This window comes from Grampus griseus (assembly GCF_964374135.1).
Source record: "Grampus griseus genome assembly, chromosome: 12".
In the NCBI taxonomy this organism is placed as follows: domain Eukaryota; kingdom Metazoa; phylum Chordata; class Mammalia; order Artiodactyla; family Delphinidae; genus Grampus; species Grampus griseus.
Genome location: NC_139006.1, coordinates 17,864,441 through 18,113,248, shown reverse-complemented (window position 1 = coordinate 18,113,248; position 248,808 = coordinate 17,864,441). Strand labels below are relative to the sequence as shown.

The 248,808-nt window shown below is 47.9% G+C and overlaps 4 protein-coding genes across 5 annotated transcripts; 1 reads left to right on the top strand and 3 right to left on the bottom strand.

The window, feature by feature from the left end:
• Positions 1–17,548: 17,548 nt before the first annotated feature.
• On the bottom strand, positions 17,549–18,931 carry SELPLG (selectin P ligand; the record flags this gene model as incomplete). Its single annotated transcript, XM_082668164.1, has 1 exon — positions 17,549–18,931. One exon carries the CDS (start codon positions 18,929–18,931, stop codon positions 17,549–17,551), a length of 1,383 nt encoding a protein of 460 aa, XP_082524290.1.
• Positions 18,932–42,205: 23,274 nt separating this feature from the next.
• CORO1C (coronin 1C) lies at positions 42,206–127,186 on the bottom strand. 2 transcript variants are annotated; one of them, XM_082667101.1, is made up of 11 exons: positions 127,111–127,186; positions 96,377–96,576; positions 74,507–74,629; positions 54,960–55,089; positions 52,188–52,369; positions 50,887–51,006; positions 49,781–49,885; positions 48,156–48,301; positions 46,129–46,186; positions 45,782–46,027; positions 42,206–44,684 (listed from the first exon to the last, which is right to left on the bottom strand). In XM_082667101.1, the coding sequence occupies exons 2-11, from the start codon at positions 96,569–96,571 to the stop codon at positions 44,565–44,567; spliced, it is 1,425 nt and encodes a 474-aa protein (XP_082523227.1). In that variant the 5' UTR covers positions 96,572–96,576; positions 127,111–127,186; the 3' UTR covers positions 42,206–44,564. The 2 variants fall into 2 exon arrangements, with proteins under 2 accessions (XP_082523227.1, XP_082523226.1); XM_082667100.1 differs by lacking the exon at positions 127,111–127,186 and adding an exon at positions 108,177–108,267.
• Positions 127,187–153,238: 26,052 nt separating this feature from the next.
• SSH1 (slingshot protein phosphatase 1) lies at positions 153,239–215,197 on the bottom strand. The gene is made up of 15 exons (XM_082667272.1): positions 215,106–215,197; positions 210,331–210,371; positions 186,628–186,731; positions 182,937–183,001; positions 182,371–182,492; positions 177,643–177,711; positions 176,494–176,559; positions 173,722–173,916; positions 172,458–172,551; positions 171,604–171,732; positions 169,114–169,160; positions 167,244–167,390; positions 165,498–165,698; positions 162,640–163,183; positions 153,239–159,336 (listed from the first exon to the last, which is right to left on the bottom strand). The coding sequence occupies exons 1-15, from the start codon at positions 215,172–215,174 to the stop codon at positions 158,110–158,112; spliced, it is 3,120 nt and encodes a 1,039-aa protein (XP_082523398.1). The 5' UTR covers positions 215,175–215,197; the 3' UTR covers positions 153,239–158,109.
• A 15,013-nt stretch (positions 215,198–230,210) lies between these two features.
• On the top strand, positions 230,211–247,922 carry DAO (D-amino acid oxidase; the record flags this gene model as incomplete). Its single annotated transcript, XM_082667852.1, has 11 exons — positions 230,211–230,245; positions 234,430–234,632; positions 235,984–236,098; positions 237,334–237,410; positions 238,057–238,122; positions 239,911–239,965; positions 241,199–241,303; positions 242,224–242,306; positions 245,649–245,766; positions 246,493–246,591; positions 247,791–247,922. The coding sequence occupies exons 2-11, from the start codon at positions 234,439–234,441 to the stop codon at positions 247,920–247,922; spliced, it is 1,044 nt and encodes a 347-aa protein (XP_082523978.1). The 5' UTR covers positions 230,211–230,245; positions 234,430–234,438.
• Between the last annotated feature and the right edge of the window lie 886 nt (positions 247,923–248,808).

The following is a 248,808-nucleotide window of genomic DNA, read 5'->3' as shown; positions in this document are numbered from 1 at the left end:
TGCTGAGGAAGAGCTGGGGTTTGGATGCAGGCATGGAGGGAGAGAGGACGGTAGGGCTCAGTGAGTAACTGAGAGAGCTGCCCCCTCCTCTGGGAAGCCATCCTCGGTGCTCCCAGCTCCTCTGCGGTCCCGTCTCTGGAAGATTCATAGGTTTTGAAGCATCCCGATTCTGAGCTCAGCAGAGGCCTGTGTGAGCATGTGCCCCATGGCTAACCCCCACCTCGAGGCTCAAAGCAGGGCCTGGAGGCCCAGAGGGAACCCTCGTGCCTGGAACAAAGCTGGAGCCTAAGTCCTGTGGCCGCCACCAAATGGGATCCAGATGAACCCCGCACCTCCCTCCCCCCGCTGGAAAGCTCCCGACGTGAAGCCCCCAGACCCTCCCGGCCCAGACAGCCCGGCTGACTAATAAATTCCTTATGGCCCAGCTTTACGCAGCAGTCGGCTTCTAACGCAGTACATCTCCCAGCCAGTGTGAGTGAGCCCGGCCGCTCAGACAAACCCAGGAACCCCTTCCTGCGCACCCCAGGCTGCCCCTTGAGAGCCTCTGCCCCACCCAGCAGAGGGCACAGGACTCTGGGTGGGGCTACAGGTGCCAAGACGGAAAGGCCTCACGATGCCCTGACTGAGGTGCCCTCTCCAGGGGATGGAAACGGGGAGACAGAGGCCCAGAGAAGGCAAGGGGCAGGCCCCAGGCCACACAGTGAGTTCCCGGGCTGGAGCAGGAAGTCAGGTGCCCAACGTCTTGGCGGCAGGTCCCCTCGAGCGCCCAGGCCTCAGGCCCAGCTCCATAAAGTGGGTGACAGTACCAACTCACGCTGACTTGCGGACTCAGAAGATGATGTAGGAATGACATGGGGCCACTGAGTGGCTTGTTCCAAGGGACCCGGGGCCACCTGATGGGACACGAATTTGGACAAACTGGCTCAGATGGCAAAACACAAAAGATAATTCCCAGGACATCAAATGAGGCAACACTCACCCAGGGTTCATTTTAAATGAGTTGGTCACTGTGTACTTTTATCACAGGTTACTCATCTGAGCCCCTTTTGTGGGTGCAATTCCAAAGAAGCTCTGGGCACTAACATGGTCTCCATTTTTCAGATGGGGAAACAGAGGTTCAGAGACAGACAGTGACCTGCCCAAGGGCACACAGATGCTAAGTGTCAGAGCTGGGATTTGAACCTTCTTCTTTGTGACTCTGAGAATTCACACACACACACACACACCCTGCACACTCTCTCTCGTGTGCCTCAGGCTGGCCCAGGAATGGGCTCACATCACTGGCTGACATCACTTGTCAGCTGGAACCAGGATCTGAGGTGTTCCACAAAGTTTAGGAGCCTTCCTGGGCCCTCCACTCTCTGACACTTGTTAGCAAAGGTTCCTACAAAGAGCTTTGATCTTTGGGGTTTTTCTCTCTTGCCTTCCCCCGCCTTGTGTCAAGCCCGGGAGAGACCTTTCATGGTGGCAGCTGAAACTTCTCACCATAGACGGCAACTCTGACCAGTGGGGCCTGAAGACCAGGGGCCTTTCCTCGAGGGACGGCTGTGAAGTTTCTGTACTGAAGGTCTGCAGGCAGCAGAGTGATAAGGCCGGTTAGGCCAGGATTAGAATCCCAGCTCCATCTGGGCCTAGCTTGCTGCCCGGGCCCTCTGGGCCTCACTTGCCCCATTTGTAGACTGGGGGCAGCGTAAGGAGGTAAGCACAGGGCCTGGCTCACTGAGCTGTTAGGACCGGATGAGATCACATTCAGAAAGCGCCTGGCGCAGAGCAGCTGCTCCCCGAGGGAAGGTGAAATTCAGAAGCAGTCGAATTTCTACCCCAGCAGAGATGCAGGATCAGCCAATTTTCCCACCCCAGGTTGACAAATGATGATTATTCTCACCTGATGTGTAAATGTGCTCCTTGTCTCCCCCCATTCTCCAGGAAAGAGCAACTTTCTTACCTTGTTGAGTGAAATCTCGTTGGGCGGCCAGTGAGAAATCCAGGACCAGACACACACACACACACACACACACACACACACGAATGTGAGGCAGTGAGTCAGACAGAGAAAAGTCCTCCTTTCCCCTGGATCCTTGGGGCAGGGGCAGAGGATAAGGAAAGAGGCCACAGAAACTACCTCTGGATCTTAAAGGCTGAGACTCCGACTCTCAGAGTCCCTCACACCCACCACAACCCTCCCCACAGGGCTCCGGGGGAAAGGTGCCGGCAAAGTGCGGGAGCCGGCCGGGCCTCACAGGAGATGGCTGTGTGACCCTGCTTGACGAGCCCCCTGACCCTTCTGGGCCTCAGTCTTCTATCTGTAGAATGGGCACCCTGGCCTGGGCTGCTCTGAAATGATCGTTCTGCCCATCAGCTGCCCCCACCTCCTCCCTGCGTCCTCATTTTTTCCAGGATGTGGAAACTCACAGGCCATTAAGAGGTGGGGTCAGGCCATCCCCTCTTGTTTAACCCAAGAGGAAACCCAGGCCCCACACTCGGAAAGGCCTGCCCAGGGTCGCACAGCCAGTCAGGGCAGAGCCTCACTGGAGAGGCGGCTCCGAATACCTGGGAGGAGGTCACTTCCCAGCTGTGTGTCTTGAGACCAGGCAGATCACCTCTCTGAGCCTCGGTGTCCACATCTGTGCAATGGGGATAAGGCCACCTTCCTGGACTATTGTTAGGACGAGAAATAGAGGTGGCTGGCACAGTGTGGATGGCAAGTAGTGGCACCACGTGACTATCCGGGACTCCTAGCTGGGAGCAGGGACTCTCTTCAGAGCCCAGCTCACTCACCATAGAGTTTATCGTTTTCAAATGTGATAGCCCCACTTGAGGTCAGGAATAGGCAGATGAGGCAAATCCATCCCTAAGGCCAAGTCCCCCAGCACCTGAGACTGATGGGCCAGAGTGGCTGCCCCACCCCCATTCAGAGACTGGTGGCCAGAGGGGGAGGGGTGGCCCACATAAACCTGGCTTCAATTAGTGGCCTTGTGGGGAGGGGTTCTGGCTGCAGCTCTGCACCCCCTGCTCTGGGGCAGCCGAGGACAGGGACCTGGGCCCCTTGGATGGGAGGCCTGGGGAGGGACGGGCGTCCTGAAGGCTCAAAATCGACACACACACGCGCAGAGCGGCGGCAGCACGGGCGCACAATACACAGACACAGCACAGGCACAAAGACACAGACACATAACATCTCGACACCCCAGATTGGCCACCAGCACAGATACACAGAGGACACACGTGGACACACAACGGGCTGGTTCTCTGACATGTGCACATATGCACCCCCTGACCTCCCCCCGTGTATCCCCACGGACGGGACCACCCCCATCCATACCACCCTCCCGCAGACCCTGGGAGCACCTACCCTGGTGCCCACTCTCCAAGAACACATCCCCTACAGCAAGACCCCAACTGCCCACACACAACTGCACACACGCAACACTCCGGCCAACCCAGCACCGCACTCGGGAGGCATCCAAGGTGCACACACATCCCGCCACCCGCCCCCTTAGCGCAGATCACACACAAGTAGGCAGCAACCAACACACACTCAAAGCTCACACACACTTAGAGAAGCCCCCCAAAGCACTCACACTGGCCCCCTAAACTCCAAGACACACCAGGCTCCCTGGAGAGAGGAGGGGCCCCCAGGACTCACCAGTTCCTCTGCACACAGGGTGTCCCGCCAGGTGGAGCAGAGCAAGTCCGTGGCAGTGCCCTGTGGCCGCGGCTCTGGGCTGCCACCGCCCCGCCCCTTTCCTCCCGCCTCCTCCCGCCTCCCTTCCTCCCCTCGGCAGGGCCAGCTTGATTTCATTAAGTGGGTTTGGGGTGGGGACAGGGGCAGGGGCGGGGCCAAGCTCGGCCACACACACAGTCCCCCCTTGCTCACACCCGTGGGCGTCCCCTCCACGCCCCGGGAACACCAGATGGGGCATTTCCTCCCTGACCGCTGGTCCCCAGGGCAGTCTGAGGATGACAGACACACAGACAGGGCCGTCCTGTGGAGCACCCACGGCCCAGAGAGCTGGGATCCTGCCTCCCCTTCTGAAGGGGATGAGGTCAGGGAGGTTCCGAGGTCCCTGAAAATGAGAAGGAAAATTCCCCGCACTTGGTTCCAGCTGTGACTCAGGTTTTCCGAGGCTCAGGGTGCAGAGTGGGAGCCGGGCTGCATTTAAGGGATGCATGGAGGGTCAGGCCTGAGGCAGGGAGCGAGTCCTGGCACCCACTGTCTGGCCCTGGTCAGGCCCTTTCCTTCGGCAGGCCTCTGTTTCCCCATTTGCAGGGGTGGGTGGGAAGCCCTCTGGGTTCCCTACGGCTGTAACATCGTGAGATCTGTGGCCTCGTGATATCCCAATGGAATGGGCAGAGCAGGAGTCGTGGCCCCATTTCCCAGATGGGGAAAGTGAGGCAGGGTGAATTCAAGAGGCTCACCCAGGGTACCGGGCCCTCTGGCAGACCTGAGGCATCCAGGGGGACAGTAGTCCTTTGCATTCCTTCGTTCCTGCACCATTCATTCATTCATCCATCAAATGCTTAATGAACACCTGTAGAGCACCAGGCGCAGTGCTGAGCAGACTTCAGAGGTATATCAGAGCCCAGCCCTCAGGATGCTCGCAGACTTCCAAGGAGAAGCACACGTATGTAAATTATTTTTTTACAAAACAGAAATGGGTCTGTGGCAGGAGAGAGGCCAAGGGCCCTAGGACGGAGAGAGATCCCCTGAGAGAAGGAGGCAAGGAAGTCGCCCTAGAGGATGTGGCTGTGAATGAGCAGAGTCCCAGGAAGAGGAGACCCAGGAAGGGCATCCCAGGAGGAAGGACCAGCGTGGATAAAAGGCAGGTGGCTGGGAACGCCACGCACGGACAAGGGGCTGTAATTAAACTGGGCTGGAGCATGAAGTGGACGAAAGGGAGGAGCTGCTGATTAGGGTGGGAGCAGTCACCCAGGCAGGGCTGAAGTCTCAGAATGGCATTCATCCATGAGGCAGTAGGGAGCCAGGGAAGGTTTGGAGCAGGGGGAGTACGTGAATGAACAGATCATGACCACCCTTTAGGACCCAGGGCCCTAGGTTGTAGCTATTCCCTTCTATGGTCCCAGCAGCCCTGACTCACCTGCTCAAAGAAGGGGCAGCTGTTTGGAAAATAAAACTAGAAAATTTCCCATCTTCTCTGAGATCACCCCAAACCTTGCATCCTAAGGGAATGGGGAACCGTCCACCAATGGACACACACACACACACACACACTCATGTGCACACAGGCCCCCTGGGGCAAATGGCTGCCCACAGACATGTTGTAACAGCTGAGCCCTCTTGAAGATGGCCAGGGGGTGTCCCAGCCCCATCTTAGACCAAATGGCAGGTGAGCAGGAGTGGCCAGACCTGCCCCAGGGCCCACCGCCTGGGGAGGAGCCCCTGCCCTAATAGTCTGAGGGCTGAGGGGGATTGGATCCCACGAGATCAAGGGGCAGAGAGGTACAACTAACCTGAACAGGGCCTGCTTCCAGCACGGGTGGCCCAGAGGCCCCAGACTAAGTCGCGGTCCCATTCTGTGTTCCTCCTTTGGGGCCAGAGCAGCCCCAGACCGGAGACAGAGAGACCCAGGTTCTAGGTCTGCCTTCACCAGGACCTGCCCCATGGGGAGGCTCTTTCATCATCTGTAAAACAAGGATAGAGAATTTTTTCTGTTCACAAGGCTGCTGGGAAAATCCGGAGTCAGAGGGTGTAAACGTGCTGGACAATACAAAAGCACTGGCCAGGTGCCAAGTGTATAAGTTTCCTACAGCCGCTATAACAAATATCACAGACTTGGTGACTTAAAACCACACACCATTATTATCTTAGCGTTCTGGCAGCTGGAAGTCAGCAATGGGTCTCACTGGGCTAAAATCAAGGTGTCGGCCGAGCTTTGTTTATCCCAGAGTCTTCACAGGGAGAATCTGAGTCTTTGCCTTTTCAAGCTTCTAGAAGCTACCTGCATTCCTCAGCTCACAGTCATCTTCCTCCATCTTCAGAGTCAGCTGCAGGGTCTGAGTTCTCACGCTGCCACCTCTCTGGTTCTCTCTTCCAATCCCTCTTCCACTTTTAAGGACCCTTGTGATGATACTGGACCCACCCAGATAATCCGGGATCAGCTCCCTAAGAGCCTTAGCTTAATCACACCTGCAAATCCCTTTTGCCAGGTAAGATGACAAACTCATATTACAGTTTTGAGGGATTGAGATGTGGACATCTTTGGGGAGGGAGGGCATTATTCTGTCTCTCACACCACGGTTGCCTATGATTACTTGTTCCCTGCAGAGCTGGCTGGAATCCTCCACCCTCCAAAGCACTGGGTTTTCCTCCCCCCATAGAACCTATCATTGTGCGTCAAACCCAGCGGGTTCCAGAAGACCTTAGGGGGAGAGAGGTGAATGAGTAAGCAAAGCCCATTCAACAGATGTGGAAACTGAGGTTCATGGCGGCGTGACCTACCTGGGATCCAACAGCATGTTGGGGATCAGAGCGCTTGCTTCTCCACCAGCCCCTCTGTGTCTTAGCTGGAAGTGAAATTGCCAGGCTAGTGACCCCGTTAAAGTGTTATCAGACCATGTTTCTCACACACACACACACACACACACACGCACACAAAGACACACATGATCTCCTTAAGCCAAACATCTCAACCTTCTACCTGAGGACAGAAGAGCAAAATGTCAGTCACTGATGGGAGAAAGAAGGATCCCTGAGTTCCAACCCCCCCTCATGCATCAGCTGTGTGTGGCTGGGCAAACCTCTGCCCCTCTCTGGGCTGCAGCCAAATGTGGGGTCAGTCTAGGTGCCCACCACAAGCCTGCCAGTGGTAAGGTTCCAATGCTGTAACTTTCTAAATTTTATTCATTCTACAAACATTCCTTGAGCATCGATTTTACACCCAGCCCAGTGTCAGGCCCTGGAAGACAGTGATGAGCAAACACAGGCACCAAGAGAGGAGACCTGCAATAAGCAAGTAAACAAAGAAATGAATATCTGACTGCAAACTGAGCTAAGGGTTGGGATGGGGCATTTCTGGGGCTATGGGAGGCCAGTCTTGGGGGGCTAGTCTAGTCCTGGAGCTCCTGGGGACCTCCATGAGGAGGTGAAAGTAGAGTCACTCATGAAGATGAGGAGGTATTTAGGAAGGCAAGGGTGTGGCAGGATTCCTAGCAGTGAGAATGGCATGTGCAAAGGCCCTGAGGTAGATGGGAATCCAGCACCTTCAGAGCAGTTCCTGAAGATTATTGAATAGATGAACTAGGTGTATGGGGTCCGGGAACTTTGCCTGTTTTGAATACCGCCATAACTCCGGCATCTAGGATAGTGCCTGGAACACAGTAGGTGCTCAGTAAATGCTTGATGTCAATGACCACTCTGCCCTCCACTCTCACATCCCCAGGCTCCAGCCACTCCTCATCCGTCCTGAGGGACTCACGGTCCACATTCTCCAGCTCCAGGACCTGTTGAGGGGTCTGGCCCGGGTGACCCCCATAGTCCACAGCACCGTGGCTCCAGGCAAGGGCAGGCCTGGGGCATGGAGGTGGCCGGGCCACTCACTTGCGACCTGCATGTTCAGAGGCAGAGAGCCATGGGTCGTCTGCCCAGCCTTGAAGCGATTCAGAGACCCCACCCTGTGCCCACCGTGCCCCCCACCCCACCCCACTGAACAGCCAGGGCCGAGGAGGAGGGAAAACCTCACCCAGACTTGAGTCTCTGCCCGAGTCCTCGCCGGGTTGAGCCTGGGGAGGGCCGCCTGGCCCACCACAGCCCCCAGCTCAAGCCTCTTGTGGGCTCAGAGCCACTTATAATTATACAGCCCCCGAGGCCACCGGGGCCTGCTCTCCAGGCAAAAATATCCCAAGCCTTTCATGTGGCTGAGAGGCCCAGGCTGCAGCTAGATCACAGCACAGGCCTGGCCTTCGGAGGGACACCCGTGGAGCAGAGGCCTCCAGTCGGGGGCTCCAAGGAGGCAGAGTGTGTGTGAGACCTCCCCAGGCCTCAGTTTCCCCATCTGTAAACTAGAGATGTTCTTTTATTCCCTAGCTCTTTCCCAAGTGTCTCCACGTGCCAGGAACTGTGCCGGGCCCAGAGAGGGCTGTGAACGAGACAGATGCTGACGCACCTCCGCTCGGGCTGTTCCTCTGCCTGAAGTGCTGCCCTCCGTGGGCCCCCACGCCTGACCCACCTGCACATCATCACCACCTCCACGAAGCCCTCCCTGAACCCCAGCCTCTGGGGAGGGAGATCAGCAGCTTTTTCTATGCTCCTGCACCCCCATTCCCTGCCTAGAGTACACTGGCCCGTAAAGGCCTGTTTCCATGTGCCTCTAGACTGTCAGCTTCTCTGGTCCAGAACGAGGGCTTTTTCTGTCACTGTATCCCTAGCACCAGTGCCTGGAACACAGTAGGTGCTCAGTAAATGCCCCTCCACTGGCTGAACGACTCTAGTCCAACCTGACCACGTTAAAGATGGGGAAACTGAGGCCCAGGGAGGGGATTCACTGACATAATTTTGCTCTGTTTCAGGGAGCTCCTATCAGGGGAGACAGTTGAGAAGCAAGTCAGCTGGCAATTCAGAAAGACAACCTAACACTGCAAAATGCTATCAAGGAGATAAAAAGGCCGAGGAGACAGGAAATATCTTGGGAAGGGGCAGGGGCAGCTGTCCGGGCAGCTGTTTTAGCAATTGTGGTCAGCGCTGGCTTCCTGGAAGAGGTATCAGCACTGACATCTGCAGGATAAGAGGAATCAAGCACTCAAGGAGGAGCAGGAACAGCTTCCTGGGCCGAGGAAACAAACAGCAAATGCAAAGGCCCTGTGGTAGAAAGGGGCTTGGCATGAGGCCGCTTCCAGGGAAACCAGACGGGGTGCTGATCAGTTCTCACCAAGGAGTCGTTCGAGCTTGGAAATTGAGAGACCTGCTTTCTTTGCTCCTGGCTCTGCCCCTCATGCACTGTGTGACCTGGGCCTCAGTTTCCCTTCCTGCACCAGGAAGGGTCAGCGGAGGCTCCTCCAACCTCTCTCTCTGTGATTCGAAGTGAATTTTCCACTTGTTTGCCCACCCCAGCAAACAACCCAGCAACACGGGGGGAGAAAAATATCACAGCCACTTTGGAAAACAGTCTGGTGGGTCTTATCAAGTTAACCATGTGCTTCCCAGATGAGAGAAGAAGAAATCTCTTCTCTCAGTATTTCCCCAAGAGAAATGAAAACACACATTCACACGAAGACAAAAATGTCCATAGTCGTTTTATCCATAAGAGCAAAAAAACCTGGCAACTACCCAAACGTCCACCAACAGGAGGATGGATGAAGAGACTGTGGTCCATGCAGTGGACACTTTCCCCCAGTGGAAGGAAAAGACGGGAGGTGGACAGTTTGAGTGAATCTCATAGACACACCAAGCAAAAGAAATGGACCCAGTCGAACACAGACTGGGTGATTCCATTGACAGGAAGTTCTAGAACAAAGGCAAAACTAAGCTACGGGGACACAAGTCAGAAAAGCAGTTACCCTTGGGTGGTGTTCACTGGAAAGAGACACAAAGGAAACTTCTGGGGCTGCAGACGTACAATGTCTGGGTGGCGGTTACGTGGGCACGTGCACACAGAAAAACCAAGCTGCATGCTTCAGACGGTCGTGCTTTACGTAGGTTATGACTCAAAGTTTTCTTTAAAAATTAAGAACACTGCATCTCTCTCCTTTTTTGTTGGGGGGGGGGCACCAGAGCCAGTAGGATCCTTGGCTTCCTGTGGCCATGGTGGCCTGGCCAGCTGCACGCTGCCTTGTAAACATTTACATTCCCCAGGGCCCTGTGCAAGGAGCAGTTCCGTGCACCCCACATGGGAGCCATCTCGGAGGGCAGGAATGTAAACACGCACCACCGGCTGCAGACCTGGCCTTGCTCTCCTGCTCTGCCAGCTGCCCACGGGGTGCCCTCGGGCGGGCACTCCCCAGGAGCCCTCGCTGCCCATCCCCACCGTCCATCACAAGCAGGAATTGAGATGATTCTTTTGAACTGCCTTTGCAGCACTGTTGGAACTGGGTTGGGGGGGCTGCCTGTCTTGGAGCAGAGGGGCAAAGTGGGGAGGGCTTGGAGCTGGGCTTCAGGGCCCCTAAGTCACCCAAACACTCAGTACATCGTCTCATGTGTCTCCTGCTCTGTGTCCCCTCACTTTACACTGAGATCGTCTGTCCCGTCTTCCCTCTCTCCCATCTTTCCTCTTCTCCCCTCCTTCCTTTCTTCTTTCCTGTCCTTCCCTTCTCTTTCTTCCTTTTCTCTCTCTCTCTCTCTCTCTCTCTCTCAGCAAATCCTTATTGAGCACGTACTATGTGCCAATCACTGGGGCTACAGCAGAGAACACAGATGAAAATCCCCGTCCTCACAGAGCTTGCATTCTAGTGGGACTGGAAAACGATTGAAAAGATAACTTGGTAATTATATACAGTATGGAAGATGGTGGTAAGGGGTATGGAGGAAAATAAAGCAGGGAAAGGGTAATGTTCAAGCAGAGACCTGAAAGATGTGAGAGAGTGAGTCAGGGAGATGATCAGAGAGGAAGAGCAGTCCAGGCAGAGGGAAGAGCAAGTGCAAGGGTCCTGAGGTAGGGGCGCCTGGAATTTTCAAGGCGTGGAAAAGAAGTGTCCAATGAAGCTGGAGCAGAGTGAGTGAGCGGGAGAGTAGGAGGAAGTGAAGTCGGAGGGCACCAGGGCCAGATCGGGCCTCTGTGGGCGTTGGCAGGGGCTTTGGCTCTATGAGTGAAGGCCAGCCATGGTTCCCCATGTGTGTGAGACCCTCTCCTCCCCCTGCATCCATCCCCTCTCCTCTTTATCCCTGATGCCACACACACACGTGCCCTTTCTCTTGAGGACCCTCACCAAGAGAGGGCTCTGGGTCCCACCTCTGGGGAGGCGAAGGGACTCCACGTAAAGCCCCTGCAAAGCCCATGCAGATCCCCAGCTCTCCCCTGGCCACTGGCTTCTGACTCAGCTGGGACCAGAAACATGGCTCCCGGGGCTCCCTAATGAACCAGCTCTCCTGGCAGCTGCATGAGTCAGCCTTCTGCACCTGAGCCCAGGGACAGCTTGACAGAGAGGGTCTTCCACAACCCCCAGATCCATCCGCCAGGAGGGACAGGGCCACATGGGGGTGACAGCAAGGAGGCAAAACACACCCAGGGTGAGCGGAGACCACCTGCCCTTCAGGGACCTCTGGGTTCTGCTGCTTCAGAGCTGGGTGACCTTGGGCTAAGTCATCCCACCACTCTGGGCCTCAGTTCCTTCATCTGTAAAATGGGGGTAATGGTAACACTCACTTCCTTGGGTTATCGTGAGAATGCAATGAACCTTGGTACCTGGCACTAAATACATACACTAATAATAACAACAGCAACACAGGTGGCACCTCGGACTGACAGTCTTTCTCACAGCATTGGACAGCAGCAAATCCAGAGGCCTGGCATACAGCAGGCGCCCCATAAGTTTCCTGGACGGAAAAGAGCAGAGCAATTACTCACCGCAGCCCTCACCCACCAGCAGGCCAGCCGGCGAGGAGGCCCCCATCCTCGGAGGGGTGAGCCCAGAGGCCCAGGCTGGCTCCTACACCTGCCCTGCTGCCGGGGCCCTGAGTGCGTGTAGCGGATTGATCTCTCCTGGGTAGGGTCCGACCTCCCCGGGGCACACGCAGGCGCTGGCCATGGGGGAAGGGCCCCCGACAGCTGGAAACATCTGGTTTGAATTGTCAGTTGGAAGCACCAACCAGGCAGTTAAGGAATTTGTGAGCTAATTTTAGGCCAAAAGACGGCGAGCTCAGCAGGGCGGGGGTTGCTAGGCAAACCACAGGGGCTGGGGGGACAGGCCTGGGGGGACGCGGAGGCCTCACAGTTCCCCTCAGAGGGTCCACGACTGCCCCATAGCCAGGGACTATCCCTCCAGGGTGGCCCCAGCTGGGCCCCTGCAGTGTGCCAGCCATGTCAGAGCCGTACGAATAGCAAGGACCGTTCTCCCCATTTCTCAGGTGTGGAAGCGAAGTCTCCAAGAGGTTAGAGTTGCCCAATGTCCAGCAACTTGTAAACAGCAGAGCGGGCATCCGAGCCCAGTCTGCCTGACTCTGAGCCTCAAATCTAAGCTTCCTTTGATTTCTGCCAGTCACGTGGCCTTGCTTCCATTCCCACACCCTCGCCAACCTTCCTTGCCCATTTGTCCATTCAGTAAATGTTTCCTGAACCCCTGCTGTGTGCCAGGCACTGTGCAGTGAAAAGGAGAGAGTGAACGTGAGGGACAGAGGGCCCCGCCCTTGCACAGCAAAAATCCATACATCAAGAACGTCTGTCCAGATGGTCATCTGTACCTGGAAGGGGAAAATGGGGTTGTCCTCAAGAAAAGTTGGGGGCAGGGATGCATAGAGGGCCCCTCTGAAGAGGTGACATTCAAGCTGAGACATAAAGGATGAGAAGATGCCAGTCACGCAGACATCTGGGAAGAGGATACCAGGCAGAGGAATAGCAGGTGCAAAGGTCCTGGGGCAGGAGCATGTGAGTAAGAAAGAACAAGAAGTCTCATGGGGGCCGGAGCGGAGTGAGAATGAGAGGTGACAGCTTTCCTGCACTCATCCAGCCAACACGTTTGTCAATAGGTGATATGGGGGTCCAAGCAGGGCAGGAGTCGTGTTCCAGAAGCTTCAGCTGGTGGAATTAGGTACCCCACTGTCCTACAGATTCATTTGTATCCAGTGATTTGCTGAGGGGCCACTGAAACTCTGGGGGAGATCCCTTGAAGCCTGTCCCTCTAGGGGGCCTGGAGGCCGGACACAAGGCAGAACAACAGGGTCTCCTGGAAGGACTTCCCCAAGGGAGGGGGCAGCCCAGAAGCCGTGCTGAGACAGGAGAGGACCTTGATTCATCTGCCCATGCCCCGCCCCCCCCGCAGGGTTCATGTGCCCGGGAAAGTGACTAGTCTTTGCCCCTCTGGTTCTCCAGTCTCCTGCCCTGGGCCTGTTCCTCTCTCCTTCTTTCCTAGGAAAACAGTTCCAAGGCTGTCCCCCTGCCAGGCTCAGCGACAGCATCCTTATTTTGCCAGCCTCAGGCATGGGGCACTGGCTCTGCCGGCCCCCCAAGTGGCAAGAGCCTGGGTAGCTAGGGCTACAGCCTTCCAGCCACCAAAAGGAACAACTAAGTTCATGGCCACACAGAGGCCCCTCTGGGTTTCCAAAAACTTCTGAGAAGGGGAGCTCCGTGGGGCTCTCACTGCCGAGTGGGAAAAGCAAGGTTTCTCTACCTCAGCACCACTGACATTCGGACAAGACACTTCTTTGCTGTGTGGGGCTGTCCTGTGCACTGCAGGATGTTTAGCAGGGTCCCTGACCACCTGCTAGGTGCTAGTAATGGTCCTCCAAGTAGCGACAATCAAAAGTATTTCCAGACATTGCCAGATGTCCCCTGGGGTGGCAACGTCGCCCCCAGGGGAGGACCATGAGCTCAGAGCCTTCCTGTGTGGGCACTAATAGCTAAAGAACAATGGCTTTACTCACTAGCTGGGGAGACCTGGGACCCTCAGACTTCCTAAACACTTACGGTTTTGTTCCGTACATTGAAAAATATTAGGGAAACACAGAAAAGTCGAAAGAAGCAAATAAAATTCGCCTACAATCCCACACTCGATGGCTAACCTCTCAATAACTTGGTGTACTTCCTTCCAGTCTTTTTTCTGCATTTTATGATCCTAACAGCTATGGCTTATGCAGCACTTACCCCATCCCAGGCATCGGGGAAGGCTTGGCTCAGTGGCAGGTGGGGGTGGGATATGGAGGGAGGGTTTGGGGAGCCTTTGCCCAGATCAGCTGCCAGATGAACCACCCGCAGGGCTGGCAGCCCCCCCTCCAAAGGGACAAGGGACTGGAGTAAACTTAGCATGCCACCTCCTGACCCCCATTTCCTGTCTACCCTCCTTCCTTCCCTGCGCCAGAGCTGAAGTCAGCAGAGTCTGGTTTCTTAGCAGTGCGACCTGCTAGAGCCAGCGGTCCAGCTTTCTGGACCTCAGCTTCCATAGCAGTAAAGTGGGATAATAATTGTCCCAACGTCACAGGTTGTCGTGAGGCCTGAATACGATCAGGCAGATAAAGCATTTGGCGTGGGGCTGGGCATGGACTGAGTGCCCAGCAAATTCCAGCTCCTGTCCCAGCCATCTCTCTCTGTCCTGGGTTCCAGCTCTGCTGTGTCATTGCTTTCTGCAAGCTGGGTTCGGCCTTGTCACTCTCCCAAGTCCCAATGCCTTCCCTCAGCTACCAGAAGCCACAAAGGGTGACTGACGGGGGACTTCCAGATGCCAGGACAGGTCTTCAGGGGTGGGAGTTTGGGGCATGGGATTCCCCCAGAACCCCGCTGTGATCTCAAGGATAGCGTAACTTAGTGGTAAGAACGTGGCTTTCTAATCCAGGTCTGGGTTCCAATCTCAGATCCTCATGTAAGACCTGGGACAGGTGACTTCACCTCTCTGAGCCTCAGTTTCCTCTTCTGTAAAATGGGGAGAATCCTAGTTCCTCCTTCCTAGGCTGTTTGAGGGGATCCATGGAGATGAGGCAGATTCTCATGCTCAGTGGACGGATGGGGAGATTCAGGGGGTGATGTTCAAGGGCAAGGGGAGGTCTGGACAAGGGAAAAGACACACTGAGTTGCAGGAGCCAGCCTGTACCAGTTTCTGAGAGCCAGCTGTCAAATTTTCAGAATTTTGTGAGTCAGTTGTTTCACAGTTAAATTACATTATACTAAAAACCAAGGTCCTCAAAACTCATCACTGCCTCATGATTTTACTACATCCTACTATTACCTACCCTGTTGGCATTATTTACCTTTTTGTATCATCTACCATATAAATGGTTGGTTTCTCAAAATCAGCCATGGGAACATTTACAGCAAGGAAATTAGCAAGCACTGCAAATCGTACCTTGGGCACCAATCCACCCAACGAGCCAGTTGTTAAATGTATACCAGCACCCCACTGGGTTTGGAGCTGGGTCCTGTTTGAACCATCCCTCCTTCATCCTCAGAGACTGGACCAAGGGAGCTCCAGGCTGCCGTTGGCTCCAAGAGCTGGTGGCGGGCGCCCCCTGGTGGCTTCTTCAAGCACCCACCATCCCTGCTGCTGACAAATCCTGCACCTTGAAGAGAAGGCGGCAGAGGGGTGGTCCTCTTCCAGTAGAGATAGAGAACCAACGTCCTGGAGCAGAGGCCCTCCGGGAGCCCTCAGGGGAACGCAGAGACCTGCTCCCTGCCCAGATGGACGGGGAAGCAAGACCCCAGAGGGACTGCCCAAATGTGCCCCCAAGTCCTTCAGCCTCTGGGTCCCCACCGCCGTGATGTGGAGCTCCCCCCGACTTTTCTGATCACTGCCAAAGGCGAAGTGAACTCCTGTTGTTCCCTTAGGAACCGGCCTCCTGCAGGGTCAGTTGTTCCCGCCCACGGCAGATAACCCTCTCCACCAGCGCCCCTGCCGAAGCACCTTGAACACAACTTCCTGTGCATCACACTTGTTCTAGAGGTTCGGGGTGGGGTGGGGGAGGGTAGAAGCAGACAGTTCTCTGCTTATCCCTGATTCTGTCCCCCACGGCCCTGCTGCCTTTCGTGTTCCTCCTGCCTTTCCAAGGGAACAGTCTCTCCTGTTCCCCCAACCCGCCTCTCCAAGCTGCAGCCAATACCCCTCAGATTCAACATTTTCTCTGAACTCTCTCTCTACAGGTTATGCCCTGGAGTGGAGGAGTCCTGCATTCCCAAAGAGGCCCCTGGAGGTATTTTTCTAGTAGAGAAAAAGTCCCCTGAGATGAATGTTTTAGAAGGTAGAAATGTGTGTGTGTGTGTGTGTGTGTGTGTGTGTGTGTGTGTGTGTGTGTATTGTCCTTCTCCCTGTACAAAAATGACTAAAAGGCACTGGGAAGCAAAAATCAAGAGTTTGAATCCCAGCTCAACCATGGTCAGGAAGTAAGCCAGGCTCTTCACTTCTCTTAAGCCTTTGGCTTCCTGATCTGACCCTCAGGGTCCACGTGGGTTTCAGTGCTTAAATAGGGCCACCCACTGTCCTGATTGCTGGAGCTGAAAGTCTTATATCCCATGATATAGGACTTTCAGTGCTAAAATCAGGGCAGTCTCAAACAAACCGGGACATCTGGTCACTCTACACTTAAGTCGGGGACAAGCTAACTTTTAGAGCCTAACCCAGCCAGCTGCCTGTTTGTAAACAAAGTTTCAATAGAATTCAGCCAAACTCATTCATTTATGACACAGAGTCAATCGCTGCATTCACGCCATGATGACAGAGTCGAGAAGCCTGCCAAACCCGAGATATTTATGGTCTGGCCCTTTAAGAAAAAGTTTACTGGCCCCCAACTCTACGTGACAGGTGGTCAGTTGTAGGAAGGCCTTGTAGGATGTAGCCAGGCTCCCCCTGTGAGGAGGGGCCGCTGGGTGTTAACGGGAGATGGGCCCCATGTGGAACAGAGGGGTCAGGGTGGGCTTCTGGGGAGGATGGCGTTGATGTTTAGAGGGGTATCTGGCTGAGATTTGGCGGGGGAACCAAATTCCGTAGGCTTGAACTGGGTCACGGGAGGTGCTGAAAAAAGTGGTTCCTGAGGCCAGCACCCTCTGTCCTCCAACAGCCTGAACCCCGCCTCCCAGCTGCCCAAGGGAACAGCAAGATGCCCCCTGAAGTAACCGCAACAGCCCATGCTGGGGTCTTCCTGAGGGGCCTGGGGCCGGGCGTGAACAGCAAAGGACCAACTCCCCACCTGAAGGAGGCACCTTGGTACCTTGAAGAGTTCGTTCAGCCATCGCTTGTTTACCAAACATTTACTGAGTGTCTGTGCTCTCCCGGGCCCCTGAGCTGGGCCCTGGGAGACTTCGAGGAAGAAGGCAGAGCCCACCCTGAAACAAGGCCACAGGGGGAGGCGAGGGAGGGCGGGACGGGGGTCACTCTGTCACCAGATGGAAGCTCATTGGTCCACAAAGTCCCAGAGAAGCCTGCAGCCTTGGGCTTTCCAAGCCTGTCCAGCTGTCACATGCCCAGCCCTCACCCTGGGCTCCTGGGAGAGATACCCCAAACTGGGAGTGACAGGAAATGAACTCAGGAATGGTGTAACCCCCCCAAAAGTGCCCCCTTCCTGTGCAGTGACCATGGCCACCAGAAGAAAGTGGCAGTGGGGGTGTGGGCAGGGAACGCTGAGTCCTCCTGGGCACATGGGGATGAGATTCCAGCAGCCGTGGGAGGCATTAGAGGGGGTCAAGAACACATGGGAGAAAAAAAAAAAAGAACACATGAGAGGCAGGGAGGTGGAGGCGGCCTCTCCAGCCTCCACTGGAGGCTCCGTTTGCCAGGCCTGGTCTGGTGCCTGGACCTTGACTGTTCTCAGTCCCGTGTAGGGCGGCCAGGGTTCCCACCCTAAACATTCCCATCCCCAGGCGGCTCCAAGGAAGCCCGGACCCATGGCATAGAGCCTGGGTATGGGTGGCGGCCCAGTGAGGCCGCCTGGGGGCTGGTCCTGCTCAGGCAGCCCGGCCGGGAGCTAAGGGAGGAAGCTGTGCAGGGTGAGGTCATCCCCCTCGCGGTCCTCCCCAGACCCCGCCTTCAGGCCCTGGCTCTTGGCCTTGGGCAGGCCCCCGTTGGCCATGGCAGCTGGCCCCTCACCCCCCTCGGGCAGCAGGGATGAGATGCAGACCATCTCGGTGGGGGAGTAATTGCGCACGGGGTACAGATGGTTCTTGCGGGACAGGCGGATGGCCAGCACCACGGTGCATATGAGGAAGATGGTGGCCACCAGGGCCAGGATGAGGATGGCCAGCAGACACTGCTTCACCGAGCTGGGGTCAAGCAGGCCCTCTGTGGAGCTTGGGGTCACAGAGCTCCGGGGGAAAAGACTCTGACCATTTTTCCATTTGTAGATCAAGTTATCAGATGAATTGCCAACTGCCACAATGGTGCTCTTGGGAGGGTCAGAGGGCACAGCGAGGGCTGTGGTTAGGCCCCTTGTGGTAGCAGGTCTTGTGGGCAGGGTCTTCACAGTGGCTGGATCTGTGGGCAGGGCCCCTGTGGTAGTGGGCTCCATGGAAAGAACTGCTGTGGTGGCCAGTTCCGTGGACAGAGCCTCTATGACTGTGGGTCCCATGAACAGGGCCTCTGTGGCAGTGGATCCTGTGGACAGGGCCTCTGCGGACAGGGTCTCCGTGGCAGTGGGTTCTGTGGACAGGGTCTCCGCGGCAGTGGGTTCTGTGGACAGGGCCTCTGGGGACAGGGTCTCCGTGGCAGTGGGTTCTGTGGACAGGGTCTCCGCGGCAGTGGGTTCTGTGGACAGGGCCCCTGTGGACAGGGACTCCGTGGCTGTGCGTTCTGTGGCCAGTGCCATTGTGCTTGCTGGCTCCGTGGGCAGGGTCTCTGTGGACAGAGCCTCTGTGGCTGCAGGTTCTGTGGCCAGTGCCGCTCTGCCTGCTGGCCCTGTGGACAGGGCCTCCACTGCAGCTGATTCTGTGGATGGAACCTCCATGATGGGAGGGATTACAGTGACTGGTTCTTTGGTCAGAGTGACCAGTATGACCGGTTCCATGCTCACATTCCCAGTGGCTGCCCCTCCTGCATCCAGGACAGCAGGGTCCCTTGTGGCCACCTCCAGAGTGGTTGGCTCGGGTGTTAAAGGCCCTGCAGACTCTCTCTGCTCCAATGTTCCCATCACAGGCAGAAGCTTGGGGGCCTCGGTGCTATAGTTAAGCATTTCTGGAGGGTCCGTCTGTATGTCATAGTCATATATGTCGGAGTCGGCCTCATCCACTTCTCTCCGGCCACGGACAAGCAGGGGGCCTGGGGCCTCCTTGGTTCCGTCCTCCCAGGTCTCCCACAGCTGGAGGCTGCTTCCAGGGCCCAGCAGGGCCAGGAGCAGTAGGAGTTTCAGAAACATGGCACCTGGAGGGGGATACGGACAGAGGGATGTCAGGATAGCTGTACCCCTGGACCTGCCAAGCGCCCTCGATGGCCACAGCTGGGAGCTCATCTGGCCTGGGGCACCCTTGTGATCCAGCACATGCCTGGTGCACAGAAGACCCTCAGCAAATAGCAGCTATTATTACTTATCAACATCAATGACTCCGTCTGGGGGGTAGCCCTTCAACTCCCTCTACATGGTGCATAGAAATGTGTTTGCCTCCTTATTCTTTTTTATTAAAACTTTTTATTTGTGGGCAAGACAATCTACTGGGGTGCGGGAAGATAATATTAGATCTTCTAGTTATATTAACTTTTATGTCACTTCTTAATTTCTATCTTTGTATACATTTATAATATATTATGAGTGCAGTGGTCCTTGTATACAATTAATAAACAGGCCAATGTTCCTATATCGTCCACTGATGGGGTCCATGAGCAAGTTTGGTGGCTGCAGGTTTGCAGGATAAAGCTGTTCATTTGGCCCTTTGAGGCTTCTCAGAGTCCGATCCTGACTCTTCTCTCCACATCATTCTGTTCCACTTTTCCTTATCTTGGCTCCCATCCCACACAGCCCTGTCCTGTCCCTCAGATTCTCGGTTTTCTCATCCTTTATTGGTGTCTTGGCTTGGCCCAGTTCCCTTTGGCCGGGTCCTCACTCACATGATGGGGATGACAGCACCTATCTGGAGACTATTGTGAGGATAACATGAGGTGATACCTGCAAAGCCCTTAGCACTTTGCTCCCATCTCCAGCTCCCACAAAGGGCAGCTACTTCAGTTCTTTCAGTAAATCTATCCCATAAGTCCTCAAGGGCCCAGAGCCATCAACTGCTCTATCTGGGGCCAGGAGATAAACTCAAATCTTTTCTGAAGAGGCTGTCCTCAGCGAGTTGACAGTCATCTCATTTGCCTGTGAGTAGGGAGGGCCACTGTCCATCCTGGTATCACCCCTCAGCCTCCCGAACAGGTAGCCAGAAAGGGCAGTGCCTTTCCCTTTGGACATCTCATTGATCTTTCTACTTGGCCTTGTGAACGCTCACGCCCTCTGGATTTCCCTCTCTCCCCTTACGCTCCCCCTGGCACTGGCTGGTATCTGTGGGATTCAAAATCTTGCAGCTGAGACTCCTGTGGTGACCAACAGCTGTGTTCTGGGGCAGGATTCATATATCACTCGATTCCCTGACATAGCACCCTTCAGCAATACGCAGTCCCAGGCACAGTGTCTGGGGCAGAGCCTGGATAATTTCCAGTACCTTTCCTTGTTTGTTTTTTTAATTGGAGTATAGTTGATTTAAATGTTGTGTTAGTTTCAGGTGATACAGCAAGGTGATTCAAGTATACATATATTGATACATATATATCTATTCTTTCTCAAATTCTTTTCCATTTATTCAATAGCTTTCCTTGCACTTCATGTAATTCGGGGCAGAGAGCAATTGTTCATCATTCTTTGAGTGACTGTAACTCACTCATGGATCCCTCAGCTTCTAGGCTCAATCCAACCTCTCACATGTTAGTTAGAATTATGATGGTTTCTAAAATGCCAGCCTGATTTTATCTTAAAATAATTTCTTAAACCAAACTTGATGATATTTGCACCAGACACATCTGGCTCTCACAGTTGTCCTCACTTTACTGAGGAGGGATGAGACTCAGAGAGGTAGAGCCACTTGCCCAAAGCCACACAGCTGCCGAGTGCCAGAGATCAGATTCGAAGCCAGCGAGGACTCAGGAAGGCTTTGTGGAGAGACACGATCTAGTTGGAGGGGCAGAAGGAGCAAAGGCTTGGAAGACAGCTTAGCTTGATGGGTTTGTGGCTGCTGTTGGGGACCCAGCTGGGGAATGGAGGGCCAAGTAAGAATAAGGAGGACCTTGAAGGCCGTATCACCCAGAAAGGTCAGCCCCCTCTGTACTGGGTGCTATGAAGGGCACAAGATTGAGGGCACAGATTTTGGGGTCTAACAAAATGATGTTCAAGTCCCAGCTCTGTCCATTACAAGAGGAATGACTTTGACCCAGATCTTTGCCTTTCTGAGCCTCAGTTTTATCTGTAAAATGGGAAAAACAAACACTACCCATCTCACAGGGCTGTTGGGAGAATGCAATGAGATGAGGGATTCAAAGGTTCTAGGCTCACAGTAGGTGCTTAATAAGTGTGTTATACACACACGCACACGCACACACACTCTTTGCCTCTGAACTTGCCTTTGGGAGGCAGACTGTTTTGCACAGGGGGTCGAGTTCCTTCTTGGGGGAAGAGAATATGGCCTAACCTTGGCCCCACTTTCCGGCAGGTGGGGGACTTTAGGAATAAGCCACCAGCTCTGGGACATATTTCATAACTTGAAGACTCACACCCACCACCCCCACTTGGGCAGTTCTTGGTTCCTGGAAGGCAGAGCCCTCAGTCACTTCCTGGAAGCAGAGAGGGAGAAACAAAAACAGAAGATGCAACCCACCAGTTCCTGGGTCAGGGAGGTAACTGGGCGAGTCAGGGAGGCTGGGAGGGTACTATGGAAGGGACCAGGTTGTGTTCCCCAATGTGGGCTCTCCCCCTGCACCCATCCCCACAGTCCCCTGCACACAGAGGCAGCCTGGGGTGGAGGAGAGACCACTTAGCCGCTGTGTAACCTGAGCAGATCGCTTCACCAAGTGTGAGCCTCAGTTTCCTCATCTGTAAAATGGGCGATACTGTCTCAAAGATGAGAATGGAATGAGATGCTGTAGGGAAGATCCCCTGATGCTGGCATCCAGCAGGGGTGCTGTGGACAGAGGAGCAGAGGAGAGGGGGGCCTCCAACTCAGGGAGAGTACAGAGATGGTGACCTCCCTACCTCCCTACATTAGGGAAGCAGTTAGGGAAGCTGCAAAGACCTGTGTGAGAGCAGAGACCTCCCCGCCTCTTTGGGATGCAACCGTGAGCACTGGGGAAACCAGCATCTCCCTGCCTGGGCCTGTCTACGGCTACCAGCTTATCCCAGACATCCGCAGTGTTAGCACTGAAAATCCCTCGTCCCAGTCAGTCCCAGGCAATCCAGGTGCCTAGTACCTGCCATACTGTGGGCTTCAAGGGGAAGGGACAAGGGACACAGCAGCCTCTAGCCAGGCCGTGGCTGGGCAGGCTTCAGCCCATGTGACTGAAACCCACATGGCTTCCAGAGGCTCTGTGGCTCCAAAGAGGCACGCAGTTAACAAGGAGAGGAGCAGAGCGTAAGCACTGTGTATGGCAGGTAGGATAATAACTTATTCTGTGCTAAAACACACTTATGATGCATTATAAAACCCCCACTGCGGATGGATCATTTCAGTATCTCATCATCTGGGGGCCTCATTCATCTTCACTCCAGCACTGGTTGCTATAGTGCCCGTTACACAGATTAGGGAAGCAAGGCTCAGGGCAGTGAGGTCACTTCCTTCAGGCTGGTCCTTCCTTCCACCTTTCACCTCTTCTCTCCTCTGATGGCAGGAAAACAGTCACTTACCACAGGAGTGGGGTGGGCAGGGCTCAGAGATAGGCGCAAGGAGATGCCACATCCTATTTTGCTTGTTGCTTGCTTAACGGAGGAGGTCAGACACTGCCCGGTTCGTCTTCACCCGAAACCAGGGTGCTTCTGCCCCAAGCCCCACCCAGGCTGTGTGGAGGAGCGAGCTGCCAGGGGCCACACCCCAGCTCCGGAGACCGCACCACATGGCTGCCCTGGACCACTCAGGAAAGGTGCTTGTAGGACTCAAGAAGCTTGGGACCTCCCATTTGGAATCCTGAATCCCAGGAGTCCCAGCGTTCAAGAGCTTGAAATCTCAGGATCCAAAAGACTGAGCGTCTCAGCGTGTGGGTTGAGCAGCCTCGAGAGAGGGGATCCAGCGGGGGCCCAAGTGTCCCCCCAGATCGCAGCACAGGTCTGAGTCCTGCTGCACTGGACATGTAACCCAGCAGGACCCTGTGGGGCCTTCCCAGGACAGACCCCTCCCCCATAGCCTCAGCTTTAGCTCCTCCCTGAAGTACCTAGATAACAGTATCTGATGCACATTTCCTGAGTTGTTTTACAGATGCTAAACACAGCCCCACCCCGATGGAAGAAATTAACTACTTGATGACCCCAGACCTGGCGCATGAGGATTGAGAATGTTAACCCCTGTGATGCCACCCTGTTACCTCACCATCAACCAATCAGAATTGTGCACGAGCTGACCACAGTCCCTGGAACTCCCCTCCCTCACCTGGCGTTTAAAACTGCTTTGCTAAAACTCATCGGAGAGTTTGGGCTTTTTGAGCACTAGCTGTCCTAGACTCCTTGTCTGGCGCCCTGCAACAAACGCTGCACTTTCCTTCACCACAACATGGTGTCGGTAGATTGGCTTTACTGCACACAAGTGAGCAGACCCCAGTTTTGGTTTGGTAACAGACAGGACCTGGCCCAGCTCAGGATCAAATCCAGTAACAAACCAGATCCAGTCCCAGCTCTGTCGCTTACAAGCTGTGTGATCTTGGGCAACTGAACACACCTCTCTGAGCCACAGGTTCTTCACTTGGAACACAAGATACCAGTAGCGCCTACACTTTGTGGGGTTGTTATGTGTTAAAGTGAGCTGATCCAGGTTGAGCGTTTAGCACAAAGTAAGTGCTCAATAAAGGCCAGGTGTTGTCATTGTCATTCTGCATGTAGGTCCACATCCCTGAAAAATCTACAACCTTGGGACAGCTTTGACACACTTCTGACCTTGTCAGTCAGAGAGAGCTGGGGCCAGGAGCCCCAGAAACCTGTCTCCACAGTAAGTCCTGGGTGCCATACACAGCCTTGGTCTCCTCTGGTTTGTGTATCAAGTGTAGACAATGTGCTGGACACTGTTCTAAGAGTTATGCATGAACTATTAGCTCACTTGGGCCCCACAGCCTCCTCGTATTAACCCCACATGAAAGATGGGGAAACTGAGGCCCACTTGGTGCTTACAGTCACATGGCCAATAAGAGAAGGAGCAGGAACTTAAACCTGGTTGGTCTTGCTCCAGAGCCCTTAAACCTGGTTGGTCTTGCTCCAGAGCCCACCTCATAGTCACAGCTCTGTACCACCTGTGAACATGACCTGGCCATTCTCCGGAGCCGAAGCAAATGCTGCCTCCTCCAAGAAGCCTTCCCAGATTGCCCAGGCATCATTAGTCCAGTTGTTTAAACCATTTTTAAAAAATGTTTGTTTACTTTCAAAACATTCATTCCCATCAGCTCATAAACACCAAGAGGACAGAAACCACAGACATCTTACGGCTCACGCTACACACCCAGGGCTTAGCAGACAGGCAGGTGCTTGGTGGGCGCTGTGACATTGGCCCACTGGAGCACAGGCACTGTGGCTGCCCTACTGCCCCCACCAGACCACAAGTCTCCACAGGATTCCTGGCCCCCACAGGCCTGGCATCCTGGGGGCTCATTAAAGGCGTGTTGCAGGAGTGGACACAGGAGTGAGGCTGGGCAACAGGCATACTGTTGCACAGGACGTGCCACCTGCAGGATTTTGGCCTCACATTTGTCATCCTGCACTTCCCAACCTTTTCTAATCAATTACCCCAGCCCTATCAAGGAGCCTTTCCAGACATTGCTTTTCCTAATTACCACCTGCCCCCATGAAATTTTAATACTGCAGATAAATCTGTTGAATGTTCTGTGACCCTTTACAGGGACACAAACCATAGTGATAGCTAAGATTTCTTTTGCCTTCCCTCCCACCCTCCAAAAAACCCACCTCTCAACTGTCGTACCTAAATTTGCTAGCCTGGTACGGAGGAAGTGAGGTCCTTTCACAAATGAATTCACTGAGACTTACACCTGGTTTTAGTTTAACACTGACAATTTTCAGGGGATATCTGTCTGTCTGTAGACAGATGGACCAACACACAGACACACACCAGCCATCTGTAACAGAGAAGCATAAGCCCGACTCCATCTTGTATTTCTGTCTTTAAAGGATGGGGAATATTTCAACTATCCCTAAAGAAAGTCCTCTGGGGTGCATGTTGGATAAGTGGTCTGATTACAGCTATGAACCCATGAGTAAGAGGAAGATGATATTTTATTGTAACAGTGTGTGGCCACAGTACCTGTTAGGATCTAAGGAATGGTGGCCTTTGAATGGCTCTCTAAATTACAATACAATCCTGAAATTAGAGCTATTCTGTGAAGAAGCAGGGAAGAATGATAAAATCCCCTACATGCAAGCATTTGCGCTATTACATCAGGATGAGAAAAAGTCAGACAGTTGTCGCCTTACGGTGTAAAGGCTTGAAAAGAAACCCGAGGCAAGAGCTGTCACACAGGAAGAAAAGGAAGGGAACAAGAATGAGGATACATTGCTCCAAACCTTAAACGCTCCCCTGGCTGAGCTGGGTCCCAGCCACTCCAGCCACTATGCCAGTACCTCCACCTCTTCCACTGCCTCCCATTCTTCTTGCTCCAGCCCCAGTTCCCAACCCTGGGGCTCAGGGAGTGGTCAGACTGGCTCCCTCTCCTTATAGGGATCAATTACTTTCCTGGGCCCAGGGACCTTATCTGGTATCACCATCTAAGACCCAACAGGGCACCCAATTTGGACTGGGAGCCATCCCAGAGCAGGGCAATTACCCCGTAGGGTGCATGAATGAAAATGGCCACCTGGCTGGGTTTCTGTGCATGCACAGTCCCTTGTCAACCTTGGACTTGTTTAATTGGACAATCCTCCTTATAGGGAGAATCCTTTCCGAATGACAGAATTGTTTGCTTCCATTTTTGCCACCCATCACCCTTCCTGGACAGACATACACATTCTTCTCAACATGATCCTTACAGGAGATGAAAGGAGGATGGTCACTGATAAGGCCAGGGAAGAAGCGTACCAGCTCCACCTAATGGGCCCAAATGGTACACCCAAAGCCCACCTGGCAGCACCCACAGTTGAACCAAATTGGGATCCTCAGTGAGGCAGCAACGCCCTTTTTAGAGCACTGCCCTAAGTGCACCTTGGCAGGGCTTTGAAAAGGGGTCCCAAAACAAAAAAGTCTGAAAATATTCAAGAAATTCAGCACAAATCAAATGAAGACCACTCTGAATTTTTGGAAAGGATTTATCAGACCTACAGACATTATACTGATGCCAATCCCAAGGGCCCTAAAAATACTAGAAAGGTAAACATGAACTTTATCGGGCAAAGTGCCCCAGATATCAGGAGAAAGTTACAAAAATTAGATGGTGCATTTGGAATGAATCTTTCTCAGTTGGTAGACTTTGCTTTTAAGGTATTCAACAGCAGAGAACACAAACAGAAAAAGAAGGCACAAGGTGAAATGTACTTTTCTAATTGTTGCATTGGATCCCTGGAAGACAGGAGGCTCTGAGAAAGATAAGCCAGCACTAGGTAAAGAACGATGCACTTACTGTAAAGAGAAAGGACACTGAGAGAGAGAATGCCTGCAATTAAAGAACAAGAGGGCTAAAGACGTGGAAGCAACGTACATGTCCAACAACAGATGAATAGATAAAGAAGATGTGGTATATATATATATAATGGAATACTACTGAGCCCTAAAAAGAACCAAATAATACCATTTGCAGCAACATGGATGGAACTATAGATTATCATATGAAGTGAAGTAAGCCGGAGAAAGACAAATATCACATGATATCATTTATTTGTGGAATCTCAAAAACAAGATACAAAATAACTTATTTACAAAACAGAAATAGACCCACAGATATAGAAAACAAATTTGTGGTTACCAAAGGGGAAAGGGGTGGGGGAGGGATAAATTAAGAGTTTGGGATTAACATATTCACACTACTATAAATAAAATAGATAAACAACAAGAACCTATTGTATAGCACAGGGAACTATACTCACTATTTTGTAATAACATATAAGGGAAAAGAATCTGAAAAAGAATAGATATAAATATATGTATAACTGAATCACTGTGTTGTATACCTGAAACTAACACAACATTGTAAATCAACTATACTTCAATTAAAAAAATTTTTTTTTAAAAAGGAGGGCTAAAAAAGGAAAGGAGTGGGGCCTCTCAGATGTAGAGAGGGAAGAATGTTTAGATGATGAATGAAGAGACCCAGGGGCTCCTCTGGATTTATGACACTCAATTCAAATATCCCCACAGGAGCCCCAGGTAAACCTGACAGTGGGAAGAAAACTGATTGACTTTCTGGTAGACACAAGGGCAACGTATTCCATGCTAAACACTAAGTTGGCACAGAGAACATCCCATCTACCCCAGTCACTGGGGTATCAGGGGAAGTACAGAGCTGACAATTTATTTCAAACCACTGGAGTGTCAATTAGGAGATCTGATATTAAAACGTAGTTTCTTGTACATGCCTGAATGCCCTATCCCCCACCTGGGCCAAGATTGCCTCTGTAAACTGAAGGCTCAAGTGACTTTTTCACCAGGACAACTTGATATCAGAGTCCCACCAGAACATGCTTTAACACCTACAGAGGGCTCTCCTAGAAAATTCAGAAAAACAGACAGAACTTGATCCCCCTGAGGTCTACAGAAAGGTAAGATGAGAAGTGTGGGCTGATGGTGCCCCAGGAAAGGCAAATTATTCCTCAATTTGGATTGCTTAACACCAAAGTGACAATGGGCTTGCTGTTGTCTACAAGTATAACCCGACAGGTATCATATTGATTGGAAACTACTCATTTATCTTGGGATAAGGCCTTGCCAGTTGCCCTGCGACAGATTAGAGCGGCTCCCAGAAGCAAGCTTAAATTAAGCCCTTTTGAAATATTGGATGGTAGGCCATTATAGGTGTCTGTCCAGGCAGGAGAATCTGTAGCCAATAGGTCTGCAGACTTGGACTTGCAAGCCATCAGAAGATCTTAAGTTGCTGTTAAGATCCTACCAGCCTCCTACCAGATAAGTAACAATGACTTTACTCTCCCATTTCACTTGTACTTGTTGGAAAGGAAATGCTTTAATAAAGCTATCTGTGTGGCCAACAGGGGAAATATGCAAAGACAGCTCAGGGCAGAGCAGCCTAGGTGCCCTCATCCCAAGTGCTGGAGTTTATATATATGTTCAAGTGCTTGTCTAAGTGTTGTGACAGGGCCATAAAAAGGGGGAGCAGTATCCTCATAATGCAAACTGCTTATACCCAGCCTAGGACTCGGGAATACTACCAGTTCCAAGTTGATAAATTCCATTCCACCATCACCCCCTCCTTGCCCCTGTTCAGCAGGAAGTAGCCAGAGTGGTCGTCGCCCCTTATCCTGCAAGATTGTGGAATGGAATTGACAGTAGGGAATTTTAACAGAGAAGAACAAACCTGACTCCATGTTGGATCTATTCCTTTAGCTCTAACCTTTGTGCTCTGTTGCCTCTGCTTAGTCCTACTGGCTCTCCACCTTTGTAAAAGAATGTCATCTATAGGTTGAAATATTCCCGGGCTTGACCTTTAAAGGTATAACACTTTTCCATTCATATAGAGATTAAAAAGTTGCAGAACAGAAAATAACAATTGTCTTGTTGGAGGTTTACAGGAACATCGCAACCAGAACTATGTGGACAGCTGCAAGAACAAAGGATTCCAGCACCAAGAAGTTTGCAACAACCAGCCACACCCCCTCCCCTTTTAGGATACAAGAAGCCTGAATTCTAACTCAGGTAAGAAGGTTCTTTGGGACACTAGTGGGCCATCTTCTCAGTCTGCTGGCTTTCCAAATAAAGTCACTATTCCTTGCCCCAACACCTTGCCTCTTGATTTAGTGGCCTGTCCTGCAGCAAGAAGTACAACAGGTAACAATCGTATTTCCTTCTAGCCAGAGGCCACCCCCACTGTCTTCCTGCTCCAGCTCAGCAAAGGAGACAGAGAGACAGAGGCCTTGGGTCTTTGTGGGCTCCACGAGCGTCCTGCAGCCAGATGGGGCCACCACAAGTCCAAGCTCGGCCACCGCCCAGCCATGCTGCCATGGGCTGCTGCTTCCCCCCTCTGAGCCTTGGTTTTCTCATTTGTAAAAAGGGGGCAGGGTTCTCAGATGATTCCCTGGCCCCTCTGAAGGCCTAGGTTCCCAGGGAATGCTCAGCCTGGCATCCCAGCCCATTCCATTGAGTTTCAATCTCCCCTGTCTGCCGGCCACGCCCAGTGAGGGAGGCATCTACCACGTAGGGTGTGGCCTGCCTGGGGGGCCGGGGAGCCACCTCCTGAGGAAAAAAGAATTCCAGGAGACCAGAGCCTGCCTGCCCTGATCCTTGTCTATGGGCGTGTGTGTGTGTGTGTGTGTGTGTGTGTGTGTGTGTGTAAGGGGACACTGCTTTAGCTACCAGCCCCCCACCATTCTCTTTTATGCCCCTAAAGCACCCCAGATACAAAAGTAATCAGAGTATTCTAATCATTATTCTTTTCTCCTTTGCTAGCAGTAGTATCTTAAAACTAATATTTTAATAATTTGCTGTGGACAAGCACCATTTTCTCAATCCTATAAGAATGTGAAGAACACAGTTTGGAAACACTGTTTTTATGGACCCATAGCCTGAGCAAATCCCTTCACCTCTCTGGGCTTTGGCTTCCCAACCATGAAAGAAGGAGTAGGATGATTTTTAGGGAAATGCTCCTGATTTCTCCAGTTTTTTGAATTCAGAGTAGCCCCTAAACCTGCAGCTGCTGGCAAACCTGACAGGAAAGGCAGAGCAGGATCCGGAAGAGACAGCAGAATAAGGCTACCAACTCCAGGCAGACCTCAATCCCGAGTGCCCAGGGCTTTGGGGTGTCCTTTCCAGTGGCTGCAGCTCAGGCTCTGCCCAGGGCTGCCCCCCAGCCCGCCCTTGGCTGTCAGGCAGGCCTGCTGGTCCCTGGAGACCCTGCCACCCAGCCACTCCCTGTGGTTTTTGCAAGCTGGTACTTACCGTGCTCAGCAGAGCATGAGATGGCTGCCTCGTGGGCCCAGGAGAAGCGGCTTCTCTGCTTTAGTAACAAGGACCCAGCCTGTGCTGCCAAGCACGGCTGTGGCACCTCTGCTGTGGTCTCAGACCGCTCCAACCCCCAACGGCCGTGTGTAAAAGAAGGAAGCAAAAGTGTGGTTACTCAAGGCCACGTGACGGCCCACACCTCCTTGTTTGTTGCAGCTTTGGGGACGTTGATCAAGCTTGGGTGTGTAGTAGGAGAAAGGGCCCTGCTGAGCCCGAGGCCACTCTTGGGTTCCTGTAACCATGAAAACACCTAGAACCACATGGAAACTTGCGGGGGAGGGGTAGTTGGTGGGGGAGGGGTCGGCCCAAGCTGAGAAATGCCACAGCACTACTCCACGGGGATGGAGTGTGGAGGTGAGAGGGCACCCATCCTGGAAGGGAGGGAGTGACCAGATGCAAAGGAGGATGGTGGGGAAGCCAGCAAGTAAACAGGTAAACAGACCGTTAGGACACAGTATGGTCACGTCACCCCGGGGTGAGCCAGGGAGGGGCCCCTAACCCACCCTGGGTCGGGGGGGAGTTGTCAGGAGACTCTTCCAAGGAGAAGTGGCCCTTGAGATGACAAGTAGGGGTGGGCTGGGCGGGCAGCCCAGGGGGAAAGCAGCAGCCCAAGGAGAGCGTAGAGCAGGAGCCATGGCCGGGAGGCCTGAGAACGCACAGACTTTCAAGGAAGCCAAGGAGGAAGGGCTGTCTCCCAGGGTCTGGCCAGTGGCTTTGTACAAGGTGGGGCTCAGGACACATGCAGAGAGAGGTTCACATCCTGCCTTGCACACAGGTTGTTTTAAACTGAAAATCAGAGCCCCAGTGGGTTGTTCACATGACAGAACCTTGATCACTTTAGGAAGCTACAGCTGGAAGGGGCCCAAAACTCAGTCTGTACAGACAGGGAAACTGAAGTCCCCAAAGAGGAAGGGAGACACTCAGAGCTTCCCGCTCCTCCCCAGCAGGTGGGGGAGTAGCCAGCCCTCCGGGGCAGGGGCTGAGAAACTCTGAAAGCCTTACCCAGGAGAGGAAGGCCACTCCCCGACCATAAGCATTCCAGGTACGTCTCTTCTAGCCTGGGTTCACAAGCACTTTGGGGGCGGGACAGTCTCTCTGCTAGGATCTGCCCCGGATGTCCACCCCGAATCCCAGCGCATCCTGAACAACAGCCCATCACCAGACCCACAGGTGTGAAGCCGATGGCAAGATCCCTAAGATGCAGCGGTCAAGGAGAGTGAGCGGACCAGGAGTCAGGGACCTGTGTGACCCTGGGGTGACTTCCCCCCATCCAGGTCCCAGTTCTCTATCTATAAAATAGGAAACCTCCAAAGATGGAAGGTCCTCCAAGAACTGGGGAGGATGCTGATGGCCAAGTCAGAGGGGCACGAGGGTGGCTCTGACAGGAACTTCCAGCGGGCCAATCGCCCACCTGTCAGGGTGGAGAGGGGAACATCCATGACTTTGCAGCAGGCAAGACCCAGACTGTCTGGGCTGACAGTCTACACAGAGCGTGACTGACCATCCCGGCCTGCCCGGGACTGAGTGGGCTCCTGGGATACGGGACTTCCAGTACTAAAACTAGGTCAGCTCCAGGCAAAGTGGGATGAGTTGGTTGTCCTAGAGCAGGGACCAGCCCCTCCCAGGCCACAGGGCCAGGGGACCTGATCATCTGTTCTTTTCTGAATGGGGTATCAGAGGCTGTTAGCTTCACCTGCGGCACTGGGGTGGGGTACTGGCCAGGGGGTCTAGAGCAAGCAGATGCAGAGCCCCGCATCTCCCAGACGCCTCCTTTCCTCCCTGACCCCCATGCAGCTACAAGCTGCTTCTCAGAAGATCTGGGCACAGCCTGGGGAAAAGTTAATTCTGCCACTGTCCAGCCCCCAGTCCCTTATGCCCCTGTGAGCTTTGAGAACCAGCCAGGAGCAGTGCCCTGGAAGGGACCACTCTCAAGATCAGGGGCCTCGTAACTGGCGTTTTACAAGCTGCGTGACCTAGGCAAGTCACTTCTCTGGAGCCTCAGTTTCCTCACCTGCAAAGCCTCGTAATACAAACGCTTAACATTTCCTTGGCCTCTGCTCTGCGCCAGACGCTGTGCATCTATCCTCTTGTAGGCTCACAGCAGCCTTTGGAGGTGGGGATGCTGAGACTCAGAGCAAGGCTGTGCCTTTCTCAAGGTCACACAGAGTCAGCCACAGAGTCCAGGGAGACAGAAAAAAGCCCCCAACCTCCACCCCTGGCCTGGGATCGTGCTGGCTGAGTATTTGAGTGCTGGTGCATCTTCTCTATACCAGCAAGTGCTCTATGTAAGGGGGAAGGCAATAACTTAGCAGCAGGTAAAGCTATGTCAAGGGAAGACTTGTGCCGCTAAATCTGCCTTGCAGAGGAGGAAATATTGCTAAGAGGATACTGGTTCTTGGTGCCTGTGCGAAGACCATAAAAGTACAGCACACCTCGTGGCACATAAACACCTGTAAGATGCAAGCATTCAAAGTGAGCAGGTTTCCACTTCCACAAACGGAACCCAGAAAAGTACTCCAGAATGCCCTCAAAGATTGAAGCAATGGTATTTCACCTAAGAAACACTGGGAAGAAACATTCACGTCCCATGCAATGGAAACCTGTCCCCTAATGGGATAAGACGCAGGTGTTAAAGTCCCCTCTATGCTGAATGCCTGTAAACTCACCCCTTGTTAGGTGTAAAAGCAGGGGTATAAGAATGTAAACAGCATACTTTCAGGGGTGTGGGTGCTTAGAGGATGGACTGAAAAAAAAGCTTACAGTGCCCTGTAAGCATGACAGTGGCCCTTCCTATTTTCCTTTTCTATAATTTTAAATAGAAAAATGTATATAATGATGTATATGTCAGCTTTATTATCAGGAAACAGATTTTAAATTCTACAAGGACTTTACAGACACCCTACATTTCAGGATGGCTAGACAATCTGCTGCTTTTGTCTGTTTCTATCCTTATGGGGTCTTTGGGGGACAGCTCCTCCCACCCCCTAAGCTTGTGTTTTTCGGGGCTGCCAGCCATGGTTTCCCAATGCCCCCCGGCCACAGCGATGGGACCAACGATATCACTTCTCCAAATGCTCCTCAGCCTGACTACGGAAGATCTCCGTGGAAGATTCTCTGGAGGGGTTTAGGAACCTGCTCATATCACAGACTAAACTCTCAAGAGAACAATGCATTCCCTAGAACAGAATCAGGGAGCTTTTTCTGTAAAGGGCCAGAGAGCAAATCTTTTCAGTTTTGTGGCTCTGTCAATAACTATTCAAGTCTGCAGTTGTAACATGGAAACAGCTGTGGTCCATATGTAAATGAATGAGCATGGCTGTGTCCCAACAAAATTTTATTTACAAAACCAGGTGGAATTCATTTACAAAAACAGGTGAATTTGTCCCACAGGCTGCAGTTTGCTGACCCCTGGCCTAGAAAAATGGGAGTCACTGGCTATGAGGAGAACCAGATTGGAAAAGGGACCCACCTGGTCCCCACTGATGGGCAGAAAGAAACACTGGTCCCCTTAAGACTACACTGCTGGCTTTCTCAGTGCAGGGCACATTTATTGAGCCCTGACAAGCGCCGGGCACTGGGATAAGCCACAAGCAGGACACACACTGTCCTTGTCCTCTTGGGGCCTTCAGGTTAGTGGTCAGGCCCAAAGCTACCAGGTAGGGCCACTGAATGCAGCCAGGTAGAAAACACAGCCCTAAGAATCAGGAGAATTGGGTCCTTGCTTCACATTTTCTGTGTGTGGCTTTAGGGAATTCACTTGAGCTCTCTGAGGTTGGCTCATCTGGAAAATGGAGATTTGAATGCTTAGTGCAAAACAATGGAAGGACTCAGTTAAGGCCTGAGAGTAAACAGGTAGGGCTGCCAACATACGCGGAGGCCAACTGCCTCACCTCTTTGACTCCCTGAGTCCATTTACCCTAAAACTCAAGAGCAAAGCCTGCCATAGGTTTCAGGATGCCATTCCTCAATGAATAAGAGCAGAAGCCCCTTCTTTGCTCCAAGTGCAGGAACTCTCTCCCTATGCAGGTTTCAATGGCTCCCCATTGTTTTTAGAATAAAGACTCAAATCACCAGCATGGCTGGCAATGCTTAACCACCCCCCTCACCCCTGGTCTCATCTCATTCACATGCCCCCTTGTTCTCTGCTCCGGCTCTTTTCTAGCTCCTTTTATGTTTCCCCCTGACACAGGGTCTTTGCATGTGCAGTTCCTGCTGCCTGGAGCAGTCTTTACTGGTCATCACCTGGGTAACCCCTCCCCACTCTTCAGACCCAGTTCATGTGCCCCCTCCTCAGAAAAAGCCTGTCCTGCCCACCCTGCCCCATTCTGCAATCTCAGAACCCTGTGCCCCTCTCCAATGTACATGGGATTATCTAATAAATGTCTATTTCCCCCGAAGCCCCAGGAGAAAACCATGTCTGTTTTGTTCACTGTGGCATCTCCTGGGCCAAGCACAGAGCCTGGCACATAGGAATAAAAACTGCTAACATTTATCAGGTGCTTCTCTGTGCCACAGAGTGTCCTAGGCTCTTGATATATGCTAATTTGTTTCATTGTCACAATTGCCCCACGAGGTAGGTACTATTAGTATTCCCATTTTATAGATGAGAAAAACCAAGGCCCAGAGAGATTAAGTAATTTGCCTAAGGTCACACAGCTAGTTAGTGGCAGAATCAGGGTTTGAACCCAGGCTGTCTGATTACAGAGCCTGCATTCAATCAGATAAAAGGTTGTTGAATAAATATGCAAGTAATTCCAGCTTTTCCTGGCTGGGCCTGCCTGCGATGACTGGTCCAAGGGGATGCAATGCTCCCCACCACCCTCTAACCTGAAGTGAGCAGCTGGGGTGTGGAGCAGGAATTACAATCAGCAAAGCCAATGGGTGTTAAGTTCCTTTCTCTACCAGAGTCCAGTGGTGGGCTAGCCTGGGAACAAAGGCCCATTTATGGGCCTTTTGGGAAAATGTGGTCCTGGGCATTAACTAAAGCCTGTTACTGCTGGAGCAGCCCCACCTTAAAGGGAACGGCGTGGCTCCTTGGGCCGCCAACTGGACGACGAAGGATTTGATATCCAAACAGTCCACAACCTCCTTATACTCGGACCCTCCTAGACGATCATTTGTGCGCTAAATGCGGTCGTGCTTCCGTCAGCTGATGGGCAAAAGTGCCGCAGCTGCCACATGGTGACGGTCACAGCCTCACGGTGGGCACCCAGTCCCAACGGCCTCACCACTGCCTGTACAGCTCTGCTTGTGCAGAGGCCTATCTGGTTGTTGCTCCTTAGTCGTTTCTGGTTGTGGAGTGCGGTGGGAAACCGTCCTTATGAAACTTAATACCATAGAGACAAAGAGAACATTAGGTGGCCAAAGCCAGCAGAACTTAGCTCCATCGTGGTATTCACCAGACATAAGCTGGTCAGTTATTGAGGAAAACGAGAAAAAACATACAAACAAAAAAACACTTGTGGACTTCTGGAAATATGTGGATAGGCAAGGACAGGCCAGGAGTAGCTGAGATCCAATCATCTTTGTAATTTGCTGGGGACCCGTGGGGCCCCTCCCTCACAAGATGTCCACTTCCTGTAGGACCCTATGCCCATTTCCCTGAAAATGGAAAAAACTGCAGGAAAACGGGGTGGCGTCCCATAGAATCATGCCTGCCTTCCTAAGTGGCCATCATGCCTCCTAGGAAGCTGGGCCTCAGGGAAGGGCCCAGGTGGGCCAGACTGCAAAACCTGTGGCTTCCTCTCAGACAAACACGAGTCCAGCTGGCAGCGCAGCAGTTTTCAAATTTACCCACAGGACACTTTGTTCAAGTGAAAGCAAAGGTCTCATGAAACAGAGAACAGGGATATTCTAATAAAAGGCCCAGCCCTGGAGAGGCAGAGGGGAACCAAACCCAAATGCCTGCCCTTCCCTTCTTCCTCCCCACACACCCTCTTTGACCCAAGGGAGGGCTCACAGGCTGCCATGGGTTGATTTGAATGTCCGAAGGGGAAACGGCCGCTTTGGGCGCCACCACAGCCAGGACGTCATTCTGTTAGGGGAACCAATGACCCAAACTGCCCTCCCTGGCAAGGCCCAATAGTAACCACTTGCATGAGTTGCCTGGCAACAGGACCTCCTGGTGAGGAATGCAGAACTGACAAGCTACCACCAACCAGAATAATTCGGGAAAGGTCAGGAGACGCCGGTCCATATGTCCCTACCAACCTCCCAGAATCCTTCTCGCTGGAATCTATCTTGGCTGAGTGACGCGTGTGCCACCGGGTAGGACCATGAGTCAGAATGACTGGCCAGAGACGACCCGGAAACTAACCCCATCACCATTAAACCCGAGACCGCGAGCCACGTGGCAGAGCAGTTCTGGGTTCCCTCACTCTGCTGCCCTCCACCTGGGCGTCCCTTCCCAATAAAGCCTCTTGCTTTGTCAGCACGTGTGCCTCCTCGGACAGTTCATTTCTGACTGTTAGACAAGAGTCCACTCTTGGGCCCTGGAAGGGGTCCCCCTTCCTGCAACAATTCCCCTCTCAAATGGGAACAGAACTTTGAGGAGTTCACGTTCAGCCCGATTCTGGCTGCCTCTCAGGAGCTGGCGGCTGGGATGGGAGTCTGCAAAGTAAGCCAGTCCTCCAGAGTGGACAGGGACTCTCCAGGGCTCACTGGGTCAGCTTAGGGTGGACAGTGGCCAGCGCAGGGGCTGGTCCCAGGCCTAGAAGGCCAGATGGCAGTCAAATCTAAAGTGCTCCAGACGCCATGGGTTTTCCAAGGAGCACAGCAGCTGAAGAAATCAATGTCTCCAAGGAGCCACCCCAAGCCTGGGCTTGGCCCTAAAGGTACAAAGATGAAGAACTCTGGACCTCGGAACTCAAGGGGCTCTGATGAGGGAGACAGAGCTGCATGAGGCAGGAGTTTTGGTTGCAGACAAACTCAACTCAAACCGGCTTAGGTGGCAGTAGGATTCCTGGGGTAACTCGTGCAGCAGGATCTCGGGCATGGACTTAGGGAACAGAAGGGACCCAGAGCGCTTTCTCCATCACTGTGTACCTGTCCTGCCTGCTAGCTCCCTGCACCCCCAAATCCCAGGCCTTCGTAAAGGAGAACTCAGATTTGCCGGCACGGAAGGTGGCGGGCTTGCCGGTCCAGCCTGGGGTGGATTGTGGTCAGGGGAGGGTCATAATCTGGAAGCAAAGCACTGTTGCCCAGATAATCCCATAGGTATCCCCATCTCAGATAATAATGTCTATATTTTCAATTCACTCATTCAACAAGTATTTATTCACACCATATGCCAGAATCTAGGGATACCACAGTCAAGTTCCCGTCCTGTTCTCATTCAATTTGGGAGAGACAGAAACTCAATGAGTTGATAGAGCTGGTGGTGATAGGTGTTATGAGCCCTGCAGACACTGGGGGTGGGGGGAAGGATGGGTGGTCCAGAGAGAACAGCACATGTGAAAGCTCAGAGGTAGGAGGCCTTGTGACAAGGGGACATCAGGAGACGAGGTCAGGAGGTCGAGGGCCAGCCTCAACTTACTGTGAGGATCTTACAGCCCTTATTGAGTGGGATGAAAAGCCAATGGAGGGTTTTGGGCCTAAAAACAGGAGTCAGCCAACTTTTTCCTAAAGGGCCAGATTGTAAATATTTCAGGCTTTGTGACCATCGGGTTTCATTCTAACTACTCAACTCTGAGGGTGCAGAGTGAAAGCAGCCATAGATGCTGCTCAAACAAATGGGCGTGGCTATGTTCCAATAAAATTTATGGACACTAAAACTTGAATTTGACGTAATTTTTACTTGTCACTGGGTTTTTTTCCAGCCATTTCAAAATGTGAAAAAGCTCTTCTTAGCTTGTAGGCTGTACAGAAACTCTCAGTGGGCTGGATTTGGCCTGTGGGCCTTTGCTTACCCAACCCTGCCTTCATACCTTAAGAGGTTACGCTGGCTGCTGTGTGGAGAACAGACTAAAGCAGAGGACAACAGGAAGCTTGGTTTGGAAGATGGTTAACTTTTACGTGTCAACTTGACTGGGCCAGAGTACCTAGAAATTTGGTCAAGTACTATTCTGGGTGTGTCTGTGAAGATGTTTCTGGGTGAGATGAACATTTGAATTGGTGGACTGAGGAAAGCAGACTGCCCTACCCAGCGTGAGTGGGTAGGCCTCATCCAATCAGTGGAGGACCAGACTGGAACAGAAAGGCTCAGTAAGCAGGAACTCCTTGCCTGACTGCCTCTGAGCTTGGTTTTTTGCTGCCTTTGGACTCAAACTGAAACACTGGGTCTCCAGTTGGCTGACTGGAGATATGGGAACTTGGCCTCCATAATCATGCAAGCCCATTCTTATAATGAATCTCTCACTATGTATATGGACACATCTTATTAGTTCCGTTTCTCTGGAGAACACAGTACAGAAGAAGCTCAGCTCATTTCAGAGATGATGGGGGCATGAACTAGCAGGGTTACAGCAGCGGTGTGAGAAGTAGCTGGAATATGGATGTATTTTGAAGCTGGAGCCAACACGAGTGGCTGAGAGGAGACAGGAACCAGCTGGGAGGGAGGAAGGGGCAAGTCAAGGGGGCTCTCCTAGGGGAAGCTGAAGAGCTGGAGATAAGAGCGGAACCACCTGTGTCTCTCTCAGAGATCTTGACAGATTCTGTTCTAGAAAACATCACTCTGGAAGCAAAAAAGGGAACAGGCGGGCAGAGGTAGAGGAACCAGTTACAAGGCTGTTCAAACAATAGTCTGGTCACTCTACAAGGGGGGGTTTCTGGCAGGTGCCCAGATGCCCATATGGGAATCTCCACCTTGCCGTCTTTTGTGACATTTAGTCCACTGCCCTGGTAGAAACTGGCCAGGGCAGTAAGAACGCGCTTGTCACGTTGGGAACTGCGGTTGAGAATGGCAGTACGTTAACCAGCAGGTGCTTCGCCTACCTTCTACAATCCAAATAGCATCTTGGCACAGAAATGAACCTGCAACAACTTCCTATTATGTATGGGGCAACTTCCCAGTTCTCAGACCTTGTCGCTTAGAGCTCCAAAGCTTGGATTTTGTTGCTGAAACCCTGAAGGTTGATTTCTCGACCTTCAGGGAACTGAGCTTCAGTCCAAACAATGTTTCCTGGCTGGGCCACTTGGTCACTGGCTCCACTCCAATTTTCTGCAGGCCCCTTAAAATCTCGTATTTCCTCAGTGAATGCCAAGATGAATGGAACCATGGTGGGGAGAGGTGGTTTAGAAACGAGTAATGAGAAGATAGCAGGGCTGTGAAGAGGTGAAGGCTGCCCTGCCCCCTCAGCTGCTGTAGCACCTCAGGGGCCCCGGGACTCTGTGTGTGACCCGTTCACACTGTGATCGGTCTGCATCACCTGGACTAGTTGGCCGTGAAGGTGGGGAAGGTACTAACTTTGTGTTTGAAGCCCTCAAGCAGAGCACCCGACACCAGGCCAGCTCCTTGCTCTTCCCCTTTCAGACACTGATGACTGTCCGTTTCTTTCAACCCAAAGCTTTCCCTATACCCACAACTGTCTGCCGGGCCTTTGTCTGAATCGTTTCTCTCCAGGGCTGCTCCAAACCCACCACATCATCCTTTCCAAAAATATTCATTGAGTCTTTCAGATCAGCATGAGGAAGCCTCCATTAAAACAACAACAACAAAAACCTCAGCACCTAGTGATTCTGGTAGCAGAAGAGATCCGTCCACTTGCTTTTCAACTGCTTCCCAACCTCCTGAGCTGAGTGCTTCAGTGGATTAACTTCCGGTCTGACCCGGCTCCCCGGGAAACTGGACCGGCACTGCTCTCCCCTCACGGGAGCTGGGTTCCTCCCCGCAACACTCCCCGCCCCCCATTCATGAACTCAGGCTCTGAAAATCAGCTTTCTCACCCAGTTTCATTTCCATGCAGTAACGTGAAACTACACTGAATCTCAAAGAGCCCACCAGCCTCTCAACTCACCTTCCTCAAGGTTGCAACCCATCCACCAAACTTGGCAGCCACCTGACCCCTGAGGATCTTTGGACCTGGAGTAATTTCTCTCCCTCCACTTTTCCATTCCAGGAACTTGCCCCAAGCACACTATGACTAGCGTCTCCTAGCAAACTCCTTCCACTTCTAAGTTTGTGTTAAACCAGTCGCTGGTGGACTAAATTCCTGGAGGTGGGACAAAGAACACTGCTATCTGCACGTCAAGACCCTCTCGGACTTAAAACTGGACACACTCCACCAGGGAGGTGAAACCATCCCATTCAAACAGAGGCGGCAGCTGGGACTCGGATTAAGCATACTAAAATATATTATCCCATATTGTATTGGTTGGAAACATATTTCCCGGTTTCTGTGGCCTTTGCTTTTTGGACATATTGAATATGTAATTCGATTTTTACGCAGCCAACCTATCTTTTCCCTTGTGATTTATTCTATTGCCAGTCTGAAGTCTAGATAAAAAGGGACTTATTTTTACTTCTAAATTTGAAAACAAAACTACTGACCCCATTAACCACGGACACTGGTGTTGCTGGGAGGCGCTAAGGAGTCCCTGCCCCCAGAGCGACTTTAATGTCCCACCACTTCCTTCCCCACCACTGACTTACGATGCCTGCTTTAAGGTACCATTAATTTCTCACTCATACATTACTTTTTTTTTTTTTTTTTTTTTGTGGTACGCGGGCCTCTCACTGTTATGGCCTCTCCCGTTGCGGAGCACAGGCTCCGGATGCGCAGGAAGAGCGGCCATGGCTCACGGGCCCAGCCGCTCCGCGGCATGTGGGATCTTCCCGGACCGGGGCACGAACCCGCGTCCCCTGCATTGGCAGGCGGACTCTCAACCACTGCACCACCAGGGAAGCCCCATACATTACTTTTAATAACTTCTTTCTGGGAATAAAGACATTTATAGGAAATTTAGAAATTCAGAAAAAATCCAATTAATGAAAAATTACCCACAACTGCTACCCTACATAGCAACATTTGTGGTCTTTACCCTACACAGAAATATTCATTATTATCAAGATAGGCACATATCCCTCAAGGGGTTTGTCAAAAACAATCTATTCCGGGGTGGTTAATAACTGAGCCACCATCTGCTGGACTAATATTCACTCTTCCAGTTCCCAAACATGCCTCCTGCTACTGTCCTTGGGACAAAATTCCCAGAGGTGAAAATCCTGGGCTAACAGGTAAGAACATCGAAAACTCCTGATCTACCCTGTCAACCTGCCCTCGGCAAGAGTACCAATTTACACACGCTCCCTCCAGCAGTGGAGGAAAAAACATTTTTCATGTGAAAAAGGAACAAAGGGCACTGTGCAGCTGCCCACCTGCAGAAGGAGAGGTGTGTGTCCTTGACCGTCTCGGGTCTGTGACCCAATGATGGCTTTAGGACGTGGGAATGTGCTATCAGCAGAAAGTGAAGGGCTGCTTCGAGTTAACTGATTCTGAAGAGCCAACCAAAATTCTTCTGGACACAGAACACCAAGTACAGCAAGGGAAGTAGGCTTTAAAAAACGGAAGTTCTCCCTCGACGGGGCCTGGCTGGCTGTCTGGGGCTAACGTGGTAACCCTGGGTCTTCTGGCAAAGGAGCAAGGCGGCCAAGGTGAGAAACCAGTCGGTCGTAAACGCCCCACACCACGCATCTGCCCCCTGACTGGGGGCACCGAGGGGCTGCAGACGGAAGCAGCCGACTTCCACTTCCTGCAACCACAGAAGGGCTGACAACGACCCTGGCCGCCGTTCTCCTCACAGACTACAGCAACTTCAGGAAGAGGGTGTTTGAGGACGGGAGGCTTTGTGCCAAGTAGTCATCATAGTGACATTTAGAAAAACCAAATGGAGGGAAATTCTTTGCTACCATCACTGAGATGTCATGGGACAATGTTTCAGTGCAAAAAGGGAAGAGGAGAGAGGGCCAAGAAATTCAAGTGACCTTGAAAACCTTCTGCTGGAATAAAAAGCACAGCTAAGCCAGGAGTACTGGGCTTCCTACTGAAGAAAGAGCTGCTTTCCAAGGCCCCCATTCCCAGGGAATCAGCTTGTCGTGGGACCCATGGTGGCCGTGCAGTGGGCTCCTTGGGTGGCCAGACGTGGCTATTCCTCTCACTTGAACTCTACGCAAGTCTCGTCCCTCCTTCACAATTCGGGGCTCATCCAAACTAGGCTATCTGCCCCAGATCCGCCCCTGGCAGAGGCTGGAGGCAGGATAGACCCCACTCCATCTGCGGAACCCGGGGCCCACCCACATGTGCCCCGTACTTACCCCCTGAGAGGGTGGTTCCACCGAGTCAGAGACGCTGGGTCAGGCAGCAAGCCGTGTGCTGCCTCACAGACAGTGGCGTGCGAAATAAACACGGACACCGTTTGGTAACCAATGATTTTTTTTTTTTATCTTTGAAAATGGAAGCAAGTGTTTTGACAGAATACGATGGCCGCTCTATAAGAGCCGATCTAGGAGTAATTCACTGGTTTTCCTCTGGGATAGCACGGATTTAAAAAAAAAAAGGCAAAACAGGAAAAATAATCCACAGAGCTTGAGGCGCCCACTGAGACTGGCAGGGAGCCCGTCCATTAAATAAGCCTACACTACACACTAAGATCAGGATAACTCGCCCTCACCCTCCTCTTCTCTCCGAACCGCATTCCCTATGGTGTTTCACCGCCATCAACAATTTTGTTCACTTAATTAATTGGGTGTCTGAACCTTAGAACACTTCTGAATCTTAAAAATGAAGGTCCTCAACAGATTATGTTGATAAAGAAACACATACAGGTTTGAATATAAATCACTATTATTGTTTTCTTAACACCTCATTATCCACTTTAATATTTAAAACACACACGCACGCACCCACAAAACCACACCAAACATTCAGATGCCCTGAAACCATGGAGACGGCAATCCCACGACTGGTAAAGAACACGGTACCTTCTTCTCTATTCAGACACGAGGACAGCTTGACCATGCAGCCCAACCCACCGACGCCACGCTCTGCCTCAGCCTGGGTCCCTGCGCACAGACGCTTCCAGCCAGTCCCAAACCGTCCCCACGCCAGCAAGAGCACGTGCAAGCGTCCCCGCCGTGGTCCTAATGCTTGACACGATTCCCGTTCCACCACAGGCCCTCAGCCCTTCCAAAGCAGAGGCTCTTTAAATCTTGTTCCTCAAGCACGCACTCTGAGAAAATGGAAATGGAGAGAAGTCCCAGCTAACCCAGGAGTGGGGCAGGCCATGGGAGATCAGTGTCTGGCCGGGGGCTGGGTAGTCTCTGTGCTCAGATCCAGCCACAGTGCAGCTGCAGGGGGGTGCGGGGGAGTTCGTGAAGAGGGTGCGCAGGGACCAGTTGCACCATCAAAGCTACAGCAGACGTCTGCTTCCTTCTCGACCCTCCTCCCCAGTCTCAATATCAATATTCAACAGCACCCTCTGGCCTCAGCTTAGCAGAATGCAGTTAGCACCGAAAGGCAGGAGAAGGAGGATGGCCGAGGGAGCCCTGAGAGAGGGGGCTGCATACAGGAGGGAGAAGAAAGGGCAGGAGCTCCAGGGGTGTGGGGGACCTGTCTAGCACAGCGAGGGGGCAGCACGGGACACGCGGGAAAGCAGAGGATCACGTGGGGTGAACGCTTCCCTCCAGGTTCCCTAGTCTGTCTCACCCCATCCCAGGGTACTCGGGAGCCAGGCCAGCTGCTGAAAGGGACAAGAAGGAACACCTCACAGCACGTGTGGCTCCTCGTCCTGGACACCCTTGTCAAGTACTGACCAAAATCTGGAACATGACGTTAAAGTGATGAAGGTAATAGATTCTATGTGTGTAACAAAACCGCAGAAACACATGCTAGTTTAGGTTCGATTATAATCATCTGAAGCACAGGATAACCAAGAAGCAAAGTTCCATTCTGGTACAACCACCCAATTTCTAGAAAAGAGAAAGGAAACGATTCGATATGAGCTTTTTTTGATCAGAAGACTCGATGGAAAGGGAGGGGTGGGAATATGAATCCACGTGATTTTTCAAGTCTTCCTTTTGTACAGTCATTAAGATGACCAGGTTTGTGCTGCAAAGAAGCCAGCACAGAGTGGCTACTGCTCTGATTGTTCTCAGATGAATGTTTATACAAAATAATATCTTCATTTAGTTTATAAACATACACAGTGCTGTCCCTTTCAAATTAAGGAGAAAAAAAAACCCCACACACAAATACTGCAAAGTAGCAAAATACAAAGAAAAAAAAGCTACTTTTGGTTTTGGCAACATTAAAAAAAAAAAAAGAAATATAAAAAGCAATGTGGCATTGGTCCCTGTTTGTAAAAAAAAACCAAAAACAAAAAAAAACAAAGGTACTTGGGCAGGACACTGAATCAGAATTGGTTGGTTTTCTAAAATTCAGAATATCTGGGATTATCAAAGTAGCACTTTTGTCTTTTAGAAGTTCACAAGTCACATAACACTTAAGACATCAAAAAAAGCTTTCTGGTAAAAAGCTCAGCTTTTAAACCACATTTTGTTTCTGCAAATTTGGGAGACGAGTTGAGTCCTTACTGGAATGTGGCCTATCGCTGGTCGACAGATCTGAAATGTCTCCAAGGGGCAGTGCCTCCCTCTCGCCCTCCCTGGGACCACACCAACTACCAGCCACGAGCGCGTTCCTGCTCCGTCTGCGGGGTGGGGGTGGGCCTTCAGGCTGCTATCTTTGCCATCTGCTGTTCTAACTTGGAAATACGCTCATCTTGATTGCAGATTGTGTCTTTTATAGATTTGATCTCTTTCAAAATCTCATCCAATTTGGCTTCATTTTGCTAAGGAAACAAAAAAAGAGGGGAGGGAAGAGGATGACTAAAAAGCAGCAACGTTCAGCACAGGTGGAATGCACGGGGTATAACTGTGACCTCCCATTTTGGAAGTGGCAGGCTGCAGCAGCCCGGCTGAGCCTTGTAGGAACGCCAGGAATGCTGGCTGGGCCAACTGGCACCCACAGCAAAGCAACAGTGTATCACGGCTCCTGGCCCCACCTGTGCGCCTACCTGGATGGAGACTCCTGGGACACAACGAAACTGCAGGAAGAGACTGATCCCTGCAAGGCTGCCCCACATCCCAACCACCCCGATCAGCCAACTCCAGCAGGAGCATCTTCTATGTGACCAGGGTGACGGGTGACCCGCCAGAGGCTACTGAGCTCCTATCAGCTCCTAGAAAGGTCCTTGGGAACCACATTCCTTGCCCTGCCTGCTCCTCTAAAGAGCCTGAGTTTCTCCCTCATGGAGCTGATTCTTCTGCAGGAAACCCTGCAGTCCCCAAAGGTGTGGTGCCTCATGTGGCTTGCTCGGTCACAGTCAAAACACTAGCTCCTGAGGGCACTTTGCCTCTTGTCTCTGCCACCTCCACATGGACAATTCCCAGCCCCTCCTGGCCCCCAGAACTCCATTCTACAGCCTGCCGACACCAGCCCCCTCTCCTCCCTGGCTCGACCCTGCTCTCCCGTGGCCACAGGGGTCTTCACTGTCAGCCTCTGGTCTCCATCACTCCCCTGAAACAATTCTTGCCAAGATGCCCAGGATCATCTCTGCCTCTAAGTCCCACTCACCCCAGATCCTTCTGCCACTCAAACACTTAGCAACTTCTAAAATCTCTCACCACTCCCTCCTTCCTGGGACCTCATCTTCCCGGCATTGGTAACAGACTGACTTCTATCCTGGTCATCATAAAAAAGAGAGCTAAAGGAGTCAAACTCATAAATGTCACGTGATCAAGGTGGTTCCTACAAACAGTGCCTGTTACCATTACTGAACCCCATCCGTCCAGCGGGGACAGTGCCCGCAGACGCCCAGGCTGGCAGGCGTGTTCAGGAGGGCCAGGCTGAGCCGGCCCAGCATGCCCCAGGCCCTGCGGTCCTTACCACGCTGGCCGTGTCTGCGGTCTTCTTGGGGATGCTGATCAGGTCGCACTTCTTGTTTGCCGTGGGCTTGCTGTCCAGAATGTTCTTCTTGACCACCTTGAGGTCCCTGTTTTTGCCGGGAATGTATCCGTGCTTCAGGGAGATGAGGAGTGGATCTGCATTCCTCCCCTCGAACCACTCTTCCGCCTCCAGCGCCGCTTCGGGCCCCGCCGTGTCAGGGTACAGGTCATCCTGGAAAAGGTCAGACTACACGAGACACAGTGGAGAAATCCACAGGTAAGGAAGGGAGCTCTGGGATTTTTAAAACCTTTTAAAAACATGGATTGCCTAGACAACTGGGCACTTACCTTCCTGGGGACAGTCATGATAATAGGCTCACACTTTCTCTCGTGAAGTTTGAAGAATCTTCAAAGAAGAAATAAAGGCAAAGTTGCATTAAGTGAAACAGGAGGCCAAGTAACAGGCTTAATAATTCACTCGTACATTCTGTGTTTGCCCATCACCTCATCGGACGCATCGTGGGGAGCAGGTAGAACTCAGCGTTCCCATTTCACAGAGGAGAAAACAGAAGCTGAGAGGAGCTATGCTAGGGAACAGCGGATAGGAGACCGAACAGAGGCCTATGCATCATGGTGACAGCCAAGTTCCAATTACCTGGGTGCAAATCAACTGTGGGGAAATGATTAACACCACCGACAATGAGCCGCTTATGAGAAAATTACCAAGCCGGAAGACAATGACCAAGCCAGAAGACAGTGAACACCCATGTCTCAGAGAGTACCTATGACCTGGATGCCACGTCTTCTGCCAACGTGAAGTGGCTGAACTTTCGTTAAGTGTAAATAGGATTTTTAAAAAGGAAACGAAGACAATCCTAGGAATTAAATGTTGGCATCCGAGCAAACCACATCATGCATAACACTCAAGAAAAATCTGGAATTATCCAGGGTGTGGGAAGAGTAGGAAGACCAAGCCCAAAACCTGTGCGGCTGGCCTGGGCTGGATGGCCAGCTCCACCCCCCACACCTGGGCATGTGCCCACCTGACCCAGCCTCAAGCCCACATGGGGGGTAAACCAGCACCCGCCTCACAGCACGGGTACAAAGAGAAAGGGGATCCGGGCCGTGTGATTAGCACAGCGCCCAACACGTAACCAACGCCCCAGAAATACTGAGTAACCAGGAGGCGTCCTGAATGACTTCCTTATACAGTCATCCCTCGGTATCTGTGGGGGGTGGGTTCCAGGAGGTGCTGCGGACACCAAAATCTGTGGATGCTCAAGTCCCTTACATAACATGGCATAGCATTTTGTATTCTAAGTCATTCTAGATTACTTACCATACCCGGTACAACGTAAATGCTATGTGAACAGTTGTAAACACAAAGTAAATGCTACGTAAATGGTTTCCCATGCGCCACAAATTCGTTTTGCTTTTTGGAACCTTCTGGAACTTCTGTTTCCAAATAGGCTCAACCCTTGGATTTGGAACTCGCAAACACAAAGGGCCGGCTGCGCCTTCTAAACTTCTGGGTGACAGCAAAATAAATGTGTTCCCAAATCCTCAATGTAATTTTGAAATTCAGATTCCATCTGTTTTGAACCACATTTTGATTAGTTTGATTTAAACCACAATTTAGAATTATCTGTGACAGCTTTCCTTCATTACTCTAGCTATAGAGTTGAAGGTATTATAAAAAAAACAAAAACAAAAAGAACCGTGCAGTGATTAATATTAAAAAAAGGGCTCATAAAGATTTCTTATATTTTTAAAGATGTAAGTGTCAATTATTTGCGTGACCAGGTCAGCACGCTTAGAAAAATGTCCATATAAACGCAGCATTATAAAAACTCCACAGAGTAGTCCAAAGAGGCGGAAGTTACAACACACAGCCAAGCTTCCTAAGCCAAGCTAACCTAACACCCGCTGTAGAACTTTGTTTCTCTAGTTTCGGATCTGCGGGCTCCACAACCCGGTTTGGAACCTGGCTGGTCCCTCTGCAGGGCAGAAAAACCATCCCTCATTTCCATCCCAGGGAAAGGCTCTTCCTGGTTGCCTCCCAGGGGACACTGGCCACAGTCGCAGCCTGAAGACAAGCAACGATGGTTTCACTACTTAAATCAGGGTGTGATACGCCCCAGTGAAGCCTCTTAACCGCTGCATTTCAAGTTTATCATCTGAAGGATGGGGAGGGCACAGCTGGATGAAATGATTTTGAAGAGTTTCTTCTTGCTTTCAAACTCCACGTTTCTAAGAACAGGCAGGAAACAAGATACTAATTCTACGATTCTACTGCACACACACAGGTAGAAAGACTCAGGCGTGGACACGAATGGCGTAAGCAGGCTGAACACTTTCCGATACCGATTCTTTACCTGGCAATCTCACATTTGTTGACATCGAGTCCCCTCTTGGGCATGTAACCCATCCCCCTCTGAGGTTCCTTGCTGCTGAATGTGTTGAGGTAGTGGACATACGGGGATTCGTTTGTAATCTCAAAATAGCGGATACTGCTGTCACCCTACAAGGAATCGGAGACAGGTTTGCGTTTCACGTTAGCCGAAATATCTGATTTAGGTGGGTGTCTCTCTCCTCTATACACCCAGCACTGACTGGGACTCCGCTACGCTGGCTGACCTTTCCTCCCGTTAGGAGGCTTGCCTCAAGCACATGATGGTTTCTCTTCCTGGCAGAGCAAGCCCTCGCTTGTGCAAGGCTAGCTCACCCTTTAAACAGCCTCCTCTGCCTCCTCCTGAAGGTTCTGACTTTCCTGCACTGAGTCTGGCCCCAAGTCAGAGTCGGAGCAGAAAGGTTAACACCTCCGCCCAACAACTGCGCCACAACAAACAAACAGCAGACCAAGAGGGGCTAGCGGGCAATTACTGACTTTTCAGCATACCTCCACGGGCACAGACCTGAGGGCGCTAACACCAGACAATCGGATAATAAGAAGTAAGATTTTTCTAATGAAGAGACATTAGTTTTAGTGAGTAACCTTTAACTTCAGAGGAGAATGCTATCCCATTACAATGCGTCAAGTTCTGTGATAATTTGCCTTAGAATGGTCAGATTTTTTTGAAGACCTGAAGAACGTGCTAGCCTCTCTCAGTGTAAATAACTGTCTGCACAGTTACATGAACCTGAACAATGAAGGCAATCCTGCCTGAGGGGAGAGATGTGTGTGTAAGAAGAAGTGATGAATAGCTAGGCGGTACTCTGCCCTAACAACCCTCTCCTTTCTCATATTTCCATTTGTTTCAAGGATGTAACTATCTAAAGCAATGGAAGACAAGCTAATCATACACTATTTGTTTTCTACATACTCACAGTAACTTTCCACCCAGTGTTAGTAACATCTGGGTAACAATGCAGTCTATGGCAGCTGTTAACATCTCAAGTAAAATGACTTTCAAGGAAACAGACAAGATCTCAGTTTCTAAATAACTGACCTATAAAAATGTCAAGCAGGTCTGCAGCCCACTCCATCAACTGTGAACAGAAGTAAAACACCCCCAGCTTCATCCCCAGCAAGGGACTATCTGACATGTTTGGGGAAGGGAACATATCAACAGCTCCATTTGTATTAATTCATTTATTTCAACTACAAAAATTCTAAGGGAAATTGAGCCTACAGAAGAATGAGGAATACTGAGGTCTTTTACCTTCTAAAATGAAGTAACAGTAATGATAATAAAGCTACCAACACTTTAGTTAGGCAGAAATCATCAGGCAGCAGGAAGGTGTCCTGAGTTCAGTGTGGGGTCTTCTTGTAACGACTGTCACCTCCTGACACTTGAGTCAGGCCATGTAATTGCAAGGTCTGGGCCTTAACACTGAACTCCAGGAGCGAGAACCCTCTGGAGAGTCTCTGAGGCCCTCAAAAGCTTATACCCATGGAGCACTTTTCTCTATACAATTGCTCATCTACTAAATCTCTGAAGGATAAACTTTTCTTCTTACAGGATTAAATTTAAGATCAAACAGCAAAATTACTGTTTACCTTTCCACATAAGTAAATGATACTGGTGTCGGGGTCATAGAAAGGCAGCAACACCCCATTGCTAGTGTCCATTTCATGAAGAGCAATTGGTTCCTCCATATTTTTCTGGGGAAAAAAAACACACACACACGCACACACATTTTTAAAAGGTGATTTTTTTTTTTTTTTGCCATGGCTCACAGGCCCAGCCGCTCCGCGGCATGTGGGATCTTCCCAGACTGGGGCACGAACCTGTGTCCCCTGCATCGGCAGGCGGATTCTCAACCACTGTGCCACCAGGGAAGCCCCTAAAAGGTGAATTTTTATAAGATGATACATTTTTCAGCCCTAATTAAGTTAGCCATTTCCCTAAAATAATGAAAGTTTAAACAATGCACATATGATATTCATACATGTAATTACCAACAGGAATACTAGATGAGATCCAACTCACTGAAAATTGTGTTGATTTGGCAACATAATGCACACATCAGTGTGATCCCATGACAGAGATGAGAGCCCATCTCCTTTGTGACTGCTTTCTTTTTTAAAAGTACTTTTTTCTTATTACAAAAATAAACTCATGTTCTTTTAAAAATCAGAAGGTACAAGGAAAAACATAAAAATCATCCCATATTCCGTAATCCCACGGTCCAGTCGGGGGTAGAAACAATTACCATTTTGGCCTATTTCCTTCCAACATAGAAGCACACACAGATTGGGATCATACCATATATGCAGTTCAGTACGTGTTTCCCACTTGTGCTGTCATGAACATTTTCCCAAGCATGACTATTTTGATTTAGACATTTGATCATGTTCTTTAGGAAATATTTTAACTAAGTTTAGAACTTATTTCCCAAGTCTAAAACACTGGATTCTTCACGCATTCTTTCTAAAATCTACAGTCAACAGAGACTCCTTGGGAGTATCAAGAATGCATTTTTAAAATACATTTCGCAGTAAGTCTCCAGTGAGGATGAGAACTTCACATCCAACTCAAGACAAGCATGAGTTCAGCAAACGACACTGAGAACCCTATCATCTACTGCCCAACCCAAAGGCGCGCTCAGAAAAGAGAAAACTCGAGGCTGGGGAAGGGGTGGCAGGGCTGGGAAGGGGCGTACCGGGTTCCAGAGGGCCAGCTGCCGCTCGCTCATGCGGCTGAAACCAGTGGTAAAGACGTTGCCGTCAGCCAGAAAGATGGCCCTCATGGGTCGGGCTCCTTCATGTGCTTTCTCCTTCTCCTGGGCGAGAGAGCAAAGAGGCAGCTTACACAGTCAGACTGCAGGAAGGAAAAGTGGGGGAAAGCGGGGGCTCAGACAGTGAACCCCGCCACCCCACATGGCACTCACGTCAAAGGTGTGTGTGTGTGTGCGTGTGCACGTACGTGCACGAGCGTGTCAGTACTGGCCACCTCCCCTCCCTGAAGGAGGAGGAAACAAAGCAACACCAAGGGATCTGGCCAAGGCCCCTTGGCTGGTGAGCGAGCAATCGCGCCAGGTCTGGACTGAAAGGCCTCAGTCCTTCCACCAGCCCCTGCCACCAACCCAAGTCCAGGCTCTGCAAAAACAAAACACACGAAAGAGCTCTGCCAAGCCTTTGTTTCTCAAGAGTATGATGATAACCTGAAGGTGGACGGTCGCTACAGCATCTCGCAATTTCACAGGACAGAAAGTGGAGTCTGGCTAACCCGTTCCTTAGCCTCATCTCTTCAGCGGGAGCCCACCAGCCCCACCCCTTGGAAGGTTCTAGTGGAGAAAGCACGGGGTGTGGGGCCTTGATAAGCACCAGCCATGCCTGTCACTCGACTCTTGGGAATTATCACCGGCCAAGAGCCACCTTCTCAGAGAAGGGCCGTGACGAGGCAGAGTGGGGTGGAAGTGAGGCACCTCTGGATTCGACACTTGCAGTATCAACCTGACTAAAGGCCCGAGTGTCCATCTTTTGCTGTGATGTGTGATTCTGTGGAGGCCTAGCTCAGGTGGCAGAAACGGGGACGCTGAGCTGTGGAGAGAACCCATGGCATCTTGTCAGGCCCTTTAAAGACCGACTGGGGAGCAGCGGAGGGAATCAACAGATCCACCTGCAGTCCTAAGCCAGCATGCAGTAAACTCTGTGGGTTAGCTGCTCTAGACGTGCACATTCTTAAGCAAACTGATAAAAAAAACTTTGTTTCTTTGTGAGAAATGGTCGCCAAGTGAGAGGGAAGGCTTGGGTAAAAGCTAGAAATGCACCGCTCCGGAGAGAAGGGCAACTGGGAGACAGAAGCCTGGCCGAGACTCTTCTGATTCACAGTTTGGCGTCTGCACACAGCAAAGGTCCATGGACTGGCAGTCCCAGCCCCTGTGGTCTGCCTTAAAACGCAGAAAGTTCTCACTCCCTAAAGCGCTACACATACTGGGGCTTTTGTCCTAGGAATACTTACAGCAACAATCTCCTGTTTCCTAGGATCGATTACTCGCACTTTCTTGTCTTTGGAGGCTGTGCAGATCAGACTGCCGTTCCGGTTCCAGCTCACATTGTAAATCATGTCCGAATGTATATCGTCCAGGTTTAAAAGGGCTTCCCCCGTCCCCACGTTCCAGATGATGATGGTGTTATCACAGCCTGAAAGCAAGCAGGGATAAGAAACGCCTGCACAACAACAATTTGTGAAAACTATCGATACAAATACAGGGAGGATAAACACACCTATGTATTGAAATGGAGATGCTAATTATAAGAAGCCTTACTTACTGGCAGTCAAAAACTGATGCGACCAAGAAAAAAAGAAATTTGTGTAAAAGAAACACATTAAAGGAAAAATACAGCTTATGAAGTTTGGGCTCATGTGAAACAAACAAAAACACCAACCAACCAAAGAACAACAGAAAAATAGAACCCTATGGTTTTTTTTAAGAGTTAACTGGGCTGGTGGACCCTGAGTGATCTTAAGTTTCCTTTTCTAGTAAAACAAGCATCAGAACGAATACAGCTTCTTTTTTTTCCGGAGGAACTAAAAATAAAGGGTTTAAATGGTGGTTTAGGAGGCTCAAGACAAAGACTGGATGGCAGGTTATTCCCATCAACCATGCTGTTAAGACATGGTCTTGCACAAAAGCATGGGAATTACAAGTGAAGGGAAATGCCTAGCCATCTGCTCACAGCAGATCTTTATCTTTAAAAGGAGAGAAAAATAGGCCAAGACTGGTCTGATTTGAGAAGCACAAACTGTCGTCAACTGTCGTCAAACAGGCACGTGAATTCAGAACCTGATCCCCAAAGAGACCACAGGTCCACTGAGCCACAGCCCCTCAGCTCTTCAGCTCCATCCTCCCTTCCCTCCAGGGCTGGCCCCAAGTCCCCGAGGCCCCTTTAAAAAGAGGCACCATTTGCTGCTTCCAGGACATTAGCTCAAGGATGAAGCAAAATAAGGGACGGACATCCTGAAGATGGATTCTTGTCAATAAGCCAATTCTGCAAGCACTTAGAAAAATTAGCCACCAATAACCAGGACACCTACGTTACCTAGGGTCAGAAGTAGGAAATGGGTGAAAAAAACTGTACGACAGACAGTATGAAAAGTTGGAGCTAAACTCTGCGATGGAGATTTGACCCATCCTCTGCCTCGTTCATCATAGGCAAATGAGTAACTTCAGCCACTGTGGATGGATCACGTAGTCTTAAACTATGCAAAACTATGCACAACGCTGCCATCAACCATTCTCCTCTGCGTGTAAAAGAGAGACTGGGCTCAGTCTGCTGACGATACCCTAGATTTGACCTCGATGAGGCGGCCAATAGGGTATTTTCCATGAGGGAATTCCACCTTTGGAATTGTTTTCTCTCCTTATCAGACTGAGGTTCTGAGTAGAACACTGGAAGGCTTCCCAGTTATAGTCAATTGTGATTTAAAAAAAGAGAGTCTTACTTTTTTTTTTTAAAGTAGTTCTTGGTTTCAATAGGTACCAGGCATTAGATTTTTAACTTAACTCACTACGTCACAAATACCTTTCATACCCAGTTAAAAACTGACCTGCTCCTCTCCTTTTTACTGGTGAGGAGAAAGATCTTTAAAATTCTACCGCTAACATTAGCACTGCTTTTTTACTAAGCCAATCTTATTAAGGTATAGTTTGCATGAAATACAATGCACCTATTTTAAGTATACATTGACTAAGTTTTGATACATGTACACATTCATGTAGCCATCATCAGAGTCAAGATCAACATTTCCATCACCCCACAAAGCTCCTTCCTGTCCTTTGTATTGCTTCTATAAAAGCAGATAAAATCTCAGATTTTAGACAAAGAAAAAGATTTCTTTAAGATGAAACTTGGAAACTACACAAGTGGGAAACCAATAGGAACACTAGGACTTGGTCACAAGGGTTCACTGCAGTGCTGTTTAACAGTGAAAAATCGGAAACAACCTCAGTGTCCAAAAATAGGGGACTGACTAAATAAACAGGTATCCAGACAATGGACTATTAATGGAGTCATTAAAAATATCACACAACATGTAATGGCACCTGAAAAGGACCACAGTGTACCAGCAAGTGCAGAAAGCAGGTCACATGTAAAGTGTCTGAACCCATCTTTGTATGTAAAATTGTTTATGGGCACAGAAATATCTCTGGAAAGAAACATCAGAAGGGTAATAATGATGTTTCCTCCGGGTGGTGGGATTGTAAATGATTTTTCTTTTCTCCCTTTTGTTTATATATATTCTCCATAGTACACGTGGACTACAAGTATAAGGAGAAAGATGAAAGTATTTTTTAAAAGGAAGGAGGGTATTTGACTAACAGGATCACCCCAAAGTTGGCAGCAACACCAAAGCTGGAACCCAGGGCTCCTGGCTCCTACTCGGGCTCCTTCTACTACATCAGGAATAACTACAACTGAGGGCCATGGAGGCATGGAGGGCCCCAGCAGGAACCACGACTCTGCTGAAATGTGATTATATAAGTAAGCATGTGTCTGTTCCTAATTCTAGGCAGGAAGTCCACAGCTTCCATTGGCTTTGCCCAAGTGGCCTCGACACACACACATGCACACGGGTGTTGGGGAACTCCCACATTTAGGCACCCTGTCGTGGGTTCCAATGATCTGCTTCACAACTGCCAGCACAGTCAGCATGCGTCTGTTGTTCCTTCCACACAGAGGCCACGAGAAGTGAGGGCAAGGAGAAAGCAGAGGTCACCTCGGCTCCTACCTGCACTGAGAAGCACGTTGCGGGCCGTCGGGTGCCAGGCCACGATGCCGACTCTCTTTGAGTGGCCTTCTAAAATGACCACGGGCTCAGTCAGGGAAAGGGTGAGTCCGTTTTCTGGGATCTGCCATACCTGTTGGCAAAGGAAGAAAGGTCATCCACATGAAAGCGGTCGGCTTTCATTATCACATTTACTGTGACCATCCAGTGTGAAGCCTTGCTCTGCATAAACAGAACATACAGTGGTCTTTGGATGAAAGGCAGAATGTGGTGAAACACGTACAGCTGTTTTTCAAATGCAGTAGGAGAGCAAAGAGCAGAATATCCATAAGGTCTAAAAATGTTAGACCTCTCTGCTTTTATTTACTATTAGTAGAGATTTTATTTTAAATTCCCTGTTAATGGGGCTTCCCTGGTGGCGCAGTGGTTGAGAGTCCACCTGCCGATGCAGGGGACACTGGTTCGTGCCCCGGTCCGGGAAGATCCCATATGCCGCGGAGCGGCTGGGTCTGTGAGCCAGGGCCGCTGAGCCTTCGCGTCCGGAGCCTGTGCTCCGCAACGGGAGAGGCCACGAGAGTGAGAGGCCCGCGTACCGCAAAATAAAATTTAAAAATAAAATAAAATAAATTCCCTGTTAAGTTCAAAACTCTCCAGTTAGAAGCATACCAAAAAATTGAAAGAAAAATACAAAATGACTGAAGCACCCATGAAGAGATGCATTGGAGTGAAAACCCCTAGCTAAGTCCATGATTCTTGAGGGGAAAGCAAACTCCATCCACCAAACCTTCTTGGGGGGTGGTGCAGTTTTTCAAACATCATATTTTCTATAATTCTACATTGAGAAAATGAAAAGATAGCTAATAGCTTTGTAACATGTACTAAAGAAATCTTCTTACAAAAGAAAAACATTAATTGGACTTCATCAAAATTTAAAACTTTTGTGCTTCAGAGAACACTGTCAAGAAAGTGACAAGACAACCCACAGAATGAGAGAAAATAATTTGCAAGTCATATATCTATCCGAAAAGGGACTTTTTTTTTTTTTTTTTTTTTGAGGTACGCGGGCCTCTCACTGTCGTGGCCTCTTCCGTTGCGGAGCACAGGCTCCGGACGCGCAGGCTCAGCGGCCATGGCTCACGGGCCCAGCCGCTCCGCGGCATGTGGGATCTTCTCGGACCAGGGCACGAACCCGTGTCCCCTGCATCAGCAGGCGGACTCTCAAACCACTGCGCCACCAGGGAAGCCCCCGAAAAGGGACTTTTATCTCGAATATTTAAAGAACTCTTACAACTCAACAATAAAAGGAAAATAACCAAATTTTTTAAATGAGCAAGGAATCTAGATGTTTCTTCAAGGAAGATATATGAAGAGCAAAAAAACACATGAAGAGCTGCTCAACATTATTAGCCATCAGGGAAGTGCACATCAAAACCACAATAAAACATCACTTCATATCCACTAGGAGTTTGGAATCAAAAAGACAGATAGCAACAAGCACTGGCAAGGGTATAGAGAATTCAGAGCCCTCATACACTGCTGGTGGGAATGAAAAATAGTGCAGCCACTTTGGGCAACAGTTTGGAAGTTCCTCAAATGATCAAACACAGAGTTACCTATGACCCAGCAATTCTACTCCTAGGTACCTACCCAAGAGAAATGAAAACATATGTCCACACTAAAACCTGTACACAAATTTTATAGCAGCATTATTCATAACAGCCAAAAGGTGTAAACAACCCAAGTGTCCAGCAGCTAATAAATGGATACACAAAATGTGATACATGAAGGAATATATGACCACAGAAAGAGATTAAGTACTGACACACACTACAACATGGATGAAGCTTGATAATGTTAGGTTAAGTAAAGAAGCCAGTGATGACAGTCCGCATATTGTAGGATTCATGTATATGAGATGTCCAGAAAGGAAAATCTATAGAGACAGAGAATAGATTAGTGGTTGCTTAGTGCTGGGGGTGGTGGAGGGGTGCAATAGGTAAAGAATACGGGGTTTCTGTTTTTGGGGGGGTTCTTTTTGAAGTGATGAAAACATTCTAAAGTTGTCTGTGGTGGTGGTGGCACATATCTATGAATACACTAAAGAGCCCTGAACTGTACACTTTAATGGGTAGGCTGTGTGTGAATTACACCTCAATAAAGCTGTTAAAACCAGGTATTAAGTAACATTTAAGTTTGCGAACAGGCTGAAGTTTAAAACAATTATCTTCTTCTGTTTGAAGATCAAAATGAGCAAATCCTCTACCAGAAAAGATCTTATGGAACTAGTTCATAACAAATTTAGAACTTGCCAGGGGGAAAAAATCATACTCAGCAGTGGAACAAGTGAGAAACAGAATTTTCCCTTGTTGGGGATTTTTAAGGAGGAGACAAACAACTGTCTGTTTTTGACTGCTTGGTGGAAAGGCAGAGTCTGAATTAGGAGTGGTTAAGGTTCAGCTCGGTTCTCTCATCCTGAAAAAAATCAGAACAAAAATGTTGCCAGTCTGAGGACTGCAGGAAAGTTGTGAATTAAGCGATCGTTCATAAACCTGCCTTCTGAGGGCATAAGTTTAGGACGTCACCCAATTTCCCCTGCACGCTCATCTTTCAGCAGATTTTAAACACGGCAGATATGAACAAGCATGGAAGGCAAAGGGAACCTACCTTGCCTCTCCCAACCCCTCACCCAGACCACTGCCTCTCTCCACCAAACATAACAGACTCCGAGCGTGGGCATCTGTTACCCTCCAGAGCTATCTGTTTGCTTTCACCTATTTTTATTCAAGGGTTTATGAACAGTAAAACTGCTCCACATTGAACTTGGCTATTTGAATGTAAAGCAGGACTGAAACTGTGAATAGAAGGAACAGAAAACAACTACTGGTTTAATCAAAGCACGAAGTCGGCAGAGAAACAATTATGAAACGAGACTTCAGAGACTCAACAGGAAATGCATTTTGCAATATGAATTCCGACTCACGCTTAGGACGGAAAGCGTGGTAATTCCACCTGCCGTCTCCAGGGGGCACTGTGACCACGGGCTGCTGGGTCTTCCCACAAGGATAGTAAAACCTTCACTGCCTCAATGACCGAGATTAAGCAGTGTGTTTTCTAAATCCCTAATGAGGCGTGGAGTGATGGGAGGCTTTGGATATAAGCAGCATTTCCTGTCTTAAACATGAGAGCTCATAATGGGACTTGATCTTTTCCTTTCTCTAGCTTCTTCATGCATCTTTTCCTTGGATGGCGAGGAGATGTTAATGATGGAACAAAACGTTTATTATATAATTTTAAAAATGAGGAAACTCTCTGTCCCTTTCTTTATCTCACTTTTGGCAGGTTCCATGGTTCCCTCAATGAGGCTTGTGTATTCCATCCAGGCACCTAACCCATCTCACTACCTCGGTTACTCACCTGTGCAGCACTTTTCTTGAGTAGCCACTTAACGCAGGCCCATTACCAGGCAAGTGGGGAAGGACAACTAAACCCAGGTCCCGCTCTCAAAGGGTTTACGGTCTAACAAAGCAGAGCTGTCTATGAGGCCGAAAGTCAAAAAGACAGCAAAGACAAGCAGTTGGATGGAGAATGGGCTCTGGAGCCAAAGAGACCCTGGTTCAAATCCTGCCCGGGCCTTTTACTGTGATGGTCCTCGGCAAACAGTTCAACATCACTGCACAGGGAAGCATCAGTACCTGTGCTTCCTAGGGCTGCTGTGAGGACTGAGTTAAGAAAGTCCTGGAATAGTGCCTGGCACACAGTCTGTGCCCCCAGTACGGTGCAGGGGTGAAGAATATCCTGATTCTGCTACGTATCAGCTGTATGACCTTGGGGACATTCACCTAACCTATCTGGGCCTTGAGTTTCCTCACCAATAAAATGGGAGTAATAAAGAACCTGCCCTCACTGGGGTTGTCTGGAGACCGATGTGGTAACATGAATCTAAAGCACTTAGATGGGACTTCCGTGGTGGTGCAGTGATTAAGAATCCGCCTGCCAATGCAGGGGACACGGGTTCAAGCCCTGGTCCGGGAAGATACCACATGCCGCGGAGCAGCTAAGCCCATGCACCACAACTACTGAGCCTGTGCTCTGGAGCCCGCGAGCCACAACTACTGAAGCCTGTGTGCCTAGAGTCTGTGCTCTGCAACAAGAGAAGCCACCGTAATGAGAAGCCCTCGAACCACAATGAAGAGTAGCCCCCGCTCGCCGCAACTAGAGAAAGCCTGCGCGCAGCAACGAAGACCCAAAACAGCCAAAAATAAATAAATAAATTTATAAAGAAAAAAAAGAGATGGAAAGGGAGAAGGAAGGAAGGAAATCAACGATCCAGTTTCAAAATAAAAAACACAGATGCAGAGAGCAATTTTCTAAAGAGCTGATGCTCCAAAGAGGCTGGCTGAGGGGCTGACAGGAAAAAGTCACCAGAGTAAGAAAGATAACACCGGCATGAGGATTCCCAGAGGCAGGGGAGAGTGACCAGAAAAGCCTGTACGATGAAATGCAAAGACAGTGGCATTCCGGCCTCTGTGGGGAGAAAGGTGGCCTGTGGGGAAGGGCCGGCACATCTGTAAGTCCTTCCACACGAAGCGGACACAGCCCTGCTTCGGGCCTGCTGGCCCTGCTCACAGGCCTGTCAGTACGCGGCTCTCTGCCCTCTGTAGGGCTCTCTGCTGCAGCCGGCAACGGCCTTCCAGTTTGGACTGGAGAGGTTGCAGAAGTCCCATTCGGTCCCTGTTTAGTTTTCTTGTGCATAACCTGGGATGCAGCCTGGTGTGGTGGAAAGGATGCTGGCCTGGAGCATCAGAAGACACGGTCTCCACCAGAGCTGGGACACTAACTGGATGTGTCAGCATTAAGAAGGGGCCTCACTTCCAGGAGCCTTGATTTCCTTGTTCCATACGGAGGACAGCAGCGGCTCTGCCTCCTCAGGGGTAAATGCAAAGGTCAAATGAGCTGATACATTCTGCACCCCCAAGCACTACCCGAATGTGAACTACTGCAAACGGGGTGACCTTTGACAAAACTGTCACCCCCTGGGCCTGCGTTTCCTGAGTGGTAAAATGGGACACACTCCTGCCTCACTGTGCTGTTAACAATGGTTAAATATAATCACCACATAAACGCTTAAAACAGCACTTGGCAAAAAAAGGATCTACTATATGTTCATGATTATTTTTCTTGCTGGAACTGTGACCCCTATGACCCCAACATGTAATCTCAAGTCTGGACAGCAGGATTCTATGGAATGAAATTAATTTGTCTTCAAATTAATTCAGCCCTGTACCCAACTGCAGGGCTGTTTATATCCAAGATATCATATGTGTGAAAGCTCCAGTTCATGCCCGGGCCAATTAGCACAAATGAGATCGGCTCTGATTTCCAGGCTGGTCCGTCAGCTTCTCTCTGTTCCGTGGCTGCGGCTAGGACTCTCATACCACTCGGCTCTTCCAAAAACGTATGCGGTGAGTAGAGAGGAAAAGTGGCATCAAACACCCTCTGCTGTGCCCTGAGTGGGCATCTCAGCACGGCAGCCACTACAAGCTATCCCCTCTCCTCCTGATTTTTTCTTTTCTTTTTTTAAAAATAATACTGTGTATTCCTGGAATTTTCTATGTGGACAACACATTACTATGGCAATGTTTTGTCTTGTTTTGTTTTGAAAGAAAGGAAAAAAACCACAATTAGTCTCTAGGGCTTCCAGATGAAAAAGTGAATCAATCGGTGAAAACCCAACATGGTTCTGGAAAAAACAACTTTAAGCATCCATTCAGGAATGACTATATCACTGGCATCCTTTTCCCATGTGAATTTCTAAATATGGAAAAAGGACAGCTCAAGAGAACAGTTCTAACAAGAAAAAAAGCGAGGAAAGTTAAGAGTGGGTTTCTCTCAAGTAGTCATTTAAAAGTACATTTATTTGATGGTTTTATTTCTCAAACACAGCGCAAATTTAATGCAAACACAAAGTGCTTCCAGACACTGCCTCCCTGTTTTAATCACCCATCGTGAACTTGCTACCAGGTTAGGCACTAGAGTTACAGCAATAAAAACGGCTATTCCCCCCAAACGCCACATTTTTAAAATGTAGAGGAAACCAATTCCAAAGGCAGAATTAAGGAAAGCGCTGATCTAAAGAGACAGGGAGAGTCTGAGATTCTGCAGCAGCTGCAGAGCAGCAACCCCCCTGCAGAAGCCACTGATCTAACACCCCAAGGGGCAGGATGCAGAGAGTCAGGACATCCCTAAATGAACCATGACACTGAGAACAACATTGGTTTTGAGAAAATCAAGAAGTGAGAGTTGGGTTCCGATGTGCCAAGGTTATAATACCCACTTGGCCAATGGCCCAGACGCAATCTGTACAGAATGGAAATAACAAGAAGTCCTGCTGAATGACTGAGTAGGACCAGAGTCCTGGGGAATGCGCTCCCATCACCAACCACATCACTTCTACCTTTATTTCAAGGCAAAAACTGCAATAGGAAAATTTACAACAGAAGCAAAAATGGGTAAAATAGGGAGTTTAGGGCTTCCCTGGTGGCGCAGTGGTTGAGAGTCCGCCTGCTGATGCAGGGGACGCAGGTTCATGCCCAGGTCTGGGAGGGTCCCACGTGCCACGGAGTGGCTGGGCCCGTGAGCCATGGCCGCTGAGTCTGCGCGTCCGGAGCCTGTGCTCCGCAACGGGAGAGGCCACAGTGCTGAGAGGCCCGTGTACCACAAAAAAAAAAAAAAAAAAAAAAAGGGAGTTTATTTTTGTTGATTTCCACAGGAGTTTAAGACTGATTTGAGAAAAGGGAAAAGTGTCCATTTAAACTTCATCATTTGGGACCAATCAGAACATCTAGGTAAAGGCAAATAAGATGCTCCTCCTGCAAGATCTTTCCCTCTCCCAGACTCTGGAAGAACCAGTCAGGCAGCGCCACTGTCTGAATTCGCCAGTTTTTGCATCTGTGTTTGCAGATAAGGGACAGTGTTGAATCAACATCATTCACTAAACTTGCCTTGCCTGCTCTTTTATTTATTTATTTATTTTTGGTCGTACCACTCAGCTTGTGGGATCTTAGTTCCCTCACCAGGGATTGAACCCAGGCCCTCAGCAGTGAAAGTACAGAGTTCTAACCACTGGTCCACCAGGGGATTCCCCTTGGCTGCGCTTTGTATTATTTAAACACTGTTATTTTCTTAGAGCTAAAATTTTCCCAAGTAAAATACTTAACAGCTACAATTGTTAAAACTTTCTGTGAGGAGAGTTAGAAAAAAGAACTCACAGTACCAAAAATCTGGAAAACTTAGGAGCAGCGTATAGTTTCTGGGAAGAGGGGTTTATATCATTGCTATCTGCTCATACAAAACATCACTTCAAAAGTAGTACACCATGGGGCTTCCCTGGTGGCACAGTGGTTGAGAGTCCGCCTGCCGATGCAGGGGACACGGGTTCGTGCCCCGGTCCGGGAAGATCCCACATGCCGTGGAGCGGCTGGGCCCGTGAGCCATGGCCGCTGAGCCTCCGCGTCCGGAGCCTGTGCTCCGCAACGGGAGAGGCCACGACAGTGAGAGGCCCGGGTACCGGAAAAAAAAAAAAAAAAAAAAGTAGTACACCAGGATTCCCCTGGCGGTCCAGTGGTTAAGACTTCATGCTTCCACTGCAGGGGGCACAGGTTCTGATCCCTGGTTGGGGAACTAAGATCCCACACTACATGCCAAGCAATGCGGCCAAAAAACAGAAAACAAAAACAAACAAACAAAAAAAAAGGTAGTACACCAAAGGCAAACCATGCCAATATAATTTACTTTTTGGCTGCTTAAAGAAGCCATCTCTAAAAGATGGAGGAATGTACCATAAGGCTGGCATTCCCTCTCTAAAACTGCAATCAATGTAACATGACTGCCACAGAATCAATTCTCACACAGTGAATAAATCACTGCTTAAATGCAGAGGACATAGTGGAATTATACTATAAATACAAAAAGTATTTTTTTTAAATTAAGTTAATCATTTTACAGATCATTTGGTAAATTGGTTCTACTCTGTTTTTTTCTACGGAATTATTTGCTAAAGATATTCTTACCACCATGAATCCACTATAAGTATATATCAAAACTCACTGTGAAAAAACAGTAACTCATTATACTTCCTGGATCCTCTCAATTGGCTTGTTTTATTTAATTTAGTTTTTTAAGCATGTAAGGCAACTGAGGCTGAGAGCATTAAGTGGCCTGGGCTTATCTCAGCATCCTTTCTCTCCTGGAGCTGGACCTTCATATCCATCTACAGTTGCAGGTCCTGGGCTATTACTACCAGGAGGCTACGCTTGGGAAACTACAGAGAACTTTTCTGCTTTTTTTTTTTAAATTAATAATGTTGCTGTTTGAAATCATTTGATTTGTTGTACACTGGTCCTTCATCTTCAGGAGAACAAAAGGGAAAATGAGGTATTAAGAAACAGGTGGGGAGAGGGCATACAGCAAAAGCAAGAACTATAATTCTGCAGCCTGTGGAGGGAAAAACCACATTCACGAAAGACAGACAAAATGAAAAGCCAGAGGACTTCGTACCAGATGAAGGAACAAGATAAAACCCCAGAAAAACAACTAAATGAAGTGGAGATAGGCAACCTTCCAGAAAAAGAATTCAGAATAATGACAGCGAAGATGATCCAGGACCTCGGAAAAAGGATGCAGGCAAAGATCAAGAAGATGCAAGAAATGTTTAACAAAGATCTAGAAGAATTAAAGAAGAAACAAACAGAGATGAACAATCCAATAACTGAAATGAAAACTACACTAGAAGGAATCAACAGCAGAATAACTGAAACAGAAGAACAGACAAGTGACCTGGAAGACAGAATGGTGGAATTCACTGCCATGGAACAAAATAAAGAAAAAAGAATGAAAAGAAATGAAGACAGCCTAAGAGACCTCTGGGACAACATTAAACGCAACAACATTCGCATTATAGGGGTCTCAGAAGGAGGAGAGAGAAAGGACCAGAGAAAATATTTGAAGAGATTATAGTCGAAAACTTCCCTAACATGGGAAAGCAAATAACCACCCAAGTCCAGGAAGCACAGAGACCCAGGCAGGATAAACCCAAGGAGAAACACGCCGAGACACACAGTAATCAAACTGACAAAAATTAAAGACAAAAATTATTGAAAGCAACAAGGGAAAAACGACAAATAACACACAAGGGAACTCTCACAAGGTTAACAGGTGATTTCTCAGCAGAAACTCTACAAGCCAGAAGGGAGTGGCATGATATATTTAAAGTGATGAAAGGGAAGAACCTACAACCAAGATTACTCTACCTGGCAAGGATCTCATTCAGATTTGACAGAGAAATCAAAAGCTTTACAGACAAGCAAAAGCTAAGAGAATTCAGCACCACCAAACCAGCTCTACAACAAATGCTAAAGGAACTTCTCTAAGTGGGAAACACAAGAGAAGAAAAGGACCTACAAAAACAAACCCATAACAATTAAGAAAATGGTAATAGGAACATACATATCGATAATTACCTTAAACGGGAATGAATTAAATGCTCCAACCAAAAGACACAGGTTCGCTGAATGGATACAAATACAAGACCCATATATATGCTGTCTACAACAGACCTACTTCAGACCTAGGGACACATACAGACTGAAAGTGAGGGGATGGAAAAAGATATTCCATGCAAATGGAAATCAAAAGAAAGCTGGAGTAGCAATACTCAGATAAAATAGACTTTAAAATAAAGAATGTTACAAGAGACAAGAAAGGACACTACATAATGCTCAAGGGATCAATCCAAGAAGACGATATAACAATTATAAATATATACGCACCCAACATAGGAGCACCTCAAGACATAAGGCAACTGCTAACAGATATAAAAGAGGAAATCGACAGTAACACAATAATAGTGGGAGACTTTAACACTTCACTTACAACAATGGACAGATCATCCAGACAGAAAATTAATAAGGAAACACAAGCTTTAAATGACACAACAGACCAGATAGATTTAATTGATATTTATAGGACATTCCATCCAAAAACAGCAGATTACACTTTCTTCTCAAGTGCACACGAACATTCTCCAGGACAGATTAGATCACATCTTGGGTCACAAATCAAGCCTCAGTAAATTTAAGAAAATTGAAATCATATCAAGCATCTTTTCCAACCACAACACTATGAGATTAGAAATCAATTACAGGGAAAAAACCGAAAAAACACAAACATGTGGAGGCTAAACAATACGTTACTAAATAACCAAGAGATCACTGAAGAAATCAAAGAGGAAATCAAAAAATATCTAGAGACAAATGACAAGGAAAACACAATGATCCAAAACCTATGGGATGCAGCAAAAGCAGTTCTAAGAGGGAAGTTTACAGCAATACAATCCTACCTCAAGAAACAAGAAAAATCTCAAACAATCTAACCTTACACCTAAAGGAGCTACAGAAAGAAGAACAAACAAAACCCAAAGTTATCAGAAGGAAAGAAATCATAAAGATCAGAGCAGAAATAAATGAAATACAAACAAAGAAAACAATAGCAAAGATCAATAAAACTAAAAGCTGGTTCTTTGAGAAGATAAACAAAATTGATAAAACTTTAGCCAGACTCATCAAGAAAAAGAGGGAGAGGACTCCTATCAAAAAAATTAGAAATGAAAAAGGAGAAGTTACAACAGACATCGTGGAAATACAAAGCATCGTAAGAGACTACTACAAGCAACTCTATGCCAATAAAATGGACAACCTGGAAGAAATGGACAAATTCTTAGAAAGGTATAACCTTCCAAGACTGAACCAGGAAGAAATAGAAAATATGAACAGATCAATCACAAGGAATGAAATTGAAACTGTGATTAAAAATCTTCCAACAGGGCTTCCCTGGTGGCGCAGTGGTTGAGAGTCCGCCTGCCGATGCAGGGGACACAGGTTCGTGCCCCGGTCAGGGAAGATTCCACATGCCGCGGAGCAGCTGGGCCTGTGAGCCATAGCCGCTGAGGCTGCGCGTCCGGAGCCTGTGCTCAGCAACGGGAGAGGCCACAACAGTGAGAGGCCCGCATACCGCAAAAAAAAAAAAAAAAAATCTTCCAACAAACAGAAGTCCAGGACCAGATGGCTTCACAGGTGAATTCTATCAAATATTTAGAGAAGAGCTAACACCCATCCTTCTCAAGCTCTTCCAAAAAATTGCAGAGGAAGGTACACTCACAAACTCATTCTATGAGGCCACCATCACCTTGATACCAAAACCAGACAAAGATAGTACAAAAAACGAAAATTACAGACCAATATCACTGATGAATATAGATGCAAAACTCCTCAACAAAATACTATCAAACAGAATCCAACAACACATTAAAAGGATCATACACCATGATCAAGTGGGATTTATCCCAGGGATGCAAGGATTCTTCAATATATGCAAATCAACCAAAGTGATAAACCATCTTAACAAACTGAAGAAGAAAAACCATATGATCATCTCAAGAGATGCAGAAAAAGCTTTTGACAAAATTCAACACCGATTTATGATAAAAACTCTCCAGAGAAAAGGGAACCCTCTTGCACTGTTGGTGGGAATGTAAATTGATACAGCCACTATGGAGAACAGTATGGAGGTTCCTTAAAAAACTAAACATAGAATTACCATATGACCCAGCAATCCCACTACTGGGCATATACCCTGGGAAAACCGTAATTCAAAAAGTCATATACCACAATGTTCACTGCAGCTCTATTTACAATAGCCAGGACATGGAAGCAACCTAAGTGTCCATCAGCAGATGAATGGATAAAGAAGATGTGGCACGTATATACAATGGAATATTACTCAGCCATAAAAAGAAATGAAATTGAGTTACTTGTAGTGAAGTAGATGGACCTAGAGTCTGTCATACAGAGTGAAGTAAGTCAGAAAGAGAAAAACAAATACCATATGCTAACACATATATATGGAATCTTAAAAAAAAAAAAAAAAGGGTCCTGAAGAACCTAGGGGCAGGACAGGAATAAAGACGCAGACATAGAGAATGGACTTGAGGACACGGGGAGTGGGAAGGGTAAGCTGGGATGAAGTGAAAGAGTGGCATGGACATATATACACTACCAGATGTTAAACAGATAGCTAGTGGGAAGCAGCCGCATAGCACTGGGAGATCAGCTCAGTGCTCTGTTACCACCTAGAGGGGTGGGATAGGGAGAGTGGGAGGAAGACGCAAAAGAGGGAGGAGATATGGTGATATATGTATACGTATAGCTGATTCACTTTGTTATAAAGCAGAAACTAACACACCATTGTAAAGCAATTATACTCTAATAACAATGTTAAAAAAAATAAAAAATAATAATAATTTAAAAAACTCTCCAGAAAGTGGGCAGAGAGGGAACCTACCTCAACATAATAAAGGCCGTTTATGACAAACCCACAGCAAACATCATTCTCAATGGTGAAAAACCGAAAGCATTTCCTCTAAGATCACGAACAAGACAAGAAAGTCCACTCTCGCCACTATTATTCAACATAGTTTTGGAAGTCCTAGCCATGGCAATCAGAGAAGAAAAAGAAATAAAAGGAATCCAAATTGGAAAAGAAGAATTAAAACTGTCACTGTTTGCAAATGACATGATACTACACATAGAGAATCCTAAAGGTGCCACCAGAAAACTACTAGAGCTAATCAATGAATCTGGTAAAGTTGCAGGATACAGAATTAATGCACAGAAATCTCCTGCATTCCTATACACTAACAACGAAAGATCAGGAAGAGAAATGAAGGAAACAATCCATTCACCATTGCAACAAAAAGAATAAAAACCTAGGAATAAACCTACGTAAGGAGGTAAAAGACCTATACTCAGAAAACTATAAGACACTGATGAAAGAAATCAAAGATGACACAAACAGATGGACAGATATACCATGTTCTTGGATTGCAATAATCAATATTGTGAAAATGACTATACTACCCAAAGCAATCTACAGATTCAATGCAATCCCTATCAAATTACCAGTGGTATTTTTTACAGAACTAGAACAAAAAATCTTAAAATTTGTATGGAGACACAAAAGACCCTGAATAGCCAAAGCAGTCTTGAGGGGTAAAAAACAGAGCTGGAGGAATCAGTCTCCCTGACTTCAGACTATACTACAAAGCTACAGTCATCAAGACAATACGGTACCGGCACAAAAACAGAAACATAGACAATGGAACAGGATAGAAAGCCCAGAGATAAGCCCATGCACCTATGGTCAACTAATCTATGACAAAGGAGGCAAGGATATACGATGGAGAAAAGACAGTCTCTTCAATAAGTGGTGCTGGGAAAACTGGACAGTTACATGTAAAAGAATGAAATTAGAACACTCCCTAACACCATACACAAAAATAAACTCAAAATGGATTAGAGACCTAAATGTAAGACTGGACACTATAAAACTGTTAGAGGCAAACATAGGAAGAACACTCTTTAACATAAATCACAGAAAGATCTTTTTTGATCCACTTCCTATAGTAATGGAAATAAAAATAAATAAATGGGACCTAATGAAACTTAAAAGTTTTTGCAAAGCAAAGGAAACTACAAACAAGACAAAAAGACAACCCTCGGAATGGGAGAAAATATTTGCAAATGAATCAACGGACAAAGGATTAATCTCCAAAATATATAAACAGCTCATGCAGCTCAACACTAAAAAAAGAAACAACCCAATCAGAAAATGGGCAGAAGACCTAAATAGACATTTCTCCAAAGAAGACATACAGATAGCCAAGAAGCACATCAAAAGCTGGTCAACATCACAAATTATTAGAGAAATGCAAATCAAAACTACAATGAGGTATCACCTCACACCAGTTAGAATGGGCATCATCAGAAAATCTACAAACAACAAATGCTGGAGAGGGTGTGGAGAAAAGGGAACCCTCTTGCACTATTGGTGGGAATGTAAATAGATATAGCCACTATGGAGAACAGTATGGAGGTTCCTTAAAAAACTAAAAATAGAACTACCATATGACCCAGCAATCCCACTACTGGGCATATACCCAGAGAAAACCATAATTCAAAAAGACACATGCACCCCAATGTTCATTGCAGCACTATTTACAATAGCCAGGACATGGAAGCAACCTAAATGCCCATCGACAGATGAATGGATAAAGAAGATGTGGTACGTATATACAACAGAATATTACTCACCCATAAAAAGGAAGAAAATTGGGTCATTTGTAGAGACGTGGATGGACCTAGAGACTGTCATACAGAGTGAAGTAAGTCAGAAAGAGAAAAACAAATATCGTATATTAACGCATATATGTGGAACCTAGAAAAATGGTACAGATGAACTGGTTTACAGGGCAGAAATAGAGACACAGATGTAGAGAACAAATGTATGGACACCAAGTGGGGAAAGTGGCAGGGATGGGGGTGGTGGTGATATGAATTGGGAGATTGGGATTGACATATATACACTTATATGCATAAAATAGATAACTAATAAGAACCTGCTGTATAAAAAATAAATAAAATAAAATTCAAAAATAAAAAAAAAGAAGCAGGTGGGGTAGAAGATCAAATACTTCTTTAAAATTTTATTTCAACTGCTGAGTTGTTAAAGCATTTTGTAATTACCCCAATAATAATAACAAATGATTTGGGAAACATTAAGTGATTAAAATATCAGCACCACAGTTAAGGGAGTGAAAAAAAACTAGGAGGAAGATTTATCCCAAAGCATTATTTAATTTACAAAATGTTCACTCGGGCAATACCAATAAAGGGGCAACGTCAGAGGATTCTGGGACAATGGTGGTGTCAGTGGCAGCACAGTTTTGGGATCTTCCCAAGTCCCTCAAGAAAAACACAGAGCAGGCAGATAACAAAACAAAAACACAGGGACAATATATACACAAAACTAGGTGATAACCCAAATGCAAGTGTGTGGAGGAAAACCACCAACAGCCACACAACCCGTGTGTTGTCGGCCTCTGTGCGAAAAAAATCATGGGGCAGCAATGGGGTGCCCCACAGATCTGAGAAGAGCAGGCCAATATGAGACCACAACGGAAACGGGAAGGAGCTTTGCCTTCTCCAACAGCAGGTGAGAACAAGGACCTGAAACGAAAAAGGTATGAAGGGGCTGGAGAAATCTAAACCCCAATACCCTAGACACCAACCAGAGAGGACTCCCTTCTGAGACAGGCCCACACTGAGTGGAAATTCCAAGAAATGGAATCAAATCTGAGCAGGACAGAAATAAGATGGACAAAGGAATCAGAAAGACCAAAAAAAAGCAGGTCAGGAAATCTGACAGCAAGCCACCATGTTTCTGAACACTACCTGAAAAGGACAGAAGAGGGAGCTCTGTGAAGTTAGAACAGCTTTATGAAGGAAGCCAGCTTCTGAAAGCTCGGGAAAACTAAATTCACATAAAAATAAGAGAGGGAGAAGAAAAAAAAAAAATCAAGGCTCCAAAATTACTAGGAGAAAAAAAGAGAATACATCCCTGCAGACAGTACAAGAATGCGAGTAAGACCAGCTCCAAAGAAAGATAAAAACTATCACACACATTTCGAAAGACATTATTAAGAAAACAATACAAGACAGGAAACATAAATCAGAACTTGAAAAACTCAAAAGTAAGGTGGCGGAAATCAAGAAAAAAAATAGAAATAAAAGGAAAAATACTTTAGAAACGAAGACTAACAAAGAAGCTAAGAGCAAATAAACATAAATAATGTCCCCAAAGAAATAAAAGGTAAAAAGCAGAAAAATTTTAGCCTAAAAGAAATGAGTAAGAAAAAAGGTTTGGAGAGAAACTGACAAATATCGAAGATAGGTAAATAAGATAAAGCATTTGGATAACAGGAGTCCCTGAAGGGAAAAACCAAAGCAAAGGAACAGAACAAATACTGAAGACTCTAAGTCAATAAAACTTCCCTGCCGGGGGGGGGGCACCTGAAACCATATATTGAAAGAGCACATCACACACAGAAATACCAACTCAGAATAACCAACAATAGTCTAGTAAAATTACTACATTTTAAGAAAAAAAAATCTTATGAATATCTAGGCAAAAAGAACATATAGTCTATAAGGAAAAGAAAATCAGATTTTTTCTGATCATCTGATTTTTTACAGCAACACTTTATGCCAAAAGAAAATGAAATATTTAGATACTCAAGGAAATACTGCAAGCCAAGAATTTTATATCCAGAAAAATTCACCTTTAAGTATAAAGGTCACAACAAGCTATTGTCAATATAGAAGAACTTAGAGAATACAGTTCCCACGAGCCTTTCCTATTTGATTCCATCCCTTGGAACTGCTCCTCAGGGTGGGGCCTGTCCTGGAAGGGAGCCCTCTCTGGTTGGTTTCCAGAGTACTGGGGTCTAGAATCTACTAGAGAAGGAGCTTCAGATGATCCAAGTGCCTTTTTTTTTTTAAACTGCTTTCAGTAATCATAATGGTGGTGATACTCTTAGTATTTTTAGTGTGAGACTATTGTATGTATACTGTGAAAAAGCAAATGAGATAGATTAGGATATTCTAATTCATCCTGAACTCCTGAGAACCAGGATTCTTGGTGTGAAAGAAAGGAGCAGAGATGTATTATTAAAGAAGTTAGGTAAAAACTATACAGTCCTGAATTTGAACTGGAAAGATTAAGACGAAGTCACAAGGTATTATATCTTTAAATATATATGTATATTCTAGCCAAATTTACTGCAAAGTCTTAAAAACAATGATCGCTACGGTAACAATGAGCATCCCTAAGCACTCAGAGAGTGATCTAGAAACTCCATTTTCCATTAAAACAAACCAGAGCTTCTGAGAGAAGTGGCGGATTTGAGGTGTGGGGTCAGGGATGGGCCTGAGACACCTGGACATACAGAAGAGCAAGGAAGCAACAGAAACAAGTAGGGTCACTTCAGAAGGACTCAGGAACTGTGAAGAGGTTCCCATTAACACAGACTGAATCCCCTGAGCTTTGAGAAAAGAATTGTAACAGATTGAAACCCATTCAGTTCAAAATGAAATGAAAGGGGGAAAAAAACCTCCAAATGAAAAACTAATTGGTCACCTTCTGAGGAAGATAAAGAACCAATTCATTATTTTGAAAACTGGGTAAATAAAAGGAAAGAATCAAGCATTTATCCTGCTTTCCTATATGAACTATACTCCTGGGTAACTAAATAGTAGATAAGAGAGAGCATCACGTTAAAAATTTTACCAGCTGAAAACTGAAAACAAAATCACAGCATTTAATATCACCATTTTGAGACCCCCTAATGAGTTGCTGGATCTAGGTGCTGGGCATCAATCACAAATCAAAAAACAGCAAAAAACCAGGCATCTTGACACCTCGTGCCTCCTGAGGGGAGACCAGAGCACGAGCTCTAGGCTTGTCAAAGGGATGGAATCTGAATCTAATCATGCTCTAGCATCCAGCTGCCAACTTGCAGGGAATCTGAAAGACAGAGTAGCAGGTTGAACTGGACCACGAGGGTGCAATCAGCAAACTCTGGACTTCTGGAAGCAACAGGTCAAAGATCAGGCTTCTTCAACAAGAAAAGGATGGAGGAGGAACCTGTAGATTAGGAAAGACTTAAAAGGCATATCAAGTTTTTAGAACTTGGAAGACTAAGCTCTAGCGTCCAGAGACGCACACTTGAGTGATTAAAACCACAAAGAAAGGCAAGGAAGTGAGTTTTACTGGTTACTTGGAGAGGGAGGGGTGGATGGGGACTGGGATGGGGCACAGGGAAGAGACTGAGAAGCCTGGGAAAGTTCCATTTCTTGACCTGGGTGGCAGTCACAGGGTGTTCACTCAGTAATAAACCTCCTAACTCAGTTCACTTTTTTTTTTTAATGAATTTATTTATTTTTAGTTTATTTATTTTTGGCTGCATTGGGTCTTTGTTGCTGTGGGTGGGCTTTCTCTAGTTGTGGCGAGCGGGGGCTACTCTTTGTTGTGGTGCGCGGGCTTCTCATTGCAGTGGCTTCTCTTGTTGCGGAGCATGGGCTCTAGGCGCGTGGGCTCAGTAGTTGTGGTTCGCGGGCTCTAGAGCGCAGGCTTAGTAGTTGTGGTGCACGGGCTTAGCTGCTCCGCAGCATGTGGGATCTTCCTGGACCAGGGATCGAACCCGTGTCCCCTACATTGGCAGGTAGATTCCCAACCACTGTGCCACCAGGGAAGTCCCTCAATTCACTTTTTCACTTAATTGAACTCACTTAACTGCTCGTTTGGTCTGTTTTATAATACAAAGGTTTTTTTTTAAAGGGCAATGTGACCAATAATGCTGGAGATGGGGAGGGATGGATCAAACCCGCTTCTCCAAGAAAGGTTAAGACTCTCAGTTTAAGATTTGGGCATCAGGTCTAAATACTGTTCCTTCCCCTTAGCAAAATGTGTCTGCAGCCATTCAAATGATCAATTTAGCAAGGCATGTTAAACGGAACAACTCCTTTTAATAGCAGCATATTTCTTTAATACACTTTGGCTGCCAAAATCATGAGATCACAGGAGGAGTTATCCTTAGCCAAAAGTCCATGAGGAAAAATGGGTAAACGTTTAAATGGCACAGTTCAGGAATTAATTTCCTTTTATGTAAAATAACTGTAATTAACAAAGCCTTCCAAACAATGTTTCTAAGTCTGGTTCAGTGCACAGAAAACCAAGAGGGGGATAACCAGAGTGCAGGTCTTGCAGCTCTCCACCTGCCAGGTGTGAGGCTGCCTGAGGGACGACCTGCATCCACTCCAGGCATGACTTCAGGGCTCCCTGTCTGCGCTCTTGCCCAGTCTTTGCAGCAGATGTTGCGCTAGGATTAAAAATGGATCCAAACTCATAATTACATTTGAAGGCTAAGAAGAACATAATCAAGAACAAGAAGCCTCACATTCACAAGTACTCCAAAGCGTGGTTTCATACATAACCTACCTTTGGAATCTAAACCGGGGAACATACAGAACTTACTTTAACAACCTTTCAAATTGGTTATTTGTATATCTGCATAAAAACGACTTCGTTAACCAGGGTCCACTAGACATTAGCTTGGAAATAAGCACCTACAAAAACTCTTTATTATCTTTCAATATCTGTTTCACATTCCATCTATCTATATAACCTTTGGCATCGTATTTCACTGTAATATGCACTGTAATATATCATGGTAGCAATTTTATCTCTCCTTTTTTAGAGGGGAGGAAGGTCATGTGGTGTAACGGCATTCACAGAATTATTTGAAAGTCATTTTACTTTCCCTAAAACCTTCCCATCAAGCAGATGTGTCAACTGTTAACAAGTATGCGCACACACAGAAGCAAAAGAAGGAAAAAGACAAGAGAGTACAACTCCCTGATATAAACTTGTAAAACGGCTTATCTGCAGTTAAACTTCAGTGTCACTAAATTCTTGTATAGTCCAATGGACAATCAAAGCTCTATGATTTTCTGCATTTCAAGCCTACACACACACACACTCTTTGAAGGCAGTAGGTGAGTCTCGCTGGCCTGTGTGCCCGCCACACCGAGGGAACTTACCATAACCGTGCAGTCCTCTGAGCCGCTGGCAATGACCTGATCGTTATGTGGGCACCAGTCTATGTCCAGCACTGGTCCTGTGTGACCACACACTGTGGGGTAGGATTTGTCAATTCGACCAGTCTGAAAGGAGAGAGAAACAGACCTATTATGTAACATCAATGCCACAGAGTTCTTATGTTTTGTCAGACCCACTTCTCCTTTATTACTTCTACCCCAAACTCTCAAGAATCTACAAATTATGACGTTCATATCAGCCAACGTCAACTGTTAAGAAATGTCAACTTGCATTTCTAAAAAACAGTTACTACCAAGGATACTCCATCAAATCAAGGATCTACATTTCCAGAACCACAGAGATTTTATTTAATCAATGGCATTAATAGACACAGCAAAAGAGAATACAAGAGTCTTTTCATCACAATACAATTCTAACAATAGCCTACTGTAAATTATAGGTGTGTTTTTACTGTTTAAAAAAAAAACCAAACCTGGTATTATTCAAAATGTAAAATATAACCTTTAATATGATAAGCTAGTGCCCTTGAATATACGAATTAACCGTTCTGCAAGTGGATGGCACTTCCAGTGAGCAAGCGAAGTGAAGGTAATGAAAAGAAAAGCTTTAACCACTGCTCAGCGGCCGAAGGACATAGTACGTTTCAACGTCCCGGTCTCTTCCGTCAACAGAAACGCCAGCTGGGCCTTCTAATTAACCAGCTTAGCTCTCAGCCATTACCCAGATCCACATCTCATTAAGAACACAACTTCTAATGTTGGTCATAGCAACCATCACAACGTGCTCATGTTACACACTTGAACCTAACCAGCCAATCTGGCTTGTCGGACCAATTTTGTCTGGTGTTAACCAAGACAAACGCTATTACAACAACAGCTGTGCAAAGGCTGCTTCTTTTCAAAAAGGTTAATGCCAGTCCTTGCTGACGTTCTTCTACATATGCTAAACGCAGGTGAACAGAAAGGAATCACCACAATGCAAAAGTGAGCCTATTCTTTGGTTGATGCTACTCTCCTGTTATGGCCAGCTGTCACAACACGGGGGCAGGCTTCTTGGAAAATTTTCAAGATCAGTAAATTTGGATTCCTCCACTTTGACTTGACTGTGGAAATCTCCAGAGAAGCAGTGTGCTAAAGCACAAAGACCACAGGCTCCAGAGTCAGACAGATATGGATTGAAGTCCAGGCTCTCTTGGTTGAACAGTGTGTGATCTCAGACAGGTAATCTCTCTAAGCTTCAGCTTGTCATCTGTAAAATGAGTAACAGTAATGCTTACCTCCCAGGATTACCGGGAGGAGTAAATGAGAAATGAGGTAAATCATAACCTAGCATTACAACCATCTGTATAAGGTGTGTAAAAAATTAGAGTACCCAGAGCACAGTAACTAAATTAATTAGAGTACCCAGAGCACAGTAACTACTCAATAAAAAGCTGGCGCTTACTATTAGTTCTTCCTGTATAATGTTAACTTACTCAATCATTAAAGAATTACAAGCGTGTGTTATCCGTGAACTCTGGGCCAGACACTGAGCTGAGCTGACACAGCGGTGAGCAGGGCGCCCTCCACGTCCTGGCCGAGCGTGGAGTCCATCTAAAGCTCCAGTTACAGCGCAGCACAAGACGTGCAGCACCAGGACAGGCCCAAGGCGGCAGGAACACAGAAGAAGGACATTCAAGCAGCTGTGCGGGGGCTCCAGCCTTTGGGAAGGTTTTCTGCGCAGAAAGGTGAGTTCTGAGTTGAGGTGTGAAGGTGCACCAGCCTACGGACCTGAGGCCTGGGTTTTTTCACACGCTCCCCCTTTCTCTTGCAAAACTAATTCAACCCAGAGTTTCGGTCTCCTGAATTGCATCACCAAAAACAGGAATTCATAAACGAAAACGCCAAGGAAGAAACACAATATTACAGAGAACCTGGGTCTTGTATGAGAAGCCACGTGGGTCACTGACAGGCCGAGAAGCAGTGAGGGTCAGGGACCAGGCTGCCAGGGCTGGGGTGTGGCGCTGCCATTTTCTCCCGAGGCTCTGGCCAAATGACCTCAGTTTCTCACCTGTAAAATGAGAACGCTAGAATTCTTTCTTCAAGAGCTGATGTGAGAATTAACTGAGACAATCAAGGTGAAGCACTTGGTATCGCCCCAGCACCTCTAGTGCTCAAAAAACGTTACCCAAAATTTAACAACTGCCGGAATCCATTCTACCAACACCCCTGACCGTACCCTTCCTTAAAGAAGGAGCTGCTACTAAGCACCCAAGCCAGGTAGTTTCACCTAATTCCCCCTGTGAGTGCTCCTCCCCTGGAGTTCCTACCCCACGTCATGGTCTACTACTCAAGGTGCTGGCGGTGACCTCACAGGTGTTTTATTTTCTAATATTATTACTGTTTTATTATGTATTATTATTATTTAAGCTATAGATATAGTTACTCTCTTGAATGTGTGATATTTAGTAATTTAAAACATTCTGAGACACAAAGGCCAGGTTGAGGTCTGACACACATTGCAACAGACATTCCAGAAGGAGAGAATGCAAGAGAAACAAAAAACTGAAGAGATGAGGGCTGAGGATTTTCCAAGTTTAACTGAGGGCATAAGTCTTCAGATTGAAGAAGCACAGGTCCCAAGTAGAATATCCTAGTGCAATTCAGAACACCTAAAACAAAGATAAAATCTCAAACCAAAGCAGCCATAGAGAAAAGACAGATTACCTACAGAGAGAATAACTAGACTAGCTGTGAGCAGACTTCTCAAAAGCAAGTACAGAAACAAAGACATCAGAAACTATCTCAGAAATGGGAAGAAAAACAACCATCTGTGCATTCTATGCCCAGATAAACTATCGTTCAAAAGTGATGACCAAACAAACAAACAACAACCCCAACATTTTTAAACAAAAATATACTGAAAATTTACCATTTAAAGACTCTTATTCAAAGAATTAAGTTCTTGGACTTATCTCAAAGAATTTCAAAATTAATTTCAAAGAACTAAGTTCAAGGACTTATTTCAGGAAAAGAAAGTGAACCAGAAGAAAGAACTGGGATACCAAAACAAGAAGTGAGCAAACAAATTGGTAAATGTGGTCAATGTAAATAGGCATTGACTGTATAGAACAGTAGTAATTATGACTAACTGGAGTACAGGTAAGACAAGGCAGAACTAAAACACTAAACAACAATAACATGTAAGATAGAAAGATATGATCAGAATTCAAAGGTTTCAGGGCCCTTCCCTAGAAAAAGGCAGAAAATTTGACTAGTTTTAGACTTTAAGTCATGTAAGTATGTTAAAATTAAGGGTAAACACTAAAAGAGAATATATAACTTCCAAAAAGTGTATGGAGTGGTAGGAAGGTTAGTGGAATTTTAAAAACTCATTCAATATAAGAGAAAGAGGAAATAAAAAGAAAAAAGGGCAAGAAAAAGCATGAAAGCTAGAAAGCACAAAATAAGATGGTGGAAATAAAACCAACCATAAATCACAAACTGCGGTAAATATGAATGACTTAAACTCACCTGCTAAAAGACGAGGTGCTTCAGATCAGATTAAAACCAGCTATAAGACACATTTACAAAATAATAATACAAAAAGGCAACTAAAGGAGGGGAAGGGATATAAAAATATGTACCAGGTGGTTATACCAGAACAAATAGATTTTAAGGTGAAATGCATTATTTAAGATTACATTTTAACATTTAAAGAAACAAATCAGAGAAAAGCTATAGTCACTATGGACTTTAACTCATCTAACTACATAAGCTTCAAAATAATTAAAGCAGAAATTGACAGAAGTACAAGGAGAAAATGACAAAACCATAATCTTAAGAGATTGTAATAAAGACTTAAGAGATCAAACAGACAAAAATCAGTATGAATATAAACGGCTTTAACAAAAGTAACAAGCTTGATCTAACGGATATATACAACTTGTAGCCAACATTTTATTTTATTTTTTATTTTTATTTATTTATTTTTTTTGCAGTACGCGGGCCTCTCACTGCTGTGGCCTCTCCCGTTGTGGAGCACAGGCTTCGGACGCGCAGGCTCAGCGGCCATGGCTCACAGGCCCAGCCGCTCCGCAGCACATGGGACTTTCCCGGACCGGGGCACGAACCTGCATCCCCTGCATCGGCAGGCGGACTCTCAACCACTGCGCCACCAGGGAAGCCCATAGCCAACATTTTAAAACACACATTTCTTTTTGTTTCCAAGCACACTAATAAACATTTTTTTTTAAATCACCAAATAGAATACCACAAAGCAAATCTCAAAAACTACCAAGGAATCGATATTGTACAGAACATGTTCTGAGTACAACGCAATACAATTAAAAATTAACAGAAAAGTACAAGCCAAAAATCTCCAAAGCATCTGAAAAGTTTGTTTTTTTTTAAAAGTGTTTGCCAACCTATCCAAGTCCTCGACATCACTCCTACCCTTCCTACCGTACCAGGAACATAAACGGTATCAGCCTTCTTCTTCTTTTCTTTTTTTAAAAAATGAATTTATTTATTTATTTTTGGCTGCGTTGGGTCTTCGTTGCTGAGCGCGGGCTTTCTCTAGTTGTGGTGAGCAGGGGCTTCTTCGTTGCAGTGGCTTTTCTTGTTGCAGAGCACGGGCTCTAGGTGCACAGGCTTCAGTAGTTGTGGCTCGCGGGCTCAGTAGTTGTGGCTCGCGGGCTCTACAGCACAGGCTCAGTAGTTGTGGCTCACCGGCTTAGTTGCTCCACGGCATGTGGGATCTTCCCGGACCAGGGCTCGAACCCGTGTCCCCTGCATTGGCAGGCGGATTCTTAACCACTGCACCACCAGGGAAGTCCCCCCAAAATTTCTAATTTACTAAATAATTCACATAGAAAGTCATAATAGCCAACAGAAAAAGGTTAAAATTGGTCAGTAAGTACATGCCATATCAAAACTTGTGGGATATAGCTAAAACAAAACTTAAAATTCCAGATGAAATAAGTAAGCTCCTAGAAAATGTGTGATGTATCAAAACTCCTTCAATAAACAGAAAACCTAAAGAGACCCAGAATCATAAAAGGACCAGTACTGTGGGCTTCCCACAGTGCAGTGGTTAAGAATCCGCCTGCCAACGCAGGGGACACGGTTCAAGCCCTGGTCCAGCAAGATCCCACATGCCGCGGAGCAACTAAGCCCATGTGCCACAACTACTGAGCCTGCGCTCTAGAGCCCGCAAGCCACAACTACTGAATCCCACACACTGCAACTACTGAAGCCCGCGCACCTAGAGCCCATGCTCTGCAACAAGAGAAGCTACTGCAATGAGAAGGCTGCGCACCGCAACAAAGAGTAGCCCCCGCTCGCCACAAGTAGAGAAAGCCCGCATGCAGCAATGAAGACCCAATGCAGCCAAAAATAATAATAATAAAAAAGAACCAGTACTGTAACTCCATACATCACTGCCCACCCAAAATCAATCAGTAAATACCAAAAATAATAGGCCCAGATGGTTTTACAGATGAGTTTTCCCAAACATTCAAGGAAGAAATCATCTCAAACCAGTGTTCCCAGAGAATAAAAAATAAAAGCGCACTGCTGAACTCACTACATAAGGAATGTACCACCTTGATATGAAGGACAGTGTAAGGAAGAGAAACTTAGGCTTATGTGACTTATAAATATTGATGCAAACTCCCCTCAAAAAAGGAGGGGGGAAAAAAGTAATGCAAATTCAGCAGTGTGGGTTGTTCTAAAAAAACACAAGTAAAGTGAAAAGACAAGTTGCAGATTGGGAGAAGATTTTGTATCTACGTGTGTGTGTGTATATACATACATATATACATGTATGTATACATAAAATATATACCTGACAAAATCAATAAACAACTTAATAGAATAAGGGGCAAATGATATGAACAGGGATCCACAGGGAAGGAAGCCTGAAAAGCCAACAGATGTATGGAAAGTACTCCATCTCACTGGTAATCAGGGAACTGCAAATTAAAACAATAAGGTAATATTTGACACCTATTAAAATTGGCAAGAATTTAGAAGTCTAAATACAAGTGCTGGCAAACATGTTTGGGAAGAGGAACTCATAAAAACTACGCACAGGAGAGTATCCTGCTACGATTCCTTTTGAGAGCAATTTGGAAACAACTGGAGCTGAAGTTGCCCGCCCCTCAGCAATACCACTTCTTGATGGTCTGTGCGAGAGAAACGCTCCCATATTTTGCACAAGGGTATTCATGGAAGCACTGTTGGAAACAGTGAAAAAAGCAGAAGCAATGTAACTGTCCTTTGGTATGAGAATAAATATCACTTATATAAAAGTTTAAAACATACCAAATAATAGTCTATGTTATAGGTACATTCACATGTAATAAAGTACAAACATATGATACATACCAACTTTGAGGAGACAATTACCTCTGGGGAAGGAGAAAAAATGGAAAGCAGAATGGTAGTTTAGCTACATCTGTTATGCTTTACTGTTTTCAAAAAAGGGAGATATGAAACAAACATGGCAAAATATTAACATCTGTTTAACCTTGTAGGTGAGTACATGAGTGTCCTATTATTTTGTTTCCTATTTTTAAAAAATAACTAAAATATAATAAAGTTGAGAAACACACCAATATATTGTTATTAATTTACATTAAAAAAAAAATCTATGGGACTTCCCTGGTGGCCCAGTGGTAAAGAATCCGCCTTGCAATGCAGGGGACGTGGATTCGATCCCTGGTCAGGGAACTAAGATCCCACATGCTGTGGGGCAACTAAGCCCGCATGCCACAACTACTGAGCTCACGCACCTCAACTAGAGCCCGTGAGCCGGAAACTACAGAGCCCACGTGCTCTGGAACCCACGTGCCGCAACTACAGAGCCCATGCACCCTGGAGCCTGTGCGCCACAACTAGAGAAGAGAAAACCCACAAGCCACAACTAGAGAGAAGCCCACGCACCACAGTGAAGATCCTGCATGCCTCAACAAAGATCCCACGTGCTGCAACTAAGACCCAACGCAGCCATAAATTAATTAGTTAATTAATTATTTTAAAAATCTAAAAAAAAAACCCTTTAATCCCAAGGAAAAGAGTTTTTCTACCTGAAATGTTTTATTGTATCCCAGGGTCTTTGCATTCGGAGGCTCACCCCAGCACACCCCATCTGGCATCCTTGATGGCAGAGTATAGTCAGTGAACTCTAAACATCCAAGGACACCAAATAATTTTTTTCAATCTGGGCTAGGAAGAGCTTTTGCTCAGATATACAGCAATTTTGAGGGGAATCTGGTAGTACATTAATACTAGTTGCTCTTAATTATACTCAGAAGCTTACTAAATGACTTTTCTTTTTAAGGTTAAAATTATACAACCCTGGCCAAAAGTAAATAGCTACTCACCAGTATTCTTCAATCAAGTAAGATATCTGAGAATAGTAAGAAGCGTTTCTGCCATTCTCAACTCAGCCCCGACAAGTCTATAGCATAAAAGTAATAAAGAGCCCAACAGTTTCACGGGAACTTGAATGTAATTCAAAAGACAACTGCCACTTATTTCCCCCCTTTCTATCAAAAACAAATAATTAGTAATAAAAATCGCTAGCACTTTCAGAGTGCTTAGGTTACATGCTAAGAACTGTAGGACAATCTTTTATGTGCATTATCACAACTACCTTCATGAAACAGCAACCCTATTATTCCCACTTTCTAAGTAAAGAAATAGGAACAGAGAAAACCAAGAAGCAGACGTCTAAAATACCACTGACAATCCTACTAGGTTTCTACAGAGAAAGAAAATTTCCACTATGCCATGGGGTTGTGAAAAAGGCACAAGAGTAATGTTGAAATTAGTGGCAGCTGGTCATCAGAAACACAAGTTAATAAAAAATGATACCCTGCAAACAGCTGCTTCCTCTGGTTATAACATCATCATAAATCCTTACAACAAATAAAACAGGGAAAGTAGCATCATCCTGCAGCACAACAGAAAGGGAATCGACTAAATGTCTGACAGTGATAGAGGAACAAAAAGAAGTATGAGAAAAAAATGCCGTTTTAAATGTGCAATGATGGGTTTACACACAGGGTGTGCTCCACACACAGTCAAGTTATCAGCTGCTGTGATTCCAAGGGCTTGCACCTCCAAATAGCTTCTTACCCATAACAAAATCAAACCTAAAGCACAACAACATATTTCACCCATAAGTATGTATCTTTAAAAGGGCGGAGCTGGGCAATTATAAACTGCTGAGAGCTCAAGTCCACGGAAACTGAAGGAAACCATACAGTAACGGCCTTATATGGTAAAGATGAGGGCACATCACTTCTGAAAGTCATTTTGCCCTGGGATCTAATGAGAATGCATTTCTCATTCATAATCATGACACATCCTCATTTATCATCCCGTGAATAAACCAAGGAATCCATGTCTAATTCTAGATTGTGAAGGACCATTCAGAAAGACATCATTGCAAGTCATGGTGACAACACGGCTTACCTGCACGTCTAAGCAGCAAGTTTAAATGAATGCTGAGGCTGGGAGAAAGACTGACAAAAACTTAATAACACCTTTTAAAGTATCTTTTTTGGCTGAACAGTGATTTAATAACTACTCATCAATTTCCCAAGGGTTACATATAGAATAATTTCATTTACTAACAAATCAGTCCACTGTTTCATTAAGGATGCATCACCTCAGTTACATCATCTAGAACATTACTACTTTGCTAGCATGGAATTGAGACTTTAGCTGAGACTAGCCAGTTGGAGATTCAGATTTCTTGCTTTAAATAATTATTCAAATGTATTGATTACTTACTAGTTATCCCGATCACATGCCATAGAGCTTTTATTGTACCTCTCTAGCTAAAACTCCAAGTGATGAGAATTACCAGCAAGTCAACTCAAGTGGCGAAAATGACCAACACCAAGGTTCCCAAAGGCTCTGGCCCAGACCCCAGTTCATACACTTGTGGGACGCTGGTGAAATAGGTCAGGGCACTGGCTTAAGGACTATTATTATCTAAAAGATCCGGTGGCCTGCAGGAGGCCCAGCAATATGAGCCCCAGGGAAAATGCAGCCTCCAAAGTGTGCGTACAGCTGGCACGAGGGAGAGGTGTGACAGCACAATTTCCATGTGGCGGCCCAAGCTGAGGTTGATGGCTTTGACATGTTCTGGCTAGCAACCCTTACAGTGGCAGAAAACCACCTAGACACCGGCACTATCATTCACTTTGGGTATGGGGAAGGCCCTCAAAAATCTCAAAGCAGCCAAAAGCCTCAGCAGAGCTCCTGGAGACTGATGCTTCAACTAAGCTCACAGAGTTAGGCAATACTCTCCTCCTACAGGCTCGCTTTCTTTCTTTCTGGGGGGGGAGGGGTGAAAAATCAAAATTGAAGCATCAGTAAATACATATCTTTGTAAAACTGCTCTAAGAAGGAATGTTTATAATTTTAAATAAGTTGGCAAAAACATTTCCTCCTTAGGCATACAAAATTCAATGTAACTCTTATGAAACGATATTTCTAGTTGTAAAGGTATTTCCCATTAGTTTGAATAGGAAACCACAACTGCATCCATTTATATCAAATAGTGTACCTTATTTTTTTTTTTGGTAATTTTATTTTACTTATTTATTTATTTTTGGCTGTGTTGGGTCCTCACTCCTGCACGCGGGCTTTCTCTAGTTGCAGCGAGCAGGGGCTACTCTTCATTGCAGTGCGCAGCCTTCTCATTGCAGTGGCTTCTCTGGTTGCCGAGCACAGGCTCTAGGCACACAGCTCCAGTAGTTGCGGTGTGTGGGCTCAGTAGTTGTAGCCTGCGGGTTCTAGAGCACAGGCTCAGTAGTTGTGGCACATGGGCTTAGTTGTTCTGCAGCATGTGAGATCTTCCCAGACCAGGGCTCGAACCCGTTTCCCCTGCGTTGGCAGGCGAATTCTTAACCACTGCACCACCAGGGAGGTCCTATCTTACTCATTTGTCATATCTCCTTTCAAAAAGGCATCCATATTTAGGAAGTGCACTCATCCCACACGCCGAAGACACTACCGTTCAATCAAAAGAATTCTAATATATACAAACAGACACGTACAGAAATCTTCTCATAGATGTTTCTATAAAGGAGTTCCACCCTAGGATGTATTTTCAAGGAAGCTAATGGCGTATTTTACAGGTGCAGATATTTTCACCCTCCCAAAGTCTCAAAATACAACATTGGGATGCTTCCCATATGACCTTTGCATTAATCATTCAGAATGATTGTTTCTTAGTGTAAGACAGACCCCTCACATGGTAATTGTTTTCGATCCACACATTAGCTCACTCAATATTAGACTGAAGATACTACCAAACTGGTGCCAACGAGGCTCAATCTAATAATTACTGGTTCCTTCCAAAAGTAACATTGGTTAAAGCCACATAACACTTTACCCAGCAGGCTTACTCTTTCTCACAACTAACATACATTTCCACAAAGTTAAAAAAAAAAAACTCCTATGGTGCCAAAAAGTGACACCCATTACTTTTATCACTCAAATCAAATATTCCCCTTTCAGATGCTCAGGGTATTCGACATACAATGTCCTTCTAGTTTACACTCTGGATTCAGTTCTAGAAACACAAGCTGGTCTGGGGCGGTGGGTTGTGATCGCTTCCTAGGCCATCTCCTTCAGCTAGTCCAGAGCAGGAAGCTCCCTCCCAGGACCTCCCTCCAAACTTCTCATCTGCATTCTTCTTATAATCCAGCCACTTTATAATCCATTACTATAATCTGAGCTTATTATTTATCCAAACTGGTTACACCACCCTCAGATGTAAGGCCCAAACAGGCCCCACTCCACCCCCCACCCTGACTCAAGGAACAAAGATTTTCAAACTGTTCATTCCCTACTTTATATTCATACAGGTTTTCATTTTAGGAAAAAATGCTCATCAAAATCACTTGATGTGTCCAAAGTTCAGTAACTTTATCATATTGTCCATACATTAAAAGATCTTTTCAAAGGCAGAGATAATACCTCATTACTGGCCTTGGAGTAATACCCTGAGAATTCTTGAACCCTCCACAAGGAGAATGGTTAAGTCAAACATGTGCTCGGAAGCAAAGGAAAAGTTTGCAGCCTGGGCATAAGGCCTCCATTCATATTGTGCAGAGTTCAAAGGAGTCAAAAAAGGATATCTATTGAAGTGGGTTTTCGTTTTTTTTCAACTTCCTTTTTCTTGGAACAGTATTATTTATGTGGATACATGTTCCACTGCAATCTCTTCAGGCCCTGCTCCCTCACAGGGAGGAGCTACAGTGACAGTGGTCGTGGCACAGGGGAGAGACTGGCCAGAAGAGCAAGACAGGGACCCCTGCAGCTTACCAGGAAGACCGATGCACACAGTACAGGGCCTGCTGACAGGCTGGTCACCAAGAGTGACAGCTCGTGGCCCAGGAATAAAACATTCTGGGGAGGTTTTACTTTAAGGGAACCAGAAACGCCAACCCTGAGGGTGAGAGGAGGTGCTCTGGAATAGCACATAGAGATTGGGTTACCGGGTCCTGGAAAGTAAGCCAGCCGCCACAGCTGCCAGGGAGAGGCAGCATGGTGCTGAGAGCCCTCCCCTGCCTGTGAGTGAAAAGGAACAGTCTTTACGGGCACAAGTGAAAATGCCAAGCAAACCATTTTGGCATCACAGGTCCTCTTTAAAAACTGCGTTGAATAGTGAACAGACCATTTTAAAAGTCCATTAAGAACTTGAGGGCAGTTACTATAAAACTATGGATATTTTATTATCACAAAGCAAAAAGGTGGAAGAGTTGGCATTTCCTTACTCAACCACACCTAAATACACAACAGCAAATGAAGAAGCTCTATTTCTTAACTTCCTGACTTAGCAGAAAATTTATAAAGCAAAACCCTCATCAATGCAGACAAGTAATTCCACACGATCCCTCTGGTCTGAGAACAAAGAAAAACTAGGAGCCCAAGATGAGGCAGAACCTAGTCAAAATACAATTCAGCTCGAAAGGAAAAACTGGAAAGCAAAAGAACTATGGAACTAAGTGCAAATACAGGAAATTAAAACAAAGCATTTAATATCCAAGCAGAAAGGAGAGTAACTTGTTGCCTAACCCTTGGTACTGTCATCTCCAATGACACTGGAGATTCCTCCCATGGGACCCTTGGTGAATGAGGAAAAGCCCCAGAGCTACCCCTTCCAATCCCAGCTCTGCACTGGTTTACCCACAAGCCTCAGAACAAAAACCCACCCTTCTTGAAGTGGGGATGAAAAACAGAAAAATATCACAGCTCTCTTTTTTCTTTTTCTTTAGGCAAATGCCTTGGGCTGCATGGCCGAGGCAGCTCACATCTTGCAGTGGTTGTAAACAGCAGGAGGACTGGAGCAGAGACCCAATTCAGTAGCCTGTATCATTTACTCCCGACTTAAAGCTCAGCCAGAAAGGAAACCCAAGTCCCCGTTCCTCTGAGAAAGCCAACACGTGCTGTGCTCATCACTTGCCCTCCAGGCTCAGCCTTCCCTGGACTCAGCTCAGGTCCCACCCCCAACTAGCATGGAATTCAACTTGGTGAGAGCAGAACGTTTACTACATATGGTTATAAAGAGGCTTCTGGACAAACGGGGACAGCAGAAATCTGTCCATTGCACCTGGAGTCTATTTTAGTAGAGTAATCAGTATTCAGAAACCTGCTCTTCGCTGCTTCCCTGACTTGGGTCATCATCACGTTTATACAAGGCGGCTTCTGGCAGCAGCACTTGCCCATGTGCTCAGCCCAGACTCACGCTCCAGAAAACCAGGAAAGAGTTAAATGTTCTTTGCACTTGACTCAGTGGCTTCCCCTCACCACACACTCCCAGATCCCACCATTCTCCGAGCCAGGCAGCCAATCAAAGCAAAGGAAGGAAATGATCCTGGCCGGCTGACAGCCCCAGCGCTCTGATGGCCATATATGGTAAAAACCACTGTCAGAGCCCTGTCAGGCCTGCAGGCCGGCTGCTGTGGACATATCAGTGAACTGCAGCAGCGTGAGAGGCCGGCCAAGGAAACGCACAAAGGACAGGCTGCTTGCTCATCTCCAGGGGAGGGGGTAGGAGGAAGGCAGGGGAGGGGAGGGGGGAGCCGTCATCTGCCAGGGCACACTCTGAGTCACAGCCACTCACTGTAATCAAAAATAGCCCCAGGGTACATGGTAAGATTCCTTCTGCCAGGACTTTGTGCTCCATTGTTAACTGGGGGTGAGTAGGGTGTCCCCCTCCCATCCCCCCCCCCACCCAACAAGACTGTGGAAAACAGTCACTGGGAGCAGATGAAAAGGTCCTTCTGTGGCACTTCATGTGGTAATGAGGCCGTGCAATGCTCGTGGGGCTGGCAGCTCAGGAAGTAATTTGGAAGTCGTTGTTCTGCACCTGGTGCCCCCCACCCCGCATCCTCCACTGCTGGCCCTGCCCTGCCTCCCAGCCTTTCACAGCCCACACAATTGACAGTTAAGGTGCTCAGGGTAGCAGACAGACAGCATCTATTTCAGGAGGCGGTGAATGGGCATCCCAGGACACATCAGGACACTGGCACTGAATAAAAGCCCCTGCCCATCACACCAAAGCTACCCTGTGCCAGATGTCCACATCTGTACAAAGGGCTACTAGCATCGCCACCCTTGTCCAAAATGGGGCACCGCTATTTGTGGGAATGGAAATTGCCTGTCAGCAGCGTACAGTAAGGGGGAGGCGCAGCCAATGCAAATCCAGCAGGTGCTGGCAGTAACTGGGGGTCACAGAGAAAAGCACCATCGGGAGACTGCCATTTCTTTTGAACTAGTCCATGAAAGAAGGCACTTATCAGCACGGCGCCTGGCACTTAAAGGAAGCCCTCAATGATGTGAGCTGCTGCGACTCCATCACTGCCACTGTCTACTCGCAAGGCACGGTAGAGACCAAGCACTTTCCAAACCTTGAGACAATTCTCCGAGCTGCCAGAATCAGAGCCCTGACAGGCTAGTGTTTTTGTTATTAAGTCTTCTAATCCCAGAGAAAGAATGCAAAGGATTAAGTGTCAATTAGACCACGGTTTCTATTAAAAAATCTTTCACACTCAGTGGGAAAAAAATGTTAATCAAAAATATACATGTACAGGGCTTCCCTGGTGGTGCAGTGGTTGAGAGTCCGCCTGCCGGTGCAGGGGACACGGGTTCGTGCCCCGGTCTGGGAAGATCCCACGTGCCGCGAAGCGGCTGGGCCCGTGAGCCATGGCCGCTGAGCCTGCGTGTCCGGAGCCTGTGCTCCGTAACGGGAGAGGCCACAACAGTGAGAGGTCCGCGTACCTCAAAAAAACAAAACAAAACAAAACTATATATATATATATATATATATACACACACACACACACACACATATACATGTACAAACCAAATAAAGATTCAGAGACCTAGGTTCTAATCCACGGAAGACCCCACAGCTCCAGGCAGTCACTCAGCCTGAGTTTCAATTTCTGCAACTGTAGAACAGAGGTATGACAGCAACGCCACCGTGTGCAAAAACTAAGACATCATATATGAAGGGGACCCTCCAAGCACATTCTGATGTCACTCTGGAGCCTTATTTTTATGAATATAACATGAAGTCACTGCCTTTTCCTGAAGCTGAAACAGTGGAAAGATGCCACGTAGATCCAGTTTTAACAAAAATCCTAAAATGCAGAGCAGTGCTTACCCTGGTTCTTCTCCATATAACAGTGAAGGAAAACACTAGTTTTGTACTATTTACACTGGAAGTGAAGGAAAAAAAGAGCCAAGAAGTGTGTAATTTTTCTACCAAAAAGCTGTCCTACAGCTCCTCCCAATCCCCCTCCAATCAAGCATTCCATTTCTCCAATACGAGAAAAGGCCATCCCAACGCAGAAAGAAGGAATGTGGCCCCCCCCCCCCGTTCTTCGCCCTCCTGGGAACAGAGCCCCTCTTCTAACACATCAGTTTAGTGAGTTGGTTGGGCTCCTCTTCTGTTTCATCCCTGGCTCCTACACTCAGGAGAAACCCAACTTCCAACAGAACCTTCTCTGTGACATCTTCCTTGAGCCTCATTTAGAACTCATCTCCCATCGCTGTGTCAGAGCCCTTTAGACACAGACAAACCTCCCCATTGGAGAGATCGAGGTCAACTGTTAGCAAAGCTTTTTTAAGAGCAAGATTCGAAACAGGTCCTGGCACAGAGCAGGTGCTCAAATGTCTGAGAAATAAGTATGTGAATGAATTAATGTAATTTTTTTAAAGTACTGTTTTAGATTTCACTTAAGCTTAAACAACAATTCGCTCTTCATAGAGCTTTGGTAATATTTCTGATATTACTACTACAGAATCCCTCAATTATTCATTTAAGATTTATTATAGAATGCTGTATATCTATATGTATGTATCTATCTATACAGATTTTTTTTTAAAAGGAGAGGTGGAAAGAGTGTTTAAAATTATCCAAAGGCCTTTTAGGCCGCTTTGAATTACTCATTTATTTGTGCATTGTGTGACTTAACATTATTGAGTCAAGTGCCACATCCTGAGAATACAGCTGACCCTTTAAACACAGGTTTAAACTATGCAGGTCCACTTATATGCAAATTTTTTCCAAAAAATATGTACTACAAGATCCATGGTTGGTTGAATCCACAGATGCAGAACCATGGATACAGAGGGCCAACTGTAAACTTATATATAGATTTTCAACTGCCAAGGGGTCTGCACCCCTAACCCCCGTGGCAGGTTTTTCAAGGGTCAACTGTACATGTTTTAGTTATCACTGCTGCTTAATGAGTTACCCTAAGATTCAGCTACTTAAAACAATAAGCATTTCTCATCTCACACAGTTTCTGTGGGTCAGGAGTTCAAAAGCAGCTTATCTGGATGGTTCTGGCTGAGGGTTCTCCTGAGTCAAGGTGTCAGCTAGGTTTGCAGGATCCACCTTCAAGATGACACACTCACGTGGTTGGTAAGTCAGTGCTGGCTATTGGCGGGCGGTCCTATGGACCTCTCCACAGAGCTGCTTGAGTGTCCTTACAGCATGAAAGCTCCAAAAGAAATAAAGAAGCCAATATGCTTTTATGACCGAGTCTCAGAAGTCACACTCCATCAATTCCTCCATATCCTAGTGGCTACACAGGTCAGCCCTATTTAATGTGGGAGGGAACCACACAACGGCAAGACACAAGGAGGCAAGAACCATTGGAGCCCATCTTGGAGGCTGCTACCACAAGAGAGTAAGGTGAGATGCTGGAGAACCCTACCATACACCCATCCATTTTGTATCCTCCATCCAAGCGAAGGTCAAGAGATCAAGAGCATATAATTCCAACCACCCTCTCGTTATCTGTTATGTGGCTAAGAAAATAATTACATTACAATGTGATAATGCAGCCTGTGGTACTAGTGGCATGAGACAAGCAGCTAAGGAATCCCAGAGGATGATTTCCACTGTCTCAGCAAATTGGAGATAAAATTTGAGTTGGATACTAAACATTAAGAAGGAGCACTTAGAACACTGACTGAAATGAATCAAGATTTCTTCCTCAATAAATTTCTTCTTCAATAAATATGACAGAAAAATACACTAAAGCAGCCCTTGTCAACCTGGGTTCTGTGAAGGAATTAAGTCCTAATGCCCTAAGGCAGCTACTTTATGTAATGGATTAATTTCTCTCCTATCCATCTGTAAGGCTTAGCTATGTCCCTTTCTTGAGAAAACTAAGAAAATATTCACTGAAATGATTTTCTGTAGGGGCTGAATTCTTTCACAAAACTCTAGTTGAGAAAGACTACAAAATGAGTTGAAAAGATAGTTCACAGACATAAATAAAGCAAGATCCCAAATATTCCCACACACAGTTCTTAAAATATATGGGAGAAACATAACTGTGTATAAGAAGGCACCTCACAGCTACACCAGAGGAGCAAGAAGAGAGAGGAGACAGTGACCCAAAAGGCTGACAAAGACTTGGCCACACCCATTCCCATCATGGCCCAGAGCAGAGCTGCTCTCCTAGGCAATTACTGGGAAGATGAAATTAGCCATCACTCCAATCCTCCAAAGTAAGAACAGTCAAGGGAGGAAGGGAGAAAGCGATTAGGGAAGACAAGAGCCCTCCAATTTGCATCCTCCCTCCAAGCGGATGTCAAGACATCAAGAGCATAGAATTCTAACCAACTCCCTCAACCCTTGCTCCAGGTTCACTGGGATCTGAAGTTTTAGTGTGTATGTGCACGCCTGTGCCCACACACATCTAACATTGCTGTTTGTAGGAGCCACCGTGGCTCACAACAGGGATGGGAATGCCTTGGTCTCACATCACGAGCGTGGCTCCTGCACAAGGAGAGGCTCGTTCGTGCCCTTCGTGCCCACGTGGTAGCGCACAGGGGGCTGGAACCTATGTGCTCCTGACAAGGCAGCTTGTGTAGTTGGGGAGAACGCAACGGCCAAAACCACAAAGCCAACTTCTGTTCAACAAGACTGATATTATTCATCCTATGAAAGACCAAAGAAGAAGAAAATGTACTAAGTCACACCTTGAGAAGTCATGACTGAACAGCATGCCACAGCTTGAGGGAAGCATGACAAAAGAAACCCTGAATCATGTGTGCTAATCTAAATCGCCCCACCTCAGGGCTGAGCACTTTCCGTATTCCCCCAGCAGTGATCTCTTAAAATCCTACTTTCTCTAATAAAACCTTTCGAACAAAAACCTCATAAACCATACACTTAAATAAACATATATGCATTCCTAAGCTTACCTCTTGCTGTGTATGTGTCAATGTATTTGTCTCTACCACTCTTTCCATTTTTAATTTGAAGTCCTGGAAGACAGAGACCATGATTCTCCTGGAATCTAATCATAAGCCTCACGAGGTTGCAGTAAGTCCTACTTACTGCTGACGCTAACTAACTTTGAAGAAGAATTCATGGAAGGCCATGCTTTAAAATGGGAGCCTTTCAGAAAGAGTCACAATACATCTTAAGATCAGTACACACATATTCAATATTAACATGGACAGAAAGCCCCCAAAGCATCACTAAAACCAACCTGGCTGACTATAACCAGGAAAAAAAAAAAGCAGCGGGGGGACACAGACAGACAGACAGACAGACACACACACACACACACACACACACACACTCTGCCAGAAGTCTCTTGAGATAGTGATTAAAAACCATACCCACCTCCTTAAGTTCATGTTTAGAGAAATCCTAGACTGCCATCAACACGTACAGGAGCCCAATACACACCCAGAGCATCATTTCCCACAATCTTCATTTCAAGCATCACTTCTTATTATATGTGGGAATTTGGTTTTTCTTTGCCTTTAAACAAAAGCAGTACCTCATTGTAAAACTATTTCAAACTTGCCAAGACACTGAAGTTGTAGGATCTCTTTTCCAGGGCAGAGTCCTGTACTAGGATCAGTGGGTTCACCATGTACTCAGGTCCCCAATGTTTTCGTCCTTCAAGGTTGCACTTCTAAAGGTGAGACAAACACCGCAGTACCAGCAATCTCCTGGGGGCCGGGGAAACTGACCACAATGAAAAGCAGATGCAGTGCTCCTGGAGAGCAAAGATGGCACCCAGCAGACACTCAGTCTATAGACAATCAAACTACACGTGCATAGTCAAAGAACAGTGAAGACCTCGTACTATATGAACAACGAAATATCTGTAAAAATGTAAAACTTACGATCCGTATTCAAATCTTCATTATTATACTAAAATTATAAGGAAATAGATATCCAGAGGGCAATCAGCCCTTTAATGCAGGCAGAAATGCAGGTTTTCTGACAACGTGGAGCATAGTTCTATTTTCTAAAAGCCTAGATAGTAAGTAGTCAAGGGACAGGGTCTTAGGAAGAAAAGAAAGGTGGGTGTCACCTGACACTTCGGGGCTCCGGGCTAGGCCCCGCCATCACAGCGGATCCTTCTAAGACCTCCCGAGACACAGAACTGTCTACAGGAGCCACAGACCACTTTTCTTTGCTGGGCTCAGCCTTGCCCTTTGAGGAAAAGCAGCCACGAGTAAAAAGGCATCTACTTCCCAAAGTTACGTGTTGACACTAAGGAGGGAAAGAAAAGGAACAACAGTGTTTCCTTTGCTGAATTTTGGGTAGCAAACCACTTTTTTTTTTTTTTAACATCTTTATTGGAGTATAATTGCTTTACAATGGTGTGTTAGTTTCTGCTGTATAACAAAGTGAATCAGCTATACATATACATATATCCCCATATCCCCTCCCTCTTGCGTCTCCCTCCCACCCTCCCTATCCCACCCCTCTAGGTGGACACAAAGCACCGAGCTGATCTCCCTGTGCTATGCGGCTGCTTCCCACTAGCTATCTATTTTACATCTGGTGGTATATATAAGTCCATGCCACTCTCTCACTTTGTCCCAGCTTACCCTTCCCCCTCCCCGTGTCCTCAAGTCCATTCTCTACGTCTGTATCTTTATCCTGCCCCTAAGTTCTTCAGAGTTCTTCAGAACCATTTAGAAAATCACTTTTATATAGAGCCCCTCACGTTACAGGTAGAGATATGGGACAGCATAAGGACAGAGTGACATATCCATGTCTCACCACAAGTCGGTGACCAAGACAGGATTGAACCCCTGGCTCCAGACCCATGTTCCTTCCTCGATGCCACACTGACCCTAAGGGCTCAATACACACACTTTAATACACAAAAATCCCAGAATACGTGTGAACCTGTCGATTATAAAAGTCGATAACCCCAAGTACTGACCTTATTTCCAATGGGTGTCACTGGGCTTAGTTTATGCCAATGTCACCTCTTCCAACACAAATTAATATTTAAGGAGTAGAGCCACACAGAATGTATTATAAGCCTGGGAAAAAGACAGACCCTCGAGGCTCCTCCAAAAACCAATGTTTCGTTCAAACATGATAATTTCTGAAGCAACTTATTCTGTCCCAATTCCTAAACAGCTGGTTGAAGAACAAAATAATAAAACCTATTTATTAGGTATTGGTCACTTAATGCAACTGAAAACCAAAGCATAAGATCCAGTTAGCTTAGGACCTGCACACAGGGCCCCCTTAAACAGTATAAATGTAACTCTAAGTTTCCCACGGTTTGTGAAAGCAAAGGTGGACTCACAGAGCCTTTTGTGAATGTGGGACTTGAAGAGAACTGTCTGAACTTGGAGGAAGATTAGCCGTTCAAAAGTTTATTTGGAGCTTCTTAATTGGCTTATTCTCCTTCTTTGAAGCAAAAAGTCGTAAATTTATCCCTATTGAACTCAAAAGAGATCATGGTACTTCAGTGCCTGACCTTGGTTGACAAGCTGAGGTGTCTTCTCAGCTGGCTGCAATAAGACCCACAACTGAAAAGTCAAGTTTCCAAATGCTCCTTGCTCTTGGTGAACAAATCGACTAGAAAATCGTGGAGGTCAAACGCGACTGGCATTAAACTCCAACCCAAACTCCCAAATCAGGTAAGTACAGCTACAATAGTGTAATGTATTGTTCATCACTGAAACAACAATCTCCTCCACAAAAGCAAAAGTATCTGAGTAGAAAATTTAATTTCAATTTAATGAAAAGATTCTCCTTTAAAACATGATTAACAACTTCGCCAATAAGAAAGTACGTTTGGAAACATATGTCAGATTTGTTCCCCAAAGGCATCCATCTCCTCTGTAGTGAGATGGTTCTATTGTGTAATATCACATCAATCCAGCCACTGAGATACAAATCAGATGTTAAAATAAAACAAGTTAGTCATGAGCATCTGAGAGAATGAAAAGTACAAGAGAATTGGAAGTTTTCCCAGCAAGAGTTTTCCTAAGGAAAAAACACCAAAATACAATACTTTGACAGAAATTCATGTTACTGTAACCACTTTCAGAATCACATGGTCCATTATGATGAGACATGCCTCTACTAGGCATGGCTCAGACTCAGGGAGACCCACTGTTCCCAGCAGAGTGGAAACAGCTGTAACATGACCCAACATCTGCATCCTTATCATTAGGGCTCAGGACTCACCAAACTTATTTTCCTCCTAAAAGCTAATCAGAAAATGACTCTTTCCAAGCTCTCTCTTCACAGTGTTTCCCACCCCCCATTATTTGCAATTCTGGGATTTCCTGTTAAAGCTAGTACAGACTTTCATCTACAATTTTCAAGAACAGGCAGAAAATTACAAATCTCCAATCTTCTCCCATATACTGGAGAGGGCTCTCTGGAAGGATAAAGTCAGAAGAAGGGAGAACTAGGAAGCCCAGCGGGTTCAAACTCACACAGAACCACTTTCAATACAGAGCCTTTATTTCCACCGCTTGTTAACGCTGTTTAGATCCTATGCTGAAACCTACTGCTGTCCAGACTTGAAATCTGCATTGTTTGCGGACATTTTCTTGAGCCCTCATCCCATTTACCATTCAAAACCAAAAACAAAGCAAAACCGAAAAGTCTCAGTCCTCATGACCTCACACACAAAAAAGATTCCCTTATAATCTTATCAATTTCTGCCCATTTAAAAACATAACTGTTTCTAAAATTGCACTTTTGGGAAAAACTTTTATGAAAAGTGGATGATTATGAACCAAATCATAAAATTCCTGTGCCTGTCCATGCTCACAGCATCATTATAAGAATCTTTTTCATCCGCAGAGAGCACACCCAGAACAGAATTTGCCATTCTGTTTAATGATTCTCTGTCAGAGAAAAACTGATGTGGTTAGTAAAGCGTGTGGAACTTAAGCTCAATTACATCCAAGTCTAATGTTCCTAGAAATCACACAATGCTTAGTGACTATCAATCTCCAAAATCAGTCTATTACTGACTAAACAGAGATTACCGGAGGGTGTCTCACAGGATGGAAAGTCAGATGACTTACCTTGTGCAAAGGGAGTACAAGGAACGCTCCTCCCCCACTCGCTTCTATGATTATGGCAACGAATCTGGGATTGACAGCACAAAAGGAACTATCCCAGGTCACTCGAGAAACCCGGATATCATCGTAACACTGGTCATTTTTCACCGCCTGTCCAAATACATGGCGAAACTTGCTCTGTCGTACCACTCGCCTCATCGTGTCTGTGGGAGAACAAAAAGTATATTAAAATCATGCCCCTGAGTGAAAGCTTTACTTTTACAAATGAAAAGCTGAAAAATAACAGAATGGTATGGCATTTTGTCTGCTCTTCTAATATGTAGCCAAATGGCAAATCCAAATTTCCTTTAGCAGCACGTAGCCAGAGAAAACTGCAAAATGTGTCAGGGCAAGAATGACAAAGAAATGAAAAATTCCTAACTCAAGATCCAGAAACAGCTCAACAGTTTTAATTTCAAGAGAAAGATCAAGGTAACGAATGAAGGGAAGTAGCAGGATACAAAATTAATGCACAGAAATCTCTGGCATTCCTATACACTAATGATGAAAAATCTGAAAGTGAAATCAAGAAAACACTCCCATTTACCATTGCAACAAAAAGAATGAAATATCTAGGAATAAACCTACCTAAGGAGACAAAAGACCTGTATGCAGAAAATTATAAGACACTGATGAAAGAAATTAAAGATGATACAAATAGATGGAGAGATATACCATGTTCTTGGATTGGAAGAATCAACATTGTGAAAATGATTGTACTACCCAAAGCAATCTACAGATTCAATGCAGTCCCTATCAAACTACCACTGGCATTTTTCACAGAACTAGAACAAAAAAATTTCACAATTTGTATGGAAACACAAAAGACCCCGAATAGCCAAAGCAATCTTGAGAACGAAAAATGGAGCTGGAGGAATCAGGCTCCCTGACTTCAGACTATACTACAAAGCTACAGTAATCAAGACGGTATGGTACTGGCACAAAAACAGAAAGATAGATCAATGGAACAGGATAGAAAGCCCAGAGATAAACCCACGCACATATGGTCACCTTATCTTTGATAAAGGAGGTAGGAATGTACAGTGGAGAAAGGACAGCCTCTTCAATAAGTGGTGCTGGGAAAATTGGACAGGTACATGTAAAAGTATGAGATTAGATCACTCCCTAACACCATACACAAAAATAAGCTCAAAATGGATTAAAGACCTAAATGTAAGGCCAGAAACTATCAAACTCTTAGAGGAAAACATAGGCAGAACACTCTATGACATAAATCACAGCAAGATCCTTTTTGACCCACCTCCTAGAGAAATGGAAATAAAAACAAAAATAAACAAATGGGACCTAATGAAACTTCAAAGCTTTTGCACAGCAAAGGAAACCATAAACAAGACAAAAGGACAACCCTCAGAATGGGAGAAAATATTTGCAAATGAAGCAACTGACAAAGGATTAATCTCCAAAATTTATAAGCAGCTCATGCAGCTCAATAAGAAAAAAACAAACAACCCAATCCAAAAATGGGCAGAAGACCTAAATAGACATTTCTCCAAAGAAGATATACAGACTGCCAACAAACACAGGAAAGAATGCTCAACATCATTAATCATTAGAGAAATGCAAATCAAAACTACAATGAGATATCATCTCACACCAGTCAGAATGGCCATCATCAAAAAATCTACAAACAATAAATGCTGGAGAGGGTGTGGAGAAAAGGGAACACTCCTGCACTGCTGGTGGGAATGTGAATTGGTACAGCTACTATGGAGAACAGTATGGAGGTTCCTTAAAAAACTAAAAATAGAACTACCACATGACCCAGCAATCCCACTACTGGGCATATACCCTGAGAAAAACATAATTCAAAAAGAGTCACGTACCAAAATGTTCACTGCAGCTCTATTTACAATAGCTAGGAGATGGAAGCAACCTAAGTGCCCATCATCGGATGAACGGATAAAGAAGATGGGGCACATATATACCAGGGTATATTACTCAGCCATAAAAAGGAACGAAATTGAGCTATTTGTAATGAGGTGGATAGACCTAGAGTCTGTCATACAGAGTGAAGGAAGTCAGAAGGAGAAAGACAAATACCGTATGCTAACACATATATATGGAATTTAAGGAAAAAAATGTCATTAAGAACCTAGGGGTAAGACAGGAATAAGGACACAGACCTACTAGAGAATGGACTTGAGGATATGGGGAGGGGGAGGGGTGAGCTGTGACAAAGCGAGGGAGAGGCATGGACATATATACACTGCCAAGCATGGGGTAGATAGCTAGTGGGAAGCAGCCGCATAGCACAGGGATATCAGCTCGGTGCTTTGTGACCGCGTGGAGGGGTGGGATGGGGAGGGTGGGAGGGAGGGAGATGCAAGAGGGAAGAGATATGGGAACATATGTATATGTATAACTGATTCACTTTGTTATAAAGCAGAAACTAACACACCATTGTAAAGCAATTATACTCCAATAAAGATGTAAAAAAAAAAAAAAAGAATGAAGGGAAATTAGCCTTTCAGAGTTGGGTGGGAATGGAAAGACAATCCACTCTAACCCGCCCTCCCCTTTTACAGATAAGGAAACTCCAAAGTGAAGTTATCTGACAGATCTGAAACTGAGGAATCCTTCCTCCCCCAAATTATGATATTGTGGCTTTTTCCTCAGTCTGCCAAGGCAATTTTTCCATTTTTCAGCTTTTTCTCCAGACATCAGCACTCTGGTCTGAGAGCGGAGACTGCTCACGAGCGTTTCCACAAGACCAACTACATGCAGTGGAGAATTCAGCACAAGCAAACCAACCTTGCCTTCAAGAGGCTTCCAACACAGGCAGGACAATCAGAGCAACTCGGAACCAAACTCCTGGTGCTGACCGCTACCAGAAGTCTGACTGCTACCATGGGACAAAAGCCAGGTCTTGGAAAAGAGTAGCAAAAATTTTAATGGAAAGTAGAGACGAGGATGACAAGTGGTCTGACGCTAGCACACTGGACCTCTTAAGAGAGCAAGAAGCGAAAAGCAAGGGGATGGGCTAAGAGGCTGTGATGGTGAACCGGGCCTGAGAAAGGCCTGTACTGATCCCGGCAGCGGCAGTGAGACAGAGGAACAGAAAAACTCAGGGAGTGTAACGGAAACCAGGATGTCAGAGCTGATCACTCACCACAGCCACTTCCCAAGTAAACCAGAGGGCCTAGGGGACAGGAAGTGACACCAAGCTGGTATTCCCAGGCTTCCTCATGGGTCATTTCGGACCCCAACTTCCACTGGGCTGTCCAACTGACATGTGCACTGACAGCGCTCAGGCTTTAGGATCAGCAGCCCCACCTGCCTGAGGTCTCCTGGGCTGCACCACAGCGTCCTTTTCCCGTCTGCTAATGCCAGGGCATTCTGTTCACGCAGGCTAGGGAGGAAGGAGCCACGAGAAAACACGAGTGGAGATGGAACACAGTCAAACCTTCACAGCTCAGCTGAAAACAAGTGCGCCTGATCCCCAAGGACAGGAGGGCTAACTAACACCTGTCCACTCATGCCAAACGGGACACATGTGGGGCTGCTGCTAATTCCTCCCCTTGAATTCCCTTCCTCGTGGCTCTGGGCCCACTGCTAAGCACAAAAGGAGAGAAGTTAGTTTTGCCAGTCTCCTTCTACCCTTTCAAGGCATGTGCAGAAGCGGCCTCTCTCCAAGCCTAGGGCGTGTGGCTGGGCTGAGGTGACAAAGCCTTGGCAGGCTGGTGAGCAGGCGTGTTCCTCAGCCCAGCTGCTGCCAGACCTTCCCAGCTGACCACCAGGACCAGAGGCTGAGAGCACCTGGTGGAGGAGACGGCAAATGACTTGCTTCCGCTTGGCCGGGGTCCTCCATGTGTGAAACAGTATGAATACTTCTCAAACTGGAGGAGATAAGACAGCTTCCATGAGGTGGTGAAAACCAAAAGAAAAGCACATCCACACAAAAGCCAATGTACAGCCAGCTGGTCTCAGGATCCATTTCCCTACCCGACCATCTGCACAAGTGAGCAGAAGCCGGAATCCCTGCCATTACCTTCCAGCAAGTGTTTCAAAAGTAAAGTTAACAAAGAAGAAGGGGGAATTACACCATATACCAAAGAGTTGATATCCTTCATATATAAAGTTTTTATAGATTCCAAACATGAAAATCCCAGTAGGAAATTACACAAAGTACATGAAGAGGTAATTTACAAAAGAAACACAAATGGCATTTTACCTCCACTCCTTCCTGAAATCCTAACAAAATGACAGGAAAGGAATAAAAGCTGGTATAAACACCAAAGGAAAAGCGAAAGGACACTGGAAAGGAGCCTACAAGAGAGCAAATGTGACCACAAAACCGTGGAAGAGGAAAGCTGTCAGGCAAGTGTAACTGACAGAAGTGAGTGTTCTCCACTCAGCTGCGGTCTCAGGAGGAGCGGCTCACAGAAGGACACCAGGCCCACTGTGAAACCGCCGAGCACTCAGAAGGGAAACAGACGTGGGAGAGGGGCTGCAGGGAAAACTGACCAAAAACCTAATTAGGAGCAGCTAGACACCCAGCTCTGCTCCTGAGTGCTGCACCATCAGGGGCCACCCCTCACCCGTCCCAGAAGCCACAGGGCAGGCCCTGGACAGAACACCACCAGCACAGGTGAGCATGGGTACCAGCAGGTACCACACAGACGACCTGGTCCTGTACAGGGGAGCCTCCAGCCCTGTGTTCTGGAAGCTCCCAGAAGGCTGGCTGCCTGGCTGAGATAGCACCCGCCCTGCCCCACAGGAAGTCAGCCCTCACCACCCTCTGTGAGGTCCACCACCCACCCAGCCCCCCTACCCACACAGGCACTGGGGTCAGTTTTTTGGGGCCCACTAATCAATGTGAACGGACATTTGAGGAAGCCCTTCAACCTGAAAAATGGAGACAATCTTTCCTCTTCACTCAAATAGGCCAAGATACCATCTAATCTCACCAACAATATGAATATTAACATAAATATGGAAAGTGCTTTGAATGTCTTCACTGAAAGACATCACACAAATCTGCCGGCTGGTTGACACACCTTTAAAAGTCATTTCTGTATTACACAGAGTGACGTATGTTACACAAATTTTCATCTAACTACACGAAGTCAGAATGATAGACAGGTTCTTTTGCTACAACCATGGAGGACAGTTAGCTATAGAGCAGAGAGAGTGAGAAAAGCCGGGGCTCCCGGAGTGCTGTGCTGTCTGGGCCAGGCCATTCACATCCAAGGTCGAATCTGATCTGGGCTCAGCTGCCCACATGTGGCACAGCTGCTTTTGCTGTGCACAATAGAGAAAGGCAATTAAGAGGGCAGGCTCCAGAATCAGGCAACCTTGTGAGTGAGAAGCACAGCTGTACCATTTACTTCCTGGCCGTGGTTCAGTAGGGCAAAGTCATAATCTCCTTAAGTGTCAGATTCTCTATCTGGAAAGGGGTACATTACATATAAAGTTAAAGTGATATTAAATGAGCACTTGCTAATGGGACTATAGCAGGAGATGATTTCGTTGAAGTACCCTGTCTGGTTAAAAACACATAACTAAATACACAATAAATGTCAGCTATTGTTATCATCCTAGTACTTAACATAAGGTAATCCAGATTCAAATCCCAGCTCTGCCACTAACCTTTACGAGCCTCCATTTCCTCATCTATAAAATGAAGGGGATGATACCCATCATAAGAATTAAAAACAACATCTGACAACCCAGGTCCAGATGGCTTCACTGCTGAAGTCTATCAAATATTTAAAGAATTAATACCGGTTCTTCACCAATTTTTACAAAGAATAGACAGGAACAAATTTCCAAACAAATTTTATGAGGCCAGTATTACTCTGATACCAAAATCAGACAAAGACATCACAAGAAAACTAGACTAATATCTTTTATAAATATAGACACAAAAATCCCCAACAAAATACTAGCAGACCAAATCTAGCAACATATGAAAAGGATTATACACCACGACCAAGTGGGACTTATCCCACAATGCAAGGTTGGTGTGACATCTGAAAATCAATTAATGTAACATGTATCAATCAGATAAAAACCAAAAATCACATGATCATCTCACAGAAATCTGACAAAATCAGAACAAGGACAGACATATAGGCCAACGGAATAGAACTGAAAGCGCAGAAATAAATTCATACATCTTTGGTCAAGCGATTTCGACAAGGGTACCAAAACCATTCAATGAGGGGAAAAATAAGTCTTTTCAACAAATGGTGCTGGGACCATTGAATAGCCACATACAGAAGAAGCTGGACCCTGACCTCACATCATATAAAATAATTAACTCAAAATTGATCAAAGATATAACTATAAGGGCTTAAAACTTTAAAACTCTTGGGAGAAAACATAGGAATAAATCTTCATGACCTTGGATCTGGCAAAGGATTCTTAGATATGACAGCAAAAGCACAAGCGACAAAATAAAAAGTGTACAAAATGGACCTCATCAAAATTAAAAACCTCTGTGCTTCAAAGTCACCATCAAGAAAGTGAAAAGACAACCCACAGAATGGGAGAAAATTTTTGTAAATCATATATCTGATAAGGCACTTGTATCTAGAATATATAAAAAATTCCTACAACTCGATAATAAAAAGACAAATAATCCAATTTAAAAATGAGCAAAGTAAAAAAAAAAAAAAAAAAAAAAAAAAATGAGCAAAGTACTTGAATAGATATCTTTCCAAAAAAGATACACAAACATCCAATAAGCACATGAAAAGGTGCTGGACATCTTTAGCCATTGGGGAAAGGTAAATCAAAACCACAATGAAGGGCTTCCCTGGTGGCGCAGCGGTTGAGAGGCCGCCTGCCGACGCAGGGGACACGGGTTCGTGCCCCGGTCCGGGAAGATCCCACATGCCGCGGAGGGGCTGGGCCCGTGAGCCATGGCCGCTGAGCCTGCGTGTCCGGAGCCTGTGCTCCGCAACGGGAGAGGCCACGGCAGTGAGAGACCCGCGTACAGCAAAAAAAAAAAAAAAAAAAAAACCACAATGAAATACCACTTCACACCCACTAGGATGGCTAATATCAGGCCAGAGAATAACAAGTACGGATGAGGATGCAGAGAAATCAGAACCCTCATACACTGGTAGCGGGAATGTAAAATGGTGCAGCTGCTTTGGAAAGCAGTCTGGTAGTTCTGAAACGATTAAACAGAGTTATGATGTGACCCTGAAATTCCACAACTAAGAATATACCCAAAAGAAATGAAAACAGGTATTCACACAAATACTTGTACAGGAATTTTCATAGCAGCGTATTCACAACAGCCAAAGGGTGAAAACAACCCATATGTTGGATATCCACTGGATGAACGGAAAAACAAAATGTGATATATCCACACAATGGGATGTTATTTGGCAATTAAAAAAAAAAAAAAAGTTGGGGACTTCCCTGGAGGTCCAGTGGCTAAGACTCTGAGCTCCCAGTGCAGGGGGCCGGGGTTCGATCCCTGGTCAGGGAACTAGATCCCACATGCATGCTGCAACTAAGAGTTCGCATGCCACAACTAAAGATTCTGCATGCCGCAACTAAAGAAACTGCATGACGCAACTAAGACCCAGCGCAGCCTAAATAAATAAGTAAATATTTAAAAAATAAAATAAAATAAAGTACTTACTAATACATGCTACAACTTGGATAAACCTTGAAAATATTACGCTAAGAAGCCAATTACAAAAGTCTACATATTATGATTTCTATTCACACGAAAGCCCAGAATAGGCAAACCTAGAGACACAGAAAGTAAATTAGCAGTTGCTTGGAGGGGAGGAAGCGGTACTGCGGAATAGCAGGTTACAGCTAAAGAGCACAGGGTTTCTTTCCGAAGTGATGGAAATATTCTGTAATTTGTGGTGACAGTTGCACATATTTGTGAACAAATTAAAAAGCACTGATGTACACTTCAAGTAGGGTGAGTTGTATGATATGTGAATTATACCTCAATAAAGCTGTTCTTTAAAAATCTGCAAAGTACCTAGCATAGAATCTGAAGCATAGTAATAGGCACTGTCCCATAAATGTCAACAATTGTTATTTAAGAGACTGCTAATAGGTTTCCCTACCCAAAGGGAGAAAACCCAAATCAATTTCCTACTGATTATGAGCCAAAAGTATGATTTTCACGTTAATGAACTAGTATCAGTTATCAAGGAACCTTTACAAAATTTTATGTTCTCCCACCTCAGTATGCTGTTTACTACAAAAAAAAAAACCCTCTTCTCAAGAAAGAGGCCTGCATTATCAAATGGTATTAGTGTTTCACCAATTTTTTTAAACGCTTGGCTATAAATTTCCAAACGTCATATCATCAAACTTAGGCGTTCTTTTATTAAATATCTTGTTCCAAATTATACAACTAGAGTGTCCCCAAAACTAAAGCATTTTATAAAGAATCTAATTTTCAGTTATATTAAAAGGAGTAAGTGAAAGAATCCTGAACTAATACATAGACACAAAGTCCAAGGATAGAGTACATTCAATTTTGTGGGGGTGGGGGGTGGCACACCCCAAGGCATGCATAACTTCCCCCACCAGGGATAGAACTCACGCCCCATGCAGTGGAAACCCGGAGTCTTAACCACTGGACCACCAGGGAAGTTCTCAATTTTAAATGTCTTGTCAGAGTTCAACCTTGGAGAGGTTGCCTGCTCATTAGGTCTTTCAAGTACAAATTCTTCAAACTGCATAGGGCCTTTTCTTAGCAATTATCACAGTAATAAAGGATCCTCGTAGTAATAAGGAGGGAGACAATGTAGCAATAAGTCATTCATTAAGCAAATGAAAGAAATGTTTACAAATTTCAAAATAAACTGATTTTAGAAAAAATGCAACGTGGTTTTTAATTTCCACAAAATGTTGGGAATTACAAACCCTACCCAAGGCCTTATAATAGGCCTGCCCAAATTTCCAATAAGACTGGGACTATTCTAGAATGGTTTTCTTTATAATAAAAACTGAGGTGTCTTTGAAAGACAATGTGAGAGCAGGTTGAGAGCACAGGCCCAACTCTGAAATGCTCTCTCTAAGATGTGGTTGAAACCTCAGTTTTAGAAACAAAGACACATGTCTCCTCTGCCCAAGTTTCTAGATGATACTGAAGGCCAAGCAAGAGTTAAGTCTTGATTGTCCAGCAGCCATCGTAGTAAACCTCTTTTTAGTTTATCTATCTTTTTTATAGTCACCATGCTGTACATTACATCTTATAACTGGAATTTTGTACCTTTAGACCCCTTCACCCATTTCATCCACCCCCCTAATCCACCACCTCTGGCAACCACCAAAATGTGCTGTCTCCATGAGTTTGGGTTTTGTTTTGTTTTTGTTTTCATTTTTAAGATTCAACATGTTAAGTGATATAGAGCAGCAGTCCCCAACCTTTTTTGGCACCAGGAACCGGTTTCATGGAAGACAATTTTTCCATGGACCGAGGTGAGATGGCGTGGCGGGGATGGCTCAGGCAGTAATGCGAGCCATGGGGAGCAGCAGATGAAGCTTCACTCGCTCGCCCACCACTCACCTCCTGCTGTGTGGCCTGATTCCTAACAGGCTGTGGACCCCTGATATATTGAAATGTTATTTGTCTTTCTCTATCTGACTTACTTCACTTAGGATAATGCCCTCAATATCCACCCATGTTGTCACAAATGGCGGGATTTCCTTCTTTTTAATGGCTGAATAATATTCCATCATACCACATTTTCCCATCCATTTATCTGTTAATGGACACTTAGGTTGTTTCCACTATCTTGGCTATTGTAAATAATACTGCAGTGAACACAGGGGTGCAGATATCTTTTCAAGACAGTGATTTAGTTTCCTTTGGATAAATACCCAGAAGTGGAATTGCTGGATCATATGGTAGCTCTATTTTTAATTTTTTGAGGAACCTCCATACCATTTTCCATAGTGGCTGCACCAATTTTACATTCCCACATAAATTTCTAATGAGTAGATAATATATTCTTGTTTTCTGCTCCAAATAAAGAAAATCTAAAAGCTGACTACCAAGATCCACAATACTTAGCAGCTCATCTAAGGAAACAAAAATGATTAAAATTTTCTTTACATGTTGGGTAAACATCTTAACCAAGAACAAGCTGTAAAAATAAGGTCCATGGTTTAAGGACTTATTTTATAAGCATCACAGTAAAGTTTGATAAAAATCATTCTCAGAAGAAAATTTCCATCTTACAGTCAGTTGATCATCCTCAACCTCCAGGGGAGTGTGAAGGCATGCTTCTTATGGTACTGCCTAGTCAAGTTACAGAGAAAATTTATTGCACAGGCCATACAAGAAATGTGTTGGGTGTTGGGAGGGAAAAATGTAGACAAGACAGGGTGTTTACAATACTGTAATGGCACCAAATAAAATATACTCAAAACACCTGAATAAATGTTACTACCTTTTCTCTATTCTCTCTGTCTACTTCCATCAATCTCGTAAAAAATGACGACAATTTTGACATTTTCCTGTTTAAAGATTCCAGCAGATGCACTTCTATGGTTTGTATGAAAGGAAACACATCCTGCTAGGAACACATACAGGAAAACCCCTACTAGCAGCAAAATCCTGCTCGGCACATTAGCTGAGACCATTCCAGAGCGTCAATTACTCAAGGACTCAGAAGGCTGAGCACGTCCCCTAGCCAGCAGCAACCACAGGAGACTCCAGAATGTCCCAATAGGGAAAGAACACATTCCCTCTAAGTTGATGCTTTTCTGGCCCTTTTTAATGTGGGAGAGATCGGACACGTTATTTAATAGAAAGTGGCAAGCAGGACAGCAGAGGAGGAAACAAATGTCCCGAAATCAGCTATTTAAATGGCAATGCCAACAGTTAAAAATTCTTTGTAAGAAGTTAGAAAGGTAATATGTAAGCCTACGTAGAAGACACATTCACAAGAAAGCAGACACCGAAAGGAAATACGGGAGGTGCTCTGATTAAATACAAAAATTCAACGTTCATCATTTCTGGATATGAGACGGCTGTGCTTTTTTTTGAATGTCCTTAAACAAAATTCATCAGTGACACTTGAAGAGTTCACCTAACAAATCATTTGTACTGCATCCAATTCCTTAGTTAACAGATTCATATATGAGATACTCAAGAAAAATACGCCTAATTTACCTACTTTAATAGTAATTGTTTTACGAAGGAAGAAAAAAGACCGCATGCAACAATTTGCTTTATATAAAGCACAGCAGAAAGTCAGATAGATACACAACGTTCCTCATACACAGCAGCTAAGGCTGAAAGGTTTGCACTCCACTTAAGACAACTGACTGCAAGTATGGAACAGCCCTTATGTTGGTTCAGTTTATCATGACACCAAGAATGGCGAAAGTAAAGGGTGAAAATTCACGCTCATTATAGCCTTCCAAACGCTTTCATCCCATTATCCACCCAGGTACTAGGTTAAAATGCCAAGAAGGAGGCGTACCGACTCTAAGTGCACTTTGTTTCGACTCAAGAACCCATTATCATTTTGGTTTTTAAACGTTTCTTGGAATGAAAAGACAAAGAAATGCAAGTCGGATTTACCAAGAAACATCCAGGCTGGGTCCTCACAGAAGCCTGGAGTAAAAAGGGTCACCAGTTCCGGACTTTCATTTTCAGCCCAGAGACACTGTGTGACTTGCCCAAAGATAAAGGACTTTGGAGAGAGATACGATGACCTCGAACCACAAAGTATGGAGCAATTCAACTTTTCACCCCCTGAACTTTCATACTTTTTCAGTGATAAACTCCACACTCACATACAGTTTGGCTTTCCCACGTCAGCCAGTGATGCCTCTCAGAACCGCTCCATGGGGTGCTGCCTCCACAGCTCACAGTTCCACCTGGCCTGTTGGTGCCGTTTTTAAATAGGAAACTGCGCTTGGCTCACACTTTATACAATACACAAACTGGCTGTTCGCATTCAAATATGCTGAGACCAACGAGAGAGAGCATTAGCTGTGCCAAAGGAAACCAATCTTTGCTTCTGACTGAAAACCCTCAGGCTTAGGCCAGAGGGCTCTGTGCTCAACTGTCCAAGAGCCTGAACCGACATGCCTAAAAGGCTGGAATCAACACATCAAGAACAAGTTCTAAAAGGTGAGGTGCAACGGACAGGCTTTTACTCTTTTTAAAGCTTTCTAAAAAAAGGACTCGACTTTCACACTTTACAATTTTATACTCATTTTAGGAACTGGTTACAAAAAGAAGTGGGGGCTGCCTGCCATCAACACAGGCACTCCCCGCTCCCCGATGACAGAGTGAGACGTGCAGCTCTGAGAGTGACTGCTGAAAACGCAGTCGGACAAGAGACCAAACGAGCTATGTATGTACATCAAATCACCGCGAGGCCCACTTTAAATATCTTACAATTCGGTGTGTCAACTACACTCAGTAAGGCTGAAATTAAAAAAAAAAAGAAATGAGAGTGACATGGACAGCAAAATAACAACAGATAAAGATCCTAAATACAGAAACCCCAAATCCTCAAATCCACTCTCTCACACTTGTATTAAAGAGAGACCCTTTACAACTAAAAGATGCCCAAAAAGGGCCTGGAACTCCCTTAAAATAAAGAAGAATGACACGACATGAATTTTACAGTTACTAACACATGAGATTACAAGGTTGTAGGGGTCATCTCTAGCTCTTCAGTGACAGAGTTTTTTTTTTACTACATTATCAAAGGAAGAGCAGATTTTTCAGAACATAATGTGTCAGGATGACATGTTTACAATCCCTCTCCCAGTTTTCTGCTTATCACCAGCATCTTTATAAACACACCCACTATACCCCTCCCTGGAGCTTTGAGAAAGGACTGCTGAAGAAACCCCATCAGAGACAGCAGCAGGCGTTGCCTGCCCAGACAACGCGGTGGAACTGAGTAGAATCCTCTGAGCTGCTAGCATCTCACTGAAGTGCCCCACAGGAGATCAGGCTCGGAAGCTCGACTCTGCCTCTCTCTTCAAAGAGCCAAATTAATCCCAAGAGCTCTCATCCCAACTGAAGAACTTTTACCGCCATGACTGGCCCAGCACTCTCACTTAAAAATTAATGACGAATGTGTTTCAAAATACTCTTTCTATACTGATGACCTACTTTTCTTATCAACAACTGGGGGAAAGCACACTGTGTACGACTGTTCAAACTTGTTAAGTCTGTTTCCACTACTTAGTCAGATGGAGTTTCTCTTGGAATAAAATTTTCATAATTCTTTGGCAATATACCTATACCAGGAAATGAAATTACTGGACTCCAAGATCTTTTTGTGGGTTTTTTTTTAAGGCATTTTTATGAAGACCCTCATAAGGCTAGCCATAGCAAAAGTAGCAATGTCAAAAAAAACAGAGTAATCTCATTCAACTGAAGAATTTCTGTCTTCTCTTTTTTTTTTTTTTTTTCCCCGGTACGTGGGTCTCTCACTGTTGTGGCCTCTCCCGTTGCAGAGCACAGGCTCAGCGGCCATGACTCACGGGGCCAGCAGCTCCGCGGCATGTGGGATCCTCCCGGACTGGGGCACGAACCCGTGTCCCCTGCATCAGCAGGCGGACTCTCAACCACTGCGCCACCAGGGAAGCCCTGTCTTCCCCTTTTAATACCCTATACCCTGGGCAAGCAGTGATTAAATAAACATACTCTTGACCATATTTCAAGGGGAGGTAAGAGTAGGAAAAACTCTGGCCTGGATGCAAGACTAGCTTATCCTGACACAGTCACCTAACCACTAAATCATTTTAGTCCTATGGTTGGTTGTTTCTTCATCTATAAAATAGGAGAACTAAAATAAATTATTTCTAGGGTCCTATTATTAATATAATTATTATAATCTAAAGCCTACAAATCTATAGAGAACGCTACTTTCACTGGGATCCAGTTCGCATCCCCTAACAAAACACACACAATTCAAGGAGAACGGAGTTAGCAACACCAACGGGGTTATACACAAAACACATAAAATCGACTGTGAATGCTGAAGAGGTCTTTAATCCCAGTCACTCATCACGCATTTATTCAACAACTATTTACTGAACTCTGACTGTGCGCCTGGCGTGATGCTAGACGCTGCAGATGCAATGGTGAGCAAGGAGATGGGCCCGGCTCTCACGAAGTTGACAGTCTCCAGGAGGAGACACCACAATCAATTATTCACACCAACGTCACTGTGCTGCTGCGACAAACACTGGGACACAGTTCACGGGGGCAGGGAGTCAATACAGGACAAAGAACCACTTCTTAGGAGCAGCTCCCAAGAGCCTTCTCTTTACAAGTAGGGTGTCTGAAAAGAGCAAAAACATAGCGAAAATATTTAAATTACTTATTGTGCCTTTTCAGATTAATAACTGGATCTGTGGCTTCAAAATTAAGGTAGTTTGCCCACAGAGGTGCCCAGAGCTCAAAGGTAAACATATTTAACAGGGGCTTCCCTGGTGGCACAGTGGTTAAGAATCCACCTGCCAATGCAGGGGACATGGGTTTGAGCCCTGGTCCGGGAAGATCCCACATGCTGCAGAGCAACTAAGCCTGTGCGCCACAACTACTGAGCCTGCGCTCTAGAGCCCGTGAGCCACAACTACTGAGCCCACTTGCCACAGCTACTGAAGCCTGCGCGCCTAGAGCTCCTGCTCTGCAACAAGAGAAGCCACCACAATGAGAAGCCCGCACACCGCAACCAAGAGTAGCCCCCGCTCGCCGCAACTAGAAAAAGCCCGCACGCAGCAATGAAGACCCAACGCAGCCAAAAAATAACCATAAAACAAAAAACATATTGAACAGGCTATTTGAAAATGAAACTAACACTGTTTAAAATAAAAATGAATTTTCAGCCATCCTATAGAAAAAGCAGCAGTATACAGGCATACACAGCTCAACGATATTGCAGGTTTGGTTCCAGACCGACCACCGCAATAAAGCAAATCTCAAAATAAAGCGAGTCACAAGAAGTTTTTGGTTTCCCAGTGCATATAAAAGTTATGTTTACACTATACTGTAGCTATACACTATTAAGCATACAATAGCATTATGTCTACAAGAAATGTACACACCTTAATTTAAAAATACTTTATTGTTGAAAGCCAACTATCTAATCTGAGCCTTCAGAGAGTTATAATCTTTTTTCTGGTTGGGGGTCCTGCCTCTCTGTTGATAGCTGCTGACTGATCAGGGTGGTGGTTACTGAAGGTTGGGTAGCTGTGGCAATTTCCTTTTTTTTTTTCTTTTCTTTTCTTAGTTTTTTGCCACGCTGCGCGGCTTGCTGGACCTTAGTTCCCCGACCAGGGATTGAACCCGCGCCCTCGGCAGTGAAAGCACAGGGTCCTAACCACTGGACCACCAGGAAATTCCCGGCAATTTCTTAAAATAAGACAACAATGACGTATGCCACATCAATTGATTCTTCCTTTCACGAAAGATTTCTCTGTAGCATGAAAAGCTGTTTGATAGCATTTTACCCACACTAGAACTTTTTTTCAAAATTGGGGTCGATCCTCTGCTGCTGCTTTATCAACTAAGTTTATGTCATATTCTAAAGCCTTTGTTATCATTTCAACAATCTTCACAGCATTTTCACCAGTAGAGTCCACCTCAAAAACCACTTTCCTTGCTCATCCATGAGAAGCAACTCCGCATCTGTTCAAGTTTTATCATGAGATGGCAGCAATCCAGTCCCATCTTCAGGCCCCACTTCTAATTCTACTTCTCTTGCTATTTCCATCCCATCTGCAGTTACTTCCTCCACTGAAGTCACCCATGACGACTGGAATTAACTTCTTCCAAACTCCTATTAATGTTGGTATTTTGACCTCTTCCCATGAATCATGAATGATCTTAATGACATCTAGAAAGGTGAATCCTTTCCAGAAGGTTTTCAATTGACTTTGCTAAGATCCATCAGAGGAATCACCATCTGTGTCAGCTACAACCTTACAAAATGTATTTCTTAAATAGTAAGACTTGAAAGTCGAAACTCCTTCTTGATCCATGGACTGCAGAGTGGATACTGTGTTAGCAGGCATGAAAACAACATTCATCTCGTGGTACCTCTCCACCGGAGCTCTGGAGTGACCAGGTGAGTTGTTAACAAGCAGCAATATTTTGAAAGGAATCTTTTTCTGAGCAGTCGGTCTCAATAGTAGGCTTAAAATATTCAGGAAACCATGTTGTAAACAGATGTACTGTCATTCAGGCTTTGTTGTTCCATTTATAGAGCACAGGCAGAGTAGATTTAGCATAATTCTCAAGGGCCCTAGGATTTTCAGAATGGTAAATGAGCACTGGCTTTAACTTAAGTCACCAGCTGCATGAGCCCCTAACAAGAGAGTCAGCCTGTCCTTTGAAGCTTTGAAACCAGGCATTGACTTTTCCTCTCTAGCTATGAAAGCCCTAGGTGGCATCTTCTTCCAGTAGAAGACTGTTTCATCTATGTGGAAAATCTGTTATTTAGTGAGCACCTTCATTAATGATCTGAGCTGGATTTTCTGGATAACTTGCTCCAGGTTCTACATCAGCACTTGCTGCCTCACCTTGCACTTTGATGTTATGGAGACAGCTTCTTTCCTTAAACCTCATGAACTAACCTCTGCTAGCTCCAAACTTTTCTTCTGGAGCTTCTTCACTTCTCTCAGCCTTCACAGAATTGAAAAGAGTTAGGGCCTTGATCTGGATTAGGCTTTGGCTTAAGGGAATGTTGTGGCTGGTTTGATTTTCTCTCCAGACCGCTAAAACTTTCTCCATATCAGCAATAAGGCTGCTTTGCTTCTTATCATTCCAGGTTCACTGGAGACCTTCAAGAACTTTTCCTCTGCATTCACAACTTGGCTAACTGGCCCAAGAAGCTTAACTGTAAGCCTATCTTGGCTTTCGACGTGCCTCACTCACTAAGCTTAATAATTTCTAGCTTTTGATTTAAAGTGAGAGACATAATACTCTTCCTTTCACTTTAACACTTAGAAGCCAGTGTAGGGTTATTAACTGGCCTAATTTCAACATTGTTGTGTCTCAGGGAATATGGAGGCCTGAGGAGAGGGAGAGAGACAGGGGAATGGCCAGAGAGCGGAGCAGTTAGAAAACACATTTATTGAGTTCACCATCTTATTATGGGCGTGATTTGTGATGCCCCCAAACCATTACAATGGTAACATCAACGATCACTGATCACAGAGCACCATACCAAGTATAACAATGAAAAAGTCTGAAATATTGCGAGAATTACCAAAATGTGACACAGAGACATGAGGTGAGCATATGCCGTTGGAAAAAATGACACTGATAGACTTGCTGGATGCAGGGTTGCTAACAAACTTTCCATTTGTAAAAAACACAGTATCTGTGAAGTGCAATAAAATGAGGTGTGCCTGTACCTCTTGAAATCTTACTGCACCTTCAGACGAATTGTTTTGTCTGATCCTTTTTGGTAAAATTACAAACTATTTCCTTATCAGCACACCTCTCTTCTAAAGAGGGGAAAAACAAAAAACTCAGAATATCAGTGTCTACAACAGAGTACAAGAAACTGGGGAAAATGTAGTTACTACCAAATAAATACTTTACCACCACCCAACACCTTCCGAAGGTCTCAGTTCTTTAGGGGGAAAACGCCACACATCTCCTTTTACCAATAAAATGAAAATACCTCCGGGGAAGTGGAGACAAACAAAACTCACTTTAAGGAGGAAACACTTGGGCTAAGTATTTGGGGAGTGAATTCTCTATTACTAGAAGCTTTTACCAGCCTTAGCTGGTAAAACTGTAACCTTAACCATCCCAATTTCCCTCCAAACTGGATAAAGATTTGAAAAGAAAATCATAGTCCTTAATCCTTTATGTTAAATTAATTGGACTGCATAATAGTAACTACTAAAAGAGAAATTCCATACGCCTCAAATGAAAGCAGGAAGAATCCTTTTCTAAGCATTTTGAGTAGAAGGTTAGCAGAAAGATCAGGGGCTTCCCACCCCTAACAGTACTCTTCTAAAAAACTACATTTACAACAAACAAACTACATGTATGGTTTGTAGTAACCTCTAAAAATGGCCAGAAATAACACACACAAAAACGCAGCTACAGAATGATTCTTTTTTTGTGATCACATGTTACTAATAAGATATAACCAGGGCTTCCCTGGTGGCGCAGTGGTTGAGAGTCCGCCTGCCGATGCTGGGGACGCGGGTTCGTGCCCCGGTCCGGGAAGATCCCACATGCCGTGGAGCGGCTGGGCCCGTGAGCCATGGCCGCTGAGCCTGCGCGTCCGGAGCCTGTGCTCCGCAACGGGAGAGGCCACAGCAGTGAGAGGCCCGCGTACCGTAAAAAAGAAAAAAAAAAAAAAAGATATAAACCAAAGCCTACAGATTTTCAAATTTTAATATTGCACAAATGAACTCCTAAATGATTCAACAGCTGAAAGGGTGCCCAATTCACCCTTTCTTAACGTACTTCGTTCTTGTCAATTTCTCAAGTTAAATGAACCCAAGCACATTAAATCCTTGGAGATCCAGGAGCCACTGAAATGAGCTGAGACCTGCCCTGTGATTCCCCTGGGGCTGGGCCTAGGGGCCCCTCAGCGTCCAATGCAGACACTTTACAGGCAGTCGATTAAAAGATAAGAAACTCGAGGAAAGGAGAAAGACAAGAAAGGGAAACTCAGTTTTTTCGAGGGCTACCTTAACTTTAAATCCTCATCTTGATACAAATTAGGGTTCTTCCCATATCTGTTTTGACAAAACTCTCCAGCTGAAGGCACACTTCCACTAGGACGTTCCTTCATGGATTCTTTCTGAAGTCGAAGTTGCTAACCAAACCACAAATCAAAGCCCTAAGAACTCCATGCCACCAGTACTTTCAATTTATTCAAGAAGTTAGTTAGGTAAATTTGCAATAAAGTACCAATATGTGATGCCACCCTATTTTTCATCAGAATTCACACTTTAAATAACCAGAACTCCAAAATTTGCTTTACAGATAAAACGTTTCAGTAAATAAATGTGTGTATATGCTAACACACTTATTTAAACGAAAATCATGACTAGCTTATCATAAGATAATTTACTAGGCAAATGTTTACAATCAGTAGTCCTTCTACACCACAGAAAATTTCCTCTTTTCCTTTCATCTTCTAGGAAAATGGGAAGACTAACAATCACTACCACAAGTGTACCATGTAAAACTGAAATTCAATTATTCGACTAACATTTACTGAGCACCTACCATGTGTCACACAGCCCACTTGGAAACGGAGGCACAAAAACATTGTGACATTCTCTGCCTTCACAGAACGTGGCTAGTGTTCACTTTCACAAAGTGGAAAATAATAATTCCACACTTATGTTTACTTAAAATTTCTACTCATTTAACCCAAAATGTAATTAGGAATAGCACAGAAATCAATAACGTTAGGGACACCCACAAATTACACTTCCAGCTACCTTTATAGCTCTATATCTAAACTATGCTTACCTTTTACACAAACACACCTGTATAAACGTGTATTCTGTTCTCATGACCCTGGACAATCTGGGCCATCTCCCTTATCCATTTGACACTACTCTTCCCCAATTACACCTCCTCTGAGTCAGCCCAGCGCTATTTCACAAACCCTCGGGCAGGGCCTCAACCCAGTGTCCCAGAGACACTGACTCCCCACCACCCTGTCCTCTCAACCCCCGCAGAGCTCAGGCTCCACACAGAGAATTCAGCGTCAAGAATTACATACTTGGGGGCTAGAAGAAGCTTGTAATGTATTTTTAAAACTATTATATCTTTTAAAAGTAAATCAAATTATTAAGCCTGCCATTAACACTTTGTGAACAAGACTTTTTCTAACTGCACCAGAAAAATCAAGTCCCTGATCCTTATCACACTTAGCATCATAAAATGCTTGAATAAGACGTTCTTAAAAACCAGACAATCCAAACCCTTCAAAGAGGCAATAACAAAAAGGAAAGATCAATTATTTCCCTCTGAGGAAAGAAGGGGCTTTGTGGTAAGAGTTTATAAAGGGACAGAGATATAGTCAGGGACCAGCACACAGCTCTGGTAGCACAAGTTGCCCCAACTCACAACCATTACCCTGCCCTGATCTACTTCTCAAAGGTCCTGGAAACCAGTCACTGCTAAAACATAAGACCCTTTCAAGCTGTGTTTCCCAAATGAAAAGAGAGAGAAAAAAAAAGGATCCTGTGTATTTTGAAAAAAGCTGAGCAGATTCACTGTTTTCGAGGTTACAGGAGGAAACTTTCTCAAGCAGGCAAGGCTTCTTCCCGATTCCAGCAACCAGGGCTAGCCTTCTATATGGGCTCTGTCTGACCCCACTCGCCTTCCTTCAATTTTCCCCTTGAAACATTGTTATACTGACTACATGCCAACATTTCAGAGAGATGATGTTTATCAATAAGGAGCTTCCTTTGTAAAAATATTAACACTGTAGCTCTAAAAGGGTTGAGATATGAGTGAAATAAGACAAAGCCCATAGTCCTTCTAGCACTGAATAACGGTGCTAGCCTAGTAGGAACTGTAGCCATCCAGGAGCACATTAGCAGAAATGAATTTGAACCATCTGCCTGGCGACTACTATTTAAAGGAGATCAGCTTAACCAGGGGAGTGGAAGCTTCAAGTTAAGAGAGAAGGAAGATGAACTTGGAGGGCTGCTGTGGCATGGATGCCACACAGCCTACACAGACAGGCATCTGGGGTGGAGCAGGGTTCCTTACTTCTTTGTCACATGACTCCCAGCTTCCAAGATCCAGAATTCAGCTATCATCATTAACAGTTTAAAAAGCTGTGCTGTGAATTAAACAGATTTCTTCAGTCTAGGCTGGGAACCTACCCACCACTGTAACACTGAATCTGTACCCAAAAATGCCTTCTCAGTTCCAAATAACTGAGTTAGACTTTGGAACACAACCCAGTCCTGGGTTGGGGACTGAATGTACACGTTGCCTCCAAAACAGAAGCTGCCTCTGGGCTCTCAACCTTTCATGGTTGGAGAACCACATGACTCACAACTATCCTTCGCAGGTAAGATGTATCATTTGTTCCACTTGACGATGTATAATAATTCAGCCCAGTGCATGTACGATAGCTCTATACTGCATAAGAAGACCAGGGACGTTTCAGGGTATGTATGTATGTATGTATGTATGAATGAATAAATAAATAAATACTTCCAATTTCCTTTTTCCTATGTAACACTGTAAAGCAACAGCGGTTCCCATTAAGAGAGAGAGCCTAAGGGATGGTTACTCTATTTCTAAAACAGACAACATGCATCTTATTAAATATCACCCCAAAGAGCTGTGGTCAGCACTTGTTGGCTCTGGCCTTTCTCTTCCTTGCCAAGAAAAACTCGGATGACATTGTTAAGCTAAAGACACTACTAACCGCAAAATTAATTCACCATCTAGCTTGTAAAGTGACTAGTCAGTCTCCTAATAAATCCTTCTGCTTAACGGAGATGATAGCTCAAGTTTATGTGTGTTTCTCAGTCACCGCTCAGGCAGCATTTGAGTTCTTACATTAATAAACCAGTCTCAATTCTTTAAGTTCCTAAGAATGAAAGGAATTAGTCTTTAACTAGAAAAGAATGCTTGACCATTATGAAAAGGAATTTAAGTATCTTTCATGTGAAGTAAGCAAATAATGGTGAGTAAACATTCGTCCTACAGAGGGGGAGCTTGTGAATTTTGTCAATGTCAAGAGTGGAAATGTCAAGAGTGGACAATGTCAAGAGTGGAAATACACCCCCAAAGGCTTCACACTCCCAACACTTCCCTTCCCATGTGTGTTTATGGCCGTTCACGAAACTGAAAAACTAGAGCTTTGTTCATCCAGAATGAAGGCCTCAGCAACTGTCAGGACGTGAGGACACACATATGAGTCCACAATGGGGCAAAAAAGGCTCTTACACCGAACTGCCATGTGCCCAGATTACCAGGCTGCCTTGGTTCCCCAGAGATAGAATGACCACGCTGTGAAGTAATGATCAACTTCTGCCAATGCCACGGGGTTTTCATTATGCCTGTCTGTAGTTCCAGTACTGGCTGGATGTTGTTCCTGTCAAAATCAGCCTTTTCATATATGGATGGCTTAATGGGGATGACCTTTGTGATATTAATTGGTCTTTGAAACACCCTAGATAAATCCTTACCAAGACTGCATACTGCATACTGCATACTAATGGTCAGATTGCATGATTGAGGACACAAAAAGGGATCAATAAAATACTGTCAAGGAACTTTACATGTAAACTAGGAAATGAAGTCTACCAAAGGCTTTTCCAAGAGATTCCACGTATTTTCAAGTTTCCCCAAACTGCATCTAAAAAGAAACCCTGAAAATCTGGACCAAGCTTCATAGTTTAATACATGTACGATCTGAAGATGTGAGGTGGGGGGGGAACCCATTGGTACTAATTACCAATTGTGATGATGAACTGAAGCGATAAACAGTGAGTAGGCTCAGTTTGTAAATCTGGCAAAAGACTGTGGCAGAAGCTTAAGAGGGAATTGTTGCATTGGGTCAAGGACTAAAACTCAGGGTAAGAACACTGGGTTCACACTGTTTAAAAAAAAAAAATACACACCATAGTATAAATCCACACCACCTACTACAAAAATGAATTCACACTACCCATGGAAGGAGGTGGGGGCAGAAGGGAGAAACAGTCAAGTTCCTGATCTTGGGCAAGTCTTTCAAGCACCTGTGACCACAGTCCCCTCGTCCATCAGATGAGGAACAAGGCAGCAAGGTACCTTCCGCTCTGGCTGTGATTCAGAGTCACCAGGGAGCTGGAGCCCAGGCAGCTGGACTGACCAAGGTCTAGAGCTGATCCTCACGGGCATCAAGTTGAGGACCTCTGGGCGTGAGAAATAATCTCCCAACCCCCCAATATGATATATTTTTCAAAAGGTGGTGAGATACTGGGGCTAAAAATATGATCCATTATTCATAATTTTTTTTAATGTAGATAACTGCATGACCGAAGGGGGAAAAATATGTATTGTGAAATACCCACCTTCAGTCATACAAAATACAAGCCTTTCTACTCCCATTTATAGTAGTTTCTCTCACTCCGATCTTTGCATTAATTTGATTTTTCTTGACCATGGCAAACAGGAGGAACAATTTTTGTCATTAATGTAAGATTCAAATGACAGGCCTAATTTAACATCCCATGAGACTAGGGAGGCTCTCTTCCCACACAGAATGTTACATTGTATCACAATGCTGCCATTCACATCATACTCAACCCCATGAGCATCTCACACCCTGCAGTGCAATCTCCTTCCAAACCCTAAAAAGATCAATCTTTTGCCAGGAACTAAACCTTTTCCCTTAAAATAGACAGACAGACTGAATAGAAGCAAAAGGCCTGAATAAGAGAAGTCTGTCTGAATAGACATTTCCAATTCAGATAGATGGCCAAAAACTGCCTCATTTTTAACACTACCTTCCTATCCTAAAATTAGACACTTTTTTCCTCTCCAATGATTCAAGTTTGATTTGAAGTCTAAAATGCTGAGGCAGGAGGGGGAATCCACACAACAATAGCTTAATATCAGAAATAAAATATATTAAACTTACCCTACTTGATTCTCCCGAGTTCCATTCATTAACAGACATTTAAGGACTTCCCTGGTGGCGCAGTGGTTAAGAATCTGCCTGCCAATGCAGAGGACATGGGTTCGAGCCCTGGTCTGGGAAGATCCCACACACAACTAGGCCCGTGCGCCACAACTACTGAGTCTGCGCTCTAGAACCCGCGAGCCACAACTACTGAGCCTGCATGCCACAACTACTGAAGCCCGCGGGCCTAGAGCCCGTGCTCCACAATAAGAGAAGCCACCGCAATGAGAAGCCTACACACTGCAAGAAAGAGTAACCCCCACTCACTGCAACTAGAGAAAAGCCCACGCGCAGCAAGGAAGACCCAACACAGCCAAAAATAAATTAATTAAGAAAAAAAACCAAAACAGGCATTTAAGAGTGAAGACAAAGGGAACACAAATTTATTGGGTGTCTACTCAAAACGCAGCAAGGTACCGTTAGCATCTCCATATTACAGAAGAGGCTCAGGGAGGTAGGTTAATTGACAAAATCATAGCAGAGAGTGAAACCCACCTCAGTCTGGCTCTGAAGGTCTGCACCCTTCATTGCCTCAATTTCTCTAGACAGAACTCTTAGAGCAAGAAACTATGTAAGTACAGATAGCTCATTGAGCCTAAGGAGACAAAGAACAAATTTGAAATTTATTTTTCTTTTTACTGCCTTGCCACAATCCAATCACTTCAGTGAACACACAGAAAACATACCCCAAATGGCCAACTGGTTTCTCCTAATTCTCAAGAAGATACTAAGTGCAGTATTTTTAATTAAAGTATTAACCAGATGCTCTGAGAGAAGCAAGAGCACGAACAAAAGAATGAAAAGGAAGGAAGTATGCACCTCTAAAACCCAATTTACACCCACCATCAGGCATGCACTGGGGTAGTTCCAGCACTGACTGCCTCAACACCACCAGGCTAAGCCTGCTGCATTTGGTCTTGGTAAATCATCCCAAACCAAATGTGCTCCCTGGCCATCTGCCCTGCTGAGAAGGCTGTGCGCCAGTCATCACTGTTTATTAGGGGGAAAGAACCTGGACAAGAATATTCTGCCCTCAGGAAAATGTTTCAAACACTCGGTTTACATCTGAGCAATTTTTTGGTAAGAGCTGGAATTGGGTGCCAGAAAGGCAGAGAGGAATTACCCCTGTACTTCACGTTATTTTAACATAGGCAACAAAGGTGTAAATAATAACCAGAGAAACCCACTGACCTCAGGATCTTTCCAGTTAACGTCAATAAAAATAATCTTTCATTCAGCAAATATCCAGTAGGCACTAGAGACCACTCTCGGTCTGCTTTCCATGTGAATTTCTCTCCCACATTCTGCCTTCTATGGGAAGGCGCCTTTCAGACGGTAGGTTCAAGTTCAAATCCAGTTCCTCGTAGCAGACAGGAGTGATGAATGTCTGATGCATGAGAGCAGGGACAATGTCTGCCTGTGAGGGCTAAGGAAGGTTTCATGGAGAATCCCAAAGGACAAGAGGGATTCACCAGGTGTAAGGGGAGCCGAGTACTAAGCGCATCACAAGATCTTAAGGCTGGACAGTTCAGGGAGTGGCAATGGAGATGAAAACACAGGAAGGGGAGCAGTGAGAGATGAGACAGGCTGAAATCAGAGCTGTCCTCATCCACCACCACATTAAGTCTGAACTTTAACCACAGACGATGGGGTGGGAGACCACGAGAGGATTTAAACAGGTAATGACATGTTCCCTGATGAACCCTTTTTGATGTAGAACTAACTCAAATCTTTCCCTAATCCTTTCACATTTGTATTTTAATTTATATAACCAAACTACCAGTGAGGATGTGATTTAAGGTCTAAATAATTTCTAACTCATTATCAGTTTGGACTCCATTATGCATAAATTAAACTTCACCAAAATTAAAAACTTCTCTACTTCAAAGGACACCATCAAGAAAGTGAAAGGAGGGACTTCCCTGGTGGTGCAGTGGTTAAGTGTCCGCCTGCCAATTCAGGGGACACGAGTTTGATCCCTGGTCCAGGAAGATCCCACATGCCACGAAGCAACTAAGCCCATGCGCCACAACTACTGAGCCTGCACTCTAGAGCCCTCGAGCCACAACTACTGAAAGCCCAGGCACCTTGAGCCCGTGCTCTGCAACAAGAGAAGCCATTGCAATGAGAAGCACGTGCACCGCAAGGAAGAGTAGCCCCCGCTCGCTGCAACTAGAGAAAGCCCACGCGCAGCAACAAAGACCCAGTGCAGCCAAAAATAAATTAAATTAAATTAAAAAAGAAAAGAAAGTGAAAAGACAACTCAGGACTTCCCTGGTGGTGCAGTGGTTAAGAATCTGCCTGTCAATGCAGGGGACACAGGTTTGAGCCCTGATCCAGGAAGATCCCACATGCTACGGAGCACTAAGCCCGTGCGCCACAATTACTGAGCCTGCGCTCTAGACCCTGCGAGCCACAACTACTGAGCCCATGTGCCACAACTACTGAAGCCCACGCGCCTAGAGCCCGTGCTCTGCAACAAAGACAAGCCACCGCAATGAGAGGCCCGCACACCGTAACGAGGAGTGGCCCCCGCTCTCCACAACTAGAGAAAGCCCGTGCACAGCAGCAAAGACCCAGCATAGCCAAAAACAAACAAACAAATAAGTTTATTTTAAAAAAAAAGATAACTCACAAACTGTAGAAAATGTTTGCAAGTCATATATCTGATAAGGCACTTGTATCTAGAATATATAAATAACTCATAACTCAACAACAAAAAGATAACCCAATTTTAAAAAGAGCAAAAGCATCTAAACAGAGGTTTCTCCAAAGAAAATATACAATTGTCCACTAATGACTTGAGAAGATGCTGGACATCATTAGCCATTAGGGAAATGCAAATCAAAACCACAATGAGATACCACTTCACACCCACTAGGATGGCTAGCATCAAACAGTCAGGGAATAACAAGTGTTGGCAAGGATGTAGAGAAACAGAAACCTTTATACACTGCTAGTGGGATTGTAAAATGGTGCAACTGCTTTGGAAAAGTCTGGCAGCGCCTCTAACAGTTAAACACAGAGTAACCAATATGACCCAGTAAGTCCCAAGAGAAAGCAAAACATATATCCACGCATAAACTTGGACACAAATGTTCACAGCAGCATTATTCATAATCGCCAAAATGGAGAAACACCCAAACATCCAACAACTGATGAATGGAAAAACAAAATGTGGTATATATCCATACAATGGAATATTTTTCAACCATTAGAAAAAGAATGAAGTACTTATACATGCTACAACATAGATAAACCTTGAATACACTATGCTTAATAAAAGACACAAAAGACCACATATTGCATGATTCCATTTATATGAAATGTCCAAAACAAGGGAAATCCATAGAGACAGAAAATAGATAAGTGGTTGCCTAGGGCAGGTGAGGGAGAAGAATTGGGGGGAGGGGGGCGGGGGACCGTTAATGGGTATGGGGTTTCTTTTGGAGGCAATGAAAATGTTCTAAAATTGTGGTGTGGGACATCCCTTGGGGCACAGTGGTTAAGAATCTGCCTGCCAATACATGGGACACAGATTCGAGGCCTGGTCTGGGAAGATCCCACATGCCACGGAGCAACTAAGCCATGTGCCGCAAGTATTGAACCTGCACTCTAGAGCCCGCGAGCCGCAACTACTGAAGCCCACACCTAGAGCCCGTGCTCCGCAGCAAGAGAAGCCACCACAATGAGAAGCCCGTGCACTACGAAGAAGAGTAGCCCCCTCTCTCCGCAGCTAGAGAAAGCGTGCACACAGCAATGAAGACCCAACGTAGCCAAAAATAAATAAATTTATTTTTAAAAATTAAAAAATAAAAAAAAATAAAATTGTGGTGATGACTGCACAACTCTGTGAATATACTAAAAACCACTGAATTGTACACTTTAAATGGGTGAACTGTATGGTATGTAAATTATATCTCAATAAAGTGGTTATAAAACAAAGAAGATTCCATTATGTGCCACTGAAATACAAAATAAGCTCTCAAAAGCAGTGTAGAGTCTTGTTCACTCATTTTAAAGCATCTGAACTAGGGCAATGAAAACCCAGAGAGATTCTATTACTTAACATTCTAGGTACTAGGTCATACTGAAATATTCATGAGTATTTCCATGTTTTAATAAAGAAAAGGCATCTTAAGTTTAAAAAGACATACAAGTGTCAGAAAAGAGCTCTGACAGGAATAAGGTGACACTGGGAAGTCACCAAAAGGAAACAACAGGATTTGTACCCTGAATCTGAAAGTGGCACTCAAATTTATTATTGTTCCACCTCTGAAAAAAGAAGTCAAAGGTAAAACAACCTGGTTAATATAATGTTTCTAAAGCACCGTTTGTGACAAATCAAAGTATTAAGAAATAATTCGCCATCATACAGAATTTCCACACCCCCAGTGACATAACAAAGAACTGATCACTTATCCTTTTGAACGTTCTGTTTCATAGGCATCTGAGTGACTCTCCTCATGGTTGGAGTGAATCTCAAAAGTGACAGCTGCGTTAAGCATAAAACTTACATCAAAAAAATCCAAGTATTTAAAAAGTGTTGTATGTCATGGGTGAAGGAAGTCAAGAAGTACAAACTTCCAGTTATAAAATGAATTAAGTCATGGGATGTAATGGACAACACGGTGACTATAGTCAATAATAATGCAGTGCGTATTTGAAAGTTGCCAAGAGAATAAATCTTAAAAGTTCTCGTCACAAAATAAATAAAAGTAACTCTGTATGGTGACACACCGTAACTAGGCTTATTGTGGTGACCATTTCAGTGTATACAAATATCAGATCATTATGTTGTACACCTGAAACTAACATAATGTTACATGTCAATTATACCTCAATTTTTTAAAAAAATAATGAAGTAGCACACACACCGAAAGTCCCGTCAACCCTGAATCTAATCCCAAATTATATATAAAGTAATAGACATAACTTCTGATTAGCACAATCTACAGGTAAAGTAACAAATGATCATGAAAAATTCAATACTTTGTGCAGTGATCTCTCATTGGTATGCGTCTATTAGAATCCATCAAGCTTTCATGTACCTTCCGCAAATAATGAAAAACAAATACGGACAGGGCACATTCCAGATTTGTCAAAAAGGTGTGTACCCAACCTTTATACCCAGTACACACGACATTTACCACAAAACATGGCACCTCAAGGCCTAATATACAATTCCCACTTTTATTTCACTTTCCCCCCCTATTTATTTATGCAACCTCTCAGACCCAAGAGTTACTATTAGGCTTCATATCCAAACATTGTGACTCTGAAATGTACCTCCAAGCCAAAAAAAAAAAAATTAGTTTCCTTAGTTTTCTGAAATATACAGAATCAAGTCCAAAATAGATTTTTCCCATTTCTTCAGTTTTATAGGGAATGAAGAGAGTGCAGTCATATAAACAGATATCTATTTGCCTTCACAACTGAACAGACGGTGCAAAGCAACTGCTTATACTTAATCATGTTTCTGTCTATTCTAGCAGGCCCTGGTGTCAGGAGAGCTCTGCCAGATAAGGACAATGAAATGCATTATTACACAGAGTGACTATGAGCCCTACAAGTACTGTTTGAGGATGTAATCCCGGGCAGGAAGGCTGCAGTGAGACGGCCTCATATTATATTTTGTGATAACTATTTGCAAAAGTAAACACATTCGCCACCGAGTACCAGTTTAAAAACACGCACTATATTCAATTCTGTTTTAATGTATTATAGGAAAGAAAGGCCTCTTGCTCTCCTGGGGGAGATGAGCGACTTGCAATTTGCTTCTCACACTGAATCCCACGTTTGCAACATGTAGAGCAAGGACTTCAGACACCACAAAACAAGGACAGCCTACATTAAGGCCAAATATAGGATGTGATTCTAAACCGCGATGCAGTAAAGCGTACGTTTCCTTTTCCAGCAATCAAAAACCCTTTGAACACTCCCAAAAAAGGACGGCAGGGCCAGCGCCTCCCTGCAAGAGGAAGCCCCTTTCTTCTCGGCTCTCCCCGCAGCCTGCCACTTCCCAACACATTCAAGTCATTTGAGAGACACAGAGCTGTGTGCGCGCGCCTGTATGTACAGGCGGGAGAGGGCTCGGTCCCTGCATTTCCAACCTCTACGTCTGAGTTCATCCTCACTCATTTAGGCGCAGCGGAGCCCCACCTGCACCTCGCTCCTTCTTACTGCGTCCCTCGCCAGCTGCTCCGCTCTTAGGCGAGCGTATCTCTGAATCACCCAGTTCACGCGGACGCTCCAGGCCCCCGACCCTGCAGCCTTCCTGCCCCATTCTTCCTCTCCCAACCCGCCCCCCCGCCCCTCCCCCGCCACTCCCAGCCCTCCGCTCCCAACGCCCGGCTCATCCTCCTCCCGAGTCGCCCCCACCCACATCACCCCAGCTTCAGCCCTGCCCCACCCTTCCCGACCCCCAACCCAGCTCTTCAGGGCCCAGAGCCGGCCTCGCACCCCAAAGCTGGCAACCCCCAGGCCGGACCACCGCCCTCGCCCCTCCCACGCAGGGACCAGCTCCCCCCGGCGCCACGTGAGCCCGGCCCCTAGCCACCCCCCACCCACTCGCTCCCCAGGGCGGCTCAAGTCCCGCCTCCCAGGCCTGGCGCCCCCCGGGCTCTGCGCCCTAGCCTCTAGCAGCCCCTCCCCACCCAAGACCCCACCCAAGCTGGCGGAGCCCTGACCCCTAAAATTCTTCCCGGGGCAGCCTCGTCCCCCCTCAGCTCCTCGCTCGGCCAGGGTTCCGGATCCCTAAAAGTCTCCCCAGGGCAGCCTCCTCCCCACAGGAACCTGGGCTCACTCTCCCCAGGCCGACCGGTTCGGTCCCCAACTCCCTCCCCCCCCGGATCCCAAGTCTCCCGCGGCAGCCCCTACCCCTATCCCATGTACACCGGCCAGGGCGGACCCCCGGCCCAAGGATCCGCGCCGCGCGCGCCCACCCAGCCCTGTCCGCTCCACCGGGCCCTGTCCCACGCCCCGCCCGCTCCTGTCAGCCGGCGCCGGCACACGCTTAAAGGACAGGTCCGTCCGCCCGTCCGGCTCGCTCCCAATCCGCCCCGCCGGGCGCGCGCAGCTCACCAGGGCTGAGGTGCCTGAGGCGCCGCTGCCGAAGTCCCCGCTGCAAAGCCCGGAGAAACCTCCAACCGCTACCGCCTCCCGCCTGGCACTGAGCGCCGCGCGGGGGAGGGGCGCGGACAGCCGCCCCCGCCCCCGCCGCTGCACGCAGGCCCCGCCCCCGCGCCGCACCGCGCCCAACCAGGGCCGCCAGGTTGCGGAGCACCACGCCCACTTCCGGGAGGGGAAGCCCGCTTCCCACCCGGCGTTCCACGCCTCACTCTTTCTAGGGCCCCCTCTGGTCGCGCCGAGGGATGCAGGAGTGCCGCGGAGGAAGGCGGTGCCCAAGTGCAAGCACCGCCCGCTAGTCCTCTGAGTGGCCGGAGGGCCAGGCCCACTGACCCCAAAGAACCAGGAGCGGTTACCTTAGAGCCCCGCCCACTGACCTGTTCGGCTCGGCAGGGCCACATCCCCCGGCTCCTCAAAAATTCCCCCAGAGTCCCTTAAAACCGTAACATCAGCTCCTCTGAACCCCGCCCATTGCCCCATCCAAACCCCTTGCCAGCCTCCTGGCTCCCTAAGCCCAGCTCCCCTCTCATTCCTTCAGAACTGGCCCTTCTGCGTCACAAACCCCGCCCCAATTTCTAGAAGCCCCGCCCACGGGCTGGTAACCCTATTCGCAGCATCGCAAGTCCCGCCCACTGCCCATCTAACAGCGTTAATTCTCCAAGCCCCGCCCAGAATTCTCGAATCCCCGCCTCTGGCTCCCGAAGTTCCGCTTCTGCTGCCCTCACACCCTCCCACCACCACTTCTGGGGATTCGCGACGCTATGATCCTCCTTCCACTAGACCTTGTCACTTTGCTAGCACAAGGTGGCGGCCCCTAGGCCGGACCACACCCACATATCCCCCCCCCACTACACAGAAGGGCCTATCTTGACCCAATTTCGCAGGTGAGGAAATGAAGGATACAGGGTCCCTCCCTTCTTTTTCCTGGCCAAAGACCCTCTCTTAATAACTGGGCGGCCCAGGCCTGAAAGTCAGAGCACCGGGATTCCAGTCCATCTCTGTTGCTGTCAGACTGTGTGTCCTGAGGCAGTTCCCTTCATCTCTGTGGGCCTGAATCTCCTGACCTGTAGCGTGAAGTTGTCCTCTTTATAGCCAGAGTTCCTTTCTCACATACCGAGCTCTGAAATGCCAAGGTTTGGGGAAACTGGGACTGATGTACTGAATGAACAAAGCAGACCTGCTGATGGGGTAGGCTATTTACTTCCCAAACCAAGGCCTTTTTGCAGTTCACAGCGGGGGAATTTTTCATGTTAAGCATCAGCCACAGAAATATGTGTTATGTAAATCAGGGCCCACCTGAACCAAAACAGCTATCACAGCAAATTACTTCTCTCTAAGCCTCAGTTTCTTCATCAGTAAAATAGGGATAATAGCAGATGCACCTTGGGAAGGATTCCATGAGCTCCTGGTTAGTAATACACTTAAGCAGGGTGCCTGACTCGGCATAAGCCGTCAGTTAGTCATGACACTAAAGATGCCTCTCTGGCAGCATGACAGAAGAGAAAAACATGGACTGTAGATTCTGACAGACTCGGCTTTAAATCTAGGCTCCACGTCTTACCAGTTGTGTGACCTCAGGCAAATCACTTCCCCTCTCCGTGCCCTGCTCGCCTCGTCTATACAGTGGGATTCGTCTAAATGCTTACCTCAGAGAGTGGTTTTGAAGATTCAGGAGTTTAGATTCAATGAATTAAATCATGGTGAAGTATCCAGCATAGTGCCTGGCATACAGTAGGTATTTAAAACATGTGGATTCCCATCTCCCAGTTCTATAAATGATAAAATTAGAAGTAAAACTTCCCAGGACATCAATTCCCCCAGGATGACACCACCATACTGCAACCATAGAATACGCTGAGAAAGATCCCAAGGCCTTTGCCTTCCAGTTTTATCCTTAAGGTGGGGGAGGTGATTCTTGCACAGAAAGCATCTAAAGCCAGAAGCAATGCCACCTCACCACACCTGACCCAAATGTGGTCAGTGGAGAGCTGCTACTCCCAGAAGCAGCTGGAAAATTGCATAACTCTTTGCAAACCCCTCCTCCCCCATCATCCCATTGTTCTTGAATTCCTTTCCTTCGTGGGCCGGAAAGGAAACCTTGGTTCTGTCCAAACTGGCCCTAAATGGAGAGATTCAGGTCCAGGTAAGATGCTGGATTTGAGAGTCTTTTCCTGCTCTCAAAACCTGATTTCTGAAGTAGCCTTAAAAGATTGATGCTAGATGAAGATGAATTTAATGATCAGGAAAAAGAAAAATGATTCCATACCCCACATGATACACAGGCCAGGTCTTATATGAAGAAGAAAGAACTGTGGGACCTGCATTTGGAAGCTCCTAAGCAAATCATTTTTCTAGTTTCTCTTAGTAGCAAATGGAGACCTTAGCCTTAGGTTGCCAGGGCAACATGGAAGCTGAGTGGATTAGCCCTGTGGAAGCATTTACAAATAATAATACTATTAATTAAATGAGTGACTGGAAGTAATCTCAGATTACTAATCCGATGTGTATAAAATGGATAACTAATAAGAACCTGCTGTATAAAAAATAAATAAAATAAAATTCAAAAATTCAAAAAAATATATTGTGTTAATTTCTACTGTACAGCAAAGTGATTCAGTTATACATATATACACATACTTTTTCATATTCTTTTCCATTAGAGTTTATCACAGGATATTGAATATAGTTCCCTGTGCTATACAGTAGGACCCTGTTGTTTATCCATTCTGTATATAATAGTATGGGATGCCTTTTTTTTTTTTTTCTTGGCCATGCCACAAGGTGAGGCATGTGGCATCTTAGTTCCCTGACCAGGGATCGAACCTGGGCCCCCTGCGGTGAAAGTGCAGAGTCCTAACCACTGGACCACCAGGGAATTCCCTGGGATGCCTTTTTTTAAGTAAATGTTAGATTTTGAGATAATTGTAGGTTCACATGCAAGTATAAGAAATAATACAAAGAGATCACATGTACCCTTTACGAGTTTCCCCCAGTGGTTAACATCTTGCAAAACTATAGTATAGGGAGACGCAAGAGGGAGGAGATATGGGGATATATGTATATGTATAGCTGATTTACTTTGTTATACAGCAGAAACTAACACACCATTGTAAAGCAATTATACTTCAATAAAGAGGTTAACAAAACACTATAGTATATAATATCACACTCTGGATATTGATATCTTGATACAATATACAGAACATTTCCATCAACAGGAGGACCTCTCACACCCACACCCATAGCCACACCCACTTTCTTCCTGCCCCCATCCCCTCCTTAGCTTCTGGCAACTGCTCATCTGTTCTCAGTTTCTATAATTTTGTCATTTCAAGAATGACAAATGAAGTCGTATAGTGTGCAACCTTTGGGGACTGGTTTTTCTCAGTGTAAATCTCTGGAGATGCATCAAGGTTGTTACATGTTTGTTCCTTATTATTTTTTGTTGCTGTTATCTTTTCATTTTTCTTTCGTTCTTTTTTTTTTTAATAAATTTATTTATTTATTTTTGGCTGTGTTGGGTCTTGTTGCTGCTTTCTCTAGTTGCAGCGAGCAGGGGCTACTCTTTGTTGCGGTGCATGGGCTTCTCATTGTGGTGGCTTCTTTTGTTGCAGAGCAGGGGCTCTAGGCGCACGGGCTTCAATAGTTGTGGCTCACAGGCTCCAGAGCGCAGGCTCAGTAATTGTGGCACGTGGGCTTAATTGCGGCATGTGGGATCTTCCTGTACCAGGGATCCCCCCTGCATTGGCAGGCAGATTCTTAACCACTGAGCCACCAGGGAAGTCCCTTTTGTTCCTTATTATTGCTGAGAAGTATTCCACAGATAGAGCAGAGTTTGTTTAACCCTTCTCCCATTGAAGGACATCTGGGTCGTTTCCAGTTTGGGGCGGTTTATTATGAACAAAGCTGCTATGAACATTATACACATTCATGTACAGGTTTTTGTGTGAACGTAAGTCTTCATTTCTTTGTGAAAAATGTCCAGTAGTACTATTGCTGGGTCGTATGGTACAGGCAGACCTCAGAGATATTGCGGGTTTGGTTCCAGACCACCACAATGAAGAAAATATCACAATAAAGCCAGTCACACAAACTTTTTGGTTTCCCAGAACATATAAAAGTTATGTTTACACTGTACTATAGTCTATTAAGTGTGCAATAGCATTATGTCTAAAAAACAATGTACATACCTTAATTTAAAAACACTTTATTGCTAAAATATGCTAACCATCATCTGAGCCTTCAGCGAGTTATAATCTTTTTGCAATAGTCACATCAAAGATCACTGACCACAGATCACCGTAACAAATATAGTAATAATAATGAAGAAGTTTGGAATATTGCAAGAATTACCAAAATATGACACAGAGACATGAAGTGAACAAATGCTATTGGCAAAATGGCACTGTAGACTTGCTCGATGCAGGGTTGCCACGCACCTTCAATTTGTAAAAAATGCGATAAAGTGAAGCACAATAAAATGAGGTGTAATTGTATGTTTAGTATTCTGAGAAGCTGCCAAACTCTTCTCCAGAGTGACCGTATCATATTACAGTCCCACCCACCTGCAATCTACGAGGCATCCAGTTTCTCCACATCTTCACCAGCCTTTGGTGTTGTCGCTATTTTTTATTTTAGCCTTTCTGATAGGTATATAGTGATACCTCGTTGTGGTTTTAATTTGCATTTCCCTAATGGCTAATGCTGTTGAAAATCTTTTCATGTACTTATTGCCATCTGTATATCTCTTCGTGTCTTCTGCCATTTTTACTTTTTATTTATTTTTTTTAAATATATTTATTTATTTATTTTATTTATTTTTGGCTGCATTGCGTCTTTGTTGCTGCATGCGGGCTTTTCTCTAGTTGCGGCGAGCCGGGGCTACTCTTCGTTGCGGTGCGCAGGCTTATTGCTGTGGCTTCTCTTGATGAGAAGCACAGGCTCTAGGTGCGCAGGCTTCAGTAGTTGCGGCATGTGGGCTCAGTAGTTGTGGCTCGTGGGCTCTAGAGCACTGGCTCAGTAGTTGTGGCACACAGACTTAGTTGCTCCGCAGCATGTGGGATCTTCCTGGGCCAGGGCTCAAACCCATGTCTCCTGCATTGGCACGTGGATTCTTAACCACTGTGACACCAGGGAAGCCCTCTTCTGCCATTTTTAAATGGGACTGTTTGGTTTTTTACTGTTGAGTTTTGAGCATTATATATATGTATATATTCTACATGCTAGTCCTTTGCTGGATATGTGGTTTGCAAATATTTTCTCCCAGTCTGTAGTTTGCTTTATGTTTTTTCATCCTCTTAATGGAGTCTTTCACAGAAAAAAATGTTTTCAATTTTGATGAAGACCAATTTATCAATTTTTCCTTTTAGGAATCATGCTTCAGTGTTAGATCTAAGAATGCTTTGCATGTATCCCAAAGATTTTCTCCAAGGCTTTTTTTTTTTTTTTTGGCCGCACCACACGGCATGTGGGATCTTACTTCCCTGACCAGGAACTGAGCCAGTGCTCCCTGCAGTGGAAGCGCAGAGTCTTAAGCACTGGACCACCAGGGATGTCCCTCTCTTATGCTTTCACTAAAAGTTTTATAATTTTACATTTCACATCTAAGTCTGTGATCCATGTTGGATTAATTTTTGTCCTACTGGTGTTGTGGGAGCATCCATGAGAAAATGTATCTATGAAGAAAATGCAACTTGCATGCTTGGCTTAGGGCCTGGCATGTGCTGGAGGCTAAGTCCATGCACAATAGCCCTGCTGAATTGAGTTGCTGGTAGAAGCCCTGATGTAATGACTGGCCCTGCCACTTCCTGGCTTGGACATCTTGGACAACTTATGTTACCTCCCTGGGCTTCAGTTTCCTCATCTCTTTAATGGGGAGAAATAATACTAACCTGTGATTGTGTTTGTGAGAGTACCTGCCACAGATCTTTAATACAAATAAACACTATGATGGAGCTTGTATTTATTAAGCACTTAGTCCTCACCAGGCCCAGTGTTACTAACTTGCTAGGCACTAACTCTTTGAATCCTCATACTAAGCTGATGAGAAATAATATGGCTTTTAAAATTTTTTATTTATTTTATTTACTTTTGTCTGTGTTGGGTCTTTGTTGCTATGTGCAGGTTTTCTCTAGTTGCAGTGAGCAGGGGCTACTGTTCATTGCAGTGGCGTGGGCTTGCGGTAGCTTCTCTTGTTGCGGGGCACGGGCTTCAGGTGCACAGGCTTCAGTAGTTGTGGTTTGCAGGCTCTAGAGCGCGGGCTCAGTAGTTGTGGTGCATGGGCTTAGTTGCTCCGTGGCATGTGGGATATTCCCGGACCAAACCTCGAACCCATGTCCCCTGCATTGGCAGGCAGATTCTTAACCACTGCGCCACCAGGGAAGCCCTAATATGGCTTTTTTAAATCAGCATTTTACAGAGGTGGAAACAGAGGTTTGTTACACAGCAGGAACTAACTGATACAAACTTGACCTCAGAACAGGTATTCTACTCAGGCTCAGTAATTCCACTGTCAGAAATTTATCCTGAGGCAATAATCATGGTGACATGCAAAGATACAATCAATTCTCATTATTCTATGTAGTTATATTCTATAAAGTCAACAGAAACACTGAGCAAGTGAATATTGAATCATTGCTCCTAGGGGAAATAAAAGGTTAGGTTCCTACAGGCTTCTGGCCACATTTTTGCCAACCAATCAATATATAACCTGGTTTTATGCGTGCTTTGGTTTAAAGACACCTTATTTAATATGTACTGTACATTGCTGAATTTTATACATATATGTATTTGATTTGTTAACACTGAACTCACAGCCAATAGCACCATAACTCACGTCTGAATGAAGCTAATCTAACACATATACTTCCTCCATAAGGCACATCACAGCCTTCTTGTCCTTAGGAACCCTAGACAGCACTTTATCACTATGCTTAGGGGCCATTTTAAGTAGTAAAATCATGCCAAAACACACAAAGGCTAAAAATGTGGCACTAAATATACCAGGAAAGGATACTTGTTTACAGTACAAGCTGAAACAAGACAGAGCTTTGCCTCATTCAACCTCAGCTGGCAATGTGTGCACTGGGTGACAAATTTTCCTCCACTCTGTGCATGCACATGCCCACAAATGACTACAAAAGGACCACGAGTATGGCTTTTGGGGTCACAAATTTTAACGAGGAGTTGTTGAATTTGCAAATAATGAGGATCAACTGTATACGTGGAAGAATGTTTATCACACGACTGTCTGCTAGGGAAACAGCCCTTGACACAAACAACCAGAGGAGATGCATTCCAGGGCAGGGACTGGACAGGATGCTATAAATGAAGGATACAATCAAAAAGACAGATGGGGCTAGGCACAGGAGAGAACGCACAGCAGCCAAAAACGTCAGTACCTCTCCCCGGAGGCAAAAATGACTTCCCAGAACCCAAGCACTGCCCTCTCCTTTCATGGGATCTATGGTCTCTGCCTCCATGTCTCCACGTAACTCCTGTACAGCACGAATCAGGGAGTGTGGCCTCATCCTTTTCCCCCTATGAATCCTGACTATTTCCAGGCCTCCAGGAGTCACAGGAAGTTTTTAAGCAGGAAAAATAAAAGAATTTCATGGAAGAATATTTGTTGCTTAATGGTATGTAAAAATGTTCCAGATGCTGTTAGATGAAAAAGGCAGGCCGGAAAACAGTATGTCCCATTTTTACAAAACACACACACACACACACACATTTTGTAATAGTATTTTGGAGGACTTCCCTGGTGGCGCAGTGGTTAAGAATCTGCCTGCCAATGCAGGGGACACGGGTTCGAGCCCTGGTCCAGGAAGATCCCACATGCCATGGAGCAACTAAGCCCACGCGCCACAACTACTGAGCCTGCGCTTTAGAGCCCACGTGTCACAACTACTGAGCCCACGTGCCACAACTACTGAAGCCCGCATGCCTAGAGCCTGTGCTCCGCAACAATGAAGCCACCACAATGAGAAGCCCATGCACCACAACGAAGAGTAGCGCCCGCTCGCCACAACTAGAGAAAGCCCGCGCGCAGCAACGAAGACCCAACGCAGCCAAAAATAAATAAATAAATTTAATTTAAAAAAATAGTATTTTTGCGTCTGTTCATCAATGATATTGGCCTGTAATTTTCTTTACACAGATTGTAACAGAAATTATCTCTGAGTGACAGGATTCCAGTTATGGGTGAGTCTCCTTTTTCCATTTCCTGTCCTGTGTTTCCTACTTCTTTTGCAAACTGCATTCAACGGCATAAAATTGGGAAAAAATTCTCTTTTTTGAAGGGGGAGGAGGAATTCTATCAATTCAAGGTGTTCTATCAAGACCCCAAGCCCAATGTCACCTTTTGACAACCTCAGCAGACCCTAGCTGGAAGAATTTCCAGACAATGCTCCTGTGAAGATTTTTCAAAATTTAAACATGAATCTTGGCACAAAAAGTGCTCACTCATCCGCGTAAATCTCATTATTGAGGTAGTAAACCTTGCAACTGTCTGCAGCGGCATGAGCTGCAGCTTCCAAAGCTCAACCTGGCTGCCCCTCCCAAATCAGATGCCTCAGACTCACACAAAAAGGGAATTAGTGTTCATTAGTAACAACAATAAAGGCTTAGACCAGAGGTTCTCAACCTGGGGCAGTTTTGCTCCCCCCCTCCCCCTCCAAATGTCCCTCCACAGGGACATTTGGCAATGTCTGGAGACATTTTTGGTTGTCACAACTAGGAGGGTGCTACTGGCGTCTAGTGTGTATAGGCCAGGAATAGTGCTTGATATCCTGCAATGCACAGGACAGCCTCCATCCCAGCCCACAAGAAAGAAATCTTAGGTCCCAGGAGTTGGTAGTGGTGAGACTGAGAAACCCAGGGCTCAGATATATGGAGCCTTATTAAGTCTAGCTGGGCTAGGGGCTTTATAGGAAAGATCTCACATAATCCTCACAGCAATCCTAGGAGATAGGGCCTATTACATGCCAATCTTACAGAAGAGGAAACTGAGGCTCCAGGAAAGGAGGGAACTTGAGATTATGACTCCATCCTGCAGAATCAAGATCCTAAGATCCCGCAAGCTGCACAGCGTGGTCAAAAGTAAAAAAAAGAATCAAGTTGAGTTTCTGACTTGATGGAAACAAAAGAAACCAATTGCAGGAAGGCCCCATGCTCCCACTCTCCAGCATCAGGGCTGCACTTGGAATTTCAAGGACACCGTGCTCTCCTACAGAATCAGGAATCCCTGAACACACAGAGAGAAATCACACCAGACTGGGGTCCTCAGGGCCACGGGACCCCCTCTGTCAAGTGGTTTGGATTTTGTTCCCTTTCCATTTACAGGTTTTGATCGTAGCCCCCATCAGCTGCTGCCTTTCCCAGCAGAAAAATTGGGTGTAAGATCATCTCTCTCCCCAAGGAAGTGCACCTCCTTTTCTGAGAGGCGAGAATAAATGGCTGAGATGGGAGAACGAACGCTGTGAAACAAAACACAGACACTCTTGCCACCAAAATTGCAAGTAGCAGGAAGGAACCGTGCGACATGGGAGTCTAGGCAGCTCTCCCTCCGCGTCTGCATGATGCTGAAATTCTTAAGGGAATGGGTGGCAATAGCTTTTATTCAAGCAAATGCTTTCTGGTTTCTACTCTGTGCCAGGCTCAACTGTGTTCAGTCTAGGACTTCAGATGACGAGCACTTCTTTGAAAGGAGGCCAGACCTCCAAGGTGGGACAGGAGAAATGGGGTTTGTAACCCACATAGAGGCTTCTATGAGTCCCTATTCATGTCTGTACTGAACTACATTTTCTTCTGTGTTGGGAAAAGCAGCAGAAGGGAAAGCTATGAACGTGAGCTTTGGAATCAGCCCTGGGCTCAGAGTCCAGCTCTTTCACTCTAATTAGCTGTGTGGCTCTAGGTAAGTTATCAACCTCTCTGAACCCCAGTTCCCTCGTCTGGAAAGTGAGCATTGTTCACTCAACATGCTTTGAGCCCAGATGTGCCAATAAATGATTTCTATGATCTTAATTACTGTTCAAAATCCCATCATTTTTCATTTGTTCTTTCCAATATCTCTGCCAGGGCCACTGTGGTAGATTGTAAAAATGCAAATTATTCTCCTCCATCTAGCCATGCCCTGTGGAGCTAGCTGCTCTCCACTCTGGCTCTGGCTTTAACCATGTGACTGGCCTTGGCCAATGGGACATGAGCAAACACAACACATGGAAATGCTTGAAAACTGTGTGGAGCTTGCCTTGTCTTGTTGTCCTTGGATCCCAGCCACCCAGGAAGAAGCAGCTAGCCTGCTTGATGGTGAGAGTCCCAAGGCCCAGACATCCCAGCCAGAAGCTGCCAACCACCAGACGTATGAGTGAGGACATCCTAGACCATCTCGCCATGAGCCAACCTTCCAGCTGACCACAGATGTAAGCACAAACCTACAGCCATCCAGCCCCCAGAATGGTCACCTAAATAATATATATTGTTTTAAGCCACTAACATTTTGGGATGGTTTGTTATACAGCAGTAGGTAACTGATACATAGCCCTCATCCTCCCACTTTCCAGACAAAGAAACTGAGGCTCAGAGAGGCTTGCCTGAGGTCATGGAGCCAACACACAGTCTCTTTCCCCTACACCATGCAGTGAGGCACCTTCTGACATCTCTGGCCCCCTGATGCAGGACCAACTTTTTTTTTCTTTGGCCACACCGTGTGGCTTATGGGATTTTAGTTCCCTGACCAGGGATGGAACCCAGGCCCTCAGCAGCGAAAGCTTGAAATCCTAACCTCTGGACTGCCAGGGAATTCCTATAGGGCCAATTATTGATAAGACAGCTGGCAGGGTGACAGCTGTGTTCACTGGGTCAGCTCAGTGGTCTGCTGGGAGACCTGGGCCATGCCCTTGGCCTCATTAGCATGGAAGACCTGTAATCAACTGCTCAGAAGCTCTGGAGAGATATGTCTAGCCTGGTGCATGGGGTGGACACCCACACAACAAGCTAGAGGATGTAAACTCTTCGAGACCCTACCATTCACCGGGGGACCCTCAAATGTTCACCAGTCCCCTCTGTGTCCTAGCCACCTCTTCTGTGTATCTGATGGCGGCATTAGGGGGATGTATGACCTTTCTAAAATATGTATGAATGAAAAAATACTTTGCTTGTACAAGATGGAATAAAATAGCAAAAAAAAGTACCCAGCAACTCCCTTTACAGGGCATAACCTATGTTACAGACTCTGGGTACAGCTCTCTTTATGCGTTGCCTAATTTTATCCTTCCCTAAACCCCATCATGTGGATCTAAAGCTACAGAGTTGAAAGAGCACTGGCTGAGGACTCAGATCGCCCGGGTTTAAATCCTGGCCGGGCCTTTTTACCAGCAGGAGATCTAACTTCCCTGTGCCACACCTTCCCCATCTGTAAAATGGGGGTGTGATAATAGCAGCTGCTTCATGGGGCTGGTATGAAGACTAAGCGCATTAATGAATATAAAGTACTGAAAACAAGGTCCAGCATGTAGCTGGCACTCAGTGCATGCCAGCTGTCATCATCAACACTACTTTACGGATGAAGCAGTGATGAGGCTCAAAGAGGTGACTGCACTGATTAATTTCACTTAGCTAAGTCGACGGTGAGCCGAATCGTGGACCCTAGCCTGACGGACTCTGATGACAACTCCATCATGCCTGGAAGTTCCAGGACCATCTGCCCACCACCCAGGGTCCTGCCTCTGCAGCCAGAGTTCCTGCCCCAAAGTCAAATGAGGACTCGCTCTTTAAGCTCCTAGCTACACAAATGGATTGCAGGATGGTTCCTCAGAAATCCACACCCAGCCTTCAAAACCCAAGGGAAAGACCTTGTTACAACATTTATTACACTGCGTTGGAATAATCTGCTTTTCTGATCATCTTCCCTCACAGAGATAGTACCATATACTACGGGTCTCCCGTGTGCTGTGTCCATATGCAGACATTGCCTTATTTAATCTGCACCACCACCCAGCAAGGTACATTGATTATGCCTAGTCTACAGGTCAAGAACTGAGGCTCTGAGTGGTACAGGCATTTGATCCACAGCACACAGTTGGGATTCAAATAGGAGTCTGTCTTATTTTGTGATGTGGGCTCATTCGAGGCACTGCAGGACCTTTTACTACCAACTGTAATAAACTCAGTACTTGTTAATTCATGCCAGGATCCAGGTCCAGTACTGTTTCATAGGCATATCTCATTTAATCCTCAAACCACTGCAAATGAATACTATTATCTTTTCCTTTTAGAAGAGGAAACTGAGGCTCAGAAAGGTGCAGAAACCGGTCCTGCGTCACAAAGCTTGTAGACAGGCTAGCTGGGATTTGAACCCAGTACAAACTATAACAACTGTGGACTTTTTACTCCCTCTGCTGCCTCTGTGAATAACTTCAAGCACAAAAACTATAACTTACACTCCTTCGAACTGTCTCAACAGTGTCTGAAATGCTAAATAAATATTTACTGAGCATACCAACGACTGAATGAATGGAGCGCTTGGTATCTCTCCAAGCGCTCAGGCAGGTTCCTCGGGTCTGCGCATCACGTGGGGAATCTTTTGAGCACATGTGCCAGAGAAATGGAAGCCGCCTTGCTCATGATAACCCATATCCTGGTTGCATGGCCTCTGATGAAATATTCCTTTGCGAGCCAGATGTTTTTGCTTCCACTCCTTAAAAAGCTTTTGAGAATTCAGAGAAAGCAAGGAGCAATTCACTGACAACAGACTGGGCTTTCTCTGCTGCCCGGCTCAGGTTATTAGATGGTTTAGCTGGCCACAGAAGCAAGCTGTGGACATCTCTCCCTGGAAGGGCTCACGGCCACAAATCAAAAACCAATCTTCACATGGGAACAGTTTGGAAAGGGCTGTTGGTCACGTACGGGGCTTTCCAAATGTACTCCACATGCCCAGAGCTGATAGGATCTCCTATCAAGAGGTCACTTTAGACCACCAGGTCAATTACATGTCAAAGTAAGTGCTGACAATCTGGCAATATAAAAAGGAAAGATGGGGACTTCCCTGGTGGTCCAGTGGTTAAGACTCCCCGCTCCCTATGCAGGGGGCCCGGGTTCGATCCCTGGTCAGGGAACTAAGATCCTACATACCGCAACTAAGCACGCGCGCCACAACTACTGAACCCGTGTACTCTACAGCCCGCAGGCGGCAACTAGAGAAGCCCGTGCACCACAATGAAGACCCAGTGCAGCCTAAATAAATACATTAAATTAAAAAAAATAAAGTACGTGGTAGCTATACCCCAATAAAAATTTTAAAAAATAATAAAAAGGAAAGAAAAAAATGGCATTCTGCATCATGAGTCTAAAGAATGCTCTAGTCTTTGGTTTAGTATATTAGTTATCTACGGCTGTGAAACAAATCAACCATAACATATTGGCTTAAAACAGCAAAATCATTTATCATGTCTTGTGGGCTGGGGATTTGGAAGCAACCTCCCTGCGTGGCTCTGGCTCAGGGCTTCTCATGAGGTTGCAGTCAGATGAAAGCCAGGGCTGCAGTCAGCAAAAGGCTTGCCTGAGACCCCACTCCCATTTCCAAGTTGGTCCACCTGCATGGTTGACAAGCAGGTGGGGCTGTTGGTGGGAGGCCTCAGTTCCTCCTCAGGTCTGATTGAGTGTCCTCAGACATGGCGGTTGGCTTCCCCAGATCGAGAGATTCAAGAGACCAAGACAGAAGCTGCAATGCCTTTTATAACTTAGCCTTGAAAGTCACACACTGTTATTTCTGTCCACTCAGGCCAGCAAAATTCAGTATGGAAGGTGACATTAAGGGTGTGAATATTAGGAGGTGTGGATCGCTGGGCCCCCCCCCCTTGGAGGTAGGCTGCCATTTCTGAGAACCAGGTCTAAGGAAAGACGGCAGGTGCTACAAATGTTTTAGGCACGAAGATGTTCATCACAGCATTGTTTACAATAGTAAGAATTTGTAAACAACCTATGTGTCCTTCTACATGAGATTGGGTGAGTCGACTTCAGCACAGCCACACAACGGAATAATGATTACATATGTGCAGATGCCCAGAGGAAAACTGGGAAGACATCATCCCACTTTGAGCAATGGTTATTTCTGTGAGCGGGCATGGGATTGAGTCATAGGGGAAGAAAACTGAGGTTCAGGGTGTCCCAATGTGGGACTGAGTGAAGTAGGAAGGAAGCTAGCTCTTCATTTATAAATCCATCCTGCTGGGTTCTTTCTCCTCAACACCCCCAGAAAATTGAAGCTGAGCACCTTGGTTTCCGAGTACCTGTGTGGCTGAAACACCCTCTTAACCAGGCTATCATTCCAAACAGAGGTTTAGCAGCCAGCTATAGGGTTTAATCCCAAGTAGCAGACTGCCCAGCTAGATGTCAGGGGTCAGCTCTCATTCACTTCTCTAATCCTCTCTGTCACCTACACCAATTAAGACACTGAGGGTCCTCTCCAGCATCCAGGGCAGGAAGGGCCATAGGAGACTCCTTCTCCTGTTAATTACGAACAGACGTGCATCCCCTGCTCCCTCCCCCTCCACCGGTTCAGTGGAAAATGATCAGCCATTTTCTTGATCCCCCGACACATTAATTATCCAGGGATAGCAAAGAAAATGAGACCCTTTCTGGAAATCTATGGCCCCATGTGTCCCTATTTCCCTACCGCTCCTGGATCTCAAAAAGCTTTTAGTGGATGCAAATACAGGTTTCTTCCAGCCAGATTGCTGCAGTCTCCCTGCAGATCAAACTGAGTCCTATCCCAGAGCCTGGGACAATTTTATCCCTAAAGAAGAGGCTGATAGGGTGAGAGAATTGGATGCCAACTCTTCCTCTGCCTCAGTCAGCAAACCAGAGGCGATAGAGAAAACGAAGAAGCCTTCCTGCTATAATCTGGACACAGATGAAGCAGTTTGGCAAATGAGCACAGGTTTTGGCAGCAGACAGACCCCGTTTTGATTTCCGTCTCTGCCAAAGACGTGCTGTGTGGCCTGGGGCAGGTCACTCTGTCTCTCTGTGCCTCCCCTGCAGCACTTTACAAAGGGTAGAGTAATAAGGCCTACCTCTCATGGGTGCTGTGAGGTGCAACGAGATCACATTTAAATGCCTTGCAAAGTGTATGGCACACGATGAGAGCACAGTGAACGGTCGTCAGGATTATACTGTTGGATTATACAGTCACAGGACACCATATTCGGGAATGCGGTGACGACAGGATATATGTGTTGTAAGTCTGGAAATACCAGCACTAAATGAGTGGCATTCCGTGCTCCTTCTCTCTGGCTAAATTATTCCCACTTGGAAATCGTGGTGCTTGTTTATCACTTTGTGGTTTGTTTAGTCCCAAAGGAGGAAGAGTGGGGGACGCACCCTGGAGTCAGAGCCAGGGGGGCTGGACTCAAGACCAGGCCCTGCCGGCCTAGGCGGACCCGTTGTGGAATTAGGAGAAGGTGCCCGAAGTGACGGGGGCAGATTGCTGAACCCCCCGACCTCAGTTTCTTCACCTCCGAAATGGGGTTAAATAAGACACAGCCACCTTGCTGGGACGTTCAGATCAGCTGTTGGATCTGGTGTAGACGGTCAAGCAGGTTTCAAACCCCAATTATTGGACCTCACTGAATTAACTGCACCTGCTCTTCCCCCAGTCTTTAGCACCCCATCCCCATTTCCCCTTAACCTGTGACCAGGCTAGGGTTTTCCCATCTCCAGGAAAAATTTCCCTTCCCCCCACCCAGCGTCACCTTCAGTAACAGCCTTAACTCTTTCACCAACAAGCTTCTCAAGAATTGTAGCGACTTCGGGCAGGTCACTTTGTCTCTCTCTGCCTCCCCTGCAGCACTTTAAAAAGGGTAGAGTAATAAGGCCTACCTCTCACTTCCGGGCGGCCAGGCCAGCTGTCGCTGTCCTCTTCTCTCTCTCCCTCCCATTCTCCCGAATCTTCTCTTCCCAAGGTCACCAGCAACCTGGCTGCATCCAGGGCCTGCTGGTCCTGGTCGACAGGTGCCCGGTGATCCCGGCCCTTTTGGCACTGCTCACCCCTGGCTTTGCTGCTGCTCCTCTGGCAACCTCTCCGATGTCAGCATCTCCAGGGCCCTCCTCCGGCCCCTTCTTCTTGTATCTGCATCCTCTCTCAGGTGTGCCCATCTATTCCCAAATCTCCACCTAATCTCCACCCCACACCTCACTGCCAGCCTCCGGGTCCAAATATCCAATGGCCTCCCGGACACCTCCGTGTGGCCACTGCACCAGCACCCCAGACACGAGCTCGTCCTCGTCCCCCACACCCACCTGCCTCCCTCCTAGGTTCCCATCTTAGGCAACAGCCCCGCCATCCACTCAGCTGCCCAAGCCAGAACAGAGGAGCCATCCTTTGCTTTCGAACCAGTCACCACAATCTATCAGTTCAGCCTCCTGCCGGGCTCCTGAGATCATCCTCTCATCGCCATCCCCGTCACCTCACTCTCATCCAGCCCATGCATCCATTCAGTGGGCTTTTATTGAGCACCTGCGGTGTTTCTGGCACCATGTCAGGCGCTGGCCACCGGCATCTCTCACTGGATTCCCGGCACCCCATCTTCACTGGTCTCCTCCTCCGAAAACATTTTCTACCCAGAACCCCGAGTGATCTCTCCAGCACAGTGCTGTCCATAGAACTTTCTGCGATGGTGAAAATGTTCTACATCTGTACTGTCCAATATGGCAGCCACATGTAGGCACTGAACACTTGAAATGTGGCTAGTGCAACCGAGGAACTGAATTTTTAATTTAATGAGCCATGTGTGTATTAGTTAGCTTGGGCTGCCATAAAAGAATTCATACTGGGTGGCTCAAACAAAAGAAATATATTGTCTCACAGTTCCAAAAGCTGGGGAGTCCCAATTTAAGGTGCCGGCCAATTCAGTTCCTGGTGAGACCTCTCTTCCTGGCCTGTAAACAGTGTCCTTACATGACACACAGAGAGAGAGAGAGAGATCTGTGTGTCTTCCTGTTCTTATAAGGGCACCAGCCCTATAGACTTAGGGCCCCACCCTTACAACCTCATTTAACCTTTATCTCCCCTCCCAGGCCCCATCTCCAAATACAGTCAGGTAGTGACTTAGAGCTTCAACATGACTTTGGGGGAGGGTGGCACAAATATTCAGTCCACAACAATGTGGCTAGTGGCTACCATAGCAGACAGTGTGGCTCAGGAGGAAAAACCAACCATGTCCTTCCACAGTATGCAACCTCCTTGGCTCCCCAGCTCCCTTGGGATGGAGTCCAGACCCCTGACAATGGCGCACAAGCCCCTGCAGGGTCTGCACCTGGCCCATAGCTCTAGGCTCTACCTGTTATACTGACTGCTTAGAGTCTGTAGAAGCCAGAGTGCTGGCCTCCACCTCTGGGCCTCTGCACCAGCACCTCCCTCTGCCCAGAACACTTGTCACCTCCAGCTGCCCACACACCCCCACTTCTTCACCTCACTCTGATTCCCAAATCGGGGGTCCCTGTTTAGACTTGTGTGAGGGGCCCTCCTCCATCGTGTGTGGAAGGTTTGGGTCACAGACAGGCTGGGCCAGTGATGCAATGTCCACATCAGCTGTCCCTCCTCCCCAGGATGTTCCCCGGGGATAATGCAGGAAGGTGGTCTCAGCGACCTGAAAGTGGTGACCAGAAACAGGAGCAAGGACCCCCTGGTCATTCCTCTGAGAATCCAGCCCTTGCAGGGTTCAAGGAGATGGTCTGAGGAGGCAGTGTTTCAGTGGAAAGAGCAAGGGGCTTTGAACTCAGGCCTGCGGCAGGGGGAGGGGTGTGCTGGGCCCTATTTCTGCAACTCTCTTCCACCCACTCACGACCCTCTTTTATTTGGGGGGGAGGGGGAGCGGCGCGTGTGGCAAGCGGGATTCCGACCAGGGATCGAACCCATGCCCGCAGCACTGGAAGCACGGAGTCTTAACCACTGGACCGCCAGGGAAGTCCCAGGACCCTCATTTTCACATCAATAAAATGGGGTAACAACACCTCCCGGGGAGGGTTACTGTGAGAATTCAATAAGGGAAAGGAGGTTTGTATGGACCAGGCAGTGTTATTATAATCCCGCAACCTTTCACAAAATGAAGTCTTGTCTTTGAGTTTTATGGGTGTAAGGTCAAAGTTCAAGCCATGGTGGGAGAGATAAGGAAACCGAGGGTCAGAGAGGGCCAGGAGTTTGCCTAAGTCACTAGCAAATGGGCAGCAGTACTGAAAATGCAGATGTGAGGATGCCCCCGAGGGATAACTGTCCAGTCTGCAGGTCCGATGGAGCGGAGGGACACCCCCAAAGGTGCTCACCTTTTCGAGTGGGGGGGTTCTGCCTTCCTCCTTTCGGACTTTGGAACTAGTGGGTCCTTCCGTGGGGAATCGGAGGCAGAGATGTCTCCCGAGGTCCCCTGCGGGGCGCACTGGAGATGGTGCACCTGGAGGCCGGCAGGCACGCTAGAGGCCGGGGGCTCCGGGAGGCCCACGCAGCGCGAACTCTCCTGAAGACCTTACGCAACAGCCGGTGCGGGTCCCGGTGGGCGTCTGCGTGGGGTCGGACGGCAAGGCTCCAGCCACACGCTGTGGGCAGGGCCGCGGGAGGCAACGCCCCGCTTCCACCTCCCCGAGCACCGCCTTGCCCTGCCCCGCCCCGCCTCCGGGAGCTGCAGAAGGCTCCTTGATGGTCATTTGCCATCCCCGGGAGGCTTCTGGAACCGGGGGTAGGTGGATAAGGGTAACAGGGCTCCCCCTCCCCATACTTTGTGAGCATCTAATAACAGCCCAACCCTAGATGCTACTGACCTTGTGTCTTTCCCCTACCTCTCCTCCCAGGGTGGGGGAGGCGACTGAACTCCCCAAACCACGGAACTCAGTGTCCTTTGATTGTCCACTGCCTCTTCCTGCATTCAACAAACAGATCTGAGGCTGAAGTCAAGACCCTTCTTCCCACCACTGTGTGCTTTGAGCAAGTGACTGCCCCTCTCTGAGCCTCAGTTTACTCATCTGTAAAATGGGGATGACAGTAATACCACTTTCATCGTGGTATTTCAGGATTTGATGAGAAAACAAGTAGGCCCTCAGCAAGGGAGTCTGTTATTGTTGTGCTCTCCTCCACTCCCCCCAGCCCCTCAACCCAGGAGCCCCCTGCCTGGTCTACCCAGACGCCCAGCCCTGCTGGTTATTTGGGGTTGCATAGGGAGAATGGCTAAGGCCAGAGCTGTAATCAGCAAGATATAGGCTCTGCTACGTTGGACCAGACACTGGCCCTCTGTGGGCCTCAGTTTCCCCATCTTTGCAAGACAGGAGCTGTAAAAACTGAGAGACAGCAGTGCCTGGTGCATTTATGGAGTGCCGACGGTATACTCCACACTTCATCTGCTTCCTAACAACCCTAGGGGGTTGCCAGTGTCAGCAACAGCCCCATTGTACAGGAAGGGAGGCTCAGAGAGGTGGGGTGACATGTTCACAGTCACACAGCTAGGAGTAGCGGTGCTGGGCTTGAAGCCTCACTCTCCTGTCTGAGGACCTTGGGCCCCTGGGAAAGCAGGGCTAACTCTGGAGGGACTTCCTCTCCCCCTCCCTCCTCCCTCCTTCCCAGCCTCCACTGGGAGGTGTGCCCTGGAGGAGCAGCTGCCACCCCACCTCCACCAGGCTCAGCACAGAGGCAAGGGCAGGGCTGGTGCTCTGTCTCCACCTCATCAGAAATGGGATGGAAAAACACAGGAGAGTCGGCCTGGAGGGGAGGGCGCTCAGGAGCTGGCGCTGGCTCTCTGGGGCTGCAGCACAAAGAACTGAAACAAGATTCAGTTCCTTCGGGCATCTGAGCACCTACTGTGTGCCTGGCACTGAGTGGGGCCCGAGGGGCAGGTGGGAGAGTAGGAGCCATCCCTGCCCCCAAAGAGCTCATTCTCCATCACACAAGCCGTCCGTTACTTCACTTACTATAGGGGACTCACTATGTCCCTTCATTCACCACCACTGAGCTACGGGTGCTGTTATCATCCCCACGGGATGTATCTGGAAAATGAAGCCCAGAGAAGGAAAGTGATTTGTTTGAGGTCACATAGATAGTCCATTTCGAAGCTGAGAGTTGAATCCTTTTTTTCTCTACAGTGCTGTTTACTGAGCCTCAATTGTTTCTCTACAGTGTTTACTGAGCATCTACTATGTGCAGTCATTGTAGGTCATCTCCAACCCTCCCCACAGAGGGAAACCTCAGAGTGGTTAGGTAATTGGTTCAAGATCACACAGCCAGGAAGTGGCAGAGGAATGATTCAAACTCAGGCTTGATTCTCCCAAACTTCTCCTGGCCTGAGAGGGGGAAAAGAGATCAGCTCCACCATTCATTTGTTTATTCATTCAACAAATATTTATTGAGCATCTACTCTGTCAGGTACAGGCACAGGGTGGATCACAATAAACCTGCCCCAGCCACTGCCCTCAGGGGGTCCATGGTCTTGAGCATGCCCATGGGGTACTCGGACAGAAGAGCCACCTCTTCCAGAATTGGGGCGGGACGAGGTGCTGCCAGGGATGGCTTCCTGGAGTTGGCTCTGGAATCCTGTCTACCTTCTGGCTGGGCAACCCGGCCCCAAAGTCATTTACCTTCTGAGTGTCTTCATCCGAAAAATGGTGACAAAGTCCACCTTGTCCAGTGTGGCTCAAGAAATGTCACCTGTCATTACTCACATTATGGTCCCAACTGAGCCCTCACGGCAGGGCAGAGAAAGTGGGCAGGGAGGGAAGGGGTGTGACACCATTGAGGTCTAGGCCCTGGTTGGGGCCAGGCAGAGGGCACCGAGACCCTGGGAGCCTAAGAACATGGGGCAAACCAGTGAAAAGAAACCCCAAAGGCCTCCGGCAGGGAGTGGCTGCAGGGAGTCTAGGGCCAGGTCTGTGACCTCGGGGGGGACCACTGGGACCTCCAGCGGGAATGAGGTCAGGGCTGGGGCCCTGTGATTAGATGGGAGGAAGGGACCCCCCAAGATGTTCAGGAAGCAGCAGAGGGTGGGGGTTTGGGAGGGTGGAAGATTCTGGGCTTAGAGCTCTAGTGTTGGTATAACCTGGGTTCAGATCCCATCGGGCACTCATTACGGGACCTTAGGCAGGGGAAGGCACCTCTCAGCCTCAGCTTCCTCCTCTAGAAAACGTGTTTCTAATCCCTGCATGGCCAGACGGAGTCAGATCATGTTAACAATTGTTTTACTTCACAGACGTGTGTACAGCGCGTACTGTGAGTCAGACGCTGCTGCACGCACTGCACTTTCTGCCTGTGTATCTTCAGTGAGAGGTACGCGCTCCTGCCACCACGAGGGCAGCTATCGGCACTCCTCTACATCACGTGACTGTGTTACAATGACTGCGCTTGACTTCCGAATCAGGAAAAATGACAATAACAACCAGGAAAGCAAATTCCATTTGGGGAGCAGGCCAGAGCCTGGGGCAGCTCTGGGAGCCTGGCTGTGGGCTGGACCAGGATAAGAATTCGGGACGGCCCGGTCCTGCCAGGGCTGTTCTCCAGGACCTCCAGGAAGAAAACCAAGAATTGGGAACTCTCCTCTATGGGAAATCTGTCTGTCCTGGAAGAGGCCAACGTGCGTGTGTGCGGGTGTGTGTGCCTGCGTGTGGGTGCAAGTCTGTGCATACGTGTGAGTGGCGGCGGGGCGGGGCGATGTCCGGGCCCTCACCCATCCGCAGCCCCGCTGCCAGCCGCCAGCCTCAGCCATCTGTTGTGGCAGATGTTTGGCTGTCCATGGCAACGCCAGAACAGGATGTACCTCTGGATTGCAACAGGGACAAGCCCACACTCACAGGCCGCCCACACCGTTCCCTTCCCCAAAGGCCTGCTGCAAAGAACCACTTGGGTCCAGGTCGGGGACAAATGGTGTTTGTATCAGGAGACAGGCAGAGCTGGCATCCTCCGAGGGGTCAGTGGCAGGGGAGGAGGAGGACGCATGTGCACAGCCCAGCTGAGTCCCTCCTCCAGTGGGCTCGTGTCGGTTTCCCTCTGCCCTTCAGAGGATGCTAAGGAAGCAGCGTGGGCAGAGCAGCTGCCGTCAGCAGGGCTGGTCTGTGGGCATCGGATCACTGTCTTTCCCACGATTATAGCAACTACTCACGGAGGGAGTTCTTTGGGCCGGGACTCGTGCTCAGTACTTCATCTAGCAAATAATATCTACATTCACGCGCCTTCACTGTGTGCTGATGACACAGCGCTAATCTTTGTAGCAGCACTATGAGGTCATTCCTGTTTTTCAAATGAGGAAAAGGGGGCACAGAGAGGTTAAGCTAGTGATCTGGGTCACAGAGTGGGTGAGTTAGGGAGCATGACCCTGGGGTGTCTTTCTCCAAAGCCCTTGATCAGCGTGGTGACGCTGCCAGGACCGGCGACATAATTTGCAGGGCCCAGTGGGAAATGAGAAGGCCTGGCCCTCATTAAAGAATTAAAGACAGTGACAGCAGAGCATCGACCAATCACAGGGCCCCTGTGAGTTCAGAGTCCTGTGCAGCTGCCCAGGAAGCCAGGCCCCAAGTGCTCAGGGGGTGGGCACAGTGGCCTGGAGAAGTTCACACGCCAGGACAGTGAGCCCCTACCTGGCACCCCTGAGCCTCAGTGATCTGAGTGCAATTTCTGTTCCAGGGGGCCCATGTTACCCCATCAGAGGGGAGAAGAGACCCTCCCCGCAAAATGCTGTGCTGAATTCCCTAGAACCATGAGCCTGGGAGCTTGGAGGGCAAATTGCAGCTCAATGCCAAAGCATCCTTTTATTAAATCTTTACATTTTCCTTTTTAAGTATGAAAGTAACATAATAATCCTGTTGCGGAGATTTTGGAATAGATAAAAGCAAAAAACGTCCACCTCGAATCCTCCCCATCGAACCCCATTGCTGTTGGCAGGTGGTGTATTTCCTTCCTAGCTTTTACAGATGGGCTTTCCATCAGGACTGCCAGGGGGTGAAACAGACGGGCTCCTCTTTGTCTCGGGCAACTGGCACATGGCAGGAGCACATGAATGGGAGAGGATGACGGAATGGATGGATGTTACAAAGGGGCCTGGTCTGGATGACCTTTCAGATTCTTCTGGTCTCTAAAAAGTCAGGATTCATTGATTCCTGCATAGTAAATGCCTGGGGTTGACCTAGGGCTCAGTCCAGTGTGCCAAGCCCAGTGTGCTGGGGCCCCAGAGGTGTCTGATTCATGTCCCTGTCCTGGGAGAACGTGGTTTAGGCGGTCATGGGTGTCCCCAAGCTTTCCCAGCCTTGGTGAATGAAACTTGGGCCCCATTTTCACAGCATATTTCGTTCATTTACTCTCATCTGATATTTACTGAGTGCTTACTACGCACTAAGTACATTAAGGGCTGTCTTCTTTGGAGAGAAGATGGTGGGGTAGAAAGTGTATGAGTTTGGAGTCAGGCACCCCAAGCTTCTGTCCCTTCCTGGCTGTGTGGCCCTTATCCAGGTGACCTAAGCTCTCTGAGCTTCCACCTCTTTGTAAAACAGTCACATCTACTGTGAGGATCAACTCAGCAACACACATGAAACACCTGCGAGCAGTAGATGCTCAGTGCAGTTTACTTCCTTTTCCCCTCCCTCCCCTCCATCCCTCCTGCCAGTACCAACAGTAAGAGCTGCCACTGACTTACTCAGCGAGTGGTGTGCCAGGCAGAAGAGGTCTGCATACATTATCAGCTAATTCTCAAATTATTGTCCCCTTGAGGTAGGTCGCATTGTCCTTCACCCGTTGCGACATCCTATTTCAAAACCAGAGGGAGCTCGGCACCTCCAACCGCTTGTGGGAGAATCTGTCTCTTAGGGTCAGATTCCCGTGCATCCTTTTCTGTGCTGCGGTTTCTGCTCACGCAAATGCTGACGCTCGGCTTGCTGAAACCATTTACAAAAAAAGGAATTGGGGGCTAAAACGGGACCCTTTGCAAGTATACTTCAGGGTGCATAAGCAGCTTCCCTTTAAAGGCAAAATACGATGAATCCGATCTTCGGAGCACGAAGTGGGTCAGATTTCCCAAGGGCTGGAGGCTTCATCTCTGACTCGGATGTTTCCTTGCTGGTACCTACAGGGAGATCAGAGGCAGCTTCAGCTCGCCGCTTCCTACTTCTGGGGTGGGGCGCAGCTCCCAGAGGGTTTCAGGTGGGGAAGGAGCAGTACCTCCTGGCTTCACCACTTTTTAGATGTAACCTTGGACAAATGACTTACACTCTGCAGGCCTGATTCTTCAACTGTAAACGGAGGGTAATGTCAACAGGGCCTTTGGAGGATTCAACGGGATTCTTTAAAGTGCTGGGTACGTGGAAGGCTCAGAAGTGTGGTTCTGCTCCCTCGTTGAGGGCGCAGGGGTGGGTGAGTGGTGTTTTCTGGGCAGAGCTCACTTTGTGCACTGCGGCTGGACATCTTTGGAAAGTGCTTTCCTACCATGAAGTGAATCCTTTTGAAATGCCACGTTGTCCTCCATGGTCTGCTTTCTGGAACCTCTTCCAAGCATCTTGCCAAGAGGGGCCTCCCCCACCCCCCCCACCCCCAGCATGCAGCTCCTCCCCTGCACAACCACGCCCCCTGCCAGCGAGACCTGGGATCACATTCAACCTCAGGATTGCTACTAGGAGGACGAAATCAGGATCAAAGCAGTCAGTTACAGGAAGGTTCTCCGAGGACTTGAGTGAAAGAGTATCTGATGATCTGGGAACACCCACGTTCTGCAAGGGCGATGTGGGTGGGTGTTGTCTCCAGAACGATGTGTGGAATGTGATTGTAACTAGCAAAGGGAAAGCCTACTCAATTGCATCACGTTCTTATTTCAATGGTTTCTAAACGTGGCATCAGAATTCCCAGGGAATCCATGGGAATCATACAGAGCGCTGGGCTCCACCCTCAGCCTCTGTTTCACGTTTGCAGCCCGAAAAGAATTTGTTAGGTGTCTCCAGCCTTTCCTAGGATGAGCGTCCTGAACCATGACCCTCAGTGGTTCAGTTCCAAAAACCTCTTACAGAGAGGGCTGCATTACAGCTTGGTGGTACCAACGAGTACAGTCACGCCACTCACGTCTTGCTTTGATTTCCTACTGAATAAGCAATTCCTAACCATACTTTGGCTTCACGTGTAGGTTTTCCTAGAAGGGCTCAGTGTGGTCATCGGCAAATGAGAGTAATCTGGTCCACCTGACGGTTTTAATTGTTTTTGTAAAGTGAAAAACTTGCCTTCTGGTCCTGTGAGTCCAGGTGAGGGGCAGAGTAAGTCTAGGTGAACTAAACAAAGTCTTCTCTGGATCCACAGGCGCTGGAATTTCATGGTCACGTCAAGGCACTAGTGGCAGATGGTCAGTGCTCACCCACGTGACTCGCGCGTTGGAATGTAATGTGTGGCACCCAAAGGCGGTGAAGAGGGAATGTGAGTCCCATGCTCTTTGCCCTGCGGCACGGCTAGATGCACAGAACTCCAAGAAGGCAGGGTTTTCTGTTGGAAGCAGCCTGACTTGGCTTAGACACCAAGGGAGGAGAGCCACCAAAAGCTCTGACCTGCCGCAGACTGTGACCTGAGCACGAGATGAGCCTCTGCTGTGTCCAGCGACTGGGATTCCCTGGGGTTCCTGCCTTGGCCGCTAGCCACAGTGAGCTCCCACTGTCCCCTCTCCCGTGTGAGCAGCTAAGGTGGTTCTGTTGAGCACACCTCTAGCTTTAGAGCTTGTGCAGGGAGAGATGCCACCCCAAGTCCAAGTCCCACCCTGGGTGGTGGGGTGGAGGGACGGGACAGGTGTTTTTGGTATACGAGTGACCACCCACAACTGGGCCTGCTCTTCCTTACTGGCGAGATCAGGAGGAAAAAGGATGATTCCTGCAGGAGCTGACCTTCTTCCCCTGGTTCTTTCTTTGGTCTCACCTGTCCAGGTGTTTAGCATGGGGCCCAGCATCCGGCAGATGCTCAGTCAACACCGGCCATCACGATGACGAAGCTGCAACCGAGTCTCCTGGCAAGGGCGGAAGAGGCTGTTGCTTTTTGGCACAAGTTTGGAGGTCATCAGGCATTTATAAAGAAAAAGTTTATTTTCATCACAAGAAGCACACAGACTATATACAGTACACACCAACAGAAGTAAAAAAAAAAAAAGTGCATTCTGCATCTTCTACTGCAAATTCACAGTACAAAAGATACTGCCTTTTAAATATATAATATAAAAAAAAACAAGAAGAAAAACAATATAATAAAAAAAATCATTGATATCATAACACAACACACTGGAACCCACTGGCGGCTTCTGAAAACCAAAGGGCAGCCCATCTTGTGGAGCTCCTGATGGCGGTCTGTACCTGCATTTTGTTGCAAAGAGCTCAGGACACCAGTAGAGAGGAAAACAGGGGGGCCTAGGTGGTAATAAAAACTCTACTGAACAGGAGTACAGTTGCGTGATGGGGGGAACAGGGGAGGGGCTGCGCTGCGGTCCAGGGGGAGCCTGGATCGCGCCACCCCCCCCCGGCTGGCCAGCAAACCAATCCCGTTCTTTTCTCGCTTACTACGGACCGGGCCGTGGCTGAAACTGTGCCCGCCTTGCCAACAGAAACCGCCAGCGCCGTTTCTAGCAACGCTCCTGGCCTGGCTGCGGGCAGGTGCGAGAAGCCGCACAACAGACCAGCACAAGCACGGGGCAGGCAAGCTCCAGCCCTAAAAACGCCAACCACCACTGACGAGGCAAAGTATCCAATCACAGAAGGCGAGAGCTTAACGGTTGCCCATAAATACACAGTATTTGTAAACTATTATTAAGGCACTCGATTGTAAAACAATAATTACAGTGTCAGGAAGGAGGCAGGGAGGGAGCGGCCATCTCCGTGAGCAGCGCGGCCGACAGAAAGGACAGCAGAGGACCGGGGGTCTGGTTCTAAGACTCCTGCTAAGAGACCGACACAGGCCGGGGCTGCAGCACCCACTGCAAGACAAAGACGAGGTGGTCACATCCACACCCACCGAGGGCAGCACCGCACTGCGTCGCTCCAGACCGTTCAAGGTGACCCGCTTCATAGCTCGGGTGACACAGTGTGCGTGTACGTGAGGGAGGAGGGATGCACGTGATGCTCTGATTCAAGTGATAGATAGACAGATTCAAATATATATATTTGTGCAGAGTGAACTCATACACATACGTATTCAACTGCAGAGCAGACAATAAAAAGACCAAGGAGCTGAGCACGGGGGTCCATAAGTACCTTCATTTGGCATGCCGCGTCGGGGAGACGCTGGGGGTGGGACAGCAGCCGGTGACCCTGCACCACGCTGTCCCGATGTCACAAATCTCCTGCCCGCCCGGCTCCCCTGCCGGAGGTGAAGGGGCGGCCGTCACTGTGCCGGCCGCGTGGGTGCGGGGAAGCCCTGCCGGGTGGCGAGCCACAGCAGGGTTCTGGGGAATGTGTTCTGGCGCCAAGCGTTTCCAGCCAACAGACAGCAAGTCGCTGTTCGGACACTTCGGGTGAGGTTACTCACATGCTCTCGACTACGTGACAGCATTTCCTCTCACTAGGGAGCAGGGGCCCCAGGGGAGCAGGGGATCCATCAGCCTCCTGGGATGGCACCTGTGCACAGTGCCGACGCACAGGGTTGTCCTGACGATGTTAATTCTATGGCCTCTTTGGTTCCATCCCAGGCATCCTCTGGGCTTATCCAGGAGGGAAAAGGCTTTAGAAAGGGCTGGAATGCTTTTTAGCTGGAGAGGGTGGGATGGAGCGGAAGGGAGCTGGACAGAGTAACCTGCTCGCCTGATGGACCGGGTACCTCCACCCAGCAGACAGCTGTCTGGCAGCCGAGAGGTTGGCACTGGTGCCTGCACTGAGACCAAGGAGGCAGGTGAGACTGGGGGCAAGAACCTTGTTGTCAGGAAGTTCATGGAATGATGCACATTGCTCCAAGGCCCTGAAGTAGCTACAAGACAAAGACATGGAAATCGGCAAGGTCAGGTCCCGATCAAGGGCAGCACGGTTTCCCCTCTCTCTGTGACCACCTCTCCTCTTCGACACAACAAAACTTGATGAGAAGACCTCCCTGTATCGTTGCAAGAGGAAGACCTGGAGGAGTTCGCTCTAATTTTGGCATGCCACGTGAATGAGAGTGCAAGGGAGGGGAAGGTGAGGTGGAAGAGGAAATGCAGCTGAATTCACAGGGTACTGAGCTGATTTAGAAAGCTTTTGTTCTCGCCTAGTTCGACAAAGGCATTCCACGAAGATGGCGGTCACCAAAATCAGTGACTTTCACAGCATAAACCACTGCAGCCTACATTCGGAATTTCCCCATCTGCTAAGCTTACGGGTGAAGCACTGGTCAAGACGTGGCACAGCTTATGGTGTAAGCTTTCTTTTCAGAGACCAGTAGGAATCTGTCTTTGCCAAGGTGTCTCCAAGCCTGGGAGAATGCTCTTGTCTTGTTAGTATAACATTTAAAATAGCAGTCTGCCATATGTTTGTGTGCCACTGATCTGGGTCTCAGAGAAAAACCTTCACCCTCTTCTCCAGGCTACAGTGTCATCCATCAAGAACGCTTCATTTTGCTCTGATGATGGGCACCTGGGCCCTGGTCTGTTTAGATACCGATAGACTAGCTCCTGACAGCGAATGGATAACTTTGCCAAAAGCCAGAGACCCACTAGTACTCGTAATCCTCCTCCCACCCTTTAACTGGATAAGAAAAATTATGGCTTTCAAAATTAAGGTCTTCAAAACTGTATCATACCCAGGCATGGTTAAAAAACCAACATAAGCCTGGCATCATCAAATTTAAAGAACTATTTTGACACAAAAGTTGATCCACCACATGAAATTTAATTTGGCAAAACACTGAACCTGATATATATTTTTTGAGACTGTGCTCTTGTTGGCTGAGAGAGAGGAGGAAACCCAACTGGGTTTTCCGCAATAAGTGGATAATCACCTTTTAAGCTGATTTCAGTTGACAGTGGTGGGAAAACAAATTCCGATAGGGTAAAATAACGTATACTTTAATAAAAAAAATAAGGCCAGGGAGAAAAAGTTTCTGGAGAGAGGGTTTTTGCAAAAACTCTACCCACTAGTTGAAATACGGACTAGCCTTCTTCCTGCAGACCCTGCCTGGGCTACTCTTGGGGGCCCGGTTCTGACCAGCGTAAGAGGGTGACTCATTTACCCACGTTTGGAATTTGGCTGGCCCTTGAAGGATTTCTAGTTTCACTGGCCAGGACTCGGCGAAAGTTTTCTATAAAGAGCCTGATCGCAAGGTAGCTAGCTTAGGCTTTGCAGGCTACATGGTCTCTGTCGCCTATTTGTTAATTTTTTGATAATCCCTTAAAACTATAAAAAACAATCTTAGCTCTTGGGGCCATACACCATGGTTTGCTGACCCCTGAATTAAACTTAACAGACCTCTTCTCTCTCTCCAAAATATTTTAACATCCTGCCTTGCTGGCCAACATCAGAGGAGTCCCTCCACTCAAGATCCTTGGAGGGACTACTCCCAGACACTCAGGACCACGCGCTGTCCTGCCCACTGGGAAGAGCCGCAGAGAAGCAGGAAGCAGCGTTCTCACCGCAGGAAGGGGCGACTGTAAACGTCTGCCAGGGCTTCCCCCAGTCCCACTTCTCAGAGAAGCTGCTGCTAAGTTGTTCCTTGAGAGTGACTGAGCGTTCCTCACTGCTGAAATCTCCTTCTCCTCCCCAAACGTGAGTACATGTGACCTAATGAACCTGAGTGCTGGGGCTCCTGACGGGGTGACCCACATCTCAGAATCCCCGGCCCCGCCAGACACTTGAGTCCCTACGAACCACAACACGACCGCATTGGGTTCCGCAGCAGATAAGACTCAATGATACTTTGTGGGTCCTTCTCCCCAGATGGGGGACAACTGAAGACTGACCTTTAGCAACAAACTGAGGACCCCACACACATTTCCCCCCACCTCACCCCAGGGCCGGCCAGACACACGTCACTCAGCTGTGACAACACGCCAGGACAGGCAAGTCAGCTGCTCAGAGGACCTCCACTCACCCTGGAGTTGGTCTGACAGCAGCATTAGCGCCTTCGTGTCACTTTAACTAGCAGTGTTTGGCGCAGGCACCTTAAAAGTCTTAATACTTTTCGGGGTCCTGACAACCGCACAACAGAAAGTTCTCTTTCGGAAAAATCTTTTCTGACACAGCATTTTTCCCTGGAATGAGCCTTGGTCATTATTGGAGTTTAAAAATAAAAAGCAGAGCAGGATCAGAGGTAGGACTTCTACTGCCATCCAGGAGTTTTCCCAGAAGGGCCTGAATGAGCTAGGACACGTGCCGTGGTGGCGATGCCAATGCCACAGCTATTCCTTTGCAGGTTGTGCCGGAGGATGTTTTGTTTTTTGGCTGTGTTGGGTCTTCATTGCTGTGCACGGGATTTCTCTAGTTGTGGCGAGCAGGGGCTGCTCTTCACTGCGGTGAGCGGGCTTCTTATTGTCGTGGCTTCTCTTGTTGCGGAGCGTGAGCTCTATGAGCGCAGGCTCGGTAGTTGTGGCGCACGAGCTTAGTTGCTCTGCGGCATGTGGGGTCTTCCCGGGCCAGGGCTCGAACCCGTGTCCCCTGCATCGGCAGGCGGATTCTTAACCATTGCATCACCAGGGAAGCCCCGTGCCAGAGGATTTTTGATGTGTGTGCATCGCTGTATAAATGCTCTTCTTAACACACGAGAAGCACCCGGAACACCTCATTTGGAGTCAGAGTCTACTGGTCAACAGCTGCTGGTTCCCCCAGGCCACAAAACCAATGCTCCCCTTTCTTCTTGTGCTGTATGTTAGGTATTGTTGTTTCTTCTTCTCCCCTTTGCCGCAAGAGGGGAGGAAAAGTAAGGATAACGCCAATTATTTAAAGGAAATCAAGACAGAAGGGGTGGACCAAAATCCACAGTGAAACTAAAGGAGGGATCACAGAAGTCCAAACGCAGCCAAAGGCGGGTCAGCTTTTGCTCATCCACGAAGGGCTTTTCAAGTTTTCCGGGGCAGATTTCCCTGATGGTTTAGAGGTTGCAGTTGGGTTCCTGGGGGCCACTGGGGGCTCATGCAAGAAGGAAGACTCGCTCAACCTGGCATCCTGGGAGTCAGCCACGGTGGACACGTCGGCCTCACTGGACAGGTCCTCCGTCGAGAGGTTGAGGCTCCCGAGCTTGGCGAGGGAGTGAGAGCGCTTGAGAGGGGACGAGACCGTGAGGCCCGCCAGCCGGAGCCGGGTCTCGATCTCCTGCGTGCGCTGCTTCACCAACCCGGGCTTCCCACGGACGCTGTGGATGCTGTCGCTGCTTGAGCTCCGGGTCAGGTTGGAGCTCATGGAGGATGAGGTCGGGGTGTAGCAGATGGTCTTCAGGAAGTCTTTTGAGAAGTGACTGGTGTGGTCTGGGCGGCAGAGGAAGAGCGGGGGGCTCTTCAGTGGGGCTCCTTCTGACGGAGGGGGGCCAGCCTCGGGCTTCTCGTCGCCCTGGGCTTGGCCAGGCAGAGCCGGGTCCTGGCTCTCCTCGGGGATGCTGGCCTCCAGCCTGCTGGCGGGGCCATCCTTGCAGGGGGCCGCCAGGTCGGCCGGCGTGCCCTTCAGCCTCTCCAGTTCTTTGGTGTGCTTGCGGACCAAGCCCGCCTTCTGCAGCTGGATGATGGATTCCTGGTGCTGCATCAGGTAGCTGTTGGCTGTCGGTTTCTCGGCTTCTTTACTGAACAGGAGCCGCAGGTCCTTGGCTGGCTTCGGATCTTTCTTGGGTGGCGAGTCGTCCTTCGCTACTTCCATGTTGGGAGCGTTCTTAACACAGTGAGAATTCTTCAAAAGGAGGGACTTTGGTAGGACTTTGTGAGTCTCTCTGGAAGGTTCCAAAAGGCTGGCTGGTAGCTCTGGGGCAGCCCCAGCCCCAGGGCTACTGATGTCTGGCCTCCTCGAGCCTGCTGGTGGTAGGCATGGGGGAGTTTCGGTTGGGCCAGAGGACAGTTTCTCTGAAGCTCGGGACCTGCTGGCCACATGGGCCATGGGGGAAGACGTGAGGTGGGGCAGGAAGGTGGGCTGGGTGCAGATGGCGGGAGCACCGGGGTTCTTGCATCGCTCCCCGAAGGCCTCGGGAATCCCGCTGGCTGCAGGGTACATGCAGTCGGCGCAGGATTTGTAGGAAGGCTTCACTTTGTTAAGGATCCCAAAGATCGCATCGTGCTGAAAAGGACAAGAACATCGTGAGGGCGTGACGCAAGCCTAAGCCCGAAAAGTACAAGAAGGGCAGGAGGCAGGGCTGGGGCAGGCACTGGGCTGGCAGTGCTCTCACTTCAGCTGGGGCTGGGATACGGCCCTCTCGGAACCCATATGACCGTGACTAATGCAGGTTAGGGATGAGTTAGAGACACTGAATCGAACTTCCCGGAAGCTACGAGCCCACAATCCTGGGCAAACCTTCGGCCACATGGCCAGGAGCAGGGCCTCCAAGGGCCTCCCTTCTCAACTCCGCCTCCGCCACTTGCACCAAATGACCCTTTCCAGCCTCTGGTGTTGCCTGGAAACCAGAGTGACTTCGCCTCACCCTCTCCCCTCACGGCCTCGTGAGAATTAGTGAAACAACATTTCTGGCACAGTAACTGTGTCTCCCTTTCAGAAAGGGTCTGGAGTCTGCAGCCTGAAGACAGCACCCTTCCTGTCTGGCACAACAGAGCACGGCTCCCAGGAACCACCATCTAACTATGCTCTTCACAGAGAGGTGGCCAAAGGCAGAAACGGTGCGGGAAAGACTCTAACACAGACCCAAACACGGGTGCCCACGACCCCGAGGAGGGAGCCAGGCAGGGGTGGGTTTCATACACCAGTGGAAAGCACGTCTGCACCACTTCCCAAGAAACGCCCTGCCTCTGGTCACTGGGGGTCTCCGTGAGCTCAACGTGGGCCTCTCCATCCCGCCCTCCTCCTGATGGGCAGGCCAAGCCCTCACTCCCTCATGCGCCCATCGAAAGGCACCAGGGCTGCTCTTCTGGGCCAAGACCCAGCCGAGAACCGCAGAAGTGGAGGCAAGAGGGTGACTCTCTTCCCTCGCGAGTTGTTTCACTGTGAGACTCCTGAGGCGGCTGAAAACCAAGCCTTCTTGGCACAAGGTTTCTCCCTGCCCCTCTGTCGTGTCAGGGACTCGTACCATCCTGTGTGGCAGCCCGAGGTCCCCGCAAGCTAAGGAGTCAGGGTCCGGTCCAGTCCTGGAAGAGTCAACGGGAAACCCAGCCCCGATTCCTGGAGGCTTGCAAGGGGGCGTGTGGAGAGCGCCTGGTGGGGCAGGTAGGGGGCCAGGTCTCCTGCAGGACCCTATCCTGGTCAGGATTCCTGGGGCTGGTTTCCAGGTCGACCTGTGGGGCTTGGTCACCCCTGTGGTGAGGACCGAACACAGACATTTTCCTGAAGCTTTGACCAAAGTGTCTATATGTTTGTTTCTTCTAAAACCTTTAGAATCTAACGTTCTAAACCGTGGTAAAATCTACCCCGGTGGGAGATTTGAGAGCACCTTTCAGAGCTCATGGGGAGATAGGGGAGGAGGGAATTCATTCATCCAGCGCCTACTTAGGGAGCACGCCTGTCCTGTGCTAGGCCTTGCACTGGGCGCAGGGGCTACGAGCAAGACAGTCCCTGCCCGCCGAGGGCCCTGTCTCTGGATGCCTCCTAAGCTGTGCATTTCGGTCCCTGTCCCATCCTCTGAGCCACCCCCATCTCAGATGCCTGGCTTCCATCTCACCCCATCAGTCTGCCTGCAGACCACTGCCAGAGGGGCCTTGTCACCAACCACCTAACGCCCTCCCGTGCTTCCCAGCGCCCTGGGAGGACACGCGCAGGGCCCTGCCATCATGCCCCAAGGCCCCGCGTGCCCGGCCACCTGTCCAGCTGCGCCTCAGCCACTGCCCCTCAGCCAGGCCAAGCTTTCCACCCTCAGGGGCCTGGGGCCCAGAAGATTCTCCTCCTGGCTCTCTGCGCGGCCAGCTCCGTCTCATCCCCTCCCCTCCCAGCTTACCCGTGTCACCACACCGAGCACCACCTGTGTGTCTTCTTTGTTACATCCTTACACGTTTACCTCCCATCTCCCTGTAAGACCACGTGTGCTGAACTACCTTACAGCTGTACCCCCTCACCAATCTGGCCCCGGAGTTAATAAACACAACTTGAACAAGTGAATGGATGCCTGTCTCTAGGTCCTATTCCCTAGATAATGTCACCCATCCACGCTCTAGCCAGAAAAGGAAGGCTGGGTCCTTCGTTTATCTTCTTATCCAGGCTTCTCTTGTGGTCCCCGTTCTACGACTCACAGCTACGTCATCTCGGACCAACCGAGGTACCACTGTCCCGGACAGAGAGGTTTTATATCATCTATCTTGATGGGCATTTGCTCTTTAAAGGGAAGGTGAGCGGTGAGGGAAATTCGAGAGTAATTATTATTCAGTTTGGAATCTGGGTCCTGATTTGGAGTACGGGAGATTTAACTTCCCAGTTTTGTTTGCATTATAACGTGATGATGGCGAACTCTCTGTACAAGGGGATGCCTCTATCTGCCTCCCCAGTGCTCTTACTAGATAATCACAGCTGGCCCAGGAGGTGGGTGGTCAGGCCATGGGAAATGAAGCTTTCTGCCCCCAGGCCAGGGCGAGCCAGCAGCAGAGCAGAGGGCAGAACCCAAGACCAGGCAACAGAGGACGTCCCTCCACGAAACCTCCCTCCACGAAACCAGCCTCCACGCGTGGGCCACTTGGAGGAGGAAAAAAGCTGGAGGAATTCTTGATTTTCTGAGCAAGTGGCAGGTTGAGGCAAAAGCCCTGTTGCAAATAACCCACCAAGTATGAGAGCTACAAGGGACTGCTGGAGTTAATTAAGCATTAGAGTCTGAGTTGCAAGGCTAGATACTTGATGATGTCGGCTTTTTCAAGGTGGCAGCGGTGTTATTATGGTTATAGGTTATAAACGGAAGCGTTTGGGATGGAAACGACAGATCTGGGATTTGATTTGTTTCAGGAGAATCCAGGGTATGGGAACGCGGATGGGGGTGAGATGAAAGGAAGAAAAGCCACACACTGGTAAAGGCTGAAGCTGAGTGAGAAGTTATATGTTTTGTGGGGTTTTTTTGGCCATGGCTTGTGGCATGCGGGATCTTAATTCCCTGACCAGGGATCGAACCCGGGCCCCCTGCAGTGGAAGCGCGGAGTCCCAACCACCGGACCGCCAGGAAATTCCCATAAGTTATATGTTTTATGTTTTACATAAGAAAAAAGGAAAGACTTTGAAACTCTGCCTCGGACGTGAATGAGGCACCGGGGTGAAGAGGGCGTGGGGGATGGTCACCATTCCCCAGGGGTCCCGGGTCCTCCGTCATCTACCATCCCCGTCGGCCTGCAGAATCGCACGGAAAGCCACCCACTGAGCTGGCAGAGCCAGCTGTTGCGGGGCTGCCCCCGGGGCAGAAATGGCGTGCGTGCCGCCACCCCCTCGCGGCCCCAGGCCTACCTCGAAGTCGTCCGGGCAGCTCCTCTTGCTGTTGTTGTTATTTAGGTTTTCCCAATTCAGCAGGTTATCGAGCTCAGTAACAGGCTGCCCCCACTTCCCTGCTCCCGGGGCCTCCTCCCTTTCCATCTCCTCCACCTGCGGCGACGCGCCACCCCGGGCGTGGGGGCTCCCAAACTCTGGTTTCTTCTTCACTTCCTTCTCACAAAGTCCAGGACCTCCTGGGGCGTGTCCGGCCGGCTTGGATGCCTCTGCCGGCTGAGCGGCTTCTTCCAGCAGAGCATCCCTCTCCAGATCCTCCAGGTGGACCCAGCCGCCCGTCTCGTCTCTGGGGCAGTGCAACAGGGGGTCTGAGAGTCGCTGGAGACAGCAGGGGAGAGCGGGTCCCCCCGGGGTCCCGCTGCCCGGGAACCCAGGCTGGGCGGCGGCATCCAGGCAGGGCGGCTGGGCTTCCGGGCTGCCGTCCAGGGTCTCCGGCAGGAAGTCCCCAGGCCCCGCTGGGTCATCCACAGGCTGCTGGCGCCACAGCTTGTTGTGCCGTTGTTTGCTGGGGAAGGAAGGCAGAGGAAGGTCTAGCAGATGCCAGTGCCCAAGGGTCCTGGGAGGAAGGGGGTGGGGAGCAAGCAAGGAGCAGTCCAAGGCCCGGGTGGACACCAGGGGCTCACCTGGGTAAAGCCTCTCTCGGTTCATTTACCCCCAAGAAATTCGAGAATGACGGAAATAGCCTTAGGACCCTAAGTCATCATGGCTCCCGTACATATGGCATCCCGCACGTATGACCCACGTGGGATCACGTAAACAACTTTGTCATGTGATAAGGATATCGCAGACATGGGAAGGGGGTCTGGACCTGGAATCCTATCATGGTCCTAGTGTCCCAGCTCTCCTGGCGAACCTGGTCATGCCACGGATGTTCTGTCTCTGTTTCCCCATCTGTCAAATAAGAAACCCCATCCTCTCCTACCTACGTCATAGGGAAATAACGCGGATCAAAGTAGAGAGTGGATCAAGACTTATACACACTAATGTGACCATGTAAACACGTAATGCACCTGAATAAAGCTGGGGAGATGCCAGAAAATTGGAAATATTTGTGTAGGTCAGAGAGATTACAGGTCAGTTTTTAAAATAAGTCTTCTAATGCTGTGTTATTACTTTTATGACACATTTCTTTTTTTTTTTTTTTTTTTTTTTTTGCGGTGTGTGGGCCTCTCACTGCTGTGGCCTCTCCCGTGTGGAGCACAGGCTCCGGACGCGCAGGCTCAGCGGCCATGGCTCACGGGCCTAGCCACTCCGCAGCATGTGGGATCTTCCCGGACCGGGACACGAACCCATGTCCCCTGCATCGGCAGGCGGACTCTCAACCCCTGCGCCACCAGGGAAGCCCCTATGACACATTTCTTAAACGTGAGGGTTAAAAAAAAAAAAGAAGAAAGAGGCTCAGAGTGAAATCAGGTAAGTGAGTCGCCTCCGTTAACCTCAGAGGATCACCAACATCCAGGGTGGTGACGGTTAAGAGGAGAAAGAAGTAAACATAGAAGGACGTGCAAACTAAGGGTCTGCTGTTGCTCTTCAACGCGAGGGAGCAACACGGTCATTCACGGCCGTCTGCTCTGTGTGCACGTTCCACGCAAGGCCAAGTGGGCCCGCAGACGGGGCTATAATTCAAGGTCAGTGCCGTGCTGCTGTGAACCTGGCCTGGCAACCCCTGGTTGGCCTGCAAACCCCTGATGGCAGCAAATGACTGAAGGGCTACCGGAGGCGAGAGCAGAATGTGCCCCTTCCTCCTCCCCCGCCGTCCCCCTCGGCCCTGCCTGAGCACCTGTCCAGCTGCTCTCTGGTTGACAGTGAAGGAGTCCAGAGATGTCCGGAGCTGTTCTCCAGACCCGCCAGTTGCTTCCCCAAACGTGGCCAAGAAGCTGGTGGACTTAGCCTGTGGCCTCCTCACAACACCGGGCAGAAACAACCCAGGGAGGCCTTGGACAGATTGAACAGGAAAGGAACAGGGGGAAAGTGAGTCCCTAAGTCCAGCAGCGATCCACCTGGGGTCACTGGGGGACCCCTCCATGGGGGTAGGATCACCTTGCACGGGAGCCCCAGAGGCTGACAGACCCGGGCGTGCCCCCCGATCCCTGGGCCGCCCACTGGCTGTGTGACATGGGACACCTTAACCTCCAGCGTCAGTTCCTTACTCCCCACAAATGGGGGATCCCCTGTCCTCTGCAGACCTTTTTCATGGTGGGGTGGGTGGGTGGAGGTGGTGGGTAGAGAATTACAAAGCAGCTATGTCATCACTGACCGTGAGCCGGGTCTAGCGAAGCAGCTGCACGGTGCTCGTGGAAATTTTACAACAATCCTATCGGGGGATTAGTTCTTAACTCGGAAGAGGAGACTGAGGCAGGGGTGGGGGGGAAGATTGATGAGCTTCCCCTGAGCTACCAGCTCGTCAGCGGTGGGCCCAGGGCTGCCTCTGCAGTCCCTGGAGCTGCCCTGCGGTGAAGCCTGGCACGGGCTTGGCACAGAGCAGGTGCTCAGGAAACGGGGCAGCCCCGGGCCGAGACTCACACGGAGTCCTGCCTTGGATTAGAAGCCGTGCCCTGCTCCCTCCAACTGAAAAACAGCTTTACATGCCAACACAATAAGCACAGATCCCTCCTGGAAACCACTAATCAAACCCCAAACAATCGTTGTTTTTCTCAAACCAGCTCCCCCCAACCCCAAGAGGCAGGATTTTGGCTGTGGAAGCCACCGCTGGGCCAAACGGGAGCACGGCTGGGATGTGGCCGGCAGCCCCGGCCGGCTGGGCGGCAGGGCTTCTGGAGCTCGGCTCTGCCAATTCTTCTCTGCAGACAGGCACCCACCTGGCGTCCAAGATGCCTTCATACTCAGACAGCTGCCTCATAAAGCCCGCGTTGGGGCGTGTGATGCTGCGTTTTTGCTTCACGTAGTTGTAGGCTTTCTCCAGGGGCCAGCCAAATTCCTTCATCGCGTAGGCTATGACCGTGGAAGCAGAGCGACTGACGCCCATTTTGCAATGTACCAGGCACTTGGAGTGGTTCCTCCTGCAGCCGCGGGGGAGGGGGGAGAAGACAAAAGTTGATACAACTGCATTCTCTCAGGCCTGGCACAAGGGATCTTTTTTTTTTAAACCCTGAAGTTATCTCATTGCCCAAACCCTCTGAGGTCCTGATGTTTAGGCAGCAGACGTCCACACACCCTCAGTAGGAAATAACTTCACTTCAAAATCAATTAGCATACAATGGGAAATCAAGATCAATCTGGCCTGGCCTGGCCAAGTTTTGCAGGGAGAAAGCTCCCCATTCGGGCGCCTTCCCAGGTGGCTGGGATCGGCCGGGAGACCAGAGCCCCTCAGGCATGAAGCAACTGGGCAGCGAAAGGGGTATTTGCACAAGCTACTCACTCAGCTGCTAGAGCAGATGGAGACAGGGAGCAGGTTACCGTAGAGAAACAGGGTCAGCGAACTGAAAGCCACCGGGCCCCTGGCAGAGAGAGTGCCTCGGCAGACAGGAGAGTCAAGGAGCCAGCGTGAGTCCGCAGCACTTGACTTGGCCACCAGAGAAAGAAGCCAAAGGAAACAGATGGGCCAATAGGCATTTTGTAGGGAGACGGTACCAGCCCAGGCGAGGCTGATTTAACAGACATGGCAAGGCCAGGAACACTGTTGCTCTAGCTGTCGCCTGCTCACAAAGGTGAGGGGCACCAGGCTAGGGAGGGCTGCACCCGTGAAAGTTTATTTGTAGAGGAGGTAGGCCGGCCAGCCTGCCTGTTTACATTAGAAGCAGCACACCTGCTCGGCGGGAGCAGGCTCATTTCCTATACCCCAAGCTTAAAGTTCATCCTCAAACCTCAGGGGTTTTTTTGGACTGCCAAAGTCTATCCCCCAGGAACCCAGGGGAACTAAGATTTGGTCCTACATCATGGAGCTTTGACCTGGGTGCAAAGCAGAAGAGGAAGTGTCTCTTGAGAGCATCTCAAAGAGTTGTCTCTTTCTGGTCCTGACTTCAGTGAGACAGAGCTGTTCCACAGGAGAATAAGGTGAGGACAAAAGACACGTGACAGCAGTGACAGGCTCGGGGCAGTGGGGACCTCTGATGGTCCATCCCATTCTACGTGAACAGGAGTCACACTAACTCAGGTGGAGGTGGGCCACAGCTCAGGGCATCTGCCCGAGTAGATTCTGAGTAGATTTCTCCAGGGAAGCAGCCCCAAAGGTGCTCTGAGTCATGTACGATCCGCCCGCCCTCCTCTCTCCTCTGGCTCTGTGACTCCCCACGCACAGAGCTCCCAAGAGTGTCCGCTTGGTACGGGGGCCTTGCCTGCAGCCAGGGCTAATGACGAAACGGGGGTCAAATGTCACGGCAGGCGAAAGAGAACGAGCTCATCTGGGGACCCCTGGAGAAGATCAGTGACTTGGCCCTTTCGATGCTTGGGGTCCAGCACTCTAAAACCAGAGGCCCATCAGACGTCACAGGCCCCTCAAGCCAGGAGGCAGCTGTGTCTGGGGTCACCATTAATGTCTGCCCACCCTGCGGCTGCCGGTCAGCTTCTTCCCCAGCCTGGTTTCTCTGACTTCTCCGCCCACTTACTTTGCTTTGTTTATAAAATGGTACGCCTCGTTCCAGTGGGCGAGGAGGTCTGTGGTCTCTTCATCATAGACTCGGATGTTATGATACGCAAATAAGCCAGGGAAAAAATTATCTATTTCTCTAGTGACGTTTAAAATGTAGTCAACACTGCAATGAGAAAAAAAAAAAAAGAACAAATTGGAGAATCAGAACGTGGATCGACAAAAACCAAAGTAACGACAAACTGAGCAGAGAAAAAATTAAATACACATTTATAAAGGGTCTGTGTTTGTACGGCAGGACTTCATAGTGGTGGTCTTTGGGGGGTTTTTGGTATCTTCTAAATACCCTCTACATGATGAGAATACATTATATTTATGATAAAAAACAAATTTCTGCCTAAAAAACTTATAAAAAGAAAGCTCCACCCAAAGCATTGCTGAGTAATGTTGATTCTGGAAAGTAATCACACGTATCACCTAAATACATTTCTTAACTCCTTTGAAGTTTCAAAATTCGTAACTATTACGAGTATACAGAGGCTTTGAAAAAAAATAAAATAAAACCAGGGCTTCCCCGGTGGCGCAGTGGTTGAGAGTCCGCCTGCCGATGCAGGGGACACGGGTTCGTGCCCCGGTCCGGGAAGATCCCACGTGCCGCGGAGCGGCTGGGCCCGTGAGCCATGGCCGCCGAGCCTGCGCATCCGGAGCCTGTGCTCCGCAACGGGAGAGGCCACAATAGCGTGAGGCCCGGGAGAGGCCACAACAGCGTGAGGCCCGGGAGAGGCCACAACAGTGAGAGGCCCGCGTACAGCAAAAGAAAAATAAATAAATAAATAAAACCAATGTCTCCACTTTTAAGTAGTTAAAAAGCTGAATGTATCCATCCATTTTTTATGTCCTTGGGAACTGCCTTAACTCCTTTTTGAAACAAGGCAGGCTGTAAATAAATAAATAGTTGGGAGGGTCTGCTAACCCAGCTAACTCAGGTTCTATAGTTCTCTAACCTTAATACTTACATTCCTGGAAGACCAACATAATTTCAGGAGTTTGAAAACACCTCAAATAGATTTCATAAGAGCAATACTTATAAATGCTTTGGAAAAAAAAGAAAAACCTTTAAAATCATTTATTTATTCCCAGCAAGATAAAGCATGGACAGCATCACCCTATACTTTAAGATCACTTTCTCTTGAAAGAACACATCTTAACCAGTAGTTCTAAAGATATATTTTAAGATTTTGTTTAGTCTTGACTTTTAAATGCAGTAATTCAAGAATGCCATCATGTCAGACCCACAGGATGGTGATTTTGTGGCTGTGTTGTTTTTTTAAAAAATGTCCAGACATCTGTTCTTGAAGGTCTAGGTTTAAGCATTTTTTATCCCTGCTGCCGAGTCTTTCTCAGATTGAGACAGGCATGTGTTTCTGGCCAACGCTGAGCATTTAGCTGCAAGATTCCCACCAGGCTCAAAAGTACAACCACAGAGAGAACCAGGAGTGGTCCGGGGAGCAGGGTTGCTGACTGGCCCACCGGTAAGTGTGTCCACACTGGTGCTCTCAGCATCTCTGCAGGGCAGGGGGGAGGGGGGGCTCGTGGCCGCATCAGCACCCAGGCTGTCCTATACTATTTGAGGGTGATTTAGAATCATTCTCCCTGACACACACATTTCTAAACCCCAGTAAAATCTAAAACCCATGAATTATTCAGGAGGTGGCATTCTGAAGCACATCTGTTTAGCTATGCAAATCGGGATGGCAGCTGCTTTGGAGACTGGGGTGGGCAATTCCAGGCAGGCAGGCAGCGCCAGGGCTCGGCTTCGAATGGACGGCTGAGCTGAGTGTTTCTAAGCTGCCTGGAAGGATGAGGGAAGACAAGGGGAGCAGACTCACCCTGAGCCCTGCAGTTCCTCCAGATTGGATGCATTCCATTCAGAGCCCTGGGGGACAGATCACACAAACCCCCGTGAGTGTCACACGTCAGCCTCAGAGCTGCTTACGGGATGCACGGTGTGCGCTAGCCCTGACGGTGATGGCTATCTCATGGGCCCCCGAACTCAGAGGCCGATAAGAGAGCTGATACAAAGAGGCCGAGATCAGAGCAGGTTCCCCAGGAGTTCGTGGCACTGTCAGGGAAAGGGGCTGGTCGAGGAAACCCTGCCCCCTCTCATCACTCCCTTTCCTAAGACTCCAGCAGGGTCCTGTCACCAGAGGCAGTGACCTCCGACCTCCCACGCGGGAGAGGGCGCTTTCACATACCACTGATTAGAGCAGGAATTGGTTTACCTTTTCTGGGAAGTATCTGGCAATATTAAAAAAGTTCCCACCCTCTGACCTAGAAATTCCACTTACACAAAGCTACCCCGAGGAAACACCCAGAATTCACAGAGGTATATGTACAAGGATATTTACGGTTATTTATAACAAAACAGCAGAAACCACCCAAAGGTCCGACAAGAAGAGATCATATGATGGAGCCGTTAAAATAAATCATACTTTTGGAGGATATTTAATGACACAGGGAAATACCACGTAACGAAAAAAAACTTTTTAAAGCAGGATACAAAACTATATAATCAAACAGTACAGTTCTTTCCTTTTCTTTCTCTTTCTTTTTTAAGAAGCTATAAATGCATTTAAAAAAAAAACCCGTTAGATAGAAAAACAAACATACCAAAGTGTTACCAGTGACTGCCTCTGGATTTGTGAAACTGAGAATGCTTTTAAACTTTCTTCCTTCAACTTATATTTCCTAACTTTCTGTAACACGTTTTAACTTCATACTTTAAAAATGGTATTTAAAAAAAAACCAAAACCCCCCATTTCTGAGCAGGCAAAGAACACAGAAGGGAAAAACCAAGAAAAAAACATCACTTTGCTCTTAGGAAATGCAATCGACACAGAGTCACAAACAGCAAAAGCACCCTCTTGGTCTCCCTATAAGCTTCCTTTCCCGACAGGGTGGACCGCTCCAGATGCAGGGGCTGCAGGGGCCCCGATGGAGCTGGCAGCATGTGGGCACTAGCTGGATTTTCATATTGGAGGGAGAGGCTCAAACATAAAAATTCCTTTAGTATCTCTCATGGAAAAAGTGACATAAAGCACCAAACCACACTGAAAAAATAACAAAAGCTCTGCTAAGCCTGTGAGCATCCTCTTGCCGTGATCACCACCTAGTGGAGAGACGGGCCGAGGCGCCTTCAGTTCTGTGTCCACCAGGGAAAACAATCAACTTCCCAGAGAGGATTTAGAGCCGGGGCTGCTTTCAAGATTCAGGCTTCAAATCCACACATCTATACACATTTAAGTATATATACATTGAACATTTATAGATCTATGTATATAGATCAATATATATATAAATGCGTTAAATATATATTTAACACGTTAAATATGTACCACGACATACACATTTGGGGAACTACTGATTACTTCCTACAGGCAGAAAACACAGTCGTTCATGCCTTTGGCAGCAAATACACGTCCTCGACTTTCCAAGGATGTGATTCCTGCTCGAACGATGGGTACCATTTTTGAGTGCCTATGGAGACCGCACTCAGTGCTTTAAATATGTACTAACTTAATCCTCATATTCATCCCCTGAGGTACAGGATGAAGGAAAGGAGAGGCCAAGAGACTTGCCCCCGGGCACCTGGCTGGTCAGGCTGGGGAGTGGGAACCTGCTGGGTGGGTCCGGTTTCCATCGCACTGTGCTGCCTCACTAACTAGTAGCGTGCCTTCCTCTATAACCCCCTGACTTTGAAAACTTGCCAGCTGCCTTCTATGGAGACTTACGGCTTTAAGAAAATCTGACTGAGGGACGGAGTGAAGAGAGGGATGTGCAGGCCCCGCCAGCCGTGTCAGCAGGGCCTGCTGCCTCCACGGGCCCTGGGAGCAGGGCAGGGGGCAGCTTGGGGACAAGCGGGGGTGTGGGGGAGGGATGCTGCGTTTCAGGCGTTTGGTCTGTCTCCTCTGCTGTTTCTCATGTCTCGGGATGAGGAGGCATAATTCTGGGGTTAGGCGCGGGTGTTGCCTTTAGTAACTGGGGTTTTTTTAGTTCGCAGACCATCTGGAGGGGGTTTCTGTTAGTGACCGATGAAGGTGGAGGGTGGTGTGCATCTGAAAACGGTTGCCAGCCAGAGAGCTTTCAAACAACTCCCCGCAGCTCAGCTGGGAGCTGCGGTGCAAACATCTGGCTCTCGAGCAAACCCGTAGGCTGCAGGCCAGAGAAAAGGGGTCAAGAGGGGAGTTCCCGTAAAAGTCAGGACGGAGGCTCCAGGAACTCAAGTTTCTCCCCCTCTATGACTTGCTGCAAACTCCAAACAAATCAAGGTCTGATTTACGTTTCTCAAACCAGACCCTGCCGTGCGGTGTGCCTCTTACGAGATAAAGGTGGTCGAAGATGAGGGAGGGCTTGTCCATCTGTCCCAAGATAAGGAGCATCTCGTTGTCTATGAATTCCTTGAATTCTTTCAAGTTACAGTTCATCTGTTTCTCTAATTCATTACGGATCTGCGGAGTGGAAAATATTAGGAAAGGGGGTTTGTTTAAAAAAAACAAAAACAAAAAACAGTTTCTCCAAAGAAGTAATAAAGTCACAACATGAACTATGACTGTTTTCAAAAGTGTTTTTTGGGCTTTTTTCAGAGTAAGCACATGTGCACTTAAACACGCTGCACACACGCGTGGGTGGTGGGAATGCAGGCTACTCGGCCTCAATGTGAACCTGACTATGGGACGTTTATTATTTGAAAGAAGGAATTTGATTCCCTTGGGATCTTTTCTACTGAGTTGAAAAAACTTACGCTTTTCCAGTTATCAAATTTATCACCGTGAAAACGTAAAATCCATTTCACCTTGCTTTGGAAGGTATCACGATAGGGTTTATTATGTATTAATTCACAAAAAGATTGTACATGACTTTTATAAATGGCAATTTCAACCTCTTAGATCTACTTAGTTTAAGCTGTGACTACAATTCATTGCATTCCTTGGACAAAGGGCAACAGAAAAAAGAAAAAAGTAATCGAGAAAAACATTAAAAGGCAGTTTCATCTTGCTTTGGAAGGTATCACAATAGGATTTTTTTACATGCACTAATTAATAAAGAGATTGTATATGGCTTTTTAAAAAGGCAACTTCAACCTCTTAGATCTACCCGACCTAGGCTGTGCTAGGGCAACAGGACACAGGGATGCCCATGACCTCCGGCCCACCCAGCAGGGAAGCGCTCTTACTTCCTTGGACGTCACGTTCTCCAGGTCCTGACTCATCATGATGCTCCGGAGTTTGGCTTTGATGAGACGCTCCGTCCTCTCCCCTTCAGTTGGCCTGGAGAGAAATCACATTCAGGAAAGCGCAGAGCCATGGGAAGCCACATGAAGCCACGGGAAGCCTGCGGTCGGCGTTCACAGAAACCCCAGCTGCTCCCGGGCTACACGGAACACGGCTTGGGCACGTTCTCAGCAAGAAGGGGAGAGGGACAGGGAAGTCGCCCAGGGGCCACCAGAGAGGACGGCAGACCAAGGGGGCAAACAGTGGTTGGGAAGCGGACTCGTCCTGCGGGTCTGGAGAGCCTCAGCCTCTCAGGGCCGGATGCTGGAACTGCCATGCGACATCCCCATGGCCCAGACCCCCTAGACTCTGCTGAGGACATCACTGTGGCTTCAGGTAGCCCATGGCCCCAGCTGCATCCGGCTCCTGTTACCTCCTTACACGCTTACACGGAACCAAAATCTATGTGTTTCCCTGCAACTTCTACGCATCAGCCTGGTTCTAACCCTGGGGCCACACGGACCGCGACAATCCTTCTTGTACGTCACGCCCCTTCATATGTTCAAAGGCATGTATCCTATCCAATGCTCTCGTAGTTTCCTTGAGGCCTCATACTACGTGGCTCGCGGTCCTCCCCACATTCAGGGGGTCCCCCTCGGTCCACAGCCTTCCTACGTGTGGTGTCCCCAAGGAACATGATGCTCTGGGGAGGAGGGTCCCAACCAGGAGAGAAGGAGAGAGCGGCTCCCTCCTTCTGGAACTAGAGTTAATGGAGCGTGGCCTCGGGCCACGTGGGGCAGCGCTGCCGCCTCAGAGCCGGCCGCCCTCGGCCTGGCTTCGTGCAGTTGTGTTTTGGGACCCAAGGAACCGGATATCACATTCATCACACTCTTATAAGCAGAGTAAGAGGCTTTGGAAATCAAGACTTTGGACCTGAGGAGGAGGGACCAGGGCACCGGTACAGGGAAGCTGATGAACGTTACGGAGCTGCTCCCCAGAAATGCATTCACACCCGAATTTGTCTATCATTTTAAAAGGCGGTGGGGGGGGGCGGTGGTCAGACCCTTCCCCAGCCAAAGACACCCACGGGCTGCAGGTCAGGAACCCCTGCGTGGGATGCTGGTTCTGGAAGACAATGGGGCTGTGACACCGTGCAGACTCGGGGTCAGGGGGCAGGCTCGGGGTTGGGGACCGGGACGGGGACGGAGGCTCCGCACTCGCACTCACTTGTCCGCGAACAGGGCGGGGGAGTCGGGCCTCGTGGACTCCAGGTCCTGCATGGCGTTCCACTCGTTGATGCAGCTCTGCTCGGAGCCAATGCAGCTCTCGTAGTAGGAGGCCCAGAGCAGCGCCACGCCCCCGGGGAAGTAGTTGTGCCTGCGTGCCACCTCGCAGGCCTTGTGGAGGACCTGCAGGGCAGACCTGGGGTGAGGAGGGGAAGAGGGTCAGGCCCGGGAGGCACGAGGGGAGCTGGGCTGGAGTCGCTCTTACATCTGAGGTTACGAGGGGGACACGTGGCCGCCAGGTACCACCGCGGGTCTCTGGGACACAGGCACCGACCCCAAGAGCAGAGACGGCGCCTGTCACCATCCCCAACGAGGAAAGGACAAAACTTTCTAACTCTCCCAATCGGGCAGGCTCCCAGGTCACTTTACATCCGCCAATGAACTCCCAGGAACTGAGATTCACTTCTGAGGCTGTGGTTACCTTGAATGTGGGACCCGCAATGCAGCCGACCAGCTAGAAGGAAAGCATCCTCAACGTGCAGCAGAGATGTGTGACTGCGTTCCCAGTCACTTAATTTCTAGCTCCCTCCCATCAATGTTATAACAGCTTAGATGCTTAGATTGCGTAAGGAAATGAGACACTCACAAGAACTAACTGCAGAAGAAGTTCTGGGAGGCAGAGTCGGGCAGGAGAAACAGTACTGAAAACGTATACGTTGGTAACAGCTAATTTACTTATCCTTTGTTTACTTCTTTTTACAAAAATATGGGCTGAGTATTTCTCATTGAATGGGGTGAATCAGGTATCAGTGAAGGGTGGATGAGCGAGGCCTTGGATGGAAAAGTTATCAGAGAACCAATGGCTCAACCACGGCGTAAAAACCACTGCAACCCACTTCACTTTCCCCAGTGGTCCACATCTGTCCTAGCTCTAGACTGGGGGAGGGAAGAAACTTGAGCTGAATATTTACGAAATTTTATTCTCGTTCTGAAGTTTTGGAAAAACCCATGGGCCTGTTTTTTGACTCGCTCGTAGAGAAAGAGATAACAAATTATCCAGGGCCATAAAGGAACATCTGGGACGTCTAGAGAACGATGAGTTCGTGATTTCCCCCCAAATGATCCTGAACTGACTGCAGGAACAGAAGACGTGAAAACGAAGCAACGATGTTAGCACGTGGCCCATGGGAGGATCCTGCATCACTCTCACTGTTCTGGAGAAAAGAGTAATTATTTTGAAACACAGGGCAGAATTCTTCTCATCAGAGGCCACTGGCTTTCTCCTGAGTCTTTTCCAGATTATCTGAGGGAGACTGCTGTGTGGAGTCCGCTGTATGAGTGGTCTGTGCGGCCCTCCAAGGATGAGGAGGCTCTAGAGTGTGTATCGGGTTCAGAGAAGGTCTGGAAGTTGAACGCAGTCTTCACCCACAGCTACCTCACCCCCCATGCAGGTGTCCAGGGAGGCCCTACCTTGCCCTGGCCCCTGCACCCTGCAGTAGGTATCCCACAGCCCGGCACCCACCCCTCAGTATAACATAGGACTCTGCTCTGGGTTTATGGCCACCTCCCTCACCAGACTTTAAACTCCAGGAGGACAGGAATTATGTCCGTTTTATGCCTCCGCAGATGCTCAATGCCTAGCAGAGCACTGCTGTTGCCCTCATGGAGCAAACTGATCACCCTCGGTGCGCCAGGGACAAGGGACCAGTGAATTTATGCTAAAATGACACTTTGTCAGCAGGGACGGCAGAAACATAAAAACAAGGTACCTCCAACAACAAAAAGACCAAACAACCCAATTAAGAGCTGGCCAAAGGACTTGCATAGACATTTCTTCAAAGAAGATATACAAAATGGCCAATCAGCACATGAAAAGATGCTCAAGGCTAATGAATTAGGGAAATGAAAACCAAAACCGTGAGATACCACTTCATACCCATAAGGATGGCTATTATGAAAAAAAAAAGCAAAGAGTAACAAGTGTTGACTAGAATGTGGAGAAACTGGAACCCCTGTGCATTGCTGGTGCAGCTGCTACACAAAACAGTCTGGTGGTCCCTCAAAAGGTTAGACACAAAATTACCACATGATCTAGAAATTCCAAAAGATCTGAAAGCAGGGACTCAATCAGATACTCTGTCCACCAATGTTCACAGCAGCTCTATTCACAGTCGCCAAAAGGTAGAAATAACCCAAATGTCCATCAGGAGATGAATGGATGAAAGCAGTACATCCATACAATAAACATATTGTTCAGCCTTAAGAAGGAATGAAGTATTAAACACGGATGAACCCTGAAAGCATTATGCTGAGTGACAGAAGCCAGATACCAAAGGGCCAATACTGTATGATTCCACTTATATGAGGGACCTAGAATAGGCAAAGTCCTAGGGAGAGAGTAGAAAAGAGGTTACCAGGGGCTGGGGGAGGGGGCAATAGGGAATTGCTGTTTAATAAGTACAGAGTTTCTGTTTGGAATGATGAAAAAGTTCTGGAAATGGATAGTGGTGATGGTGTACAATACTGTGAATGTACTTAATATCACTGAATTGTGTCCTTAAAATGGTAAATTTTGTTATTTATAATATATAATAATTTATAAAATATAAATAATTTATTTATATATATAATATAATAATATACATATTTTTTGCCACACACACACAAAATAAACATACCTAAATGTGCTTCTAAGTAGGTGGGGTTTTTTTATTTGTGCTGTCAGCTAGGGAAGTATTTCTAAGGAGTTAAAAGTCCCTAAAACCACACTTACCACATGGCCTGGACAGACACGGGCTTGAAGATGTGCATCCTTCCTGCCGTGCTGACGCTGAATCCACTGAGAATGAAAAACAAAGGACAGTGTGGTGAGAAGTCAGACCCTCCGACCACATCCCTGCCAGACGGCGGGGGGGACAGCCCGTCGTGGACACCCTGAGGACAAGTGTGTCTCACGCTGTGTGATGAGGGACCACAGGCCACAGAGACAAGGGCAAATGCCAAAAGCCAAAAGCCAAAAAAAAAAAAAGATAGGTTCTTAAATCCGGAAGACTGGCTTTTAACCCAGCAATACAAAGTCAGCCCAAAACTAAAAGCCCAGCAAAGGGTGTGAGGCAGCAGCGGCACTGGACACCATCTTGCTTCACCTGCCTGCACTGTCCCATCCCACCCCCTACCTCCTGTCCCCCACACTCCACCTGTGTCTTTCATACTTGCATAAGAAATACATTAGTGGAAGACAGAAGTTTAAAAAGGAAAAATGTAAACCATAAGCCCATGTCGTCAATAAATCTAATTTTTATCTTTCCCTCTCAGTTCTATCTACAAGGCAACGTAACTTCTACTGTTGGAATTCAAGTAGAGATAATTTCCTCTCCTGCTTCTTCCTACTCGTGACAGTACCTGAGTATTTCCCCCCAGAATCCGGACGGCCCCCTGGCCCTGGTCTACCTGCCCAGGCCCACCTGGATGATTCCTCCTCTGCAGCCCCCCAAATGGCATCTCAAACACTGTTGCACCTGCTGGTTGTGTGTCTTCCCTGCAGCCCTCAAAGACTTGGCGCTCCTGCTGCATCATACTCATCTGCGAACTTGCAGGGACCAGCCCATGGAGGGCACACAGCGAGTGTTCATTTAACAAATCAAGGCAAATGGATGAATGTCTGTTCCCTGCTGTTCTTGAACTTCATACAGCAGCAGATATCCCGTAAATGTTTCTGTTGGTACTTCGTGACCCAACTCCCTTATATCATGTCCCGAATGTACTCTGCCTTGTGTGGCTCATGGGAGGGCAATGTTATTTCTCCTGATGTGGTAAAAATGTCACACGTGTGACTCTGCTGTTAATGATTATCCAACAATGCCCAAACTGACGCATGTTTCAAAGTCTACAGTGAAAGAAGCCTTCTGAGAGATCTCCTTACCCGTCTCCGTCAAGGTGGATTTTTGTGTCGCTCCACAGTCGGAGAACCATCCCAATGGTACAGCTTTTACTACGTGGGAGGGAAGAGAAGACGCCTAGAGTTAGGGTCCACCCGCCTGCACGTGGTCTTCCCTCGCTGTGTCTCCACCCAGCCTGTCCAGCTCATGGGGGACCCACCACGTGCCCTGCGTCCAGCTGCCTAGGTGTGTATCTGGGAGAAGCTCTAAGGCTGTCTGCAAGGACTGCTCACCACTGAATTCCAGAAGATGTGGGTCTGGGATGGCCAGTGACCCCAGCTTAGAGACAGTCACAGGGAACTCTGACCCCAGCATTCTGGTGTGGCTGCAGCTCCCTAAATGCCAGGTCTCAGCTGCGGCTCTCGGGGGCCAGGAGTAACCAGCTGACCACACGCCCACATTGCAGCAGGGTTGAAGCCGCTGATGGCTGGCACACGCCTGGCACAAGGCCACACACAGTCCAGGGGACACAGGCAGGTCGTGGCAGCCACCCCCAGCCTCCTGTCCTGGAGTGACAGGGGAGGGGAGAGTGCCAACACCATGACTGGAGTTCACTTCTAGACCTCTGTTTCTGTACCTTTTGTGCAGCTGCTGTTTTAAAAACTAGTTTAATCTGCTTTTGTTTTGCCCATCCTAACAGTGAAATGATACCTGACCACTTTAGAGCCTGGCGCCGCTGAGAAACACAGAGGAAAAGAAAGGGCTTTATCAGAGGGTCTCCTCGGATCACTATGAAAACTCTTCAGGCATTTGAAAAAGAGTCTGCTTGTGAGAAACAGCCGTCACTGCCAAGGGCAGCTCAGACAATCTCCAGGGATCCTGTGCTGACATCTCTGCTACCGCCTAACAGCCCCCCAGGGAGTACAGTTACACACACGCGACTGTGCACACAGGCAGCTCTGGGGTTCAAGGAACCCACTCTCCCTCCAGAGCTTCGGCAGCCACGGGGGATCTTTTCCACCCTCTGCTTCTGTATCTGTGGGGAAGGTAGTTTCAAGCCCTTTGGGTCAAAGTGGGCTAAGCCTTTTGTGTTGGGCAAATTCTCTGGTGCCACCCTGCAGTCCTACCCATTCTTTTTCTTTTAACATCTTTATTGGAGTATAATTGCTTTACAATGTTATGTTAGTTTCTACTGTATGACAAAGTGAATCAGCTGTATGTATACATATATCCCCATATCCCCTCCCTCTTGCGTCTCCCTCCCACCCTCCCTATCCCACCCCTCTAGGTGGTCACAAAGCACCGAGCTGATCTCCCTGTGCGATGCGGCTCCTTCTCACTAGCTAACTAGTTTACATTTGTCCTACCCATTCTTGATGGGTTAATGATATTTCCTTTGTAGAGCTGCAAAATAAAATTGACGTTGAGACTCAGAGCTCCCAGGGTTACTCAGCTGTGTCGCACTGGGGAGAGGCAAGAAGGGGGCCGCTGGGAGCCCAAGACAGACATGTAGAAAGCCCAGGCTGGAGGGTGCCCTGGGAGGATGTGGGCAGACCTGGACACTCGCCCTTTTTCAGCACCGACGACCCACACCAGGGACTGGAAATGAGGAGAGAAAACGGCACAGAGAGCTACATGGAACACAGACTGGGGAGCCACAGGCCCAGGTCCGTGGCAGGCGGAGACGAAACGGTCCTTAGGAAACCAGGGCAGCATCTAAACTGCCCTCCTCCGTTAAGTGCAGAGATGGGGAAGAGCCTGGTGAGAGCTACACACGGTGGGCAGAAGGCCACGGAAGACTTCCGCTCAGGGCCTCAACCTGGAGTCAAGAGTGCAGACCAGAGACCAGGACACGACAGTAACAACTGTGCCAATTCCATCACGTCCCCTTATCTGTTATTGCTGTGAGTCTCCACTAGTCCTGTAATGAGTGACAGTGAGATTTTTACAGTGAAGGAGGGCCTGTGGGTTTATATATATGGGAAGTGGGGACGGGACACGTGGTCAGGGAAACTGGGTCTTTTTAGAGGAAGCACAGCCCTGAAGGATAAAACGGGTGGGTGGGGGTACCTCTAGGGGAAGGAAACGGTCCCCGGTCCCCAGGGCCGGTGCGGCAGGGACAGAGAAGCCGGCGGGGCCTGCGCGGGGGCTGGAGGTGTAGGAAGGAGACAGGCCTGTCCTTTACGGGCTGCAGAACACTAACAAGTGGAGGACGGTGTTCGTGCTCACAGCACCCACGGTGTTCCCGAATCTGAAACAAAATAACCCCAGATGGCCCCTGCAGGGCAGCTGCTCTGATCCCCAGAGGAAGCATGTATAGATGTGACTCCAGGGGAGAACCCGTGAGCCCGCTGTGGCTGGCGTCATCCCATGCTCTCTCCTGACACTGCATTTGGACCCCCTCTCCTCGCGGGGAGTCCTTTTGGGGGCACCTCATCTCTCTCTTTTTTTGAATAAGGAAACAAAATCTCATGGCAGGAATTTAGAAAAACAAATGTATCATGCTCTCAGCAGGCCAAAGGCTTCTGTAAGGACGAGGGCTTTGTTTTCAAGCTGGAGATGGATAAAAGCGCCCAGTTCCCGGCCCCTATGCCTGGGCGTGGGGGACGCTGCATCCGGCCCGACAACAGGAAGGTCCATGTGGTTCCCGCTCACACTCTGAAGCCTCTTGACCCATGTCCCCAGCACAGGAGACCAGCACTGGCCTTAGAGTTGGCACCTGTGCTTGGGCTGTGGCGCAGGCTGGGACAGCGGAGGGGACGCTGGCCTGAGCGCAGAGTGTGCAGCAGAGGCGAGAGGACCCAGGGAGCGGGGACACGCTGAGAACTGAGGCTGGTGCCCAGCGGGCAGAGGAGGGGCAGGGCGCTTCAGAGAGTGGGTGAGAATGAGCACATGGGCCTGTGTGTAAAGAACGGTCTCAGGGTGCTCGTGTGTCTAACCTTCGTCCATCTAGACTGTGAGCTCCAAGGGAGCAGAGGCCGGTCTCTCCCACTGATGTAGCCCCCACGCCTGGCAGGGCACCTGGCAGGGCACCTGGCAGGACACCTGGCAGGACACCTGGCACACTGAAAGCGTGTGCGAACAAGGGCACACCCCGTGACGGTATGAACAGATTGGTGAACGAGGGGGCACAGGGGACAACGAATGGGAAGGGAATGAGTGGGTCTACACCACAGGTCTACAATAAAAACCCAGTTGTGAGTCCCAGCTCTGTTACTAGGACGGCCTTGGTGTAACCACTCCAGCCTCTTGGGCTTCTGACTCCTTGTTTGTAAAACGCGAGTCATAGGACCGCCTACCCCACGGGGCGAGATGCTTATGAAGCAGCGGGTTAACTGCTCTGTGCTCTCTGAGCAAAGCCACGGAGATGACCTGGAGGGGGCGGGGGGCAGCCTCCTATGAGGCCCTGGTGGCTCGGGCTGAGACGATGGGCACATTCTCCAGGGAGGCAGCTTCCAGCTCAGGGCCAGAGAGCATTGCTGGGATGGATGACACATGGTGGGGGAAGTCCTGCCCCCAAAGGCCCTCAGAAAGGCCGGCCGGCCACTCCAAGAACAAACATAACCGTAACACCGTTGAACGTCTCTTTGCCGTGTGACCAACGGACGGAGCCCCGGCCACTTCTGAGGGCACCTGCCTGGGAGCACCCCAACCTGGAGCCCGGAGCCCTGTGGTCTCCAAGGGGCTCCTCGGAGCTCACCCCTTAAAGCACATCCTGACACAGGTCCTTCCAGATCCAGACTTCCCCACCAGCTGAGGCTACGGGCGCCAGCTTGGACTCATGTCCCTAAGTGAGCTGCAGAAACTCACTCAGAATGCTCCTATGTACTGGGAACGAGGTCATAAAGGAAACACCTTCCCTTTTAGTTCATTTACTTGTGACAAGCAGTGGAGTCCTGGCCACGAGTGTGGAACGAACCCCACACTTCCCCATCACTGGGCCCGTCACCCTAGGTTCTGGTGATGGTTCCCTCCATCCCTGAGCTTACAGGCTCTTTGAGGCCGAGAACCGTGGTTTCTATTGCTTCTCTGTTTTCCTGGGCTGAGCCTACTGCCTCATACACAGGAGAAGGCAAATGAATGGTTTGCTTAATGAACGAGCAAATTAATGAATGATGAATAAAGGGCGTCTACTTTAATCCAGTTTTAACAACTCCAGGTTCTGCAATGAGCTCACTCGCATTAACTTATCCTAGAGGTAAGGAGAGTCGTGCACCTTCATTTCGCACACATAACAGGGTCTATGATATAACTAACCTGGCCTCCAGTTATTGGGAAATCCCAAACCTCTCCTCAAGCCTCTGACCCAGGACCCATCAACAAGTACTTGGGAATCCACGGGATATGAATACGGCATAAGGTGCTCGATACGACGCCGATCGATCACATACTTCTACATGGGATGGTCGGCCTGGAGGGCGCCTTCCTGCTTTACCTGGCTGGCTCTTGCTTGTCCTGGGGTGTTCGCCACAGCCGTCACCTCCTTCAGGAAGCCCTCCTGGTTAAGGTGCCCTCCTCTAGGGCACCCCTGATAGGACCCAGGGTTAAATCTCTAAGCACAGTGCAGACCCTGAGCTCTCTGAGAGCAGAGACTGGACCTAGCACAGCACTCGGCACACAAGAGCTAAAATCAGGGGCTCCACCGTTCCCAGTGCCTGATCACCCCATCACCTACCATCACCAGCCCCCGTGGATGTGGGACCCTGAAAACCTTCTTCCAGAAGCAACTCTTGCCCCCATCAGAGAAAGGAGCCGCCGTCCATCAGACTCACCTTTCCTTACTGGAAAAGTCGACTCCCAGCAGGATACTCTCCTCCGTGTCCTGGCGCCCGCTGCTGTCCACCACCACCATGTAGCGGGCCCGCTCAGCCCAGGCGCTCTCCAAGCGCACAGCCTAGACAGGCAGAGATGCTCTTACTGGCCTGCCTTGCCAGATGGTCACCTCTTTCCTTCACCAATCCAAGACCAAAGACTTTTGTTTCTACCTTTCCCCCGTGAGTTTAGGAATTTAGATGAAAACTCCTACGTCTCGTTTATATCCCCAGCATGAAGGATGGTACCTGGCTCAGAGGAGACCCCCAAAGTTTGTTAAAGGGGTTAACAAATGAATTCCAGTGAATGATGATTCCAGCTTAGCACAGACTGACCCAGAGACCTGACACCCCCTTTGTCTGCACCTCTGGGTACCGAGGAGCAGAGCGGGCTTTGGCTTTTGAGAACGGTTTGGGAGAACTTGCTCTGATGTAAGAGCCCCACCCCCCAAGCCCCTGCTCGTCAAAAAGTCCCTACCAAATTTCACAATTAAAAATTAAAACTTGCCACTCGCGTCTCTTCTTACCAGCTTGATTCTATCTTCACAACGCAGAAGGTTGATCATTACTTGAAGATGTTGAGGCAGGTCCCCTGTTGGATCAATGAAGAAAGTTTAAAAAAGGTCACCCACCCATTTTCTAGGCAGGATAGGTTAGAATAGGCTGATTCCGAGGGTCTGAAAGAAGACCTGGACTTCCCTTAGTCCACTCCTGAATGTTTTGCACGAGGATGGGTGAGACAGTTTATTGCCACGTTTTTAAAAGTTGCTTTTATTTTCTGAAATAATTGCAATACGGGTTGCATAATGAAAATCTGAAAATGAAGACAAGTCTAGAGGAGAAATGTTATTAAATTCAGGCAAACATGACTTTGCGGCGGGGTGGGGGGCAGCAGAAACTATAGACACAGCTGAAGACAGGGATTTGCTAAGGGTTGGTCTGAAGGAAAAAGGACTGGGGGTCATTTCCTGCTTTCAACTCCTACATTTTCCATAAGAGAGAGACATGACTTCTACAACCAGGAGGGGAAATGTTTAAGTGACTCCATAGCGAGCAGGTACGTGCTGGGTACCCAGAGACATAATCTGATTAAACAGCAATGTCATTTTTTTCTTGCTAAAAATTATGTACTCGTTTGTTTGTACCTCCTTGGTTATTTAAAAGAGGCAGTAATGGGGCTTCCCTGGTGGCGCAGTGGTTGCGAGTCCACCTGCCAATGCAGGGGACATGGGTTTGTGCCCCGGTCCGGGAAGTTCCCACATGCCTTGGAGCGGCTGGGTCCGTGAGCCATGGCCGCTGAGCCTGCGTGTCCGGAGCCTGTGCTCCTCAATGGGAGAGGCCACAGCAGTGAGAGGCCCGCGTAGCACAAAAAAAAAAAAAAAAAAAAAAAAAAAAGAGGCAGTAATCCAGAGTCAGCTTTTGAACATCTCTGAGCGGCCCCAGGGTCCCAGGGGTGCCTCTGGGCTATAGGGACGGGAGGAAAGGTTCTCTGAGGCAGTGAGTCTCCACAGCTACGCAGGATCCACCTCACCGAAGAAGGGCTGTGTGTCCCAGGCACAGGGGCCCCCGTACCTGAGCTTCGTAACTAGCAAGGAGCGAGGGTGGCTCTAGTGCCACTTTTTTCCTAGCTTGTGTATTTCAAAAAAAAATGTCTGCATGGGGTTCTTTCTGAAGAAATGGTTCATCTGTAAAGATGCTGATCTAGAAGAAAGTGCAGGGAGTAACTCATAGAAAATCCATATTCATTTCAATTTGTGCAACACCCTGAAGAAAGAGAATTATCTTTAAAAAAAAAAAAATTACCCTATAGATCACAATTAGAACCCCAGAGGAATCAATCCATTGGATGGGTTCCTTTTGCAAAAGCATCCTTTGAATTTTAGGGGAGATTGACAAATGATGTCCAAATGGTACTTCCTGCCTCAGAGAGGAATCAGGTCGTTGGAAACGTGCCCCCTCGTCTGTTCTCTTACAGGATCCCACAGTGGAAGACACCCTACACTGGCACCACGTCCTATGAGGGACGACTTGGAGGTAACGGTCCCTGTTCCCATCTTGTCCCCAACAGCACCCTCACCTGTCGTGTCACCAGCGTGATTGGGATGGCACACAACCACCATGGCTGGTTCTGGGCCCACCTGGGCCCCACCCCCACCCCCACGATCCACTCCGAATCGCAGCAGCGCACAGACGAAAGCAGAAACCAACCCCTTAACTGATGAGTGGCTCAGTGAAAGGGACGTTTTCCACACAGTGGGACTGTCTGCTGAGATGTGCAATTGCTGACAGAGAAAAATCCCAACCCCGGCCTGGTAGCCACACACAGTCTCTGTACGTTCAAGTGTCCAGTAAGCAAAAAAAAAAAAGGTACGTTCAAGTGTCCAGTAAGCAAAAAAAAAAAAAGGCAGAGAATGTGAGCCTAAAGCATAGGTCAGCCCTGGAAAGAGTGAGGCTCAGCCTGACTGGACTGGCTGACATGAGCTGAATTACTTGACATGGACAGAGTGAACCCTCCACTGTACTCGGCTCAGCATGGGGCTTCGCTTAGGGGACTGTGGGTCGTCCAGGGGACTTGACGTGAAGTCTAGTCTGTGCCTGCCCCAGGGTCTACTGAGCATCTGTGGACAGTGGGCGCCCCCCGTCTCTTGGAGTTCACCAGCCCTCCTAGACCCTAGGGCAGAAGAGCCAGCACACTAGGCTTCCTTCCTACTCCCGTGTACATGCCAGAGATGTGCCAACCAGCAGGACTTAGGGTTTTTACACGACGGTTTTGCAGTCACACACAGGCTCACACACAGTACGAAAATATTCTTTGAATTAGAGGAAGGAGACATTTCATACTTAGGGAACAAAGCTGAGCACTGGCTTTGTTTACGGGTTATGGTTAAGACACAAGCAACAGTTACACTCTTAACAGGGCAGAACCGTTAGCAAATTCAAGAACGAAGGTTCTGTTCATAGTGGTATTGTACCAGCAGTCACCGTAGCAATAATTACAGCAATGTACGCTGAGCACCTAAGAGAAGGTAAGTCTGTTTATGTGCGTAAATTTTAAATTCCACGACGTCTGAGTTACCAATATTTGATGCCCGTTGTAAAGATTAGGAAACCGAGGCTTAAAAGTTGACGATGAAGGTTCTGTACGGCTGTCGAACTGGGATCAGAAGCCACGTCTGTCTGGCTCCAAAGCAAATATTCTTTCCATGAAACACACTGTCTCCCTGGGCAGGAAGATCGTTTCCTTAGCTTAAAACAGACCTAAATCTTGATTATAAACATCAGTATGTGAAAATATTGACTGAGCCTTCGTGTTTGCTATAAAATGCAAGATAGGAAGTTCTAACCTAAGCACTCAGCTCCCAAATGAGGCTGGATGACTTGAGGTGAGACAAACAAGATGATCCAAGTGACAAAAAAAACTGGCCCCAACTGCTAGCTGCTTTGACCTGCCATTGTTCTGAAAGGCAGAGGCCTTTCCAGCTCCTACTCCGACACGTGCTGCCCGTTCAAGAAGTTCCTGCAGAGGCTCCCCACCAGCTACAAAGATCCACTTGTACGCAAGTGTTTCCTGAACTCCTCTCTCCAAACTGCCTTCAGGTTCAGAGTCAAGTCACCTAAGAAAACCAGTCTTGTTACTTTGCAGGCATCTCTTATTTGCTTCCTTTTGGACCTCAATTAATACTCAGTTTGATCCCCACTTTATCACTTCTGTCTACTTCCAAAAAAACAAACCCACCGTTAAAGAATAAAGACTTCCCACTCCAGTACATGCCCAAGGCTCGTAAAGAAATTCCCCAAATGAGAGTTTTCCAAAAGCTCAGAGAAATGACGTACTAGGCACGTAGGACCCCAGGGTGGTTATTTTCAAGGGGACCACATCTGGCTATAAGGCGTTCTGGTGCATTTGTTAAAAAGTCGTCCTGTAACTTAAAATCTGCAGTTAACTGATACACTGGGTAGGAAATCTTTATATCCAAACAGAAAGCTGCTGACCTTCTTACGTAGACACTGTGGCCAAAGGGTCGCCGGCTCCCGGTGCCATCTGGAAAACGTGCGTCCCTGCTCGAGAGCCTCTCCCTGCAGCTGTCATTACAAACCTGTGCTCCACTATTTCCCTGGCCTTGAAAACCAGCAAAGTGCTCACCACCAGTAATGGAGGGTTCCTCTGTGGCCCAGAAAATAAGTCCCAGGGTAAGAGCGTCAATTTAGAGCCATCACCTGCATGCTTGTGGGGATGCTGAAGACTCCGCTGGCCTTGAGGGCTGCTTCCCTGTTGTAAGAAGAGGGCTGCTCCTTTCACCATGAAAAAACTCTCACTTAAGCTGTGGGGGGGAAAAAACCAGAGCGCAGTTAGGCTGGAATTCACAGAGGAGAATGGGCAGAGACATGCTGCAGAGGAAAGGCTGGAGAGTGGCATGTAAAGTGCAAATGGGATAAAATAGCTTCTATAGTAATTTCACACCATACTCCCCCCAAACCTTTGCTACAAGCCTGCTGCTGGAGAGTTTACGTGATAAAATAATGCTTCGGCTAAAACACCCAAGGTTCTCCGTGGGCTCCTCCAGAGCTAGGAGCCCCATCCTGCAGGATGCTGTAAAGGGACCACTCTGTAATACAACATCTTCTAAAAATAGAGACCAGCTCTCTGATGAGCAGAGGGTGGCTCCCTTCTTGAATTTTTCGTACTCTTGCTGTTGATCTTTGCTTCTAACTCTCTGAACTTTTAACAACCTCACTGCTTCTTGGTGTCTTCCCTTTACAGAATACAAGGAAGATGAAATCAACTTTCACTATCTGTTTGCATCTTAAGAAAAGTGGGTGGCTATTGACCAGTTTAACTTAGTCAAGCTTGCTGTGTGGAAAACCTGTAGAAAATCTCAAGTTGACCCAATGAATTTCTCAGCAGAATGAATCTTTGGTCTTTGTTATTTTAATAAAAGCAATCACATTTATATTCAACATATAATTTTAAAAATTACAATAAAAAATTTCACTTTCACGATTTGGCTACCAAAACAAAATCTTTATCTTATGCAGAAATTAAGACTGTATAAACCAATGGACTGTATTAGCTATTAATTACCACCAATTATTTAAAAATAACATCATCTCTGAAAACTACACATAAGACACACCAAAATTAAGTGTTTTTTTTCTGTGGGGGGAGGGTTGTACCACCTATAATTATCTTCTATTTCTTAGCATCTTCCAAACTTACTATATTGAGCAAATATTAACTTTTATAAATGATTTTTTAATTTTCAAAGTAATATAAACATGTACTATACTTTACAATGCAAAAACATTTCATGTTTATTAATTTTGTAAAAGAAGATCACAAATTATAGGGAACTATACAAATCATTCATTCTCTCTTCAGCAACCAATAAACAATTTGATTTGAAAAAAAAATCTCTAAGTAACAGAAGTGCTATTTTTTTTTTTAATAGAAAGCAAAGCAATTCCTGACAGAAACACAAGGACATTTTCTGTAATATAAAACAGCAAAATCACCACTGCCCCAGACAGCTAATGTAAGTAGTTAAACACTCTCATCCTGGACTGAAAAACTCAGCTAAGTCTAAAATACAACCCTAGGAGCTAAGAAAACTCACCACATGGACTAGCATTTAAGTCAGCAGCTCCTGGAACTGAAAAATGGTTGTCTTCCATACTATGAAGTCCATAATAAAATCTGTTCATTTTTCTGGTTAAATTCTCACGCTAAAAATCATGACGGCTCAAATACCAAACATGAAGGTTTCAGTTCCGCCCCTCTCATCCAGGCCTTTGAGTTACGGACAACTTGGCTTTCTCTCCTTCCTAAAGGCAACGCTTTACATATGGACAGCACTTCTGCATCTACCATCATGCATGTACTGCCAAGTCATCCTTTCCACTCTGTGAGTCCCGTATCTGTGCTGCAAGTTTCAAGTGTTGAGGAGCCCAGGACTATAAATAATGGAAGAAACGAGAAGCACCCTTTCTGTGAGGCTCACTTACCCACGGGAGACAAAAAGCTCTTCAGCATCCATTGGCCAACAGAAAATCCAGGTTGTCTAGTTTTAGCAAATTGCAGACTTACCCAACACTTTTCCACCCCCGAAACGTATCACCCACTCCTTCCTTAAAACCCTACAACTGAGTTTGCTTTCAGAACTATGCTGTTTTAGATAGACACGGATCACTTACTACCTATTCTCATCACTGTCTGAAAGACTCCAAAACACATGAAACTTCAAACAACAATCAGTTCATCGAAGCAGCTGGGGGAAAAAAATCTTTGCAAGGCATCATCAACCTGTTTTTGTTCATGAGTTTAGAAAAAAAAAAAATCCATACTGACCAGAAACCTGAGCCCTCTGGAAACAGCCAGCCATTGACGGTGACCTTTGCCTTGGAAATCATGGGCAAAAATTCCCCTTGGTTTCCCTTACATTTCCTTGGGGGGGAAAAAAAAAAAAGGAACAATGCAAAAGCATAGGCTGGTTTTATCCCGTGATCACTTACAAGGCCAGTTGTTCCTCAGTGTTCCTGAGGCCAATACGGAATCACAGCCTCCCAGCTACACGTGAAGTCAGGGGGCTGTGTGGATGGGGGCCCTGAACACTGTGCCTCTGTCCTCCTCCCGAAATTAGTCACAGGCGTTTACTGTAAAGAGGAGATTTGAAGCTGCAGGGAAGCTCAGAGAACAACACATCATCCCAAGCCCGCGAGATGGTCCTGCATCTGCAGAGACAGTAAGCAGATACAGCACGAGGAAAACCTCACTGGATGACTCTCGGAGGCGAGAGGCCACAGAGCACGGCAGTCATGGGACTTAGGAAAACGAGACACAGATATTCTTTATGACCCTGTTTCCCGTCTTCTGCTCTGAGCTCACTCTGGGCCCAGAGCCTCCTGCGCCCTGTGGGCGGCTGACGTGAACACTCTCTCCCAGCCAGGGGCCAGGGCTCTGATAGGAGAGGCGCAGAACCCGATTCAATCCATCAGTCTCAAGACACCCCGCCGGGGAAGGCAGTCCCTTACGAAATCCATTTCGGGGTTGGGGGTGGGGGGCACTCGTACTTTACTAGGTTCTGGGGACAAGGAAACCAACTCACAAACCACCCATCCCAACTATGGAGAAATCAGCCTTCTGCCCAAAGATGCTGGTGCCCTGAAGAGAGCGACTAAAGCTCCAGGAGGTCAGACCCAGGCAAACAAAATGGAAAAGTCCTGACGGCGGATTAAGAACAAGTTCAGCCCCTGGCCTCCCTCCTCCATCCTCACCGCTTTTATCTCCACAATACAGATATGTCTCAGACCCCGGTTTTAGGAGATGACACGGGCTCATAATTTCTGCAGGGCACTGCAGACAGACAGGATCCTCCAGAAAACCCCAGCCCTCAGAGCAGCAACAGTCAGTGTCATCCAGAAACCAAGACACGGCAGGGGCGGGTGGGGGGGGGCCAGAAATCAGCGGTGGCGATACTTACTAACTTGGGCTGGAAACCTCTGAAGAGCAGAAGTAGGGAGCTGGCTGGCTGGAGGTGCAGACGTCAGTACAACAGAAAAGGTCCGGGACTGCTGTGGTCACATCATGAATTGAACTGCCCCCAGCCCCTGCCTTTCCCGCCCTCCAGAGAAGGATAAACGTCTGAAGAAGAGGCTGGACGGAGCCGTCCAGGAAAGCAGAGTCCCGGTCCCGATGGCGTTCCCACCCAGACGGCAAATGGCTCTGGTGGAACTCTCGTCCTTCCCTGATATTTGGGTTTAAAAAGGCCCTTGTCCCTGCACATCCTGATGAAAGAGGGCCATTCACAGGGAGCAAAACAGCTGAAGTTCCTCTAATCACTTTACTCCTACGGCTTTGCAGTGGGCCTTGGGAATGAGCAGCAGGGTGTGTATTAGAAACCGCGAGGAAAAACAGCTTGTGGCCCAGTAACCCGCCCCGAGCCATGAGGACCCCATCCTTGTTCAAACCGTCACATATCACCAACCATTCACCCAACAGTGACCGTGGGCAGCGGCCACCGTTAGTTATTGGGTGTTTTCACAAGCACCGTTTCATTCTGGAAATCCTTCGGTCATGCTAATCACTCCTGGAGGAGGCAAATCTGGGGTGTGGGGGACGGCATTCCAGGTAGAGGTCAGCAGGTGCTCTGAGAACCTCAAACAAGGGGCGCAGGGCAGGCTGCAGCGGGAAAGCAGGTGCGGGCCCCGGAGGGTGCGGGCCGGGACTCCGAAACCCACCCAGCGGGAGCAGCTGGAAATAAAGTCAGCGTGCAACCAACCACAGTGCAGGGCAGGATGAGATGAGTCCCCTGCCAGAGGAACCCTGTAGGGCTGGGAAAAGGAAATGTCTAAGTGATGGGTTCTGGAACATTCTGTGAAGGAAGGGCACTGAGTAGACTTCTGGGAGGGCCTCGTCTGGAAGGTTCTCCCAGCTCCCAGATGATCGATTAATCCTCACACAAGAGGATTAAGTGAAACATACACTACGATTATGCTTATTTTGCAGTTGAGGAAACTTCAGCTGCAGGAGCGTAATCTTTACAAGATGGGATGAGACCCACTTCTCTCGGGCCCACGCCCACCTTCTTAACCCCTGGAACGCCCTCGCCTCTGCCCGTCCAGAGTGAGAATCAGAGCGGAGACCCTGCAGCCACCTCTGCCCTGCCTGCCCTGACGGCCAAGCTCAGCATCACCAAGGAGTAAGGACAGGACCCATCCCCAGTCCTCCTTCCCAGCACGTGACTGCATCAGAGGCGCGGGAAAGATGCAGGGAAACATCCTCAGAGAGAGAAGACTGGGCATCAGCCCCCGGGGGGCAAGCAGCAGGGCTGCCACCATCACAGTAATGGGCCAGGACACATCAATTGGTCCTTCTGGACTGAATGGGGATCCTGGGGGGCTGGGGGGGGGGGGAGCAGCACAGCCATGCTGGTCAAGAAGCTGCTTCTCAGCAAGAGCACCGCCACTGCCCGAGCGCCCACCACGTGGTAGAGGCCACACGAGGCTCTCAGCTGTGCCACCCTGTCTAATTCCCAAGCTCTGCGGGGAAGGCCTTCTTTCCTCTCTGACAAATGAAGGAAGCCAGCCCAGCTCCTGAAAGCATCCCGGGGAGAGCCTGGGCAACCTCATCTTCAACCAAGGCCCCTGGGGACTCTGGTACACATGGAAGTTCTAAGAAAATACAAGGCACTGGTCTGGGAATCCATATTTCTGGGTTCTAATGCTTGGTCTATTCTGGGTACGTTCTGATATTCACTTACAGGGCTCTCTGTTCATTCATTCGAATAGCCGAGTATTTGCAGACTAAGGAGAACCACGCTAAGCCAGGCCTTAAGGGATGGGGCTGTGTGTGGGCAGTGTGGATGTGTGCCAGGCCACTTAGAAACATAATTCCTGAAGAAGGGAAACATCAGGTGCAGAAACATCACACTACAGAACAGGACACTAACGCTCCTCATTTCCAACTCTGGCCATACATCGGAAGAACCTAGGAAACTTTTCCTTCTTTTTTTTTTTTCTTTGCGGTACGCGGGCCTCTCACTGTTGTGGCCTCTCCCATTGCAGAGCACAGGCTCCGGACGCGCAGGCTCAGCGGCCATGGCTCACGGGCCCAGCCGCTCCGCGGCATGTGGGATCTTCCCGGACCGGGGCACGAACCCGTGTCGCCCTCATCGGCAGGCGGACTCCCAACCGCTGCGCCACCAGGGAAGCCCGAAACTTTTAAAACATATTCACGTCCAGGTCTAACGTCAGACAATTCTAGTTCAGAAGGTCTGTGACGAGTCCTCAGCATCTGCTTTTTTAAAAGTCCCAGAAATTGTCCCAACGCACATCCAGGGCTAAGAACCCCTGAACTTAACAGTAACAGAAGACACAGAGGAAACTGGCTCCCCTTGTGGCCTTCATAAGAGTACCTTACACACAGTAGGTACATGATAAATGTTTCTGCTGGTGGAAGATAACACCAATAAAAACGTGTGGTCCTCTCGGAAGGAGATTAACACAATCAGGTGCAATGTAGGGAGGTCACACTAGGTCAAAAAAACAAAATAATACCCTCCTTGGAAGCAGCAAAACAGGTTAGCAGATAATTGCACGTGCCCTTCTTCTACCAATACTGTCAGACTCACAGGTGTTCCTGCCCTTGAAAGGCAGCCCTGCATTACAGTCATCTGAGGTGACAATCATAACGAGGGATCAGACCTCTGATAAGCTCTGCTGTTGACAAAGCACTCTGGCTAACGTCAGCCTATTTGATCTTCATGAAGCTCTCCCATGCAGGCTGAGCGGGCATTGTTATACTCATTTCATAGATGACGAAACAGGAAGTTATTAACCGGTTATGATTTTAGGATTTCTGATGCTACCTCTTGCAAAAAAAAAAAAAACCCCAGAGAAAATGAGCATAAAAGTATAGGCTCGGGCTTCCCTGGTGGTGCAGTGGTTGAGAGTCCGGTTGAGAGCTCGTGCCCCGGTCCGGGAAGATCCCACATGCCGCGGAGCGGCTGGGCCCGTGAGCCAGGGCCGCTGAGCCTGCGCGTCCGGAGCCTGTGCTCCGCAACGGGAGAGGCCACAAGAGTGAGAGGCCCGCGTACCACAAAAAAAAAAAGAAAGTATAGGCTCAAAAAAGGATAGAAATTAAGACAACATTGTAAATCAACTATACTTCAAAAAAAAAGATTCAAATTGACTGGCCTGGTTGAAACGAACTGAACTATTGATACTTTTGCGTGGATAGAATTAACTCTCGATCGCACTCAGCTCTGCCCAGTGATTACTGAGTAGACTGGTTTGTCCAGTGGACTTGACGATAATTCAAGAAAAAAATGGAATGCATATAAAGTTGTCACTACAGAAAAGGTGGTGCCCGTGAACACTCCCAAGAGGAGCTTCCATTAATTCCATCTAGGTTAAATACTGACTGTGCCCCTACCGTGCCTGGTCAGTGCTAAACCCTGGGAATTCAAAGTGAAACAGAAACGGTTTCTGCCCCGGAGCAACAGCACAGTCTAGTGGGTCAGACAGACGCAGGACAGTACCTGCAACGTAGCGCAGGAGGCCCCACGACGCAGGGATGTATAAGGTGCCATATATGCACACGCACGCGTGCACACACACATACACACACACACTCAGGAGGGAGGGATGCCCAGCCCAGCCGGGGGGTCCAGGGAGATCTCCCTGAAACACCACCAAGCTGGGCCTCAAAGGACCTGTAAACAGGGACAAAGAGAGCAAGGAGCAGGAGAGTAGGAAGATTCTGCTACACGTGCCCTCCAGGGAACAGGGGAGGAGGATCTGGTCTCTGTGGTAAGAGGTTCCACTGAGAATTCATAAATGTCTATTCAGGTTTATAAGTCAGTTCCTTATAAGTCTGGTTAGCATGAGTTGCTTTCTCAGAACTTGATCACCCCTGGGTGAACTAATATTCCAGTTTCAGAACGTGCAAAGCTAAGAATCAAACCCTGGGCGAGTTATTGAGCCAGAAGTTCTCAGCACCCGAAGGCCTAGTAGCCACTCATCGAGGGTTATTTTAAGTAAGTCAACGATACCTCCAATCCGAATGGGGCTTCATAATTTACAGAGAGCTTGCCCCTACATTTCTTCACTTAATTCTTACAATGCCACTTTTCTGATGAAAGAACCAAAACAGAGAAGATAGACGACGTGTCTGCCGTCGTACGGCCCATAAGGGGCCGGACGAGATTGACAGGCTTCAAGTTCAGGGCTCTTCCTGTAGAATCCCGAGGTCAGACGGCAGGACGGTGTGACCTGCAGCCACAGGAGCAGCAGGGAGAGCTGGATGGATGCAAGTCTACCTTAAAACCACTCCTGGCGATGGTTTAGATGGATCCAGAGCCCCCTTCCTACCAAAATGAAGTTTGTAAAGATGCAAAGGAGACGGAAGACCTGTACGTGGAGTAAGGTAAGCGGCCTGCAGGTGGAAATGGAAAACTCTCTTCACTGCTCTCCCATGGGTGCCTCCCTCATTTTCAACTCAAGTTCAAAAGTCACAAAGACCCCGGGCTGTGCCGAGGCCTTATTTTTATTTTGTCCTTTACGGGGCATTCAGCAAGGCCTTGTCCCATGTGCCATTCTTGGGGGCCTAAGCAAACAACTCACCTGACACACTGATCAGCTAGAGCCCCCCAAAAGCTCCCCTCCACACAGGATGCTGACAGCAGGGAAACTCCAGCTCTGCAGGGCCTTCTACTCAGGGAATGGGGTCACTGGCAAGAAATGCTGGCAGGGCTTGTTACAAATGTCTTTGCTGCTGGGGCATGTATTGTTTGGCTAGAAGGCGTAGGCTTCTCTCAGAGAGAAGGAATGTCCAGAAGTATTTTGGACAGTAAGAGACATTCTCTGCAGCCAGCTACACAGCACTCCTTCCTACCATGGGTAGGAGCAAGCAGCCGAATATACCAACAAGCTCGCAGAATCGGGACTTGCCCCCCCCAACCCCCCGGAAAAGCGAGACAGCAAATAACACACCTTGGATTGGCTTCACAAACCGTGGGATAGCTCCTCGATGGCCCCCAAGAGCCCTCAGGCCCCGTGTGTGGAAGCCGGAGCCAGTGTATTTTCCCGTGAACGTCTGGTACACCGGCATCTAAGCCCCCTTCGTGAGCGCAGAGGGAGAAAGGCCACACTGTGCAGGAAACGCAATGGCAGCAGAGGCAACCTAGCCAGCCAGAAACAACAGGCACACGAAGGAAATGTTTTTGAAATAACTCAAAAATTCCAAGAATGAATTGTGTCAACTGTCCCCGGTTCTCGGCCCTTTCTTTGGGATGCAGCCCATCCCATATTCATGGGTCGCCAAGCCCTAACCTTTCCAGGGCGCCCTTTCCTTCCCAGTCCCCCAGCCCCGTAAGCCATGCGACGTCCACTCACTGTGTGCCCGGCTCTGTGCTTGGTCCTCAGGGTCCCTGCAGGGCAGTGCTTTCCCAGAGAAAAGACATCTTCTCCACCTGTGCCGTCCAATACGGCAGCCACCGGCCATAGAGGCCTATGTTCTGAACACTCGAAATGCGATGAGTGTGACTGATGAGCTGAATTTGTCATTTTATTTGATTTTAATTAAATCTGAATTAGCCACGTGCAGCTACCAGCTATGATATGGGACAGCACAGCTGTACCGGGAGCTTGCAGCCTAACGAGAGTCAGGGCAGAGAACAGAGGACCCCGTGCCTTAGTTCCCAGCCACTGCTCTTGTTACATTATGTCCCAGCTCCAGAACGTCCAATGATGCAGCATTATCTATAGAACCCAGAGTCCTTGTGCTTGCTTTGTACAGCAGCCAGTTAGCCATGCCATGTCGCTAACTAAATTTCAGTCATCCGGCACTCTCGGACCTCAGGGAGCTTATAATGCAATCAGTGAAAGTGATTTATAATAAAGAGCTTCCTTGTATCAGCTCTTACACTAGTCCTCCCACACTCCATGCGATCTCTGCTCCATCCCCGTCTATGTCATTGTCATCATCAACTCTTCTACTCTGGGTCTCTAGCACAGTCTCCTCTCTCCTGATTGCCTCCCCACGTCCTGTCCACCTTCCAACGTTCACGCCTTCTCCAGGAAGTCCTCCCTCACCACCCTAGCTGCAAGCCATGCTCTTCCCTTTCGACATGTTACAGCACCTTCTCTCACCGTGCTGGTGAAGAACCTGAGGCTCAGAGGGTAAGTCACTCATCCAAGGTCATATATTTAGAAAGGGATAGGAACCCAAGGCCCCAAACTACGTTCCTGGACCTATTTACCTACTAACTGGTGGCGATGTTATCTTCACACCAGTATATTTTAACTTCACGATGGGACTCCAGGGCCAGGACACACGTAATTTTTTAAGTCTCTCTCCCTGCCTGACAGATAATAGAGTCGATACTCAGAAGTAAATGCTCATTAACTGGCCGAGCTGTACCCTTCTCCAGCCTCAAAGCATTTTGTGACTAACTCACCTTGGTCACCTCTGAGCAGCTGCAACAGTGGGCGCTCAGCACACACAGGATGAACAGGACAGATAAGACTCACAGATAACAGAGAACAAACCAGTGGTTACCAGCGGGGAGACGGGCAGAGGGAGGGGCAATATAAGGGCAGGGGATCAAGAGGTACAAACTACTACGTTATGCAATAAGCTACAAAGATATACAGTACGACACAGGGAATATAGCCAATAGCTTTTAAAACTATAAATGGAGTACAACCTTTAAAAATTGTGAATCACTATATTGTAACCTGTAACTTATATTATACATCGACTATACTTCAATAAAAAAATAAAGGGCTTCCCTGGTGGTGCAGTGGTTGACAGTCCGCCTGCCGATGCAGGGGACACAGGTTCGTGTCCCGGTCCAGGAAGCTCCCACATGCCACGGAGCGGCTGGGCCCGTGAGCCATGGGCGCTGAGCCTGCGCGTCCGGAGCCTGTGCTCCGCAACGGGAGAGGCCACAACAGTGAGAGGCCCGCGTACCAGAAAAAATAAAAAATAAAAAAATAAATTAAAAAGATGCCCTATTACTCAACTAAAACATGTAACCTGGGAAAATAGTTCTCAAGCTTCAATCAATTATCAGACACCTCTAACTAAGCATTACAACCTCTGGAAAAAACAAAAGACTCACTGCATAAATGCAGTTACAGTCATGTCCTCTTGGCAACGAAGTGTTTCAAACAACACAACTAAGTTCTCCTCATCACTGGAGTCCTGAGAGCCAAGGCTACGACTTCTCCGTCTCTGGACGCCCCTCAGATGTGCACTCAGTAAATATAAAACCGATAAGAAACATCTTTGCCGTGTGTCATGCTGGGCGTGTCATACATATTAACCTAATATTAACCTAATCCTCAGCATCCACCTACGGGGAAACTGCAGCTCAGAGACATCAAGTCGCTTGTCCAAATTCACGTGGCCGAAAAGCGGAAAAGGCAGGAGAAGACACCAGGAGTCTCAACTGTAAGCATTTCAAACCTCTGCCAAATTGACACCCATGGGGAAACACAGAGTGAAGAAAGTAAGTCTGCTTCTCTTCCCCAACAATTCGGACCGAAAACCATCTGGTGGGCAGAGCAAGGCAGGCCTCTGGGTTAGGGAGAGGGTGTGGTGAGCAGCGGAGAGGTGGCTGCAGACAGGGGGGTTGATCAGACAAGTAAACACTTTAGGGACAATGGGAGCCAGGTTCCTATCAGAAAAGGGATTACAGGGGCTTCCCTGGTGGCGCAGTGGTTAAGAATCCGCCTGCCAATGCAAGGGACACGGGTTCGAGCCCTGGTCTGGGAAGATCCCACATGCAGCAGAGCAACAACGCCCGTGCGCCACAACTACTGAGCCTGCACTCTAGAGCCCGCAAGCCACAACTACTGAAGCCCGCGCGCCTAGAGCCCGTGCTCCACAACAAGAGAAGCCACCGCAATGAGAAGCCCATGCACCACAACAAAGAGTAGCCCCTGCTCGCCGCGACTAGAGAAAGCCCATGTGCAGCAACAAAGACCCAATGCAGCCAAAAATAAAAATAAATAAAACAAATAAATTTATTTAAAAAAAAAAAAGAAAGAAAAGGGATTACAAATATGGAGAGAGAAAAAACTAGAATGAACCCAGAGATGTTGGATCAGAATTGAAGGTATTAGCTTGAATTCATGGTTTTCAATATATTTAAATAGAGAAAAAAATACAGATGCAAACGTGTGTGTGCACGTGTGTGCTTGTGTGTGCACGTACCTCCACATATCCCCTAATTCTGCCCACTGAAGGGGTCTGTGGAGAGCAATGCCCCCAACAGTAATAATAAGTACACTTACCTCAGCTTCTTTGTTTTTGTTTTCCAGATTAATTTGGTATAATTTTATTTCTTCAAAACAAAAGTCCTTAATTAATATTGTTTGTTTTTAGAGAGTAGAAAGAGCTTCAAGGAATCTTTATATAGAGTACATGAAAAAAAATGTAATATTTTCTGCTTTTTTAACTTAGTGGACATTTAGTTCTCAGATATGCCCATGGATCAACTAAAACCCAAATAAATGGAACGTGACAACCTGTATCTACCACTTTCCATGTTCTGCATTCCACTGTCAGATTTCTAGGTCCAGCCCCAGCTCCTAATCTCATCCATCAATTATCCCTTCCAATTATTATTCACAGGGGTTAAAATGCTTCATAAATTCTTTATTAAAAAATTTTTTTGTTGAAGTATAATTGACCTAACACCACTGTTAGTTCCAGGTGCACAAGATAGTGATTCACAAAATAATCACCACCTGCCTCGGTTTTGAAATTCCATTCTCTACTAAAAGGAACTAGGTAGGGCTCCTTGGAGAAATCAGGGATTCCAGAGATGGGGGATGGAAAGTACAAGATGAGGTCTGCCATCTGGTGTCAGAAAATAAGGCAGTGCTTAAAGGAAGATGTGGATACGTCAAGGGACAGGGAAGCCACCTTGAAGGAGACCCCACAGGCTAAATCGGGGACAATTTGAACCTTGAAGTCAAGAACACAATTAACAGACTATGAACCGATGCATGAAACAGACAAACAGGAGTCCACACAGATATAAATAAACGGAAAAGTTGAGGGGGCATCGGGTACTGACCTAATTTCAAAGTATTCCCCCCGCAAGAAACACTTCTTGATAAAGGGGGAAAAGAATACCTGTGCAGTAAAGAAGCCGGGCAAAGCCACTTGAGGACCACGGCGAACATCACCGGTGATGAGACACATGGTGTTGCTCGACCCGAATCTAATTTTGAGGGAACATCAGTCAAACCCAAACTGAGAGACATTCTACAAACTGCCGGGCCTCTCCCTTCAAAGTGTCCAGGTCACGAGAGTCAAAGGAAGACTAAGGAATGCCCCAGACTGAAGGAGAGTCAGGAGACAGGACCACTACATGCAGCAGGCGATCCCGACCTGGATCCTTGACAACAGAGGACACCGCTGGGACAAACGGTGGACCCTGAATGGGGTCTGAGGATTAGAAAAATGTTATTTGTACTATATTTGCAACTTTTATGTACGTTTTGTTTCTGAATTTTTAAAATTACTTAAAAAAATTTTTTTTTAAATTCCACTTAACTGGATTTTGGCAAAAACACTCCTTTTAATTCTTCTCTATTGGCCAGTGATTAAAAACTTAAGACCCTCTCACTGGTCATCATCACTGGCAGACGTCCTGACTTCCTGCTTCCCTCTTGGATGCTCTGACCCGCAGCACCTGAGATCTCTCCCTGCCTCAGGACCATTTCCCCTCTGTGTTTCCATAACAGCAGCAGCCTCGCTTCATGCCTAAGGCAGTGGAGGATGATGGGAAGCTCCCCTCTCTGGGCTCCTCTTGGTCTATGGCTGTCCAGATTTCGAGAGCCTCGCACACACATGGCCCTGGCCCACGTAAGACCTAATTTTAGCGTTTTCCTGCTCTGAGACCACACTTTCGGAAAAGTGGGGGGCCAACCTGCCCGGGCGAGCCTCCCATTGTGACAGGCACGCGAAGTCAGGACGCTGCAGACCTGCAGGATGTGACTCAGCATCCTGTTTTCAACGGTTGGGGTGGCCAGCAGATTTGGCACCAAGCGCTGCAGCTGACCTCACCTCTCAAGACAACAAATACCCAGGTTAATGGGTGGGATGGGCCCGTGGCATCAGCTCTCCCTGTGGGCCTCAGGGCCAAACCTAAGACAACCTGCCTCCCTGCCCATCTCACTGGGTCTCCTCACGAATACCCATCCGCAGGTATCTACCAGGAACAGTTCTTCAGAGAAACTGACCTGGCGGTATTTTAAGGACACCATGAGTCAAGCAACCGATCTTGTTTCTCTCTTTGCTTTGACTCCCAGGAAGCTCAAAGTCAGATGTATAGCCAAACTCCGGTAACTATACCAACATTATGCCTTGAATCCCACATACAAACCTTCTCCTCACTTTGCTTTATTTTCCCCTATGTTCACCATGTTCCACTTTTCCAATTCTAAATCATACTGTTCCCTTTGAATGTTATAAGCTGTTTCAAATTGCTTTTGGGCAGAGCTATGGTAGACACAGCACACATGTTACCTTTGGAGGGTAAGGACTCTTTTTTTATTTAACATGGAATCCCCAGCATTCAGCACAGAACCCAATACACATATAGGCACCAAACATGCTGGGTTGGCCAAAAAGTTCGTTCAGGTTTTTCCATAATAGCGTATGGAAAACCCGAACGAACTTTTTGGCCAACCCAATACACTGGCTGGATTGATAAGGCAAATATAACTCTAAATAAAAACTGCTGGGCTTCCCTGGTGGCGCAGTGGTTGAGAGTCCGCCTGCCGATGCAGGGGACGCGGGTTCGTGCCCCGGTCTGGGAGGATCCCACATGCCGCGGAGCAGCTGGGCCCGTGAGCCATGGCCGCTGAGCCTGCGCGTCTGGAGCCTGTGCTCCGCAACAGGAGAGGCCACAACAGTGAGAGGCCCGCGTACCGCAAAAAAACAAAACAAAACAAAACTGCCTCCGTTACAAGGTTGCTTCATAAGCGTCACATCTCCCTCCCACTCCATGTGGCGGGGCCTGCACAGGGCGCCCGGGCTTGGGGAGCGGGCTCCTGTGGAAGCCCCCTTGCCGTATGGCTCAGCGGCCTCCACCCCAGAAGCGAACAGCCCCTCCCAACTTCCAGCTGCTTCAGACAAGACACGGAACAGCGGGCTTGGACATCTGGGCAGAAGGGACAAGCAATTTCCAGAGGCGGCAGCGGGCCCGGCTCTCTCCGAAGCACGCCAACAGTCCCCTCCCTTGTGGGTCCCGATCTGGGGACTCATGCCTTGAGAACTCTCGGCAAGCGTGTGGGAATCACTTCTGCCAGCGCGGGGAGGCCCCCCGCAGGGAGGGCACCAGACGTTTCCTAAGGCGGGGCCTCTGAGGCCTTCTTTGAAACAAAGTCTTTTTAAAAATAGCTTCAAAAGTAGCCATTCAAGGGAAAAAAAAATTTTTTTTAACCTGTACAAATAAATAAATAAAGGCAGACAAGACACGATGCTTTGCCTGGTACCAGGCTCAGTGTAACTTGGAGGGAAACAGGTCAGGCGTTGGCTGTTTTTTCCCTTGGGTTCCACTCAGTTGACCTTTTGGTCTTTGGTCTGGGGGGGAACACGGTCAGGAAGGCGGCAGAAGGGACTCTCGCTTCCCACCATCTATGAAAATACCGGTGCCCTGTGGCTGGCAAGGACCAGACACTACACACTGTGCAAGACGCCCTCCCAGCCTCATACAAGTTCCCTGAACCGAGGAGGACCCTTCCTGTTTCGGGGAGGGCAGGGGGCTGGCCTGAGGTCACAGTCACACAGGCGGTCAGGGGGTGGGTACAGACACGACCCAGCAGCCCCACCCCATCGAGGCACAGCCAAGGGCACGATTCCGTAATTTACACGGCAGTCTGGGCATTGCTGATCCTCTCCCCGCACGGCGGGGCAGGACGGCCGGGGGCTGCTCTCATCAGCACATCGCCTCTGCCGCGGGAGTGGGGACCATCGCCAGGGCTTTCCACACCCCAGAGTGGGAGCCTTGTGGGCCAGACGCGTGGTCTTGCCCCCAGCCCCCAGCCCCATCACTCAGCACGCCCTGCAAGTGGCTACTCCTGACTTCGATTAATTCTCTCTGATGAATCCTGTTTTCTTCCTGCAGCCTTCCTCAAAACAGAAGGACTCCCGTGGATATCCTCCTTGTCTTAGGAATTTCCCACTACACTGCCCAGATCCAGGGTACCTGACCACAGCACGACATACGCCAAGGATGAACTCTAAAGGTGGGAGTCCCTTCTGTTCAGACGGCCGCCGCCATGCGTGTGGCCCTGCTCCGGGGTGAAGCGCGCCTGGCTTGACGCTCACTGAGAGGGAAGTGGGTCCGAACAGAGGGTCCACTTCCTCTCAGCAGCCACACCAGTTCTCTCCATCTCAGCGTGACTTGGCGAGATGCCCCACACAGGGCTAACCTTGCTCTCAGCCTGAGAAGAAAGGAGAAACTCTGGACGGCCTGTTAGAAAGCTACCGAGAATGGTCAGAAGTGTTAACAAGGTAACACAGAACTAGACTGGTGGGTGTGAGTGAGCACTCTCCTTCTTGCATTTGGAAGCCATAATCTAATCTCATCTCTTCACTTTACAAAGGAGGCAGTGGGGGCCCAGAGACCTTTAGTGACTGGCCTAAGGGTGCACAGCAGATGACACATCGTAGGACAGAACCTAGGTTTTCTGACTCCCACTCACAGCTTTGCTCCATTTACCACGAGGGTGATCGGGTACCACGATCACCCAGGAAGAAAGAGCTCGCATGAACGAGCATTCTTGGTGTGCACACAGGCACCCCTGGAGTGCAAACACGCTCCCCTGGTTTGTACACAGGCTCCCCTGGTGTGTACACATACTCCCCTGGTGTGCAAACACACTCCCCTGGTGTGCTAAGTGCACAGGAAGGATGAGACCAGGGCTTCCAGGCATTCTTTTTTTTTTTTTTATTTTTGCGGTACGCGGGTCTCTCAGTGTCGTGGCCTCTCCCATTGCAGAGCACAGGCTCCGGACACGCAGGCTCAGCGGCCATGGCTCACGGGCCCAGCCGCTCCGCAGCATGTGGGATCTTCCCGGACCGGGGCACGAACCCGTGTCCCCTGCATCGGCCGGCAGACTCTCAACCACTGCGTCACCAGGGAAGCCCCCAGGCTTCTTTTGAAGTCTAAGCACTGGTATTTCAAAAGTTTAATGAAACCTACTAGACTCTGAGCAAAATCCATTTTAAGTTAACCTTAATAACTTTAATTACGTTCCAACAGAATCAAATTAACTCTTCACCTCTGTTCTCACGTGTCCCCATTCCAGGATGAGTTTTCTAACGACAACAAAATCTATTTAACACATGCTGAAGGCGAATTCTGATTTTAACATCAAACGTTCCAACCAACTGCCCGGAAGAATACCGGAGTTAAACCGAAAGGAAGGGCAGAATGGTACAACGGCCCCAGGACGTTCCACGTGTGTGCACCCCAGTGTTTCAGGTTGGGAGTCGACGGGAGGTAGCTGCCTCTAACGCCACGCGGGTGGGGACAGGAAGGGATGAGCTGAACACAAACCTGCAGGTGCCCTGTGGGGACAGGAGCAGCAAGGAAGAGACACAGGCTTCTGAGTCACAGCGACCTGCATCTCAACCCTGGCTCCGGCCCCTGGGAACTGCAGTTTCCTACAATGAGGCAGGCACCTTGTGGGGGTGACAGAAACGAGACAAGCTGCCTCCAGTTCCCAGCCCAGGGCCTGCACCTACAGGCCCCCGCTGAACGGGAGCCACGAGGAGCACCCCTCACCCTCCCCTGCTACCCGTCCAGGCGACTGCATGGGAAGGGGCATCGACTACAAGTCTCACTCTAGGTCAAGGTCAGGGAGCTCACAGGACAGGGCACAGGGCTCACGGTGGGGCCCCTGGGGTTCAGGCCAGAAGGGAGGAGGGCAAAGCCACGGGAGGCGGGCTTGCGGAGATGGCTCTCGAATTTTGGGGCTCAGAGCACAGGCTTTGGAGTCAGAGACTCGGAGCATGAGGGCCCTGGCTCCATCACTTCCTACTAACTGAAGTTAGGCCAGCTACCTCCCTGAGGCTTTGTCTTCTCATCCAGAGAATGGGAACAGAAGTGGTGCTTTCCTTACACAGACTAAATAAAACAACGCCCATGAGGCAACTCACAGAGCACAGCACGTCTGAAGGGCTCACGTCCACAGCCTCCGTCCCTGGTTGACTTTTCCTCCTCAGCACCTGCTAACACACTTAATGTACCTGTTCATCTTACCTACTGTCTTGTCTCCCCCAACAGAATGTCAGCCACAAGGGCAGGGATTTCTGTGCTCTGTTCACTGCTATATTCTCAGCTCCTAGGACAGTGCTTGGTACACAGTAAGTGCTCAGTAAGGATTTGGTGAATGAATGGCTTGTAAATAGATTAGGACAGGGGTGCTGACACTGCGCTAACAGCACCTGTATTGTTAAACTGCAGGGGGAAATCGCAGGAAAAATTTCTTTGTCCTTTGCTTCCTGTGTGTTGTCCAAGACCACTCTGAGTTCCTCACCATGAGATAGAACTTGGAAAATTCAATTTACAAGACCTCGATGGCCCATCCAGTGCACACCAGGCACCGGGAGAGGTGACGGGAGAGGCGGGGAAGGCTCTGTCCTTAGGGTGGGCTCGTGGTCAAGTGGGCAGGCGCCCTGGGCAGTGGCTCAAGGCCTCGTGCTCAGAAGGGCTCCGAGCTTGGTTAATGCTCTGCTGTTGCCACCTTGAAATTCTTCATCACTTTGTAAAAAGTGGGTCTACAATGTTCATTTTGCACTGGGCTCCACAAATCATACAGCCGATCCTCCTAGCAGAGAACATTTATGTACTTCGGTAAATACTAAACAACAAGTCCCAAGTCTCAAGGAAACACTAAGGAGAGATAAACGCCCGTGGGGAAAAAAAGGAAGAGTCAGAAGCGACCAGAGGAAGCGACCTGAAGGAGGCAGAGGCGGGGCATTTGTCGGAACGTCTATGATGCCACAGGTTATTTTGCCCATTGGAAAATGAGGCCTGCCCAGGTCCTATGACAGCCAGGTGAGGTGACAGATGACAGAGGTGGAAGCCAAACCCAGGCCTGTCCCTCCCCAAGGCCAAAGCTCATGGAAAAAATGTCTAAGGGTCACTGGAGGTGTTATTGCAGAGGTCAATATGCAACATGGGGCAAACACGAGATGCCAAGCCTCCAGGTGTGAAGGCGCGTACGGGTGCTGAGTGGAGACAATGACGGTCTCTGGCATGTGGTCGACTCCTGCCGGCTCCCTGGGGCTCCTGGCCTCTTCCCACCAGCCAGTGATGCCTTTATATAAGTGATGCCTTTACACCCTGCCACATCTGTAACACTGTACAGAAACCTACTCGGTTACATGTCTTGTTTTCTCTACATTAGACTGGGGCATCTCAAGAACTCCCACAGACTGAGACTGGTAGGCAGATTCTGAGGTTGCCCAGGACCCCAGGCCTTGGGGCAGGCACCCTGGATGAGCCCCCTATGCTGAGTGTGCTGGGACCAGGGAACAGGATGGGAGAGCTGCTCCCTTCATTAGGTTATACCCTATGGTAAAGGTGATGGGATGGTCCCTCTCCTGATGGCGTTCCCTGATGGCATCAGATTCTCCTGTCGGCTTTGAAGCAAGCCACCACCCGTGGAATCTACAGCTGCAAGAGAACGCATTCTGCCAAGAACCAGTGTGAGCCTGGAGGAGGACCCAAGCCACAGATGAGATCCCGGCCCTGGCTAACACCTTGACTGCAGCCACGTGGACACAGCTCAACCACATCCGGGTTCCTGGCCCACAGGAGCTGTGAGGAAATAAGCGTGTATCGTTCTGGACCACTGAGTTTGGAGTAGCTTGTTACACAGCAGTAGACAGCTGACACAGCGGCCTGCTGCACAGAGCCTGGATGCCACAAACGCTCGACATCTCTTGCCGGGACTTAAATGGACAGACTCCCAACAGTCAACAGTCAAGTCTTGACGGCTAAGAAACCATCAAGAAAGGCAGAGAGAAACCTCAAAGGGTGGACAGGCCTCGAAGAAGAGGTTGTGAATAAAGATTGGGAAGTGTGATCTGAAGAGCAAGGACACACCAACCACCACCCCTTCCTGACGCAGTTGGGGTGGGAGAAAAGCTTATATGGAGAGCGGGGTCCTCTGGGGATTTCCAGGTCAAGACCGGAAGGAGGAGAGGGTAGAGGGAAAGGCAGAGCTGTAAGGGAGTTCACAGTTTACCACTGAAACCAGATAAAACAGAGAAGACAAAGTCCTGCTGCTTTGGCCCAAACGTTTGCTTGGGCAAGTAAGAAAAGAAATTAAAAGAACGCTAATGATCATTTTCACGTGCTTGACTTGAAATACTGGATGATAAAACCCCCCAAAAAACAAAACCGCAGGGCTTCCCCTGTGGCGCAGTGGTTGAGAGTCCGCCTGCTGATGCAGGGGACACGGGTTCATGCCCCGGTCCGGGAAGATCCCACATGCCGTGGAGCGGCTGGGCCCGTGAGCCATGGCCACTGAGCCTGCGCGTCCGGAGCCTGTGCTCCGCAACGGGAGAGGCCACAACAGTGAGGGGCCCGCGTACCGCAAAAACAACCAAAAAAACAGCAAAACACTCACTCCTGATCCACACTCTGGAAAGAACACAACCATATTCCCTCCCCAGGGCCCCGCCTGGCACACAACCACTTACGCCTCATGCCAGACGGAGGCGACTCCCAGGATGGTGAGGGAGCCAGGAGCTGCTGCCAGCAGGCCATAACTCACCAGTTCCCACAGTCTGAACAGCGCAGCTTCCCAAAGGGGATCGCTGGAGGCCGGCGGCCATCTGCACACGCAGAGAACAGGACAGAGGGAGCGAGAGCTGGGTCTACGGCTCTGCGTCACTCAGCTTCCCTCTGGACGGGCGGTAAGCAGGTCTCGAGATGTCCGCCAGAAGGCCTTCGGAGAAACCATCCAGATGACAATAGAGATTCTGCAGAAGGTGTGTTCCTGTTTACATCCTACAGGGATGTCACTGGGTAAAGGACGCAGGCTGGTCCAAGTCACAGGACAGCCACGGGGGTGGCCCTCTCAGCCCCACACAGTGGACGCGGCACCTGCTGGGGGTCAGAGCCTCTACTTCTGAGCTGTGAACCTAACACTGATAGGAACACCATCCTCTGAAGACCAAACGTAGCCACAGTCCTCCACGCCCATTGTGGACCTGGCTCTGTGCAAGGAGCCCCACGCAAAGTATTCGCCAACCCTGAAAGGTCATAGCTTTATCCATTTTACAGATGGAAGAACGGAGACCCACAGAGGCACAGTGACTCCCAGATGCATGCCGGCACCTCTACTAGTGCAGAAGCCAGGCTCTGAGGCTAGATCTGCCTGACTCCAAAGCCCACGTCTTTCCTCGACACATCGTTCTCACACATGAATGCAATTCGCTGCAGAATCAAAACAAAGTTAATATGTTTAAACTGCTGAAGTGCTTTGTGCAGGCAGAGAACTAAGACCCTGTCACTAAGATGTCACCAACAGTTAGGGACGAGACAAAAACACAGGTACCTGCCAGGGAAGGCAAGTATGGTACCCAGCACAGAGAGAAATCAAGAGCCACCTGCCAAGGAGAGGGAAGCCACAGAGGTTTGGGATGGGAGCATGCTGAGCTGGCCATGAGGACTGTGGCCAACTGGAAAGGGAACTGGCTTAGAGAAAGAGCCTGGTCAGGGAGCAGGGGCAGGACTGAAAAATGGCACATTCGACGAAAGGCCAGTGACGAGGGTGAAGGAGGAAAAAGCGTGGTGACCAGGAGGAAGAAGCACGGGCGCTTCCAGACTGGCGTCCCTCTGACAGTGGGGACGATAAACTGACGCAGAGCGATGGGTGGATGGGTGGCCCCTCAGTGGATCAGGGGAGGTACAAGGACCTGACTGATGGTGCCACCAGGGGGGGACAGGGGAGGAAGAGGGCAGGTGACAGAAGATCCAACCCACGGATTCAGCAATTTACTGGCTACACGTGGCTCTAAGATCACTTCTTGGAGGACCCGAAAGATGAAACTGTCAATTAAGGGTAGACAAAGGGGCAAAGAGAGAGGCATATCCTGCGGCCTCCCCAGTTTCTCTCCCTCCCCAGCGCCCTTCAGAAACCAAACCAGGCCAGATTACCTTCAGGATGAATGTGAAGCAAAGAGAAATCTCCTCTCCCCAACTCTCCTCCCCAAGACGAGCAACCAGTGAGGGACCATTCCACACTTTTTTTTTCTCTAGGAGAAGCTTAGAGAGCACAGGCCTGAAAATGCAAATCCACACGCAGATGCCAATGAGTTTCAGTCAAAGCTCACGTCAGGACAGCAGGACTGCTCTTGTTTGGTTCGGAGGGTTAGAAACCAGGATGGTGTCCACTGCCTAAAATGGGGCGTGGACATCAAGGTGAAGGAAGAGAGGAGGAAAGGGGAGCCTGTGAGGATGGGCTCAGAGACCAGGTTCCCCCCCACAGCCCAGGTCTCCCAGAGCTCACGATGGCACTGGGGACCCACTGAGAGCAGCACAGAGGGACTCACGGTGGTCACCAGGGCGATCTGACTTCCTAGGAGGCACCATCACAAGTCAGCAGGGCTCTTGGGTTCTCGCCCTGCTGCGGCCTCTACCCACCTGGGCGAGCTCAGCAAGTTCCCACGCCTGTACGTGCAACACATGAAACTGGTCCCCGGAAAGGTGGTGTCCTATGACAAACTCAGGTGTTGCGGGCAACGGAGGGCCCGCTTCGAAGGCAACCTTGGGCCTCGGATTCCTCACCTGCGACCTGGGGGGAATACCCCACCTCCTGGGGTCGTTGTGAGGGTTAAATTTGGCAATGCAGAGAGCTGCCATCACTTCCCTTTGTACGGTCCTCTCCAGCTCCAAGCTGTGCAGAGAAAGGGGCCTTTTGCTGGCCAGCAGCACATACACATTTTCCACTGCTATTTGTAACTTCTTTATTAATGGAAGCAATTCAAAACACTATGCTGTCAGTTCAGCAAGGGCAATGAAAAATGAAAGGCCATCTAAGTGAGAGGCTTAAATGCCATCTCTGGGGCAAGAGGCCTGGAAGAAAAGGATCGGCTTGAGGGGGAGAAGAGTCCAAGTCCATGTAAGGGCTGGTGAGGAGCTGGGGGCGCGGGGATGGGGCCCCACGAGGTGGGCAGCAGGCCCTCCGCCCCGCTCTCCCTCCCCCACAGTCTCCAGAGCAGACTCCACTCCTCCCCTCCCCCCTCCCCCACTTGGGAATCCAGCTGATTCCAGCCTTCGAGACTCTCAGCAACCCACACCCCCAGTCTGAAGAGCAAACGTGTCACTGCCGCTGTTCCTCCCTCCAGCATAACGTGAAAACGAGGACCCACAATTGTAATAAGACAACTATTTCTCTACACATATGAGCTTTAGAAAAAATGGTGCCTCCCTTCCCTCAAACACACAGAAAACTTCAAAGACAGGCGAGGCAGAGCTCTATCACTTCCGCGGGTGAGTTGAACCAGGATAGCCTGCTCTCGGTAATGAACGGCTGACCCCAGTTTCTGAACACATATTTCCTTTTCCAATTAATTTTCCTCCTCCTCCCAAGATGAAACAGACATTAAAAAAAAAAAATCCTTTAAATTCTGTTTAATTCTTTTTTTTTTAATCTAGATGTTTACTTTTTCACACTCTAAGAGCCAGAGTTTAAGACTAGTTCTTTGGTGCAGAAGAGTACATTATATAATGAAGTGCTAAATCTTCTGTAAACCAACAAAACACCCAATTTTTGGCAAAGAAAAACAAACGTGCTTTTGGCGTCTACTTGTGAATACAGCAACCGAGGACTACAAGCTTGAGAAACTTCTCAAACGAGTATACGTAAAGATTTCTCACTGGCACACACACGCGCGCGCGCGCACACACACACACACACACACACACACACACACAAAACACCTTGAATTAATAAACTGAGGGGTTGAACGTCTGTTTCAAATCAGCAATGTACTTACCTCAAAAGGAATACCTTCCCAAAAGCAGGATGGAAAAGTGAGAACATACTAAAATGATTATTTTCTTTAAAGCAGAAGTGAAATCTGGAAGGAAGTTTATAAAGATACTCATCATCACGGTAAAGCCAGGGGGGTGGAATACTGGCCATCATTTTTTTTCTTCTCTAAATGTTACATAATGTTATTAAAGCTGTTTACTGTTAAACGTCTAGATCACTTGTAAAGCTCTCCTTCTGTCTATGTGTTCTGGATCGTTTTTAAAGCACTACTAAAAAGCTGGTGTAGTCTTTCTCGAGGGTCCTCCCTTTTGGAAAGGCACAAGAGTATTTCTTACCTGCTTGGAAGAAAGACTTCAGGACAAAAACACTAAGTCTGCTTACCTGTGGTTTAACTTGCGATCTTCATCGCTGCCAGCCTCCAACTGCAGAGAAAGAAAGAGAATGTCACAGCCCAGATGCCGCTATCGACAAGCCTCAGACACAAGGCTCACATTTCCTGCTCTGGTGTCTGCAAAAGATACAGATGTCCAGGAAACCTGGTTCCTTCCAGAGAGCCGCACCCTCTCCTTACCAATCCTGCTCTGCTGCTCCCCCGAGTAATTTCCGCGGAGGAATTTTCAGGTTTCCTGATGTTTCCCCACATGCCTTCCAAGGCATCGCAGACGGATGCCTGCTAACAGAGCGCTCCTGGCCGGCGCTGCTACTCCACACGCTTGTTCAGCCCTGAGCTCTCCATTTTCCAGGGCTGCTTTGGAGCATATCCTGTTTTTCTGTTTTAAGGGGAGGGGGCAATGTCTTAAGAGGCTGTTTCCTCCCTTCAAGCTAGGCAACAGCTGAGTGATCAACACCATTTTAAGCCACAACACACAAGTTAAAAAATAAATAAATAAAACCACCACCACCACCACCACCAGCACCATTCCAGGCAAGTCTTTCTTAATGGAACGTGGCCAGGATCAGGCTGTCTGTGGGTCATGAAGCTCTTGGTGGTTCTCAAAAAGGCTTAAAGTTTAATATAAAACTTTCTAGGCTATTGGTTTATTTATAGACATGAAAGAAAGGGACATTTAATATTTCCTAAATGTTACAAGGCCAAGAGCGTTAGAGGCTCCAAGCGTAACCACGATTTAAGCCCTGACTGCAATTTTTCTTTTTTTTCTTTCAAGGAGAAAACTTAAATGAGAAGAAAACACACATCCCAACAACTCTGCACCGCTGGGACTTGGCATGTTTTGTATGTTACACAGAGGAGCCCATTGAATGGGGAAGAGAGAAACCTGGAAAGCAGTGATGGCTGGAAGAGATGCAAGGCTGACTGAGGACAGAAACCAGACAGAAGCCAGCAGTGGTGGGAAAAGGGTTACGGAGATCATGTAGAGAGAGGTCTGGGCAGCAAGGCACACACACCACAGGTGGCAATTTCACCAAGGAATGAGTCCAGCAGAGGGTCCTGGTCCTACGCTGTCATTAGATCATGTATGTAACGCACTGGGCAGAGGCAGAGACCATCAGTTAGTTCTCACACTCCCTATCCGACAACGAAGGAGAAGTGGAAACATCGGGGACAGCTCTGCTGACCACAGGGCCACCAACTTCGGTGCCGAAGTGAAACATACACAAAACAACTCACACAACCGCAGGAACAAACTTGGAAGAGACTGCTGGGTCTAACCCAGTGGTTCTCAACTGGGGGCAACTGATCTCAGCAGCGGACGGACGCCAGGCAAGGCTGGAGCCTTTTTTGGGAGGATGCTACTGGCATCTAGTGGGTAGAGGTCAGAGTGCTGCTACACTTCCTCCAACACACAGGACTGGCCCCTGCAACAGACGGCTCACCCAACATCGGCAATGCTGGGGCTGAGCAACCCTGATCCAACGCCACCACCTCAAAGGGACTGGAGATCTGCCCATGAAAATTAGTCACCTTGAACATCTGTCAAAAACCACAACGTAAAAAAAAAAAAAAAAAAATCACAACATTACAACCCATTCCTGAGAGCTACTGCTTTACCTATTCTTGGGCTCTCTGCCTGTTCTCACAAAAGAATGAGACAAGATTAATGAGATAATTAAAGATTGGGGGGGGAGGGGCTTCCCTGGTGGCGCTAGTGGTTGAGAGTCCGCCTGCCGATGCAGGGGACACGGGTTCGTGCCCCGGTCTGGGAAGATCCCACATGCCGCGGAGCAGCTGGGCCCGTGAGCCATGGCCGCTGAGCCTGCGCGTCCGGAGCCTGTGCTCCGCAACGGGAGAGGCCACAACAGCGACAGGCCCGCGTACCGCAAAAAAAAAAAGACTGGGGGGGAAGGAACAAAACTTAAAAGGAGGGAAGCACTGCTTTGCAGGTCGGGCTGTGACTTCCCTTAGTTCCCACGCCGTGCAGCAGGACCACGGGCTGGGGAAGGAAAGAAATGCCCTGAGTGTCTCTGACTCAACGAAGGATGCACATTTTGAGGAGTAAGGAAATGATGGGGGGCGGGGGGGATACAGGCTTCAAAATCATTTAATTCTCGCTCACTCTCTGAGATTCTCAGGATGAAAGGCAACACAAGGTCAGTTATTCCAGAGAAGGAAGCCAAAGAACACACATTAGAGGGAAGCCAGCCCTTCCAGATGAGCTGAGGCCCAGAGAAGGGAAGTAACCTGAGGAAGGTCAGACCAGAGGCACAGCCGGCCTGGCCCACGTCTCCTGGTCCTGTGCACACACGCCTGCCCTCTCTGTTCCTTCTTGCATCTTTGTGCCTCGCCCCACATGGAAGAAAGCCTCACCTTCCAGGGAACATCCCAGCCTCTGCTGGCTCCCTGGGCAACTAATGCCGCTGATTTACTCAAGTTGAATAAAAGCTGGTTGAGTTTTATTCTTATTTTGGAGGTCACTGGCATTTGGTGAAAATAAGGCTTTCTATTATAATTTAAAATGTGCCTAGTGGAAACAACCCCAATGTCCAACAAAATGTACATCCGTACCATAGAATATTACTCGGCCGTAAAAAGGAATGAGGTCCTGACACGTGCTGCAACACGGATGAGCCCTGAAAACATGATGGTGAGTGAAATAAGCCTGACACAAAAGGCCACATAGTGTATGATTCCACTTATATGAAATGCCCAGAATAAGCAAATACACAGAAAGTACATGAGTGGTTGCCTAGAGTTGGTTACAGCAGGGCAGGGGTGGTGGGAGGGAGGCTGTGGCTGATGGCTCAGGGGTGTGAGGTTTCTTTTGGGGGTGATGAAAATGTTCTGGAATTCGGGGTGATGCTTGTACAACCTTGTGCATACACTAAAACCCACTGAACTGTACACTTTACAATGGTGGATTTATGGTATGGGAATTCTATCTCAGCTAAAAAATGAGATAATAAAATGAAAATTTTTAAATGTGTCTAAAGCAGAAATAGATCAGGTGCAAAGTAACGCAGGGAATGTGGGGTTTAGAATCAGAGACCTAGGATGAGAGGCTCTTCGTCTAACCTCTTCCTGGAGCTGAACTCTTCACTCGTTTTTGAGAAGGGACCATGAGATTAAGTGCAGAGAAGTACTTTGTAAACTGCAAGACAGCAGTTGTAGAAATGATGTAGGGGAACAGATGTCTCTGTGGGGAGGCCAGAAGCTACTGCAGACTCCTCAGCTGCAGGCTACTGGCCACCGTGCAGAGCAGGGACTGTTAGAATCTTCTGTCTGTAGACAAGATAACTCATTAATGGCTTCTCCTTGAGAGAAGGGGGCTGTGAGGTTCAACCCTGCAGCCACTCTGAGAGTGCCAGTCCCAGCAAAACAGGCTGAAGAGCTTCCCCACCAGGAGCTGGTGGGACAGGCAGGGCTGTTAAACCGCAAACAGGTCCTCTTCTCTCACAAACACACACAAACCTTTCCATGTTATCAGTCAACTTCCCCCCAGGGAGAAGGGGCCTGAATTGCCCAGATGCTGGCGGGGCCACTTCCTGGGCCTGCAGGGCCCCTCCTCCAGCCTCCTCTCCCTTCCCTAAACAGCTCCCTGCCGCCTCCTCCAGCCTGCTGTGTCTGCAGGTCAGCACTCAGTCCGGCCACAGATGTGAGTTTAGACCCAACTGGTTCTACTGCTCGGAGGCCCGAGGCCCAGACTAGCACGGTCCAACCCAACTGTGCACTCAGAGGACCAATTCCTCAGTAACCCCAGAGCAAGAAGGCACCAGTCCAGGACAGCCTGGGTCACACGCAGATGCACAGAAACCCGCACAGCGCAAAGATGCACTTTCAGCCCCAGAAAGCACTGGTGCAATCCCAGCAACCCCAGAGTCGGCCGCAGCCACATGCACAGCCAGATGCACAAAAACATGCAGCCCCGAAAGATATCACAGCAAGAAAAACCCAGACTCAGCTGCACACAAAGACATGACACACAGTCACCCAGCACCCTGAGCTCACTCAGCCACTGTCACACGGTGACGCCGGCCCCCGAGAGGCACGGCCACTCACACCCAGAGCCAGAACTCCAGGGGCGTGCAGTCGGGGGAAACAATCTCACCACCCACAGGGGCACCCGGCAGCCTCTCCCCCAGCATCACACAGGCACGGTTCCCAGGGGACAGGCCAGATTCACGCAAAGGGAGAGGCACACACAGGCTGGCATACACATGCATACATTCAGCCGGGCACACAGGGAAAGGGCCGAGACAAGCCACAAGGTCCTGAATCTTAGAACCAGCATCTCAGGCAGTTACCCAATCAGGAGTCCCGGTCCCACGTCCAGTATCCCGCACAGTCACCCCCGGACGAGAGACACTGTCACACACTCACGGTCACCCCCCAGACGGGGCTCAAATTCACAAGTCACCCGCAGATGGGGGTCCCACACACACAAAGTCACCCCCAGATGGGGGTCACACACACCGGCTCACGCACACTTACCCCCAAACAGGGGTCACACAGTCACCCCCAGACGAGGGTCACACCCGCACACACAGTCTCACTGCACAGTCACCCCCAAACAGGGGTCACACTCGCTCACAGCCTCCCGCACAGTCACCCCAGTCCGGCTGCCAAGGCTGGGTCGTCCAGCTACGGCCCCGCAGGCCAAGAACCCCTTGAAGCTGCCCTGGCGCAGCCCCGGGCGCCCCGCACTCGCGGCCCAGGCCTGGCGCGGCGGCTCAGGCCGGGGCGCGGGCCCGGGGCTCACCTCGCTGTTGCTGGCGGAGGAGGAGGCGGCGCTGGGCGTGGGCGAGCGCTGCAGGGTCACCAGGGCCATGGCTGCGGCGTGGCGCCCGATGGCCACCGAAGCCTCGGACTAGAGCCGCAGCCGCCACCGCCGCCGCCCGGGCCGGGCCCAGGGCGCTCCAGGAGCCGCTCACGGGCGGCCGGGCCGAGCCGGGCCGAGCCGGGCCGGGCCCGCCCCTCCCTGCCGGCGTCTGTCGCCGCCCCCCGCCCCCCGCCTCCCGCCTCCCGCCTCCCGCGCCGGCGCGCGCCGGGCCTGAGCGCGGGCAGGGGCAGCGGCCGGGGCGGGGCGCGCGTGCGCGGCGCGGGATCCCCCGAGCGGCGGCGGGAGGCCCCGGCTGGCCAGTCACGTCTCCCGCGCGCCCGACGCGCGCGCCTCGGCCGCGCGCCCGGCCCTCGAGTCTGAGAAGCGGGGGCGCGCCCGGTGGCGAGCAAATCCATCCCCCGGAGGCCAGCCCCCTTCGCAGGCTGGAAAACTGAGGCCCGGCGTCCGCACGGCCTGGAATGCTCGGGGCGGGCAGCTACCAGGAAATAAAGAGCTCCTGGTCCCTGCGCCTTGAACCCCGAGGAGCGGTCTGCAGAAATTAATTAGTTCATTCATTCATTCATTTATGAAATATTTATTGAGCACCTACTAAGTGCCAGGCACGGAGTATTAAACCGTGAGCAGCATAGATTAGGCCTGCCCTCAGGGATTTGACAGAAGTGAGTCAAATTACTAGGCACTTAAAAAAAATTATTTTGCCAGTTTTTTTATGTGAATTCTTTCTATGTGTCCAGAAACCCAGCCAACTCCTTGGGAAGTCAGGCAGGGCTTCTCTGAAAAGGGGGCATTTGCTCAGAGGCCTGACGGATGAGCAGGATTAACGGGTGAAGGGAGGGGAGACTGGGGGGTGGGGGGAGCTAAAGGCCCGGAAACGGGAAGGAGATTGTCCATCAGAGGCCCGATCCTAGGGAAGGGAGGAGGGAGAGAGTCACGGTGCACTCTAGAAAGCTCTGGCTGCCGCTTGGAGAATGGACTGTGGGATGGGGTGAAGGGAGACCAGGGATGGGCTGCTGCTGTTGTCCTGGGAGGAGGTGACCAGTATGGGGATGGAGAGAGGGACATGGAGTAAGATACTAAAAAGGTGGTACTGGCTTGACTTGGTAATAGCTTCAATTTCATTCAAATCCCCTCCCTCCCCTCTGTCGCCCCACGCAGGTTCACAAGCATCCGCAAATTTACTGGTCCAGTCCTGCTCCCATCCGTCTCACTGCCAAACCAGCAACCCAACAGCATCCTGGATCCCTCCAGCTGCTTCCGCCGGGTCCAGGGGCTGGGACCTCCTGCACATTCCCTCAGCATCACTCATCTCAAAGGTGGTTCTCTATGGGGTTACTATAGCCCCCCACTGAGTGTCGTGGGGGTTTTTGTTTTTGTTGTTGGTGTTTTGTTTTTTAACTTGTGGGAATATTTTTTAATGTCTTGCAGATGGGGAGAGCTATTGGAGGTTCTGGCGTTCAGAGGGCAGGAGCCAGGAATGCTAAAAACGCTAAAAGTCGTGCAATGCACTGGACAGTGATGCTGCCCCCGCCCAAGGAGAATTGCTTCATTCCCACAAGACACCTGTGTGGTGAAAACACCGTTCATAGTTATCTGAAGCCAGAACCTAGCTCCATTTTACATATCAACACAAAGTATTTTTCACTGAATTTTCAGAAATGCAACTATGTTTACATAGAGGAAAGAATATACTTTGTTTTGTTTGAGAGCTTTGTCCGGAGTTGTTCACCATTTGGGAAAAAGAGTTTATAGAGGGAAACACCACTCCTAATATTGGAGCAGTTGACCCAACAAGCAGACATCTGTAGCTGTGCTCTTGTAGACAGACCGCCATATTTATTTAGCACTTTTTTTTTTTTTGCAGTACGCGGGCATCTCACTGCTGTGGCCTCTCCCCTTTGCGGAGCACAGGCTCTGGACGCGCAGGCTCAGCGGCCATGGCTCACAGGCCCAGCTGCTCCGCGGCACGTGGGATCTTCCCGAACCGGGGCATGAACCCGTGTCCCCTGCATCGGCAGGCGGACTCTCAACCACTGCGCCACCAGGGAAGCCCTAGCACTTATTTTAAAATGTCGAGTGTAAGACAAAATTATGGGCAATGTTCAGTTGACTAGTGACTATCTTACTTCTCAACTCTGAACACATTCATTAAAAACAGACACACTTCAACACAATATTGTAAAGTGACGCTACTTCAATAAGAAAAAAAAAGAAAAAACCAGACACACTACTGAGACTTCCCTGTGTCCTCCAGGGGAGTTGTGCCCAAGATTTTACATAATGAAGTGGATGTTGTTTCATCATGATGAATTTTCCTTTTATGTTAGGGCATTATAGATTTTGTTTTTTCACATTACATGTGGAGGTGGGCTTTATCATCTATGAATTTGTTGCCAATGAGAAAAGGAATCATCACACACTAGTTGTAAACGGGGTGTGGGATTTTAGGGTCGAGAACCTTAGGCTGGTGGTTCTCAAAGGGGAAGGTTTGAGAATTCCCTGGAGTCAATACAGATTTGGAGGCCCCACCCTCCGGAGTTGGTGATTCACTCAGTTTTTAATAATGCCCTAGTGATGCTGAAGGTCCTGGTATGGGGACCTCGGTTTGAGAACCGCTCCCTGTACAAATGCCAAGGCCTCCTTACTGGTCTTCCCTCCATACCCTTCCTCTCCTACCCATGGAGAAATCCATACCAAGATCTGATCATCAAAACCGCAATGAGGTACCGCCTCGCACCGGTCAGAATGGCCATTATTAAAAAGTATACAAGGACTTCCCTGGTGGTCCAGTGAGTAAGACTCCACGTTCCAAATGCAGGGAGCTGGGGTTCGATCCCTGGTCAGGGAACTAGATCCCGCATTGCATGCTGCAACTAAAAAGATCCCACATGCCGCAAAGAAGATCCCATGTGCCGCAACTAAGACCTGGCACTGCCAAAATAAATGAATGAATAAAATAAATATTAAAAAATCTACAAATAACAAATGCTGGAGAGGGTGTGGAGAAAAGGGAACCCTCCTACACTGTTGGTAGGAATGTAAGTTGGTGCAGCCACTGTGCAAAACAGTATGGAGGTTCCTCAGAAAACTAAAAATAGAATTACCATATGATCTAGCAATTCCACTTCTGGGCATATATCCAGACAAAACTCTAATTCAAAAAGATACATGCACCCTTATGTTCATAGCAGCACAATTCATAATAGCCAAGACATGGAAACAACCTAAATGTCCATCGACAGATGAGTGGATAAAGAAGATGTGGTACACCTAGAGTCTGTCGTACAGAGTGAAGTAAGTCAGAAAGAGAAAGACAAATACCGTATGCTAACACATATATATGGAATTTAAGAAAAAAAATGTCATGAAGAACCTAGGGGTAAGACAGGAATAAAGACACAGACCTACTAGAGAACGGACTTGAGGATGTGGGGAGGGGGAAGGGTGAGCTGTGACAAAGCGAGAGAGAGGCATGGACATATATACACTACCAAATGTAAGGTAGATAGTTAGTGGGAAGCAGCCGCATAGCACAGGGAGATCAGCTCTGTGCTTTGTGACTGCCTGGAGGGGTGGGATAGGGAGTGTGGGAGGGAGGGAGAGGCAAGAGGGAAGAGATATGAGAACATATGTATATGTATAACTGATTCACTTTGTTATAAAGCAGAAACTAACACACCATTGTAAAGCAATTATACCCCAATAAAGATGTTTTTAAAAAATGTAATTATGTAATACATGTAAATAAAAATAATATAGAATAAATTTTAAAAAAGATGTGGTACATATATACACTGGAATACTACTCAGCCATGAAAAAGAATGAAATAATGCCGTTTGCAGCAACATGGATGCAACTAGAGATTATCATACTAAGCGAAGTAAGTCAGAAAGAGGAAGACAAATACCATATGATATCACTTATGTGTGGAATCTAAAATATGACACAAGTGAACCTATCTGCAAACCAGAAACAGAATCACGGACATAGAGAACAGACTGGTGGTTGCCAAGGGGGAGGGAGTTGGGGGAGGGCTGGAGTGGGAGGTGGGGGTTAGCAGATGTAAGCTTTTATATATGGAATGGATAAACAACAAGGTCCTACTGTATAGCACAGGGAACTTCATTCAATATCCTATGATAGGGACTTCCCTGGTGGTCCAGTGGTTAAAACTCTGCTTCCATTGCAGGGGGCATGGGTTCAATCTCTGGTTGGGGAACTAAGATCCCGCATGCCGCATGGCGTGGCCAAAAATCCCAATATCCTATGATAAACCATAATGGAAAAGAATATTTTTTTAAAAAAAGAATATATATATATATGTGTGTGTGTGTGTGTGTATAACTGAATCGCTTTGCTGTACAGCAGAAATTAATACAACATTGTAAATCAACTATACTTCAATTTCAAAAAAAAACGATCTGATCCTGCCACCAAGAAGGCACTAAACCCTAATCCTTCTACCCTGGCCCAGCTTAGCTTTCTACCCACCCCCACTGGTCCAGAGACCATCCCACCCCTTCTCACTTCCTCTTACAGCTGAGGGCCCCTCTTCCTTCCCACACTATCTCTTGCCAGACACCACCTCCAAAAATCTCTCCCTGCCCCCCAGACTGGACTCAGCGTCCTTCCGAGGATTTCATAGCTCTCCCCCCACCTACCCCCAGACACACAGCATGTGTCACTCAACATTGTCACAACTATCTCTCTGACTTGTCACATGGTTTCTAAGAAAAACCTCAGGAGCTGGGCTGGGACCAAGATGAGGGCACAAAATATAAGGGGGCAACGAAAACAACAAGAAGAAGAAACCTCAGTAACCAAGAGAAAGACTATTTTTTAAAGAATCAAAATTTATGCAAAAAAAAATCTTCGATGAAGGAAATGTCAACATTTTAAATGGGGTTGGGTGAATTTCCTGGTGGTCCAGTGGCTGGGACTCCGTGCTTCCACTGCAGGGGGCACAGGTTCAATCCCTGATTGGGAAACTAAGATCCTGCGAGCCATGCAGCAGCGTGGCCAAAAAAAGAAAAGGGATCAGTACTATATTACTGATCTTCCTAGCGCCACAGGCTCCAGCAGGGCACAGCAAGACATTTTTACTGATTCTGTCTTTATTTGACCCTGTCTTCATTTAAAATTTTGGTCATTCTAAACCCTTTTGTGAAAACCCTTCTGTGAAAAGGCCTGTGGGCCTGACTTGTGGCCTGTAAGGGGGTGGGGCAGGGAAAAGAGAAGTGAGAGACCCCTGATCTAGGCTTCGGGAGTGGAGGAGGGGAACCCACTGAAAGAGGCAGCTCCAAAGTTTTCTTGCATCCAGTAGAGCTCTTTCCATTCGGTATCATAATTATTTTTTCATCATGATTTATTTAATTATCTTTGACCTTGTAGTCTCAGCTCAGTTTTGCAAGGACTAAAAACAGCAAGTTATGGAGTTATTTGCTGTCTGCTAGGCTGTAGGCAAAGTGATTTGCCAGTGTGTTGGGGACAGGGGTTTATTAACATCTGAATGTCCCCCAGTCTACCTCCAGGGCTACCTCCTCCAGGAAGCCTTCCCTGACCTGAGGCTGGAAGGTAGATACCCCTTATCTATGCTCCTGCTGCCCCTCTGCTTGTTCCTGGCTTGAGCCTTTTTATTTATTTCTTGTCACATTGTTGTGGTTCTCATTTCCTGGCTGAGGAAGTGGATGCACAGAGTGGTTTAGTCACACACCCAAGGTCACATAGCTAGGGAGTGGTGAAGCCGGTATTGGGACAGATGTTCTTCTATTTTAGAACCAAAGGCAGAGGTTCTTCCAGGATAGCCTAGGAGGGGAGAAGAGAAGAGAACTCTCCTGATAGTTCCCTTTTTAGAGCAACCAATTTGCAGTTCAGAGGTAGCAAAGTTCTGGTAGACTGAATAATGGTTCCCCAAAGATGTCCATATTCCAATGCCTGGCATGTGTGACTTTGCAGATGTGATTAAATTAAGGGTGTTGAGGTGGGGAGATTATCCTGGGTTATCCACATGGGTCTGATGTAAACCCAAGGGTCTTTATAAGAAGGAGACAGAAGGAGCAGAGTGAGAAGTAGGGGACGTGATGACACAAGAAAGAGGTTGGAGTGATGGGAGGAAGGCTGTGAGCCAAGGGATGCAGGAGGTCTCTAGAAGCAGAAAAAGGCAAAGGAGTGAATTCCTACCTCATCATCTCCAGAAAGAATGCAGACCTGCCATCACCTTGATTTTAGACTTCTGACCTCTAGAACTATAAGAAAATTAATTCCTGTGGTTTTATGCCGCTGAGTTTCTGGTAATTGGTTGCAGCAGCCATAGAAAATGAATATAAAACCAACCTACACGTATACTGTGTTAAAAAAGAAACAACAGGCTCAAAATGGAGTCACTTGTGCTAAACCCCACATCAGCAAACCAAGACTTAATACCTAACCTAATTACAGTTACAACCACCCCGAGGAATGTAGTCTTAACTGGTCAGTCTGGAATTTTCTGGTCAGCACTAATGAGGTAATCTGCCATGTAGCCGCCTTCTGTCCTCCATAAGTAGGTTACCTAAGCCTGAAACAATCCATTCTTTTCCCCCTTCTGCTATAAAAGCCTTCCATTTTGTACAGCTCCTTGGAGCTCCTTTCTACTTGCTAGATGGGATGCTACCAATTCTTGAATCATTCAACAAAGCCAATTAGATCTTTAAAATTTACTCAGTTAAATTTTTATTATTTAACAGCTATAAAAAAATTATTATGATGTCATAATCCAATATGTTCCAGGCAATTCTTGGACATTGTATCATTTTCACATTCACTCAGTACATTCAACGAGAATTTGTGGAGTGCCTGCGCTCTGTTGAGCACCAGTCTAGGATTTGGGGTCCATCAGGGAACACCACAGAGTCACTGTCCTTGGGCGGTGTCCAATCAAGTGGGAGATATAGCCAAACAACTAATAAGTAAATAGATTTACTACAACGTATGCTAATATATGCATATAAACATGAATATTTAAGTATAACATATTCATATACTATATGAATATTTAAATAAATATATGAATATAATTGGGTGGTGTCCAATCAGGTGGGAGATGTAGCCAAACAAAAAAGTAAATATATTTACTATAACATATGCTAATATATTCATATAATATATGAATATTTAAATATGTCATTTTAAAATGAATCCCTGTCAGTAAAGTTCTTAGAACATGACACGCACAGATCAGTGTCAAATAAATGAAATATGATGTCAAGTAGTAAAAATCAGTCTGGGGGAGAGGGTGGTGGATGGGGGTCTTTAGGCAGGTGGTCAGGGAAGCCTCTGGACAAGGTGACATTTGAGCAGAGGAATCACCATGACAACCCCACCAGGGAGGTGTGGTGGTCCTGGGATCTGCCTGGTTCAAACTGGCCTCCTGACTTTGGAGCTGTCAGGTGCTTCCTTTTTCTGAGGCTCACTTTCTTGCTCTGTAAAATGGGGATAAGAATGGGACCACTTACCTCATGGGTTGGTTTTGAGGCTTGAATACAATAATGTACATGAAAAGCACATTGTGCTGTCCTGCTCATCGACGTTACCTAATGTCATGGGTTGAATTGTGTCCGCCCCAAAGACGCTGACGTCCTAACCCCCAGGACCTGTGAATATGACCTTATTTCAAAATAGAGTCTGTGCAGATGATCAAGTTAGGGTGAAATCATTAGGGTGGGCCCTAATCCAAGATGACTGTGTCCTTATGTAAAGGAGAAATTTAACACAGAGATAGAGACACAGGGAAATCTGTGGCCACAAGCCAAGGAAAACCCAAGATGGTCAGTAGATCACAAGAAGCCAGGAGAGAAGCACTGAACAGATTCCCACAGCCCAGAGCGAACCAGCCCTGCCAATAGCTTGGTTTCTGACGTCTGACCTCCAGAACTGTGAGGCAACAAGTTTCTGTTGTTTAAGCCACTGGGTTTGTGGTGCTCTGTTACAGCAGCCCTACGAAATGAATACACCTAATATTATCATTTCCTTGGTTCTAGAAACTGAGGCCCAGAGCACAGCTAGGATTTGAACCCCAGCTGACCAGCCCCCCGGGGCCCATGTGTAGGTAGTTGGCCTTTCTAGCCTGAGAGGTGAAACTTTGGATATGCCCCCATGTGCAGGGAATGGTGTTTGGGACTCAAAGCTTTGGCCACTTGGCCCACAGTGTCCAGGGCGGGTCTGGGCAGTTGCTGGGGTCCAGGGCTCCTGATAAGGCATCTCTCTGGGTGGGTTGATAGGTACCAACAGCCAGGCAGCTGCGAGTTCCTTGCTCCTGTGTGGAGTTGGTGAAAGCCTCCTTTCCTCTACTCACCCCTTGATTTAACTTGGGTTCTCCCTGGGAGCTGGGGAGTCTCTGCCTCCCTCCAGGCCTCCCCTCCCCTCTCCAGTGGGTGTACTCACAGGACTTGGGCTAGCCTGACTCTGCCTCTAACTTGCTGTGTGACCACAGGCAACACACTGACCCTTGCTGGGCCTTGGAATCTCAGCCTGTAATTTGGAGTGATTAAATGTCCCATGAGAGGTCACTGGTTAAATAAATTTGGGTATGTGCATATGATGGCCCTCCTAGTTGGCCCTCAATGATCCCCATCTCCTGGTATTCATGCCATTTTGGAGACCTTTTCACAGTGAATAGACCTGTGTAAGCACTAGGATGTTGCAGATGTGGCAGCTTCTGGCTTCCGAGGCTAGGTCATACAAGACACCGTGGCTTCTCTCTTGCTCTCTCTTGGATCACTCACTCTGGATGATCAAGCCAGCCACTATGTCCTGAGGATGCTCAAGCAGCCCTATGGAGAGAGGTCCTCATGGTGAGGAACTGAGGCCTCCTGTCAACAGCCAGCACCAATCTACCAGCTACGTGAGTGAACCACCTTGCAAGTAAATCTTACAGCCCCGATCAAGCTTTCAGATGACATCGCAGACACAGCCGACATCCTGATTGCAACCTTACAAGAGACCCTGAGCCAGAAGCACCCAGCTAAGCTACCCCCAGATTCCAGACCCACAGAAGACATGTGAGATAATAAATGACTACTGTTTTAAGCTGGTGGATTTTGAGATAATGTGTTATGCAGCCATAGATAACTAATACAGCCACAGATAACTAATATAGCAGCCATATAAAAATATGTTACAATGTAATGCATTACTGGAGAAACAGTTTCATGAAATATTAAGTTTGGGGAAATAAAGTAGGTTACCAATCACTATATGACAGTAGAATCCCAGTTTTGGAAGAAAACTATGAAGAGTTATAAAACTCTACCAAAGAACGAAAAGAAGACATATATGGAGAGGTGGAGAGGATTTTTCTTTCTTTCTTTCTTTCTTTTTTTTTTTTTTTTGCAGGGGAAGACTTTATAGTAGAATTATCAACCACTCTAAGTTAAATGCAATGCAATTCCCATGAAAATCCCAAACTGATGTTTTTGGGTGTAAGGGATCTTGATAAGAGATAACTGAACGAAATGACAATTGTTAAAGACGAGACAACAAGTCCCAAATGGAGTCATTTACGCTAAGCCCCACATCACCCAACTGCGTCTTAATTACAGTTTTGTTTTTCCCAGAAATGGAATCTTAAATCAGCCAGCCGGGAATCACCTGATCAGCACTAGTTAGGTTATCTGCCTGGTAGATCCCTGCCATCCCCTAAAGGAAAGTAACCTTGCAATATCCAATCTGCTTTTCTGCGCAGTATAACTTCCTTGTTCCTGCTCCCTTCTATTTATACAAGTCTTTCATTTTGTATAGCTCCTGGGAACCCCTTTGTATCTGTTAGATTGGATACTGCCCAATTCATAAATCGTTGACTAAAGCCAACTAGAGCTTTAACATTTTACTCAGTTGAATTTTGTTTTATAACACATTTATTGAACATATACTGTGCATCGTGTCATCTTCAATCACTATTTCATCTTAATTCCACAATAGGGCAAAGTCCCTCGTTATTTAATTTTTCCAATAGCAAGAAACTGTTATTAGCTTCCCTCCCCCCCCACCCCCTACCACAAATTCTACATATAAAGCTTCAAGAAGAGACTTGTCTGAGATTCTGGGGACCATGAGGAATGGAGCTCAGGTTGACCTCATGTGTGTTTGACACTAACATGTGCTCTTGGACCTCCTGCCATGTGCCTTCCTGATTGTTCTCTGGTTTCCTTTAGTACCAGCCCAAGACCACACAGGTAGAGAGGGCAAGGTTGGGGTACCAGCTGAGTCTGCCTGCCTGACTCCAGAGTCCCTGGTCTTAATCACTAGCCACCAAAAAGGAAGAATAGAAAGAAGGGATCTGTCCTACCAGATATTAAAACATGTGACAAAGCTGCAGAAATTAAAACAGCATGAGCACTGGTTTAGAAAGCCACAGACAGATCAATGGAGAGTCCAGGAATAGACCCAAACACACAGGAAAGTTTAGTGAATAATAAAAGCAGGGAAGTATCAGTAGAGAAAATATGAGTGAGTCAACTAACAGTTTTGGTGCCATTATCTAGTAAGTCAAGCTGGATCCTTAACCCCCTTCTTTCTCCAAAATTAATTCCATATGAATCAAATATTTCAGTGTTAAAAAAAACCCTCAAAAGTTCTACAACGTCTGCATGAGTAATTTATAAAATGGGACAGAGAGGGGAGGGGATGCAAGGTTTCTAACTATAACATTAATGGCAGAAACCATAAAAGGGAAAAACAAAAAGATGAATAGATTTGACTCCAAAAAGGTTTTTATTTAATTGAAGTATAGTTGATTTACAAGGTTGTGTAAATTTCTGCTGTACAGCAAAGTGATTCAGTTATACATATATATACATTCTTTTTTTTAATATTCTTTTCCATTATGGTTTATCACAGAATATTGAATATTGTTTCCTGTGCTAAACAGTAGGACCTTGTTATTTATCCATTCTCTATATAATACTTTGCATCTGCTAACCCCAAATTCCCAATCCTTCCCTCCCCCACCCCTCTCCCCCTTGGCAACCACAAATCTGTTCTCTATGTCTGTGAGTCTGTTTCTGTTTCGTAGATATGTTCATTTGTGTCGTATTTTAGATTCCACATATAAGTGATAGCATATGGTATTTGTCTCTCTCTTTCTGACTTACTTCGATTAGTAAGATAATCTCTAAGCCCATCCATGTTGCTGCCCCAAAAGTTCTAAAACCTTTGAATGTCAGACAAATTGGGGGAAATCTTTGCAACAAAAGGATAATACCCATAAATATAAAGGGAGTTCTTACAAATTAATAAGAGAAATAGCCAACATACTTCAAGAGGAAAATGGGCCCAAAAGTGGCCTTTATAAAGAAATAAATCTAAAGGTCCATCAATGTATGAAAAGACTTGCAGTCTTATTAGCAGGGCTGGAACTAGGCTGAGGCAAGTGGGGATGCATGTAAAATTTAAGGAGGCTCTCACTCTCAGGATGGTGCAAGTACAGGGTGGGCACCTGAGGGTGCGTGCCTCCTTAAACTTGTCAGTTAATAGAGTCCTCTTGGAGGGCTGTCTGGCAAAATGGATCAATATTTTAAACGTGCAAACTCTTTGGCAAAATGATTCCATTTTTAGGACTCGACCCCAGGGAAATAGACAGGTGTGCCAAGAAACGCATCTAGGATATTTGTAATATCAAAAAATGACAAGGACAGTCCCCATAGGGACCGACTTTAAAAATTGTTACATCCAAGAATTTTTTAAAAAATTGTGACATCCGCATACAACGGTAACCTGTGTGAAATGGATACCGTTGTTCTACAGTTGTATGGAAAGGTGTTCAGGACACGCCATATCGGTAACAGAACAGAAGGGAGGTCAAAACAGCATGTATAACATGAGCCCATTTTTGTCACCCAGGTGTGTTTATGTTAACGTTTGGAGACATTCACCCAAAATGTTAATGGCCCCTGTTTCTTGGTGTGGGGGTTGGTAGCAGGTGATTAGTACTTTCTTCTCTCTACCTTCTGTATTTTATACATTTACAAAGGTTATGATGATGTTAATACTTAGAAAAGTTCTAATAAAGCTAATTTCATCTGAGAATGTACGTGTGGGTGTGTGGGGTTAACTGGTTATTCTCTAACATCACCTAGCCCTCCACAGAGTTCTGCCTCCTGCAGAGAATTCTCCCAGCCAAGGATCCTTTTGTCCTGGCCTGAGTGTATTTCAGAGCTGCTAGAAGGCCATGTCATTATCAACCAGCCAGTGGGTCAGAAGAATCTTCAACTCCAACAGCTCCAGCCAAATAAACAGAAATTGCTTCCAAAGGTCCTTTGGGGGCCTTCTGGAACCTCCTATCAGTACGATCAGTGAACTTTGGACTTCAGAGTAGTTTCTCACTGTCCCTGTGATCAACAGACTGAGTAAGCCCTACACCTCCGTGGGACTACGTGCACATCCCCGCCGCTCTTTGGGCCTCACTTTACCCAACTGTAAAATGGGCAGATTCAACCAGCTCAGTGTTTCTCAACATTTTCTTGTTTGTTTGGCCACGCTGCGTGGCATGTGGGATCTTCCCGGACCAGGGATCAAACCTGTGCTCCCTGCAGTGGAAGCACAGAGTCTTAACCACTGGACCACCAGGAAAGTCCTCCTTTTTTCAAAACAAAAGGAAACTTATGCTCCCTTCTGATAAAGATAAAAATCTCACATGCCTCCTAGGGGATATCTTCTATTCATTCCAAGAGCCAAGAATATTCTGTGAAACTTTACTTTCTATAGATTGGATCATGGAAACAATGGGTGTCACTCCACTTCATTTTCCAATATTAAATACTGTACTGAATTTGCTTTTTGCACACAGCACAGGACTCTCTGAAGCCAAGGCCGACCTCCGGCTCTGGGGTGTGGGAGTCCTGGGTGCTTGGAACCCTTCTCAACTCTCAGTAAAGCTCTCCAGGATGGTGGCGGAGTGTTCCCCCTCTGGACACAGACTGCCTGGGTGAGGGTTGCCAGATATAACACAGGGTGTCCTGTATTTTTATTTGCTAGATCTGGGAACCCTAACCTGGCTTCAATTTTGGGCTTGTGAGCCATATTATTATGGGCAAGTTCTCTCTTTTTCTCTTTCTCTCTCTCCTTCCCTCCCCCTCCCCCTTCCTCCCTCCCTCCCTTCCTTCCTTCCTTCCTTCCTTCCTTCCTTCCCTTCTTCTTTCTTTCCTTCTCCTTTCTCCCTCTCCCCCCCACCACTCTTTCTTTCTAATTTTATCAATCCATTCATCTTAATCTTAAATATGCAGCTTCATGAATTTTCACATAGGCATACACTCCTGTTACCACCACCCAGATTAAGGGACATATTTCTAACATCCCAGAAAATGTCCTTGTGCCCCAGAGGTAATCATTCTTCCCATATCCTTTATCACCATCAATTAGTTTCACCTTTCCCTGGATTTCACATCTATAGAAGCACACGGTACGCGCTCTTCCCTGCCTGGCTTCTTCCACTCAGTGTAGTGATAGTGAGATTCACCCAGTTATTGTGTGTAGCAGTATTTAATTTTTGCTTTGCTGTATAATATTCCATGGCGTGAACTGGAAACTGAAAACACAGTTTGTTTATGCATTCTGATAGACATTTTGGTTATTTCCACTTTGGGACTATGAATGTTCTTGTACAAGCCTTTTGGTTGGCGGATGTCTTTACTTCTCTTGGGTATGTACAGAAAAGTAGGGTTGCTGGGTTATAGGATGGACATATTTTTAGCTATCGTGGATACTGGGAGCAAGTTTTAATATTTCAACTATGAAGAGAGAGTTAATAATAACGGCACCTACTATTAGGGCTGCTGCCAGATTGAATGAGATAATCCAGGTAAGGTACTTAGAACTGGCACGCTGAAATTCACAGAACACAAATCATTGCTAGAATGGGAACGGGAATAAAGTTATCTGGCTAACTTTTGTTAACTTTTAAATGTTCCCATAATGAATTAGAGGCACAAGGAGTTTCCCTAAGGTTGTGGGATATAAAAGTGACACATGACTATTGTAAAAAAAAAATTCAAATGAAATGGAAGCATATAAGTAAAAGGTAGAGTTCACCCCATCTTTTTTATTATTAGAGAAAAGAGTATGCACTAGTATTTTGCATGAATTTTCTTATGTCATCTGCACGTTTTTATGTGATAATGCCGAAGGTAAGGGGTTACGGGCTGGACCTTCAAAGCTGCCCCGAAGGATGCTTCACGCGGGGCTGGTTGGTCCCTCTCTCTGGCCTCAGTCTCCCCACCCATACGGTGAGAAGCCAGATGCTCTCTGAGCTCTAATAATCACTGCTCCAGGTCTAGCTCTGGCAGAGGAGGGACCTGGAGTCCAGCCATTCGTGTCTCTGGGATACAGGAGCAAAGAGCGACACATCTTTACAGCCCAAACAGGCATCGCCTTGAATCTCTCCTTGGCCTCATCCACCCAGGATCCCAGAATGGCATTAGGCTGGCTGGCTGGCCCTAGGAGCCCCTGTCCTATACCTCTGGCCTCACCTCAGGGGCTGCCAGGCTGACCACCCCCACTGTGCAGACTCCCCTCCCCCAGGGTGGCAGCAGGAAGAGGGAAGAAAGGATCGTCTCCAGCTGGCCCGGGAGACAAACCTCCTTGTGCCCATCAGCCCTCCAAGAACCCCCATCCATCCTCCCTCCCTCCCCAAAGTCCTGTCCACGGGGACTTAGGATCAGCCAGAAAAGTCAGGCAACTTTTCAGGGACCGGAGCGAGGGGAGGTGAGGTCTCCCAGCCTGGCCCAGGTCCAGCCCCTGAGAGCAGCGTGGTGCCCAGCCCCACCCCTTGCTGTGCCCTGTCCGTAACTTCAGACTTTGACCCTGAGCTCCAGTCCCAGCTGAGGACAGGACGCCCCAGCCTCAGGAGCCTCCCTTTAGGAGATAGGACCCTGCACCCGTAGCAGCTGCCTCTTTTCTCCAGAAATTTGGCACGCCAGGTGAGTGGGGGCAGGGGTGGTGGCGCAGCAGATCTGAGTGTCCTCCCAGTGTCGACAGAGAAGGTCCACGTTAGAGCCTGACGCAAGTGACAACCTTGCAGGGACCACAGGTAAGTGCCTTCACTTCTCCAAGCCTCAGTTTCCTCGTCTGGAAGATAAGGGTCATAACTCACCTCTTCCAGGGTTAATCTGAGTATGAAAAGAGGTGAGGACTATAGGGGCTTAGCACAGGACTGGCACATAGCAAGTACTCAATAAATGGTCATTGTTACTGTTTGGGGGGCTGGGAGCTGGTAGCCTTGTTTTCCAGCGTTTACAGAATCTGTCCCATTTTAAAGATAGACTCTGAAGCTTCACAGGGGTTAGCCACACGGAGCTGATTACATTCATTCAAATACCTCACCCGTGACTTGTTCATTTTTTTTAAAAAAGCAAGTCTTTCCTATTCTTTGCACATGTAGCCATCAAAGGCATGAGCTGCTTCAAGGTTCGCTCTAGGGACAAGGGAAGTTATAAGCAAACAAATACAAGACTGAAAAGTAAGCGGAAGGTGTGAGCTGCCAATTTCTTGCCGGCCGCCAATTTCTTGCCGGCCGCCTAAAGAGCTCTATGGCGCAGCACGGAAAAGCTCAGATAGAACTGGGTCCAGATCCGAACGCTGTCCCACACTGGCTGTGTGACTTCGGGGGAGCGACTTCCTCTCCCTGAACCTCAGTCCTGCGTCCCTAGAACTTCTTAGAGCAGTTGAGAGGATAAAGTAAGAGGATGTCTGTACTGCATCTATATGTGTCAGGCAAGTGGCAGGCGGCCAAAATTCCCTTCCTACTCCACAAATACATAGACGTTACAATTACACACACACAGGCACACGTAATAACCCCAGCTGTTTGCATCTTCCTGAATGCACACTCCAAGCACGCTTGTTTCAAGTAATGGCATAAAGCAGAAGACTGCAACACTAATAAAAACGTCAGCAACAGCAAGAAAATGGTTGAACGATAACAGAGCTGTGTGCAGATGAGTCCAGGAGTTCATTACCCACATGCATGAATGATTTTACCCGAGGCTGGGTCTGTCAGATGCTACAGTCTGACTGCCAATTCTGATAAGAACCTTATGCATTTATATTCCACTTAAATGCATGCACACACACATGGTTGCTACAATCAGTATCAAATCTGATTCATTTATTTAACTAAGATAATTGACTTAGGACACACATTTTCCCTTTTCAGTTCTATGCCTACCACCAACACAATAAAATTCCTGCACTCGTTGTATTTTGTGTTTTTTTTCAACGCAGGACTCGGAAGCCTTGACTGTTTTTCTTCACCTGCTTGACTTGATGGTTTTTCAAATTGTGGGATTAGCACGGGGTGTAAGCACACAGCCTTGAGAGTCAGCCGGCCTGGGCTCTGCTTCTCACCAGCTGGTGCCTAAGCCTCAGTTGCCTCATCTGTAAAATGGGCATAAGGACAACCCTGAGGGTTGTTAGAAGATTAAAGTAGATAATGCATGTCAATTTCTTTTTATTTATTTATTCTTGGCTGCGTTGGGTCTTCATTGCTGCGTGCGAGCTTTCTCTAGTTGCGGCGAGCGGGGGTTACTCTTTGTTGTGGTGCACGGGCTTCCCATTGTGGTGGCTTCTCTTGTTGTGGAGCACGGGCTGGCTCTAGGCGCGAGGGCTTCAGTATTTGTGGCACACGGGCTCAGTACTTGTGGCTCACGGGCTTAGTTGCTCCGCGGCATGTGGGATCTTCCCGAACCAGGGCTCAAATCCATGTCCCCTGCATTGGCAGACAGATTCCTAACCACTGTGCCGCCAGGGAAGTCCCACATGTCAAGTTCTTAGCACAATGAGTAACACATCATTGTGTTACTCACATCATACTAGAAGTCGAAAAGCTAGCAGCTGCTATTGTAATCTCCCCATTGCCAGGTCTTTTCTTTCACAGAGACTTTTAAACCCCAAGACTCTATAGATTTTTTGATCACAAACATGTGACTTTGACTGAGTGGCTCCCCTTCTGTGAACCTCAGTTTCCCCTTCTGCACGATGCCATCTTGCTTATCTTTAGAATTTTAGACATTGGAGAAACTGAGCCCTATGCTGTTACCTGTCCCTCTTTGTCTTGGCCAGTTGGTTCTAGAAGTTGCTCTGGGTCCCCCCGTCATGATCTTCTCTTGGGCATGTGCCACCATTTCTAACCAGAGGCTTTGCCACAGCCTTGTTATTGGAGACGTGCCATGTGATGGCTTCGGTCTGAAGTCTCTTTCTCCCTGCTCAGAAACCTCTTGCTCAGTCAAGTGAAGTGACTTACCCAGGGTCACACAGCTGGTGTGTGCCAGAGCCAGGCTGTCTAACCCCCAGCCTGGGCTGTTACTGTCACCTCTCCAAGCCACACTGCCTCCTGGGTTCATTATGGGGAATTTGGAAAATACAGGAAAACCCTCTATTCCTGCCTTCTTACTGTCAATGTCAAAAGTGGTCAAGGGTTTCCCTGGTGGCACAGTGGTTGAGAGTCCGCCTGCCGATGCAGGGGACGTGGTTTCGTGGCCCGGTCCAGGAAGATCCCACATGCCGCGGAGTGGCTGGGCCCGTGAGCCATGGCCGCTGAGCCTGCGCTTCCGGAGCCTGTGCTCCGCAACAGGAGAGGCCACAACAGTGAGAGGCCCGCGTACCACAAAAAAAAGAAAAAAAGTGGTCAAATTTCCAGAGGATATGCAGAGACAGAAAGCCCAGAGAAGGGAAGTAACTTGGCCAAGGTCACACAGCAAGCCGGCAGTGAAGCCAGGTCTGACTCTCCCTCCTTCCTCTCCCCTCCTCCACAGCCAGTGTTTTTCCCATTGTTATTTTCAAGGTGCTAGGGGACAGAAGGAGGCCACCACAGACTGAGGCCAGGCCCTGTACCAGGAACTTTGACCAGGCTAGTCATTTAACCTTCAGGCTGACCCCATGAGATGGGGTTAACCCTATTTCACAGCTGAGGAGATTGCATCTCCTGAGGCAAAGGATGGGGGAGGAGGCGAGGGGTCTCTGAGAGGGTCCCCCTGTAACTAAGCCCAGGCTCGAGTCTGGAAGCAGAATCACCCAGAGGAACGAGGCTTTTCCGCTTTTTGGTTTTATCTCCAACTTGGCTGCTGAAACCCCAACAGAGTCCAGTTCTTGTGGGCTGGAGCCATTTTCCCCTTTACAAAACTAGGACATATTGAGAATGTCCTGCCGTTCAGGGCCATGGGCCGCAGTTGCCAGGAGGCGAGGTCTGTGGGAGGAGAGCTGTGAGCAGAGAGGAGGGAAAGTTGAATTTGGCCCTTCCGGGCACAAAAAGTCCCCTTGTTCTGCCTTAGCAGGAGCCTGCACAATATTTCCCTGCTGTGCAGTCCCGAGCAGCTTCAAGGTCAAAAGCTGGTAGGTCTTCTAAACTTCTGAGGACCCAGCCAGCCAAGCACCCCAAGGCAGGCCTGGAGGGGATGTGCCGAAGATCTGAGCTCTGAGGCCAGACATTGCATCTGACTGGCTCACAGCTGCATCCACTAGCGGCCAGCTTAGCACACACTAGGTGTGCAGTGTGTATCAAGTTTACCTGAATTAAAATTAAATCCTGGCAGCACCATTTACTGGCTGTGTGACTTCAGGTTAGTTACTCCAACTCTCTGAGCCTTCGTTTCCTCATCTGTAGAATGGGGCCAATAACACCAGCCCCTACTCTCTAAGAATGTGAGAGACTTAGACGAAATGACGCTTGGGAAGCGCTTAGTGCGGGGGCTGGCACACAGTAGGTGCTCCGCAAATGTCAGGAAGTCACTTCTTCTGCACTAGACACTGTGTTAAGCTTTTTACGTTTGCCATCTTGTGGAAAACTCCCATCTACTCTCCGGGGCATGAGTTATTTTTCTCATTTTCCAGAAGAAGAATCTGAGGCTTGAGAAGCATCTTGGCCAAAGTCATGGCCAGCAGGGAGCAGAGCTGAGATCTGAGATTTGAAGCCCATTGTCCTAACCATTAGACTAACCAGACTACAGCTGGCCAGGCATGCTGCTGGGCCCTTTTTTTTTTCCCCAGCCTGGGGACAGGGTATTCGAGGAGAGTCCCCAGAGAAAGCTGCATCACTTACTGGCTGTGTGACCTTAGGCAGGTTGCTTTGCCTCTCTGTGCCTCAATTTTCCCATGTGTAAGGGCCACTGAGGGAATCAAGTATAAAAAGGGCTGGGCGGTGTCTGGCATCTTCTAAGCCGTCAGTGGATGGTAGCGATGGTGGTGGTGGCATGCCTCAACCCTGACTTCCCCCCGCAGGCTGGCACGATGCGCGTGGTAGTGATCGGGGCGGGCGTCATCGGGCTGTCCACCGCCCTCTGCATCCACGAGCGCTACCACTCGGTCCTGCAGTCGCTGGACGTGAAGGTCTACGCAGAACGCTTCACCCCGCTCACCAACACTGATGCGGCTGCTGGCCTCTGGCAGCCCTACCTCTCCGAGCCCAGCAACCCACAGGAGGCGTGAGTGAGGGTCCCAGAGGGTGGCCTGGGGCCAGAGGGGCTGAGTCTGCAGAGAGGATGTTCCCTCTCAGGGTCTCCGTCACCAATTACAACCTTTTGTGGAGGCTCTGGCCTGACATGCTATAAAGACAATACGCATAAATATTGTCCCTGCTGTGGGCCAGCAGACGCTATACTTGATCGTGACCGAAAGGCTGAGAAGCCATGTGTGCCAGACAGATGGAGACTTTGTCTCCATCCCTCACCTAAACTGGGTGGCTGGGATGCTCAATGCATCTGTCCATCAGGAATGCCTCTAAGTGGGTGGATGGATGTTCAAGTTTAGCAAAGTGGCAGAGGTCATTGTCAGTTTAGAAACCACCAGCTGCTTCAACAAAGGAACCCTCAAATGAGTAACGGCTCAAACAGAAGTTTCATTCTCATGCCCATAAATTCCAAAACCAGTATTCCTGATCAGTAGGTGGCAATTCAGGGGCCCGGGCTCCTTCCATCTCATGGCTCTGCCATCCTCCTTGTGGCTTCCGATGTTGCCACGGGCCAGTGCCTGTAGAAGGAGCACAGCATGAGGACCACCTGGGAGGAGACGTTAGGGTCAGTTGGCAAGAACGCAGCCACATGGTCACACCTATCTGCAAGGGAGTCTAGGAAATGTTGCTGAGCTGTATGCCCAGGGAGGCGAGAGAAAGTATTCAGAAGAGTAAGTGATGCCTGCCACTGGCATTTACAGTGGGGGGTGCCCAGGGTGAGCCTGAACCACGGGGTTCACAGTCCCCAAAGCAGTCAAAGCTTTCATTTAAACTCGCAGCTACGTGATCCCAAGCCAGAGGTAGGCTCCAAATAGTTACGATGGAGCATCCTTTTTTTTTTATTTGAAGTATAGTTGATTTACAATGTTAATTTCTGCTGTACAGCGAAGTGATTCAGTTATACATATATATACATTCTTTTTTTATATTCTTTTCCATTATGATTTACCATAGGATATTGAATATACTTCTCTGTGCTATACAGTAGGACCTTGCTGTTTATCCATTCTGTATACAATAGCTTACATCTGCTATCCCCCAACCTTCCACTCCATACCTCCCCCAACCAACCCCCTCCCCCTTGGCAACAACAAGACTGTTCTCTATGTTGATGGAGCATTCTTTGTTACTCCTCTCCTCTATCCTATTAATGGGAAAATATTAGAAAGTTTGGGGAGGGGGAAGACCCGTAGCATTTGGGGCACTGCAGAGTGAACGTGGTGGATTTCTAGATCTGGACACATCCCACTAACCTGATCACAGCCCCATGCAAGCCAACCCTTGGAGCTTTCATTAGGTGACTGAGATCTGGGGGATCCTTCTAGGCGCTGGAACCAGCAGACCTTCAACTATCTCCTGAGCCACATCGGTTCTCCCAACGCTGCAGACATGGGCCTGGCCCCAGTCTCAGGCTACAACCTCTTCCGTGAAGCCGTTCCGGTGAGTGAGGAGTCCCTGACCATAAACCATAGGGCAGAGCCTTGATCAGAGACCAGGGGGTGGAGGGTGGGGGTACTTTGAGCCTCTTAGGCAAAGTCTCCTGTGTTCAAAACAGGTTTACTTTAATTTCTATTTTTGCTTTCAAAATCATTTTCATTTTCAACTTTGTTATTAAATTGGCAGAGACCAAAGAATCTTCTGATGAACCAGGGAAACTAGCCCTTCTTGAGTGGTATGGGTGAAATACACACACATCCTGGAGTGGGAGGCACTTGACGCTGAAGCCAAAAGGTTTCCTGCTCCCCTGGAGGTTCCAGGACTTTCCATCAAGATGGACTAAAACACTCACCCTGGCACAGACTTCTAAAGTACTTACTATGTGCCAGGCCCTGTCCTAACCACTTTATAACTAATGACTCATTAAATTTTCATCATAACCAGGAAGTTAAGTGCTATCATGGTCCTCATTTTGCAGATGAGAAACTAGAGGCTCCAAGAATTGGGGTAACTGACTTGAGCTCACAAAGCTTTAAGTGGCAAAGCTCGAACTTGAACCCAGCTCGAATGAAAGGCAAAGCCATGGGGGATGTTCTCAGGTTGTTTGGAGAGAGTGGTCCGGCTGGGTGCCCAGAATCCCACGCCAGTTCTCCCAGGCTTATTCAATGTCTAGCACTGTGCTAAGGGCGTTACTTTCATTATCTGTTACCTTCCAAGAGTGATTATTAGCTCCATTATACAGATAAGAAAACTGAGTCTCAGAGAATTCAAAGTGGTCAGTGGTGAGGCCAAAATCTCCCCCCAGGTTGTCTGACCCTCCACTCTGCTACCTCCCACTCTCATCCTTTGGTGACCTTCACTGTCGCCCCTTTTTTTCTCCCCTATTTATGACCCTTACCCTATCACTCATCCTTAGCCTTATTCTTACCCTTCATATAGCATCATGGTTAAGAACATGAACTCTGAAGCCAAACTGTGTGGGTTTGAATCTCAGCTCCACCATTTATTAGCTGTGTGACCTTAGACAAGTTACTTAACCTCTCTGAGCCTCAATGGGCCCATGTGCAAAATGGAACTAAAAATAGTATCTACCTCAATGGGTTGTTGTAAAGATTGGATTGGTATGAGTAAAATGCTTGGAACAGCGTCTTACACACAGAAAACATTATATAAGTTTTTGTTATTATCATTCTTATTGATGTTCATCCACCCCTGTGCCGCCTTCTCTTCTTCTAAAGGACCCTTACTGGAAGGATGTAGTTCTGGGATTTCGGAAGCTGACTCCGAGAGAGCTGGACATGTTTCCCGATTACAGGTAAGGTTACTGCCATGGGTGAAGGAGCTGAGGCCCCACAGTTCAGATAGACTTGTCCAAAAGATGGAGGCATCAAATTTCCTGTTCCATCCCTGGTCTAGAGCCCCATACTCTGGTCTCCCAGTGCTCCGTCCAGCTCTTTCAGAGAGCCCACCCACCCAAACTGCACCTTAGACTAGGGAGGTAGGGGATACGGAATCATAGATCTCAAGCCCCGAAGTTCCATAACACTATCCTATTTTGTAGATGAGGAAACTGAGCTTCAGAGAGGCCAAGTCACTTCCCCAGGTCACACAGCTAAGTGACCAGAATGGGATTCCAACCCAGTCCAAACCCCTCTATTCTTTTCACTATAGCCTGATGCCTCTCTGGTCCTCTCTTCACCTCACCCCATGTCTAAACCCTCTCTACAGATGCACAGTAATCTCCACTTGCACACCCCAATGTCAGGAATGGCTTTGTCTGATAGAAAATATTCCCTTGCTTCGAGCTGAAAACCACTTCCTCCTTGAATGTCACCCAGTGGTCCTTGCTCCACCCTTTGGGGGCCCAAAGAATGTGACAGCTCCCACTTCCATATGATAGCCTTCAAATAGAGCTGTGATTCTGATCCTTTATTCCCACCTTTTGCCTCCTGTGACTCTAGCTATGGCTGGTTCAACACAAGCCTGATTCTGGAGGGAAGGAAGTATCTGCAGTGGCTGACCGAAAGGTGAGATTTTCAGCTTCACTTTGAGGAAAGCACCTCCCAGGGACCAGGGCTGTAGTGGATGATTGTTCGTGGGATTTGTCTTTATATTGACCAACCCCAAATGTTGATGAAAACCTTTAGGTTTGGTGGGAGCTATCCTTGTTCCTGACCGCCTCTGTGCACTAAGACAGTGGCTTCCACACCTTGTTGGAACCACCTGGGAAGCTTTTTACATGTGATACAGTATTTATTATCAGCCTTACTAAAATCTGTGATGGCTGTGTAATAGCTTTAAATAGATTCTCTTAAGTTTTCCAGATATATTTACATCATCTACAAACATAAGTTGGGGTTTTTTTTTTAATTTTTAAAATTTTAATTAATTAATTTATTTATTGGCTGCATTGGGTCTTCATTGCTGCGCGCGGGCTTTCTCTAGCTGCGGTGAGCAGGGACTACTCTTCATTGCGTTGCACAGGCTTCTCATTGTGGCGGCTTCTCTTGTTGCAGAGCACGGGCTCTAGGCACGTGGGCTTCAGTACCTGCGGCACGCAGGCTCAGTAGTTGTGGCTCACGGGCTCTAGAGTGCAGGCTCAGTAGTTGTGGCACACGGGCTTAGTTGTTCTGCAGCATGTGGGATCTTCCCGGACCAGGGCTCGAACCCGTGTCCCCTGCATTGGCAGGAGGATACTTAACCACTGCGCCACCAGGGGAGTCCAGTTTTTATTTTTATACCTCATTTTTTTTCTTGTCCAATTGCTGTACCTCTAGAATAACACTAACTAATACAGATGATAGAGGATGTCCCTGTCTTGTTCCTTATGTTGATAGGAATCTTGTAGTGTTCTAAATTAGCAAACATTAGCTTGAAAGATACAATTTGTACTCATATTCACATATATGCATATTAAGGAAGATTCCATATATTTCCTATATATTATTATTTTATTAAGATTTAAAAAAAAACTGGAATGGATGGTGGCTTTTATCAAATGACTTGGGGAGGTTTTTAAAAATATAGATTTCAGGACCTCCCTTTATATCTACTGAATCAGATTCTCTGGAGTGGGGCTCAGAAATTTGTATTGTAAGAAGTTCCCTGAGTGATTGTAACTATCAGCCAGGTTTGGAAACCACTGTATTAAAACATGGTTATGTCTCTTAACCTTGGGACACTTATGACTCTTATCCAGCCCCTTCCAGGAAAGAATGCTCCCAGTTTTTCCATCTTGAGGAAACCATGTGGATAAAATAATCCTGATGTTATGCTTTAGCTCGCATGTGGTTTACTTCCGATTCTTTTAATGTTTCTACTATATTTCTAATAGTGACATACGTTTTTTCTCTGTGAAATTTAGGGAGGGGGTGGGTGTCCCCAGCCCACCTCCTTCCTCATGCTCTGCTTCAGATAAAGAAGCAATTGGGCTTTGTCCCAACCCTGCCCCTCCTCCACCCTGCATCTCACTCTCTTTGATAATACAAAGCAGGGTGGTGGTAGTAAGAGGCCTGGGTTTGAGTCCTAATCCCATCATAGACTCACTGTATGACTTTCAGCAAGGCCCTTCTCCCATCTCCATCTGCCCAACGTGGGGCTTGGACCATCTCAGGTTTCCCAAGGGACATTTCGTGGACCACTAGTCCATCAAGGTGCTCATGAACTGGACTACACAGCCATCTTCTCAAGGAGCATCCTGTGGGACTAACACCCACAAAAGGTTCTTTGGGAAATGTCCCCCACGCCATCCTCTTGCAGGGATGGGACAGAGAACTGAATACTGGATTTTTTTTTTATGTGTTTGATCATCCCAGGTTAACTGAGAGAGGAGTGAAATTCCTCCTAAGGAAGGTGGAGTCTTTTGAGGAGGTGAGCTGCCGGGCTGGAAGGGGCTGGATGTGGGAGAGAGGAGAAGAGGGGAGGCCTTTGCTTCCTGCTGCAGGGTTGGGGGGCCCCTTCTCAGGCTCCTAGCATCCCTTTGAGGTCTGTCCCAGATTCTAGGTCTATTTTTAATCCCAGAAGGACTCAGGCATTCTGCCTTGATGTTGGTGTCAGAAGCAAAGGGGCAGTGGGATCGTGGTGGCCATTGGGGGCTATATCTATATCTGAGCCTCAGTGAGTTTTAGGGCCAGAGAGCTGGCTGCCTCTTCTCAATATCAGCTGTACCACACCCCCAAGTTCCAGATGCTTGGTGGCTTCTTACCAACATCTGAGATGATGTTCCTACAAAGTCAAGGCCCTCCACTGACTTACCTCCAGACTGACACCACTATCAATAATAATGACAGTAGCGGCTACCATCAGCAGGTACTGGCTAGGTACCAGGAGCTTTGCTGTATGACCTCACTCAATCTCAGTACGCAGAATAGCGTTTGGCACATGGAAGACTCTTGTACTTGCAGCCACTAACGTGTACGAGCATCTGCTCTAGGTCAAGCCCTGAGGGGCACTTGGAATACATACTTGACTTAGACACAGTTCTCAATCCCAAGGGGCTCACAGCCCAGTGTGGCAAACACTGGTTCATGAAAAATAGCAGTGCGACCCAGGACTGACCTGTGAGGCGAGTCACTGGGGCTGGGCTGGGAGTTTGGGTGCCCATGTGCTACATCCTTGAGCTGTGGAGCTCCCCATACAATGCACGGAGCTGGGGCTTCCAATGTGCCTTCCTCAGATGTCTTGGCAGAGCAGAAGACAAGAGAATGAAATAAAAAGGAGTCAGAAGGAGGGAGAAGACTATCTCTGTGTCCTTTCTGACTTCTTCTAGAAGGTTCCAAGAAGGTTTCCCCCTTCCGTAGTATTCTTTTCCAAACACTTTTCTAGGCAGAGTCATACTGGAGCCTCACAGCACACTATGAACAGATGTTACCGGCCCCATTTTATAGCTAAGGAATCTGATCTGAAACTTGAGGTGATGGGACATTTCTGAGGTCACACAGTAGGTAAATGGCAGAGCGGAATTTGGAGGCAGGTCCATGGGTTCCTCACTGAGTCCCCTCCTGGCTGTTCCACAGGGAGCAGAGAGTTGCAGGCTGGGAGGATGCAAGGGATACTAAGGTCCTCATCCCCTTCCATCCCACCTGCCCTGTTGGTTGCTACCAGGTGGCAAGAGGAGACGCTGATGTGATTATCAACTGCACTGGGGTGTGGGCTGGGGCTTTGCAACCAGATCCCCTGCTGCAGCCAGGCCGGGGGCAGACCATTAAGGTGAGTCTGAAGGTGAGGGATGAGCTTCCAAAGATAGAGGCTGAATCGGGGGACATCTGTCAGAGGAACCCCCCAGTGTTCAGGGAATTTGCATGTTAAAGAAACAAGAAGAACCAACACGACCCTCCCAAACATACTCTTTCTTGGGCGGGGTTCTTCTTAATAGTAAAGCGTGTGTGTGTGTGTGTGTGTGTGTGTGTGTGTGTGTGTGTGTGTGTGTGTGTGTGTGTGTGTGTGTGTGTGTCTATATGTGGAAGCTGCCTATGCCCGCCATAATAAAAAGAGCAAACATTTATGGAATGCCTACTAAGTGCCAGACACAGACCCAAGTACTTCATTGTGTTAATTAATTTGATCCTCGCTGCAACCCTTTGAGATGGGTTCTATCACATCACCATCACCATCTTACAGATGGGGAAACCGAGGCACGGAGGAATTAACTAACTTGCACAAGTTCACATCACAGTAAGTGATGGAACTGGGATTAGAACAGGTAACCTGGTTTAAGAGCCCAGGTGTGTAAGCATTGTTCCACACCACCTCTCACTGTGTGTGTGTGCATGTGTCTGAGGCATGCCTATTTGTGGGTATGTGTGCGTGTGTGTGCCCCTGTGAGTACTGGAGTGCATTCACAGGTATGTGTGTTCCCGAGGTGGGCTAATGTATACGTGCATTTACACGTGTTGGGCTTTTCTGTGGATGAGAATGTGTGATGCTCCGGGGACTGGGGTGGCTCTCAATCAGGGCAGCTCTTCCCACAAAAGCAAGCAGTCTGGTGCAGACTTGGGACAGAGGGGTCACTGAGGGCTAAGGAATGACTTTGCCACTGTTGTCAGAACATCTGGTCATAGAGGGGAGCAGGCGATGGGAGCCCACTGATTTAACTCTTCTGATGAGACTTCTCTGTCTTCAATCAACAGGTGGATGCCCCATGGATGAAGCACTTCATTATCACCCATGACCCAGAGAGAGGCATCTATAAGTCCCCGTACATCATCCCAGGGTAAAAATCTGATATTGTAGGGCAGAAGAGGGAGCACCTTCCTGCTCTTTTTATGCCCCCGCTGCCTGCTCCAGGGCTCTTTCTTAAGTCTTTTCAGATTTTTTCCTCCAATGCTTTTAAGTGAGGTTGAGCCATTAAACCTCTGGGAAGGCAGGACTCAGCCTCAACTGCCACATCACGCGGCTTATGGGATCCCCGACCAGGGATCGAACCCAGCCCCTCGGTAGTAAAAGTGCAGAGTCCTAACCACTGGACCACCAGGGAATTCCCCTGGGCTCCTGGCTTCTATCTTGAACATAATCTGGGATGACAGTAGTGGTGATGCTGGAGACAAAGGTAGTGGATGTGATGGCAGTGACACCAGCAGTGTTGTGAATGGCAATAATGGTGGTGGTGATGGGGTTGATGATGATAATAATGTGGATAGAGGAATGGTGGTAGTGGAGATAGTATTGTTACAGCAGTGGAGATCAGTGTTGATGGTGGTGGTGAGTGGGAGTTCGGGGTGGCAGTTGGTGCTGATGAAGATGACACTTATCAATGATGACTTTTAATAATATGGCAGAGATGACAGTCTCAAAGGCCATGTTAATGTTGTGACTGTGCTGACTGCCTCAATGGCGATGTTAGTGGTGTGGCGGAGATGATGGTATCAATGGCAATGCTAATGGTGGTGGTGGAAATGGTGAATGGGATTGATCATGATATATTAATGGTAGCAAAGAAGGCAGTAGTGAAGATGATGTTGTTGATGGAGATGACAATGTTTTTCCCAGATTTATTGAGATATAATTGACATATAACATTGTGTACATTTAAAATGTACAACATGATGATTTGATATATGTATGTATTGTGAAATGATTATCACAATAAGGTTAATGCATCCATCAACTCACATAACTATAGTTTTTTTGTGGGTGTGGTGAGAACATTAAAGATCTACTCTCTTAGCAACTTTCAAGTATATAATACAGTATTGTTAACTATCATTACTATGCTGTACATTAGAAGGGATAACAATGATGACAGTGATGTTAATGGTGATGGTGGAGATGGTGGTGTTTGATGGTAATGACAATGGCAATTGCAGTGATTTTTCTTTGAATTTTATTTTTTTTATACAGCAGGTTCTTCTTAGTTATCTATTTTATACATATTAGTGTATATATGTCAATCCCAATCTCCCAGTTCATCCCCCCACCACCACCCCCGCTTTCCCCCCTTGGTGTCCGTACGTTTGTTCTCTATATCTGTGTCTCTATTTCTGCCTTGCAAACCAGTTCATCTGTAGCATTTTTCTAGATTTCACATGTATGCGTTAATATATGATATTTGTTTTTCTCTTTCTGACTTACTTCGCTCTGTATGACAGTCTCTAGGTCCATCCACGTCTCTACAAATGACCCAACTTTATTCCTTTTTATGGTTGAGTAATATTCCATTGTATATATGTGACACATCTTCTTTATCCATTCGTCTGTCGATGGGCATTTTGGTTGCTTCCATGACCTGGCTATTGTAAATAGTGCCGCAGTGAACATTGGGGTGCATGTGTCTTTCTGAATTATGGTTTTCTCTGGGTATATGCCCAGTAGTGGGATTGCTGGGTCATATGGTAATTCTATGTTTAGTTTTTTAAGGAACCTCCATACTGTTCTCCATAGTGGCTGTATCAATTTACATTCCCACCAATAGTCAAGAGGGTTCCCTTTTCTCCACACCCTCTCCAGCATTTGTTGTTTGTAACTTTTCTGATGATGCCCATTCTAACCAGTGTGAGGTGATACCTCATTGTAGTTTGGATTTGCATTTCTCTAATAATTAGTGATGTTGAGCTGCTTTTCATGTGCCTCTTGGCTATCTGTATGTCTTCTTTGGAGAAATGTCTATTTAGGTCTTCTGCCCATTTTCTGATTGGGTTGTTTGTTTTTTTAATATTGAGCTGCATGAGCTGTTTATATATTTTGGAGATTAATCCTTTGTCCGTTGATTTGTTTGCAAATATTTTCTCCCGTTCTGAGGGTTGTCTTTTCGTCTTGTTTATAGTTTCCTTTGCGGTTTATAGTTTGCTTTTGCTTAAAAGCAAAAGCTTTTAAGTTTCATGAGGTCCCATTTGTTTATTTTTGTTTTTATTTCCATTATTCTAGGAGGTGGGTCAAAAAAGATCTTGCTGTGATTTATGTCAAAGAGTGCTCTTCCTATGTTTTCCTCTAAGAGTTTTACAGTGTCCAGTCTTACATTTAGGTGTTTAATCCATTTTGAGTTTATTTTTGTGTATGGTGTTAGGGAATGTTCTAATTTCATTCTTTTACATGTAGCTGTCCAGTTTTCCCAGCACCACTTACTGAAGAGACTGTCTTTTCTCCATTGTATATCCTTGCCTCCTTTGTCAGAGATTAGTTGACCATAGGTGCATGGCTTTATGTCTGCTTTCTATCCTGCTCCATTGATCTATACTTCTGTTTTTGTGCCGGTACCATACTGTCTTGATGACTGTAGCTTTGTAGTATAGTCTGAAGTCAGGGAGTCTGATTCCTCCAGCTCCGTTATTTTCCCTCAAGATTGCTTTGGCAATTTGGGGTCTTTTGTGTCTCCATACAAATTTTAAGATTTTTTGTTCTAGTTCTGTAAAAAATGCCATTGTTAATTTGATAGGGATTGCATTGAATCTGTAGATTGCTTTGGGTAGTATAGTCATTTTCACAATATTGATTCTTGCAATCCAAGAACATGGTATATCTCTCCATCTGTTTGTGTCATCTTTGATTTCTTTCATCAGTGTCTTATAGTTTTCTGAATACAGGTCTTTTACCTCCTTACATAGGTTTATTCCTAGGTATTTTATTCTTTTTGACGGTATTATGAGCAGAGATTATAATGTTTTTTAAGTTTATTTAATATTTTAATTTTTTGGAGTATAGTTGATTTACAATATTGTGTTAGTTTCAGGTATACAGCAAAGTGATTCATTTATACATATACATGTTCATTCTTTTTTAGATCCTTTTCTTATATAGGTTATTGCAGACTATTGAGTAGTCTGCAATAACCTATTGCTGCACAATAGGTTACACATCCCTGTGCTACACAGTAATCCTTGTTAGTTATCTATCTTATATACAGTAGCGCGTGTGTGTTCATCCCAAGCTCCTGACTTATCACTCCCCGCTATGTTTCCCCTTTGGTAACCATAAGTTTGTTTTTGACACCTGTGGGATGATAATGTTGAAGTTGATTTAGGCAAACATGGTGGTAAGGGTGACCATGGCAATGACCCTCCCCCCGTTATCTCAAAGGCTTTGTTTTCCTTCATCCTTGACCCTGCCCACTTTTACCAAGGATCCAGGCAGTGACTCTTGGAGGCATCTTCCAGCTGGGGAACTGGAGTGAGACAAACAATATCCAGGACCACAACACCATTTGGGAAGGCTGCTGCAGACTGGAGCCCACACTGAAGGTAAGGTGGGGAGAGATATCAGTGCTGCTGCAGACTGGAGCCCACACTGAAGGTAAGGTGGGGAGAGATATCAGTGCCCTAGACCAGGATCCTAGCAGCTTGATGACCAAAAGGACACTTGAAGATGGGAAGATATCATGACTGGGATAACTGGGCAAAATAATTCCAACACGGGACTCTGGATTATACCAGAATTGGACAATGTACAGGGAAGTCCTGCTGTGGGTTGATGAAACCTATCTGGTCATGGCTAAGAGTTGCTCTCTCTTGAGGTGACATCCCTTAAACACCTTAGTCTGTCTTCACAAGGAGCAGATGTATTTGTTGCAGAAATCTCAGTCTTCACAACTGCCTGCTAGTGGTGATAACAATAGTGATGGTCATGAAGACAGGATGGAAGTAGTGGTTGGTGTTGATGGTGATGAAAACGCTGAGAGTGGTGATAATGATGGTGATGAGGCGATATTATGGTGGTGGCTGGTGGGGACGGTGACCGATAAAGATGGGATAGTTGATAGAACTGGTGGTGAGATGGTGGTAGTATAGTAATGATGTTGGTGGCCGATAAAGGTGGTGATGATCTTAGTGGTAATTAACAGAAGTGACTATGATAGTGCTGGTGGTGGTGACGGTAATGAAGTTCCAAAAGTTAACTCTCTATCACCTAAAAATGGCATCAGAAAAAAGTAAAATCCAGAGATGAATTACCAACAATTTTCTTTCCAGGATGCAAAAATTGTTAGTGAATGCACTGGCTTCCGGCCAGTACGCCCCCAGGTTCGACTAGAAAGAGAACAGCTTCATGTTGGATCTTCAAACACAGAGGTATGCTCTCCCGGCAAGGAAAGCAATGCCATCCCCCAACTCCTAAGAAGTCTCTGGCATTTTCGGGGGAACAGTCATGCTGACCTGAGGTGGGGGCAGTGGTGGCTAATATCCCCTCCTCTATAAATGGGGAAACTGAGGCTCAGTGATGGTAAAGGGCCTGCTCAAGTTTACATAGAGGGCAGTGCCTCGATTTGCTAGAGCCTGTGGTCGAGTAGAAGGAAAAGGGGACTTTATTGAGCATCTGCTTTGTGTCCATGACACGAATGACCTAACTGAATCTCCCCTACAACTCTTTGGGATAGGGACTGTTCACCCCATGCTTCAGATGAGCAAACTGGGGTTCCCAGAAGTGGAAGTCAACTTGCCTACATCAGACCAGTGGTGAGGGGCAAGGCTGGGATGTGGTTTGAATCTGAGTCCAGAGCCATTTCCCAGATGTCCACGTTGTGGCTGCTCCATCATCTCTCTGGGTTCCCCTCTCGTGTCCTGTCTCATGGGGTAGGAATTGGCCTTATTGAAAAGGCAGGGGTTGTCCTGGGCTGAAGGAATGTAGGTCACCCTTCCTCCTTTATTCCGATCCTTTGGAGGTGGGGTGTATAGAAGAGTTTTGTGTATGTGTCACGAGAGGGTTGTGTGTCTGTAGAGAGGTCATGTGTGTGTGTGTGTTTGTGCGTGTATGTGTGTGCATGTGCGTGTATGTGTGTGTGTGTGTGTATGGCAGTGGGGTTGGGGGGAGAGTCACAGATAGAGTTGAACTCCCTGCTGATGGTTTTAGCTTTGAAAAACCCCCCTGGCGTCTTGCCTCTGTCCAGGGTCCATCCATACAGCGCCCCTCTTTTCTTTGGTGGGTAGAAGAGTCAACCTATTAACATCCCGTCTGGAGCAGGATGGGAACAAGGAAAGTGATGTAGGGAACTTCAAATGATTTGACGTGGTGGGGGAATCCCAGACCTCAAGTTCCAGGTGATTCTACGTTTTCTGTGTTGAGTGCTTAAAGCAGGTCTGCCTCCTAAACAGAAGAGGAGTCTAGGGTGTTGACCTCCAACTCCCCAAACACTCCCCTTGACTACCCTTCCAGGGGTTCCCACATCCCACCAGGGATGGTACCAAGAGGAGCTCTGGTACCACCAGGCTTACCTAGGATACTTCAGGAAGCTCCTGAATCTTCTAGGGACCTTCTCTCTTGCCTCTCCCAGGTCATCCACAACTATGGCCACGGAGGCTATGGGCTCACCATCCACTGGGGCTGTGCCCTGGAGGTGGCCAAGATCTTTGGGAAAATCCTGGAAGAAAGGAATTTGCTCAGGATGCCACCATCCCACCTCTGAAGATGCCAGTGACCTCCGCCTCCCCCACAAAAACTCCCTGCTCCCCTCAGCCAACTAATCATCGCACCCATCGTTAACCCCCCACTCCACCTGACTCCTTTTTGCAAGAAGCACAAGGTGAGAGGAAACCACGGGGTCAATTCCTGAAGGAGAGTCCTGTTATCCCATGAGTCCTCAGAGGAAGGAAAACTCAGAATATCCAAGTGGCGAAGGAGCTCTGAGCGAGGGAGAGTGTGAGGGAGCCCCGAGAGAGGGAGATCTGGGTGATGGAGGCTGTTGCAACCTTGGTTCCCTAAGGCCACAGAATGCACTTGACGTAACTGGTATCAGATTTCACTGCAGGAATTTATACATAGAACTGGGGTATAGAGAAGACAGAAGAGGAGAGCCATTGAACTAGCAACATGGGATGCCTGTTCCACATCCAGCACTCCTAATGACTTCAGCTGCCCACTAGCGGCCCCACGGGCACTATGTAACCCTTGAGGAGGACCCCTTGGGGGTCGTCCCCAAAGGAACCCCTTTATAGATAACTAAATTCACCAAGCAGATGGAACGTGTCCCTTACCTTCCGGCTAGCACACTCTGGGGTAGCAAACAGGCTTCCAGATGTTTCTGAGAGCTTTGAAGGAGCCCAGACGGCACCTTAGCATCTTCATCCCTAATTACCTGCCTCAGCCTCTGAGGTGAATTTTTCTCTCTCCGGGGCTTTGGTAAAAACCAGAGCCTAGTATTCCTCATGCATCTGGGACCAGTGACACCCTACGTGCTGTGAGGGGGTCTTGATGGGCCCGTGCCATCTATATCCATGTCATCTCACCTGATGGGCTCTTCATGGAGCATATGCCATGAAGATTTTGGCTGGCCCTAAGCTAAGCAGGGTATG

Bases quoted from the DNA above. Each gene is read 5' to 3' on its own strand.
- CORO1C (XM_082667101.1), bottom strand. From the start codon at position 96,571: ATGAGGCGAGTGGTACGACAGAGCAAGTTTCGCCATGTATTTGGACAG. The intron at 74,630-96,376 runs GTAAGTCATCTG...CTCTCCTTTCAG, and splicing joins TTGTACTCCCTTTGCACAAG to ACTGGTCGAATTGACAAATC. The intron at 51,007-52,187 runs GTAAGTATTCCT...TCTCTCGCCCAG, and splicing joins GGAAACAGGAGATTGTTGCT to GAGAAGGAGAAAGCACATGA.
- SSH1 (XM_082667272.1), bottom strand. From the start codon at position 215,174: ATGGCCCTGGTGACCCTGCAGCGCTCGCCCACGCCCAGCGCCGCCTCC. The intron at 182,493-182,936 runs GTAAGAAGAGAC...CTGCCTGTCTAG, and splicing joins GTGAAGATAGAATCAAGCTG to GCTGTGCGCTTGGAGAGCGC. The intron at 165,699-167,243 runs GTAAGTGGGCGG...CCGCGGCTGCAG, and splicing joins CATTTTATAAACAAAGCAAA to GAGGAACCACTCCAAGTGCC.